Consider the following 287304-nt stretch of genomic DNA (forward strand, 5'->3'; position numbering starts at 1 on the left):
CTTAAGTATATTGAAAAATGGTTAACATCACTAATCATTAACAAAATACAGGTGAAAATTAAAATGTGATACTACTTTACCAATACCAGATTGACATAAATTAGGATATAATACCAACCGTTAGCATATAAAGTGGAGAAACAGGAGCCTTCCTATCTTCATATGCCACTGGTGGGAGTGTAAACTGGCAAAGCCATTCTGGAGAGTACCACGGTTGAGTGAAACCAAGCACCGTAGACTCCATGACCCAGCACCTCTATTTCTTTCTAATGGTTCATAAGAGATACGTGTAATACCCATTCCATTGTTGTCTGTGATAACAAGGAACTGCTAGCAACCTAAATCTTATTTGAGGAACTGATAAGTAAAATGTGTTAGATACACAAATCAAATACTTTCAGTGCTCAGAATTAATGAACCCACGGTATATATAGCCCCAAAGATGGACCTTTAAGACATCATGGTGAAGGAAAAACAAGGAACAGAATGAGTTCTTATCATGATACCGTTTGTGTATATTTAAAAACAGACATTTAAACTAAAAGCAGTATCTTTTGGTGATATATAGATGTATTGGGGGCATATCTTGAATGGAAGAGGATGCCTAAGGGTGTTAGAGAAATAGGAGTGTGGAGAGGGAATGAGAGGAAAATAACAAAATAAAAAAAGAGAGGCCTTGCTGACTCTGACGAGCTGAAAACTATGATCAACGAAATTTTTGTCCCTGAGGTCCAAAAAATAATCACCCCAATCCCCCTTCCATTCCTTCGTAGTCTTTAAAACTTTAAAAAATTGTATAGTTGATTTACAATGTAGTGTTAGTTTCTGGCATACAGCATAGTGATTTAGTTATACACATTTTTTAATATTCTTTTTCATCATAGGTTATTACAAGATATTGAATGCAGTTCCCTGTGCTCTACAGTAGGACCTTGTTGTTTAGCTATTTTATATATAGTAGTTTGTATCTGCTAATCCCAAACTACTCATCGCTCTCCTCCCTTACTCCTTTGGTAACCATAAATTTGTTTTCTATGTCTGTGAGTCTCTTTCTGCTTTATAAGTTCATTTGTACCTTCTTTTTTTTTTAAGATTCCACATATAAGTGACATTATATGGTATTTTTCTTTCTCTGACTCACTTCCCTTAGTATGATCATCTCTAAGTCCATCCATGTTGCTGCAAATAGCATTACTGCATTCTTTTTTATGGTGGAGTAATATTCCATTATAGATATATACCACATCTTTTCATCTGTCGATGGACATTTATGTTGTTTTCAAATCTTGGCTATTGTAAATAGTGCTGCTATGAACACTGGGATGCACGTACCTTTTTGAATTACAGTTTTCTCCCAACATATGCCCAGGAGTATTGTTGGATCATACTGGTAACCCCATTCGTAGTTGTTTAAAGAATCTCCTTACTGGTTTCCTTAGTGGCTGCACCAATTTACATTCCCACCAACACTGTAGTAGAGCTCTTTTTTCTCCATACCCACTTCACCATTTAGTATTTGTGGACTTTTTAATGATGGCCTTTCTGACTGGTATGAGGTGGTAACTCGTTGTTTTGATTTGCATTTCTCTGATAATTACCGATATTAAGCATCATCGCTGCCTATTCTCAACAGAATCAAATGCAAGCAACTCAACTTGGCTGGGCCTTTTCCCATAAAGAACCTACCTCTCTTCCAACTACCTTTCCAAGCACTCACTTCCGTGACACTTAAAGCTCTACTCTGCATGTCCTACAACCAAAACACATCCTGACTCCAGTCCGAAACGTGCTGACTCGTATTACTCTTGGGAAAGTCTTACTGAGCGTTTAAGATTCAGTTTAAGCGTCTCCCCTCCAGGAATCCTTTTCTGACGGATGTCCTTCCCCAAATGCTAGCCCCTCCAGGACTGTATCCCCCTCCTCATCACTTTCGCACACACCATGTTCCATCAGCTAATTTTGGGTTCACACCCCTCCCCCAGAGCTAGAGCAGAGTCAGACGGTGGTCTCTGCGTCCGCAGCTCGCACACTGGGGTGGGCTGTCCCTCGAATAACCGCAGTTATTTTGGCAAGTTAAGCAAGATCCCAGACCATCTCCCTCTCCCTTGTTTCCCCTCTTACTGCTACAGCAACCCCACTCCAGGCCACCGACCCCAGCCCTCCTACACGGGCTGCAAGAGGCAAATGGCTCTGCGCACGCGCTGCGGCTAGGGGCGCGCTCGTTTGGGGGCGGGGGGAGGAGCAGGGAAGGGCGGCAGGGGGCAGCCGCGACGTTGCGCGGCAGTTGCGTCCGGACCGCGTCCAAGCGGCTCCCGGGAGGGGGCGGGGCCGAGGCGGGCACCTCCCCCGCCCGGGCCCCGCCCCCGCAGGACGCCCGCGCGCCTCGCCCCGCCCCCTCGCCTTGGCCGCCCCGCCCCCTCGGCGGCCGCCCTCCTTCTCCCGCCGCCCGCTCGCCTCCCGCCCGGCTCCCGCGGCTGAGAGCGGGAGAAAGTCCTGCTGGTGGGCGGCCGCGGGGCTGCGCGCGTCAGACTTCCCGGGGCCGCTCCGGCCCGGGCGGCGAGGGGGCCCGGCGGTCCATGCATCCGCCGCCACCCGTCGCCGCGATGGATTTCAGTCAGAACAGCCTGTTCGGCTACATGGAGGACCTGCAGGAACTCACCATCATCGAGAGGCCGGTCCGCCGGAGCCTCAAGGTGCGCCCTGGGGAGGAGGAACTGCCCGCAGGGCGCTCGGCGGCTTGCCCCTGCCCCGACCCCCGACCGCTCGCTCCCCGAGGCGGCCCGGGACCCTCTCGGAGTCCTGCTGGCCCCCCGTCTCCCTGTTACCGTAACCCGGCCGCTCTTGGGCCCCTCTTTTCGACGCGGCTCGGGTTCTCCTAGTCTGGATCCCATACCCCGAGGAGCGGGCTCCTGGCCCTATCCCCTGACCCAGGGCCAGTCCGCGACCCTTCGGACGCCCTCGGTTCTGTAGTCTCTCAGTCCATGCCGGCGCAGGCCCTTTCCCCAACCCGCCCTCCAGGAACGGCCGGCCGAGCCCATGTCCCGGCCAAGCCAGCGTCTTCCCCGGCGGGATCCCTTTCGCACAACCGTGGTTCCTCCGTTGCGGCCCCTCTCTCCCCAATCCCTGCAGGAGCTGCCTCCAGTAGCCGCAGCCAGCTTATCCCGGGTCCTTTCCTTAGTGCCCCCCCTCCCCCCGGGGCCCCGCCCGCTTTGGCTCCCTGGTGCTGCTTGTCCGGGTTCTGGCCCCAGTCCCACTCCTCAGTCAACACGGCCCGACTCTTCCCCCCTATCTTTCCCAGAGACACCCCAGATCCCATCGTCCCACCGCGCCCCCAGCAGGGCATGCTCGAGTCCCCCAGTCCCCAAATCAACCTGGGCCTCCCTTCACCTCCCAAGTAGCACCCATACTACAGTCGTCCTGCTAGGGGTTTTCAAAGCCCTCTTGACCCTTTGTCCCCATCCTGAGTCACCACGCATCCTTTCCTCCCATCCCCTCCAGAAGTCTAGCTAGGATCCTGCTCCCCAACCCCGTTAACGGAGTCAACCTGCACTAGCCTCCCCCACCCCCAGTAGCTCCCCCACCCCGCAGAGTCATCTTCCTCCCAGCCTCCTAGAGGCTCCAACCCTCGCTGCTGGCAAACCTAGTTGACGGACCACCCTTCCCCCTGCATCCACTTGATAGCTCCTTTAGCTCTTCTCACCCACCTGCCTCAATATCTCGAGTCTTTGATTTCTTTCCAGTCCAGAGTTTATTCCCTTCCCTCCCCCCACTCCAGATTTCGTCTTTCTCATTCTCACTCGGCTGCAGTCTCCATTGCCCCTTTGAGCATTGACTGGGATGGTAAATGCCCGCGAAACAGCCTTGAGATGTTAGAGATTAAAAGTATGTATATATTTTATATATGCACCTAAAATTGATTTCAGCAAGGTTCTGCAGCCACAATATGATTCTCAGGCTTCAGTCTAGAATCTAGAAGAGTGAAAGGAAAAAAAAAACAAAAAACAAAACCCTTTGGCCCCAGAACTCCACCACCTAAACCTGACAATTAGAGACCTCTGTGGTTTGAGGTCATCAGACCCTTGAGTTGTTTTTAATAATGCCTAATTGTGAAACTTTTTAATTAGTCTATACTCATAGGGTCCCAAGACTGATTAGACGTTTGTTTGCATAATTTGTATTTTACACTTGACAGACACCAGAAGAAATAGAAAGATTGACCGTTGATGAAGACCTCAGTGATATTGAAAGGGCTGTTTATCTGCTCAGGTATTTCATAAAGTCTTTCTGTGAAATTGCTCCTCTTTTCCTGTGGCGGCATCTATCAATGATTTCCGAAATGTCATGTTACTTTTAGGTTCAGATTTACTTAACACTTGGACAGAATACTTTTGCATGCGCAGTCCTTAATCATGTTATACGTTAAGATTTAGATGTGAACTTACCGATTTGAGAACTGAAATCAAGTAAGATACCCAACTTACAGAAGGAGGAGAAGAAACAGAAAAACTAATGATTTGAGTTGAATTTCATTTAAGAAAAATGTTGCAGCTTTGGCTGTTCTCACATAAGATCCAATAAATTTAGATGAGACTTATGACTATCCACTGATTAATTTTAAGTTAATTGTAGAGTATGAACTTTATATGCTATTGACTGTGCAGAAAAAAATCCACAAATATACTAGTTCAATTTTTTTGCTTAGGATATCCTGTTTATATTACTTTTGCTGTGTGACCCTTATAATTTTGCCTGAGAGATTTTAAAATTTAATTGAACTTACTCTCATTTAAGTTTCATCTCACAAGCTCTACAGAATTGCTTAAGGCAAATGGTTATCAGGAATATTTACAAGATTTCTCTCAACTATTTAAAAAATTGTGTTGTGGATTTAGCTTCGTAAAAATTAATGTGAACATTAATAAACATGTCTATAAAATTACTTCAGAATATTTGCCTAGGGCATTTTGTGTACAGTTGTTTTCAAATTTCTCTTTAACTTGCACAACATTTTCTCTTTTGGCAAATTAGTTTTCGCTTTTGTTTTTCAGAATCAGATTTTGCAAACTGATGTTATTTACCTCCTGGGATATTTATCATCCTTGTTTCTTTAGCTCGGGTCCACTTTGCCAATTTCAGATGCTGGCAAGTTTCTTGTTCTCCTTTCTTGTTTTATAGATTATGTTTCTAGTCCCATGATATTCATTGAATGACCCTGTTTAAAAAAAAAAAGGATCCCTTCTCCTTGACTTCCATTTTCTTAATTATTCTGTAGCCTATTTGTGACACCTGGGTTCTGTTCTTATTTTAGTCAGAATTTTAGCATGCTTACAATTTAGACCATTCTCTTCTATGATTCTATTACTTTAAAATGTTTCCAGATTTGAGATCTTATGTTGATGTTATTTCCCCTCTTTTGGTGATCTTTGGTAGCCTGCTCTCATCATTTCTACCTATTTATTTAAACGAAAATGATTTTATTTATGTATGAACTAACAGTATGTATTTTTTGGTGTTTACTTAGAGAATACTCTGTTTAACCCATTTTGATAATTTATTGTGTTATATTTGAAGTACTTTATTCCTTAATGATTCACATGTCTAGTATGGTGAACAATAGCTGTGAACATCTGCTGTTTCCCACAGTTCTTTTGTTTGGAGTAGGTAGACACTTGAAGAAAATTTGGATAAGCTTCTTTTAACATACAGTGGTTAATGATTTGAGGTAAGTTCCTGCTTACTCCCACTGAATTCTCTTCGTATAAACGCTGGCTTACAGTTAGGAAATGGAGAGCCTTGCTCTACTTACTTGCGACAGCAGATACTTATTCTAGATATCAGTGACAGGCTTCTTTTTTAGGAGAACTTACTGGTTTTCTATTTTGCTTTTATTGTTAGCAAACCAGGTCGTCTAAGTTGTCTATTTCTCAGACACAGAACGTAAGTTTCATCCACTTCTGGAACTTACAAAGCCCTTACAGAGACAGGTGGGTCCTCCCATTCTTAGCCCAGAGAGTTTTCAAAGAGATCTGATATCTCCTCTAGTTTCTTGTGGCTCATCTACCTTGAAGGAGGTTTGCAAGGTGACTCAGGAGGGAGATACTGGTTTGGTTGTGCATGGGTTCTCCAGCCGAGTCCTTCTTTTGTATTCTTACCATCTCACCACCTCCTGGGGAGAGTGGGATTTCACCTTTAGGCCAGCTTCTGACACAACGACTGCCTGAAAGGTTCTTTCTTCCCTGGGAATCATGGGGAGGCTGTGGGATTGTCTTATGGATGTGATCCAAATTTTGCCTCGGTTAAAGCTGTTCAAGCCTCATCTGCTCTCATGTATTGAGCCTTCTATTTTAAATGTAATTTATTCCTTTTTTCCCCTGTTGTACTTCCCAGTGCTGTAGAACCTAATACCTAGTCCTGTGTTTTTTTCTGTATGATTTTCAGGTTTATTTTTGAGTTAGCTTTACCTTTTCCTCTATATTGGGTATTTAGTATCCAGAGTGTTCCTCTTTTGAATGTCAGATTTGTTTCTTTAGCTCTCTTATTTTGTATATTAAATCTATTTTGGAAAATTATGTGACATTAGAATTAGGAGTCAAGTGTGTAAGCATCAGTGGGAAATGCTTTAAGTTAGTGGAGGTTCTGATAGCATTTAAATTGAACCTAATATCTAAAAAAAAAGCATTATATATGGAGTCTTGCCATCCAATGAAAAACAAGTATACACTGTTCATTATCTTACCCTAAAATACGGCAGATCAATTATTAATGCTATTTTCATAAGTAAGTTCAGAACATTATGGTATTTGAAGATTGGACACAGATGATTTTCTGGTTTTGCATACATATGACGCTGATATACCCATCTGTGGCATTTAGCACTGAAGCAAAACGACTTTTCTAATAGTCGTAGCTTGTGGCTTAGTCAAAATCACCATCACAGTATCTTCTTGTTCTCTCCCTTCGCTGAGATTTTGGCATATATTTTAGGAGTCTCCTTAAAGTGTGCGAATACTTTTGTTAGAAAAGGGTCCTAAGTTTGTACACTGTGCTTTCGTTAGGTAGCTCTTTAGTCACGTATCTATAATTGCCTGTCAGATAGCTTCCAGACCCTTAAGCTTGGGATACGTGACTCCATCTTAGCTGTGCAGTGTGATGTCCTAACGGGCCTGCGTCTTTTTTTTTATTTTAACCGAATTGATTGAGATGTAGTTCACATGCCATACAATTCACTCATTTAAAGTGTACACAGTTCAGTGTTTTTTTTTTTCCAGTATATTCAGAGTTGTGTATCCATCACCACAACCAATTTTAGAACATTTTCATCACCCCCAAAAGAAGCCCTGTACTTATTAGCAGTCACTCCCCACTTCTTTCCAATCTTCCCAGCCTTTGGGAACCACTAGTCTTACTTTCTTTCTCTATGGATTTGCCTATTCTGAACATTTTATGTAAATAAAATTATGCAACATGTGGCCTTTTGTGAGTGACTTCTTTCACTTAGTATAATGCTTTCAAGATTTGCCCATATTGTAGCATGTGTCAGTACTTGGTTTCTTTTTATTGATGAATAGGCTTCCACTGTGGGGTTATATCACATTTTGTTTGTTCATTCATCAGTTGATGGACACTTAATGTTTCCACTCAGTCTGACACTTTTTGAAGCAGTCATGCTGCCCTCTTCCCTGTTACTCAGATACATCATGTTGATCCTCGACTCTGCTTTTCCCCATCCTGGAATATCTTTCGTTATAACCTTTCTGACATCTTCCATCCCCAGGATCCAGCTGTAATCTTGCATCTTTCATAAGGCCTTTCCTAACTGCTGAAACCACCTGGATCTCAGGTTTCTCTGAGCTTCCATGTCATCACTTAGTGGCTGTAATCCTCAACTAGCAATTAATCTCTACTTTGTGTGCCTTAACTTGTGTGCTTTCTTTGATAGACGGTTAGCTCTTGGAGAGCAAGCCTTGTTTTATGTTGTTGCTGTTTTGGTTCTTTCTTGTTCTGTGTTATGGTCGAAATATATATGCCTCTTAATGGAATAAAATGTATTTTAAGATGACTGAAATGTCAGATGAATTAAGCAACTTCTGACGTTTTTTGTATTGTAGGCAATAGAATCAGACAGATTTAGGTTATATCCTGTTCTACCACTTATTATCTGTGTGACCATGGGCAACTTACTTATGGTTGATAAACCTTGGTTTTCTCATCTGTAAAGTGGAAATAATAATTCTTATTTCCCAAGGTTGTTGTATTATGTGTAGAGCCCCAGTCACCAAGTAAGTACCCAGTTAATTCCCTTCTGTTTCCTTTACCATGTCCCTACGTCCTTAGTACTTAGGTGCTCCAGGTGCATCTCAAACTTTCGAAAGGATAGCAGTATTAATTTTGCCTTCCAATAATTTTAATAAAGTAACAGGCAAGTAAAGTATATCAACTGAAGTTTGTGATAGATATCTATTAACTTCCTGTGCTTATAGTATTTATCAGAATCTTCACATATTTTAAGCTGATGATAAAGTTAGCCAGTTTAAGTAATATTCGCTATTTATATTATGCATTAAATGAGTTGATTGGTTAATGTACCTAACCTAACTCTTATATTGCTTACTTTTACAGTCACTTTAAAACCATTTGTTACCTTCATTGCGGGTTTTTAAACATCTTGCACTTTGCCTTTGGGACAGTTAGATAAAGTACATCTTTAAATTAGGAACTTTTTCCCTTTTCTTTCTCATCCTTTTTTTCCTCCCCCAGAAGTAAGAGCTCCCCCTAGTGGTATCACTGAGTGAGAATTCTGCAGCCAAATCTGGAAATAAAAGTGCTGTAAGCTGTGGCTGTTGCTAATCACATCTGGGAACTCTTGCCTTCAAGATTAACACAGGGGAGCAGTGAGGTCATGAGGAAGAACTCTACTGATTACCTTTGCTACCGGCTAGCTTTTGTTTGTTTTATTTTTAAAAATACCTGTCTTACTTGCTAGGCAAATGGGAAAAGTTGTGTGAGAATGCCCTTTCTAGGATCTTCTATGTCACTACGTTTCTTTTACCTTCACTATCGTCTTGATCTCTTCTCCTCCTTCCCCCCTCCCTCCTCCCCACCCCACCCCTGTCGTCCTCCTCCTTGCCTTCTGCCATTTAGTACTGTTTTGGTGAAGTGGGGTGTGTAAGGGATGTATGTGTGTGAAAGAGAGAGAAAATGTGTGTATGTGTGCGTGTGTGTGTGTGTGTGTGTCGTGGGGGTAGGGGTAAGTCTTGAATTTCTTGAGTGTTGCGGAGGAGAGGCACATCCCAGTTTTTAACCCTTCACAATTGGAATGAATAGTTGGTTAGTTAATCCCCCCAAATTGGTTAATGTGGGGAATCATAAAAAAGATACATACCTTCAATATTTCATTTTAGGGTGAAAGTATCATTTTTTGACCTATCTTTTGTTGTAGGCCCACTACCTTTTGAGAATGGGTCTGCTTAACAGATTTCATAATCTTTTTTCTTGCATAAATTCCCCCATAAAGATTTACAACGTCAAGTTCAGCTTTCTTTAAACCCGAGTGAGAATTGAAAGATGCTTATGATGTAGTCTGAAAGCCTGTCTTAGATTTTTATGATTTTCTGCTCATCTTTTGCAAGTTGTCTCGTTCTTCCTAATTCAATAGCAGTTTCCTTTGGCAACTTATCTTTATTGAGTTTTTCTAAAACTTTCAATTTAGTTGTCATAGAAACAACTCTTTTGTGCTTTCATGTTTATGTAATATTTAATGAAATTATGTAATTGCAGTATCAAGTAAATTGGGATAAACTGGTCTGAGAACAAACAGCTGACTCTTGGTTACAACTCAGCTGGTTAGAGAAGAAGCACGTGAGCATTTTAGAGTAGCTTGTTAGCTATAAGCTTTCAGCTTGCCTTTGGCAGGGAAGTGGAGAGTGTTACTTAGTTGGGAGAGTCTTTTAATTTCTTGTTAAGAGAGACACTGCCTCTTCAGAACAAGCACTGCGGTGATCTTGCTTCATCCTTGGACACTCGTGACATTCCTCTTTTGTCTCTGCGTTGAGTTTGGTCCATAGTCTTGTCTGTTCTTCCTTCTCCATCATATTCTAAAAAAAGAAATTAATGAATTAAGAATCTCAAAGAGGTACTCTCATAAACATGTATTTTGTTTTTTAAAAGAAACTTTTGGAACATAAACAGAAATGAGCACACATCGTAAACATACAGCTTGTTATATTTTCACAAGCTAAAAAGCACCCACATAACCAGCACCTAGATTAATAAATGGAACATAAACTGTTGTATTAGCCGACTAGCCTCCCTTGTACCCTTAATTTCCCCCATTCCCTGCAAAGGGTAACTGCTATCCTAACTTCTAACACCATAGATTAATTTGCCTGATTTTTGAACTCTATATAATAGGAACCATGGAATGCATTGTTTTGTGTTTAGCTTCTCTTGCTCAACTTAAAAATAAAAGATTTGTCCATATTGTTGCATGGAGAAATAGATTGTTCATTCTCATTCCTGTATGGTATCAATTATATGAATATACCATAGTATTTATTCATTCCACTCTTGATGGACATTTGTTTTTAATGTTTGGCTGTTACGAAGAATGCTGCCATGAGCATTCTGAGGCAAGTCTTTTGGTGAATATGTGTATGCATTTCTTTTAAGTATCTTCATAGAAGTAAAATTGTTGGTCGTGGCATATGTGTATATGCAGTTTAAAAGATACTGCTAAATAATCTTCCAGAGTGCTTGTACCAGTTTATACTTCCACCAGCAGGCCATGAGTGGTCCCATTTTCTATTTTTTAGGAAACAAAGTGACAGACTTTCTAGTACATACATTTCTAGTATATCAATAATGAACTACCTACCTAATAGCCCATAGAATTTTCTGTTATTCTGTGTATGATTTACGTATGTCATATAACTTTTTTCTTTCCCTAGGAGCATTTCTATAATTTTTTACAATTTTTATTCTGCTAGACTGCTTGGTCTTTTAAAAGGAGTACCACCTTTGTCTGCTGCACTTTTAATGAATCCAAGTTCCTATTTTTTAAAAAATTGCCCAAGTTATCATCCTGTGTGTAGATGATGCACAAATTACTTGCCTTTCTATGTAGAAATCGGAGGCATCTTCATTTTCATGTTCTAGGATCAGAGGGATCACTGTTTCACGTGCTAAGAGGAGTACATAATGGATTCTAGCTGTATATCTCCCATTAGCGCTGAGGCCAGATTACTTAAGTCCTTGGCAAACCCTGAATTCCCTGTTGTGGAAAAGTACTAGGTCTCTGAATATAAGGGGTTGGAGATTATTTCCCATCTCCTTTTCCTTATCTTTTGTTATGAGAACAGCGATAGGAGGCATCTGTTTCTTTTTTTCCTATTTACTGAAGCTTCAGAAGGCTCTCTCTGTGACATCAGTTAGAAAGCAGAATGCTCTCATGGGAGCTGTAGGAAAAGCTTAAGTAAAAAGTTAACTATTTTCATCAATGTAAAGGTGACCCATGTAATGTCATTGGGAAGACCCAGAGCTTAACAGCATGCGATTATGAGAGATTTGAGCAGTTTTCATCTTGTTTACAATAGCTCTTTGATAACCTGTTTAAAATACCTACAAATCTCTATGATAAAACACTAAAGTAATCCTAAAATGAGTGCTGGTATAAAGATTTGAATAAAATATGGGTTAAGTTATATAACTGCAATGTAACTGTATTATAACATGTGTATGTGTATATTATGAATGTGTTATGTTTGTGTATATATTTTCATGAACAGTTCATTCTGACACTTGAGATGTAGCCAAGTGAGACACACGAGATCAAGCTTCGTCCCCACACATTGCCAGTTAGTTCCCAGTAAAAATTTGGAGTTGTATTGCTTGGCTCCCAATCTTGTTGAGTTGTGTAGTGGTTTCTTAGTATTCACATTATGAGTTAAAGTGATGACTGTACCAAGTGGTAAAAATCATAACTCTTAGGGTCACATAAAGGAAATTAAACTGTTGAATAAGGTCCAATGATCTTTAAATCTGTACCCCTTTAAACTTGGATATTTTGCTTTTTATAGTATCTTTTGTTGGCCATGTTGGCCACCAAATGTGGGAGGCAGGGAGAAAGTATTCAGACTTAGTTCTTTAGCCACCACTTTTGGCTTTATCCTTACATGATGTTGGTATGTGATAATCATGTCAGAAGTAATTGCAAAATCTGTTATATCCTTGTATATGTGTATGCCTTACAGTGTAATTTTCCCTCCAAATCAGAGATGTTAATCATGGAAAAAGATTTCTAATGCAACTAATAGTTACTTTAGAATATCTTATGAATTTAGTTTAAACATATAGAATATTGTTGAGTGCTTACTGTGTGTTAGGCATCTCCTGGGGAGTGTACTAGCAGATACTTCTGTTCAAGGAAGCAAATGCATTTTTCTTAAATTTGAATAGAATAGATGTTATCTCCAGTTAACGAGTACGTTGGGCATTGAGAAGGAAGTATGTAGTGCTGGAAATACCTTATATTAAGGCAGACTCAGATTTATTCTTGGAGGCTGAGGCTCACTCATCTATTTAGTGAGAGACCCTTGGATAAGTTGCTGATCTGAGCCCAAGCCCCCTAATCTAAATTGGGAATGATAAAACCTACATTGTAGGATTGTTAAGAAGGTTAGAGGAAATGTATGCAGAGCGCACAGTGCAGAGTTGTGTTCAGTAAAGAATAATTGTTGTTGGTCTTTTAAATCAACTGTTTGCAATTCAGTATATATTTTACTTTGAATGTATAGGAAAATTCCTATCCAGAAACTTCATGTAGTTATAAAATTTTCTCTCCAGATGGTGCCCCTTTGCAGTTAATTCTCCACCCTGACCCTAGGCAACCAATGATCTGCTTTTTGTCACATATATTTTTCATTTTTTCAGTTTTATTGAGGTATAATTGACATTAACTGCACATATTTAAACTGTATAATTTGATGAATTTTGACATATGTGTATACTTATGAAGCTATTATCCCTATTAAGATAATGAACATATCCATCATCCCCCAAATTTACTTTGTGCTCCTTTGTAATCTCTCCCTTTCTTCTGATACCTTCCCCAACTCCAAGCAACCACTGATCTGCTTTCTGATACTATAGGTTAGTTTAAAGTTTGTAGAATTTTATGGAAATGAGTCATACAGTAGCAACTCTTTTATCTGGCTTCTTTTACTCAGTGCAATTATTGTGAAGTTCATTCATGATGTTGCATGTATTAATAGTTTACTCCATTTTATTATTGATAGTTATTCCATTTTAAAGATATGGCACCTTTTGTTTATCCATTCATCAGTTGATGGACATTTGGGTAATTTCAAATTTTGGCCTATTGCAACCTCAGTGTCTGTGAAAATTCATGTACAGATCTTTGTGTGGACATGTGCTTTCCTTCCTCTGGTGAACAGCTGGGAGTGGAATGGCTGGGTTATATGGTAGGTGTATATTTACATTTTTAAGAAACTGCTGAACTGTTTTCCAAAGTGATTGTACAATTTTACATTTCCACCAGCAGTGTATGAGAGTTTGAGTTGCTCTGTATATTCACTGACACTTGGTATGATCAGTCTTTTTGATTATGAGCAATTTTAGTGGTATCTCCAACGGTGTAGTGTAGTGGTATTTCATTGAGTTTACACGTTGGGTTTCCCAAATGACCAGTGGACACTGAGCATCTTTACATGTGTTTATGAACCATATGTTTATCTTGTTCGGTGAAATGTATGTTCAGATCTTTTACTCATTTGTTGGATGCTTTCTCCTAGTCTGTAGCTTGCCTTTTGAGTACCTATCTTTCAAAGAGTAAAATTGCTTTGCTTTGCTGTTGTTTAATTTTGATGAGGCTTAATTTAGTTTTTTCATTATAGTACTTTTTTGTGTTATATTTAAGAAATCTTTGCTAAATCTAGGTCATTAAATTTTTTTCTTCTAGTTTCTTTTAGAAGTTTTAATGTTCTAGCTATTAATTTTAGGTCTATGGTCCATTTCCAGTTAAATTTTGTATATGGTGTAAGGTAAGGATTGAGGATAATTTATAATTTTTTTTTTTGCACATGGCTAGAGTGTACAGTAGAAATGGCTAGTTTGTATTGTAAGAATCATGGGACCTGGTGTTTGTCTCTGTGACCACATTCAAGGTGCTTAAGTCCTTCAAACACCATTTTCCCTCTTTCCACCTGATAGGATAGGTTGGGTTTCAGAATTTAAGGTCCTATCTTACTCCAGCAGGCTATCTTCAATTCTAAGAAAGATAAGGAAAGGTTGTTGAACCCCAGGTTCTTAATTCATCCACTAGGTAGTGCTAATGGACATCCCTGCAAGGGCAAAGACTCTTTGAATAGGTGAGCAGTTTCAGAGCTTTTTTAAAGGTCATTTGTGAAGTAGATATTCATAATTCAGAAAGTGCCTGTGTTTCATTAAGGAGTGAATGCAATAGTATTGTAATAATGAAATAAAATATACCATTCATTACTGAAAAATGTCATGGTTGAACAATATTTTCTTTAAAGAGTTCTATACATTGTAGATTTGGTTTGAATATGTTTTGGGCAGAATGAGAGTTACATGGCTAGCATAAAAATATTGACATATTTATGTATGAAAAATCAGACCTAGAAGTCTGATGAATTTAGAATTGTCACGGAAATTCTCTTGGTAATAAGTTTATAAACTGTATTTGCTTGGGAATTCTTTTGGTAATAAAATTATAATGTATATTTCTTGAGTAGTGGACATTCTTGAAGAGGAAAAGGATTCACAAAAGTACAGCCTGGACGTGTGGAGGGAGGAGAGGGCAATCCCCCACTGCAGCTCTGGTGATGGTGGGGAGGGAGGGGGCTGATGTTCACATATGGTTGGTGTGTAAGTATATTTCACATAATTTTCCAATTATTTGGGGGATTTTTCCAGATTCCTTCATGTTACTGGTTTCTGGTTTAATTGTGTAGTGGTCACACAACATACTGTGCTTGACTTCAGTTCTTTTAAATTTACTGAGGTTTGTTTTTTGGCCAGAACATAGGTTGATCTTGGTAATTATTCCTTGAATACTTGAAAAGAATGTTGGGTATAATGTTCTGTAAATGTCAATTAGGTCAAGTTGGTTGATGGTATTTTCTCACATCTTCTATATCTCTAAGGATATTTTCTACTTGTTTTAGTAACTAAAATAGTGGAATATTGAAGTTTCCATAATTGCAGATTTGTCTTTTCCTTCTTTCAAATTTATCATTTTTACTAGTTGCTCATGTATTTTGACTTTTGTAATTAATGCATATTCAGCTAGGATTATTATGTTTCCTTGGTGAATTAACCCCTTCATAGCTGTGTGGTGTTTTCTTTATCCCTAGAAATATTCCTTGTTTTGAAGTCTACTTTATTTAATATTAATATACTTGCTCTAGCTTTCTTTTGGTTAATATTTACACAGCGTATCTTTTCCTGCCCTTTACTTTTTTTAAAAAAGTAATTTTTATTTTGGAATTAGTTTGGATTTCCAGAAAAGTTACAAAGACAGTTTAGAGAGCTCCTGTTGCCCACTGCCATTTTTCCCCTAAAGCTAACGTCTTACATAACCATGGTAAGTTTGTCAAAACTAAGAAATTAACATTGGCACATCACTATTAACTAAATGCCAAACTTTGTTTGGATTTCAACCGTTTTTTCGTTAGTGTCCTTTTTTTTTTTTTTTTTTCCTGTTTCAGGATCTAATCCAGGATATCACATTGCATTTAGCTGTCATATCTCCTTAGTCTCTTCTTGGTTGTGACACATTCTTAGTTTTTCCTTGCTTTTCATGATCTTGATAGTTTTGAAGAGTACTAGTCAAGTATCTGGAGAATGTCCCTCAACTTGTGTCTGTCTGATGTTTTTCTCATTGTTATATTGGAGTTATGGGCTTTTGGGAAGAATACCATAGAGGTGACGTGCCTCTCTCATGCAATCGTTTTGGGGTACATGACATCAACATGACTTATCACTGCTGATGTTAATCTTGATCACTTGGTTAAAGTAGTGTCTGCCAGATTCTTCCACTGCAAGAGTGATAAGAGAGGACCACCCAGCCTTGTGCCTGATCTTGAGGGGAAGACATTTGATCTCTTATCATTAAGTATGATGTTAGCTGTAGGTTTCCTATAGATACTATTAAGCTAAGGAAGTTTCTTCCATTCCTAATTTGTTGACAGTTTTAATTATGAATGGGTATTGAATCTTGTTGAATTTTTTTTCTGAGTCTATTAATATGATATATGGCTTTTCTTATTTAGTCTTTTAATATGGTGAATTACACTGATCAATTTTCAACTTATGCATCAGCCTTGCATTCTTGGGATGAAATCTACTTGTCATGATCTAAGAGTCTTTTATATGTTTCTGGAATCTATTTCCTACTATATTTTTGAGAAACTTTGCATCTATTTTAATGAGAGATATTGGTTTGCAGTTTTCTTGTAATATCTTTGCCTAGTTTTTGGTTTTAAGGGAATGCTCATGAAATGACTTGGGAAGAGGGGTTGCCTATTTTTGGGAAGAGATTGTCTAGAATTGGTATTATTTCTTCCCTAAATGTTGGATAGAATTCACCCGTTAAACCATCTGGGCCTGGAATTTTATTTTTGAAATGTTTTAAACTAACAGTTCTATTTATTTAATATATATAGGGCTATTTGGGCCATTTGTTCTTAATGAGTTTTGGTAATTTTTGTCTTTCAAGTACTTAACTCTTTCATCTACAGTATTGACTTCATGGGCATCAGATTATGCTGTACTAGTATTCCCTTTTAATGCTTGTGGGATCAGTAGTGATACCCTCTTTCTGATTCCTGATATTAGAAATTTGTATCTTTTCACTTTTTTTCTTGTTTAACGTGGCTAGACGTTTACCAGTTTTTTTTTTTTATTTTCAAAGAACCAGCTTTTGGTTTTATTAACTTTTCTCTAATGTTTTCCTATTTTCAGTTTTGTTGTTTTTTGTTTCCTTCCTTCTGCTTGCTTTACATTTAGTTTTCTTTCTCTAGTTTCTTAAGGTGGAAGCTCAGTTTATTGATTTTAGATCTTTTTTCCAATGTATGCATTTTTACACTATAAATTCCCCTTTAGCTGCATCCTACACATTCTGATATGTTGTATCTTCATTATCATTTGGCTGAAAATTTTTTCAAAAAATTTTTGTCTCAAGACTGCTTTAACTCATGAAACTTCTGAGTAATTTAGAAGTGTGTTGTTTCATTTCCAAATATTTGGAGATTTTCTGCACATCTTTTTGTTACTGATTCCTAATTTAGTTCCATTATGGTTTGAGCATGAACTTGGTCTGATTTCTGTGACCTCCCCTTCCTTCCTCATTACAGCTCTGACTTCATTTCTTACTGTTCCCTTCTTCACTTGGTGTGTACGCCAGCCATCCTGGCTATTCATTAACTACGCCAAGCACACATTTACCTCAGGGCTTTTGCATTTGCTGTTCCTTCTGCTTTTAATGTTTTTTCCTCAGATATCTGCATTGCTTGTTTCATCATTTCTTTTAGATCTTTTCTCAAATTTGGGTTGCCTACTTATCTCAGATAAAATGGCACCACCATCTCCTTAATGTCACGAGTTAAAAACCTGGAATTATCGTCAATTTTTCCTTTTACTCCTCTCTGATATTTAGGCAGATTAAATCTTTATTTTACAAAACACGTTAAAATTTTTATTTGTTTAGTCAGGGTGGTTTTCAAATACTGGATTAGCAGAAACCTGCTGGAGGGTCAAAAATTCCAGTGTTTTACTCATTTCCTTTGGTATACTGGTGGGTAAATAAATGTGGCCTTCATTTTTTTTTTTCTTCAGGAGAAGTATTTCTAATGTTCCAAAATGGCTTATATTTTATTAGTTCAACTCTAGTCTCTTATTTGTTATACAGGAATATATACATAGTCTCTAGACTAATTTTATGTTTTTTTATTAAGCAGTGAGAGCTCTGTAACTTACGTTTTTCTTTTAATCCTTGTTGCTAAGAAACACTGAGCATAGCCACTAACCAGCTGTGTGACCTTGGGAACATCATTTAGCTCCTCTGCGTTCTGTCAGCAAATTGAGGGAGCTGTCCTGGTCATGCTGCTAAGACTGCGTCCTGCACTGTGACCCCAAACTGGCCTCAGTGCTCCCTTTGGTCAGTTTACCTCAGGTGGTATGTGTTAAAAGCCATGTACCAAAATGTGATGTAATTAGAACTCTCTCAGAAAAAGAAACTTACTATGGATAAAGAAAAAAGTAGAATGACTTGTTATTTTATTAAATCATGATTTTACAATAAAAGTCATTACATACTATGATTTTAAAAGTCCACGTCACTGCTTAGTTTCTTCCTGACTCTCACATAAAAAGCATGTGGACCTAGTCTTGTGGACAACATATTAAAATCTTGAGATCTATTTATAATCTAGGTGAGATACGCACATCATTATTTGTGTATGTATGAGTAAATTTACTAATTATTTTCTCATATAGATCATTATTTACTCAGTGAATTGCAGGTGGTATAGTTGGCAATTATATTTCCTAAGATGATATTTTTCTCCAAGATAACTACAACTAGGGGACTGATGACACATATATTGCCAAGAGAAATGATAGGAATGTCTGAGAGAATTCTTTTGCTGTAAAGGGCAGGAGGGAGAAAACTGGTTTTGTTTCTCTTAGAGAAGAAAATAGACATGTGAAATTAATTTAAATGAATAGTTATTTGGGAACCCATGAGGGATTGTAGTTTTGTTGTTTTATTTAAATTAGATTCTTGCTTTGGGGAGGTAGTGTCCTGACCCTGGCCATATCTAGCTGATCAACCTTGAACCACTTCTGTAATCTCTGTGGATGTTGGTTTCTTGATTGTCACAATGTGAGGGGGTGAATTACATGCATGTCTAAGGGCCTCTTCAACTCCACCATTCCATTAAATCCTATCATTAGCATTAGAGAGAAGGAATCATTATTTCACACAGCTTTTAAAGATTGATTTTGGGTTGACTGATGAGCTTTTAAATTTTGTAATTGATTTGTTTGTATTCTGATTTGGTGCCCCATTTATAGTAATTATCAGTCAAAGGAGCAGACAGGAACCACTGTATGTTGCTAAGGACTCTCTGGGTTGTACTCTTCCCTCCTAGACTTAGCATCTCCATGGCATAATTTTTAAATCTGTGGCTCTAGCCTTGGGCTTTTCTCCCGAACTTTGGGCCAGGACTGCTTTCTGGGTGCTGCCACCATGATATTTTTATCAGAATGGCTTGCTGGCTTTTCAAACTCAGTGTGCCCACAACTGAGTTCATCGCTTTATAATCTAAATATGCCTCCACTTGTTCTTGAAGCCCGACTGTCCTTTTAAATCGCACTGCAGGGAAACCTGGGAATAATTTTGTACTCTTTCTTTTTCTCTCAGTAATTAGTTTTATATCCAGCCTTATTGATTTTATTTCTGCAAGAAGCCATCCCTTCCTTGCCACTCTAATTCAGCTACAGAGGATCAGAGTGCTTTGTGTTTATTGTTTGCTTTCTACTTCCAGAGCACAGTGACTGGCAAATCCCAAGTATTCAGTAAGTCCTTAGGAAATGACTGAATAAATCCCATCTAGCCTGGGACCTCTGAACACACTGTTCCTTCTACTCTCTCTTTTCACTGATTCTTACTCATTTTTCAGGTCTCGACTTTTCAGGGAAGGCCTCCTTGACTTCCAAACTAAGCGATGTTCTTGATGGTACTGTGTACTGTTCCTTTTATATGTCTTTGCACACTTATGATGACTTCATTGATTTTTGTTGTTGTTTAACTCAAGTCTTCTCTGACTGTCAAACTCTAACAGGGCAGGGTTGGTATCTGCCAGGGTTTAGCTCAGTGTCTAGTATGTAATAAGCAGTCAGTTCGTATTTGTTGTCTGATGAACTCTCTGACTAATAAGGCACTATTAGATTGTATTGGAGAATCCAGAACCAGTGCCTGGTACCCAGCAGCTCCTGAAAAAACACTTGCTGAATCGTCTTATGTAAGTTAAATAATTGGGCCTCCTCCCCTTCCTGTGATAGCTGTTTATCATCCTTTCTTCCTGTAGGTGCCAGGGATTTGGCCTGATTTTATCTTTTTCTTTCTTTTTTTTTTTATTAACAGCTGTCAGTTACTCTTTTGTTTCCTCTCCTGGGTTCCTCGCTCACTGGATTGGCTGCTGTGTAAATCCAATCCTCTTAGTTATCCCCTCCCCCTTGATATGTCCTATATCTGTATATTTTTGAAAAGTATTTTTAAATGGATTTTTTACTGCCATTTGTTAATGGGGAAATAGAAAAGCTGATTAAAAAGAATAATGGGAGAGATTACAATGTTCCCAGGAATCTTTTAAGTTTGGGTAGTTATTCCTGAACTCATATTTTCCATACCTTTCAATATTCCTGTTATAGCTCATATTATTTAGGGCAGACCTTGGTAATCTTCCCTTTTACTCTTTGTAAAATACTGTAGAATAATGATTTTCAATTTTTTTTTTTACTGTAATTCATAGTAAGGAATATATTTAAAATTGTGACCTAGTATATATACACATGTGTTTGTGTATGAGAAGTAATACATATATAACTGAAACTAAATTTTAACAATAATTATCCTTCTGTATATACTAAATTAAAAACATAGAAGTTAACATGAAATATAACCCTGTTAATATTGAAATATAATATGGAAAAACTCAAAATAAACAATACAAAAGCAAAAATAAGGAAAGATTTATGAATGCAGCCGGTGTGTTTGCTCCTTAATAAGTTCGTTCCACCCCAGGACAAGTGAGGATGATGTGGGGCGTGAGGGAGAAAGGAAAGGCTAGAGTAATTCTAAGCCATGTTGGTGGAAAATCAGACCTCTGTTGGTTAAAAGAGGTGGAGGAAGATAAGCTCAATTTTTCATATGTGAAGTTGAAGAGCCATTCAGAAAGAAATGATGTCTTTATAACTGGTGATACTGGTTTAGTCAAACGAGTTTGTCTCTTCTTCACAATGAACGTGAAACTTCTGCACACTATGTTGACATGACACTGGGATAGTAAAAGATACATAGTGGAAACTATCAGTAAGAGAATGTATTGTAACAGGAACATTACTAAATAATTTGTGTGCCCATTTTTCTCTTGCAAAATTATCAACTTAAAGACATTTTTAGGCTGGCAGTTCAGCCACTTCTTATGATGGATGGAATGATCCTAAGTGGTATATAGCAGCCTGAGGTTATGGACTTAGAAATCATAGGTTGGAATCCTGGCTCTAATGGATAACTTTAGGGAAGTCACTTTTTTTTCTGCTGGGACTCAGTTTCCACAGCTCTAAAGAAAGGATTTAAATATAAGGCATATATATTGTCAAGATTAACATGATAATGTATGTAAAGCATCTGGCCTGGCACGTAGACCCTTAGATGTTAGTTTTCTTTTACCTTCCTTTGGTGCTATTAAAAATACAATTTGTTTCTCTGTGATTCTAAGCATGATAACTATAAGCAGAGTTGAATGGTTCTCTAACTATATAAACCTTTTAAGGTGATGTTTTGAAGATTTAACTTTACTAAGGATTCAGTTTTATAGTACTAGCATGAACATACATCGCATTTGTAAAGTGACTAATGTTATGGGTTGGTGTTTGGAATCTTCAGCTTTGGATTCTTGACCCATCTTTGTCTTAAAAAGAGGTTTGTTTTTTCTTGGGAGTTTAATTCTCTAAGCTAATTATTTAATTAATTTTGTTCTGTTCATTAAAACAAGCTGTTTAATAATTTATTTTGAGTAGAGAATTAACTATCAACTATGTAAAGTTTAGTTTTCATTGGGAATTCAAGGCCTGTGTGACATCTGCTTCACTGTTACAAATACCAGCACAGTATCGGCAGCTTACGTGGTGTATTTTGGACTTTGAGAACCACTAGGATTAGGATCACAGGCTCTCTGTATATAAATCATTTAGGATCCTACACATAGTTGAACAGTTAGCAGAGCTGGAGTTGTCAGGTTAATTTCTCCAGTGGTGACTATGTTATGTTGTCACCTTTGGAAGCATCTGCTTCTTCCCCTCTCCCTTTTCCCATTGGTTTAGGATTGAATAAACTGGGAGGGTTGTCTGGCTGGGAAAAGAGACAGGACTCTTTGCTATACAGTTAGAAGAATTCTTAGTGTGTGAATCTGTCTTCCTCATTAGATTGTGAGCTCTCAGAAGGTTGAATCAAGGTACAAGAGTAGAGAAAGGCAATATTGTCAGTACTTAGATCTGTTCTAACACACAGCTTATTCCTTGTGGGGAAGGACGTGGGTTTCATAAATGAGCACAGATGGCCTCATTTTTAGAGACCCGGCATAATGCTTCTGAAAATGCTTTAGGTAATATGAAATACGAAGAACTTTTTGTCCTTTTCTTAATCTCCCACAAATTAGTTAGCATTTTGTTTCCTTCCAGCATCATTGAGGATTGGCCTTTTCTGAAATTGTATGGTTTTAAAAGCATTATGCAGCATAATTGTACAGCTTTCTCTAGTAGTGCTCCATTAAACTTAGGAGCAGGAGTGGGATGGAAAAAGCAGATGGCTGAGTCTGGTATTAGCTGGGTGCACAGGTTGGAAGAGAGGTAGGGGGTGTAATGGTCAGTGCATGGGTTTTGGAGTTGTTGGGCAAGTACTTTCAACTTTCTAAGGCTTAATTTCCTCATCTATAAAATGGAGCTAATAATAATAGTATCTAATCTACCCCATAAGATTATTGTGAGAATTAAATAAAATGACTGCAAGTAAGGAGTTTATTAGCATAATGTCTAGCATATGGTGTACTAGGTACTATTTTTATTGGTGTGATTTGGAGGAGAATTGAAGGAGTTTATTGGTGAGAGTGTAACTGAAGTAAAAGGGAGGTTCAGGCTGCCAAGGAAGAAAGTGAAACTAGGAGGAACATTAGAAACTGGAGAATAAGAAGGAATTGAAGGGATTAGAAATGTGATGAGGCTCAAAAAATGGATTTAGCAATAGAAGAATGGAAAGATAAGAGTTTATGGGCAACAAAGGAGATGACAGTGGTTGCAGATGGGGAGACAAATTCAATTTGAACCCACAGATATTTGTGGAGCCCTTACTGTGTGCTAGATACAGTGCTAAGCATCAGGGATGTAAAATTTGGGCATGACATCATTGGATTACAGGGGGCCAAAAACTAGCTATTTGTTAGTCACCTGAATAAAGAAGTTGCCTATGACAATGGCAGTACTGGGATGACAAGGAAGACTGCAAACTTTTTTATTTTAGCAAAAAAATGCTTGAGTGAATTGACTTGTTTTTCATTGGTTTAAGATATTACTATAAATGGCTCTTTAAAATAGGTGCATCCCCCAATGGGAATAAAATAATTAGTAACATTAATTTAGAATTTGAAAGATAGCTGTCCTAAATTCATTTATTTAACTAGTCTTTTTTTTCCCTTCCTCTTTCCTTTTTAGCCACTAGTGTACAGATTAGATGATTAACCCAATTTTTTTTTTCTTCCAGTTTTAGAGGAATGATTTGCTGAGTGGGCTCAAGTCCTTTTTGTTTCTGAGTATCTAGAAAAGGAACATGCTCCAAAGAACAGCACAGCTGGGGCAAAGAGGGGAAGCTCATGTTGTAGCCAGGATGATTGTTCCTTGTGCCTTTCAGTTGAAAGTCTTGGGTTTTGAAGTGTAGGAAGCTTATTTTGTTAAAAAAAAGTTTAACGATCAAACATTTACTTTAAAATTACATTTATCATATCAAATAGCAATAAACTGAATTTCATATTGTTGACTTAAACTTTTGCTGATTATTTCTGAGTTCCTCCTGTTCAGGTGATGGTAGCATAGGTCCACACATATTCAGTTTATTTTTACTGACTGCGACCGAAGTCAGCAGGAGATAACAACAGGTCTACAGCACCTGAGAAATTCCTGGGCATGGGGGGCTCAGTACGCCACTATAATGTACAGCCAAGTCTACTCTTCTCCAAGTCTGTTTTGTCTAATACACAACCCTTTCTCAAACTCTCCTCATTCTTTCCTCTCAGGTGCATTTCAGTAGACTACATGTTAGTCCATCTCTGCCACCTGTTCTTTTCCCACATCACTTTTAACATTGTTATTCTGAAGGGGAACCCTGCTGATAGGACTGTAGACATGAGTAGTGCACACATGCATTCAGGTCAGACGGACTTTCTGCTCCATTTGGGCGAAGTGCTACTGTGCACTTGACTAATTTCACTCATACAGTCTGAAAAATTGGAAGAATCTGCAGTTTCATCTGTCCTTTTTTTTTTTTTTTTTTCTTTTGACTCTTCCTCTGTTATGGTAGCTCTCAGAGTATTACCTCCATCAGCATCAGCATTACCTGGGAACATGTTAAAAATTAAGTTCTCAGTCCTCGCCAAGATCTACTGACCTAGAGTCTCTGGGGCTGGGACCCAGTTTTAACAAGTGCTGCAGGGCGATTCTGATATATGCTAAAGTTTAGGAACCACTGCTCTACTATGTTATGATTACCAACCTGTATACATTTCCTTGAAAGCTCTGACAGTATATTTCTGCTAAGCGTAATGCATAGGCTGAAAAATATGAAATTGCCATTGTTGTAGGTCAATAATTATCTAATGTTGGTAATTTCATGTGGTTCAACTAGTAGTTACTTTGTATAAACTAGGGTTTCTTAGACCTTTTTTGTTAAGATACTGACATTCCTTGTAGGCAGCTGTCCTGTGTGTTGTAGGACATTTTAGCAGCATCCATTGATTCTGCCTACTGGATTACAGTGGCATCTTCCAAGTTGTGATGATCAAAAATGTCTCCAGACATTGTCGTATGTGCCCTGGTGGAGCGGGGAATTGCTCTCGGCTAAGGACTGCTAACTAACTGAATTGCTATACTTTCTAAGCAATGATCCCTGACACAATACCCAAAGATAGTATTTTTCTTTCTGGGTGAGAAAAGGGCCATATATAAATTGATTATAGAATTTCAATTTAGATTTTATGTTTGATAGAGATTATGGGGATTACAATTTAGGTGTGCTTTCTTTTTATATTTTTCATGTCCTGTTTATAATAAACAGCATTACCTATAGACTATCTTGCTTTTCTAATATCTTGTAACTGTCAAAGTCTAATGACAATCTATATATTTTTTCATTACTAATAACTTGCTCATTTTCTTGGATGCCCAAAGGATTTTTTAAAAAAATTCTGTAATGTATCTCAGTGTTGGTTGTGCTGGATTGATTTTTCTGAGGTATATGGTGTGCTTTTTTGAATCTTTTTTCATAGCAAATGATTTTTTTCTTTTTTGATGATTCTGTTGCTTTGGCTTCTTCTTCAGGGGCTCATATTAAAAATATGTTGGATCTTCTTTGCCTGTCTTATATATCACTTTCTCTCAAATTTAAAAAATGTTTTAAAACCATTTTTATTCTTTTCACCTTTTATTTTTCTTGGGCATTACCTATTTTATTTATTCACCCTTGTGTTCTTTCTAGTTTAGTCTTTTTCAAGGTATTTTCTTTCAGTTCTTCCCTGAGTTTTATCACTTTATTTCTGAGTTTTCATAATTTTGATCCATGTTTTTTTCTATATCTGATACATTTTCTTAATTTTTTTTCTTTGCTTGTGGAGAAATAGTGGGTTCTAATTAGCTATTTTGTGGGCATGCCAGCCTTTCGTTGTCTTTAAGAGTATTAGTTTAGTCCTTATTTTCTCTCTTTTTTAAAAACTATAGAATATGATCATGATCCTTACAAATTTCTCATATTTATGTGAAATTAGTTTTATAAATCTTATAAGGAGATGTGGTTCAGGGTAGCTTTTCTAATTTCAGGGTTCAGGAGTCCACCTCCCCCCCCCCCCCTTTTTGTAGTGTTCAAAATAGAATGCCTTACTTTCTGAAGTTTCTTGGTTCTGTTTGTCTAAAGAACTTTTATTTGGACCTTCTCTTTCGTTTGTGGTCTGTTGTTACTGTGCTGTTCAGTTCAGATTCTGCTTCCTAGAATTTTTCTTCAGTGTGGACCTTTGTTCTAGAGTTTTTGAGAGTTCTTGGAGATTACACTGCTTCATTCCCTTCAGATATTATTGTGGATTCATTGAATTCATTAGGAGTGTACAAGATCATTCAGTTTTAGCTGCTTCCCATCTGTGCATGTATTTTGGGTTTGTGTTGGAAATCTTACCACTTAATTATGTTGGAGATGTCATGCGTAGTTTGAAAAGTTTACTCTCCTAGTTAACTGTCGGTTTTTATGGGGAATTCAGGAGCTTTCAAAAACGGTGTCCACTGCTGTCATCTTTTTGGATATTCTTCTACCATTCTTTCCTTTTTTATTTGTAAACTTTATTTTGCATAGATTTAGTGAGGTATTATTGATGTACAGTGAATTGCACATATTTAAAATGTACTATATGATGAGTTTTGAAATATGTATATGCCATTGAAACCCTCTCCATGAGCACGATAATAAAAATTTATTACCCCTAAAAGTTTTCTCATGCTCCCTTGTAATCCCAACTTCCTTTTCCCCCTCATTTCCCAGGCAACATCTTATCTGCTTTCTCTCACTGTTGTTTGCATTCTTTATAATTTTATATAAATGGAATCATATAGTAGTATACTCTTAAGTATGGCTTCTTTTATTCAGCATAATTATTTTGAAATTCACCTATATTGTGTGTATCAATAGTTCATTCCTTTTTATTGCTAGTAGTATTCCACTGTATGGATGTATCACAGTTTGGTTAATTATCCAAGTGTCAGTGAACAGTTGGGGAGTTTCTAGTTTTTGTCTATTACAAACAAAGTTGTGATGAATACTTGTGTTCATATTCTTTCATTTCTCTTGGGTAGAATTCTGAGAGTGGAATGTCTGGGTTGTTTGGTAGGTGTCTGTGTAACCTTTTAAGAAATTGTCAAACTTTCCCAAAGTGGTTGTACCACTTTACATTTCTACCAGTGGTGTGTGAGAGTTCCTCTTCAGCCTTGCCTACATTTGGTGTGTTCAGTCTTTATAAATTTTAGCCATTACAGTGGATATGTTGTGGTATATTATTGTGGTTATAATTTGAATTTACTTAATGATTAATTTTGTTGGGCATCTTTTTCATACACTTATTTGCCTTTTATATATTATCTTTGGTGAAATTCTGATACCTTTCATCCATTTTTTATTGGATGTTCTTATTTAGTTTGAGTTCTTTATTCTAAATACAGATTGTTTGTTGAAGATATGTCTTGGGTATGACAGTGCCTTTGAAGAATAAATGTCTTTAATTTTGATTAAATTCATTTTGTTGATTTTTTTTCTGTTAGAATTTATACCTTTTGTGTCCTATTTAAGAATTATTTATCACTAAGAATTTCTGCTAAGTTTTCCTCTAGAAGTTTTATAGTGTTGGCTCTTACATTCAGGCCTGTGATCCATCTTGAGTTCATTTTTGTATGTTGTTTCATGCTGGGGAGAAGAGATTGATTGAGTTTTACATGTGGCTGTCCATTTGTTCCACTACCATTTGTTGAAAAGATGATCATTTTTCCATTGAATTGTCTTATCCCTTTGTCAAAAATCAATTGGCCATTTATGTTTGGGTCTATTTCTGCACTCTCTATTCTCTCTGTCCTTTTCCACTGAGCTGTACGTCTCTCTTTGCCACTGCCACACTATATTGTTTATTGTAACTCTGTAATAAGTCTTGAAATCAGGTGGTGTTAGCTCTGCAACTTCATTCTTTTTCAAATTTGTTTTTGCTTTTCTAGATCCTTTGCATATCCATATAAATTTTAGAATAAGTCTGTTCATTTCTACAAAAAACCTATTGGGATTTAGATTGGGATCATGTTAAATCTACTTCAGTTTGGGAGATTGACATCTTTACAGTATTGAATCTTTAATCTTGGGTGCTTATCTTTCTCCATCTGTTTAGGTCTTTAATTTCTCTCCACATGTTTTGTAGTTTTTGGTCTGCAGATCTTGCACATCTTTTACCAAGTTTTCCAAATTATTTCATATTATACTAATGTAAATTGGATTGCGTTTTAAATTACTATTTGATTTTTCTTTTCTAAAGTATATAGAAATACAGTTGACTTGTAAGTATTGACCTTGTGTCCTGCCATACTGCTAAACTCACTTATTTAGTTCTACAAGCTGTTCCATACAGTTCAACCTCTTCCTTTTCAATCTGTAAGCCTTTTCTTTTTGTTGCCTGTTACACTGGCTCAAACCTGTAGCACAATGGTGAATAGAAGTAGTAATGGGGAACATTCTTGCCTTGTTCGTGACTGGGGAGAAAGCATTCATTCTTTCACGGTTAAGTATGATGTTAGCTGTAAGTTTTTCGTAGATCCCCTTTTTCTGGTTGAAGAAGTTCCCTTCTATTTCTAGTTTGGTGATAATTTTAAATCATGAATGAATGTTGGATTTGTCAGATTTCTACATGTATTGAGATGTTCATGTGTGTTTTAAAATTTGGTCACATTGATTTGATTTTTTTAAATTAACTTTTTATTTTGAGATAATTGTAGATTCACAGGCAATTGTAAGAAATAATACAGAGATAGCTGTGTACCCTTTATCCAGTTTCCTCCTTGTATGGTCAGGCCCCTCAAGATGGCTGTTCTCTTGCTTTTTGTACATCTCCTGCTCAACCAGTCCCTGCTTCACCTACACTCTGCTTACCTAAATGTGCTTGCCCCTTTCCCAGCTAGTGATTGTTCTAATTTTTAGACCTGTACAACTCCACCTACTAGTTTATTAAATGGAAACATTTGCCCTTATGGTGGTTGTTAACCTGAGGGGCTGTGAGGGTCATGCCTCCGCTGCTGGTTTCCCTGGTAACTGATGAGCCAACCTGACACCAGTTCTTCCTATAAATGGTAGCCTCCTTCTCCCTGGAGTAGCGAAGATTGCTGCCATGCCCTGCCTGCCGTCTGCCCTGCACTGTGGGGTGTCGCTCCAGAACCCGTTGTTCCAGACGTGTAAGCTCCCCATCCAGTAAATCATTGATGTCTCTGTCACTGTCTCCAGGCTCTTTGGTCTTGAGGCTGGGCAGCTACGCTCAAGGGGTGCAGCCCAACACCCCTACAGGAACTTGATAAATTGTAGTATGATAGTTTTCATCACCCTAGGATCCCTCATATGACACTTTTATAGTCATGTCTTTTTTCCCTTCTGCCTCCCACACATCCATCTTTAACCTCAGGGAATCACTTACTCTGTTCTCCATTGTATAATTTTGTCATTTTAAGAATGTTATATAAATGGAATCATACAGTATGTAACCTTTTGGGGTTGGCTTATGTTCACTGAGCATAATTCTCTAGAGATTCATCAGGTTGTTGCATCTGTCAACATTTTGTTCCTTTTAATTGCTGGGTAGCGTTACACAGTATGGGTTGACCACAGTTTGTTTAACCATTCACCCATTTAAGGACATATAGGTTGTTTATAATTTCTGGTTCAGATATCCCCTAAACATTCTTCCACAGGTTTTTATGTGAACATAACTTTTCATTTCTTTGGGATAAATGCCCAAGAGTACAATTGCTGGGTTGTGTATTATTCCATGTTTATTCTTCTAAGAAATTGCTAAATTTTTTCTAGAGTGGCTGTACCAGTTAACATTTCCACCATCAATGAATAAGTGATTCAGTTTCTTTGCATTTGGTGGTACAATGAATATTATTGGTATTATTATTATTATTTTTTAATCCTAATTAAGTGTGTAGTGGTATGTCATCATGGTTTTACTTTACATTTACCTAATGGTTAATGATGTTGAACATCTTTTTCATGTGCTTATTTACAGTCTATGTATCATCTTCAGTAAAAAGTCTGTTCATTACTTTTGCCCATTTTCTAATTGGATTGTGTGCTTTTTTACTGAGTTTTGAGAATTCTTTATATTCTAGATACTATTCCTCAGACACGTAGTTTGCAAATATTTCTCCTACTCTATGGCTTGTCTTTTCGTCCTCTTAAAGTCTTTCACTATGCAAAGTTTTAAATTGCAATGAAGTCCAATATATCAGTTTTTCCTTTTATAGCTCCTGCCTTTGGTGTAAAATGTAAGAACTCTGCCTAGCTCTAGATCTAGAAGATTTCTTCATTATGTTTTTTCCTAAAATTTTATAGTTTTACGTTTTAAAGTCTATGATTAATTTTTGAATTAATGTGAGACTTAGATCAAAGGTTTTCGTTTTGTTTTTTTGGAGGTTTTTTTCTTGGCCGCTGGGTGTCCCTGTTCTAACACTGTCTGCTGAAAAGGTTCAGTTCTCCATTGAATTGCCTTTGCACCTCTGTCAAAAATCAGCTGTGCATATCTGCGGAGGTCTGTTTCTGGGTTCCCTCTTGTGTTTCATTGATTTATGTGTCTATTTCTCTGCCAGTGCCATGCAGTTTTGGTTCCTGTAGCTACATAATAAGTCTAAAACTTGAGTAGACAAATGCTTCTCACTTTATTCTTCTTTTTCAAAATTGTTTTAGCTATTCTAGTTTTGTTGCCTTCCATATAAACTTTAGAAAAATATTGTCTGTCTCCCAAAAATCTTTTTGGGATTTTGATAGGAATTGTGTTAAACCTGTACACCAATTTGGGAGAACTGACATCTTTATTATGCTGAATTTCCCAGTCTATGAGCATAGTATGTTTTTCTAATTATTTAGACCTCCTTTGACTTCTTTTATTAACATTGTATAGTTTTTGGCATGTAAGTCCTATACTTTTGTTAGTATTTTGTTTTTTTGAGAGACTGTAAACGGTATTTTATTTGTAATTTCAGTGTCCATATATTGAATTTTATGAAATGTTCTTTCTGTATTGATATGATCGTGTGACATTTTTCTTCTTTAACCAGTTAATATGATGAATTACACTGATGTTGAGTATTGAACTAACCTTGCATCCCTGAAGTAAACCCCACTTGATCATGGTGTGAAATTCTTCCTGTTATTTTTTAAATAAATGAATTATTACTTATTACTGTATTTCACTTGCTAATATTTTGTTAAGGATTTTTGCATCTGTATTCATGAGGGATATTGTTCTGTATGTAAGTATTTTTAATTTTTCCTGGTTTTGTCACCAATATAATACTAGCTTCATAAAGTGATTTAGGAAGTTTTCTCTCCTCTTCTGTTTTCTGGAAGAGATTATACAGAGTGGTGTTAACTCTTTGTTAAATATTTGGTAGAATCCTCCAGTGAAAATATCTGGGCCTTGAGATTTTTTTTCATTTAAAAGTTTTTTTTTTTTTTGGTCAGGAGTGGTAATTATAGGTTTATTTATATATTTATTTTTAATGGAGGTTCTGGGGATTGAACCCAGGACCTTGTGCATGCTAGGCATGGTCTCTACCACTGAGCTACATCCTCCCCCTTTCAAAGTTTTAATATATGAATTCAATTTCCTTAATCGTTGTAGGACTGTTCAAATGATGTATTTCCTATCAGGTGAGTTGTGGCAGTTTGTGTTTTTTGAAGAATTGGTCCATTTTGTCTAAGTTTTCAATTCTACGTGTGTAAAATTTTTCATAGCATTCTCTTATTATCCTTTTGATGTTTGCCAGGGCTGTAGTGATATTGCCTGTTTCAATTCTGATATTGGTAATTTGTATCTTCTCTCATTTTTCTTTGTCAGTCTTGCTAAAGTTTAGGCAATTTTATTGATCCTTTAAAAAGACCAATTCTCTGCTTCATTTATTTTTTCTGTTGTGTCTGTTTTTATTTCATTAATTTCTGCTCTTTATTATTTCCTTCCTCTGCTTGCATTGTGACTATTTTGTTCTTTTCATTTCTTGAGATAGAAAGTTAGATTATTGATTCTATATTTTTCCTCTTTTCCTCTTTCTTCTCATAAAGGTATTCATTTATTGTTACAATTTCTCTCTCTACAGTGCTTCAGCTGTGCCCCACAAAGTTTTGTATTTTATATTTCATTTTCATTCAATTCAATGTATTTTTAAAAATTTTCCTCTTTGACTTATTATGTAGACAGGTGTTATTTCATTTCTAAGAATTTGGAGAGCTTTTTGTTATCTTTTTATTATTAATTTATAGTTTGATTCTATTGTGGTCAAAGAAAACCCTATGTATAATTTCAGTTTTTAAAAATTTGTTGAGGATTATTTTATGGCCCAGGATGTGGTTTTTCATAGTATATGTTCTTTGGACATCTGAAAAGAGTGTGTATTCTACTGTTGTTGGATAGAATGTTAATTAGGTCTTGTTGGTTGATGGCATTTTTGAGTAAGAACTTCTGTATCTTTGATGATTTTCTGTCCAGTTCCATCAGTTGTTGAGAGAGGGTTATGGAAGTCTCCATCTACCTGTGTATTTGTCTAGACAATTTCTCCTTTCAGTTCTGTCAGTTTTTGTTTCACATATTTTGCAACTATATTTGGTGTATACACATTTAAAATTGCCATGTCTTCTTGGTGGATTGCCTCTTCTGTCATTATATAACATCCCTGTCTGTCTCTGGTGATTTTCTTTATTCTGAGGTTCACTTTATCTGATGTTAATATGGCCACTTCTGCTTTCTTTTGATTTAAATTTCTGAGATATATCATTTCCTCTCCTTCACTTTCAACCTGCTCACATTGCTATATTTAAAATTTGAATTTTTTTATGGTTGCATTTAGTTGAGTCATGTTGTTAAATCCACTCTGCTAATCCCTATCTTTTAATTGATGTATTTAGGCATTTACCTTTAATTTAACTATTGATATTTGGGATCTAAAAATCTACCATCCTTTTTGTTTTGTTTTTTGCTTTCTTTCCTGTGCATTATTTTGTCTTCACATCTGTGAGTTATTAGTGATCATATTTTTTCCTAATTGCAAAGTTAGTGAATAAAATTCACCAAATGTTCTGTATTAAATATTCCTGCCATCAGTTCATCCAGTGAGTAATCCATTTATGCTTCCTTTTAAGAGAGATTTACTGAACCTCTGCTTTGTGCCAGGCATTGTCATATGAAATTTTCCTTTTTCAGACATTTCTTTTCTCTTCTAATTCTTTAGTAGTGTATTAGTTTCCTGTGGCTGCCATAGCAAATTACCACAAACTGGATGGCTTAAAACAACAGAAATGTATTCTTGCACAGTTCTGGAGGCCAGAAGTCTGAAATCAGTATCAACTGAGCAGAAATGTAGGTGTCAGCAAGGCTCCAGGAGAGAACCTGCTCTTTGTCTCTTCCAGATTCTGGGGGTGGTCAGCACTCTCTTGCTTGTGGCAGTATCACCCCAATCTCTGCTTTGTGGTCAAATTGCCTTCTGTTCTGTCTGCTTCTCTGAACATTTCTTTTATGGACACTTAATATTAAGTTTATAGCCTACTGGGATAATCCAGGATGATCTCTTTATCTCAGGATCCTTTTTTCAAAATTAAGATAACATTCACAGACTCCAGGATTAGGGAGTAGACACATTTTATGGAGGGCCACCATTCAGCCCATTATAGATAGCAGTTTTGTATGAATTTTAATTCCCGTTTATGATCGTCTCCTCACTGTGGCATGGGTCTCCTATTTCACTGCCTTCTCCTTTCCTTCTTGATTTTGTTTTTTGAAGTATTCACTTAGAGAGTGAGGATGGTGGAATGATTGTGCTGACCTGTATTTCACAGCCTACACTACTGCAGCAGGGCAAAAGCCTTTCTTCCTACCAGGGCAGCTTCATTTAGTTAGAGTATGCTGCTTATTAACTTAGAAAACTCTGAAGCAAATAAATATAATACTTCGAAAAGCTTAAAAAAACCATGCTAAGGTCTTATATACATATAATAACAATTCCATTTGAAAAGTTAAGTAAAAATAATTTTAGCTCAATAAATATTATGGCATCAGTATTTAACATGTAAATTGGTATCAGTTAAGGATAGCTGGAATTTCCCTCTGAGGTGGTGCCACATTCGCTAGCATCTTTTATATATATATATACAAATATTTCTAGTTCTTGACAACTTATGTTGCTTAGCTTATGTTTTAAAAACAAATATTTTTTTTGCCTGGAAATGTTTTTTCAGAAGAATCTAAACACCTTTTTCTGAGGTATTTAGGCCACTAGAGTATCACTGAGATTATTTTGGTAAAGCCTTAGTGACCTAATGAATATTATGTCAAAAAGATACAATATGAATATCCCTACTGACCTTTAAGAATATTGAGTGTATCGTTAAGAAGTTTCTGGCAACTTGGAGTCAGTCTACTGCAACAGGTAATTTCATGGACTAGAGGGAAGTATAAGGTTCTGCTGTAGTTGATTTTGTTGCTGTCCCTGCTGTTGTTATGATTATTAATATTTTACCACAGTGAAATTTACCATTCATATTTTTTATGAGGTACAGCAGACAATCAGGTCACAGGAAAATATGAGGTAGAATTTTAAAGCAATTAATAATAGTTTCAAGACTTTTAGACTTCCATAAGACGTGTATATAGATAGAGAGTCTTGTTTTAGCATAAGCATAATTAATATCTTCATGCATTTGTTATAAGATTTACATAATGACATTTCAGTTCTGGCTTTATTTTTATATCTAACTGTGTTTAAAGTTTAAAACTGCCACAAGTCTGTTCATTATTAAAAGCAATCATTTTTCAAGTTAATCATGCTTTTTATAATATAAATTATAATTACAAATTTTGAATTTGTATTTTCTTTGTAAGTGCTGGTCAAGACATCCAAGGAACAAGTGTGATCGCAAATCTTCCATTTCTGATGCGACAGAACCCTGCTGAGACGCTTCGGAGAGTCTTGCCAAAAGTCAGAGTAAGTTGCTGTGAAATCAGATTTGAGTTTACCATTTTTTTTTTTTTCCAGTAGTATGTTGTCATTGTCAGGAGAAAATTTCAGAGCTTTTGATGGCTGATCTTTTGTACCTAATCATTGAGTGGAGGAAGTATTATGATAAACATTTTGAATTATGTCGAAAATATTTAGGGAAATTATCTGATGGAAATGGAGAAATCTAGATCTTAAGTTGTAAAGATTTCTTTAATTGTTTTCTCAGTAGAGACATTATAATAAAGTTAGCTTTTTGGTAGCTCAAAAAAAATCTTAGTCATACAAAATCATAGTTATCTTATTTGGTATTCTACTGACTTAAGTATATATTAATTGTACTTCTACACATTGATAATATAATTTAACTGATAGTCCTAATAATTACCCTGCAGTGACTGCTGAAGAATCATCAAATAAAGATTGAATTGTGGCTATTGCAGTTTTAGTTTCATATTTAATTGCTTCCTAAATTCCTTCAGAATTAGTTTTCCTGCTTTAAGCAAAATATTTGATCTACTAGAACTTTCTTTGCTGACTGTATACTATTTATTGATTATTAATATACTATTAAATAATAAATACTATTTATTTGTACCATCTGCAAATGCTGTTCTTTATTAGAACTTGAATGAACAAAATGGATGATGTCTCTGTGTCCTCAGAGAGCTTAACCACTGGAGTTAGGGAGGTTATATACTAACAGGGATTCCGTTTGCTAATAGTGAGTTTTGTAGACTTTATCTTGGCTTTCTGTTTGGTTTAACTTTTTAATAATTTTTAAATTAATTTTACATGTTTAAAGTACTACAATTATTAGTTTGTCTTTGGGTTTTAATTTTAGGCATATATAGCATGTTTACAGTGATTTAGATCAGGGATATACCATGTTATTTTTACAAGATGTCCATATTTCTATGAAGGCAATATGAATTTTTTTAAACTGATGACAGTGGTAAATTGAGAAGATGTTTATTTTAGTATTGTATGTGATTCAAAAGTGAATGAAGCTTTTTCATGTCTGTTTTTCCCAAATCACTCCATAATTTCAGTGGAATTAAGTCTACACAATCTAGGTTTAATTTCACATTCAACTTAAGTGTTATTAACTGACCTAAGCTTGTTAGCACGTCACCTGAAAGTGTCAGTTAAACAGTAGTAGAAGGGAACAGGTGGTTAGGTCCTCTTGACTAAGAAGTTATTGTCCACAAGCAAATTAGATTTAAAGCTAAAAATATTGAGCATACTATACACTCTGTGTTGAGAGGCTAAATCTGGGCCACAGACAGCGTACCGGAAGTTCAGAGTTTCATAAAGCAAGAATAAACAATGAAGGATAAATAGTAGTGCGCTTTAGAGGTCTCTAAATTATTTTGATAAAAAAAAATCCTTTGCTAATGAGTTTATAATAAAGTTAATAATAACTCCTAGAAAAAAAATAATAACTCCTGAAAAATCTTAATTTCATGGGAATGTATAAGGAATATTATATACTCATATATAGAGCATATTTATAGAAAGAATCATGTGTCTCTGCTGAACTATATAACTGAGTATAGAAGATAAAGTTTTATTATGCCTTTAAAGTAATTAATTTTATTTCATAATATAGAGATTAACTGAATAAATGGATATAAAGAAAATATATACTGATGAATATGTACTAAGAAAACCTTTATTTATTGCTTAATGATTTCATTCATTTTTTTAATCAACAAGCAGCCATTTGTTTAGGACTCTCATATATCTTGCCCTGTACTAAAAAAGGTACAAAAACAGTCCCAGATTATTCTGTAATCAGAAAGACATAAAGACTATGGAAAACAAAGAACAAACATAGGAGAGTATTCAGTTGTGTGATTCTGACTTTATGTAAAAAGTACTGAAGAACTAAGCAAATGGGAAAGACTTTATGGGGACAATAATAATTACTTTTATAGAGGGTTTAATATAAGATGTAGGCAGCTAAACATTTAAGCAACCTCATGTTAAATTATAAAACCTATGTTCATGAGCAAATCATTTTGAAATCATAATATTCAGATATTCATAAGACTTACTGGTACTCATAGCACCTTCTTCAGTTCTCCTTGTTTCTGTGAGTGGTTACTTCCAAGTGAGAAAACGATGACAAAAACTGCACATAGCCAATGTATTCACTTTTACCATGACCATAATTTCTTAGTTAATCTTAGAAAAAAGCAATCTTGTGTCTCAAAGTGAGCATTTAGTAATAATGGCCTTCTCATTCATTCATAAATATTTACTGTGCCAGACACCGTTCTAAGCACTAAGAGAGGTGAACAAACCAGAGAACTTGCCCTCAAGGAAGTTTCCAGAGGGAGAAACAGACATTAAACTAGTGAATGAGTGTAAAGAACAGAATAAAGTGACAGGGTGTGGGGTTGAGGGGCTGGTTAGGGGAGTGAGACACCGACTGAACATTGGGAGGTCAACGAAACATCTTTGAGGAACTGAAAACTGAGGAAGTAGGAGGAAGCAGGCATATAAGGAGTCAGGAATAAGTGGTCCAGGCAGAAAGAGTTCTCTTAAAGAGTTTGGTGGAATTGAAAGAGGTAAGTGTGATTGGAATCGATTGGGTAGTGTTGAGCTGTAACTTGAAGAGAGGTTAGAGATGGTCAGTGACAGAGCATGCACGAGTTGTTTCTTAGGATAGTGGAAAGCCATTGAAGACTTTCAGCAGGCCTGTGATTTACCTCACATTTTACAAGGATCATTTTGATGATTGTGTGGTGTGGATTGGAGTGGGACAATTAGAAGGCTGCAGCACTAGTCATTGTGATATTTGAGGCTCACTTGGATTAGGGCAGCTAATTAGAACAGTGGAGAGTAGGGGGTATATCCAAGACAAGTTTATTGAGATAGAATGAACTTCATAATGAATTGGATGTGGGAAGTGAGGGATGACTTCCAGATTTATGGCTTGAGTGTCCATATGGTTCTACTGGTTTTGAGTATGTTGGTTGATAGTTTATTAAGTCCACAGGGAAAAATAGTTTGAGTACTTACTAATGCTAATCTTCTGTGAATGATGTACTTTAGAGAATTTTAAAGACATGAACAGTAAATATTTTATATAAGAAGCTAATCATTCCCCAGATTTTTTTCATATTTATAATATAATAGTATAAGCAGCTTTTACAACTCATGCTTTACCTTATCTTTACCTTAACATCAGATAAATTGATGATGGAGATTTTTATGGCCTGGTATGTTATAAGTTTCACCAAATAAAATGTTTTTATTTTGTTTTCATTTTGTTTTATTGCATTTGCACTTATCTTTACAATAATATATTAACCGAAAATGGTTTTTAAAATAGGTAGATATTTTCATTGTTTTAGAGATGAAGGACTTTAAAGTTAAAATGGCAGAAAGAGAGTCAGGATTAGAACTTGAGCTAATCCATAGTATTTCTACAATTTACTTTCTAAATTATATCCAAAGTGGATGGTGAATGATAATACAATTAGATCACTCATCTCAAGGTCAAATTTAAATAAGAACCCAGAAAGGAAATACTTTGACCTCCAACTTAAGTTCTCTAGATATAAGTGAGACACTTCTAAAGTACAGTTGACCTTTGAATAACAAGGGTTTGAACTGCTTGGGCCCACTTACACTTGAATATTTTTTGATAAATATGTACCGCAGTACTACATGATCAGAAATTGGTTGAGGCTGTGGTTGCAGAACCTGGATACAGAGGGAGGGCCTTCTGTAAAGGTCTATGTGGATTTTCCTGAGTGGATGTGTTGGTGCCCTTAAACCCGCATTGTCCAAGGGTCTACTATTGTGGCTATATTCATTTTATACAATTTAATCCTAGGATATCCTTTGAAAAATAAAACAGTTTTTTCCCGTGGTCTTTATTGATTGTTTGAATTCTTTTCCACAATATATTAAATTGAATTAACATTAGATATTAGATTTCACTATTTGACTTGAACTTCAGTTGTCTAGAAATGAAAGAATTGATTTGTCAGGATAAATTCTGAAAATACTGTGGTCCTTTATACATTTTAAAATAGTACTGATATAAATAATCATATAATATCAGTGACTCTTTTACACTTTATAAATGAAGTGCAAAAAAAAGTTTCCACTTGTGAGTTATTGAATGGTGTTATTGTTTTTCACTTATTTTGGGAACCAAAATGCATGGTGTAAAATTACCTATTAGAAAATGTGCAATTCTGGGAACAGATAAAAATAACTATAGCTGACATTTATTGAGGTCTTATGATGTGTCAGGCACTGTACTCTGTCAGAAGTTTTACACATTTTTATCTCTTCGAATACTCGTGGCAGTTCTGTAAGGGTCACTTGATAGAGGAGGAAACAATTTAGGTGAGTAACTTGCCCAGAGTCACAAAGCTAACGAGTGGTATGATTAGGTTGGAATAGAGAGTCTGACTCCTGGATCCTCCCACTTAACTGCTGTACAACCTCCTCACTAGCTGGTCATGACTGCAACAGATAAGTAATAGATAATTTTAGTTCCCAAGCCTTAGTCATCTCTTGTGTGGTTACTGGTTACTGGTTACTGCTGTAGCCTTCTCACTGGACCTGTTGCTTCCACTTTGCTCCCTGGAGCCCATTCAGCCAGAGAAAGCTTTCATTTATTTATTTACTTAGGAACAATCTACACATTATTTTGACAAACAAAGTTATATACATTTAAATTGTACAATATGATTTAATGTCTATATGTTGTGAAAGGATTACCCAAGTCACATTAATTAATCAATCTGTCATCTCTCAATCATTTTTTTGTTCAGAGAGCTCTTTTAAAAGCATCAATCGTATCTTTTCTTCTTGAATGAAAACTACTTAAGTGGTGTGGTAGGCAGAATAGTGGCCTCCCAACGATTCAGATCCAATCCCTGGAACTTATAAACGTTACCTTTTGTAGATGTGGTTAAGGATCTTCTGTTAGGGAGATTATCCTGGATCATCTGGGTAGGCCTAAATGCTGTCACATGTATCTTTATAAGAGGAAAGCAGAGGGAGATTTGGCCCAAATGTGGAGGAGAAGGCAGAGTGAAGACAGAGGCAGAAGTGGCAGTGATGTGGCCAGAAGCCAAGGAATGCCAGCAGCTACCAGAAGCTGGAAGATCCTACCTAGCGCCTCTGGAGAGTGTGGCCTTGCTAACACTTTTAGTTTGGCTAAGTGATACTGATTTAGGACTGATGGCCTCCAGAACTGTGAGAGAATACATTTCTGTTGTTTTTAGCCACTCAGTTTATGGTCATTTATTATAGCAACCACAGGGAAGTAAGACAAGTAACTTCCCATTTCAGATAGAATAAAACTCTACCATGCTCTTAAATGTCTAGCTTTCTGACCTCTTCACTTACCATTCTTTTCTCTTTCTTCCATAAGGGCAGAAGTCTTGTCAGAGTGATTTATCACAGTATCCCAGAACCGAGAACAGTGCTTAGCAGAAATAGGCACTCAAAAATAATTTTTAAATGAGCATTCATTGAACTTAATGTTCTGAGACAGTAAGTGTCTGCCTGAAAGACCAGTGACACATTGGCTGGATTCACTCATGGCATTTTTGGATTAGAAGTAAAAACAGGATATCAGTGGAGTGATATGATGCTGACTTAGGCTTCTAGAGAGACCTTTTTTGGGGAGGAGTGGGAAAAAGATACATAATAGGGAAAAGATAAAAGATATAATTAATCAATATGAAATTTGATCATTTGAGATCAGTAGATGTGGTCTACCTATCTTTTGATTCTGAACAGATTTATTCTACTTTTATTAATTTTGCATAACTTTATTTTCATTTATAGAAACAGTGAAAAAATACATGTTTCTCCCAGTGTGATTATTTATTAGAGTATTTTATATCTACTGAATATAGGTAGAATTTTTAAAAATTTATTTTTACATTTTATAGACAGCCTTTACTGTGTGAATAAAGACATTTGTTAATAAAAGCTTAACTTTACTTAGATTTTAAGTTTTATTTCAAGTGGCATAGATACGTGGATAACCAATAATGAAGTGAGGAACACTTACTGTGGGCCCGACCCTTTGCTCAATGCTTTGGACACATCCTTTTAAACTTTTTATAACAGCTCCATACCGTGTATTTATTCTCCGTTGATGGTTGAGAAAATCTAGGCTTAAATAGTTCAATGTTTGACTATGATATTTTGTTGACACATACAATTGTATAGTTTATTCTTACAGTTCACCAAGAGGAAAAGAAATAGTCTTAACTAAAAGAATTAAAGAGCATAAACAGATGATACAAATTGCTTTTTCCTTCAGTTTGCAGTTCAAAAATAAAGGGACCTGTCTTCCTCACTGTAGGTGATGATTTCTGAGATAACTTAAAAGTTAAGTTCTGAAAAAAGCAAAAGGATTTTGCGGAGGCAACAAAGTTATACATAATAAGCAGAACATGATGTTCTAGGCTCCCGACAGCTCATAAAAAGCCCACAATAGAATAGTACTCTATTGACATGCTAAGTATTTAGGGACACTCTGATGTGAGGGAAAGTGAAGAAGAAAGTGAAATTGTGCCTGTAATGTAAGATTGATGGGAAAAAATCACCAGGGTCAGAATAGATCTTCCAAGGAGTTTTTAATGGGATAGGAAGCATAAAATTGTGTAACTTATTCTTCCAGTTCACTGAGAAAAAAGGGAGAAGTACTATTAAGCAAAAGAATTAGAGAGCACAGACAGATGATATGAAATGCTGCAGATGCAAAGGAACTTTGCACTCACTTGCGAGTTCTTTTCCGCAGGCCTCCTTGCCTTGGGGGGCGAGATAGGAGGCTGGTGAGAATCCCTCTGGTGGTGCATGTGTGGTGATGACTGACTGCTACTTGGGGGTGGGGAACACAGCGCTGCTTGCTTCCTCAGAATAACATGCATGGACATACAGAGAATTTCAGAGAGATGGAAACTATAATCAAATGAAACAATAAAATAAAAATCAAATGAAAATGCTGGAAATGAGAAAAGGATAATATCAGAGGTGAGACATTTCTCCAATGGGCACAACTGGGGAAAGAATCAGTGAACTTTAACGTAGAAATTATCTAAACTGAAACACAAAGATAAAGAGTGAAAAAACAGAAGAGAGTATTCAGTGACTTTGAGACAGTATAAAGTGATGTAACATATGTGCAACTGAAGTCTCCAAATGAGAAAAGAGAGAACAGGGAAGAACCATTTGAAGAAATAATGGCCAAGACTTTTGTGAGATTAATGAATGACAATAAACCAAAGATCCAAGAAGCTTAGAGGACCCCAAGCAAGATAAACACACACTCCTCCTAGGCACATCGTGATCAAACTGCTGAAAGTGAAAAATAAGAGGCAATCTTGGGAACAACTAGAGACAAAAGAAACATTACATACAGAGGAACAAAGATGAGATTTAAGCAGGCTTCCTCTTCAGAAAACATGCAGGCCAGAGGACAAAGGAATGTTGTATAAAAGTATTGAAAACGATAAATAAATAAAGCCAATAAGAAATCTACTCCTAGTAAAAATATCTTTCAAGGATGAAGGCAAAATATGATTTAGTTTTTAGACAAACAGAAATTGAAAGAACTCATTGTACACTACAAGAAATGGTAGGGAAGTTCTTCAGGCAAAAGTAATACCAGATGGAAATTGGATTTCATGAAGGAATGTAGAGCTCCAGAAATGGTAAAAAATTAGACTAAATGTAAATGGAATAATAACAGTTCTACAGAAATTCTTCCAGAAAAAAGAGGATAAATTAAGAACTTCCAAGTGATTCTGAGGCCAGCATTATCCTGATACCCAGATAAGACATAGATATTATTAAAAAAAATAAACAAACCAGCGATGCATGCCTCATAAACTTAGATGCAAACATCTTTTGAAAAACAGCAAGTCAAATCCAGCAGTATATAGAAGGGATAATACATTGTGATCAATCATGGTTTATCTCAGTAACTTGGTTTAAAATTCAAAATCTAATTATTGTAAGTCATCATATCAACAAACTAAAACAAACAAAACAAACAAAACCAAATGCCACCATCCAATCATCTCAGTGGATTTAGGGAAAGCGTTTGACAGACTCCAACATCATTCCTGGGAGGGGGGAACCCAAAACTTGAGCATACTAGAAATAGTCAGGAGAGCGAAGGCTTCCCCATAAGATCAAGAACAGGCCAAGAGTGTACACTCTTACTATGTTTGTTCAACATTGTACTAGGTATTCTAACCAATGTAGAAAGGCAACAAAAAGAAGTGAAAAGCATCCACATTGCAGAGGAAGAAGTAAAACTGTTTTTTCTGTCAGATAACTTTATCATCTATATGGGAATCTGCAAAAGAAAAAATACTTAGAACTGCTGAGTACAGAAAAGTTACAGGATACAAGATAAATAAGCAAATTGTATTTCTACATACTAGCAATAGGCAACTGGAAAATGAAGTTTTTCTGAATTAAAGTATGTAATACTTAGGGATAAATCTGACAAATAATGCATTAAGACCTGTATACTAAAAACTAGAACACTGCTGAGAAAAAAATAAGAGAACTAAGTGAATAAAAAGAAACACCACAATCATAGATCAGAAGACTCAAAATTAAGATGTCAGTTCTCAGATAAATCTATATATTTAATGGAAAATAGTCAAAATCCCAGCAGGTTAGGGTTTTTTTGGGTAAGAAATAAGTGAATTCTAAAATTCATATGAAAAGGCAAAGGACTTAGAATAGTCAAGACAATTCTGAAAAAGAGGAATTTGGAGGATTTTTATTACCTGATTTAGAGAGACAATATACAGCTACAGCCATTAAGACTATGTAATACCAGTATAAAGACAAATCAGTGGGACACAGAGAATTTTTTTTAAAAAAAGCCCATGCATTTATTTCCCAGTTGATTTTAATACAGGTGCAAAAGCAATGCAGTGTACAGATCGTAGTCTTTTCAACAAATAGTGCTGGGTCAGTTGAGAAAAAAGTCTGTATTTTATGCCATATACAAAAGTTAACCCCACATAGATCTCAAACCTAAGTGTTAAAAACTAAAATTGTAAAAACTTCCAGAAGAGAACATAAGAGTAAATCTTTGTGACTTTTGATTAAATAAAGATTTCTTATATATGACACTAAAAGCACGATCCATAGAAGAAAAATTTGATTTCATGAAAGTTTAAAGCATCTACTCTTCCGAAGACAGTTAAGAGAATGAAAAAACAAGTCATAGAATGAGAGAAAATATCTATAAATCACATTTGATAAAGGATATGTGTTCGGAATACACAGAGAGTTCTCAAAACTCAGTAATAAAAAACAACCCAATTTTTAAAAAGGCAAAAAATGAGAACTGATACTTAACCAAAGATTAGTGAATAGCCAATAAACAAAAGGTCTTCAGTATGATTAGTCATTAGATAAATGCAAGTAAATTTATAGACCTGTTAACATAAATGTACTAAAAAAACCCCCAAGCCTGGCAATACCAAGTAGGGGCAAGAATTTGGAGCAACACAAACTCTCACTTCCGCTGTTGGTGGAAATATAAAATGGTACAACCACTCAGGAAAATAGTTTTATAATTTCCCGAAAGTTTAAACATATACCTGTTGAATCACTTAACCACTTTACTCCTAAGGATTAAGAGAAATTGAAGCAAGTGTTAATATAAAGACTTGCATATAATTGTTCATTACAATTTTATTTGTAATAGACAAGACTAAAAATAATCTGCATGTCCATCAACCTGTCAATGGATAGAAAAATTGTATATTCATATGGTGGACTACAAACTAATCTTTCTGTATTCTGAATCCAAGTCCTTTGTTGGTTATGTGTTGAAATATCTTCCATTCTGTGGTTTATCCTAATGTTTTAGATTAACTTTGTAAACAACATGATTGGGTTTTATTTTTAATCCAGTCTGACTATTTTAATTAGAACATTTCATCCATTTACATTTAATTGCATGTATTATCTTACTGTTTCTGTATTCTGGCAAAACACTTGTGATGGACCTCTTTTTTAAACTTTGAGTTCTTCCATGCCCCTTTTTTTACTGGAATGAAGTTGTTTTAAAGTAGCAGATCTCCACTTTTGGTCTCAGTTTGCTCTAGTAGGCAATCTTATCCACACACCCTTGGCTTTAAATATCATCTATATAATTTTTTTCTCTTTTATATCAGTTCTCTTATTTATAGCAGACCTTTTCAGAGTATCAGACTGTATATACAGTTCCTTGTTTGTAATCTCTACTTGGATGCCTCAAAGTCATTTCAAAGTTAAGTCCAAAACCAAGCTCTGATATTTCCTCTTGACATCTGGGCTTCCTCCAGTGTCTCCTATCCTAATGGGTAACATTTTATACACCTGGTTTTCAAGCCAGGATTTTGGGAGTCATCCTTGATACTATCTATTCTTTTATTACTCATTTATACAATTCTGCTTATTTTGTGTCTTAAGTATTTCTTGAATCCATCCACCTCTCTCCAGCCACGCTACCTCTACCTTAGTTGAAGTTATTGTAAGGGTTTGCTTAGGGAATTGTAACTTCCCAAGTGATCCTCACCCACTTCTTCCCTCCCCTTCCATCCTCCCTCCTTTCTAATCATTTGAGTTTGAGAATCAGCTTGCTATTTCAAAGCATTTAAAAACTACAGTTTGAATAGTCTGTTGCTTAATGCATCTAAGGCCCTATGTAATTAGGGCTTCATCTGGTTCACTAGTCTCAGCCCCTTCTCTCTCTGTGCTCCAGGCACCCTGCCCTTCTTCCAGCTCCTTGAGTCTCCCATGCTCCTCCTTACTTCTTAGTGTGGGGAACCTTGCCTTCTGATTCCTCTTGCTTCCCTGCCTCCCTTATTCCTAGCTTCTGTCTAGTTATTTCTTTCTCTTCACACGGGTCAGTTGTCACTTCTCAGCGATGCTCTTTCCTCTGAGAGCATCAGCTCACCCGGTAGATGCTCTGTGAATCTTGTACTTCTCGTCCTTAGCTTTTACCACAATTCTAATTACAGGATGAACCAGGTACATTGCTAGTCCTGCTCATTGCTAAGTCTTCAGCCCCTGGCACAGTGCCTTGAATGTAACCAAATGAATATTTGTTGAATGTTTTAGTGTATATAAGAGTTCCTCAAAGGTAGGGAACCATGTCTTTGACTTTTCTCCTATTTCCTACAATACTTAGTATGATGTTGGTACTTAATAAATAGTTGTGAATGAAATTAAAATTATATCATCACAATTATATTTTCATTGGGCTACTTTAGAGAGAGATTAGGATAGAAAGGAAAAGTACTATGATTGACTAGAGAGAAAAGAAAGCATTACTTACAGAAATTTGCCATCCTTTCTAATGCTGCTTCCACCCCCAAGGAAACAGTTTATAATTTTTTTCAAAAAATGTTTAATTAAATATAACTACAGTGGATCATTTGAAATGGTTACTTATAGCTCTTATGTTCATTAAATAGTTATTTCTTTGATTAGTGCATCTTTTCTTTGCAGTGTTTTAAATTACTTTTTATTTACATTTTAAGCCTCAGTCATGAAGTTACTCATGATTCTAACTTATTATGTGTAAAAATGACTTGGCAGAGTAGTACAGCTCGAAGTTCAGTTTGAAAACCATGGTCTTGAAGTGCATTGATTTGTCCCGGTGTTCTCGTGATTCTGCGTGGCCGATGTTCATCGTGCGTTTGCGGTAGTCATGTAATGGTTGCTATTGGTATTGGAATTTCCTTAATGGAAAGATATATTCGGGATGTTTTATGTGTACCTCCTCATGAACCTTGCTAATCACTGAAACACAGATTAAAAGAAGGGTAAAACACAGCCTTTTCCTATCTATTGTCTCCACTTTATTTCCCCTTTCCCTCTCTCAGATTTTGATTTTCAGTGCTCTCAACTGATTCTCCCCACCCTTTACTTAAGTGTGGAGTGTGGCGATCAGTGACAGGGAAAAGAATGAGATACCATAGATATTTTAGAGTTGGCATGTTCCACTTATTCATATGCAACTGCATGGCATGTTCCAGTTATTCATATTTAACCCAGTTTTAAAGTCTTTTATAAGTAGTATAATTTTATAGTTAAAAGAGCTGTTAACTATTACTGTTAGTTACTAAAAATTCCCATACTTAGGACCCTCAAAACCCCAGATATTTTATATGTCCTAAGTTTTCACTATTTTAATATTTAAATTCCTATTATTTAATTTCAAAATAATCAATGGTGTTGTCTCTCAAAATATCCCAAGATACTTTGTAATTTTTGGGCTCCTTTATCTTTAGCCAGCACTATTTATGGTAAATGTGTTTACCAGTTTTATTTAATAAGTTTAATTTCCCAATGTGTGAACCAGTGGTTTATTTATACTTCGCTATGCTGTGTATTGTAAAGAAAAATTTCTTCTTGATGGGTCCATTGGAGACCCTGTTTTTCCTCTCTGCCAGGACAGTATTACGTTGCTTTACAAAATGCTTTCTTGCACCATTCATGCTGACTAAAGAATGAATTTAAACACAGAAATGTCTAGTACATTTTCCTTCCTTGAGTGGGAACTGTTTTTTTAAATTTGGAAATGTTTCATTAACTCATTTATAAAATGTCTCATTTCATTTTTGAGGAACTCAAGTTGAAATGCCAACCATACAGTAGTGTGTAAGAGGAATGGTAACTGGCGTTAAGGCCTGCACTTAAGCAATAGAGGAATTTACTTTTCAGTGTCTTCCAAGGTCCATGAGGACGCACACTTACTTACCCAGAGAATATGGATCTCACTATATTTGTCCAGAGGGTGTGACTCTGTGGAGGAGAACACGTACTGGTAAGTATCAAACTCTTACTGTATATGTTTCAGAAAAATATGTTTAGAAATCAATTGAATTTTAGCAGTGATAAAATCTCTTAGTCTGTGCTGGTTTCTTAACAGTGGACAGTCCCAGATGTTGAAGTCAGCACAACAAGAGAAAAACCCAAATCCTGATAAGACTTGAGGATTTTTCGAAAATTAAATGCAAAATAGTTGGGGCAAATGTTGCTGCGGGAGTCAAGACTAAGTAATACAGTAAGAAGATATGAAGTTGGAGAGCTTCTCATGTTCTTCTTTTGCATAAAGTTTGCACACGTACAAAACCCAGGACCTTAATGACTTTAAGAGAGGCAGAATTCCATCTCTTGGAACTTAAAACAGCAGACTCCTGTGAACTGGAATGCACATTGTGGCCCTCACAATTTATTTAAATATTGCTCTGCAAAGTACTTTCTGTTTCTAAATAAAAGCTGTGCCTTCTGAAACCTGTAAGTGATGTATACTGGCCACATCAAATCTTTTAAAAGCGTTTTCCAAATCCAAAATTTTTAGTGTGAAACAAATATGGTTTTTTTGGAAACAGTAAAACAGGGGGATGTGGGAGGGTTGATTTCAGAGACCAGTTGCTGCTCTGCTTTACTTACGCCTTATCATTCCTTCTCTTTATCTTTCAGCCAAGGACTCTTAAGATACATAATTGACTGTTGGTTGAAAAAACGTGTAAAATGACGTTTGTGTGTGTGTGATACAAAAGTTTAAAACATAACACAGCACAAATCAGCCACCCTAATATGTGATAAGTTTTCTGGGAATTAACTCTACCACACAAACAGCTGCTACAGTATAGCCGCTGCCAGATCTCCCACATACCACACGCAGGCTTGGGGTTGAAGTAAGCCATGCCTTGAAGTGCAGAATCTGCGAGGAAGAATTCCATGCTTTTCTTTGGCATCAGGCAGACAAAGGATTAAGTCTTAGAGTTGCCAATTACAAGCTGGCTGACCTTCAGCAAAACACTTGACAGCTCTGCGTCTGTTTCTCCGGTACAATGACACGGGTTCTCCTAGCACGATGGCTGGCAGTGGGCCCACCGCACTGGATCAGGGACTCTGGGTACATGGTCTAAATCATGGTTACAGAGATGTTGGGGTGGAAGATAGCAGGAACATCTCCTTATTGACATGCCAGGAAGGGAATTGAGAATACTTTTCTATGTGATCCTTCTTTGCTTTGCCTTGTGTCTAATTCTGCCAATCCCTAATCTTTAGGACTCACTTCAAAATCTCTTGAAGCCACCTTTTAGGAGATGTGGAAAAAGTGTGTGAAGGGAGAGAGCATCCAGAGCAGAAAGTTTAGGTGAAAGGGTAAGAGATACTCAGTCATCCAGCACTTCCTTCCTGAATGCCTGCCATGTGCTCTGGGAGTTGGGGATACAGTCATGTGCAAAACAGACGCACAATTTTGCATTCATGAAGCTTATGTTCTAGATGTGGGAGATAGACCATAAGCAAATGAATATGTTGTTAGTTGGATAAGGGTGATGATAAATCTGTCAGGGGCTTGTGAGGGTTGGGGCAAGGAGATAGCTGTCATTTAAAATAGGGTCATCAGGGAAGGGCTCATTGAAAAGGTGATATTTGAGATTAGAAGCTTGTAACTATGTGAGCCAACTATGTGGAGATCTGGGAAAAGGAAGAATTGGGAAGAGATCTTTGTAAGTCATTGAAAGAATTTTGACTTTTCTTCTAAGTGGGATGGAAAGCCACTGGAGAGTTTTGAGCAGAAAAGTGACATGATCTGACTTTTTAAAAAGAATCTCTCTGGCTGCTGTATAGACAACAGATGGTAGAGGGGCACTGATCTAGTCAGGGAACTAGTTAACAGGTTATTGGAATAACTCAGGGTGGAGATGACCATGGTTTGGATGAGAATGGTAGTGATGGAGGTGATAGGTGCTCAGATTTTGGGTCAGAATTGACTGATCATTTGATTATGGTGAGTGAGGGACTGAGAGGCATTAAGGATGACCCCAACGTTTTTGGGCTGAAAGCTGTTTACTGAGATGAAGAAGATTGCAGGAGGAGCAGGTTTTGGGGAGAGATCAGTTCAGGTGTGGACAAGATGAGATTTGTACTAGATATCTAAGGGTCATGTAGAGGAGACAGTGGGATGTACAATGGTCATTATTTAAATGCTCAGTTTGCACAAGTTGGTAAGTCATAAAAGCTCTGTTTAAATGATTTAAATCAAATCTAAGAAGATGATAACTCACATTTTATATATTAGGAAATAATGCAGGAAGATCAATTTTCCTAAGATAAGAGATATGAAACTTTGCTTTATGGTTGCAATTTCCACATTGTTCTACTAACTTTACTATCTCAGTTATAAAGTAGTCATTCAAGGGAAATTCCATTAGTTGCCATGATAGATTAAACAAAGTAATTCTTTTAGCTGCCTTTATATTACACACAGCCACACGGTCTTCTAGAGAACTATAGGGTAATACCTTTGATGAGGTTTATATGAAAGAGAGTTTTTTTTTTTTTTTGACTCGTTGATGTGTTAAACTATCCCAATGTAAGCTTTAACTTTAAAAGGTGAGTGGAGATGGCTATGAATATAATTAATTTTTAAAACATTCTTATATTTTAAAAAATAGTGTTATTTCATGGTAATTTAAGCCCTTGTCAGTTGTTTAAAGGTGAAAATACATTTGCACAATCTTAAACCAATCCCTTTTTTTAGTAGAATGCATAATACTTATTTTTTGGAACAGAAATACAAGTAAAAAAACACATTCGATTGTCTGAGCTTTCACATTGTTGTTCCAGGTGGCAAACAGTACAATACAAATAGCAAAACAAATTGAAATCTATTAAAAATGCCAATTTTTATTATCTAAAGGTTTGTGTACTTCTTATACTTTTTATGCAATAAAGCAATAGAGCATTATTTTATAAAGTCCTAAGACATTTGAACTTTATGGGGATGTAATGACTTTAAACAATCAGGAGCAGATTAGTATTGTTTTGCTAAAGTAATAAGAGGAAGTATATATCCTTAAAAGTCGTATCTAGTTATTTTGTGGAATATGACCTTGGTTTTTTTAAAATTATAACTTCTGCTCTCTCATCTATGTAATAGCAAACTCTTTCTGATTATACAGGAAGCCCTGCTTGTGGCAGGAGTGGAAATGCAGTTAACGGCTGCGGTATCATTTTTGACCATTCTCCAGGAGGAGTCAGTGTCAGTTCATACGTATGCCCACTCCTTCCTCCAAGTCATTCTGCTTACATCTGGAGCACAGGGATGCAGGTCAGAGCCTGGCATGCTTAATTGTATACGTATACTTATTGCTTCTTACACGTGGCCATGATGTTATTTGAATCATGTTAGTCTGATGACCGTAACTGAATGAGGCCACGCTGCCCAAGAGTTGATCACTGGTGTGATTAAAAATAGTAGTGGCTGTTTCCCTACAGAGCCCACAAAATTCAGTGTCTTTGAAGCCTGAAGACCCATTAGTTCATCTTATGATTTATAATTTCTTCTTAGATTTGTTTCTTTTACAACATTTATGTTTATAGTATTATAGTGCAACAAAAGTGCACGCTTTGGGTTAAAGATAACGCCTCAATATATTTTTTTAAAACAAACGTTTTCCAGATGTTGGCCAAGACAAAAAATAGAAACTTCTTACAACAGTAATCAAAATAGTTGTTTCCATTTTATTATTAAATACTATTATAAATATTAATAGCTAAATTGAAACTTAATTTGTAAGTGAGAAAGTCAGTTTGACATGTTTTATTTCTGTCAATCAGGTGTCAGCAACGCATGGCTAGAAACTCTTCTGTCTGTGATAGAAGTATTGCCCAAAGAAACCCTAAGGCATGAGGTAATACCTTGTTTTTTTGGGGTAGATACTACTATTTGGGTCTCTGTAAGGTTTTTGTTGTTTTTGTTTTTGATAAAAATGGTATTTCAAAAAAGAATAAAGTTATTTTCTACTCTGAAAGCAGCAATACTCATTATCGAAAATTCGAGAAGTACAGAAACCAGAAGGAAGAAGAAGCATGGTTCTACGCTTAGCCACTTTTAACATTCTGATATATTTTCATTTCACATTTTTTCCCTGTATATGGTGCTATTTGCCATGTTAGTGATCATGTTGAACTTATATATGGTTGTTTTTCACTTAGCATTATTTTCATCATTATTTCCTCATTGTCACTCACTTGGTAGTAACTACAAAATATTTTACTTACTTATTAAGCATTTTAGTCTGTTTTCAGTGTTTTGCTATCGAAATAAGGCAATAATGAACATCTCTGTAGAGCTTTTCCTGTTTCTCAGATAATTTCTTTAACTGTAACTTCCAAAAAAGTAGAATGATTGTGTCAGAGGGCATTAATATTCTTAAGGCTTTTGACTAGCAATATGAGAAAAATGCCTGTTTCTCTGGACTTTGACCAGAAACAGCATTCCAGTTAAATTTGATGGGCCAAAAGTGGAATTACATTTTAACTGGAAATTTTTTTATTATTATGCTGTTGAATATTTTCTCATGTATTATATCAACTTTATTTTTTTGGAATTATCTAATCATATCCTTTGATCACTATTTTTATGTGCTATTTATCTATCAAGGTGGCTAATCCTTTGTTACATTTGTTGCAAATATTATTACCAATTTGTTGTTTGCTTTTTAATGTTCAGCATTGTTTGATAGATCCTTCTCTAAGTTTTAGATTCAGATGAGAGAATAGGAAAATTAAGAAATTTATTCTCTAAAGAAATTATTTTTTATTTTTTGAACATTATTTCTATATGTATTTCCTTTCAAATATATAATGGTTGAAAAAATCTATCAATGAAATGTCCTCTGTGGATTTCATTAAGTGTCTTTGTCCCTTCTTTGCTCTCATACAGATTATGGTCCTATCTCAATGACAAAACACTTGATTGAAAATGGGAAGATTTACTCAGTTATAAGGGTGTTTGTATACTTGATGCCAAACATTTAGATGATTATGCATATTTAAGTATTGAACTTAATGTTGATACGTTATTTATATTTTTTGACTAGTGGTATGTGGTAGAATGCAGTTTTTACTCTAGAATGCCATATATTATTTAATATACAGTTTTTAAGCTTTTAAATATATATGCCTTTTATTTTATTTCAGATCTTTGACTCTTAAATTATATTTGTCATTATGCAGTGAGTAATTCTGGCTACTTTGTCAAGAGGAAAAAGTCAACCCTTTGATTAGAGTCATAGAATTTTAGAACTTGGAAGGGTCTTAGTACAACCTAGTATTCTGATGTCCATTTTAAGTAAATGAGAAACCTTGGGTTGAGAAATAGCATGCGTACTTAGACAAATAAAAGAGCTAGTACCAGAATCAGGGTCTGATCTTTATAGTTCTTTACAGTCCATCATGCTGTTGAGTTTGAGTGTCGAGCGTATATACAATACAGTATCAGAGTTGGGCTGTTGTATTCAAATTATAGAATCTACTTGAAGTTATAATGCTTTGCTTGCTTTAGGACAAATATAAAAATTAATTTATATGGAATAAAAATAAATTTCAGTATCTGATAACTTGCTTTTTTCTTTTGAAAAAATGCATATTTCACAGCTATACTTACGTGCATACAGATCTCTAGAGAATTTACCATAAGCTTTAATGCAATTTTTTTGTGCCTGATTGTTTTTGATTACATAATTTATCATCTTCTTTAGCTTATTAATCCAGAAGACAAACGAAGTAGTCCCAGTGATGAATAGCTATGCACCTTCATGTGTGATTGAGGTTCTATAATAACATATAGGAAGTGAAAATAGTCTTTGAAGAAAATAGCTGATATTAGTGTCAAGAATATATAAAATTTTGTGAATTTGTTCTGTAATCTTTTTTCTTTAGATTTTGAATCCACTTGTTTCCAAGGCACAACTTTCCCAAACAGTCCAGTCTCGTTTAGTTAGTTGTAAAATTTTAGGAAAATTGACCAACAAATTTGATGCCCATGCGTGAGTATTTGCATATGATTTTTTGTCTACTTTGTTAAATTGACTTAAAATGTATAATGACTATGATTAATAATTAAATTAGATTTATATTATTTCATACTGCCTACAGTTGAGCTGTTTTAACTTTAGAGGATATAGAATTCTCAGAAGTCTCTATTCAGATGCGTTTCTTCTTAATATGGCTTTTCAAAATCAATAAGGGTAACCTTTCCTGTTTCCCATCTTAGCTCTTCTCTGTCACGTGCTTAGTGTAGTTTTGAGGATAAAATATTATATTACAGTTTTCAAAAATTGATAAACATGACATAAAGATAGATTTCTGCTTTTTTACATTATTGCTTTGAATTCATTATTTTGAATAATTTATCTTGAGGTTTTATAGAGAATGTTTATAATTTATATGTTACTCTCTGCTAGATGATAAATACCAAATGGAAAGAAATGGAACGTTGTATAATTATGAAACAAGAATAAGAGAAAATTAAAGAATATTTTGGTTGATGGTTGTTAGAATCAGATATTCCACTTCCTATAACCTTTTATCTTAGCTAAGGTGTTTTAGTTGCCAATTAGTTCCTATTTTTAAATGGCTCAGTCATATACACAATTTAAAAGTAGCTGATAACATCCAAATGGGATAACACATGTAAATATACTTTGTAAACTATAAAGCTCTACATTAAAGTATGTTTGTTATTATTAAGCTAAGATTTTGATGAATTTTTTGAAAATATTAATTATTCTAAAATACCCATTTCATGTTTCGTTCCTCCCTCTCTAAGCATTAAAAGAGAAATACTTCCCTTGGTAAAATCACTCTGTCAAGATGTAGAATACGAAGTTCGATCTTGTATGTGTCGGCAATTAGAAAATATAGCTCAGGGCATTGGGTAAGTGTACTTTCAGTTACTTTTGTCACATTTTTATTTCTGGATTGCCAGGCACACATCTTCTGTATTCCAGTAAAAACATGCTGTTGAAGGGCTAAACTTTGTATGACGTTTAAAGATGATAATAACAAGCAACTTCTGATGTGTCTCTATTAAAAGAGATAGAAGGGAATATGATTAGTAAGGTGGTAGGCATTCAGTTAATGTTAATTCCTGTCTTTCTTACCTAGTTACTTAGTTATTATTCCAAACACCTAGATCCAGGAAAGGAAAATGTCTCTATGTGGAATGTAATATACCATGCTCAGACTGTAGCTGTAGCGTTTCTTCTGGCTGGCAGCTGTATTATTGGGTCATTTCTGATGGAATTACCGAGTGGACGTTTTTGCCCCCTGTGCAGCTCTGCACGTCCACTGTCTGCGTTGTTGGTTTTCTTGCCTTTTGGGTAAGTGAAGCTCACGAAGGAGAGGGATAGGGCAGACAGCCTCTTCTCTTCCCCTATGAAAACTAACCTCCTGTCAAGGTGTAAGTATGATATTCAAGGGAGTTTTATTTCAAAATCATCTTGGGAAACAGATTTTTTTTTAAGTATCCAAAATTGGTACAAAAAACTTTGGAACCGCTCATTTTTACTAGAAATTGCACTGATTTCATCTGGTTCTTTTGTTTTCCTAAATTTGTCCAAGGAAGGACAATTAGGTCATTGCCATCTGTATAATTGTTAATTAAAAAAAAATCTGGGTCAATATTTAAGGCTTTAGAAAGACGTTGGAATGTCATATAGATTCAGGGTAGAGTCGTGTCCTCTGTCCTGTGTCCACCCTTGCTGAGTAGGGCTTAAGTGTTTTATGGAAGCTCAGCACTCCAACAGAGGAATCAGGTTTTAAATTTTGATCTCAGAACCAATTTCTTTCTTTTTGTTAGGTCTTCTAAGGCTAGACTGACTCTGGATCATTGTGGACCATAATTCAGTCTTGCCCAGATCTGTGCTCCTTAACCAGGAGCAGAACCTATTAAGAGAATATACTGTTGTCTTTTTGTATTCTGTTTTTTGTCATCTGACATTTTGACACAATGGATAGGTCAAGTGTGTTCAAATTAGTCTTCTGAAAATTAGTATAGAATTGTTGCTTAAGGATTAATTTATAAAAGTAAAACTAGAAGGAATCTACCTAGCTTGTTAAGTTAGAATGCACTTAAACTAATTTGTTTGATTATATGCATATTTATTTAATTTTGAGTTCTTACGTATTATTAAGAACACAATCATAGGACTTTCACGTTATGCTGGCTGAAAACTACTAAGACCTGGTTTATATTCTTTATCCTCCCTTTGATAAAGAGAGGTACACAGTTTTTTCCTTCAGCATTGGAAATTAGGAGTATTGTTAAAGTCTGATAGCTACTAAGAGGAATTTTCTTCCAATCAAGGCTAGATGAAGCCCTGAGGTAGGTGAAAGGGATTAAGAAGAGGTAACTTCAGAGATTGCCCCCGATTTGCTAGAGAGGGCCCCCACTACTGCACTGGGAGTCATGTTTCTAAGGCATTTGGGAAGAGGCCCAAGAACAAACAGTACAGAATTGGGTTTGTAAGTTTATGTTTGCTGTGGCTGGCAAGGGAAGATTTACTGACCACTTTAGTTTAACCAGAAATAAGTACTATTATTTATTAGTAAGATGATCAGGAAGCAAAATTAAGAGATTCTTTTCAAGCTAGCCTATCCATATGAAACAGAAGCTTCAAAACACTAGAAAGCTACTATGGATAGTGCACCAGATTAGGATTAAAGAAGACAATTCATAGACTATCAGATTAATAGTGAACAGTATTAGAAGAGGTCATACACAATCCTTATAGGAAAGCAAGTGTGCTGAATAGACATCTCCTTGTACAGGGATGACTAAAGAGAAAAAGGAAACAAACATGGATCTACAGAAGGATCCTTCATTGTTGGAGGAGAAGAACATGCAGCATTCAGATTAGAAAGAAAGAACTTACTTTTGGAAAAGTTGATCAAACTTCTAATTATGGTGATACAGTAAACAAGATAGCCTGAAAATCCTCCCATTACAGTATGTGACAAAATTCAACATCCATTCATGCTAAAAACTCTCAGAAAGCTAGGGATGAAGGAAACCTCCTTAATCTGATAAAAGGCATGTATGAAAAACCTACAGCTAACATCATACTTACTGGTAGATACTGAATGCAGTCCCCCTAAGGTAAGAATGCAAGGATAGTTTTCATCACTTTTATTCAGTACCGTACAGGAGATTCTAGCCATTGAAACAAGGCAAGAAAGCAAAAACTTAGAAGGTCTAAAGATCTGAAAGGAAGAACTAAAATATCTTCTATTTGTAGATGACATCACTGTTTACATAGAAAATCTTACAAAACAGCCATTAGAACTAATAAATGAATTTAAGGATGTTTCAGGATACAAGGTTAATATACAAAAATCATATATAATAGCAGAAGATATTTAGAAAATGAAAAATTTTAAATTCCATTTATTTAATTTAACAAAACATGTACAAGATCCACACTGAAAACTCTACCCTGAAAAAGCACAGAACAGTGTTCAGAGAAATTTTTAAAAACAAATATATATGTACCATATTCATGGATTGGAAGGACTCAGTATTGTTAATATTGTTAAGATGTCAATTCTCCCCAAGTTGATCCAGCAGTTCAGTGAAGTCTCAACCCAAATTGTGCTTTTTGTAGAAAAGCTGATTTTAAAATTTATATAGAAATGCAAATGACCTAGAAGAGCAAAAGCAATCTAAAAAAAAAGGATAAAGATCATACATTACCTGTTTTCAAGACTTATGATGAAACTACAGTAATCAAAAAAATGTAGTGTTGGTAAAGCATAAACATATAGATAAGTGGAACAAAAGAGAGAATCCAGAAATAGACCCACAAATAAATGGTCGGTTGATTTTCAATAAAGTGTTAAAGCAATTCAATGAGGAAAGTCTTTAAAACTCATTACTTGGATAACTGGATGTTCATAAGGGAAAACAGTTAACATCAACTCTTACCTTTCACCATACACAAAGGCTAACTTGAAATCTATAATAAAGCTAACACTGTAATGCTTCTTGAAGAAAATATAGGAGAAAAATCTCTGCAGCTTTGGAGGTAGGCAAGGATTATTTAGATAAAAGTCATGAACTATGAAAGAGAAAATGTGATAATTAGACTTTATAAAAAAAATAAAGTTTTACTCTTCAAAACAAAAAATGAAGCCCGGAGTGGAAAACTTATTCGTGACACATACATCAAGCTTGTATCCAGAATATATAAAGAACTCTTACAACTCAATGGTACAGAACTCTTACAAACAATCTGGTTAAGAAATGAGCAGTATATTTTAACAGACATGGTACAAAGACATGTGGCCAGAAAGCACATGAAAAGATGTACAACATCATTCGTCATAAATGGAATGCAAATTAAAACTGCAGTGAGATACTGCTACACACTTGCTAGACTGTGTAGTGTAAAAAGCCTGTTAATATCAAGTATTGATGAGGATTTGGAACAACTGGAATTCTAATACATTGCTGGTGGAGATGTGAAACGGTGGAACCTCCTTTGGAAAATTGATTGGCATTTACTTAAAAGTTAAACATACATCTATATGACGCAGCCATTCTACTCTTAAGTGTTTATCCAAAAGAAGTGAAAATATATGTCCACAACAAGAGTTGTTTTACATATACATGTTTATAGCAGCTTTATTTGTGATAGCCCAAACTGGAACAATCCAAATGTCTATTCATAGGTAAATGGGAAAAATCAAATGTGGCATGTCTGTACATTGGAATACTATTCAACAATAAAAAAGAGTGAAGTACTGATGTATGTGATATTACATCATGGATGAATCTCAGAACAGTGTGTTAAGGGAAATAAGCCAGACACTAAAGTGTATATACTGTATGATAAATACAAACTAATATATAGTGTATGTGTGTGTGTATATATATGTATGTATATATGTGTGTGTATGTATATGTGTATGTGTGTGTGTTTAGACTCATGATTGCCTTTGTCAGAGGCAGGCTGTAGAATTGGTTCTTGTCATCTGCCCTTATTTTTGTCTTTTGTCAGATTGGAAGTCTGTTGATGAAGAGGGAACGTGTAGGGGAGGGCTGAGCAAAAACGCTTGAGGCAACTTCATATGGTGAAAAGAGATGGAGATGATTAGGTCCTCAGTATTTCTTCAGACCCAGTCTCCTTAGAACAGGCCAATGGAACAGGCACAAACAAATGAGAAGGTCCCTCGAATTGTTTTTGATGACCCAGCTAGCCATAAAACTCAGGATCGTCATCAGTATTTAAGCTGGAATGGAAAGCTACCATCAGAGGACCCCAAATCATAGCCAGCCCCTGGGTAGATTTGTATCACACAGCCAGACCCCAGAATTCCTGGATGGCTCTGGGCAAGCTTGCTTATTTCCTTCATTTTGTTATTCTTGACCCTCTGTTTTATCCTCTTTTAATATCATGAAAGGGTTAAATTGTAGTTACTAGCATCTAGACTGATAAAACTGGACTTCTGCAAAGATAATAGAATCAAGCTGTCTGTAGACTTCTATTCCATATGTTTCTGGCTGGTGCAGAATTTACACGTGAGGCAAGAGAAAGATATTCTCATAAATATATTAGTTTAGGCAGTATACAACCCACATCTACGTCTCAAAAAAATCACTCACCCATAATCCAGTTTGCTGAGAGAAAGTAATGAAAGAGGGAAAATATTTGTATCATATACGTAGGTCTACCATGATGCCTTATTTCTCCTCAACTTTTATAATGTGACAAATGGGCAAAGAAAATGAACAAATACGTAATAAAAAAGAGATAGACGTGGCTAATAAATACATATTCAACTTTATTGTTCAACTGCGTTTGCTGTCAGAGACATGCATTTACTTAATGAGTATATAATGAGCAGCTACCCTGAGCTGCCTACACACCCATGCAGTTGCTGTTGATGTTTCTTCTGTTTATACCGTCGTGCTTTCCCAACCAGACTGCAAGCTTCCGGAGAGCAGGAGCCATATTTTTATGATTTTTCCTATTTCCTGCAGCACTTGGCTCAGTGAGTTGCTTTTAATAAGTTCTTGCTAAGCATTGATTGATTTGATTTATTTTCTTCCATTGCTTATTGTGCAGGACAGAACTTACAAAAAGTGTCGTGCTCCCTGAGTTAATAGAACTTTCTAGGGATGAAGGCAGCAGTGTGCGGCTCGCAGCTTTTGAAACTTTGGTTAATCTGCTCGACATATTTGATACAGGTAAATCTTCACGTGGACACGTCTTTGCATCTGAAGGCATCGCTTTCCATGTTTTGTGTTACTAATAAAGAGTAAAGGTAGCTGCAGGACGGAATTTCTCATGTTAATTTTTATGATGAATGTTAAGCTTCCCTTCCCCTCTCCCTCGCTGTGGTCCTCTCTCTTCTGATGGCTTCTCTGCTGCCACTTTTACCCTCGTGGCACCCGGTGTTGCTGCATATTCCATGCCACTCTAGTCTCTCACCAGCACTTAACTGACGAGTGTGTGAGGCTAAGAATTTGAGTCGGTGATGAGCTTCTAACTTGCTCAAGTAACTGACCGTAAGAGAGATCGTGATCAGAGTAATGTCTAAATTAGTTTTCTCTCCTTAATATTTTAATGCTAGAAATCTCACAGCCACGGAAGGAGGGATCTGGGATGGGGTATTTAGTGGGAATGGGCAAGGAGTATAAATCAAATCACAAAGACCATTAGTTGCTCTACTGAGTATGTGACTGGATTCTTGACTAACGTTGGACAATAGTTTATCAGTGCAAATTAGCCATTTTGATAGGGTGAAATCTGGAAGCGCAGATGTCAAGTACTCAGGTGCAGAACGCTGTTGTGTAACTGCAGGATTACATTTATTTGGATTAACAATATTTTAACTGATCGAGGAGAACTTCTTAAAGGTTATTGCAGTGCGTACAGTTACGATGTGTGGATGTTACAGAATAGTCATTTAGGCTTTGATGAACCAGAGGAGTAAAAACTGTACTCCATGATAAATGAACTAATGGATCTCCTTGTCCTGGTGATAAGGCACCTGCAGGCACCCAGACTAGAAACCCTGGCGTCATCTCTGATCTCTTTGCTTTTCCTGCCCCACACTCGGTTATCACAGCTTTGTCCTAACGTGTGTTCATGGCTTTGTTTCCTGCTCTTCTTTCCCACTCCTCTGGGGCCTGGTGCTCCAGCTACACTTGCCATTGTTCCAGCTACACTTGCCATTGCCAGTTCTCACACCTCTGGCCTTTCCATGTTCTCTTTTTTCACACTCCCCTCTGTTTTTCTCCTAGCCAGCTGCTTCTCCTTCAGTGCCCAGTTCCAGTAGTGTCCTCACTGACATCTTTCTAAATCCCTTTACTACTGTCAGACCCTTAATGAACTACCAATTCATTTCTGAAATTCAGAATATTTGGAATCAAAACTTAAATATTGTTAATAACAGAAACTTATGGCCTAAGCAGGCATACTCAAAGAATCAACTTACTTTTTAAAGAGTCATCTATATACAAGATCCTGTGGTAGCTCATGGTGAAAAAGATTGTGAAAATGAATATATGTATATTGATGTATGACTGAAAAATTGTGCTCCACACTGGAAATTGACACAACATTGTAAACTAACTATAACTCAATAAAATAGAAAAACTTTTAAAAAGGAAAAAAAAAGTCATCTAAGAAGTAAAAGTGAAGAAGTTTGTTATAGAGAAGGTGATATAAACTGACTTAATTTCAGTCAAAAATGAAATGATGAAATGCAGCATGGTGTGAGATGTATGCAGAAGAGAATTCCTGCTACTCGTGTGTTTATATTAGTACTGTTTTCTTATAGTTATTCAGATTCTCAATCATCTTAGCTTTTTAGTTTGTAATCACTCTTTATATTCTTTTCCATATGGCCTTTGCTGGCAAGTCCAAACTTTTCAGCCTGGCATTAAAGTTTTTGATGATTTCCACTCTCCTCTCACCCCTTCTTAGTGTCATACCTTCATCATCATTGTTTTCAGTTATTTTCTGTTACCCTGAGACTAACAGTAATTTTTCTCTCTGGAACTTATGTATATACATTAATTTTCACATATGCAGTGTGGGCAGCTGGATCTAAACTATGTTTATTCTTTGTTTTCCAGATGACAGAAGTCAAACTATACTTCCCTTAGTGAAATCATTTTGTGAAAAATCTTTCAAAGCAGATGAATCAATTCTTATTTCCTTATCTTTCCATTTAGGAAAACTATGCCACGGACTATATGGTATGATATACCCTAAGAATTTCAAGATAATAGATCATTTTTCCCTCTTCTACCTTAGCCACTAAACTTCAGCTGTTCAGTTGTAAAACCTGCCTTTTAAGCGTGTAATGTCTTAAGAGATCTTAGAATTTTGATAGCATAATTTAGAACACAGTTAGAAATAGCTTTTTCACTACTAGAGCCTATATGAAAGAACAATGGCGGAGTGAGGTAGGCATAGCCCTTGAAATTTCTGAATATGTTATATATATGTATTAGTTGGTATATGATAATAGAAGCTCAGGCATATTAACTATTGGTGCATAGTAGTGTACCCTTATTAGCTGTATGCTGAGTAGTTAATAGATACACGAGCAGTTCAGCTTAGAATGTGGAATAATACCGACACCTCTTGGCATTTTGAACATATTACTCACTTTTTAGCTTCCTAAAATAATGTAAGCATTAATTAAGTTACAACAATCTAGGAGACTAAAACATTTTTATGTGGATTATAGACTTTTAATAGACTGTTGATAAAAAATATTCCAATCTATGATGAGTTCCTAGCTTGTGAAGCTAGAGTGGGAATATGGAGCCAGTACATTGATCAAAAATATTTTGAGTTTACTTTGCCATCTTTTAGATTCAGTTTTTAAGCTCCTTCTTTGCAGACACATTTGCTTGTCTTTTCTGTAGACAACTTTAGAATATTTATCACAAGTAATTAGCAAGAATGGCTGCTATATTATTATTGTATTGACTCATTAGTGGTGCATGCTGTGATACATGCTGCAAAAATTAGTGTAAGCATAATTCCAATATTGCATAGTTTATACTATTGAAATTAAAATGAAAATATTATTAAAGTTAACATAGGTGATGACCCATTAGAGTTTTTCCACAAGTTTCTTCATTGTTGCTTTTATTTATAACTTCTAACCATTTATTTAAATATTTGGTTCCAATTATGTTTTTACTGCATTTTTCTTTGTTCTTTTTCCTTTTTGTTTTCAATTAAAATGTTGAGCAAAGATTTTACATTTATTTTAGGAATTTTTACTCCAGATCAACACTTGAGATTTTTGGAGTTTTATAAGAAACTTTGTACATTGGGTTTGCAACAAGAAAATGGACACAATGAAAACCAGATCCCACCCCAAATCTTAGAGCAAGAAAAGAAATATATTTCAGTACGGAAGAACTGTGCTTATAACTTTCCGGTAATAAATTATACGTTCGTATTGGCTGAACATTTTGATTATGACTTAAAAACATATGAATAGATAGCATTAAAAATATTGCCATATTTGACACTTGCTACTTAGCATTATGTCTGGTATTTATAGTAGGTGCTGAGTAAATATTGGTGTGATTTATTTTATCTCTATGTAGATAATTAGGATTATTTGCATGCATTTAGATCTTCCAAATAGATTTCTGACTAAATTATGATTCAGAGGACGGGACTTCAATTTAAGGGAAATGGTATGTTATTAGGTATTGACGCATATTATTCTTTCCTTCCTGCTCATCTTCTCCCTTCCACCTCCACCAGGCCATGATTGTTTTTGTTGATCCTAAAAACTTCCACATGGAACTCTATTCTACATTCTTCTGCCTTTGTCATGACCCTGAAGTACCAGTCAGATACACTATTGCTATTTGCTTTCATGAAGTAAGTCTGAAAAAGTGATACCACTTTACATTTGTTGTTAATTCTGTCTACTAGATGATTTTTTTGATATTTTGTACTCTTCTCTTTACAGATTTATTTAAAGATATAGACTCCATTTCTCTTTCATATTCTAGTCTTAAATTTAAAAAAAATTCCCATAATTTTCTGTTTAGAATATTTACAGAATTCATTTACATAAATATATTCACTTACCATTTATTAATCCATTCATTCACTATATCTATGCTAAACGCTTACTTTAAGCTAGGCATTGTGGTGTGGATGTGGCTGTTGCAGATTTGGAAGTAAAATCAGTTTTTATATGCTTTATAATATTTATATTTAACTTTATACCTAAACTTAAGAATTTGAGAACAAATGGAAAATTGAGAGATATATTATTTAAATTTACAGTTTTTACTGCAAATGGATTGTGTTTCATGAGCATAGCTTTTAGATTTAGCCATTACAAAACCTCTCCATAATGTAAGCAAAAATTAATTTAAGCTTAATGATGAGTATAATTAACTTTTTAACTGTTGAGGTTGAAGTTTGGGATATAATTCTTGAGTGATTGCAGTAAGTACATGTATGCTAGAATTGCAGTAAACCTGTATAAACTACAACTTCAAAACATTCACATAAAAATGTGCAAGTGATATAATAAAATATTTCCTTCCTTTATAAGAGGTGTAATAAGTATTCTGATTCTCAGTGGGAATATTTTTACCATTGCTTGTCTGGAGGGGAAAAAAAAGAAGTTTCAAAAGGAGTTGGATTAGTTTAGACTCTTCCAACTCCTCTCATGCTGACTGAGGTCTTTGATGGGAAAAGTCTTCCAAGTTTTCTTGCTAAGGAGTTTTCTCTATCCCCGTATGGCTGCTGGCCTTTGGCAGGACTTGCCCTCTCTGGGAGCTCTGAACTGGGGTGAATGCTCGTAAGGCTGGGCTCTAAGACTTTAAAATATGAACTAGAGGCATCTGTGGGCAGGCATACTATTGCTTGTGATAGGAAAATTATGACTGATTAATCCATTCTTCTGCACTTCCCACCCCACCTGTGAGCTTCCCCACCCTCATATGTCCACACACTCCAGCGTGTTAGGAAGCAGACTGTAAGTTGGTTATGTATGTAGTTAATTTTTCTAGAAATCTAATTTTATATTTGTATTGTAGTCCCATTTTAGAAGAAATTAACAGGGATTAGTTTTTAAAATTGCTACTGTAACTTTCATACGTCTAATAGTCTCAAATCTGAGAGTCTTTATTGCTACATTTTAGGTGTCTAAACTTCTGAATTCTGGAGTATATTTGATACATAAAGAACTAATAACATTATTACAAGATGAGTCATTGGAGGTAATATCTTCTTACTCTTTGGGTTTTACTTCTTTTATGTTAAGTCTGAATATATTGATGCCTTTTTCCTTTTTTTTTTTTTTCTCCCTCTGCTTCTTGGGAATTGCATGAACACTAATAGCTGACTAGTCCCAAAAGCTTCAAGTCAGGGAACCACTGTATTATAGACTAGAAATTGGGAAGATCTTTTAAAAGTATTAGGTTTTAAAGTATATATTTTATCTGTTTGTTAAGGAAAATTTTGGATCTGTCAAAAAGTAGACAGGCAAAAGAGTACCTTTGGTTCTAATCACTGTTTCTATTTTCTTATATTTTTTCATTTTCTATTTTTTCTATATAAAGGTTTTAAAAATTTTACACAATGTAATCATATGTTATATCACATTTTATGCCTTTTAATTTCTCTTAGCATTGTTTGGAGAGGGGAGGCTTTACTTAATTTTGATGCTGTATTTAATATATCCTATCCACCCAAATGACGACTAGCTTGCCAAAGCTCAACCCCTCAACATTAGACATCACTGAGGGTGTCGTCGACTTAAGCTGCCTTTCAGAAGTTGGGAGGCAGTTTTTGAGCATGTTGTTTGGCTGTCTCAGATCTAGACCATTTGAATAATTTCAAGAGGCAGACATACTAATCTCTTTTCGAAGGGAGTTTGATCAAGGCAGTTGATAATGTTTCTAAGATGTTCCAGCAAGAAAGTGACCGAGCAAGAAAATAGAAACGCCCAAAATTCTCTTTGGTAAATAACACCATTTCTGTGTAGAAATTGACATGTAAGTTAACTAGTCTAAGATTAGAAAAACCTTGCCATCACACAAAGGGTAATTAATATCTCTATTAAAAGGTACTAGATGCTCTCATAGATCATCTTCCAGAAATCCTAGGAACTTATGTCTACTGGTGGAGAAAGCAGTGTTCAAGAAAATAAGGTAAATTCCATGTATCAGAGAAGTTTCTGGACGTTATATGGATTTCCTTACTCTGCAGAGCTGTTGTGAGGAATCAGTGAAAGAATGTGTGAAAAACATTTAAAATAGTGCTTGCCACGGAGTAGGTGCTCGGTAAACTTGTCTGTTGGAGTTTGAACAGCTTGAATTTCCTCTACAATATTTGTATTACCATGATCTTTATTTATTGTCCTTGGGGTTTACATTCATATTTTCTGTTTTTATTAGCATTAATTATTATTCTCAGAATAGCAACTGATGAGAACAAAAGAGTAGGAATTTAGAAGGTCAGTTTGCTGACAGTGAAGTATAATAAATTTTACTTTAATTAGAAGAGTTGAGTCCCCATCTCTTTCAAAATTTTGTTTCCAGTAATCATAAATTTTACTTACAGATTTTTAAAGAAGTATTTGATTTCACTAAACAATTATCTTTCCATGACAACTGAGATGCCTCTTAAGTTCAGAAATGAGCATGAGTTTTCCCTTCCCCAGTGTATTGTGAGACTGAATAATTTGGCTGAATGCTGCAGCTGATTTATTTAATTACCTTTGATTCTCTCTGATGTGTTTTCTTCTTCAGTTATCATCTCTGCCTGACTTGATTCCAGCTCTCACAGCTGCTGAGCAGCGAGCTGCAGCCTCGTTAAAGTGGAGAACTCACGAGAAGCTGCTCCAGAAATATGCCTGTCTGCCACATGTCATATCAAGTGATCAGATTTATTATCGTTTCTTACAAAGAATGTTCACAGTCATGATGACAAATGTGAGCCTGGTATCTTTTATAAACTGATTTTCTCTTGAACTCATGCCTGTTTTGGAATTAACCAGATTCTTTACACTCTTGACTAGAGCAACAAACTCATGTCCTTCTGTCTGGGGGAGGGGGAGGGTTGCTCTTGCCTCCTCATAGGTTCTCCGTTTGATCAGCTGCTTCCTAACTGGAGAAAGGGAAGAACAGGGGAGTGTTAACACATTCATTCCAAGCTTGATACACTTCTTTTCAAGGAGAAGGCTGGTAGGAGTAGTAAACTCAACTGCAAAGTGCCTTCTGCTCCGATGTACACCTTTCATGCATGGTGGCCTCAGCTATGCCCCTTTGCCTTAAGGGTATCCCTTAAGCCCCTTAATATTTGTTTGGTTACGTTTTCTTTTATAGTGCCTACACAGGGGCTTGTAACAGATAACATTTATATAAAAAACATGGATGCCCCACTATATAGATAACCTTAAAATTAGGGGTAAAAGAGGCTATACTCAAATTTTCCCATAGAGTAAGTTTTTTTTTCATAAAAATTTCCAGACAGTATTATTTAACCCACAGTTCACTGTACTTTGAATATGACATCCTACTACCATTTTTTGAAGTATAAAAAGTTCCACATAATGTGTATGTTTTAGAAAATATTTAAAAAGTATTTTGAATTCTCACTGTTCTCAAAGAAAGGGAGATAATGAAATCTAGTAGCCGTCTCAAAAACCCCAAATCAGTTTCATCTTCAAAGATTAAAAAGAGAAAAAAAATGACATTACTGGTGTCACACGGCTTAAGTAGAATAACATAGGCATATACTTACGAACTAACACCTCTACATGAAGTCTGTTTCCTGTATCCAAGCAAAGCCTAGGTGTAGAAGGTCATTTCACAGATGTAATCATCTTAAAAGTGCTATTGACAATGATAACTTCCTTATCAGAGGATAATGTGTGAATGGTAATCATCTTAAAAGTGCTATTGACAATGGTAACTTCCTTATCAGAGGATAATGTGTGAATGTACTACGTAGAAAATTTCACATAAAATCAAGCAGGATTTATTGATTACTTTATCCAGCAATTAGTTATTTGAGTGTGTGCTATGTGTCAGGCACTCTTCTAAGAGCTGGGGGTATTTGAGTGAACAAGACAGACAGAATCCTGCTCTATGGACCTTGCGTTCTAAAGTGATGGTGGTGGGTAAAATGATAAATAGTGAAGTAAAATAAGTATATTAACAGTTGGTGATAAGCGCTGTGAAGTTTGATCTTAATTGTTTGTCTCAACCTAATTACTTAGTCGGCATCCTTGTGTTTAGAAAACTTCCATATTTTTAGCTTCTCTTATCGGGAAAGAGAAATGATTTACAACATAGTGTGAAGAAAATGCTTTTAAGCCTGAGAGATTTGTTTTATGTTTTCTTTTACATGGAGGTAATTCCACACTTAAAAGGAGATGCATGATTACTGTGGTACATTTTCCATGATCAGAAAAGACACATATAGTCTGTTTCAATATTTTCTGGAGGATTTGTATTTTCAGTTTTACATCTAACGGTCATAATAGTCATTCATTCATTTAACAAAATTTATACTTACTACGTGCCAAGTACTGTTCTGGGTGCTAGGAACACAGTGGGGAATGGGAGAGACAGAGGACCTATTCTCATAGAACTTTATATGAGCAGGTGGTGACAGCTCTGTTAGTCCACTGCAGAATTACGTTTTCTCCCGTGTGGTCTGTGTTGTGATCTGAACACTTCAACACTCTAAATACCCAGTTTCCCATCGACCTTTTGTCCATTAGCTTTAGCATCCATTGATGATCCTTGCCTGAATTTAGCTATTTCATTAGAACTTGCAAAAGAGTGATTTTTAAAATTCTTTCATTTTTTTCTACATTTTTTATGGCATTCTTCTGTGGAGAAATGCTTTTTTCATCTATTTGGGTAATTTGATTGCCCTAAAATATATTTCCTAATGTAAAGACAGGGTAAATTGTTACTTTCCCCCCTCTAATTATCAATTTTCAGAGCTAGGAGTTGGTGCAGTAGCCAGTGACAATGGTAACAAATGAATTTTGTTTTTGGTTTTGTCTCTTTCTTTTGGATCTTTTAGACTCATATTTTTATATTAAATAATGTTTTAGTCAATTGCATTCATTATTCACGTGCTCAGATCATCACAACTTCCTTAAGCTGGCTTTCATGTGTTTTGTTAAGATTATGTTTACCTTTGATTTCTGGCCCAAATGATAACTTACCTTACACTATGAGGTACAATATATGCATATTTTCATACGATTAGTATTTATGCATTTGAAATCCTATTAGTATATACAAAATGAAAGAAAAGAGTAACATGGTTTTATTTAGTTCATTTATCTAAAATTTGCTTTCCTTAATTCTAGTGATATTTCTGTTTATATACATTTCTTAAATTTTCTGTTCTAATTCACAGTGACTATTCTTCCTTTACATTCACCAGAGTAAAAACCCCACATGGAATGGTGCTCAATAGAATGAAAATAGCTTGTATAAAATATGAGGTAGCAGGCACTACTCTCTCAGTAATGTGTCATTTTTTCTACTTGAATTTCAAGGATCCCCAATGTAATAGTCTAACTCTTCAAGAACTGGATATTGTAATATTTATATGTAAGTCAAGATGGTGAACATGAATTTATACTGGGTGCAGTGTACCTGGTTGAGAGATTTTTCTCTAATACATAGTTTGAACCCAAGCCCAGTAAAGATGGATGGTTGAATTCATGTAGGATTAAGGTTCTGCCCAGTGGTGTGACAGAAATTGAAAAGACAAAGGAGTTTAAAACAGTAGTAAGAGTGGTTGATATGGTGTCCCTGGGTTCTCAGCCTTACCTGTGTCATGGACCAGGGATCTCAATGAATGGTATTAAGGTGGAAGAGGCAGAAGTAAGCCAGAGGAATCTGAAGGGTACGTGATCATGGGATCTGAGTTTATATTTTAGAAGTGGCCCATTTTTGGTGATGTATCTGACAAAGGGTATGTTCTAGCAAATGTTAGTTGAATAAATTGAATGACAAGGCCCAGAGGATGAGTAAGAGAATGGGTGGCTGGGGTGGCAAGGAAATGAGAGTTGAATATAAATCAAACCTGGATGATTTGGAAATGACTGTGCCAAATTACGTTAACTTTGCAATGCAATGGATTAGCTGATTTGCCTGAGTGATAGTAACATTAAATTAGGAAGACACTTTCTCAGTTATTTGAGAGGCAGACAAGCACTGCTTTTACTTTTAACCAGTAAGTTAAAATTGATTTGTGGGGCCATATTACTCAGAGTATATACTATTAGGCTGGGCTAATTGTCTTTCTTACTTCTTTAAGAATGTCTTACCTGTCCAAAAGGCCGCTTCACGAACTCTGTGCATTTTTCTACGTTATAATCGTAAACAAGAACAGAGACACGAGGTCATTCAAAAATTAATTGAACGTAAGTAATCATTGTCTCTTATTTTGAAAAAAATAGAAAGTAAACAAATTGGTTGGACTTAGTTAGATATGACATACATTATGTATTATTTTGCCGTGAATAATTAGGCCGACATTGGTAAATATCTAGAGTATGTTAATATTTTGAGTTTTGTTAGCTAATTCTTTTGGTTTGTTTCAGAAATCTTTGACAGAATCAGATCTGTGATGAATGAAAGTAATAATTACTCTAGGCTGCCTTTCTATACTTGAATTTCTACAGAAATTAAAATATTTATACTTATTGTTGAAAGCCTGCTTTCTACCCTGATGAATAGAATTTCAAACTAAAATATAAGTAGAATATCCATGAATCTAATAGTTTGTTTTATGTTCCTATTATAAATATTACAGAATGTTGGGGGGGTTTTCTTTGAAAAGACTTGATAGTACACACAAATGTGAATCTGATGAGCCTAGGTGGTTTATAATGTCTTAGGAATTGTCAGTTAATAAATGCAAATTTATTTTAATTTGCTATTGACTAAAATCAAGACAAAAGCCTTTCATTAAAGTTTTAATTTTAGAAATAGTGGTGCACATCTATATATACTTAGTGAATTTGTTAATTACTGTATTCTGGCTTTGACCATGGTGTCTTAATGGTTATTAAACTCTGTTACCCAGCATAGGCAGGTAATGGGATTTTCTGGTTGTTAAGAGTTAACCATTTTGAGTATGGATCACCACTTTTCAAAAAATTAGAGTTCATAAAATTCCATTTAAGAAAAATTATACTCAGTATACTTTGATCTTTTTCTTTTTTACTCTATTTTAATTAAATTTTCATTTTTCAGTAGTAGAACCTCACATTTAGAATAAGTTTTATTTTGAATAGAGGTTCTGTTTGTTTTTAAATATTAAAAGAGTTTTGCTTTTAAATATTTATGTAATAAGGGAGAAAAAATTATCCTTTAAGTAATGACCTGAATTATTTTCAGTAATACTGTGTTTACATATGACTTTTACTTCAAAGTATTTTTAAGGAAACGAGAGGAAGGAAACCATTAATTTGACTGCTCAGAGATCTTGAACTTACTCAGAATTCTAGCTCTGCACTTTCCAGCTCTGTACCCTTATCTTTTAGGTGGGATAAATATGTGCTCATCCAATTGGATTACTTTTCAGGATTTAATGAGATAATATGTACAAAGTACTTAGCACATAGTGGGTAATCAAAAAGTAATAGATATAGTCATTCAGTATTTAATAAATGCTTATGTAACTAAATGCAATGTTTAATAATATTTTTCTGTTTTTTAAGTTATTAATTTGGGGGTCTACAAATATGGTCATATATAATATGATTTTTTCTCTCATCTCTTATTTTTGCTAAACAAATTGTGGGTATAAAAATTTGTCTTGGACTTTGATTTTGTTACATATGATTTCATGTAGGAAAAGTTAAATTCATAATTTTTTTGTTGTTCTTTCTAGAATTGGGCCAAGGAAAAAGTTACTGGAATAGACTTCGATTTTTGGATACTTGTGAATTTATTATAGAGATCTTTTCCAAATCATTTTTCTGTAAATATTTCTTTCTACCTGCTATTGAACTGACACATGATCCAGTAGCAAATGTGAGGTATGGTACCAATCCAAGAAAATATTTAAAACAATTTTTTTAATGTGTCTACTATAATGAATATATGCAAAAGCATTTTCTCAGTTGATTAAAATAATTAAGTAAAGAATTTATACTTGTTTTGAAATTCTTGGTAGTCTTAATTGAGCCTCGTGGGACTTGGAAGCATAATCTTTTAACACTGTCTCAGGTCTTTAGCTTATTGGGTTTAACAGAGTGGTAGTCGAAACCAGACTGAAAGGCTGCTCCGGCCGCTGGGATACACACATTGGCACCAAGAGAAGACTGAGTAGATGTGATTAATTTAATCTATCTTCTAAGACTAGAGGAAAAAGTTCAAAGTTGGTTTGGAGAAAATCTGTCCATTTTTATGGGCCCATTTGTCCAGAGAAGTAGGACTGCTTCGAAGTCTTTTTCTTGTCTTTTTCCTCTGTTCAGCTGTCTCACATTTTCAAAATCCAGTAAATGTTATTGGAGTTGATTAATTAACTGTGAAATTAGATGAAACAGTCCTTTAAAATGGCTTGCTTGGAAATTGAAAAAAAAATAAACATATTTTGCATTTTTTTCTCCTTAAGTAAATACATTAATTTTTTTTAAATTATGGTAAAACATACAAAATGTAAAATTTACCATTTTACCCATTTTATGCAATTCAGTGGCATTAGCGCACACAGATACTGTTTCTTTTTTTAGTTGAGATATAGTTGGTTTACAGTATTGTGTTACTTTCAGGTGTACAGCAAAGCGATTTGGTTATACATACACATATATATACATACATATTCTTTTTTCAGTTCTTTTCCATTGTAGTTTATTACAAAATATTGAATATAGTTCCATATGCTAAAAGTAAATCCTTCTTGTTTATCTATTTTATATATGGTAGTGTGCATCTGTTAATCCCATATTCTCAATTTATCCCTCCCCTCTTCCTGTTTGGTAACCATAGTTTGTTTTCTATGTCTGTGAGTCTGTTTTGTAAATAAATTCATTTGTACTATTTTTTAGATTCTACATATAAGTGATATCATATAATATTTTGTCTTTCTGTCTGGCTTTACTTCACTTAGTATGATAATCTTTAGATCCATCCATGCTCTGCAAATGGCATTGTTTCATACTTTTAATGGCTGAGTAATATTCCATTGCACAAACTGTTTCTTAAGAGTTATTTGTGCATTTCATAGGGAATTGAAGAGAATTTTAAACCATCAGCCATTAGATTTCTGTATTTGTGTTCTCTGTCTCTGTTCTGAATTTGAGGAACTCAGCTCCATAGGAGACACAAAGTGAGTTGGCCATGACTTCCTGAGCAGAATTTCAGAGCTCCCTGCTGACTTTTCCCATACTAGCCATGCTTCATGCTAGTTTCATGCTGTGTGACATATGTGCATCTTTTATGAACAACTGAAGTGAATTATAGGCAACATGTAACCATTTAATACTTTTTAATGGGAAGAATTGGCCAGGCAATTAAGCATAGACTGATAGTGTTGCTGTTGAGAGAAAATATACCAAGAAGAATTATCAAAAAATGTTGACAAGTTCAGCTTAAGAATGCTGGGAGCATTATTTAAGGGAAACAAATCTGGAGATTGGTTTTCTTTTGTATTATTAGTGTGAGAAAATGTGGAAAGCACAACTGCATTGGGTGTAGTATTTTGTACATCTTACCTGTGCTATATAAATGACAGCTGAGGTTTCCCTGACTTGAGGTTTAAAGTAAATTTAAAGTGATTTAAAGTAAATTGAAAGACCCAGTTGATAATTCTTTAGCGTTTACTTCTTGATAAATAACTATTGGATCCAACCACACTGTTAACCTTTTGCAAATTGACGTTTTAATTCTAGAAAAAAACAGCTTCCAATGTGATGAATTATCACTTACCAAGCAGTTACAAAAATTAGTTGAAAGGAAATGAAATCATCTCTACTTGAGTCAACATGACTAATGGCATAGTGTTGACTCAAAGAGAAAGCAACCTGTCAATTCAAAAACCAAATGGAGATGAATTGAGTGTTGCTCCATGAATTTTGGTGGTTTTTTGAGTAAGAGATCGTTGTATAGCAATTTGTCTTGGTTCTCACTTGGTTTCCTGCTTGGGCAGCTGCCAGACAAACAAATGGGTCCAGCAGCACCATATACTAACTGGCTTCTGGATACAAAAGCCTTTGCCTAGCACTGTAGAGATACGCAGATAGACTGAAAGCCTCACAGGCGAGAGTGGGAAGTTGGGAGGAGAGTTTCTGGAGCCACACTGTCTGAGCTGGTTTCCAGCTCGCACTAGCTGTGTGTCTGGGCAAGTTACAAAACCTCTCTGTGCATCAGTTTCCTTGGTATCTAATTCATAGGGTGCACTGAGGAATAAATAACCTGAGATAAGGTCCATAAAGAATTTAGTTTACCTAAAAAGCATGATCCCTAATCTCAGAATCTTCATAATCTCCTGGGGTCAGTATTCTCATAGAGATAAGTTACTACTAAGGCTTCCATGTCTTCTATTGAATGTTTTGTTTTCAAAATCTGCCTTGGGTTATAAAGAATGAAGTGTGCATAGACTGTTGATTGTTTTTGTTTTTCCTTAAGTGAATGTTTAACATTTAAATTCACTGAGTCTAGACAATACCAAGGCTAGAAAAAGACTATTGGTATTCAAAGGAGCCCTCTCTTCAGCTGTTAGAATTGAAAACAATTCTCTTTGGGGTAATTGGGACCCCTTAATTGGACAGAGCATCGCCGTGCTTAGCAGAATCCATGGTGAGTGCTGAGTAAGTTTGAGACTTTGAGACTATTATTGCTATGTACAGAGATGAAAATTCTAGAAGTTCTTCTTTTGCTTTTTTGCTTGGAAAAAAGGAAATTTTGTTGTATGTGAAGAATCCTCAACTGAATGCTCATCTGAGAAATCATCCTGGGTACTCCAGAAATGGGACTTACTTGTCTCAAGGTTTGGTATAGAAATAAACAAGTAGTATCTGGAGAGCACGCAGATGAATGAATGAATGAATGAATGAATGAATACAGCAGCCAAAAATTAGACCACCACCTGGCATCCCTGTCTAAAACCAGCCCTGGCAAAGCAGTTGAATGTTAGCTTAGCAAAGCAGAACTTTTTCTGAGCTGCCTTTTCCTAGGAAGTTGTTTTTTCATTTTTGGGGGGTTTTTTGTTTGATTGATTTTTTTTTTTTTTAACACTTTCCGGGATGTCCTCTCGCCTCTCTGGAATTCTGCAGTCTACTCATTGCTTCCTTACCAACCCAATGCAGACTGTGGTGGTGCCGCAGATGCTCTCCTCTTATCTCTTCCCAAACTGCATCTCCTGCCTTGGTGATCTCTCCAGTCTCATGGCTAACCAGCATCCGTATGCTGAAGATTCATAGCTATAAGTCTCTAGCATGGATGTCCACCCAGAACAGAAGACTCATTGAGTCAACTGCCCACTGGTATTTCCACTGACTGTCTAGTAGGCACCACAGACTTTATCTGTACAGTTAAATCCCCGCCTTCCTCATCTGTACTTGCTCCTTCTGCAGTCTTCTCCGTATCAGTAAATAACCATTTCATCTTGCCATTTGATCAGGTCCAAACCTTGACTTCCTTTCTGCCACCCCACTTCCGATCCCTCAGCACATCCTGCTGCTTGTAAAGTAATTCAGAATCAAACCAATTCTTGCCACATCAACTGCTGTCACTCTGGTTCAAGCCACCATCAAATCTTGCTGAATTATTGGAAGAGTCTCCCCTATTCTGTCCCCTCTGTCCTTGACCACCTACAGTCTCATCTCAACACAGTAGCCAGAGGATATTTTCAAAATGTTAAGTCATATCATTTCACTCTGCTGTGCAGAACCCCCCAGGGCTTCTCACTGCACTCAAAATAAAAACCAGTCTCCAAATCCTGGCTTGCAAGGCCCTGGATGACCTGGCTTCCTACTTCCACTCTGAGGTCTGCTGGTAATCTCGCTTTCGCTCTGTTCTAGCCACTCTAGCCAGTTTGCTAATTTTGGCCAGTTTGTTACCTTGGCACAGCTCCTAAGGCAAGCTCCCCCTATAGGGCATTTGCTCTTACTGTCACGGTCTTCTCTAGACATTCATATGGCTTAGTTCCCAGTTTAAGTCTTTGCTTCAGTGTCATCTTTTCAGTGAAACCTTCACTGAAACCCTCTCTGACTGCCTGTTTTAAACTTGTCATCCCCCTCCTCTGGTTATTCTTCGTCTTCTTCCCCTGCTTTGTTTTTCTCCGCAGCACTTAACCACTATTTGACATTTTGCTCTTGTGTTTATCCTCTCTCCTACCCCTATCCTAGAATGTAATCTCCGGGAGAGCAGAGAATTTTGTTGTTTTCACCGTGGTATCTCATCTCAACACCCAGAATAATGCATGCTTGACTCATACAGACACTCCATAGATATTTGTTGCATAATAAATTAACTCTCAGGCTATCCGAAGCTTGATTTTTTTTCCAATTTCATGTACCTATTATTCTTAGTTATTAAATTCACTTAATTTTTTATAGAATGAAACTTTGCTACTTGTTGCCCAAAGTGAAATCTACTCTGAAGATCCCTGCAGATAAGCATCTCCTTCAACAGTTAGAAATGTGTGTGAGAAAACTCCTCTGTCAAGAAAAAGATAAAGATGTTCTGGCTATTGTGAAGAGAGTAAGTATCACTCTTGCCACAACGTTTGCCTTTCTTGCCTTAAGATAATGTTAATCACAGCTTCACTATTTTAGCTTGATAGGATAGCTCTGTGTTAAAATATTTATATCATTGCTAGAGTAGTAAGAATTAGTCACTGATTTGGTTGATGTGTGTTCCAGCTGGATATGGAAGTTCCTGCTAAAGGGCACCGAGACAAACCTTCATTACTGGTAATATGAGCTCTATGAGAGAGCTCAGCACATTTTAGGTACTCGGTAAATACTGTTCAGCCAGTAGTGAATACTTCATTCACCAGACTACTTATAAGTGCTTATAATCCAGGGAAACTTTGTTGGTAAAGTCAGGAAAGTCACATTTGATAAAAACTTAGCCCTGGAAGGGATGGAAGGGCCTTTAGTGATCTGTTTTGACTTTGCAGAAGCTTTAGACCTAGAAATGTTACGTGTCAGCTTTAGATCACATTAGTGAGTGGCAGAGCCCTGGCTGGAATACGGGTCCCTCACCCTGAGTGCATTCCTTTTTCAGTTAGGAACATTGTGGGTTTTAGTTTGTTTTGTTTTAGCACGTGATCTTACATGAACTGTTTGGCAATGTTGGAAAACTAAAACAGTAAAAATTTAGGTTAGTGAAGTCAAATCTTAAAATACTTTATAGTCTTCAAAAAATTTTGTCTGAATATGTGATATTATAAGATTAAGTCAAACTAAAGCCATTACTTTTGTGAATCTGACTGTGAACTTCAGGACACATAGTTTTTGAGCGTTTATTTTTAGTGAGAGAATTTAATTTATTAATGTCAAATAAGTTGGTGTCAATGGTGAGATAAAAAGAGAAGACTTTGATTTTTTTTTCTCTTTTTTTCCCTAGAGATCATTGCTAGATGTTGCTTAAGGAACTTTTTTAATAAAGTAGTTTCATAACTTATCATTAATTAGTATATTTTATTTTACTGAAGTGTGAGTTCCTCTTTCATTAGCTGAAATAACCAGAAATACCCAGAGTCTGGACATGCATCTAAATCTAAAAACATGTATGCATACATTTGTTTCTACCAGATATGTCTGTCCTTACCATTTAATTCCAGAAGTGTATGCAATGGAATTAACCTTCAAAATAATAAACATAAGACAGCTAGTTACTTTTCAGAAAGAATTTATTAACCGAAGAGATAATTCAAGCTGACTTCATAAATAGGGACAAAAATGACATAGTTAAATTAATGGATTATTAACCTACAGTGGGTTGTTCTGGAGTACAGTTGTCATTCTAAGAACATAACACATGAAGAAGTCAATCTGTCCCATGAAAATTCTATAGTATAATGTCTCTCAAACTGAGATATTGGGAACCTCTGAGGAAGCTATTCAAAGCTTTGGGAGAAAAATGGAATAGCTTAGTCTAGTCAGTTTTTTACGATGAAAAGTAATTTCATTTAAAAGAGATATTTCATGGCATACATTATAACATTTTCATAAGTTTCAGCATAAAAATAAAATTTTAAATAAATATTATGTTTGTAATAGATACCTTTGGGCATATGAGTAAATGTACTTTATTTTGGCCACCAGAGTTACTCCCATAAAGGAGTACTGTCCTCCTTCAGAGACAGGACCCTGGATTACTTGGAGTGTCATTTGATTGAAATGATTTGTCTCAGACCAATCTGAGAGACAAATACTAAATTAAGAGAATGCTTTCAGAGCAAAGTCTTTTCTAATGGTTAGAACGTCATAATGATCAAAAGTTTCTTTGGAAAGGAACTAAGCATATTAAGCCAAATGATAGCTTGCTTCATATATAGATATTAAGCTAAAAGATTTTTTAATTCAAAAATTATTTTTCTGAAAAGTTAGAAGAGTGGCATGGGAAGTTATTAGAAATTAGTTAAATTGCATGTGTTTAATATTTAAAATATTCCTCTAGACTTTCTTTTCTTAAGGTTAAAAACATAAAAGTTTAAATGGATCCTGGCATTACTATATAGAAGTTGATTAAAAATCCATCATAGAATTGAGAAGAACTCAATTTAGAGGCTTGCTAAATTAGCCTTTCACATAGTACAGAAGTCTCTTCTTTGAACCTCCATCTGGAAAAGATTTTGAGAAATGATTAGTTGATCTAATTTAATTACTCTTGAATAATTTAAAAACTTTTCTTTGTAGACTGTGTTAGAATTGGACAGAATGGAAATGTCTATGGATGCTGTGAGTACACTCTCATTACCTTGTTGAAAGGAATATTTAAAAATTGGCAGAAACTCATCATTAATGTTTCACAATTTCATTTTAAACTTTAAACTTAGTTTCAGAAAAAGTTTTATGAAAAAGATTTGCTGGATCAAGAGAAAGAAAGAGAAGAGCTGCTTCTTTTGGAAATGGTATGTTTTCACACGAACACACATGTACTCTTTTCTGGCCAGTATTAACTGTGCTTTATTAAACTTAATAAATAACTTCTTTCAATTTTACATCATTTTTTTTAACCTAAATGACTAAATAAGAGCCCTGATCTTTTGAAATTTGTTGTTTTATAAACTGGAAGGAAAACTACATTTGAGAGCCTTTAAAAAACTACCTTATTGAAGTATAATTGACATATGATTAACTGCAAATATTTAAAGTGTACAGTTTGGTGAATTTTGACATATGGACACATCCACGAAACCAGCAGCATACAAAATACCAAACACTGCCATTCCCTCAAAAATTTCCTCGTGCCCCTTTGTGGCCTACATCTTTTACTCTTAGTCCGTGGCAACCACTAATCTAGTTTCTGTCACTATAAATTAGTTTGCATTTTCTAGAATGTGTACAAACTGAATGATATATTAGTACTTTTTTGAGTCATGCTTCTTTTCATCAGCGTAATTATTCTGAGATTCATCCATGTTGTTGTGTATATCAGTAGGTCATTCTTTTTTACTTCTGAGTTGTAGTCCATGTTATGGATAGACCACAGCTTGTTTATCCACCTCTTAGTGGACGTCTGGGTTTCTTCTAGTTTGGGAACATGAGTGAAGAAGTTTTCGGACATATGTTTTCATTTCTCTTGGGGAAGTCACCTAAGAATGGGATAGCTGGATGGAATGGTAGAGTGCACTTAATTTAAAAACAAAGACTGTTTTACAAAGTAGTTGTGCCACTTTCCATTCCCATCAGCTGTGGTGGAGAGCCTCCGTTACCCCACATCCTCTGGAATGCTTGATGGAGGAACATGTAATGGTATTTCGTCGTGGTTTCAAATTGCACATCCCTGATGCTTAACAAGGTGGAGCGTCTTTTCCTTTGTGTATTGGCCACCCTTATATCTTAGTTGATGAAGCCTCTTTTCAGATTTTAATGTGGGTTATCTTCTTCTTATTGAGTTGTAAGAGTTCTTTATAAACTCTGTGTATAACTCCTTTGTCAGATACACATTTTCTGAATATTTTCTTGGAGTCTGTGCTTACCTTTTCATTTATTTAATAGTGTCTTTTGAAGAGCAGAAGTTTTTAATTTTGATAAAATCCAACTTATTTTTTTTTCTCTTAGCATAGTTCCTGCTCCCTTGTTCCATAATTTTCTATCCCAAAATTATAAAGACTTTTTCCTATGTTTTCTTCTAGGAATTTTAGTTTTAGGTTTTACATTTGGGTATATGATTCATTTCAAGTTAATATTTATATATGTTTATTTTTTTCCATCTGAATGAGCAATTATTTTAGCACCAGTTGTTGAAAACTTTTCTTCTCCATTGCCTTAGCATCTTTAAAAAAAAAATCAGTTGTCCATATATATGTGTCATTTATAGGCAGTCACCTGATGCATGAATTCAGCCCAGTATTAGGAGTGGAGTGGAACAGGCTGGGGCTGTGGGTCTTTCCAAAGTTCCTAGAATAGGAGGTCATGGCAGCAGGAAGGGAGGAGGTGGCAAGGGATTTGTAAGTGATGGGCACAATCCATCCTGTACCCAGGCTGGGTTCAGGGAAGGCATGGAGATCTCCCTCCTTCCCAGGCTCTGACCCCGTTACTGACCCCTGGGCTCTGCTCTGCTACTCAAAGTGAATAATTTCTGTTTCTGTTGTTCCATCTTCATTGTCACCAATTCTTTGCCTGCCCTCCCCATTTGGCTGCTGAGCCTCTCTAGTGATTTTTTAGATTTCTAGCACTATATTTTTCAGTTTTAAAATTCCCATCTCTTTTTTATATTTCTTATTTCTCTGCAGAGAATGATGCTGCAAGATAAAAAACTTAAGTGGAAATCTTCTGAAAAGCAAAGTGCATTTATATTTCAGCAGTCTAAGACAGAGATTAGAGTTCAGGATTGCCAGTGGTAGAAGCTGTAGAGAATATACAGACTCTAAAGATTTTAGGACTTAATAACCTAAACCCAAGACAAAAATCAGACGATAGGAAAAGACCCACAGATGACCCTAGTATTAGAGTTAGCAGACAGTGACTTCAAGACAACTGTGATTAATATGATCAAGGTAGCAGAGGAAGAGGTAAGCAGGTAACACTGCTGTTAACCTTGCTTACTGATATTTTTCAGTTTTTGCATGTTTTATTTTCAGTTTTAGAATTTTTGTCTTTCTTATGTAGTGCAATTCTTTGTGGAAGTTTTTTTTTATCTTGTCTGTTTTGTCTGCCTTTTTCTTTATTTTACACGTGCACTTGAGAAGACTGTGTGTTCTCCAGTTGTTGAGCACAGTGCTCTGTACATGTCAGATGCCACGTTTGCGCAGAGCTTGGTATGTTTATGGATTTTTCTTGCCTATTCTGTTGCAATAAAGAACTCCTGAGTTTTGCTAACATTTTGTTTCTTGGTCTGGGAGCTGATTATATAAATGTGTTCATTTTGGGAAAATTCATTGAGCTGTACACTTTGTGCACTTTCTCTGCATGCGTTACTCTTCAATAAAACATTTTAAAAATATCTAAAAGATCACTTCTTCTCTCAGTCTTTTAAAAGAAAGATATTATTTTGCCATTTACCAGTCAGAAATGGAAAGGGCCAATTGTAACATGTTTTGCTGATGAGAGTTAGTAAATACCTTCTAGCAATTAAAGGCTCATCACGGCAAGGATACTGCACTCATTATTTTAGCCTGACATCCCCCAAGGACACAGTTCTGTAGATGTTTAAAAAAACACAAATATAAAAGAAATGTGACTTCTTTAGATGCTACTGTGGGAGAAAGATGATTTCTGTTAGGCGTTTTTGTGAGTTGTGTCTCTATCTCTAAAGCTTAGAGTAATTTCTCATTAGAACAGTTTTCTAAGTCTATTTATGCTAACCTTTAATGCTAAGATACTGTTTTAATAATAGGAACAATTAGAAAAAGAGAAGCAACAAAGTGATGGAAGGCCCATGAGCGATAAAGCCTTTGAAAAGAAACGTAAGTAGTTTTCCTGTGTCTTCACCATCAAGTCACACAATGGATGTTGCATCCTGGCATTCTGAAAGGCCATGCTGAGTTTTTAATCTTATATGGAAAATTGCTTCACTTTCTTTCATTTATCAAAAATTGTTTTCAAAAATTGGCTGCCTGCTGTGATAGAGATTTAGATATACATGAATAAATGGTGGGGGTCTGTGTGGGAGTTCAGATCCTTCAAAGGAAAGCTTGAACTGATAACAGCAATCAGATTGGGAAATTGATCACTGAATAACTAAGACTGAAATACTTAAATATATAAAGTTAGAATACTTGGGAAAGAGTGCTGCTTAGCTAGGGATAGTGATCCATCTACTCTGTGTTGTCTTGTGTATATATGGAGATTAATGAGAACTCAGAGGAAATTACAGCATCTAAAACAGAGTTTGTTTTAGGTAGAGACACCAAAACTCCAACGACTCTGCCCAAGAGCATCCCCGTTGCTGTTCCTGGACCCTCGTCTGCCACCTCATCCACAAGTAAGAAACTTCTTCTTTTATAAACAATAATTCCAGGAAAGTCACTCCATGAAATGAGGTATATTATTGGAAAGCAACATTTGCCTTTTACTGTTAGTTGTTTTGGTAGTTCTTAATGGGCAGTAAGAGGTAAGAGACACTCCAGTCAGCTCAAACTAAGGAAAGGAAGCTGGACCCATCGACCCATCTGTGTTTTACTGAAGGTTGTGGGAGTTGGAGAGGAAATGGGGTTGGGGCAGCTAAGGATGAACTGATGAACTAAACAGTTGCATTTTCTTTCTGCTTGTTTCTCTAGGCAAAGAAATCAAGAAGTCCAAATTGATTCGAAGCCAGTCTTTTAATAATCAAGCTTTTCATGCAAAATACGGCAACTTAGACAAGTGTGCTAGGTATGATCTGTCAGCTATTGGCATATTTTGACTTAATTATATTTTACAGTCATACATCTTTATGTGAAATGTTTATATTAAATAAAATCAGGATTAATTTTGAGTTTTTTAATAGATCAGTAATTTGTATGTTATCTTCTGTAAAGATTTCATATTTAAAAAGATTAGTCTACCAATTTTCATAAGAATAGGTATCGTGGAATTCTAGGAAGCCCACTGCCATGATGTGTGTAACAACATCGTGGAATCTGCGCGTTGTTTTATGGGGAAGGTGGTACTGCATCACGTATGCCGCACAGCTTCTAAATGGGTAGGGACACGCCTCATGTACGAAATGGATGCGGACATCCATTTCCTGTTAGTATTGTTGCTGTCTGTAAAGAAGCCACTGGCCTGTTTCTATGGTAAAGTGGTCACAACAGAATTCTCCTGAAAATAGATGAATGTCTAGTTTCCTTCTGGCCCAGCAGACAAAATTGTAAACAGTTAAGATTAGGGGAGAATCAGCATAAGTTAAATGACCATGACTTTTATATTTATTGTACACATACAGTATGTAACAGCTGCGGGGCAGTCGACAGCCAAAGTAATTTTAAGGAAATGTAAATGTCTTTGAAGCTATTTGTCAAGAAAAAATAATGTGTTATAGAAAAAATGTTTTTCTTTTCTTATTTTTATCTTTTTATAAAAGATTGAAAAAACTTATTCTAAATTTTCACTATACTTTTTGACATTATCAATAGATCTGTCTAGGGTTCTTAGCCAGTAGGGTGATCTTGAGATGGACAAAAGAGATTAGAACTAAAGATGAGTTACATCCAGGAAGATTTTATCCATTATTACCAATATTACCCGTTTTGGTTGAGCATCAAAAGAAAAACTTTTTCTGAGGCAGCAAAAGTTTAAGAAAATACTTCCAAGTTAAAGACAAAGTAATTGTTGTGACATGGAATACCAAAAATAATTGAGAAATAAAGTAGCAAGCATGTTTCATAAGATGCAGAGGAAGGCATTGAAAAAAGGTTAGAAAAGGCCAATGCTAAGTGGCTGGGATTGAAGGAAGCATTTTCTTGTAATTTAAACTAAATTATGTTCTTTTCTAGTAAAAGTTCTACAGCAACATACACACCTTCCGTCTCAGGGTTAGGAAAGACTTCTGTGATTTCACTGACTGGTAAGTATCAATCTGAGCTCTTCAAAAAATTGTTAAATTTTGTAAAATATGACTTTTTAAATGACCTATTTATTTTTAGGTACAGTTTCCCCTAAATTTATCTTTATCAAATACCAAAGAAATTAAACTTTTCCCTAACAATTAAGAAAATGCTTCACTGTACTATTTTGATTTCACTGTGTCCAGAGTCAGAGTTCAATACTTTTAAAAGAGAAAAAGGGCAAAATGATAGGCCAGGTTTTACCATAGTCTGAGGCCCTGCTAAGACATAGACTGAGAGTTTTTGCAATCATTTTTAAGGACATTAAAAACAGTAGGGCTTCACTGTGAACCATTGGCAGCTAAACAATCACAATATCACATATCTGAAAGTTTATACCAGGTTTCAGCACACTTCTCTGTCAAGGACCACGTGGTAAATATTTTGGGTTTCTTGGCCAAATTGGTTTCTGTGACAGTTACTCAGCCCTGGTGTTGTAGTGTGAAAGCAGCCCAGACAGTGTGTGATGATGAGGAACGGCCGTGGTACTGCAGTGTCTCAGGGAACAGGGAGGCTCGAGGACAGGGAGAGGGTGGGGGGCAGCCGGTAAGTGGAGCAGTCAGAACACACACCCTGTATCTATTAAGTTTGCCGTCTTACAGGGGTGTGGATCACGGTGCCCCCAAACATTTCCAATAGTAACATCAAAGATCCCTGATCACAGATCACTGGAAGTATAGTAATAGTGAAAGAGCTTGAAATGTTGTGAGAATTATCAAAATGTGAGACGAAAATAGGAAGTGAGCAAGTGCTGCTGGAAAAATGGCGCCAGTAGACCTGCTTTATGCAGTGTTGGCACGACCTTCACTTTGTAAAAGACGCATTGTCTGTTTCACCTGCAGTAAAGTGAAGTGCAGTAAAACGAGGTACAACTTACCATCCAAAGTCTCAAATTAAAGCGTGTCTTTAAGGGTAAATCATTTATTAAATTATTTGAAAAATATTCTATGTTAAAGTTTCAGTTTTATTTTGGGGAGGGAATAAGTTGAATGAAATATCGCCTAGATTTTTGATTAGAAAAATACACTTATTATTATTTATTACTTAATGAGTTACAGTCTGAGGGAAAAGTCGCAATGTAATTACACATCTGATCTAGAAAGAGAAAATGGTAGCAAAATGTCTCTTAATGAATGTATTAGGTGTTTACATAGAGAAGAGATTTTATTTACTCGTGGGACTTAAGATGGGCTTCAAGAGGATTGTCATTTGAGATGAACCTTAAGGTACACTAGGATTTTGTCAGACAGAGGTGGGTGTAGAATACCATCCCATGTGTCCCAGGCAGGGGACCTGTCCTAAACAAAACTGTTTGGCTGTTGTGTCTTAAGGCAACAACAGCAGGCTGGTTTGGCAGAAGCATGGAGTGGGTGTAGGGAGAGTAGTGTTAAATAAAACAAAAGGAAGGTCAAAGTCACAGCTTGGACGGTCAAATGGATTACTTTTTACTTAACAAGAACCAGTTGTCATCAGTTACAGCATCCCGAAGCTCTGTGGGCACCACAGACTGGGGGAGATGTAAAGAGAATCCCAGTAAGGATCCAGGGAAACAAATTGCAGTGTATCCATTGTTAGTGAGTATGAAAATCAGTGGAACCCTTTTGAAAGCAGTTTGGTAGAGTTCATCAAGGATCCTAGTTTTTAAAAATATTCTATGACCCCCCCAAAAATCCCATTTCTAGTGATCTGTCATAAAACGATAAAATAAAATACATAAAATGAGATAAAAATATGTCATTGCGTGTACCCTTGATACGATGTGGTGAAAATGCTACTTTATCTCAGTCATCCTCCCTCAAACCTGTAACCCTAGTCTAATTGTGAGAAAAGCTTCAGACAAATTCCAATAAAGGCACAGTCTACAAAATATTTGACCAGTACCTCTCAAAACTTTTAAGGTCATCAAAAGCAAAGAAAGGCTAAGAAACTGACCCAACCAAGGAGAGCCCAAAGGGGAGGTTATAGCTCAGGTGGTAAAGTGCATGCTTAGCATACACGAGGTCCTGGGTTCAATCCCTAGCACTTCCACTGGAAATAAATAAATAAGTAAACATAACTACCTCCCCCAACAAAATTAAAAAAAAAAAAGGAGACCCAACAAGTAAGTGTAACGTGGTGTCCTGGGTGGCATCCTGAGACATCAGCAGTCATTAGGTGAATACTGAAGGAATCTGAATGCACTATGGACTTTTGTTAATAATAACGTGTCTCCATTGGCTCATTAATTGTACCAAGTATAGCATAAAATGTAAGCTGTTAATAATAGGGTAACTAGGTCAGGGGGGCCTTCATGCTATCTTTTTAACTTTTCTCTAAATCTAATACTTTAAAAAATTAAGTCTATCTAAAGATAACATTTACAATAACTTCAAAATTATTAAATGCTCAGGGGTAAATTTAACAAAATACGTGCTAAATGCATACTCAAAACTTCAAAACATTGCTGAAAGAAATTAAAGAAGATGTAAGTGGAAAGCTATACCATGTTTACGGATTAGAAAACTTAGTATTGTTTTGGTGTCAGTTCTTTTTAAATTGATCCAGAGATTCAGTGCAATACTGATAAAAATTCTGGCCGCCTTTTTGTAGAAATTTATAAGCTAATTCTGTATCGAAATGCATAGAACTGAGTTTTTCAAAAAAGAAAAAAGTTAGAGAACTTAAATTACCTGATTTCAACATTTACTAATAAAGCTTCAGTAATCAAGACTGTGTGGCTCACACGGACATATATAGACAGTTGGGTTTCAGCAAAGGCTCCAAGATAAATCAATGGTGATGGGATAGTATTTTTAAAAGTGATGCTAGAACAATTGGATATCCATAGTGAAAAATCTAGAAACTGGATCTCAATTTTTACTTCACACTATACACAAAATTAAGTCAAAATGTATTATAAACTTAAGCATAAAAGCTAAAACTCTGCCATTTCTGAAGAAAATATAGAAGGAAATCTTTGTAACTTTGGAATTGACAAAAATTTCTCTAAACCATGAAGAAAAAATTAACGTATTGAACTTTGTCACAATTTAAAGCTTTGGCACTTTGAAATAGAGCACTAAAAACATACCAGGCAGGTCACAGATTGGGAGAAAATATTCATATTACATATACCTGACAAAGGACTTGTATCCAGACAATAAAACGCTTTTTCAGATGAATCAAGCAACTGATTTTAAAATGGGAAAAAGATTTGAACAGTCAGAGAGAAATGCAGATTAAAAGCAATGAGAAAAACACACACACACACACACGCGTGGAGATACCACTTCATCATACACACTAGAATGTTTAAAAAGGCTCATAATATCAAGTGTGTGTGAAGCTGTGGAGCAACCTTCCGGGACTCTCCTATGTTGACGCTGGAAATGCAAAATGGTGTAACCACTTTGGACAGAAGTTTGGCAGTTTTTTATGAAATTAAATGTCAGTTACTATGTGACTCAGCAATTCCAGGCTTTTACCGAAGACAAATTAAAATATATGTCCACACACAGACTTATGCATGACTGTTCATAGCAGCTTTATTTATAATAGTCAAATTACAAAGTTTTTGGAAAAAATCCAAATGCTTATCAGTAGGAGAAAGGATGGACAAATTTTGGCCTGTCTGTATAATGGGAATACCAGTCAGTAATTTTTTTAATAAATGAAGTATCGATACATACAAGATGGATGAATCGCAACATCATTGTGCTGAATGAAAGAAGCCAGACCAAGAAAGAGTACATACTGTGTGATTCTATTTGTATAAAATTCTGTAAAATGCAAACTAATCTGTAGCAACAAGAGGCAGACCCGTGGTTGCCTGGAGTCGGGGAGGGAGTGGAGGGAGGGATGAGGGGGGTGGGCAGGAGGAAACATTTTGTGGTGATGGGTATGTTCACTCTTGATTGTGCTGGTCACTTCATGGGTGTATACAAATGTCAAAACCTTAAATTTGTGTGGTTTACTGTGTTTAAATTATACCTTAATAGAGCTGATTTTAAAAGAAGAGAGGAAGTCAGCTATCATTAACCTTTCTTCTCTTAGGTTGACATCTCTCTTAGTATATTCGATCCGTCTGACTGTACTTGTATTTCTTTCAGATGATTCATTCCGGACTCGTAATGCCAGTAGTGCTCCGAGTTCCTTTTCTGCTAATTCTTCCCTGCCTAGCACCTCCCGGGTGACAGGTAACTCAGTTGATCCAAAGAGCAGTGGAAGTAAAGACACACAACCACGGAAGGCTACCTTGTAAGTAACCTGGTGATGTACTGTTAAGTGCATTGTTCTTTTCTTTTTCTCAGTGTACTTTCCTTCCCACTTAAATTCTTTCCAAAGAATAGAAAATGTCTGTAAAGAGGACATAGAAATTAAAAGGGCTTATTATCACATGTGCCTCTGTTATGTTAGATACTTTATATACGGCAAGAATATCGTAACCTTAAGGAATCAATGAGAAGCTTTAAATGGCTCCCACTGATGTCTGAGATCTATTTATTTTTCTGTGAAATGTATGCATTCAGGAAATTTAGCTCTGAGAAGACACTGGGTATGATTGCATTCCTTTAAACAACCAGCTTAAGTACACAGTATTTAATCACCCAGTGTTCAGGATACAACTGATGCCACTTAAGAAATATTACTACACATATAAGCCAGAGTTGTGGATCCAATAAGCTAGAGATTTCTACAGACTATACTTGTTCCTTAAATTTATAAAAGTTATAAAGGGCCTGTGTTCTCCTTCCCACCCCCACCCACAACCCTGTGGGGCCTTTTAATGCACCAGTTGTATCTTGTTTGAATTGTTGAAGCCTTTGTTTCTTTTAGGTTCAACATTTAAGAGGGTAGTGCCAAAAAAAATCACCAGGATGAGAAATCGTATCAAGGTAGAATTGATTCATCCAAGATGCCTGAACTGTAGTTATAGGTTTACGCTTCCATACGGGATCCCTGAGTCCTCTGATTAGAAGAGAATTTAAACAGGATTTAGGTTTTTTTAAAAACCATATTTCATTTAATTCATGAGTTTTTTTTTTTTCTAATAAAGTTTCTGACATGCATCTTTTTTGCAGAAATTCCACACTGGAATCCCTTTTAGGAACTGCACTGTACTATAATTTGCTCTGAATTTTTAATTGGCCATTGGTAAATACAAATATAGATGTATTCAAAATTTATTTAAAGCTTAGAAACACATTTATTGAAGAGAGCTCAAGGAAAGAGCAGGACTATATAATAGAAAAAGTAATAGAAAAATAATACTGGTATTACAGATTAGTAGTGTTATTACAGAGATTACTTACCACAGCGACCGCTCTTGGCCCACACACTTACTGCTCTAATGATGACACTGTGCAAGTCCCACTTGAAAGTCTTAAAGTAGAGGCAGGATGGGGTGATGGTCTATGGAGAGCCTGGAGCTGGAGCCTTGTGCCCTGGTTCCAGCAGCAGCGAAGCAGCCATGTGCCTTTCAGGTCAGCGCTCTGGTCCTCTCTGTGCCCGTCTGTGAAAGTGACGGGGTGGACTCATGTTTGTCTTCTGAGGCGCCTTCCGTTCTGGCATCCTGAAAGCCTGCCTATCACCCTCTACCCGCTTCCTCTCAAAAGATGGCCCTGGAAGTTTTCTGTTGAAGAACATGTTTAATAACATCTGGACGCAGCTCATTCTTTTTCTAAATGCCACAGGCATTTTTTAAAGGCCATTGAAACCTAATGTATTTACACCAGCTCCCCTATATTTCAGGTTACTGTTTTTATCTGTTCTTTCATTGTTGAGCATGTTTTTCCTTTTTTATGGACTGAATTTTCTCTTGCTCAATATATATAATTATATAAATCATTATGTAATGAGTTATATCTATAATTGATTTAAAAAAAAATCTAGAAACAAACACTCTGCTAACAAGTCATGTCAAGTTCTTTTCTGAATATTCTGAAAGAGGAGGACTGTTGGCCTCACAGCTGCTGTGTTCACATGTAACTGAATACACAGGCCCACAACGCTCTCTGCGTGTTACGTGATTCTAATTTGGACTTTCTGCACACTGCCGCACAACTGGGGCAGGTGACCCACGCCTGCATTGGCCACATTCCTGTGCAGTTCATACCAACAGTTCAGCACCACGCCATGTCCAAATGAAAACCTGTCCTTTTTGCTTAAAATAAGCCTATGAAGTGATTTCAGAAAGTATTATCTCAGTTTTTGCTGCTCAAAAAAATTCTGTGCAATACATTCTCCAAGTTTTCAGTGTCATGGAGGTGACGCATCTGGTATTTAGGAATATCACAGTCTTATAGGAAGTACAGGAATGCATCATATCTTTATGTCTTTCAAGGCCAGGTGATTGATATATTTTAGACTGTGTTAATTTATTTTATGGTTATACAAAATGAAAAATGTAGGAAAAGTATGAATTGAACTGAATGCTATGTTAGATGCACATAGGATTTGGTAATTAAAGGTTATTCCCAGTAATCTTTAATGTTTAATTTACTTTTCTACTTAATCACAATTCTCATATATTAGGTTTTATTCAAAGTAGATTATGTCTATTTCTTTACTTTGTAAAGCATTATGTGGATAAACTTTTTCATGTTTTGTTTTCTTGTTTTCCTTCCTACTTTTTTCTCTCCTTCTCTCTCCCTCTCCTTTCTTCTCTCTTTTTCTTTCTTTCTTCTTGACAAAGAAAATCCAGAAAATCCAATCCTTAGATCATCTGCTTGATGGAGGCAAAACAAAGACAGCTGGAGACAATGTGATTGATGGACAAAAGCTAAAGCAATGGCTGGGGCTTTTTTTTTTTTTAACGAATGGAAAAGAGATACATAATGGCAGCTGATGTTGTTAAAAAGTTCCATATTTGAAATTAGATTCCCTAGGAGGTATAATACATATTTCTTGAATAATAATGTGGTTATAGAATTCCAATGTTATAGTGAAGTGTAATGAAAAACAACTGTAGGAATGTGCTTTAACTACTGCTGCAAAAGAGACACACCTGCATTTATTTGTGCAGGAAACCATCTATTTAATTGTTCTAGAGTTTAGCATTTAAAAATTACATGAAAGGTCCAAATCAACTGAAATTGCCCTGCCTATGTAATCACTCGGAGGGGGACTTGGGAGTAAGAAAGACACTGCATTTTCTCATGCATCTCCAAGCCCAACTGAAAAAAGTCACACTGAAACAGGGTACAAACAGCTGTCCGAGATTATATCAGTCCTGCGATTGTGGTGACAAGATGTTGTACCTGGACATTCTGAAATTAAAATTTGGCAATGAAAATTCTGCAGAGATTTCTGATAACTTTCAGCTACAACTACCTTAAAAATAATAGATTGATGATTTCCTTTATTTCCTAGAAGAATTTATTTTATAAATACTTTGTTTACATTTTAGATTGTTTGTCCTTACTGAATTAAAAATGATGAGCCTAGTTTGAATCAGCTGTTATTCCAAGCTATCATGCTTAAGCTATGTCAACAGCATTTATTTGTACTAATGCTAATATTTCCATCAAAATTTGCCTGTGGCGCATATATACAGTTCTTAATTTTAAAATGTCAGTTCTTGAGATAGACTGTATGAAGCTATTGTCAGCTTCTCTATTTCACAATGCAATCAGCATATAACTATATTGATATTAGAAAATATTTGTTTTTTTTAAATATATTGATGTATGATAAAGATGATCTGATTTGTGAATGCATATGCGTGTGTGGTTACTTTTTATAATGTGAAATAATGAATAATGAATTTACTGAAAATAAAACATAGGTTAATGAGACACCTGTGTTTGTGAAAAAAGTTTTAAATACTTTCCTGCAGTTTTTATTTTATAATCAAAGGCAGTTCATTTTTAAAATAATGAACAAGAAAAGCACACGGAAGTCAGCTATAAATTACCCTGTAACGGGACAGCTACTCAGCGTGAGACTTTCATGCTGTTTCATGCTTTCCTTGCATATGGCTATTTTTAGTGATTCTTAATATCTTTCACGTAAGGACAGTCAGGTAAATGGAATTGCTCAACCATTTATTTTGTCAGTAGTTAAAGATTGGTAGGTATGAGAAGCTTGACGGTACTGGTTAGTTCATACATTCTCTGTGGATTTCACTGAACTGGTGTAATGCTGTCTCCTACTAGCATCATCAGCGTGAAACTGAATACATTACGACCTAGGAGAGACTGTTTGTGTGCATGATGGACCTCAGAGTGGCATCAGGTTTTCCAGCACTTTGATTCTTAGTCAGCATTGACCGTGTTACTTTAAATAAAATAGAGAATTTCGGTTTATTTGTTTAATAGTATAAATTAAGCAGAGTTAGGGACTCTTATTTCCTGTCATGCATGCGGGAGAAGAGGAAAGCGATTTGATGGAGAAAAGTCACTACTGCTTATAAAGTTCAGGAAGCTGCAGAAGTCAGCTGCAGTCTTATTCCTAGGCACTAAATCATCGGTTAAGACAGTCAAAGTTATGTTCGGAAGTTTTATTTTTTTCCTATAGAACATGATAATTTCTAAAATTGTTGAAATATTTGTTAAAATTTTACTTCCAAGGACAGACGTATAAAAACAGTGAAAAACAAATTGGTGACAGTTATTATTATTGTAAAAAAATTTTTAAATTGCGTTATAGTCAGTTTACAATGTTGTGTCAATTTCCAGCCTAGAGCACAGAAGTGACAATTATGAATATCTGCACATACCTGTTTACACCGCAAGCAAGACTGACACTCTTGTAAAAGTTCTCAGTTTGACAACCTATCAAATAGTTCCTTTAAACCAGCTGTCCAACAAAGAAACATCTCCCTCCATCTGTAGCTGCGGGGAAATAGGGACATCTCCATCTGTTTAAAGAGCGGTTCTAGAATTTCACTAGTTAGCATCATAAGCAAAAAAAAAAAAAAAAAAAAAAAAAAAAAAAAAATCAGGCCGTAGAACAGGCAGAAATGGAGAAGGCTAAAAAAGGATTTTCCTTAATAAAAGCTTCTAGAGCTTTTCTTCCATAACCTCATTCATACACATTTAAAAATCATTTCCATTATTTGATTTCTTTAGCTTAGACACCTTATTGTGGAAGACGGGGTCCAGACTGCAGTTCCTGGGCACATGTGAAATATTTGAATTGAAATGAGCTTGAGTAGGGGTTTTACAGTGAAGAGAAAATGAATTAGATTAATCCAGTAACCTGTTCTCAGTTGTTATAGCATGTGTGTGAGAGGGTGTGTGTCTGTCTGTCTGTCTGTGTAGGAACAGTTTTTAAACCTGATATTTAAATATAGTTGAAGCATTGTTAACAGTCTTCAGAGTTTTTCCCTGCCCAGGTTTGAAACCTTGAATTTTTTTGGTAAGAGGAATTACATTTTTCATTGGTCTGCACTTTTTCACCATAATATGTACTTGGAAAATCTAAAACCTAGTGTCCTTGGAGCTTCTTCAAGTATATGTGGGGAAATGTTAATTTTTTAATTGAGAATAGGGTCATTTCTGCCTTAAAGAGTCATGTGTTCATTGTCACTGTTACGCCCTTTTTGTTTTGTGCATATAGTGTTTGATCTGTATGATCTATGAATCCTTCGATAATAGTGGACCTTTTTATAACTGGGTTTGGCCATATTTATTTCAGAGGGTATTATGTTCTCATGGGCTTTCTTTTCTAGATTTCATCTCTTAAAAATGGGTAATGTGAACCCTCTTTTATTTCTCTTTCTACTATTTTCCCACAAATGAACCTGATTGATTAAACACTAACAAGTCACTTAAGAATGTCAACTGAAGTTAGTCCTCTACTTTTGTTTCTAAGGGCCAGGAGTTGCCTGGCCCTTACCAAGTGTCAGTCGGCTCGCACATTTAGAAGGAATACAGGAATGAATGAATGTCCAGGTTTAGAATTAGAATGATGAAAAGTCAGTCTCTAGCAGTCTTTAGACTGTTAGTTAATATTATTACCTATTCACATTAAGTACTAGTTACATGATTCTGATTGATTTTAATAAGATAACTAATCAAAAATTAATTTTAGGCATATTTAAATATTGGGTAGCAAACAGACAGAAATCCAGTTAGGCATTTACTCAACCTAGTTGATATTCCAAGATTCACAGTTCTCTGAATTTACTCCTGAACCATTTTCTTTTCTCTGTAACAGAAAATGACTAAGTTTCGGTTTTTCTTTTAACCCTGGGACAAAGTCCACGCTGATACTATTCAACCACAGAGGGTAAGTGAGAGTGGAGTACTGGCTGCCGGTTGAACTGGACCCCATCAGATGTTCTAGACGGAAGGAAGGGAGGGTGAAATGGGCTTGGGGCCTGGAGCTGGGAGAGGCAGGCCTCTGGCTCTGCCACTGCCACACGAGGTGACCTTTTCCTTCCTCTGAGATGCCCTGTTTGATTTATCCATTAGATGCTGTAGGCACGGTGCTACTTTTAGGGGCTCAAGAAGATATTTTACTTCAAGTAAGTTTGTTCCACATTTTGACTGAATTGGTAAGAAGACAGACATAATCCAGAATATGTTCATCTTTATATACCAATACAGTCAAAATATAATTTTCATTATACATACACACACACACGCACATATGTTTTAACAGAGGAAGGAGCCCATGAAGGCTATACTGTGGCTCTGTCTCTGGTTTTGATTTCCTTCCTTTGTAAAACGAAGATACTGAACTGGATGATCTGTGCCTCAGTTAATGGCTCCATGGAGTAAACGAGGCCACCTCATGGCAGATGCTGTGATCAGGACTGACCACCGCTATTCTCCTCTAATTTTAGCAAGGAATGATTCTATAATAGGTGAAAATAAAGCACTAATTTTGCACCGGGGGAAGTAGAGAGTGAAGCTCATGGAGAATGTGTACTTGTCTTCCTCCCAAAGACTTCGTCTTGAAATAGAGCTCTCATCCAATGTATCTTTAAGTCCAGACACATCAGTAACAGAGAAAAGTAAAGATACTCTAGCAGGATAGTCTTTAGTCAGTAACAAAGACTCTTAGAAACAGGCTTAAAATACCAGACAGGCAGTACACACATCTCTGTAAAATAATTTTGAGTGTAATGCTCAGATTTATCTAAGAACGGCTCACACTAGCATTGGGGGACAAGGGGGGCCCCCAATGCCGAAGTCCCATGTAGCTTCACACACCTCAGGTTCTGCAGTGGCTGTAGCTCTGAGTCTTCACTCATGTCATAAGTCACAGCAGAGTTGGATTCACCACCCTGCCCAGAAATAACAGCATTCTGGAGGTTTCTTCGTAGATCATGAAGTGAAATGGCCGGTCCACCTTGATGATGGGAGGCATGGAATAGGCAGTGATTTCTGCCAGGGTCCCCGCCACTGCCTCCGTCCCTTCTTCATCCACCTCAATCGTCGCTCTTTGTAAAACCTAGAAAAGGCAATAACGTGGAAGACCCTGTGTGTGCCAGTGGAGGCGAGGGAATTAATTGGGCGCCTGGACATTTTTTGTTACGGTCCTACCCACAGGGCCATGCTCTTGGGATTTAGTGATACCAGGGTCATCTGTGCTCAGAGGAACGGTCTGAGGTTGCATCTGGCAACTGCTGTAGAAACCCCCAAAATACCAGGAGACACAAGGAATCCACGTGGGAAATACAGTCTGGGCAGGGACCCAGAGACTCTGGCTGGCCAATTCGTGCACAAATGCATCAAATCAACAAATACTTTTTGAGCATGTGCTTTGTGCTGCTGATTCTTGAGCTGAGCTGGTGTTCCTCCTAGAAGATTTTCAAGCTGCCTGGAACTCCTGAGAACTTTGACCTTCCTTCTGGCAGGCAAGGTCGGGGCAAGGGTGTGTGGTTAGTCCTCTGCAAGCAGCTTCCCAGCACATGGTGCTGCTCTGAGGTGGTCCCGGGGACAAGCCCCAGGGTCCCTGAAGTCTTCCTGCACTCTGGTTGCCTGTATTTACACTGCCTGTCATCTCCAGGAGGCCCTTTAGTCCAGGAACCTCATGTGATGTGAGTGATGGGCCTGTGTAATTATTATAAGAGGAGGTAATGAAAACAGTGTAGTAACACTTGGACATTCTCTGAGTTCCTGGAGTGAAAACTTACTTCCCAGAGTAAACAGAGGGAGCACATTTAATAATTTACAGTGTAACCTGTAACCCCACAACACACTTCAATTTTTATGTGTTTGCAGCCGAAATTCATGTGTTTACAGTTTTAGAGGCAGAACTAGGGACAAAGTGGATGAGTCGGAGGAGTTATAAGTAAAAAATATGTATGTATATGAAAAAACTCAAACGATTTTAGCCATTTGTGGATTGAGCTACTTTTCAAATAAGTGGTGATTTCCCTGTCACTGGAAACGTTAAAAAAAAGAAAACGGAGGGCGACTTTGTAGAGACATCATAGAGCAGATTTCTGCAAGGGGTGGGAAGTTAGCCCGATGCCCTTTGGGGGTTTCTTTCGTCTTGAAAGTGGTGCAATTTCGTGGAATTTTTAAATTTGTGAACTAATTCCATTTAGGGGTAAATTTTCCCTTGAGCATTGTGAGAGAAGAGAGAGCTTTACATAAGAGAAATTTAATTAATTAAACAGATGTTTTAATAAAGTGGTGCAAAATTCTTAAAACGTCCAATTTGGGTGCTATTTTAAGTTTTTTGGAATTTAAATCTGATTTTGTGCTACAACCTGGCCTTTTTATCAACGTTAAATGGTTTGTAAAAACATTTGTTGGTTTGGGGCCCTAATGAGAGATCCCGACTTACCTTGGATACTTTAAGATTTCTTGCGGTAACTGAGAGTCTGCTCAGATCAGCCCAGGGTGAGAAGACTCTGCTGATTCCCATCTGCTTCAGCAGTTCATGCATCTCATACTTCTGATCTAACTTGAACTTGGGAAGGAAAACTTCCATTCTTCTGTGGTACAAGTACACATAACGGTGAAATGTAGACAAAAGCCAGAGATTCGGAACACTAAGACGGTCACGCTTTCTTTTTACTCCCTCCAAGATGATGCCCATTGACAGGTCTCCCTCGCCTGACTATAGCTCGTTCCATTCTTTTGTGACAGTCTAGCTCAGAGAAGACAGCTCTGACTGATCACACATGTGTCCCTGCAGCTTCATTGAACCAGTTTTATATCCCAGCGGCTGACTCACATTCTCTTTATGCCATACTTTGTGTCCATTTCCCTGTGTCTTAAAAACAACCCAAACCAACCAATCAGCCGCTGCCATCAATCCTTCAGACTCTTGGACGATGGCTGTTTTCAACCCCCAGGTTCTGCAGACCCCCAGGATTCCGGGAGAACTGTGGAAGTCTGGGGATGGACGGGGGAGGGGAGCGAAGGAAATTTTCAACACCCTACCTATCTATAGCCAGAGAAATTCTAATATTCACTCTGATATTATACATTGGAGTTCTCATCTTCGTTTAGAAAGATGAGTTCTGTGGCTTAAAAGTAAAAAGGATGAGAACTACTAATTAGTCCTAGTCTTAAAGAAGTCCCAGGTGTCTTTATCCGTGAGGTGTAGCCAAAATGCCAATGTCAGTCTCACCGGGTCCTTCAGAGATTTAAGTGGAGGAATACACGGTAAGTTCCCAGAGCAGCGCCTGGCGTAGAGCGGGGCTTAATGAATATTAATTTCCTTTGGCTCCCTTTTCTCTCCTCCTTTCTCTTGCAGAGTTGGGCTGGGCTGTGGGACTGGAATATAGCTGAGGACATGGAATGTCTTGAACGTCGATTTATAAATTTATTCACCCAAACATTTGTTGAGGGCTTATGTTTGAGTCCTTTGCTAGGCACTAAGGATTTGAAGAAAAAGAAGAATGAAGATAAAATGAACACTGGGGACCTTCAGCTGGACTCATCTCTGTGCCAAATCCTGGAGTGACAGGATTCAGGAGGCATCGCCATGGAACCCTTCCTGCCACTAACTTCCTTGTACCCCAATAGGTGGATTAATTTATTCAACAAACGTTTGAGCACCTGCTCTGTGCTTCCAGCCCTGCTGTCTGTGCACGGCCCCTCCCCAGGTCATCTCGTCCCATTTCATGGTTCCACTTATGTGCTGCTGTCTCCTCAGCCTGCACCTCGCCCTGCACGCCAGATCCAGCTGCCTTCCTGACGTCTCCACCCAGTTGTCTAATAGGTATTTCTGATCCAGACTTTCAAACTGACCCCCAGGCCCGTTCCCCCCACGGTCTCCCCCATTTCAAGAAACAGCAGGGCCTTCTTTCCAGTTGCTGAGGCCAAAAACTGCCTTCATCTTTGACTCTCCTCTTTCTCTCTCTGTCACCCACATCCAGTCCATGAGCCAATCCTGTCACCTCCAGCTTCCTAACAGATCAGGGTCCCACTGTTGTTCCTCCCTGCCACCACCAGCCTGAGCAGCAGCATCCTGACTGGTCCCCTTGCCCCTCCTCATCCCCTCGTGTCGTCTCAGCACAGACTATGTTACCCCTCTGCTTGGCTTCCCATCTCCCTCGGGAACAGCCCAAGTCTTTTATTTTAATTTATTTCATTTATGTTTTAAATTTTAGTGGGGGAGGTAATTAGGATATTTACTTATTTGCTTATTTATTTTAATGGAGGTGCCCGGGATTGAACCCGGAGCCTCCTGCATGCTAAACATACACGCTGCCACTGAGCTATACCCTCCCACCAAGCCCAAATATTTTTCGGGGCCAGTGCCATACAATCCTGGATGACCGGGCCCCTGGTTCCTCTGTGACCTCAACTCCAACCACCACAGCTTCACTGGCTGCCTCACTGTTCCTCGAACCTACCAAGCACGTGCCCCTTCCAGAACTGCCATGCTTCTTCTGCCTGGAACTCTCCCTTCCCCGGGATGTCCACACAGCCCTCCTTCATCTTCAGGTGTTTGCTTACGGCCACCTTCTTGGCGAGGCCTTAGGGTTGGCATCGCGCATGCATCACAGTGCCTGGCACCTAGGAGAACCCTGGTAAAGGCTGGGAGAGCATGCCAGGCGCTGTGACAGATGCTGGTAGAGCAGAAAACAGGCCAGATGCAGCCCCTGCTGTCGGGGAGCCCGCAGCTCTCTGGCTGGGATGGGCACAGAATGAAGTAGTGAGCACTCACTGGTGGAGGGGGGAGTGGTACCTGGTTTTCATCTTTCTGAGCCACTTGTCCACCAGGTCCGTGGTCAGGTAGTCTTCAAGGGCGAGGTGGTCACCCATCCTCTCCATGAGGACCACCAGCATGGTGGCATTTCCTCGGTAGGGCAGTTTGAGGATGTGGCAGCGAAAATCCTTATCAAAAGTGGAGGCAAACTTGCCAGCCCTGTACATCATGGGCACCTTGATGACCTTGTACTTGTCCAGGTAGAAAGTTTCCATCTCGGTGAGAACAGGGTCAAAAGGGGTCAGCCATTTCCCTGAACAGGGAAGAACAGAGCTCATGGCAGAAACCACCCTCCCTGAAAGCATCATCCTCGTTAAAGGAAGAAAGGGCCAGGGTTCTCTGCCCGGCTGGGAAAGGCATCCTTATCGGGTTTGTTTTGACCACAGCTCAGGCAACCAAAAGAGATTCCCAGAAGATCAGCCACTCCCAGGCTGCTTTCCCAGCTGTCAGAACCCGGCTCTGCCCGCCAGCCCTGTGGGAGTCACACACAAAAGCAAGATGCCCCTAATGACCTCCATTCCTTCACTGAACAAAACTCGGAGCCGAAGTCACTTGTTCGAGTTGGTGTAGTGAGGACCCACTTCCTGCTACACTCGCTCCCTTGTTGTTGGTTCGCTCCCGCCTAGAGAAGACTTTGGGTCTTTCTCTGGCCCTGTCCCCGTGTGGGGCCCTCCGACTGCCACTCTGTCTAGTGCGCACCACGTGCAGAGTCCACCGTGGCAGAAATGATGACAGTCCCACCCATCCTCTGCGTAAAGTGGCCCTGAGGGGAGGGGGCCCTGCTGACAAATAGCCACACCGTGCAGAGGTGGCCACCAGCCTGCGGCACATGCTTCTACAGGACGTCTGTCTGGCCCAGTCAACTGGAAGCATGGACTCCTCTCGGACTCTGCAAGTCCCTTGGTGTCAGCTTCCTGTTACAGTGGTGGCTGCCAAGTCCAGTGCTCTGTGGGAAAGGCAGGAACGAAAGGACCCAGGAAGAGTGTGCCCAGCCCCTCTGAGTCTGGAGTCTGCTGTTTATTACATGACCTTGAACCAGCTATCCTCTCTGAGCCTCATTCCCATCTATACAGTATGGGACTGTCCTTAGTTTCCCGTATGGAGAATCAAGGACAAGGGACCTTGTCATTTGCCCCAGGTCACAAAAGTAGAGAGTGAAAGAGTAAAGATCTTAAATCTCTCCAATGATATGCCTTTTTTTTTTTTTTTTTTTTTAATGACCCAGAAGGTTCCCTGTGTCAGGATGTCAGAGGAGAGCTGTGTGGAGGTGCTTGGAAAACCGTGAACCCTGCAGGCATGTGGGGCCCTAGGGCAGGGGCATCAAATCCGAACGTCATCTGGCACTGAGCCTCTTACTACATTCTACACAGTCCGTGCATGTCTCAATCTGCTTGTGAAACTTGAGAACATGTTCCTAGGAAATCATTTGGCATCAGCCGGACACAGACCCAACAGGAAAGGTAGGCAGACGGAGAGACCTGTCTGGGAGAGCAGAACGTTATCAAAGTACCTTTGAGCAAGATGTAATCCACAAGAATTAATTTGGTGTCGGGATTAATGTCATCAAAGAGTTTGGGAATTTTCCCCCGAGTCTCTTTGTTAATGTAATGATTCAGGAGCCCTTTGGCCTGGGAGACATTGCGAAAATTCAGAGTCACACACTCTATATCGAAATACCTCTTGGAGATATTGAGGAAGGTCTCTTTGACGTCAAAGTCCTCATGGATGAAGGCAAAACTCCCCTGGGCCAGGCCCAGCTCCGGGTTGCGGGAGAGGCTCTCTCGAAGCTGCTTAAAGAGGGCGGGCAGGTCTGCGGCCTGGGTCTGGTTTGGGGCCCCCAGGCTGAGCCCGCTCTCCAGCTGGGCTCTGCTCTGGTCCCCAGCCCCCAGGGTCAAGGCCACCATGGCCTGGGACAGGCTGAGTGGGGAGAAGACCACGTTGCCATCGTGCCTGGTGGCGATCTTGCGCAGCAGGCTGAACCCCAGGTTGGAGGTCTCCCTGGAGAGCTTCTGACCCCCAGCCGTCAGCTGGGAGTACTCCTCCTCCTCCCCTGGAGCCCACGCTCCCTTGCTGCTCTCCCTCTGGGCCCTGGGGGTCGGCAGAGTCTCCTGCCCCGTCTGGGCCTCCAGTAGGCGGGGACCAGGGGTGGAGCTGGGCACCAGCCACACCTGGGCCAGGAGGCAGGGCAGCAGGAGGCTCAGTACCGCCTTCATCTGGGCAACAGTGGAGGCCACGGGAGCACTTCCTTTCAGCAGCGAGGCTCCCTTGGGAGAGAAGAGGGCAGAGATTGTTTTTAACGCCTGATACAAGCCTCCTTTCTGTGCCCTGGTACAAGTCCTCCATTGACCCCGCTTCCTCCCTGGGGGTCGGGTCTGGGCTTATCTCGGGGCTCATGCAGCTGAGCCCTGCCTCAGGGAGACCTGGAGCAAGCTGGGGTCCCATTTGTTCACCGTAGGTGGAAGGCATTATACAACAGAGCAAACCCCCCTCCAGTTTCCATCCAGGGCCAGGCAGCTCCTCAGGCAGCTCCTGGTCTCCCCCAGCTGTCCCCACGTGTCCCACTTCCTCCCAGAAGGGGCAGCAGGCAGCCAGGAGGTGGGGGATTGGAGGGGACGTGGTCTGGGTCCTGGCCCTCCATGGGTGTTGGAGCGGGGCCGGAGTCAGGAGGCCTTCCTGTGAAGGCCTCTTATTGGTCTGCTTCATTCATTGGGCTGGATCGTTGGGCAATACAGTAGCCAATCCAAACTGGCCTGCGGGGACCTGGACCTAGGGACGCGTTTGGCTGGGGATTTGAGGGAGGGTCTGGGTGGCCATCTGGGTAAGAAAAGGAAAAAAGTGCTAAGTTTGCCACATTCTGTGATCAGGATCACCCTGCACCTCTCCCAGAGCACTGCCCCCAGCCCTGGCCCAGATACATAGCTCCTTTCAGGACGTCCTTCCTTCCCCCTACCTGGCGCTCCCCTGGATAGAAATGGATGATGAGCCAGTTCGTACCACGCGAGCCTGGGCTAAGCTCCACGTGGACGACCTCATCAAATCCTCACAGCGACGTGCGAAGTGCACCCTCACTCTCGCCGCCCCAGGGGTGCGTATTCTAGTGGAGCCACTTCCAGCACAGGCAGTGGGTCTCCAAATCCCACGATCCCCACCACTGCCCCCTCTCTGGCCTCCCTCACATCCACTGGCACAGAGCCTGGCTCCCGGGCACCTGCACACTTTCCATCTGAATAAACCCTGCTGGGCTGGGCTGGGCCACCTGGCTGTCTCCACACTCAGCTCCTGCTGTTCAGCTGACACCACCAAGCCTGCATCACCGAGGCTGTCTGGACGGGTCACTGAGATGCACCAGGAGGGCCATGGTGGGGCAGGACCACTCAGCGCAGTGGGCGTGGGGCAGGGGAGGCTGCAGGAGCTCCCGTCAGCAGAGACCCCTCATTCTTAGCCAGGTCACCAGTAGCAAAATGTGGTGACAGGGTGACGTTCCCAGGCCTCTTCTCCCAGACGCAGGGTGGTGTCCTCGCCTGTGCCTGCTGCAGAACAACGCGTAGGACTCTGCACTGCTCTTTGCTTTTGCTAAATGATGCTGTGCAATTCAGGGCCTCACTCCTCTCACAGCTTGAGTGGCACCATCTTACTCAGGGAAATACGCCTACTGATTTCTGTCAGTTTTTAGGAAATCCTGTCCGATTCTAAATGACAAGTCTGCATTCAGTAGGTCCCTCCAGCATTGCACATGCCGGGTAAGTACCTCCTGGAATGTTCCAAACACAGCCAGGTTCATGACGTCGTTATTTCACAGTATTTAACACTACTTTGTAAATTAGTCCATCTTTTGGGCTGAGACTTCTTGGAAAAATATCATGTAGGAGTTTCTTCCTCCCAAAGGGGGAGAAATAAATTCGGAATTTGACAGTGATGCCACAATAGCCAGTTCAATGGATCAAATGAATCCTCTTCCACATCCTTTATGTGCGGCTGTCTCTGACAACACCAGAGCTGATGCCAAAGGTTCTAACCATTCGCCCCTATTTGACCAATTGCCATTATGCTTTATGGGCAAAGTCAGCAACTGATATTGGCAGAATCCCTAGTGCTTCTATTAAAATCCAGGCCGATTCCTCAAAGCCTCTCTACAGAATTAATCAGTACCCCATAAAGAGACTTTATAGGGAATCAAACCAATCAGAAAGGATTATAAAGCCCAGAGGGTCATAATCCCTTGTGCCGGTCCCTACAATACCCCTATTTTACCCACCAGGAAACCCAGCAGCCGGGGATGGAGATTTGTCCAAGATATGTCCTCTGAGCCATAAACAATCTTGTTATGCTTTGTCACCCTGTGGTTCCCACGCTTCATACCTTACTGGCTTACACCACTCATCTCAGTTTACATGATCAGCAAGAAGAAGGAAGATTTACACACTTTAGTAACAGCAAACTGCCCACAACTTGCTTTCAATAAGAAACCGCCACGACTCTGACCTCCCGTTCTCCTCCAATGAACTTCTGTTCAAAACAACCCTCGCCAGCTTCCTCCCAGAACCTGATAAAACCAGCCTCTCCTTTGTCTCTTTGGACTTGCTTATGGTCTGCCAGACTTTGTTTGTCCCAGACAGCAATTCCTTGGCTAATCCTAAATAAATTCATCTTGGCTTGATCATAATTGCCATTCATTTTGTTTAAGGACAACACAAAGATGCAGCGCCCTACACTGAACCCAGGTGGTGCGAAATCAACTGCTCGCCCACCCTTCTCAGCCCCGAATGTACCTGGAGCAGCACCCCTGCGCCCAGACCTGGGCACAGAGGAGACTTGCTTGCCCAGGAAGGCAGGTCCTCGCAAAGAAAGCCAAGGCATTGCATGTGGTCTGCACCGTGAGTGCTGTGGGCATGAAACCTCAAGCCTTAGAAGCCTCTTCCTCTGGCCTCCTCCCTGCAGAGGGAGCCCCCTGTGTCCACAACACGCCTCTTACCCACCCCTGCCCTGTGCGTTCTAGAGCTGAGGGCTCCATGCTGCCCAGCTGCCCACCCCCCACCTTGGAACCCGCCCCGAGAGGACAAGAACGTCTTCTCTCTCCATCCCTCCCTGTGCAGACACCGTGACCGCCTCCCGTGAATCCACTGCCTCTTACCAGTGAGTGGCTCCCGGGCACCTGAGAAGGCCCTTCATTCGGGGCAAAGACAGAAGGTTAGGGTTTGCAGCCTGCAGCAAATATTTACTGTTCCAAAGGATGATCCCTCGTGGGACTGTTACTGATTAACAACCTGCTCAGAGATGGTGGTGTTTCTGGAAAAGGTGGAGAGACAGGCTTCCCATAATCCCCAGCTGCTCCTGCAATCCTGACTATGACAGCAGTTCCTCTCAACTGCAGGGAGAACCCCAGTGAGACCCAGCCTCTTATGGGATGCCAGCTGCTGCAGACGCTGGACACTGCGTGTGAAGGAAGGGGTGGGTCCCACGGGGGCCTCCCGGGTCCCCAGCACAGGCCGGGCACCGTGTGGGGGAGGGGCAGAGACGATGAAGACCTGCACCCCCACCTTCCAAGGAACCTTCAGTCCAATAGGAGAGACAAACTGCTAAATCACCCCCAGCAATACAGAGCCTGTTTCAAGGTCAACTTACTGCTTCAGGAGGTTGATGGGCTCATGAGACTGGAATCCTCCGATATCCCAAATCAAGTCTGATGTAGACCCTTTAAGACAAAAATTCTCAGACCTATTAGACTCTCTCTTTAATAATAGAAATATTTTATGTGCCCCCAAACTTCACTACTGAGGTGAAGTTTGTGGCTCATAGAACCTACCCACAAAATTTTAAAAAACCCACAATAATTCTTTAACTATAATATGGAGGGGAAATAAATTATAAGAAAACAATGTTTCTTTTAGTCTGTAAATGCTCTGGCATAACTACACTAGGAGACACAGCGATGCTGTCAGACGTGGGCCCAGTTAGAGAACTGTGTATGCTGTACACCCGGTGTGCTGACCATTCAACACCACAGCCAGAACTACCACCAGTGATCTGGCTTTCTGCAATGGTGACTCGTGCTCAGTAAAGTTCCAAAAAAAACAAAATATAAATCTTCCTCTGATTTGTCTTCACAGAAAATTAAACCCTTGGGGAAAAAAACAGTGTTTTTATATGAAATGAAACTCCCATGGGTCTGTGAGAGTCTAGGCTGAGATCATTTATGAATGGGGTCTTCACCAGTACAGACTCGCAGTGGGACATTGGAGTCACGTGGGACCTGTGTCAGCTCCTTGTGGTGAACAGGCCTGCATGTTCCAGGACGTCTGGCATCTCTGGCCCTCACTCACTAAATGCCAAGAGTGCTCCCCCGCAAATCCTTGTGGAAATCAGAAGTGCCCCAACAAGTTTCCAGAGTATTCCTTTGGGGCAGTACCTGCTATGGTGAGAATGGCGGCCTGAAGCCATCAAAGTGAGGGGTGCAGATGGGTGAAGCTGGGCCTGGGTTCTTGTCTCAGCAAGGGGCCAGCCTCGCCTTCCCATCCCTGGTGTCCTGCCGCTGGGGGGCCGCTGGCAGCTGGCAGCCCGGAGGCAGGGGCTGCTTCCCACGGTCTGGAGTAGTGTCTGCTTGGCTAGACGTTCAGAAGGACACTGAGCATGGAGGCTGCGGGGCACAGCGTTCATGGGGGCTTCAGAGGTGCCATAAAAGACATCACAGAGCTTTTTGTCCATCTGGGATGCTCTCAGAACTGCCAGGATTTCAGAAACGGATTTTTATAAGGAAGGCAACAGAATGCACTGGAAAGAGCGTGAACAAACACCTCTGTCAGACAACTCTGGGCTCGAATCCCACCCAATTCCTCCAGACTCCTAGCTCTGGACCTTGGGAATGTAACCCAACCTCTCTGAACTTTCTTTGTCTTTGCATAAAACGGCCCAAACTGAGCCTCTGGCCCATGAATACCTCAGTAGCACTCAGGCTGTCGGTGGGCAGCATTGTTTCTAGGGCGGTGGATCCTGGCCCCCTAGGAAGTGTGACTCAGGAGTTCTCCACCTTCAGCTAGGACCTGAGTCCTGAGGGGCTCCCAGCAGGTCAAGCTCAAAGCCTAGCAGGATACCGTGAACTCTTTCACCAGTCGTGCGACCCTAAACACGCTCCTTGCCTCAGTTTCCTGATCTGTAAAACGGGGCTCCATTAAACAGTAAAACAGCAAAAGGCTGGGCTGTGAGGAGTGTTGTGAGGCTTAAATGAGGCAGTGCCTGTGAAGAGCTCGGGAGCTGGTATCTGTTGTATAATTTGTTGCATAGAGACCTGTGCTGACCAGGGTAAAATCCGAGGAGACAGTACAACACTTCCTGGAACTCCTGCCAGGCAGGAAGTACAATGCTTCCAAAAGTTACCCCGGACGGCCAGATGGAGGGGCTTCTAAAGCAAATACGTCCTGGGACCCAAGGGGCTAAACGTCTGAAAAAACAACTAAAGCCAGTTATGGCATAATCAGGCTTCAGGAGACAGACAGACAGAACTGCAGCTCGTTTGCTCTGCGTGGATCAGATCAAGAGGAAAGCTTCGGCAGGTGTGTAACATGGGGGCAGAAGGGAAAAGGCTTCCAAATCCTTGCAGCACGCGCTCGCGCATGCACGCACGCACTCGGAAGATAAATGACTCGCCGTTTGCCCAGCGGCCTCGGTGTCTCCCTTCCTCACTGGCCTTCTAATTCCCTGCTTCGGCTCCAGGCTGCATTCCATCCTGGCTCACCTGGCTCCAGTGACACCTCACAAGACTGCAGATTGATCTGTTCTGTCCCCAGCGCTGCAGGGCTGATGGCCCAGGCAAGTCCCTTAATGGTTGCTTTTAGAAGCTGTACGCAGGACAGTGGTCAGCGAGGTGGAGATAACGTCTGGGTAACTAGGAGTTTGGCTGGTTAGCACCTGCATCTGCATAGCCTGATAGGGGAACTAATAAAGCTTTCTTGAGATGGGCTTTCGCTTTGGTGCAGTCAGAAGGACCTCTAAATAAGAGGGAAATGATAATGAGTTTTCCTTAGTGGGTATAAGGAAACAGATGCTCAGAGAGGTTAGTTAATTTTTTCAAGAACACAGAGCTTGAATCTGAACCCAGACCTCTCTCTCCAAAGGCAATGCTGTGTCTCCTAAACCCCTGACTTAAGTAGCACGGCTGCTGACAACAGGTTTTAATTAAGATGGTCCTTCTACCGGGGATATTATGTCCTTTCCTTATTTTTCTTTTGTGCTGTGGGTCATTATTTATTTATTTTTGTTTTTAATTAAAAAATTATTTTAAATAATTTCAAACCTGAAGTAAAATTGCAAGAATAGTTACTAAAAACTCCTATAACACTTTATCCAGAGTCGTAACTTTCTTTTTTTAAAACTGTCTTATTATTTTATTAAGGAATCCACCTCTGTGACTGTCATGAAGCCCGGGCTGAGTTAACGGTGATGAGTTTTGGAGGTAACTACACCCAACTCTGGACTTTCTGGTTATAACCACTGTCTTCTTTCTCTACCTCAACAAAAAACTAAACTCATGGGGCTTCAATCCATGTCCTCCTATTCCTAGAAGATGCCAAAGCCAACTGCGTAAGAGGCTTTTTCAGAGGAGATGACTTTTGTTCTCTTAGAAGACAAACCCTCTACTTTGCTTTATGAGGCAGACAGCAACCCCAAACCACAGACAGGTTGGGTTCTGCGCAGATACATAAATTTTTAAACATCGTCCACGTGTTTGACAATTCTTTTCTCCATATCTGCCTGTGCGCACGCGCGTGTGCACATGCGTGCTATTGTATTCTGAACCGTTGGAAACGGCAAGGTAATACCAAGAACAAGAACATTCGTTTATGTAAATAGTATCGAATAAGCAAATCCAAGAAATTTAATCTTGTTTCAACACCTGAAGCTACAGTCATGTTCCAGTTTTGTCAGCTGCCCCACACGTTCCTTGTGATATTTTTACTTTCAACCTAGGGTCCTGTCCAGGACCATCTATGTGGTTGGGGCCAGGTCTGTTTAGTTTCCTTGAATCGGGGACAGTTTTTCAGCCCTTACTTTGTCTGTCACTATGTGGCCATTTGGGAAAGCTCAGGTCAGCTGTTTCACAGGCTCTCTCAATTTAGGTTGGTCTGCTGTGTCCCCATGGTTAGCCTCAGATCATACATTTTTGGAAGGACTATCATGGAAACAATGTTGGCTCCTTCTCAGACTGTCACATCCAGAGGACACGATGTCCCTTTGTCCCTAACTGGTGATGTTAATTTTAATACCTTGGTTAAGGTGATATACATTTCTCCAATAAAGAGCTACTCTTTCTCCTTTTATAATAACTCACTACTGAGGAGAGACTTCAACACAAATTTTAATATCCTGTTTTTCATCAAACTCCCCATGCCCCCGGATTTAGTATCCATTGACTGTTCTTGAATTGATTTTTACTATGATAATCTAAATCCATCTTTCCTTTCATATTTATTTATCACTATGATGGGTATGGATTCATGAACTCTTCATTTTATTCAGCGCACTTTAATCCATTACTGTTCTTACTATATATACATATCCTCTGTTATGTATTTAATTATTTACCTGTTCAAATTGTCCCAGCTATACGTATATATTAGAAATGTACTAAAGACCATGAGTTTATGCATTCAATTCATACCCTCCATCACAGGATTCTTCCTTGCTTCCCTCATTCTGTATTTGTGGCTCTTCTTGCTCAATCCTGCAAATCATATAGTGTCTCGTTTGCTATCCCCATTCTGTGATGAAAAACAAACCTGGAAAGAGGGCTTCCAGATTCTTCCAACTAGAGATACATCGTCCAAGTCTTGTGTTTGACAATTCCTTGGATTAATTCTTTTTCTCCCTCTCAGTGTAGTTATGTTATCCATTTGAAATATATTTGAATTCATTTTATTTTCTTTTCATTTGGTTTTAGGGCTTTGCTCACTTTGTTCATGTAATTTTATTTTTAAATATATAGAACATTAATATTATCCTTAAAGTCTAAACCATTTAAAAAGATCCATAAAGAGAAGTGGTACTCCCTTCTACCTCCTCCACTCTGTCCTTCCTCATGCTTTTCAGGCAACAGTTTATTTAGTTTCTAGTTTATCCTGCCCGTGTTTCTTTTGACAAGGACCCACCAGCATTTCCATAAGCAATGCATGAAAATGACTTTTTCCACCCAACCATTATAGTGTACTGGGAAGCTGTCACGTTTTTACCAGTCTGATGGATAGGAAATGGTATCTCAGTGTAGTTTTAATTTGCATTTTTTAATTATCTATCAAGTCCAACATATTTTCATGTGTTTAAACACCACATATTAGGGATATTAGCTCTTTATCAGTGATATATTTTGAAAATATTTTCCCTGAGGTTTTCACTTCTGTTTGTTCTTTCTGACTTTGCTTATGAAATTTTGACCTTGCAATTAAAAATATTTTTCATATAGTCAAATTTCTCAATCCTTTAACAAACTTCATCTGGACTTTGAGTCATGGTTGGAAAGCTTTTTTTCTACATCTAAATTATAGAGGAATTTACCCATGTTTTCTTCTATTACTTGTATGGTTTTTTAAATTTAGATCTCTGATTCTTAGTTTATTCTTATTTATGTTGTGGAAAATAGGTCTAATTTTATCCTTTGTTTTTTTTAAATGGTTATCCAGTTGTCCTGATACCATTTATTTAAAAGTTTTTCTTTATCAAATATTAAATTTCCATTTTTACTTGAGTCTGTCTCCAGACTTTCTAACTTACTTCATTGGTCTCTCTGTCTCCTCAGGGCCTAGCACCACAGATTTTACTAGAGTATCTGTGTAGGATGTTAATACCTGAGCGGGCCAGTCCCCTGTCCTCCCCACTCCCTGTCCCCCATATCTGTACCTTTTCAACGTTTTCCTGGCTACTCTTGCACATTTATTTTTCTGTATGAACTTCGCTAACATCTTGTCTATCTCCAGAAAAAAAATATTTGCTAGCATTTTTATTGGAATACCATTAAATTGATAAACTTAGGGAAAACTGATGTCTAGATGATGTTGGCCCATCTTATTCAAGAAAGAATATCTCTGCATTTGTTCAAGCCTAATTTTGCATCTTAAAGGATTATGGCAGAATTTTCTCTATATAAATTCTGCTCATTTCTTGCTTATTAATAAGTGTTACATCTTTTCAGTTGCTATTTGGTTTTCTCTTCATTATGTGTTTTAACTGGTTGTTGTTTGTGTATATGAAGGCATTGTTTTTGCATGTTAATTCTATATTCTGATACGATACTATAAATTCTTTTATTATTTGAGTTTGCTTTATCATTGATTTGCTAGGGTTATATAGGTACGTTACATGTCATCTGCAAATATAGAGAGAGTTTCTAATTCTATGTCTCTGATTTCTCTTATCTAATTGCATCGTCTAGTACCCCCAGGACAATGTGAAGTGGTAGTGGGTATAATGAGTGGCCTTGTCTTACTCTTGACCTTAGTGGGAATGCATTTCTTATTAAGATGCTGACTTCAGAATTCAGGGATATCTATATTTATATCTATATCTATATCTATATCTATATCACAGACACACACATACATAGGAATATATATATATACACACATATATTATATATAGGAAATGTATAAATATGTATATTTAAGGAAGTATCCCTCAATTTCTTTTTCTCAAGATATATGCCATATCTATCTACCTATCATCTACGGTATCACCTGATTATCTACCTATATATCATATGTCATCTATCTATCTATCCATCCATCCATCCATCTGGTTCTTCTTTATCTCATTTAATGCTTTTTGCCCTGAACTGGGAGAGTAGGGTCTCTTCCTCCAGCAATCTTTGTCTAGCGCCCTCTACTGACAAAGATTAATATGCCCGGCTGGCAAAGCAAAACTGTTTAAAACGTCCAGATCAGTTTTTGCAGAGCAGCAATAAAGGGAGGATTTGGAGTTGAGAAGCAATAAATTGATAACTATTTTTGCTTTAAACAGTTAATATTATTTTAAATATATTTAAAATATATATTATATTTATCCACATATTTACTCTTTCCAGTGCTCTTCCTTCTTTTGTGTAGGTCCAAGTTTCCATCTATAATCATCTTGTTTCTGCATAAAGAACTACTTTAAAATTTTCTTTAGTGAAGGTGATAAACTTTTTCAGCTCTTGCTTGTCTGGGGAAAAAAACTCTTTATTTTGCCTTCATTTTTGAAGGTTTTTTTTGGTTTGTTTTTGTTTTTTGTTTTTTGAAAGATATTATGACATTTTCCCACTAGCACTTTAAAGACAACTTTCTTTTGTGTTTTGACTTGAATAATTTCTTTTTTTAAAAAAGTTTTTACTTAGAAATAATTTCAAATTTACATAAGTTTACAAAAAAAAAAAAAAAACCCCAGTGTTTCCATATACCTTTCAGTGTACTACCACATAGTACACAACTCTAGGACAATGATCAAAACCAGAAAATTACATTGGTACAATATTATATTGGTATTATCCAAATGTCAATCGTCTCACTTTTCTCCTTCAACTAACCTTGTCATCAATCACAGTGACATTGTTTATTACAAGAGAACCTAGAGAAGATTAGGGGAACCCGCCCACTTCCCAGAACGTTTCAGTGGACTCCCTGGTGCCCAGAGTCCGAAGCGCTGCGGCTCCTCTGGGTGTCCTCTTATGTCAGATTCACAACCTTGCCCAGGAAAAGGCTGCTCCACGTGAAGTGGTCGAAGATAATGAGGATGAAGGGCCGGTTGAAGTGGATGGTGAGAGGATCGGGCGCCCCCTGTAGGCCGACCTTGGTGTACGCAACTGCCTCCAATCCTTTCTCATCCAGTTGCAGGATGGCCTTATGGAGCACCTGGTGGGTAAGGACCGAGAGTGGGGGTTGAGCACCTGCGGCGTGTGGGGAGTTCTCCAAGTCTCAGCGCTTCACCCTTCTGCCCTCGGGTTTCTGGATGGCGAAGCTGAGGCTCAGAGGAGGTCATCAGCTAGCTCCTCATCTCCATGGCAGTCCCAGGATGGGAGCAGGGGTCTGCCCAACTCCAGAACCCATACCACACCTAGGCTTCCTCCCTAGAAAGTGGGCAGGTGAAGCCCACCAATGAAGATCAAGGCTCTGGGGCCAGAATTGGACTTCCGCGTCCATATCCCGTGCCCCTTACTGGGTCCTGGGCTGGTGGAGGCAAACCTTGCTCCTTCTCCACTCTGCCAGTAAAGAAGGAGGGTTCAACTTATGCAAAGTGCTTGTGCCTCTCTGTATGAAAAAGGGTCATCTCTGACTGTTGAAACAGTCCTTGATATGATCAAAATTAGAAGAAATTCTGAAATCAGCAAAACGCTTGCATAGCTTTTATCAAAAACCTTGGACAGAGCAGATCTGCCTAATTAAATAACAACACCCTATGGGCAGATGGTGCAGCAGGGAATCAGAGGCTCAGTGGCTCTGTAAATAGGCACATATGGCTGGGGAGAACTCTGAGCTGGGCTACGAATCACTGCAGTGTGTCTTGGGAATATGAGGTTTTGAGTCAAACAGACCCTAGGTCAAATGTCAGACTATTTACTAGCTCTGTGGCCTTGATGAGTTATTCACCCTCCCCAAGGCAGAGATTCCTCTTCTAAGAAACTGGGGTAACACTCGCCTTGTAAGGTGATAGCTGTCTGACTCAGTCCTTCACACACAGGCATTTTATTGTGCACATACTCTGTGCCAGCATCACAACGGTCCATGTCTATGTGCTTAGGGAGGAGGCTGCTGCCACTACAGCTTTCCCCTGTTGCCTCTCTTGTTGTGTCACCCACAGGACTGTAAGATCCTGTGAGGGCAGGGCTAGGTCTGAGGAATGGAGGCACATCCAGTGTTGAGCACAGTTTGGGGCACAAAGTAGATGTTCAATAAATACTCCCTGAATGAATGAATGAATGAATAACAGAACATGAAGCAGAGGGATGAAGATAATGAATGTAACTGAGTAGAAGATTCAGTGTGATCTCATTTAGATGTTTCCTTTTTGCTGGAGGTGGCTCACAGTCCTGCCATGGTGACTTTGTCTTCCACAGGGGCCCCTCTGTGTGGCCTGGCAGAAAGGGTCAACGCCTGGGCTGCAGCGCTCCCTTGTCACTAGCTCTGTGTAACCTTGGGGATGTCACGTTCTTGCTGAACCTCTATTTAGCCTGTTGCAAAACTAGGAGCTTGGACAAGACCTGGGGCTCTCAGCCTGGGACCTAGAAGCCTGTTCATGGATGGGCTCCATGTTGCTTCTATCATTGGTATTGTGGATTTTGGCAGGGGTGAGGGGAAGGTGGGGTCTAGAGATACTTACCTTCAGCACCTTCGGTGGGGCCTCTTGGGTGATGCCTGAGAAATGTGTCTTGTTGTTAAGCAAGTCTGCAATGCCCATGTCCCTCATGATGCCCCCAAGGTCATAGGCTCCGGAAATGGACACCTTTGGGATGTACAGGTCCACCTGGCTGCTCGGGGTAAGCAGATGGGGTTAGGTTTTTCTGGGGGCTGGGCCTGGCCAGCCAGACTCCCTCTTTCACTGTGATCCCTCCAGACCCTGCCTCCCAGCTGGACCTGCTCTTTGGGGACAGGGGAAGGGAGAGGGGAAGGGACAGGGCAAGAGGCAGACTCTGTCTCTCCCTCCATCACACAGGTAGCTTCCTCTTTGGGCCTCTGAACTGCAAAGCCTTCTCAGCTCTTTCTTGGAGCTGATTCCACCTGATACAGATAAACCATTGGACACTGAAGGAAAGACTCCCTAAAGAAGTCCTTGTGGACAAAAGAAATAAAAGAAAAATTAAACAAATGGGATCTAATCAAACGTATACACTTTTGCACAGTAAAGGAAACCATAAATAAAGTGAAAATACAACCTATGGACTGGGAGAAAGTATTTGCAAATGATGCGATTGATATGGGATTAATTTCCAAAATATACAAACAGCTCATACAGCTTAATAAAGAAAAACCCAATCAGAAAACGGACAGAAGACCTAAATAGACATTTCTCCAAAGAAGACATACAGATGGCCAACAGGCACATGAAAAGATGTTCAACAACACTAATTATTAGAGAAATGCAAACCACAACTACGGTGAGATATCACCTCACACTGGTTAGAATGGCCATCATTAAAAAGTCTACAAATAATAAATGCTGGAGAGGGTGTGGAGAAAAGGGAACCTTCCTACACTATTAGTGGGAATGTAAATTGGTGCAGTCACTATAGAAAACAGTTTGGAGTTTCCTTAAAAAACTAAAAATAGAGTCACCATATGATCCAGCAATCCCACTCCTGGGCATATACCCAGAAAAAAATATAATTCAAAAAGACACATGCACCCCAGTGTTCATAGCATCACTATTTACAGTAGCCAAGACATGGAAGTAACCTAAGGGTCCATCAACAGATGACTGGATAAAGAAAATGGGTATAGATACACACAATGGAATATTACTCAGCCATAAAAAGGAATGAAATAATGCCTTAGACCTAGAGATTATCATACTAAGTGAAGTAAGTCAGACAGAGAAAGACAAATATCATATATCTCTTAACTGTGGAATCAAAAAATACTACAAATGAACTTATTTATAAGACAGAAATGGACTCAACAGACATAGAAAATAAATTTATGGTTACCAAAGGGGAAGGTGGGGGAGGGATAAATTGTGAGTATGGAATTAATAGATACACACTACCATATATAAAATAAACAAAAAGAATTTACAGTATAGCACAGGAAACTATATTCAATATCTTGTAATAACCTATAATGGAAAATAATTTTAAAAGGATATATATATATATATTTTTTTTGAATCACTTTGCTGTACACCTGGAACTAGCACAGTATTGTAAATCAACTAACTATACATTAGTTACCCCCCCCAAGAAAAAGAGAGAAAAAGCCGTTGTGGTCCCCCAAGGACCCCCAGCAGAAGAGGAGGAGTGGAGGGAACATCCACTGGGTGTAGGGGTCCTGGTCCCAGCCCGGCTGCTAATGCTGTGTGGCTTCAGCCAAGTCCTGTCCCTCTCTGTGCTTGTTCTCATCTATACAGCAAGGCAGTGTAAGGCAACAAAGGCCTCTCTTAGGGCCCTTCTGTACTAAAGCTCTGTGATTCTGGAAGAATTTGAGGATAAGACTGGCAGTTTCCTCTGGGTAAAGCAGGTAGGCTATCTAGAAAGGTAAGTAAAGTCATTCCAGGGGTGGGGGTGGGCATTACTTTCATTTTAAAATTTCTTCCTTTTCCTGCTCTCCAGCCCCAAACCCTGAAATCAGTGAAAGGGTGCGGCTCTCCAGCAGGGGAGGGAATGCAGGAAACCTTCTCTTTACTGAGCAAAAGCTGCTCTGGTGAGGTTTGGTGGCTGGCAACCAGGGCAGCTGAAGAGGAATCAAAGGCAATGGAATACTACTTGGTCATAAAAAAGAATAAAATAATGCCATTTGCAGCAACATGGATAGACCTGGTGATCATCATTCTAAGTGAAGTAAGCCAGAAAGAGAATGAAAAATACCATGTGATACCACTTATATATGAAATCTAAAAAAAAAAAAAAAAAAAGACAAATGAACTTATTTACAAAACAGAAACAGACTCACAGACATAGAAAACAAACTTATGGTTGCCAGTGGGGGAAGGGATAAATAGGGAGTCAGAGATTTGCAGGTACTAACTAACAGATATAAAATAGATAAACAAGTTTACACTGTATAGCACAGGGAACTATATTCAGTATCTTGCAGTAACCTACAGTGAAAAAGAATATGAAAACGAATATAGGTATGTTCATGTATGACTGAAGCATTATGCTGTACACCAGAAATTGACACAACATTGTAAACTGACTATACTTCAATTAAAAAAAATACGTATATATATATAAAGGCGAATGAGACATGTGACTTGTCCAGACAGGAAACAGCAAAGGAAGGTAAGGGAAGCACCCATACCCGGCACCTGGTGGACCTTCCTGAGCTCCCTTATCTCCTCTAATCCACGCAGGCAACCAGTCTTAAAAATTGGAGTCACCATCCTCAACTTCTAGATTGCGAGACTGAAACTCAAAAGAGGCTGAGGAATTTCCCCAAAGTCACACCACTGGGAAGCACAGGAAAGTGAAGAAACCAGGACTAGCTGCCTCAGACTCCCATCGCCTCACCCTCAGAGAGCTGCCGCCACGACCTATGCAGGCAGCAGGTAGGTAAGTAAGTGACAGCAGAGCAAGGAGACCTAGTGGAGGCTCTCGCGAGAGCAGCCGGTGAGTAGGGCCCAGAGGTTTCTGGTGGGAGGTGCTGGACCCTGAAGGATGCTGAGCTTGGATGCGTAGGAGAGCACAGTTGGGGAGGAGGCAGTGATGCTGGGAAGGATGAGGGAGAAGGGGCGACGCAAGCATGGCGGTGAGAAGCCATGGGCAATATCACCCGGATAAAGCAGAGAACTCATGCCCAATCACATATGATGTGTAAAGATGCAAAGTTTTACCTTGAATGTTCATTTAAAAATTTAGAAGAAAATGGAACGTGTTATTGATAAATGTTGTTGAAGTAGTTTGGTGCAGAGATTATTTTGGGTGTAAAGAGATTATCCTTTATTTTCAACCTGCTAGGGTCGCGAATTTGAATCACGGTGCATTATCACCACCTGGTGGCACTGTACCTGAATTACAGGTTGCTTTTGAGAGGTGGGAGTGAGGTAGGGACAGGAGGGCCGACTTGAGGAGCTGGCAAATGGAACTCTCCCATCGCCCAGACACAGGCTCACATGCACACACACTCAAGGGAGGTCTAAGGACACTTCTGTGCCCCCACGTAGCTACAGGGGATCTCTCTGGAACAGAGCTGACCATACCACTCTCCCCCGCACTAGTGAGGTCAAACTTGCTGGCACTTTCACGTCCACTAGGGGGAGCTGGATTAACCTCTCCAGAAGTATCAGCACTTGGCAGCTCTCTGAGGGGATAATTTAAAATAAAAATAACCAAAACCCTAGAACAGGAAACCTACATATATAATAAAGTAGAAGAGCTTCTTTCTAGACTGTCTGCCTGCAAAATTCTTGGATTGCCAAATTCATCCAAGTTGAATTCGTCTCATCTGTTTCTGTTGCCGGTGCCCCGGGCCCCGCCTCCCTGACTTGGCTGGAGTCGTTCCCTCTTCCATGAACGCTCTTGGGCGCACTTGCCACTGGCTGAACTTCCACTCGGGCTTAGCGCACAAAGTGAAAGCAATCTGCTCTGCAGCCCCTTTCCCAGTCCCCTGGCCGGAGTCCCGTGTCCCACCCTCCCCCAAATTTTACACATTTGTGCATCTCCTCCCTTTTCTTGCTCTGAGAGAACCTATGATGTCATTGTACCCCTATCAATGGCACCAGACTCTGTTTTCTGCCCTAGAGTGCAGGCCTTTTGGGCCTATATTTTGCCCTTTTCATCGTTCTATCCCTTGTGCTTAGCCTAGTGCATGGTACACAGCAGGTGCTTCCATATAAATATAGTGAACGAATGGATGAATAAATGAAATCGTACCTGTCCATGAGCCTTCCTGAGCGACTCCAGATCCGAGCGCCGGCTCCTTCCCCCAATCCCCTCTTCCCTTTGAGTCTGCACCACCCACCCACCACCAGCTCCCAAATTGCTTGGTTCGTGCACAGACAGAACTCCAATCTCCCGGGAGTGAGGACCATGTTCTCCAGAACCTCTGCTTCCCCCTCCAAGGTGAGGATCAGGGCTGGACACAAGCTTGGCTATAATTTTGATTGTCCTCTGGCTCAGAGGTTCCCGAGGGAAAATGAGTTTATTACCAACTTATCCTTACTTTCTTACTTAGTTACTGATTGATTGAAGAAGAATTAGATCACTGAGTGGCTTAAGAACCATTCATAGGCTTTGCATTGTTTCCAGGGTGGATAGAGTGATGATTTTCATTGTCTTTTTTATGAGATCTCCCAGGAATCTTTAGAGCTGCTTGGTCTCAGGTAAGCAAGATAAATGGATCAGTGAGGGCCGGGTGGTTGGTGAGCTCAGTTTGAGAAAACAGTGAAAGATTTGATAACACAGAGGGCGGCTATTAACCTTCCAGGGAAGAAGGACCTCACTTTGTGGAAGGGCCCGGAGTAGCTCAGCGCCAATCGACAGGTGGAGAAGTAAGTGTGACCTCTAGACCAGAGAACCTCCAGCCTTTGGGGACCCAGCAGGCAGGAAAAGTGAGCCCTGGAGGGCAAATCTGGGGGAAGAAGGATGGCCAGTGCACCCCTTTTCCACCCACCCTACTTTCTGGGAACGCATCCGCTGCAGAAATCAGCACAGCTGGCCGGAGGGCTTACCTGCTGGTCAGGGAGTCAGCCCATCTCTGAATGGTGTTCCGGCTCAGCCCGGCAATCACTGTGTCCATCTTCCCCTTGTCCGGGAGGATGAAGAAGGCGGTCTCGTTGCCTGTGTACTCCAGCTGCACCAGCTGGCAGGGGAGCTCCGAGTCATTCAGGTACCTGATGGCACTCGACTGGAACATCATGGGCACTGTCACCCTGGTCGTCTCGTTCACATAGAAGTTCTCTTCCCTGGTGCTTTCTGGGTTGAAGGGCTGTGCCCACGTGCCTGGTAAGAGGAGGGAGAGGGAAAGTAAGAGAAAGTCTCTGAGAGCAGGGCGAAAAGGCAGCTTGGGAGGCTGCACAGCCCCAGGGGGGACCGCCACGCAAGTGATGCAGCCTCCTTCACGCCAGAAGGTCCCACCAGAGTTGCTGGAATTTCCTGCTAAGATGTGAAATTCCCGGAGGTTTAAAGCCTGTTCCTTTCTCCACCCTTTGCGATGGACTGAGGATCAGCACCGTATCTGAGACTGACTTCTAGAAATAGAAGGAGGAAGAGAGCAAGAGATTGCTGGCTCTAGGATTTAGGGGTAGGGGTCAGTAAACCAGAGTTTGCCTCATTGCCCCGGCCCTGGAGGCCATCCTGGCTGGGAGGGCTCTGGAAGTGGTGCTGGATCTCAGTCTGTGGATTCAAGGTCCCTGGGGGGATTTGAAGGAACCAACCATCCATTCCATCCCCACCCTCTGATGTCCTAGCCGCCCAGTCAACTGTACGCACTTTCCTACAGGAGGCTCCACATCTGCCGAATGGCCCTGAAGGCCACAATACATTCCCTAGAGGCAGAGTCTGGGTGAGAAGATTCCTTCAAGGTCACAGACACCCACCCCGGACTGAACTCAAATCCTCTCCACCATGTTTCATGATATCATGCAATCTGTTCCTCTTGTGACGGGGAACTCACTACCTGAACAGATGGGACTTTCCACTACTGGTCAGCGCTGATGGGAAGAAAATTGCTCCTTAGACCGAGCCAAAGTCTGCCTGAATGTAATGCCTGCTTGATTGAGCCTTTTTGGCCCTTGAATTTATTCCAAGCAACCCTGAGTCTTCTTACAGGGGACAGACCTTTGGATGTTTAAAGACACAGGCTGAGTCTCACTAGGGCCTCCTCTGCTCTAGGTTAAGTCTTCCCAGGTCTGGAGATGACTGAGGACCCTAGTCCAGTGGGTACCAAGTGTCCTGGCTGCCCTTGAGCTCCAGTCCAGAAACCCTTGTGAGGTCACTGTTTCCCACCTGAGGCCACCTGAACGTGGCCAGTGCATAGCTCCAGGCAGACCCTTCTCCATCCCTCTGCCTGGGGGACTCCCTGGATCATGAGGCTGTCTCACAGCAGGTGGGATCCCTTGCACGTTATCAAATCGTCCTCCAAAGGAAGCCTGGGGTCCTCAAAACTGAAGGGGGCATGTTTTGTGGCTAAGTCGTGCAGCTCACAGCCAAAAAAATTGGATTAAATATTTTTTAGTGCTAGGTTTTTCATCCTTAAAAGTTTGCTGTATGCTTTTGACTAAGTATTTCTTTTCTAGAAGCAAGTATAACATATATCCAGTTTGGCAGAGAACCAAACACAGAATGGGATCTAACCTCTACTTTAGGGGATCTTTTCTTGAAAATTCGTGGGTCAGGAGAACTCATGGTTAAGAAACTTAAGAATTTGTGAAGGGGAATTGGAGAGAGCACGGATGACTCCCTGGAAAACTTTTTCACAATATTTTTACTGTTCTCCATAAAAGAGCTATCAAGACAGTCCACTAAGTAAAGACCATGCCAGGGACTCTGTACATGTCCTAAGTGTAGTGATGACAGCCACACCCTGCACTTCTGTTTATTATCCTGACTTGCTGCAACATTTCAGAGTAGCTCCCAGCTTAGCAGGGGCTTGTTAATTAGCTTTGCTGTATCACAGGAAGTCTGTGTACAGCCAGGCAGCCCGCACTCCTGTCAATGTCTGCTCTTACATTCGAAGGTCAAAACTCTCTCTGATTTTATTACCAGGAGCTATGGTTTCCCATCAACTCAGCGGCACTGTGGCCATGAGAACACTTAGAAACCACAAGAGCAAGGCCCTGGGCCAAATGCCATCCTGCCAGCCTCTGTCCGTCCTGCCTCCTCTCAGGCACCAGTCAGGCTCAGAAGGGCCCTCCCTCTACCTGGGTTTACTGTGTTTTTCTCCCAAGGCTGTGTTACGAGAACCTCTATGCAACCACTGTTGAGTTTCTTCCACATGCCAAGTGGTATGCAAAGTATCGGGTCTCCACAGAGATGGGGATGCCATGCACAAGAGTGCACAGTCTAGGGGGAGAGATGTCCTGGGTAATTCGTGGGAGCATCCAGAAACATTTCCAGGCAAATATACCCAGACTCCTTGGCCCTCCCGCAGTCAGGTGTCAAGGATGCTGCCTTTTGTATAGAACCACAGAAGACTTTGAATAGCCAAAGGCATCTTGAGAAGGAAAAACAAAACTGGAGGCATCACATTTCTTGATTTTAAACTACATTATAAAGCTATAGTCATGAGAACAGTGCAGTGCAGGCATAAGAACAGACACATAGACCAACAGAACAGATTTGAAAGCCTAGAAATAGCCCCTCACATACATAGTCAAATAATATATGACACGAGAACCAAGAACACTCAATGGGAAAAAGAAAATCTCTTCCATAAATGGTGCTGAGAAAACTGGATATTCACATGCAAAAGAATGAAACTGGACACCTGTCTTACATCTTCACAAAAATTAACTTGAAATGTATTAAAGACTTAAACATGAGATGTGAAACTGCAAAAATTTTGGAAGAAAATATAGGGAAAAATAAACTCCTTGACTTTGGTCTTAGCTATGATTTTTTTTTTTTTTTGGATATGACACCAAATGCACAAGCAACAAAAAGAATAAACAAATGGGATCACATCAAACTAAAAAGCTTCTGCAATAGCAAAGGAAACAATCAATAAAGAAAAAAGGCAACCTATGGAATGGGAGAAAATCTTTGCAAAACACATATTGGATAACAGGGTAATATCCAAAATATACTTGGAACTCATACAACTCAACAGCAAAAACAAAAAAACACCCCCCCCAAATAATCCAATTAAAATGGGCCTCTGACTTGAATAGATACATTTTTCCCAAAGAAGATATACAAATGGCCAACAAGTATAAGAAAAGGTGCTCACTCAGCATCACTAATCATCAGGGAAATGCGAGTGAACAACCATGAGCTGTCACCGCACACCTGTCAGAATGGCCATTGTCAAAAAGAAAGGAGAAAACGAGAGCTGGCGAGGGTGTGGAGAGAAAGAAACCCTCGTGCACTGTTGGCGGGAATGCGATTTGGTGCCACCAGTATGGAAAGCAGTATGGAGGCTCCTCAAAAAATTAAAAACAGAACTACCGTATGACGCAGCAACCCCACTTCTAGGTATGCGTCAGAAGGAAGTGAACTCACTATGTTGAAGAGTTGTCTGCACTGCCACGTTCATTGCAGCATTATTCACAACAGCCAAGACAAGGAAACAATCTTCCAAACAATTTGATGGATGAATGGATAAATAAAAGTGATACACACACACACACACACACACACACACACACACACACACACGTATACCTGTATTAGAAAGTTACTCAGTCATAAAAGAATGAGATCCTGCCATTTGCAACAACACAGAGGAAACCTGAGGGCATTATGCTAAATGAAGTAAGTCAGACAGAGAAAGACAAATACTGTATGCTCTCACATATATGTGGAATCTAAAAATATAGAACTTACAGAAACAGAATGGAATGATGGACAGGAGGAAGGTGATCAAAGGGACACACTTGCAGTTATAAGATGAGGAAGTTCTGAGGAATCTCATATACAGCATAGTGGATATTGACTACAGTTAATAACGTTATGTTATATACGTAAACGTTGCTGAGAGAAGAAATTAAAAATATCATAGTCAGCATTTTATAATAACTATAAATGGAGTGTAACTTTAGAAATTATGAATCACTATGTTGTACACCTAGAGCTTTTATTGTACATCAGCTATACTTCAATTTTAAAATGCTACAGTGAAAAAATAAAAATGTATAGAAGAAAAAAAGTTCTCACCACACACACAGGTATCTTTGTGAGATGATGGTTGTGTTAACTAACCTTATTTTGGTGCTCATCTCACAATATATACATATGTCAAATCAACCCGTTGTATACCTTAAATTTACATGATAAGTTAATTATACCTCAGTAAAGCTGGAGGTAAAAAAGAATGGTGCCTTTGCCTGGCCAGTCCCTTACCCTCACTACCCTCCAGGAAAGGAGGCCTCTCCCAGGTGGGTTCCCAGACTCGTGCTGGAGAACGGGCAGAGAAAGGCCAAGAGGCAGCAGGAGGGCTCGCCAAGATGCTAAGAGATGCTAAGTCCATCCAGTAATAACATGCCGGAGGCGGGGGGATGGGGGACAGCTGGCTGATGGGAAGCCCCGAGTGAGAGGCGGGGAGGAGAGAAATGGTATGTGAGGAGTCTTTGCTGGGGATTATGATTTGGATAATCTTTAATGCGGGTGTGGAAAAACTGCAGAGGATGCGTATGAGAGACAAAGATTTGCCTGAGGGAACTGGGAGGTTTCATGGAGGTGGTGGCTTTTGAGCCAAGATTTGAAGTGTGGGGAGAAGTTTTAGGCAGTCAGGTAAGTTGAGGGAGGGCTCAGGGGACAGAAGGGGCTTGAACCTTTTGTCAGGCAGAGTGGCCCCCCAAGGATGCCTGTGTCCTAACCCCTGGAACCCATGAATATGTTATGTTACGTGGCAAAAGGAAATTCAGGTTGCTCATCAACTGACTTTGAGATGAGGGATTACTCTGGGCAATCCAGGTGGGCCCAGTGTAATCACAAGTGTTCTTAAAAGTGGAAGAGGCTGGCGGGAGGGTCAGAGTCAGAAAGGAGATGTGAGGATGAGAGCAGAGGCCAGAGTGATGTGATTACTAGCTTTGAAGAGGGAAGAGGGTTACAAGGCGAAGAATGCAGGTGGCTTCTACAGGCTGGAAAAGGCAGGCAACGGATTCTCCCCTCGAGACCCTCTAGAAGGAACATACTCTGGCATCCTCTTAACTTTAACCCAGAGTGACTCATTTTGGACTTCTGACCCCAGAATTGTGAGATAACAAATTTGAGCTGTTTTAAGCCATTGAGTTCATGGTGATTTGCTCCAGCAGCAATAGGGAACTAACACAGGCTTCCACGGGGACGTCATGCTCAAAGACTTGAAAGGAATTCGGTGTGGGCGGCCTGTCTGTGATGTGTGTACGTGTCAGTCTGCTGTGTATTGGGAACTTTAAGTAGGAAAAATATTGAGACCTGAAGCTGGAGAAGACACAAGAAACAGATAATTCTAGGCCAGGGTTTTTCAACCTTGGGACTATAGCCACTGGGGGCAGGTATCACTGTGGGGGCTGTTCTGTGCACCCTCCCTGGCCTCTTCCTCACTAGATGCCAGTGTCATCCCCCCCACTCCTAGTTGTGACAACCCACAATGTCTCTAGACATTGCCTGACATCCCTGAAGGTGGATGGGGGTGGGATCTCCCTCGGTTGAGAACCACTTATAGACTAAGGAGTACAGATTTTATTCTCAAGGATAATATATCCTCAAATTGCCTGATCATAAAAATGATGAGGGGAGAGAGCCTTGTTACAAATACAAATTCTAGGACTTTCTTAAAGCAGTTTTGCTTCAGTAGGTCTGGTGTAAGCTCTGGAATCTGTAATTTTAACAAGTCTCCATGGTGATTTTTAGGGACAGGCACTTTGGAAAATCCTGCTCCAAACTGGTGAGGAGGGACTGTGGTTGGTTGACAGGAGACTTGGTCAGAACTGGCCGTGAGCCCCCCAGGAAGTGTGAACAGGAGGGCTTAGGGACCACCTGGAAGTTCCTGAGGACAGGGGCTTTGTCTGTCTGGCTAGAGGCTGTATTTCCAGCCCCTGGCCAAGTACCTGACTCACAGCTGGGACTTGGCCAATATTTGTAGACTGTGAGGTAGCCAGACTGTTCATAGCTACATGTTTGACCTTGAACCAACTTGCAAGAGCTTGGGCAAGTTGCTCAACTCTTCTGGGTGTCATTTTGGTTCTTGGTGAGATGACATAATTCCATCTTCCTAATAGGATCATGGAGAAGATGGAGATTCAGATGTGCAGGTGCTTTGTAAGATTGAAGTCTTTGCCCAAGAGTGCACCCTGGGTTTTGATGGCTCTTACTATTGTTGACAGTAGAGGACGGGGCCTTGTCAGAATGGGATGGGTGAAGGGTACCTTTAAAGAAGATGTAGTTGACCAGGATGAGCATGGCTGAGCTGTCTAGCTCCTGAGAACAAGTCCACAATTTTCCCTCGCGTCTTATTCTTGACATACTCGTTAATTTGTCTTCTGGCTCCTGTCCAGTCCTGGAAATCTGTAGCCAAGGCGTCCAACCCATAGTAGTGCTTAGTGTCTTCTGAGAACGAGTCCAGAAGCTCCAGGCTGCAGTCAAGGAACAGGGCATTGCCCATGGCCATATCCAAGGCAGTGTCTGACTCCCTGAGGAGGTGGTGGACATGCCGGAAGCCCTGGTGGATCTCAGCTTCGGATGTCTCAGTGAGGTTGAAGCCCAGGCTGTGGAGAAGCTGCTTCCGTGTGTAGCCACTGGCACCCAGGGACAGCATAGCCAAGGCTGTGGAGATGCTCACAGGGGAGATGAAGACGTTCCTGCCTGGAGCTGAGGCCACTAAGTGCTTATACAGGGTAAAGGCAAAGTCAGTGTTGCTTGGAGCCAAGTCCCGGTGAGGGTTCCTCTTGCTCACGACAGCGTCAGAGTCTTTAGCCTGAATGGTCCAGAGCCCACTGGTAGACAGCCAGAAGAGACAGGTGTACAGAGCGAGCAGCATCATCCTGGATGGCCAGGCCCTGCAGAAGCACAAATGCTCATTAGATGTCGTGGGGCCTCTGAGGCAGCGAGGTGTGGTGAGCAGTAGGTAGAAGACCCCATTGAAGACCCACTCAAGTTCCAGTTCCTTCCTTCCTCCACATTGGCTGTATGACATAGGGCAATTCAGGGTCTCAATTTCCTCATCAGAAAATGAATTCCAACACCTGCTGTGATTTATCAAGTAACTATCAGGTGCCTAACATTTTGCCTTGCTAACAAACTAATAAAGTAGATATTATTGTTCTGATTTTAGGCAGGCATAAATGGAAGCTCAGAAAGGTTAACTATCTATCCAACTGATATATTCAAAGTACTGAAAGAAAGAAAAAAACTATCAACCAAGAATCCTCTATCAGGCAAAACTCTTCTTCAAAAGTGAGAGAGAAATTAACACATTTCCAGGTTAAAAAAAACAAAACAAAACTGAGGGAGTTCATTACCACTAGACCCCTCCTACAAGAAATGCTAAAGGGAGTCCTTCTGATTAAAATAAAAGAACACTTGAAAGTAAAAAAAACCTGTAAGAGGAAATAAAGATCCCTGGTAAAGGTAATATGAACAATTATAAAATCTAGTATAATTTCAGTTTGCAACTCCACTTTTTATTTTCTATATGATTTAAAATACTAATGAATTTAGTATTCCTCTATGTTTTTGGAGACACAACAAATAAAGATGTAATTTGTGACTTAAATAACGGAGAGGATGTGGGAACAGAGCTATATGGGAGTGGTTTTGTATGCTATTGAAGTTAATCTGGCACAAATTCAAATGAGAGTATTATAACTTTAGGATTGTAAATTTCCATGGTAACCAGAAAGAAAATAGCTATAGAGTATGCACAAAAGGAAGTGAATTAAAATGTTTCACTACAAAAAAAAATCAACTGAACATTCAGCTAAACATAAAAGAAGATGGTAATGCAGGAAGTAAAGGACAAAAGAGTTATAAGGCATTTAGAAAACAAATAGGAAAATGACGTAAGTCCCTCCATGTAGGTAGTCGCTTTAATGTAAATGGATATAGTTCTCCAATCAAAAGACAGATTAACAGAATGGGTTAAAAAAAAAAAAACAACTATATGACTACTAAAAAAGGCTTATTTTAGATCCAAGGACACAGACATGAAAGTAAGAGGATGGAAAAAGATATTCCATATAAATAGTCACCAGAAGAGATTGTTGGTAGCAGAAGAAAGGAAACAATAAAGATTAGAGCACAGATAAATAAATAGAAAATAGAAAAACTAGAGAAAATAAATGAAAGCAAAATATAATATATCTGATCAATATATATTACATAGTATGATAATACAGTATGGTATAATAATATATGGTATAATAATAAAATGTACTATAATCTTCAAATATATTAACAAAATTGACAAAACTTTAACTAGACTGAGTAAGGAAAAAAAGAGAAGAGTCTGAAATTACTAAAATCAGAAATGAAAGTAGGGACATTACTACCAATTCTATAGAATTTTTAAAAAAATTATAAGAGAATACTATGAAAAGAAATTAAAAATTACAGACCAGGAAGATGGATAACCTAGATGAAATGGAAATTTTGTAGAAACACCAAACATACCAAAATTAAACTATAAAGAAATAAAAAATTTGAGTAGACCTGTAAGTAGTAAGGAAATTGAATCAGTAGTTGAAAACTTCTCAACACAAAAAAGCCCAGGAGCACATGGCATCAGTTTTTAATTCTACCAAACATTTAAAGAAGAATTCACAGAAATTCTCCTCAAACTCTTCCAAAAAAATTGAAGAGGAGGGAACACATTCATTATCTTGATATCAAAGCCAGGCAAAAACACCATAAGAAAACTACATATATTGGTTATGAACGTTGATGCAAAAATTCTTAGCAAAATACTAGCAGGTAAAATTCACTAGCATATGAAAAGGATTTTACACCATGAACAAGTAGGATTTACTCCTGGAATGCAAGGATGGTTCTATATGCAAAAATTGATCAATGTGATACACCACATTAACAGAAGAAGGAAAAAAAAACATGATCATCTCAATTGATGCAGAAAAAACATTTGACAAAATTCAACATCCTCTTTCATGATCAAAACACTCTACAAACTAGGAACAGAAGGAAATTACTTCAGTGATAAATGCCATACTATGAAAAGCCCACAGCTAACATCATACTCAATGGTGAAAGATTGAAAGCTTTTCATTCAAGATTCAGAACAAGACAGGATGCCTGCTCTTGCCTCTTCTATTTAACATACTACTGGAAGTTTTAGCCAGAGCAATGAGCAAGAAAAGGAAATAAAATGCATCTAAGTTGGAAAGGAAGAAGTAAAATTATCTTTGTTCACAGGCAACATGATCTTATACATAGATAATGCTGAAGACCACAAAAAAACCCGTTAGAACCAATAAAGGAATTCAGCAAAGTAGCAGGATACAAAATCAACACACAGAAATCAGTTCTGTTTCCATGTAGTAACAACGAGGAATCTAAGAAGGAAATTAAGAGAACAATTCCATTTACAGCAGCATAAAGGGAAGAAAATACTTAGGAATTAATTTAACCAAGGAGGTGAAAAACTTATACACTGGAAACTGCAAAATGTTGCTGAAAGAAATTAAAGAAGATATAAGTAAATGGAAAGACATCCTGTGTTTATGGATTGGAGGATTTAATATTGTTAAGATGCCAAAACTACCCAAAGAAATCTGTATAGAGTCAATGCAATTCTTATCAAAATCCTATGATGTATTTTGCATAAATAGAAAAATTTGTCCTAAAAGTCATATGGAATCTGTAGGGACCTCAAATAACCAAACAGCCTTCGGAAAGAAGAGCAAAGTTAGAAGTCACACACCTTCTGATTTACAAATGCACTATAAAACTGCAGTAATCAAAAGTGTGGTATTGGCATAAAGGCAGGCATGTAGACCAATGAAACAGAATGGAGAGGCCAGAAATAAACCCGTGCATATCTGGTCAAATGATTTTTGACAAGGGCACCAAGATCATTCAATGGGGAAATGACTTTTCAGCAAATACTGGGAAACTGGATATCTACATGCAAAAGAATGAAGTTGGAGCCTTACCTTATACCATATACAAAAATTGACTCAAGATGTATCAAAGACCTAAATGTAAGAGATAAAGCTCAGAAGAAAACAGAGTCAAAACTTCATGACATTGGATTTGACATGACATTGGGTATAACACCAAAGGTACAGGCATCAAAAGAAAAGTTAGACAAATTGGACTTCACCAAAATTAAAGACTCTGTTTGTTAAAGGACACAACCAATTGAGTAAAAAGGCAACGCACAGGATGGGAGAAAATATTTGCAAATCACCTATCTAATACAGATACATCCAAAATATACAAAAATTCCTGAAACTCAAGCGCAAAAGACCAAAAACCAATCCAATTCAAAAAATGGGCATAGGACTTGAGTATATGTTTCTTCAAAGAAGATATGCAAATGAACTAAGAAACGCATGAAAAGATGCTCACCGTTAGTAATCATTAGGGGAGTGCAAATAAAAACCACAGTGAGATCCAACTGATACTCATTAGGATGTCTATTATGAAAAATGAAACACCTAAGAGAGAAGTTAAAAAGGAGCAGTGGGACTCTTAGAGCAGGCAGATTGCTAGATATGAGCAGAGAAAGGGGGACACAGACCAAATGGCAGGAATTGGGCAGAAAGGAGGGGCACAAGCCAAACGCAGGGAACCATACATCATGTAAGCACCAGGATCCCTGGGCAGAGAAAGAAAAGCAGGAACCTTTGGGCTGATAAGGGATCACACCTTTTGGGGTCATGAGTGGCCTGGAGATGAACAAAGAAATGGTGAGAAAAGGCAGAAATTTCCAGTGTCCGAATGTAACCTTTTGCTTATTATGCCCTCATTTCAATAAAATTAGCCTTGCAGATCAGGAGTACCCATCATGCACCGACACCATGACACTTCCGATCCAGACTAAATAAGGACACAAATCCCCTCTCCCTTTGGGAAGGTGGAGTTGGGATGATGATCAGGGAATACGACCCCAAGCCCTTCCCTCCTCAATGAATATTCGGCCCATTCATTTTTACACCCTATGTAACTAACTTGGCCAAGAAACACAGGGCAGCCGCTCACCTCAGCCTGCCCGCTCTCCCCTTGAGAGTGTACTATCTGTCCTTTAATAAATCCTCACTTTACTTTTCTAACCACTATGTCTTGTCTCTGAATTCCTTCTGGGACGGGACAAGAACCTGGAACACCGGTTGCATCTACTGGCAACAGAACCGTCCCAAAATGTCACTTGCCCAGAAAGATCAGGTAGCTCAGAAGAAGGCAAGCTTCCTTAGAGCTCAGGAGTGAACTGCTGAGAGTTAATGAACCAAACCACAATCTTCTATGAAGATTTTTCAGATAAAGACAGTAATAAACGTATTGACCAAGCAGCAAAAAGAAAAAAGAAAAAAAAAAGAAACAGAACACAGAAGAAGTGTTGGCATGAATGTGGAGAATTTGGAAACCTTGTACATTGCTGGTGGGAATATTAAATGGTGCAGTCATCTGGAAAAGAGTATGATGGTACCTTAATAAAATAAACATAGGATCATTTAATTCAACAGTTCTGCTTCTGGGCTGCTCCAAACTCAGAACCTCACCAGAGACAGATGCAAACATCCCCTGACCTCCCTGAGCCCTCCTCCCACCCTCTCCACGTGGATGGAAAAACAACTCCTGCTCTGAGTTCCTTGCGTCTTGGCTTTGATAACAGCCCCACTGCCCTGCCCCCTCCTTCACCGGCCACAGGGCTTTGTAGGCAATTCTCCATTTTCCTGGGTTTCCTGGCGAAACAAGTTGGATTACGATTTCAGCCTTGCTATTTATGACCTGGGTGGCATGGGTGCTCTATCTAAACTCTGCCTGTTTCCGTTGGTATAAAATAGAGCTGATAATAATACACAACCCTGGCCTGGCCCTTTCTACCTTCCAAATTTTTGTTGTTTGTCTCCTCCAGTCTCAGGACACAGCCCAGGTTTGGGGCTCGGCCTCTCTCCCAGTCGCCTGCCCACAAGGTCTCCTTGTCTCCTGCTCACTTCCTGCCAACCATTCTCGTCTCCGCAGCCAGAGGTGTCTTTCTCAAATCAAGCAGATGGGTTGTTCTGCTGCAGAAAACCTTGCAGTGGCTCCCACTGCTCCCAGGGAGGGGTGATCCTCACTGATGTGGCCCAGGGAGTCCTCACCACCCTGGTGACAGCCCCACCCCTAGCTTCACATCAGGCCCCTTCAAGTCTCAGCTGCAGCAACGCTGGGTGTCTCAGGAGTGATCTCCCTGCACATATCAGACTTTCATCCCTCTGCCGGGGTCAGGCCGGGGAGGTCATTCCACTGCCTAGTATTTGCGGAGTCTGGCTCTGGCCTGAGAGCTGGGAACAAAGATGGGCCTGTCCCATTCCTGACCCATGTGGCTCCACTCTTTTAGCCCATCCCCTCCCTGCCAGGCCTGGCTTGCTCCCTGTCGTCCTTTGGTACTCAGGTCCCGGGTCACCTCCTCCAGGAAGCCCTCCCTCTGTGCTTCTCTCTGTCACTGCCCCTGGCAGATTGCAGTGAAATCTTTGCTTCAGCTTTGGCCCTCTCCACACCTGTCTTTGGTCCTTTCTTGGGCAAGGGCTCCGAGCAGTTCACAGCCCACAGGGTGGGCTTTCTCCAAATAGAAGTTCTTGTCCATTCCCTTGTCTTCCTACTGGCTCTGAGATTTCATGCCTCATCCTCTCCTGTGTTAACTCTCCAAGATTGTTGTGAATATCAGTCACAGCTGTTATCAGTGCATTCTGATGTGACCTCACTTAATGGGTCATCCCGAGCCCATTGTACGGATGAGAAAACTGAGGCTCAGGGAGTGAGAGCTGAAATTCCAAGCCCTGCAGTCTGACTTTGGAACCTGTGCCACGCCATTCTGCCTTTCTCTAGAGAAAGCAAAGTGAAGAGTAAAACAGCTCTCTGAAAAGTACCAGCAACATGAAACTGTGGAGTATCAGCATCATCCACGTATTTCATTTCATGAATGTTCTCCTTGTCCTGCATTTCTGAAGTCATGCATACAGTAAACATGACTTTTTCTCTTTGTTCTCTGTATTCCAAAGGGCCCCTAAGGGCCAGGTACAGTCCTAGGCCCTCTGCATTTAAATCTCATAGCACGTGGTGGAAAGCTGATAGTTCCGTTCTGTCTGCAGGATCCTTGCCCCAGGTCACCAAGTGAGGAGGTGTGTGTGACTCTGTGGATGCACAGTCTGCTGCACCAGCCGGACACCACTCTCCCCTGCCTGTGTCCCCCTGCAGGGGCTCTGTGTCGCACTGAGCCACCCCAGCGCTCAGACTCCATCCCTGAGGCAGTTATGGCTGCTTGGCTGGGCCTAGGAACACTGTGCATTGGATGGGAATGGCTCTTAGTGATCAGCCTTTGCAAGGCAGGAACCCAGCAGAAGTCAGACCCCCGTGGGTGACCCCCAGATTCTGGAAAACCCTCTCCAGGGTTGCCTCATAGCACCGCTGGTTGCCCTAATGCCCAATGCCTCATTAAAAAAAAAAAAAAAGTCAAATAAGCAAGATGCTGCTTCATTCTGGAGGTTGGGCAGGAGCAGGAAGGATGGAGAGTCCTCAGCTGTTACTCACGGTCTGCAGTGGGCTTAGGCTGCAGCTGCTGACTTGGTCCCGCCGTCCTGGATCCTAATATGTGTGCAGTAAGCCGGCAGGGCTTCTGCCACTAAATCTTGTTTGCCAGCTTTCTTGCTGGTTAATGGTTAGAGGGGGGCCACTGGCCTTCACCATTTGGTGGTCCCCTCCCCCAAGACATTAACCAATGGGAGGCTTTTCCAGGAGATTTGAGTAAACACAGTAATGCTGTGAATTAACTTTCCTCTGCATACAGTTCCCTGAAGTTTTTTTAATATCAAAATGTGACTCGAGTTGCATCAGTGTTTGTGGTTGCCTGGTGCCAGCTGGCACAGAGGCCACAGGTGCCCTTAGTTAGTATGATGGTGCTGACATATGTGAAGAACCAGGTGCTAAGCTTGGGCTGGGAATGAATTCAGCAGGTCCTGCTTTCAAGCGGACAGTGGTTTGGTGGGAAGACAGACATGGAATTCAAGCGGACAGTGGTTTGGTGGGAAGACAGACATGGAATAAAAGCAGCCCAGAGCTTCCTGTGAATTATCCCATTTAATCTTCACGATTCTATGAAGTGGATATTATTACTACCATTCTTCTTTAGATAAGGAAATGGAGGCACATGAAGCTTAAGTGAGCTGCCCCTGAGACTCAAATCTAAGACCATTTAACTCTAAAGTCTAGCACCTTCTCTCTTCCCCACATCTTCATTCACCAGTTCTCTTTGGATTGCAGGTGACAGAGATCAAACTCAAAATGATTTAAAATAAAAAATAATATTTATTGGGTCTCCTGAAGGAGAGTTCTGAAGGGTGGAGAGAGCTTCAGGCCTGGCTGGATCCAGGGGTCCCAAGATGGTCATCAAATCTCTGTCTCTGTCTCTCTCTCTCTTTTTAAAAAATTCTTTCTTAGCTCTGCTTTCTTCTGCTTTCCTGCTTCAGTCTGTCTATGGTGGCCATTGCAGCTCCAGGTTATTTGGTTCTAACTGGTTCCTTGATATCAGAAGGAGAGAGACTCACTTTTTCTTGGTGTTCCTGTCAGTCCCCTGAAGGACATGATTGCCCATCCTTGGAGTGATAACCGTGTGCAGAAGAGCACATTGCAGATGGCCGGCTAGAGTCCTTTGCCCTCTGCTGGGTCAGTAGTGCCATTACAACCTTTCAGGTATGAGGGGACATGTTTCCGTGAGGCCTACAACTGTGTCTAGAGTTTTGGGAGCTCTTTAGTTTTATTAATACTTGTTGGTATTTTCAAGGTTTTTATTTCTTAAACCAATTTTAGAATTTCTATCTAGGAATTTACTAGTTTTCAAATCTCTGTCATATCAGTAATTACTTTTAATTTTTGTTGGGTCTGTATTTTCTTTACATATTTCCTCTCTTTTTTTTCCCATGATGAGTCTTGTTACGGAGATCTGTCCAGCTAATTAATATTCTCAAAGGACCAGCTTTTAGTTTTGTTAATCCTTATTGGTTTTTAAAAATCTATATTTCATTGCTTTCTGCCTTTTAAAATTTTTATTTTTTATCATACTTTCACAAACTCTGAATTTTTCTGTTTGCACTTTTTCTATTTTCTTGAGTTAAATGTTAAGCTTTATTGATTTTTAATATTTCTATCCATATAAATGTATTTAAAGTCAAAAGTTTTCGTCTAAATACTGACTTAGCTATGTCCCACAAATTCTTGATATTTACTATTCTCACTGTCATTTTCTTCTAAGTATTTCTTAATTTCCTTTATGGCTTCACTTTTAACCCAAGGATAGTTTTATGTCATTTCGTGTGTTTAGAATTTTGGGCTATCCGTCTGTTATTAAATTTTACTTTCATTTCATTGTGGTCAAAAAGTGTCATTTATATTACATTGAACATTTGGAACTTACCGAGGCTGTTTTTGCTATCATAAATTGTCTGTTTTTGTAAATATTCCATGTTTTCTTATAAAATAATGAGTATTATCTATTCAAGGTGTGTGTGTATGTATGTATATACATAGTGCTTAAGCTTATTTTATTCAACTCTTCAGTATCTATGTTGATTCCTTATTTATTGAACTTTCAGCTTCTCAGCAGGGAATGTTAAAATCGCCAGTCACAATTGTTCATGTATTTAGCTCTCTGTCAATTGTTGGTTAATACACGTTGAGACTGTTAAAGCTTATGTACTTTTGGTTATTATATCTTCTTGCTCTATTGTATTTTTCTTTTATTGTTGTTTCATATGACACATTTTTGTCTTCAATTCTATTTTATCTAATAAGATTGTTTTCCTAACTTTGTCTTGGTTCACTCTTGCCTGACATATTCCATCCTTTCATTACCAAACTGAACTTTCTTGTTTTATTTTTGTGTGTGTGTGTGTATATATATATATATATATATATATATATAAGCGTAGTCAGTTTAAAATGTTGTGTCAATTTCTGGTGTATAGCACAATGCTTCAGTCATACATAAACATACCTATATTTGTTTTCATATTCTTTTTCACCATAAGTTACTACAAGATATTGAATATAGTTCCCTGTACTATACAGTATGAACTTATTGTTTATCTATTTATATGTATTAGTTAGTATCTGCAAATCTCGAACTTCCAATTTATCTCTTCCCACTCCCTTCTCCCACTGGTAACCATCAGTTTGTTTTCTATGTATGTGGGTCTGTTTCTGTTTTGTAAATAAGTTCATTTGTCTTTTTTTTTTTTTATATTTCACATATAAGTGATATCATATGGTATTTTTCTTTCTCTTTCTGGCTTACTGCTCTTGGAATGACAATCTCCAGGTCCATCCATGTTGCTGCAAATGGCATTATTTTATTATTTTTTCTCGAGCCCTCTTATTTTAAGACTGTCTCATGTACACAACATTTTGTCTGATTTTTTTTTTAATTATCCAACAACAAAGGTCTCTGCTTTTCAACTGGCAAAATGAACCTGTTTGCGTTTTAATCATTGTTGTTTCAGGGCTGACATACCAGTTCATTTCAAATTTTCCATTTACTCCATGTTCTTTTTCTTTTTGTGTCTTTTACTTATTTGCATTGAAATGGTTGAATTTTCTCCCATTGGTTTAAAAGATACGCATTCTGCTTTTGGTCTTATGGTGGTTGCCCTTTACTAAAAACACTGAAAACTTCCAGCTAAGCTCCTAGCCATCCTGCAATAGAGACAAGCCATCCTGCTGTGTCTTCTGAATTCCTGTCCACAGAACCCAATGGTATAATAAACGATTGTTTTAAGCTACTACATTTTGGGATAATTTATGAGGCCACATTACCTAGAACAGGTTTTGGTTCCTGGAAGTGGATGTTACATAAAAAAGCCTACAAATGTGGCCATGGTTCTGGGATCAGTTGGCAAATGGGAGTTGGAAAGGCCTTATAGAGGCTGTGGCTGTCCGGTGGTCCTTGAGGAGAGCTTCAAGGAAAGTGGGGACCAGGTCAGGGGATGCTTAGAGGAAGAGGATCTTTATTATGAAGGTGGAAGATTTAGCAACATTGTCACTTGTGGAAACGTGAAAATAGAAAATGTGACAAAACTGGTGGCTGATGAGATTTCCAGGCAAACTGTTGAAGGTGTGTTCCAGCTTCTTCTTGCTCCTTAGAGTAAAGTATGAGAGGAGATAGAAAAGCTTAAAATTTTTTGTTATGTATAAAAGAGCCAGGACTTTCTAGGTTAAAATGATAACACAGTTTCTCCTTCTTAGCCAAGGATGTTGCCTTCTGAGAAGTGCCTGTTTCAGTAAGATTGAGCAGAAGTGCCTGCTTATATCAGATTGTCTTTTTCTTAGTGATTGGGAGGCTTGCCAGTTAGATGGGGGGCCGTGTGTGTGTGTGTGTGTGTGTGTGTGTGTGTGTGTATATAGTGCAAAATAGTTTGTCCAAGTTTGTGGTTTTTTCACTCTCTTTTACATAATCTTTTGATGAACGTAATTCATGATGGAGTCCAATCCTTCCATTTATTCTTCCACAGTCAGTGTAGCTTACGTCCTGCTTACAAAATCTGTGCCAACTTCAATGCCCTGAGACGTATTTTCTTACAGGGATTTAATTGCTTTAGTTTTCGCATTTAGATCTGCAATCCATCCAGATCTGATTTTGTGTGTATGGTGTGAAGTAGGGGTCAAATTTATCTTTTTCCATATGTATGTTTACACCACTTCGTGACAACAAGGGAGCTTGCTCTTTAAAAGTGTAATGCTCAAAGAGGACAGAATATGTCACCTCTTGAAGGAGATTAAAGCAATGTGGCATCTGTAATGGTGTGATTTCTGAGAAGAAGGTGGTGATTCTTGGAGAGCTTTGGCAAGGAACTCCTCCCAGGCTTTGAGGTGACCCCTGAAAGGCCAGCAAATCATTACCCATAACTTACTCAGTGTTGTGCCTGGGTCCATAACTGGAGGGACATTATAGGGACAGTTGACAAAACTGGAACATGGATGGTACATTAAAGGAAAGTATTGTACTGATGCTAAATTTCCTGAAGTTAATAGCTTTACTGAAAAAATAATATCCCAAATTCTTAGGAAATATACATGGAAGTAAAGGGTCATGGTGTATATAATTTACTCTCAAATGATTCTTTAAAAAATATATATATATATACACACACACACACACATATACATATATACACACATGGTGTTACTGTGAAGACTGGGTGGAACTGTGAGCCTAGCACAGCAGAGGGCACCTGGTAAGGCCTCATTCAAGAGAACCATTGGTAGAATTTTATTTCTCTGGTGCCCACCAGGTACTGGATTCTGCTTAGATGGTACCTGACTAGAAGGCCTTTTTCTTTAATCATCAACCTCTTAACCCCTTAAATTTTTTTTAGAAAAATAATTTTTTTAAAATAGGAGAACATTTTTCAGAAGCACTGTTGAGTCAGACATCCATCCGTTCACCGCATGTTCCCTGAACCGCTGGTCTGTGCCCACGGGGCCCTGGCTAGTGGCCTCCAGGTGAGTGGGACCAGGTCCCTGTTTACCAGAAGGCCCCCTTCAGTTGTTCCCTCTGGGCCAGTCACTGCTGCACATGGGTCTTATTTGGGAAAGGTGTATCCATCTCTCAGGCTTCACCCCCCAATCCAGGGATGCGCTTCTGGCGGAAGCCTCTACTCCTCCTCTGAAATCACCCCGCTACAGATGCGTTGCTCTGGATTCCTCTTCCCCAGCTCTGCCAGCCACAGAAGCTGTGACCAGGAGGCTTGCTCAAGGCCTCGTAACTTCTCCAGCTTTGTGGATTAGTGCCCTCTGAATCCCGTCTCCAGGAAAACAGAGCCCTTGCCCGGCATGAGACAGGTCACGTCAAGCCAGAAAACTGCAGTGATCAGGCTCGCCCTGCATGGCCTTTGCTGAGCCGTGGCTGGCTGTTTACCTGAGGAATCGTGACCTGTGTTGGCAGAAATGGATGCCAACCTGTACTTATGGCCAGCATGGGGGTGGTGTGAGTAGGTTGGGCTAAATCTCCGGCTTCAGAGGCTAGACCGGAGCTGGCCCTTGCTGGTCCTAGCTCCTGTCACTGTTGTGGGTCAGGGGAACTGCCTGACTCCCTCTCCTGCAGCCCTGCAGGCTCTCATCACTGGGGCCACCTGTCCAACCTGCAGCCGTGTGCAAAGCACTGGGCACAGGGTCTGGCCCCTAGTGAGGGTGGTAGGTGGCATTTACTGAGCCCTTGCTCAGTGCCAACTCCGCTGTTTCGTGGATATTGACCTCTTTGATCCTCACAAGAACCTTACCGGTACCGGGTGAGTATTATTATCATCCAGGATATCTTGGCAGTCAAGAGTATGGACTCTGGGTTTGAATCCAGACTTTAGCTGTGTGCCATTGGGCAAGTTACTAAGCTCTTTATGCGTCATCTGAGAAATGGAGGTCCTAGTATCTAGAACGTTTTTAGGTTGTTATGAAGTTTGCATGAGGGGCCTGGAGTTGGTTTTGCCTGGCTGGCCACCAGGCTGCTTCTTCCCCATGACTTCCTGAGCCAGGTCACAGGCGATCGTGCCAGTGGGGTCTGGGGCAATTCCGCACGCTCTGGGGACTCCAACACTGTGGCCATGAATGGGAGAGTGGACTTCCCGGTAGAGAGGCTAGCCCCCCAGTGTGTGGGTGGCCATGAGCAAGCTGCTGGAGGGGACGGCTGCCCTGCTCTTGCTCGTGGGCTGGTGGGAACCGAGCCGAGGTCAGTCTCCGGAGCACCTGGACCACCTTCTCCGCGGGGACGGCTCCAACCAGCCTGAACCGGCTGCTTGGGGACAACAAAGGTGCTTTGTGGCCAGAACATTGACCTGGGGCTCCGGGAAGCAGCCAGGCCTGCAGCCAGCACACCCCTAGCTCCGTGCCCCACTGTACATTTTTAAAGACATAATGCTATTGAACACAATAGACTATGATGTAAACATAGCTTTTGTATGCCCTGGAAAACCAAAAAAATTTGGTGCGACTCACTTTATTGCAACGCTTGCCTGATTACAGTGCTCTGGAACCGAACCCACAATATCTCCAAAGTGTACCCAGATTGCTGTTCCCATTTGGCAGACTGGGAAGCTGTGGCAGAGAGAGGTTAGAATGTTACCGAGTCCAAGCTGTGCTGCTCACCCCAGGGCAGGTCAGTAAATTGAGAGATGAGGTGCTGGGGCAAGGAACAGTGACTATTTGGAAAGACAGCAGACCAAGAAGGTGGTCCTAAAGAACCATGTTCCCCAAGTTAGAATTCAGGCTTCTTTTACATCAGAAGAGGAGGGGGTGTGGCTGGTTGCTGTAAACTTCTTGGCTGGCCAGACCCTGGTGGGGGTGTGATGACCCTTTGTTCTTACAGCTGTCCACGTAAAATAAATGTTATTTTCTGTAAAAGTGTTAAACCTTTAAAGGTCAAGCCTGGGAGGCAGAGGCCTTGAGAACGGGTTATCCTGTGTATTTCAGGGAATAGGCAACATCCTTTTACGGAAGGTGCAGAGCCAGCATGACTAAGCAAAGGCCACAGTGCACAAAGGTTAGAGCTAAAGGAATAGATCCGATTTGGAATCGGGTTTGTTCTCTGTTACCAGAAGCCTTACCTAAAGTCACACTGTTAAGTAGAGGAATCAGAATTAAGTACCTTACAGATGCCCTGGCCACAAAGGTCCGCTGCCTCCTCTCTTTCTCATTCCTTCCCTGCCTCACGTCCCACATTAAAAGCAGAGGTTATGGGCGCTCTTGTCTTAGTCCTGAGGAAATCTGCAAGGTGGTTGTGGGGAGAGGGCCGATGGGGGCGCCGGGTCAGCGCGTGGAGGCGGTGTGGATGCCCCTGTGGGTCCAGGTGTGGCCAGTGAATTCACAAGTGGGCAGTACCTGAAAGAGCCTGAGGAACATGGGACAGGACCGGCCGGCTCGTGCGGGAGAGAGAGGTGATTAGACACGCCTACTGACACCGGCTGGTTATCAACAAGGGGAAGAGAAGGCCAGGCTGTTGAAAAACAGGACATTTTCTCTTACCCGCATCTGGCTCCTTGGTTCCAAGGACACAGCCATGCAACAAGACAGTTTGTGTTCCACAACTGCTGCATCCGTCCCAAGAACATACTCCAGTCTCTCTCTCTCTCTTTTTGTCTCTTTCCCACCAAAGTTTCTGTTTTAGGGCTGAGCTCTTTGGGAGGAAAGAGACAGTGGTAGAGGCTGACTGGCACCGGAATGAAGATAAGGATGGCGGAGGCTTCCGATAAAAGAGCCCGCGGCCCCGCAGAAACTGGAGCTGTCTCAACCGGCTACCTGGCTGACGGCTCCCCGCCTAAGCCTTTTCTTTTTTGCTTTATCCCCCCTCTCAGCAACAAAGCAACTCTTTTTTTTTTTTTTTTTTTTTTTTCACTTTGTCCCTCTGCCTCTACTGAGAATTCTTTCTCAATTGGCAGGCAAGGGCCCACACATTTGGCGCTGACACAGGCACCCCCAGGAGACGCCTTCAGGGGCTGGGGCTGAGTCCCAGCTCTGCCTCATGCTCTTTCCTTCTTCTGTGACCTTGGACAAGTCACTTGACTTCTCTGAGCCTCAGTTTCCTAAATCCCTGCCTTCCCTGAGGGCAGAGGAAGCAGGAGATCAGAATCAAGACATTAAAAGAGAAACTGTCACAGCCTTTCAGTCTGTCAGACCTGTCTCCAGTCTCACTCCAGCCAAATGCTGATTATGTGACTTTGGCAAATCCACCCCTAGCAGATCTCAACTTTCTGGCTCGTTAAATAAGGTGAAGAATTGTGCCCACCAAAGAGAGTTATTTTGGTGATGAGTGGAAATAATTAATGGAATGTATTTAACACATGGTGGTCAGTGAATTTCTCTTGTCAATGAAAAATTAATCAGAAGTGAAGCTAAAAAGACATTGAAAATTTTAGTTGAGCCACGCTGAGGATTATAACCTGAGAGACAGTCTTTCAGAGAGCTCTGAGGACCGTTCCACCTGTTAGAGGTCAAGGCAGAGTTGTGCAAGTTTTTGAGACCAAGGGTGATACATCAAAGTAACATACTGACAGTTTACATAATCCAACAAGGTGAGATCCTGACCCCAGACTGAGAAAGGAATGTTATCTCTAAAGGGAGGAAATTGCTTTTTTTTTCCTTTTTTTTTTGATTCCATATATGAGTGATATCATATGGCATTTTTCTTTCTCTTTCTCTGCCTAATCATTAGGGTATGATCTATCCCACCCCCACCTCCCAGGTCATGACCTAAAGACAGAAGCTGCGGCGGCTGAGAGAGTGGCTGTTGAAATGGGCTTATTTCATGCAGGAGTGGGGAGAGCAGGGGTCCTACCTTAGCAGGAGGGTCTGAGTCCATGTGTCACAATTCTCTTTTAATTTAATTTAATTTAATTTAACTTAATTTGATTTTTTATCCTTTTTTTTATTGACATGTAGTTGATTTACAATGTTAGTCTCAGGTGTACAGCAAAGCAATGCAGTTATACATATACATACATGTATATATATTTTTTCAGTTTCTTTACCATTACGGCTCATTGCAAGAAATTGAATATAGTTCCCTGTGCTATACAGTAGGTCCTTGTTGTTTAAATATTCAAAATTCTCTTTCATCAGAGCCTCTTCTGTCTCCCTGGCCTTCCCTGTGTCGAGAAGGATGAAGACTGAGGTGGTGTTGCAGCTGTGGTGCGAGCGGAGGACGTGGCTGTGCAGGTTAGAAACCCGGGAGCTGGAAGCAGCCCAGCCACTGCATGTGGGCCCCGGGGTCTTGGCTCCCTCGCCCCCTGAGAACGGTCTGATCTCAGTGAGCTTTGGGTCAAGGAGGGTTTCCCATTTTCCTGATGAGAGAGATGGCAAGTATTAGAGGAGACCACCAGTGTTCAAGGTGGAGAGCACTGGGTGTCAGATATTTCATTCATTTGGGAAATACTTGGGAAGGGGATGCTATGCACCAGGCATCGTTCTTGGTGTGGGCAATACAGTCATGCATGAGAGACCCCCAACCATGTGGAGCTTGTATATTGGGGGGAAACAAGGGACAAGATAAGTAAGGAAAAGTATGTTAGATGGTGATAAATTCTAAAGAAAGAAACAAAGCAAGAAGAGATAGGAAGCATCAGGGAAGGAGAGTTATAGTTTTATATAAAGCTTCACTGAGAAGGTGACGGGGAGTGAAGCCCTAACAGAGAAGGCAGTGAACCATGGCGTGTCAGGGAGGCTGTCCCAGGGAGCGGGACTGGCTTGTGCAAAGGGCCAGTGGCAGCAACGGGTCTGGTATGTTCAAGGGATATTGGGAAGCTGGTGTAGCTGGAGCAGAAGGAGTGAGGGAGAGGGTAGTGGGAGGTGAGGCCAGAGAGGGAAAGGGGCCCATCAGTTTCCTCCTGTGTAAACTGAGGGTAATAACATCTACCTTATTAGATTCAGTGAGATGCTCTGAGTGAAGCCTGGGCACAATGCCTGGTACATAGTAGTTGCTCAGTAATCACTAGTTGTTAATTTTATTATTACAGTGCTCACTGCAACTCTACTAAATATAAATAAATTGTTCTAACACTTATTTTTTTTAATGGCTTTATTGTGGTATGATTCCTGTACAGTAAACTATACATATTTCAGATGTACAAGCTGATGAATTTTGATAGCTGTATACACCTATGAAACCACCACCACCAAGATAGCTAACATTTCCATCACTCCACAAGAGGTGCACATTTTGAGTTCCCAATTTATCCCTTCCCACTCCCTTTCCCCCCTGGTAACCATAAGTTTGTTCTCTATGTCTGTGAGTCAGTTTCTGTTTTGTAGATAAGTTCATTTGTGTCCATTTTTTTGATTCCACATACAAGCAATATCGTACGGTATTTTTCTTTCTATTTCTGACTTGCTTCACTTAGAATGAGAATTTCCAGGTCCATCTATGCTGCTGCAAATAACATTATTTTATTCTTTTTTAGGGCTGAGTAGTATTCCATGGTATATATACCACATCTCATTTATCCAGTCATCTGTCGATGGACATTTGGGTTGCCAACACTTACTTTTTAATTTAAGAATATAGGGTAGATATATTTCACTAATTTGTCAGTAAGTGTGTATCACGTCACTATTTTACTGATTATATACATTGGGTAGTAAGGATCTACTTAACTATAAATTATTGAATCATCTTCTATGCATGAGTGTTGATTTTTCCCCTCTCTGGACTCACCTCCCACTACCCTCTCCTTCACTCCTTCTGCTCCAGCTACACCAGTTTCCCAATATCCCTTGAACATGCCAGACCCATTGCTGCCACTGGCCCTTTGCACAAGTCAGTCCCTCTCCCTGGGATAGCCTCCCTGACACACCATAGTTCACTGCCTTCTCTGTTAGGGCTTCACTCCACTTCACCTTCTCAGTGAAGCTTTATATTTTATATCAGGTGTCTAGGAAAATTCAAAATATGCATGCCAATTTCATAAATGAACTCTATGGACTCTCTCACATTTTGATATGTGTACAAAGATATTCGTGGCACATATCAAAATTTTCCTAGACACTGTTAATTAGCCGTTCAAACAATCTGCACCAATTATGCTCCTACAAACACCGGGTAAAAATGTGTACTCCTCTACGCTCTTTCTGATGTTGAATATTGGCATCGTTTTATTTTTGATTGTCTAATAGGTGGAAATAGCCTTTCATGGTCCTTTATTTTTGTTGTTCTATTGTCTTTTTTCCTCTTGAGCAGGTTGTAGGAAATTCTTGTATACATAAGGGATGTTAAACCTTTGTCATGAATATTACAACCATTTTCTCTCGTCCCTCTGTCATTTGTCTTTTAACCTTGGTCATCGTATCTTTCGTTGTAAAGAACTGTTAACATTTTGTGTACTCTGATCCGCCAGTGTTGTCCTGCTGATGAAATCCTTCCCTGTCCCCAGTTATAAACAGCCACATGCACCATTTCTTCTGGTATTTTTGGAATTTCATAATTTTATGTTTAGCTCTTTAATCTATTTTAAATTTAATTTGCATTTGGTGTGAAGGAAGACTACCAGTATCCCATTCCCCCAGTACAGGAGACAATAGATTGAACTGGTAGCACTTATGAATGAAACCAAATTTTCCTCATGGATTTGAAAACCCATCATTGTCATATATAAAATTCCATTTATCACAGATTTTTCTAGACGTTTTATATCCTCCCATGCATATACCTGCCTTTTTTCCCCACCAGTACCATATTGTTTAACTGTTGTAGCTTTTAAAATACATGAGGTCTTTTGCAAGGCAAATCATTTTTTTTTCCTTTTTCAAAAATCATCAACTTTTTTTTTTTTTGTGGATTTATTCCACCAGATGAATTTTAGAATCAGTTTGCCAAATTGAAAGAAAAAGTCCAAATAGGATTTCAATAAGAACTATTCATTTGAGGGCAAATAGCTCTTTAAAAGTGAATCTGTTAAGCCAGGTACAGCTCTCTAATAATTTAGACCTTTTAAAAGTAACTTTTTCCATACTGTTCTTTCTTTTCCTGTTACACCAGGATTCCATACTGTGTAGTATATTTGCACACATTGTTTTGGCTGTTGCTGCTGCTGTAAATGAACCCTTAGAGATGAGCTCTCTGCCTCTACTCGCTCTGATTGGTCTGGAGCAGGCAACCGGTCCAGGACAAACAGACTCGTCCTTCAGAATTTGTCCTTGGGACTGAGCAAGTCTGCCCCTGTGGCTGACTTCTCTGTCCTGCGAGCGGAAGAACAGCGCTGTTTGTCATCACTTGGATGGGACAAAGAGAGAGGGGTGGGAAGGGTTAGGCAGGCTCCGTGAGAGATGGAGAGAGAGGACTCCTAGGTTTCCCACGTATTCAGGTCCAGTGTCAGGCAGGAGCGGACGCCAGGCCATCCCTCCCCTCTCTTCTGCTCTGGTCATCAGTCTCTCCACCTCTGGAGTCCCACGCATAGCTGTTTATGATTTGGTAAAATAAGCACCCTTATTCTAAACAAGTCACTAAAGGAAACCTGGGGGAAGAGGTGGGAGTGGAAGACACTGATCCCCCATTTCTTAAACATGTTAAGAGTCTGAATTCACCTCTGGGACAATGGGGAAGTCCATGAAGCCAGTAACACCAGTAGTGAGCGCTTATGTGCTCAGGGCTAAACTCTTTACAAGTCGAAATTAGATGAAATACTGTACGTGCTCGTGCACCTAGTAAGTGCTCAGCAAAAGCTGGCTCTTCCCAGTACTGAGAGTGGTATCTTTTCTGTGGGCTATTCTTTGCCAGCCCCCTGCCCAGATCCATCATCTGTCCTTCTCTGCCGTGTTCTGGGCTGTGAGAGGTGGGCTCCTCTGCACGGTACTGCTGGCTCTCCTGGCCACTGACTTCTTGGGTTTGGTGGCGGGCGGGAGTCCTGGGCAGGAGGAGAGAGAGGGCGAGGTGCTTATTCCCATCCCTCCTGGCTTCCGTTCCATGCCTCTGGAGCAGCTGCGTCCCTCCACCCGCTCAGACCCTTCCAGGCAGCCCCTCCTTCCAGGATTCCTTCTCTCACTACTTCTTCCCCTTGCTCCTTCGTCTCTGGGCAAGTGAGAGCAACCTGGTTTTGCTAAGCTCTGGGTGTCTCACCAAACAACCTCCGTGTTTTTCCCTTCAGCCTTCCCACATCTTTCTACATAGTCTCTTCATGGACGTCTCATCCTTTGAACCACTGAGGGGACTCTGAGCAAGACTCCGTTCAGCCTCACAACAACCCCTGCAAAAATAATAGTCTCAGGGAGGTGAAGTGGCTTGTTCAAGGTTCACAGCTAGCCAGTGACTGAGCCAGGATTCGAGTCCAGGACTGTTGCCTCCAAAGGCTTGATCGTACTCTCGGCTAGCACGCTCTTTCAGAGCGAGGGGACTCCCTACCGTAAGACCCCCCTGCATGTGAGCCCTGGATGGCCAGTGCTGCTGCTCCGCTCCCTCCCCTTAAAGCCACCCCCCAGCCCACAGCTTACAAGGAGAGCTCCTCCTCAGCTAGTGACCGGGAGCCCTGGGGACCGGACATGAGGTTAGAGGAAGGTCATTTTTACTTACAGTCACTAGGAATCTGATGAATCCACAGCACCCTCAAGGCTGGCCCTCACGGGCACCTGTCCTGGGCTGAGGAGTAGAGCGGGCAGCCAACATCAACAGATGATTCTGACCAGGGGTGTGGAAACACATAGAAAAGTCAGTTTGTGCCCTCCCCAGGCAAATATGCCAGCTCTCAGCCCACTGCACCACCTTCATTTGGGTGCATAGTGTGCAGTGCTCACTGGTACACGAGGAACTAGTGGAAAAGGAACTGCTGATCTGACTGACCTGACCAAGGAGGTTGGCCTCACTACACTGCAACAGATGCTGAGGAGAAGGGACAGATGTCACATTCTGGGGGGAAAGTGTTTTCCAGTCCTCCCATCCATCCATCCTCTCATCCATCCATCCTCTTATCCACCCATCCTCCCAACCATCCATCCTCCCATCCATCCATCCACTTCTGAAGCACTTGCTATATGCTTAACCTTGGATGGGCATTAAGGGGGGACTTAGAGTAATTGTATCGCTGCCTTCAGGAGGACTGTCTCACTTGAGGCTATGGTTGCCTGCTGCCTCCATACTCAGATTCCTCGGGGTTGGGTAGTGGGGTGTATAAAACTCTGGACTGAGGAAACCCTGAGTTGACAAAGTTTATGTTGAATGAACAGAATTCAACTAGGGTTAACTAAGGTTAAGCTTCCTCCAGGCAGAGTAGATTCTTGAGTACTCAGTGGAGGCTTCTGTAAGGATGTGGACTTGAGCTGATTCTGAAGGATGGGCAGGATTTGGGCTCAGCAACCTCTGAGCAGTGTCCCAAGTAGGCTCAGAGTCCATCGTGGTCACACTGCGTTCCTTCACTTTGTTATCCCCCTTTGATCTCCGTTTGGACTTCTTCGGGGAATGAACGTTATCTTATTTCTCTGTACAAAAGCCCAAGGACCGACAGATCAATGTAGAAATAGTATTGACAATACTAGTGATACATGCAAAGATAGCAGAGAATCTTATTTATTTGTTACTTGTCTTCCAGGTGGTAGGATACGTGCTATGTGCTTAAGTGACTCCCTGGGGAGGCATTAGTCCCATCCTGCTGATGAGCTCAGGAAAGATTGAGTAACCTGTTCAAAAGCAAACAGGTTGTAGAGACTGAGGCTGGCTTGGCACGCAAAGCTATGTGGCACCCAGACGTACAGTCTGCTGTAACAGGTGACTTTCCTGGGAATGGGCGCATTCCGAGGTTGCTGGCAGAGTGCTTTGAAGGCTCAGTTTTGAATGTTGAAAAGAAAGTTATTCCTATGGCACTGGTTTGAAGCTGATATCTATAAACACACACAGAGTTAGTTTTTTTTTTTCTTGGTTTAATAATTTGTACTAGAGTTTCTTTGGACTTACTTTCTTGTGATGAAATGACCAACGGTTTTTTCTGATACATCAATTTCAAGCAATTGGTAAGAGCTGCCTGGGAGACTGAGTTGAAAGGGCAAAGACTCCATCTTTCTGTGTGAGAGTGCCTTAATCCATTAACCATGACTGCCTTGGGCATGCACAGAGGAAGCCTGCTTAGTTAAAATAAGGCGTTATCCAAATCTAGGATGCTGGTGAAGATGTTGGGTATTTAGTCTGGAATTAGGGGATGTGGAGCAGTAGGACGACTCAAAATGTTAAGACCCCAAAGAGTGGAACGTAACAAATAACTACCCCATGAAAATCTTAAAGGATGCAAAATGAAGTCATGTCTAGCTGAGAGAGGAATCAGGCCCAGAAAACATAGGAACTGAAAGGCATTTTAGAGATCTTCTGTGACAGGATGGCCACCTTGGATCTTTCATAGCGGTTCCTGGAGTATTAGCCTGACAAGGATTCTGAGGCTGTGCCGCATTCAGGTATCTTCATTCAAGATGGAAATGGAGCTGTGGTTGACTGATGATGTCTGCTGAGGATGTGAGATTGGAAGGAGTTGCCCATGGCCACCCGCTTGCCATTTTTATTCCAGTCTAACATTCTCATTGTGCAGAAGACGACGAGTTGGGGAGAGGTAGCAGGGACTTACCAAAGGTTACACATCCCAGGAAAATCTGAGAATTAGAATCCTCTCTCATGCCTCATGAACATGTGTTCTTCTACTTCACTGTACATTTTCTCAGAACTAACAAGAAATCATAGCCAATTTTCACAGTGGCTGTTGGAAATAAATGCCAGATATCAGCCAAGGGTTGATTTTGACATCACAGTCCTGCTGACCTTCACCTGCAAACATTTGTTTATTGAACAAACAAGCCTTTGAGCCTGTTTATTGGTATTCAGGAGGCTTATCTCATCCTGCCTCTGTATTTTCACCCTTTTTGCTTGGGCACCTACTATGTACATAGAGCTTTATATGTAACACTTTACTTAATCCTCCCAACAACCTGTGTCTTTGTGAATGAGAAAGTTGAGTTCAAGTGGCTAACCCAGGATGATGCAGCTGTGAGTCATCAGTGCCCAGACCAGAACCCAGACTTCAACCGCTCTTTTGCCTTACCTGGTTCCTTGGGTTCCTGTGGATTCTTAAACAACCTTGTCTTGTATCTTTATTTGTGTTATAGCATTGGATGTTAAAAGTCAACAGTGGCAAGGACAGGGAATATAGCTCAGTAGTAGAGCCTATTCTTGGTGTGCACAAGGTCCTGGGTTCAATCCCCAGTGCCTCCATAAAGGGAAAAAAATTTAAAATAAGAAAAAAAAATCAACAGTGGCAAAAGCTCTTTGCTTATAGCTCCATTATAATTGGCCTTTGTCCCTTTATAGCTGACATTAATTGGCCTTTAAATCCCAAAGGGCAATGACTTCTTTTCATTATGACTTTAATTTCTAAGGCAAACTGAGCCCGTGGTCAGTTCTTAGCTGCTCAAACCTTTCAGTAGGAAGTCTCTCTCCTACAACATTGCCAAAAGCTTTCCTTGCAACTTGTGTCTACTCTGGGAGTTCAAGCTGGTGATTAAGTCATTGCCAGCCCTCAGGGCGCCTCCCTCTGTGCAGACTAGGACATGCATTGCTTTGCTCAGGCAGCCATAACTTAGGTGCCTTAAACAACTGAAATGTATTGTCTCACCATTCTAGAGGCTAGGGGTCTGAAATCAAGCTTCCGGCAAGTTTGGTTCCTTCTGAGGGCTGTGGGGGAGGGTTTCTGTTCCCTGCCCTTCTCTTTGGTGTGTAGATTAACCACCTTCAAGCTCTCCTGGTGTTCTCACTGTATCTTCAACCCACCTCCCCTCTCTGTGTCCACATTCTTAAAGGGACACCACTCATATTGGATTAGGGCTCAGCCTAATGACCTCATTTTAAGTTGATTACCTCTATAAAGACCGTATCTCCAAATGAGGTCACATTCTGAGCTACTGAGGGTTAGAACTTCAATATATAAAATTTGGGAGTCGGGTGGGGAGACACAATTCAACCCCTAATAGCATCTCTTTGGCCCATGCATAACTGATGAGGAGCGGTATTCCACTCAGCCCACCCCCAAGCATTTTGTTATGACGGTTTTAAAACAGAGCATATTGGGGAGATTTTTACACTGGGCAGTTTAAACCTTTTTTTTTTAATTTAATTTTTAATGGAGGTATAGTCAGTTTACTATGTTGTATCAATTTCTGGTGCACGGTGTAATGTTTCACTCATACACATACATACATGTATTAGTTTTCATATTCTTTTTCATTAGGTTACTACAAGTTATTGAATATAGTTCCCTGTGCTATACAGAAATTTGTTTTTATCTATTTCATATATAGTAGTGAAAATTTGCAAATCTAGAACTTCCAGGTTTAGCTCTTCCCGCCCCCTTTCCCCTTGGTCACCATAAGTTCGTTGACTATGTCTGTGAGTCTGTTTCTGTGGACAATTTAAATCTACCACCTAGAATCTACCATGAACATTTTAATATGCTTGTTTTATCACATACTACCTGGAGTCAGAGCATTTTTATTCAAATTAAAAAGAGCATCTTTTAACCAGATGGATATCACCACATGGCAGGGTACACCACTTGGCGAGTGGAGCTGGGATGGATTTCAGGTCCCACAATATATCTGCCAGCATCCGTGTACAGTGCACAACCTGTACCTCCATCCTTATTGACCCTGAAGACAATCCTCTGAAGAAGCAGCAGGGCAACAGAGTATCTACAAAGCCCTTGCTTCTTTTTACAAATAAGTCTATAAAGCAAAATGATTCCCTGAACTTACATGAAACTCACACGCAGAACAGTGTGTAGCCCAGGACTCCACGTGGTTGGCACTTAGGACAAGGTGGTTGAATGCAAGAATGATTGGTTGACTGAATCTACTTCTTCATAAACTTAGTTTATGTGAACAGCGATTAGGAATCAAAAATGTGTCCAGACTCCAAAGGCAGGGAGTGCCTACCGGGGAGAAATGCATTCTTCTTAGAAGCAGCTCTGATGGTACAGTTACTGAAAGGGCACAAGATGACAATTGTCCTGAAGGCCACTGGTTGGCTGTTCGTGCTGCTTCTGCTGAGTCCCTACTCACATTCAGCCCCCTACCTGGTACTGCCCTGACCTGGGAGGAATGTTCCCCAACATGTAGCCCCAGGGGATTAAACCTGCATATTTGAGCAGGACTCAGCAAGATCACAATCTAAGACCAAGTGAGTATTGTTGAAGATCTAGCCAACAACTTGAGCAAAACAATGTTTATCAGGGCAGTGACTTCAGGGATTTCTGATGCTCCCCCAGACTGGAGACTGAGTTAATATTAACAGGCCCAAGGTGATGTGAGCTTGTGTAATCGGGGCCTGGGCACCTCCTCCCTGGCTGACAATCCTGTTTGTCCACTCTGTTGCACTTCAGCTGCCCTTACAGTTAAAGCCCAGGGAGGAGGTTGATGGGCTGGGTCTCTGGGCAGCAGCATGTGATGCCGTCGCTCTGAACCAAGAATGTCAGATGCTGCCCTGCTGCATCAGTGGATGCCTGAGTCTCAGAGTGCAGGGGCATCTTGTGTTTGAATCACTGTCTCTGGGCACAAGGACATTTTAGCCCAGAAGGGGCCAAAGTTCTGTGCGATGAGAGGGTTAGCTCCCAGATCTCCTTACACCTCATCTCACCCTGCCAACCAATTCCCCGCTACTGCCCGGGGAAGCTAACTAAATGAAAACGTGCCATTGCCACCATGCCCACTCAAGGGCCTCTCGCCCACAGCAGCATTTTGACAAGTGTATTCCATGGAACCCTAGCGATGACTTGTAAAAAAAAAAAGTGTGTTCTGTAACCAGATAAGTTTGGGAAACACTGCATCTTTTCTCTCCCACTTGGGTGGTGACACTTGAAAAAAGCTGAGAAGTCCCCCAGTCAATACAAGTCCAGAGTTTTCCAAACCCATTTCACCAAGGAACATCCCCGCACTCTGTAATAAAACGACCCCAGGGAAATGCCTCAAGGATAATGTCCCTCTTCAGGCCCAGGGCCCTGCTTCTCTCTCTAGGATAGACTTGCCTCCCTGAACGTCCACTTGCCACCATCCCCTTCCATTTGATTCTTAAATTCATCTCTGATACTTTTTAAACATAGAAAATCATAGAGAAGAAAACAAAATGGCATGTGATCTGCCACCCAAATCTTTATGTGGTTCTGGCACAATATAAATCACTTCAAGCCTCTGCTGGATACCCTTTTTGAGCTCCAGGTCACTCAGAACAAAAGACAGTTCGTGTATGATGTGCGAGTCCTCCCTGTCCCCCCATCGCCCCCCAAACCAGGTTTTGTAGTCACATCTCTGGCCTCTTCTGCTTCTCTGTTTCTCTCAGGCTCTCCGCTGCTCTAGGCACTCTGCCTCCTCCTTGCTTCCCTTGAACATGCCAGACACATTTCTGCCCCAGGGCCTTTGCACCTCTTATTCCCCCTGCTCGGCTGCACTTCTCTTAGATACCTGCATGGCTTACTCTTGCACCTGCCTGGGGCTTCAGATGCCACCTTCTTAGTGCGGCTTTCCCTGACCACTCTGTCTGAGTGTGTCTCATACCCTAGCAAGCCCCATCCCCTGGCCCTGCATTATTTTTTGCTGTTGGACTCATCACCTTCTCCTATTCTATACATGGTATTGACTTACCCAGCTTACTGCCTGCATCCCCCACTGAGCTCCCGTGGACAGGGATTTTTGTCTGTTTTGTTCATTGCTGCACAGCCAGTGCCTGGCACATAACAGATGCTCAGTAAATAATTGTGAAGTAAATGAAGCGTGTGTGTTCACAGAAGAAATCATACTATGTACACAGTCCTGTATTTTGCTTTTTACTATATTTTTTGCTTTTAGAGGCCTTTCCTATCAGCCTATACAGAACTGGCCTCCTGCTTTAAAATAGTCACATGATACTCCATTGTAGGGATGTACTTTATTTTGTATCATTAATTTCCTATTTTAATGGACATGTAGGAGTTTTTGCTCTTCAAACAATGCTATGATTAAAGAAAACACATTTAAAAAAAAAGTTTGCTGTTTGTAAATATTTCTATGGGATAAATTCCCAGTAGTGGCCAGTCTGAGTCAAAAATTAGGTTTTTTTTTTTTTTTTTGGCTTTAAAAGCCATAACCAAATTATCTTTCGAAGATAGAAAGGCTGCACAAATTTATACGCCCCCATCTATTGTATGAGAATGTCTGTTTCCTCACATGTAAATCAGCAATGAGTATTGTCACCCACATATGTTCATGCAATCTGATAGGTGAAAAGGGCGCTCTGATTTGTGTTTTTAAAATAATGAGTGGATTGAGAATTTTTTCATATTTGCATTGGCCCTTTGTATTTATCTTTTTGTAGTCTGCCTGCCTAAGTCCTTATGTATTGTTCTACTGGATTACTTATAGATTTAAAAGAGTTCTTTAAACTTAAAATGATTGTCATATCTGTTATAAAATTTCTTAGTTTGTTCTTTGGCTTCATGTACATACTTTTTGATATGGCATTGAATATATGTATTTTTAACAAGTTGATGTGAAATTACCATTAAAGCCATAGGATTATAAGCTATAACTCAAAATATTAGAAATTTCACTGGCTTATTTGGAAAATATTGTGCATACAATTATTATTATTAAATTTAAAAATAATCTGTATTATTTTGTTTTCAGTTCTGGTAAAATACATATAGCATAAAATGTATTATGTTATCACTTTTCAACGTTCAGTTTCATAGTGCTAAGAACATTCACATTGTTGTGCATCCAATGTCCAGAACTCTTCCTCTTGCAAAACTGCACCTCTATGTCCACTAAACATCAACTCCCATTTCTTTTCTCAGAGCCCCTGGCACCCACCTTTCTGCTTTCCCTCTCTATGAATTTGGCTACTCTCATATTTCATGTAAGGGGGATCATAGAGTATTTTCCCGTTTGCGACTGGCTTATTTCACGTAGCATAATGCCCTTGAAGCTCATATATGACGTAGCAGGTAGCTTCTTCCTTTTAAAAGCTGAATACTATTCCGTTGTGTGCATAGACCACATTTTGTTTATTTATTCACCTGTTGATGGACGTTTGGATTGCTTCTATCTTTTGTCTGTTGTGAATAATGCTGCTCTGAACATGGATATACAAATACCTTTTTGAGACTCTGCTTTCAATTCTTTTGAATATTTATCCTGAAGTAGAATTGCTGGATCATTTGATAATTCTTTTTTTTTTTCAGGTAATTCAAGTTTTTTGAGGAACTGCCACACTGCCTTCCTCTTCCTCTTCCTTTTCCTCTTTCTCCTCCTTCTCCTTCATCACATAGTAGCCATCCTAATGGTGTGAGGTGATATCTCACTGTAGTTTGGGTTCTCATTTCCCTATGATTAGTGATGTTCACCATCTTTTCATGTGTTTGTTGGCCTTTTATGTATCCCTGGAAAAATGTCTGTTCAAGTTCTTGGTCCATTTTTAATTGAGTTGCATGTTTCTTGTTTCTATTAAGTTGTAAGAGTTCTTTACATTTCTGTTTATTAACCCCTTGTCAGATATATGATTTGCAAATAACTTCTCCCATTCCACAGGTTGCCTTTTTATTTTGTTAATCATGTCTTTTGATGCATAGATGCTTTTACTTTTGGTATAGTCCAATTAATCTATTAATTGTCTGTGATTTTGGTGTCATATCCAAGAAATCACTGCTAAATCAATGTTATGAAACTTTCCCTTACAATTTTTTCTAAGACTTTTACAGTTTAGCTCTTTCATTTAGGTTGTTGATCCACTTTGAGATAATTTTTTTTTTTTTTTTTTTGTATATGATGTGAGGTAAGAGTCCAACTTCATTGTTTCACATGTGGATATCTGGTTTTCCCAAAACCACTTGTTGAAAAGACTCTTTCCTCTATTGAATAGTTTTAGGATCTTTGTCTAGTATCATTTGACCATATGCATGAGGGTTTATTTCTGGCCACCCTATTGTATTTCATTGGTCTATATGTCTTTTTTTTAAGCCAGCATCACACTATTTTGATTACTGTATATAAGAGATTAGGAAATGTGAAATTTGTGACTTTGTTCTTCTCCGTCAAGATTGTTTTGGGTCTCTTGAAATCCCATGTGAATTTTAGGATGAATTTTTCTAGTTCTACAAAAGATGCCAGTGGGATTTTTGTTCGGGATTGCTTTGTCTTTAGATTGGTTTGGGTAATATTGATATCATAACAATATCTAGTTTTGCAATCCATGAACATGGGATGTCTTTCAATATACTTACATCTTCTTTAATTTTTTGAGCAATGTTTTGTAGTTTTCAGTCTGCAAGTCTCACCACCTTGATGAAAGTTTATTCCTATGTATTTGATTTTTTTTGATACTATTGTAAATGGAATTGTTCTTAAAATTTCCTTTGGAAATTTAGTTTAAGAAATGCAACTGACTTTTGCCTGTTGATTTGGAATCCTACAACTTTGCTGAATACATTTGTTAGTTCTAACAGTTTGTGTGTGTGTGTGTTTGTGTGCATGCACACACGCAGTCTTTAGAATTTTCTACATATAAGATCATGTTGTTGGCGAGCAGAGAGAGTTTTACTTCTTCTTTTCCAATTTGGATACCTTTTATTTCTTTTTCCTGCCTAATTGCTCTGGCCAGAATTTCTAATACTATGTTAAATAGAAGAGGCAAAAGCAGGCTTTATGGTCATGTTTCTGATCTTAGAAGAAAACTTTCAGTTTTTCACCATTGAGTATTATGCTAGCTATGGGCTATTTATATGGACTTTATTATGTTGAAATATTTTCTTTCTATTCCTAGTTTTTTGAGTTTTTTTTTTTTTTAACCATGAAAGGGTTTTGAATTTTGTCCAGTATTTTTCTGCATCAACTGATACAATCATGTGTTTCTCTCCTTCATTCTGTTAATGTGGTGTGTTGATTAATTTTCATATGTTAAATTATCCTTGTATTCCAGGAATAAATCCCACTTAGTCATGGTGTGTAATCTTAGTTACGTTCTGTTAAATTGCATTTACTAGCATTCTGTTGAGGATATTTGCATCAATATTCATCAGAGATATTGGTCTGTAGTTTTCTTTTCTTGTAGTGTCTTTGTCTGGCTTTGGTATCAAAGTAATGCTGACCTTATAAAATGAGTTAGGAAATGTTCCCTTCTCTTCAGTTTTTTGGAAGAGTCTGAGGATGATTTGTATCAATTCTCTTTAAATATCTGGTAGCATTCAACAGTGAACCCATGCCATCCTGGGCTTTCTTTGTTGGGATGTTTTTGATTATTGATTCAAACACCTTATTCGTTATATGTCTGTTCATGTATAACTAGTAGCATGTGTCAATTTTCTATTTCTTCATGATTCATTTTTGCTAGGTTATGTGTTTCTAGGAATTTATCTAATTTATTTAGATTTTTCAATTTTTTTTTACAATTTTTAATAGTATTCTCTTATAATCCTTTTCATTTGTGTAAAATAAGTCATAATGTCCCACCATTAATTTGTGATTTTAGTTATTTGAGTCTTCTCTTTTTTTCCTTTGTCAGTCTAGCTAGCTAAAAATTTGACAATTTTGTTGATCTTTTCAAAGCACCAACTCTTGATTTTGTTGATTTTCCCCACTTTTAAAACTAATTTGTTGATCTTTGCTTTAATCTTTATTATTTCCTTCCTTCTGCTCGCTTTCAGTTTAGTTTGTTCTTTTTTCTAGTTCCTTAAGGTGTAAAGTTAAGCTGTTGATCTGAGATCTTTCTTCTTTGTAATGTAAATGCTAACAGCTACAAATTTCCCTCTTAGTACTGCTTTTACTGCATCTCATAAGTTTTGGTATGTTGTGTTTTTATTTTGATTTGTCTCAAGATCTAGCCTAATTTCTCATCATGTATTTTTTGACCTGTTGGTTTTTTAAGAGTTGTTGTTTAATTTCCATACATTTCTGGCTTTTCCAGTTTTCTTTCTGCTGCTGATTTCTAGTTTCATTCCACTGTGACTGGAAAAGATACTTTGTATAGTTCCAGTCTTTTAAACTTGATTAAAACTTATTTTGTAGCCTAACATATAGTCTACCCTGGTTCCATGTGCACTTGAGAAAAATGTTTGTTCTCTTGTTGTTGGATGGAGTGTTCTGTGTATGTCTGTTAGTCCAAGTGGTCTACAGTGTTGTTCAATCTTCTGTTTCCTTACTGATCTTCTGTCTGGTTTCTCTATTAATTATCGAAAGTGGGGCATTGATTCCCCTGCTATTATTGTGTTACTGTCTCTTTCTCCCTTTAATTTTGTCAATGTTTGCTTCATTTAGGAGCCCTGATGTTTGGTACACATATATTCATAACTGTTCTGTCACCTTGGTGAATTGAATTACTCTTTTTCTGCCATACAATTTGAGTTTTCTAAAGTCAAATATATCAATTCTTACATTTATGATTTCTGGGTTTTCTGTCTTATTTAGAGAGGTGTTACCCACTTCAATATCCATAAATGAATTAACCATTGCTTTCTTCTAGAATATTTACGTTTTTTTATGTATTCATGTTTGATCTGCCCAGAGATCCAAACACTATTGCTCAGTGTGGACTTGAGCCACTAACACTCTGAATTGACTGTGATCCCCCACAGAAGTGCAGGACCCTTAGCTCTCTCCCTGTTCTGTGGTCTTCCTGGCTTAGCCTGCCTTCCTGTTGCCCTCTTTGCCTACCACTCTCCTATCAAAACCTAATCAATTAATTAAGTGTCTCCACCCACTTCCAGGGAGGTCCATCTCTGTTGTTGCTGGCTTTCCATATCTGTTAAGTAAATTTCAGCCAACATTTCATACTTGTCTAGATAGTGCCTGGATGGTGTAAATACATAATAAAACTTAATTAAGCGGCTACATGAAAGATCGCTGTGATTCTGGTTTCCACACATATCCTGAGGATATGAAAAGAGACTCAGAGACAATAGGATGAGAGATTTACACATCACACACAAGCCTGGGCCAGGTCAGTCATTCTTTAATGTCGTCTAGGGAGGGATTTGGTCTGAGAGGGAGAGTTGAACCCAGGGAAGAAGTTATTTTTGCACGGGAATCATCACCTTTCCCATAAAGAGGGGAATGTTGGTGTTTACATCCTTGGTAATGATTATGAAAGGCGTATTGAAGTTGATGGTCAGATGCTTAGACCAGCTGCCCTCTTCTAAGAGAGTGACCTCAGCCTGTTCTGTCTCATTCTCATTGATGCTCAGCACAGTCTTATGAATGGCCTGGAGAAGAGGGGGACAGAGGACTGTCTGAGGCAGAGACAGGCTGCACCATACCCCACCCAGACCTGGGAGGAAGGCACCACATGGTCAGAGCTGTCCTGGGACTCAGGACACAAGAGAACCAAAGATTCATGACTAAATAAAGAACCACCTGATTCACAACTAAATCATCATGGTGTAGTGGAATGAACATGACTTTCCATCACAAAGATCTGGGTTCAGATCCAATTTTCCCCACTAACTAGCTACGTCACTTTAAGGACAAAGACTGCACCTCCTGGAATCCCTGTTTCGTCAATAGGAAAATCAGAGCTATGGGATGGGATGATCCGGAGCCACTAGGGTGCTTCATGTGAGGAACTTCACTCAGTGTAGGTGCCCAATAAATGTGTGTGTGTGTGTGTGCATAAGTTTGTGCATGTGTGAAAGGTGTGCATGTATGTTTGAGTATCAGTGTGCGTGCGTGTGTGTGTGTGTGTGTGTGTGTGTGAATAAGGAAAACAAAATCGAAGATCATCCTCTGATCATCTTAAGGTTCCATCAACTGCTCAGACCTATTCACTCAACCCCATCCCACATGCCTCTACTTAACCCTTCCCTCATGGGGGACTGGTCTCTTCTCTGTCCTTCACCACCATACTCATGCTTCTCTCCCCACCTAGTCTGTCCTTCCCCAGCCCTGTCCTCCGCTCCCTACAGGGGACACAAAGGCATCCTCCTCAAGGCCTCTGTCTGAGCCCACACTGCACCCCCACCTCTTCCCCATCACCATCCTCAGCGTCCCCGGGAAGCAACCCACCACCTCGGGAGGTAGATTTTCTTGCATTTTGTCCCCTTGGCTCATCTCTTGTTTATAGCACCACATTTTAAGCTCCTTGGGGACCAGGACTTTGATGGGGACTTCACAGCACCCCAGCCCCACCCAGGCACTCCAGGTCACAGCCAGGCATTGAATTGCAGTTGCTCCTTTGGGCACCTTTAAGTCTCCTGAGTAAATGGCATCCTTAGTTGAAATCGCTCCGTAACTCAGACTCGGTCATTTGCCAATAACTCCTAGTGTCACAGATGCAGGTTAACAGTCCTTTGCATTCCCTGAGCCCTGAGCCTCTCTCTGCAAATAGGGGTTTACTGGGACACAAAGAGAGGAAGACCGCAGCCAAGGATGAGGCAGAGGGTGAGTGACACAAACTCAGAGGAGGTCCTTAATATGCCACGAGGGTGTGAGGTCACCTCTTCCCCCCATCATCTGACCACATTCCAATCCTGGTGGAGCAATGGTGTTCCTCAGGGACCTCAGTCTGCAGGTGTGTTTGTGACCCTCTGTCCCTTCCTCAGCCTCCTCCCTGAGCTGCAGCCCCCGTGCACATTCTGGCTTGCAGATGTCAGGGACACACTCATCTTGGTCAGCTTCAAGGGCACTTCCTCAGCGATCCCGGAGAGGTCAGCCCCATTGCTAAAGACCTTGGTGATGCCCAGTTTGCCCAGAGCAGTTTTCAGATCATATGTTCTAGAAATGGACAGTCTGGGCAAATTTAAATTGACATTCCTGTCAAAATGATTAGAAAACAAAAGACTGTCACAGAATTGAAATGTTCCCTTTACTGGTTGTCTCTCTCACTTGGCACCCTGTCCCCCTACCCACGTGAGGGTGTGAGGCCAGCCTTGGTTTATTCTAACACAGAGTCAGAGATTGTTAGAATCACAGGGATCGTCTTGTCCTGCAAAGCCTCTCAAATGTCTCCTCCTCTGAGAAGGCCTCTGGGTGGATCCAGGGTGTCTTCTGGGAGCACCATGCACACTACTTCCCTCCAGGGTTTGATCACCGCCAGACTGGGACTCCTCTGGGGCCAGGATTCCAGAGGACCATGGGGCATGCTGGCAGGTCCTGAGTGACATCAGTTCAGTGAATGATGAGTGGGTGCGCGGGGCTGGGAACTCAGCTCTCGTTTTCCACGGGGACAAAGCGTGGTCCTGACAGAGTCTGCCATGTGTGCCAACAGGCACTTGGGCCCCATTTGACCCGGTCTGGACCCAGCCCTACTAAGTTCTCTGCTCTCAACCCCGGCGCCAGGAACATGGGCACGGAACTGGGGTCAGGGGGAAATACAAAAACATCTATTTGCTTTTTGCCCTTATACTTCTCTATATTTTCATTTTTGTTTTATAGTGGACATGATAAAGTAGTTCACCTGGACGTGGGCAGATTAATGAACACAGAGATGTGCATTAATATGGGGCACGTGTCAGGAATGTGGTCAAACCACCCTCGTCTAGTGACAGAGGAACCAGAACCAGCCTCCAGGACGTCCCGGAGTTTTCCCGCCCTGTGTCTTTGCTTTTCCCACCTCTCCGAGTAGGATTCCCCCTCAACTCACAGTGGGCTTTGTATCCTGTAACTCCACACTCCCCTGCCTCCTTTGCCAGGAAGCCCACCTCTTCCTTCTGCGCTCGCCCGTGACAGGCGTTGGCATTGCTTTCCCCGCCCTGGGCACTGGCCCCCGGGAAGGGGCAGTGTCCACAGTGGGGAGGAAGTGCTCAAGGACAGGACTTTTGCCTCCTCACCCCTGGACACTGTCCCTCTTACAAAAACTGGTCAGTGCTTCCTGGATGGATGCTGGCCTATTTCTGGAAGCACAGGGTCATGCACCAGATATGGCCCCCCTTCCCCCCTCCCTGTGGCCAGGACCGGTGTGGCTCCCAGGTCAGCCCTAGGCTGCGAATCACTGCATCTCAAAGCTTTGGAGGATCAGGGAGAGGTGGTGCTCCCTGAGCCCATCCTTCAGCATCTGCATATTCCCCACATTCAGGCAGAAACAGGGAGGCGGCGATTCTGCCCTTGAAGTACTGCAGCAGGACCCCGGAGGAGAGCATGTGGTCCCGGTACGGGTGTAACACGGCCAGGCGGTTGATCATTGGCACCTTGATGGTGGTCTTCTCTTCCACTTGGAAATCTGTCACAAAGTGCTCAGCCTCAAATTTATCGTTTCATTTGCCTGGAGAGAGATGGAGGTGCACATTCGCTGGGAGTGGGACGAAGGTTTAGAAAAATGTGCTAGAAAAAGGAGCCCTGAGGACCCCTGTTGAGACACTTGTCTTTGAGCCTCAGTTTTCCCATCTGTATATTGGGGCAAAACCAAAATCGTCAGGCTACTGAGGGGCTTTTGAAGATAATCAGAGGTGGGAGGAGGATCCAGAATTCCTGTATCGTAGAGGCTAAACCACATCGACCTGGGTGGGAGAACAAGCATTTTTATTTGGACTTTGTGTTTATTTGCGCATGACCCGAGGCTGATTGACGAAAACTATTGGGAGTAGTTGGAAGCTCCCCAAGTCTTACGTGGCACCTCCTTGTCTGAGTCTCCCTGTGCCTTGGTAATTGGCTGGGCTTGTTATTCAGGGAATCCACTCTTGTTCCTGCTCTAATGGCTTTTGCCTGAACCAACACGAGAAATGCAGATGCCCGGGCAGGGCGCCCTCTGCTCCAGCTGGAGAAGGTCACCATCCTGCTGAGTCAGAGTGGGAGGCTGCCTCAGGCATCCCAGGGCCCAGGTTTCCCATTTGATGGGAGGAAGAGACTGAGGCTGGGGAGGGGACAAGACCCACCTGAAGTCCCACTGCAGAGCTGGGACCGGGCAGGTGCTGACCCCGGCCTTGGTGCTCTCCGCCACACTGTTCTCCCTCAAGAACAAGGAGCTGACAGTGTGAAGGAGGCAGCCCCTGGCCTAGACACTCACCTTCCCTCCCCCAGGCCATCTCCGTGGACCTATTGAACTCCTTAGAATGGGGCCCAAGGTTTCTGACATACTCATCACTCAGAGGGAGGAAGGCAGGCAGAGATTGCAGTTTAGTTGAGCACCTGCTGTGTGAGCATATAGTCCTATGACCTTTGTGAGTTGTTTACTCCTTCCAGAAACCTGCCGACAAGGGTCTTATGATGTCCATATTACAGACGGGAAACTAGAACCTCGAAGAGGTAAAATGACGTGTCCATAGACAAACAACTAATAGGAAAGAGAGGCAGGATGTGAGTCAGCTGGAACTGACCATCTTGGCGGATTGAGATGTCAAGGAGATGATGTACGCCTCCGTGGACATCAGCGTTAAGTGCCTTCTTAGAGTTGTAGCCTAGGGCCTTCATGATCTCAGTGCGAGCGTCACCCTTGGCCCCCAGGGAGGGCATCGCAAAGGCTGTAGCGATGCTCACTGCGGTGAAGACGATGTTTTTGTTGTCGGACTGACGGGCCAGTTCACGGTACAGTTTGAAGGCAAAGTTGGCCAGTTTGGGGGCCATGTTGGGGAAGTGTGGGGTTATGTAACCATCGTGGTGGGATTCATGCATAGCGCCAGAGACCTGACCTCACAGGCCTGCCAGCAGGAGGAGGCCCCGCGTGGTGGAGGATGCCATTGTCCTGCAAGAGAGAGAAGGGGGCCACGCCCCAGTCAGGCCACTCAATGAGTTCCTCAGCCACTGATCGACAATCATGGGAAAGCAACCACAATTTATTGAGCATCCACTATGTGCCAGGCCTGTGCCATGAACTGTCCTCCTTCGTCATCCCTGAAACACTCAGAACACTGGCAAAGACACTACAGCGCTCACCAGGTGCCAAGTGCCGTGCTAAGCACTTTCCGGCCCTGTTGCGCCACACTCTGCTAACAGGCCTAGGAGGTAGGTCCTATGACCCTCACGGCTTTACAGGTGAGGAGACCAGAGCCCCTAGAGGTACAGCCACTTGTCCCAGGTTACAGAGCAGCACAGTGGCAGGACCAGAATCGCCTGCCCGGGAGTCTGGGTCTGGGGTCCACGCGCTGGACAGCTCCGCTAACGGCTTCAATGACCCCGAGGTATAAGGGCCACAGCCCCTATTTTACAAAAGAGGAACCTGAGGCACAGGAAGGGCAATGTACGTGCTCACGATCACCCAGGAAGTGGGCCAGACCCGGCTCAGGGGTGACTGGACCTGGAACAGCCCTCGGAGGGCCTCCACTGAACCCTGTTATTTAGCGGACAGAGAGGCTGCTGCCCAGAGTGGGAAGGGTCTTGCCCAGTGACACACAGCCAGGACACAGAGAGCCGCGGGGACTCATCCTGCCTGGTTCTGGCCCAGACTCTCTGACTCCGCACAATCACTCGGTCTTCCTTTCCTTTAAATACCTCACTTTATAAGCCACCTTAGCCTGGAGTTGCCATCTGATTCTGCAGTGTTCCAGGCCTGGGGAAGGCTGTGGAAGCAGAGCCCACGAGAGACCTCAACCTCCAGGCATTCACAGACATTAACCCCTGTCTCATGGGGTGTTTTGTTATCTTCATTTCACAGGAGGTTAAAAGTGAGGCTCGGGAGGGTCAGTCCCTTGCTCAGGGCCACAGAGCTGAGCAAGCAGAACTGAGACACACAGGCCCCTGTGCTTCTGGCCCGGCGCTCTGTGTACCTGACACCTGCATCGCTGAAGCAGAACGTGCCTGCTTGTGAGGGCTGGGCACACGGGAAGTTGGGGTCTCCAGCTCAGGACTATTTCTGGGCTGGGCATTTATTCTGAGGGGGGCTGTCCTGTGCCTTGCAGGGTGTTTAGCAGCATTCTGGAGAAAACTAGGTCCCAATAGCAACTCCCAAGCCCCAAGTGTGACAGTCAGAACTTCCCCAGACACTGCCCAGTGTCCCCTGGGGTCAGAGTGCCCCCATGGGCTCCCCTGTTGCAGGGGCTTTGGTGGGGAAGGGTGCAGAGCAGGAGGCCTGCTCAGGAGGCCTCCTCCCCTCTAGATGAACGGACTTTTCTCATCAAAGAATGGGCTTGGGTCAAGTGATTCCCAATTGAATTTATTCACTGGGGCCGAAGTGTTGACTGGACTCAGTCAGTTTGGGGTGTTCATTCTTCTTGAGTGGGGACCTGGTCGAGGGGGTCCCAGGATTCTGCTGTGGCAGATTGTGCCAGGCGTTCAGGAGACCGCAGAAAGTCTCCAGATCTGTCACCTTGGGAGCTCAATGCCTCTGTGGGCCTTTGGCTCCAGGATCTTGAGGATCACTGCCTTTAAGAGTCTTAATGACAACAGCCACTGAGTGTCAGGGCTGTTTCAGCGAAACACTCACATGCAGCCCCAGCCCTGAGAGGCCTTTCCTGACCTGGCCACACAACGAGTCTCAGACCGAGACTCCAAATTATTTGCAATCCCTGCCGTCAGCTCCCCTGCCCCCGTGGGACCCTTCAGCCTTCCATCCTGGGGATCAGATGATGGGGGCCTTGGAAATGCTGGTCCCCTCAGTGATACAGGGTGATGGGGAGGAAGAGGTGTTGGAAAAGCAACTCTTTAAGCTTTAGACAGGTCTGGGTTCTAATCCACCTCTGTCACTCCCCAACTAGGGCCAAAATTTGAATCTCTCTGAGCCTCCTCTTTAAAGTGAGATTGTGGGGAGGAGTGAGTGGGAGCCATCTAGCTGTCACACGCACAGCTGGCAGGGACCTGAGAGGTCAGCTCTTCAGGGGAAGAGGACACTGGGTTTTGAGCACTAAACCTTTAGGGTCAGTGAGGGGCTGGAAGATAGAAGACAGGGCTCTGAACCCAGATAAGAAAGGGGAGGAGGTGACAGTGAAGGACAGCAGGGTTATCGGCGGGGTTAATGAATACACCTCAGCCTTGCAAAGGGGGACTTCCAACAATGAGTTCAAAGCCAGGGGTCCACTGTGCAGGGGGTAGGGTCCTTTGCTCATTCCCTATGTAACGATTGCTACGGCAAGCATCGGCACCAGTCACAAGACTGCTGCTACCATCTGAGTGCCTGCTATTGGCATCTTTCAAGCTTTGTTGAACAGCCCCATCTTTCCTGCCAAGTGCCAAACCGGTTGAGTGAAAGGACACAAATAAGGCCCATGAGGACGTATAGCACCTTCACTGCTGACAAAGCTGATCTTGAAACCTGGGGCTTATTTCTGTGGGACACTGGGCTTCCAGAAACGGGCCCCTGAGTTAGACAGCTCACATCCGCAGCACTGTGAGACTGAGGCCAGGTCTTTCCGTGGCCTGACATCCAGCCCACGGGAAAACTTCTGGGCTGCCCAGGCCCAAAATAAGAGTGGTTATAGAAATGAGCCATTTCATAGAGCCCATATGGAAACTCAGCAAAGTAGATACTCTTTTTCACCTTTTACAGATGAGAAAAATGAGGCACAGAGAGGCTGAGGAACTCCCCCAGAGTCACACAGGCTGCTGTCTCTTAATATCTCTCATGCTATACCAGAGTGAGTCTTTTATTTCCCTGGGCTGTTGGCTGTGTCCTTGCTGGGGAGGGAGCTGCCTTGGTGAGAGAGCCTTTCTCTGATTTCTCCACTCGGTAACATTCCATTAGGACCTTCTATGCCTGGCTCAGACTTCATTCAGAAGCGGTCCCGGGAGGGCCTGGCTGTGAGGGAGGACGTGTCCTCTGCCTGCTGCTGTGAGGACCCAACAACGAGCAGCAATGGAAAGGCCCAGCCTCAAGGGGCTCTCAGGGCGTCCACGATGCTTGTGGATGTTTGTGGCTCATCCCTGATGCTTCTGGAAGGGATCTGAAGGTGCACACTCACCACCCAGCTGGGCCTCTAATGATTCTGTGTCAAGTTCCAGTGTGGGTTTTTTTGTTTCTCCAAACCAAGAAATTCTCCAGCCCCAGCTGGGTGTCCTACAGTTCAGTTCTGACGCTATCTACCTGGAGATCACATCAGATCCCACAGGTCACACACTCAGCTCTGCAAGACTGCCCCACCTCTCCTGCAGACACCAGTCACAAGTCCAGGTTGTCACCTGTGCTTCTGACCCACGGGCTATAGATTGGAGTTTCCCATGACCCCCTCCTTGGGTTCAACTGATTTACTAGAATGGCTCGCAGAACTCAGAGAAACCTTCTATTTATTGGATTACCAGTTTATTAAAAAGATTAACTCAGGAACAACCAGATAGAAGAGATGCATAGGCCAAAGTAGAGGAAACTGAGCGGAGCTTCTGAGCTCCCTCTGAGCTCATCACTCTCCCCAGTCCACGTGTTCATCAACCCAGAGGCTCTCTGAAGCCCATTCTCTTGGCTGTTTCAGAGGCTTCATTACACAGGCATGACTGATTAAATCACCGACCAGTGGCGGTTGAACTCAGTCTCCAATCCTTCTTCCCTTCCTAGAGGTCAGGGGTTGGTTTTCCATGGCAACCAGCTCCCATCCTTAGGTGACCTGGGGCTTTCCAAAATTCACCTTATTAACATAACAAAAACAACTTTCTAGTGCTCGCCAGTTAGGAAATTCCAAGGGTTTTAGGGTCTCTGTACCAGAGCCAGGGATGATGACCACGCATATATATTTCTTCTTATTAATCACTGTATCACAGCCTCATTCATTACCCGTTGTCCACAGCCACAGACCAGCATCCTTTACAGGTGGGACCTAGGTCTCCTTCCTATTCCCAGGATATTGCAGGTACCCAGTAAAGGTTTTCTTTTTCTTGTTGAGCTAATAAAATAATGTCCAACCCACGGGCTTGTGGAGAGGGTCAAGTGAGCTCCTGGGAGGGAGATCGACATGTAATCAGTATCTTCCATTTCTGAATTAGTGCACATGTGTGAGAAGCCAGAAGTACCCCTGACCTTTGCCCTCTTTTTATGAATGAAGCTTAGATGGCCCCACCAGTCAAGGCAGAGTTTGCACTTAACCTCAAAGGGCCATTTATTTATGCTTTAATATGGTAATTCGTATGTCTTTTTCCTGCAAACTTACAGGGAGGTGTAAATATCACTTCCTCCATTGTCTCTGCCTGAGTCCGGAGCCTGCCTGTGTGTCTCCCTCCAATCTGTCCGTACACTCTCAAGGGGAGCGCAGGCAGGCTCAGGTGAGCAGCTGCCCTGAGTTTCTTTAGCAAACTGGTTACACAGAGGGTAAAAATGAATGGACGGAGTATCCACTGGGGAGGGAAGGGTTTGGGGTCGTATCCTTTGATTTTCATCCCAACTTCACCTTCTTGAAGGGAGGATTTTTGTCCTTATTTAGTTTGCATTGGTAGTGTCATGGCATCAGTGCATGATGGGTACTTCTAATCTGCAAGGCTAATTTTATTGAAATGAAGGCATAATGAGAAAAAGGTTACACTTGGACACTGAAGATTCCTGCCTTTTCCCATCTTTCTTTGTTGGCCTCCAGGCCACATGTCACCCCAAAATGTGTTACTGCGTTATCAGCCCAGAGGTTCCTGCATTTCTTTCTCTGCCCAGGGACCCCTGTTGTTTACACAGTATAGGGTCTCCTGCATTTGGCATGTGTCCCTCCTGTTTGCTCAGTTCCTGCCATTTGTCCTGCATCCCCTTTCTCTACTCATATCTAGCTATCCACCTGCTCTAACGCTTCGACATGAAATGATGGTATCTTAGGTGAATTCCCTGGACTCTCAGGAATTCCAAGAGGTCTCGGCATCTGTCCCATTACCCCCATGGAACGCCAGTGTTGGGGGAGTATGCAATGTTGCTTGCTCAAGGCTGTGAACACTTTAAGCTTGGGCAGGAAGAGCTCCAGCAGATCAGGGGGGCAGTTTTTCTTGTGGAGGCATCCCAGGCTGTGTACTGTGGGCTCCCAGTGTTCCTCACACTTGAAGGAGGAAGTTCGCTTTGCCTAAGTCCAGCGTGGCCCATCTGGTGTGATGTGGTGAGGTTCGGAGGAACAAGTAGAGCCTCTGAAGCCAGCATCTGCCACTTACCAGCTCCGTGACCTTGAACAAGGCAACCAGCCTCTCTGAGCCTCAGTTTCTTCATCTGTAGAACATGGTGCGTGTAAGAGCAGAGCAGCTCCGCTCCCAACATCACAGGGCTGCTGTGAGGATTAAGTGAGAAAATACCTGAATGGCCCCTCCCAGGGGGCCAGGCTTAGAGAAGGAGCTCGTAGATGCAACCGACATAGTCCCTCACATTGGCGTCCTCCTCTGCTGGCCTTTAAAAGCTTTTTGAACACTCTGATGTGAACCTCACACCAACTCAAGGTAGATCTTAGAACCACGATGAGACTATTGAGGATCAGAGAGGTTTGGCAACTTCGCTAAAGTCACACAGCTGGAAAGTGGCAGAGTGTGAACTCGATCCAGGTCTTCAGACCCTTAGGTCCGGCATCATTCTAGGTGCTGGACAACGTTCGTGTCATTAATGGAATTTGTCGAAGTTGGGAGTCTCTAGGCAGAGAAAACTCAAGAGGATATGAGATGTATATGGCAAACAGCCCAACCTTTCTCCATTATGTTAAATTATGTGAAATTGCACTGATGTGGCCATTTGGACCTAAATGGTGTAAACTGGATATGACTCAACTTAGTTCTTTAGGCGTACATTCATCCCAGTGAGAGGCTGGATGGTGACTGCTAGATTTGTGTGGGATGGGGCAGCCTGCCACAGAGCAGACACATTCTCACTAGTGTTCAGGGCGCTGGGTCCTTCCGGCTGGGGCTCCAGCCTGGCCTCTCACCTGCAGTAGCCCTCCAGCAGGGCTTGGAGGATGGAAGGAGTCACACGGCCCTTTCTGAAAAGGGCTGCTCCCGGGACAGCCTCTGGCTGTGGCACAGGAGCTGTGGTTTCCTCCAAAGACCGCAGGGAGGGCCGTGGGGCGGCCAGAAGACAGGTTGAAATGCGGCCCCGGCACGGCTTAGCCAAGGGAGGGCAGGCGGGGTGCTGGGAGTGGATGGTCTGCTGGACTTCCACTCCTATGACTAAGGAATCCTTCTAACAAATTTTCAGAACCATCCAGGGCACCTTGACCACATGATTAGGGAAGACAAGAGGGCATAAGGTAAGTGGCCTTGAGGATCTGACATCCTGGATGAGTTGGAGCAGGTGATACAGGCTGAGACCCCAAAATCTTCTCTTCATCGAGGGGACGAGACCTGCTCCTAGGAGTTGTAGGTTTGAGGGTCCTGGGGCAGAGACGGAGTGACAAAGACAGAAGTATGTGTCCCCAGGCCAGCCCCTTTGGAAAGGGTCCCGGAATAAACAGTCAGAGCTGTGGAGCCAACTGGGGCCCACCAAGGCCCTGCGACCCCCAAATTTCCAGCCCTTAGGCGTCCACCTGCTCCTCTTTGGAAGGTAAAGTTCATTCCTTTCTGATCCTAGCAGGAGTAACTGCCCTGGGTAATGTCTAAACACACAATGAAACACTCCTGACCAACTGGTCTGCTTCAACCCCATGTCTCCATCTTAGAGCCAACCAAAATCTGTTCCAGAGCTGATCACACAAGCCCTGTGTTTGCCAGCCCCTTCCCCATAAAAGGCCCTGCACATGCACCCCAGCGCTCACACGGGCACCTCTCGTCTGTGTGGCCCACCGTAGCAGCATGTCTCTTAACCTTTCCTTTGTCTTTGGTAAATGACCTGTGAGCAACCAGGACCCAAGCTTGGCACAGGCGACAAGGTGGGGCGAGAGGGGACCTGGTCTCCCCCTCCTGCTGCTGGAGACGTGGCAGCTCAATGTCCCCGTCTGAGCTGAAGGCTCTGAGAGCAGCTGGCAGCCCTGTGTATGTGTGTGGCGGAGGTAGGGGGAGAGTCTCAGGGGGCAGGGAGCGCAGTGAGCACTGCAGGGGGCGGTGCTTAGCAGGAGGACTTGCTGGACGCATGATGAAGGTGGGGGCTGCGGGCTGGATTCTAAGCCTGTGCGATTTCCCCTTGGGGATTCCCAGAGGAGACTGGAGAGCCCGGCACGTTTCCGTAAAGATGGGGGAAGAGTCAGTAAGTGGTGGGTTACAGCCCACATTTCACCCTGGCCTGGCCCAGGACTGGGCGGTGTAAATGCTAATAGGCACTAACGCAGTGGACACAGGAAAGACTGCCGTGGTCCAGGTTCCACACACATCCCGGGGATGTAAAGGGAGACTCAGACACAAGAGGATGAGAGATCTGCACGCCACACTTCAGCTGGGGCTGGGTCAGTCATTCTTTAATGCCATGGGGGGAGGGTACTGGCTTGGGAGGGGAGGGCTGAACCCAGAGAGGCAGTTATTTCTGGGTGGGATTCACCACCTTCCCCACGAAGAGAGGAGCCTTGGTGGTGTTATCATGGATGATGGCGATGAAGGGCCTGTTGTAGCTGACATCTGGGGGCAGCGACATGGGGATGGCCTCCAGAATAGTGGCTCCTGCAGCTTCTGTTCCTTTCTCATCGATAGTCAGCACGGCCTTGTGCACTGCCTGCAAAGGAAAGAGCCCAGGAGTCCGATCTGAGTAGAAACAGGCTGCCTGGCCCTCACCCAGGCCAGGGAGCAGGGCCTGGAGAGGAGATCCTTGCCCACTCATGCCTCTCTCCCCATCTGGCCTATCTTTCCCTAGCCCTGTCCTCCCCTCCGAGCAAGGGACACAAAGGCATCCTCCTCAAGGCCTCTGTCTGAGCCCACACTGCACCCCTACCTCTTCCCCCATCACCCTCCTCAGCGTCCCCAGGAAGCAACCCACCACCTCGGGAGGTAGATTTTCTTGCACTTTGTCCCCTTGGCTCATCTCTTGTTTATAGCATCAGACTTTAAGCTCCTTGGGGACCAGGATTTTGATGGGGACTTCACAGCACCCCAGCCCCACCCAGGCACTCCAGGTCACAGCCAGGCATTGAATTGCAGTTGCTCCTTTGGGCACCTTTAAGTCTCCTGAGTAAATGGCATCCTTAGTTGAAATCGCTCCGTAACTCAGACTCGGTCATTTGCCAATAACTCCTAGTGTCACAGATGCAGGTTAACAGTCCTTTGCAGTCCCTGAGCCCTGAGCCTCTCTCTGTAAATAGGGGTTTATTGGGATGCAAAGAGAGGAAGACCGCAGCCAAGGATGAGGCAGAGGGTGAGTGACACAAACTCAGAGGAGGTCCTTAATATGCCACGAGGGTGTGAGGCCACCTCTTTCCCCCATCATCTGACCACATTCCAATCCTGGTGGAGCAATGGTGTTCCTCAGGGACCTCAGTCTGCAGATGTGTTTGTGACCCTCTGTCCCTTCCTCAGCCTCCTCCCTGAGCTGCAGCCCCCGTGCACATTCTGGCTTGCAGATGTCAGGGACACACTCACCTTGGACAGCTTCAAGGGCACTTCCTCAACGATCCCTGAGAGGTCAGCCCCATTGCTAAAGACCTTGGTGATGCCCAGTTTGCCCAGGAGAGTCTGCAGATTGTAGGTTCCAGAAATGGACAGTTTGGGAAAACGTAAATTGGCAGAACTGTCAAAATGATTAGAAAACAAAAGACTGTCACAGAATTGAAATGTTTCCCTTTCCAGGTTGTCCCTCCCTCTTGGCACCCCGTCCCCCTGCTCATGCGAGCAGGCGAAGTCAGCCTTGGTTTATTCCACTTTCAGTCCTCCACATCCAGGGTCAGAGAGTGTTAGAATCACAGGGATTGTCTTGTCCTGCAAAGCCTCTCTAATGTCTCCTCCTCTGAGAAGGCCTCCGGGAGGATCCAGGGTGTCCTCCAGGAGGACCATGCACACCACTTCCCTCCAGGGTTTGGTCACCACACCCCCCCCAGACTGGGACTCCTCCGGGGCCGGGATCCCAGGGATCCGTGGGGCGTGGTGGCAGGTCCTTAGTGGCATCAGTTCAGTGAACGGTGAGTGGGTGCGCGGGGCTGGGAGCTCAGCTCTCGTTTTCCATGGGGACAAAGCGTGGCCCCGACAGGGTCTGCTGTGTGTGCTGACTGGCGCTCAGGCCTCATTTGACCCGGTCTGGACCCAGCGCCACTTTGTTCTCTGCTCTCAACTCAGCCACCGGGAACATGGGCACGGAACTGGGGTCAGGGGGAAGTATGAGAACTTCTATTTGCTTTTTGCCCTTATACTTCTCTGTATTTTCATTTTTGTTTTATGGTGGACGTGATAAAGTAGTTCACCTGGACGTGGGCAGATTTACGAACACAGAGATGTGCATTAACATGGGACGCATGACGGGGGTGTGGTCAAACCACAGCCATCTAGTGACAGAGGAACCCCATCACGTCCTGGACTTTCCCACTCTGGGCCTTTGCTTTTCCCGCCTCTCTGAGCAGGTTTCCCCCCAACTTGCTGTGGACTTTGTATCCTGTAACTCCACACTCAACTGCCACCTTTGCCAGGAAGCCCACCTCTTCCTTCTGGATTCGTCCATGACACGTATTGGCGTTGCTTACCCTCACTGGGCACTGGTCCCCAGGAAGGGGCAGTGTCCACGGTGGGAGGAAGTCCTCAAGGTCAGGACTTTTGCTTCCTCGGCCCTGGGCACTGTCCCTCTTATGGAGCTGGGCTGGTGCTACCCGGACGGATGCTGCCCTCTGTTGGGAACACTGCGTCTTGCACAGCAGCTGTGGCCGTGGGACGTGGATCCACCCCCTCACCCTCTGGCTGGACCCGATGTGGCAGCTTCCCGGGCACCCTCCGGTTTGGGAAGTCACCTTGGGTATCTCTTTTCCAGGAACTTGGAGAGGATTTCCTTGGTGAGCGTGTCCTCCAGGTGCTGGAGTTTCCCCTCGTCGGGCAGGATGAAGAAGGCGGTGGCATTGCCCACGTAGTCCATCAGCAGCACCCAGCTGGCGAGCGTGTCGCAGTAGTGGAGGTCGAACATGCCCAGGCGGCTCATCATGGGCACCTTCACCGTCGTCTCCGCGTCCACGTGGAAGTCCTCCTCTGTGGTGCGCTCCGCATCGAAGGGCTTCTCCCATTTGCCTGGAGGGAAGGGGTGGCAGACATCAGCCAGGGATGGGAGAAGGTTTAATAAAAGTCGTAGAACAAAGGAGCCCTGAGCCTCTTGGCCAGACACTTGTCTCTGAGCCTCAGTTTCACTACCTATAAAATGGGGCTCAAATGAATGATCAGTCTACAGAAAGGACTTTTGGGAGTGTCGTTGAAGACCAGAGTAGGATTCAGAATTTCTATAATGTGGAGGCTGAGGGTGCCAATCTGTCTGTGCAGAGTAAGGATCTCGAGTTGTATTTCACACTTACTTACTTGGGGGTAGCTTGGGAAATTCTAAAGGAAAATTATTGGCACCAGTCATACACGGCACCTCCTTGTCTGAGTCTCCCTGATCCTTGGTGATTGGCGGGGCTTGTTATTCAGGGAATCCACTCTTGTTCCTGCTCTAATGGCTTTTGCCTGGACCAACACGAGAAATGCAGATGCCCAGGCAGGGCGCCCTCTGCTCCAACTGGAGAAGGTCACCATCCTGCTGAGTCAGAGTGGGAGGCTGCCTCAGGGATCTCAGGGCCCAGGTTTCCCATTTGATGGGAGGAGGAGACTGAGGCTGGGGAGGGGACGAGACCCACCTGAAGTCCCACCGCAGAGCTGGGACCGGGCAGGTGCTGACCCCGGCCTTGGTGCTCTCCGCCACACTGTTCTCCCTCAAGAACAAGGAGCTGACAGTGTGAAGGAGGCAGCCCCTGGCCTAGACACTCACCTTCCCTCCCCCAGGCCATCTCCGTGGACCTATTGAACTCCTTAGAATGGGGCCCAAGGTTTCTGACATACTCATCACTCAGAGGGAGGAAGGCAGGCAGAGGTTGCAGTTTAGTTGAGCACCTGCTGTGTGAGCATATAGTCCTATGACCTTTGTGAGTTGTTTACTCCTTCCAGAAACCTGCCGACAAGGGTCTTATGATGTCCATATTACAGACGGGAAACTAGAACCTCGAAGAGGTAAAATGACGTGTCCATAGACAAACAGCCAATAAGCGGAAGAGAAAGCATTCGAATATTGGTCTTTCTAACTCCAAATCGATCACTATTTCCTCCTCACTAGAGCTGTCAGATGTGTGTTCTGTGAAATCCTGTTCCCTTCCCTTTGTACACTCTGCCAAAATTGATCTTTCTGGCTCTCTATTTTGGGAGACATTGCATATTATACATCACTTGCTGGTAGGAGGTGCAATACACACTAGGACACTTAAGGCTCTGAAAAGTCCTGCAGAGACGATAAAGATTTGACTATTCTGTCTACAGTTCCATAACCTTATTGGACCACGGAAAGTTCTATTGATCGTGTGTAGAGAACTGAACAGATGCATGGCTGTATCCCATGCTGCCCTGCCAGGAAGGTTAAGAACTGAGTGTTTGAGAATCTTTTGGGTATTTCTGTGGGAACAAGCTCAGGCTGGTTGTGCAACCTTACCTTTAAAGAATATGTAATTCACCAGAGCAAAAACAGTGTCTTTGTCAAGATCCTGTACCAAATCCACAATTTTCCCTTGGGTTCCCTTCTCTACATAATCGTTGATCTGTTTCTTGGCCGCTTCAGTGTCCATGAAGTTGATGGAGAATGCTTCGGAGTGGTACAATTTCTTGATATCTTCCAAAAACTTGCTCACTAGCTTTGCGGTCTCGTTGATGAACAGACCGTTGCCAGTGGTCAGTTGCAGCTGGTTGTCTGGCTGGTTGAGGGTGTGGAGGAGATGCTGGAAGCCTTCGTGGATCTCAGCCTCTGTTATCTCAGTGAGGTTGAAATCTAGGCCGTTCAGGATCTCGGTGTGAGTGTCACCCTTGGCCCCCAGGGAGAGCATTGCAAAGGCTATAGCGATGCTCACTGGGGAGAAGAAGATGTTGGTGGTGGTGGATCCGCTGGCCACCTGGCGGTACACGCTGAAGGCGAAGTCGGCCAGGTTGGGGGCAATCTTGTGGCAGGCTGCTTCCATGTGGTGCTCACGATCCTGATTGGGTGCATCTGTCTCCTGGACAGCGTGTCCCTGGAGACCCTCAGCCAGGGAGATGGGGACCAGGCAGCACAGGCCTGCCAAAAGGAGGAGGCCCCGCGTGATGGAGGATGCCATTGTCCTGCAAGAGAGAGAAGGGGGCCACGCCCCAGTCAGGCCACTCAATGAGTTCCTCAGCCACTGATCGACAATCATGGGAAAGCAACTACAATTTATTGAGCATCCACTATGTGCCAGGCCTGTGCCATGAACTGTCCTCCTTCGTCATCCCTGAAACACTCAGAACACTGGCAAAGACACTACAGCGCTCACCAGGTGCCAAGTGCCGTGCTAAGCACTTTCCGGCCCTGTTGCGCCACACTCTGCTAACAGGCCTAGGAGGTAGGTCCTATGACCCTCACGGCTTTACAGGTGAGGAGACCAGAGCCCCTAGAGGTACAGCCACTTGTCCCAGGTTACAGAGCAGCACAGTGGCAGGACCAGAATCGCCTGCCCAGGAGTCTGGGTCTGGGGTCCACGCGCTGGACAGCTCCGCTAACGGCTTCAATGACCCCTAGGTATAAGGGCCACAGCCCCTATTTTACAAAAGAGGAACCTGAGGCACAGGAAGGGCAATGTACGTGCTCACGATCACCCAGGAAGTGGGCCAGACCCGGCTCAGGGGTGACTGGACCTGGAACAGCCCTCGGAGGGCCTCCACTGAACCCTGTTATTTAGCGGACAGAGAGGCTGCTGCCCAGAGTGGGAAGGGTCTTGCCCAGTGACACACAGCCAGGACACAGAGAGCCGCGGGGAAACCCCGCTGAGGGGCTGGACCCACTCCCCACTCACAGTGAGCCTCAGCCCCTTGTAGATTTTCCTGAGCTAGGGTCTGTGGTCTCCCCGTATTAATGGGCTGAGTTCTCAGCAGTGAGCTCAGCTGCCCATCCTGATTGCCACCTGTGTCCCAGCTCTGCGCCCACCGTGGACGTGGGTGTTAGAGGTACTGGTCCCTCCAGTAAAGTGGGGTTTGTGTGTGCGCATGTGAGAAGGTGGGTAAGAGTTGCTAAAGCATCTCTTTTCTTTTCAGACGTGCCTGTGTTCTAATCCGGGTCTCAGCCGCCGTCAGCACTGTAACCTAGGCCAAGTCATTTAGTCTGTCTAGTCCTCATTTTGTCACATACAGAAAGTGAGGTTGTTGGGAGAATTTAATGAAATAAGGATGGACACGAAAAACCTGCATTGAAGGCATCTGAGAGAGCACATTACAGAGGGGGAGGCTGGTAGTGTTGCAAACTAGAAGCCTTCAGACAACGGCCGGGGAGGGAGAGGAGTCCTGTGGCTGGGGGTGGGGGTGATAGTCGGGAGTGGCAAGGCCTGTGGCTGAACCAGCAAGATCGGTCTCTGTCTAGTGATGTTCAAGGTCAGTGTCACCCACAGCAACACAGGGCCGGCTCTGCCCCACTGAGCTCCCTCTACTCCAGAGAGGCCCCGGCCTTGGGCCACCGGGCTGAGACGGCCTACATACAAGGAGCTCTCTTCCCAGATGGGGAACCAGGGATCCGAGCAGAGGAGCATGTGTGTCTGCTGTTAGCTGTTAGTCGCGTGACTAAAAGCATCATTTTAATAAAACACAAAGGCCAAGGAGCCCTTGAACTTGGCATATGAAAACCTGAAGGGAAGAAGTTGGAAATAAGAAATGCTGAGTTTCAGACTCACAGACATAGAAAAAAAACTTGTCATTACCAATGGGGAGAGGGAGTTTGCAGATACTAACTACGATATATAAAATAGATAAACAACAAGGTCCTACTGTGTAGCACAGGGAACTGTGTTCAATATCTTATAACAGACTATAATGAAAAAGAATATGAAAAAGAGTATATATATATGTGTGTGTGTGTGTGTGTGTATATATATATATATAATGTATGTATAACTGAATCACTATGCTGTGATTAACAGAAATTAACACAACATTGTAAACTGACTCTAATTCAATAAAAAAAAAAGAAAAAAAATGCTGGGCTTCATCTACCCCCTTGGATTTTTAAAAGTTTCTTTCCAATAAAACAACAAGACAAAGTACAAAACTAGTTTCTTTCCATCACCTTTTTTCTGGCCTTCTTGCCTCTAAATAATCCAAGTAGAGCAGACTACACATTACATAATACCTGTCTGGATTTTTCTTAAACTAGCCAATGGTTTTAGAGCTGAAGATGGGGCCAAAATTAGTTCTGTATATTTCCATCTCCCTTGGGTTTCTCTTTACTTCCTTACTGGATTTTGGTGCGGTCCTCCATGGTTTATGGAAATTCCCCACTTTGCAGGGCTCAGAGATCATGAGGGATTTGGGCCTCGGCAGGGTGGGGATACTAGATGTGCTGAGTGGCCTCCTGGCTGGAGGCTGTGGCTTCTGGCCCTGACAGGACCATGTCTCTCGACCTGGCTTTGGGCAAGCATCTTCTTGTCCTGGGCCTTGCTCTCCCCAGCTGTGTAAATGGAGGTAGGGAAAGACCTAAATGAGGTCTTTGTGTACTAACACTGGACTCTTGATTAGCTGGGTATCCGAGTTTGGTGGAACAAAATGGGCTGAGACTTCCCTTGGGTGAGGGGTGAAGGGGTGAGTTGCCCTCCCACTGAGAGGGCTGCTGGTGTGGGGCCCGAGTGAAGAGGGGCTACAGCTTGCATAAGCACATGTTTCCCTGACCCCCCCAACCCCAGTTCATCTGCCTGGAGGTCACGTCACCTCCTCTGGTTTCCTTCTTTTACCATAAATGGTCTGAGGCCAGGAGCAGGTTAGTCCTTGCCAGGGCCACACCGGGAGTCAGGGACAAAGCTGGCTGGACCAAGCCTAGGCTTTCCCACCACCAGAAAGGGACCATATGTCCTCAGATCTTAGATGCTGAATGTCAGAATTGGACCCCCAGGGACTCGGCTGTTAGCCTTGAGCCATGTTGGCTTTGTTTTGCTTCCCAGCCTGTTCCTTCAGGGGCCCAAGGCTTTTGCTCCCTCCTCGCCCTTCTACCAAAGGCAGGACCCTGCACCCCTCAAGTTCTAGTGCAGGGGAGCCAGCCGGAGATGAGGAATAAATGGTGAAGCGCCCAGAGTTTTGGCCCAAACTTGAAGCCAAAAGAGTGCAGTTGTCACAGGGACATTTCCAGAGTCAGGGCAGGTAGGGGAGAGCGACAGGGACCATGTCTTTGCCTAATCTCACGCCACTGCCCCCTTGGACACAAAATGAGCCATGAAGAGCGACCCAGTGGGGTCCAGGAAAATAACTGTGCTGTAAGGTCACAACCTGCTGCAACCTGGCCCTAAATGAGCCCAGGTTGGACCCAGCCCCGCCGCTTATGGGCAAGTGGCGTTGGGCAAGAGACTTCACTTCTTTGAGCCCCGGGTTCCTGTCAAGTGGGGAAAAGAATCTCTGGTGGGCAGATATGAGCAATCAACAAGGTGATGGCAGGGCGGACATCTCCTGGATGTGGAAGCCCTCCCCATACCTGCGCACAGGTAGGGTTTGGGTGTGAGAACTGGCAGATTCCTTCTCTGCCAGTTGCCAAACTGCCTGGGACCAGAGAGGGGAATCCCTGCTCAGCAAAGAATAGCCTCTGAGTTTGAAAAATGTTCAGTCCTCGTCTCCAAGTCTTGATTTATCACCTATTAGCTGCCAAACCCTGATTCCTAGCAAACATTAGCATCAGTGTCCCCATCGTCATCCTCACACTTAGGAAACAGCAGGACACAGACATACACCGTCTCATCTAATCTCTCAAAGCCTGCCCTATGAGGTGGGAATGATTATTAGCCCCACTTCATAGATAGAGAAATTGAGGCCTACAGAGGTTAAGTAACTTACTGAAACCCACAGAGCTGGTTGCTTATAGAAGTGGATTTAATCCTTGGCATTTTGATTCCTGAGCCTGACATTTAACCCTTCTTTGTATACAAAGCTGAAGTAAGAGGCCTTGAAACAGAAAATCTCAGAAGTGGCCCGGCCAAATGAAGAGGGGGAGCATCAGTTTGTGGCTAAGATCAGAAGCTTTGAGGCAGGCTACTCAAGTTCAATTTGCTATCAGCTGTGTGACCTTGGACAAGTTACTTAACCTCTCTGAACCTCAGTTTCCCAGAGATGATAAAAGTGTACTTCTTCATGGAGCTCTTATGCAAATGAAATAGGCACTGAGTGCCATGAAATGCCTGGCACACCATCTGCTCCCAGGAGGCATCACTGTTACTGATACTGGGGTTCTTTCAGAGCACTCTCGGGGAGTCTGGTTGCCTTGGCCTCAGTCATCTTTATAGGCCCCACCTCCAAAAACCAATGATGGAAAAGTCTTATCCTTCCTAAACTCCAGAGATTAAGGCAGGTAGGGGTAGGGGTAGGGTAGGGGCAGGAGGGCATAGGTTATCTGTGCTTTGCCCAAAAGGACAGAGAAGTTAAGCAACTGTCCAGGGTTGCCCAGCATCAGAAGGCCCTCCAGGCCAGCCCAGGCTTCCCAGTCTCCACCTGGTGCCTGAGATCCCAGAAATGTGATCAGGAATGTGGGTTCCAGAGCTAGGCAGCCTGAGTTTGAATCCTGGATGGTGTGAAATTTGGGACAAGTGCTGAACCTCCCTGTCCCCGATTTCCTCATCTGTAAAATGGGAAGAGCACGGTAGCCACTTCAGAAGGTTGCTGTGAGGCTTAAATAGAAGCTGCCTGGCCAGCATGAGGGCTCAGGAACACCCCGAGGATGGTGGCCCTCTCTGGCTTCCCATTGTCCACTGCGGATGGAGGTGCCAGAGGCCCACTGTGTACAGGGGGGCCCACTTTGGCACCTCCAGGCTGAGACCTGGCCTGATGCTGTTTTGGGCATACCTGCAGAGGATGGAGGCCTCCTAAGCCACTGAGACTCTGGGCTTCTGGTCCGGCCAGGTCCCTGCGTCAGCCTGGGCTCCTCACTGGCCCTCTCTGAGCCATACCTTTCTCATCAGTAGAAGTGGAAAAAGATTCATACCTGAGCAGCAGCCGGGGTGGTGAAGTCTACAGGATACGACCCACAGGAAAGACTCAGGAGCTGTGTCAGCAGAAACAGGCTCCTTCCTGGGTCCCAGGACACCAGAGCCAGCCCCCAACTTCCACTCCCTCTTACAGAGGGCCAGTTTAGTCACCAGTAGGTACTGGGGAGGTCCTAGACAGCCTTAGGGGAAAGGACCCTCCAGGGCTGCTGTTACTATGACAACAGGAGGCCCAGCCCCAGCCCACTCCAACCCCTCTGCATCCCAGGCAGCGCAGGGACCCACAGGCCTCTGGGGAGGCGCTCGCCAGTGGAAGGCATACTTACGATTCACTGTCCCAGGTTGGGGCTGGTGACCAAGGCTGAGGAGACAGAGCCTTGTCCTCACCTGTATTTAAGCAGTGGATCCAGAGGTACGATGGGGGAGGCTGCTGGTGAATATTAACCAAGGTCACCTCAGTTATCGGAGGAGCAAACAAGGACTAAGTCCATGGGCTGGACACTGAGCCGCCTGCCCACGCTGCCTGTATGTGCTCTTCCTGGGCGGCACGCAGCCCTCTGCTCCTAACGCCAAAGGAGTCTTTGTGTCCAGCTCATAAACCACAGCATCCTGAATCCAAGGTGGGGTGGCGTGTGACTCAGGCAGTCTTTGGGATGGCAGGACTTGCTGGCCTGCACTCCTGCTGGGGATTTCTCGGCGGCTGCCCCACAGGTAGCAAGAACTACCATTTACTGAGCCATCTCGAAATGCCCACTGCTGAAGATGCGGGGTGGGGGAGTGGGTTATGAGTCCAATTGGCAGATGGAGAAACTAAGGCCCAGAGTGGAAAGGCTGCCCATCTGAAGTCAGCAAGGCAACCTCAGATACAAAAACTCTCTCAACATCCCTGGAAAGAAGATAGGGCCTGAGCGATGCTGTCACAGCCACTTAAGGCTGACACAGGCGGCCATGGGCACAGGCGGCTGTGAGCACAGGCCAGGGTCAGAGAGTAAATCTGTAAAGCTGTGTGGCCTCAAGCAAGATGCTTCATCTCTCTGAACCAGAAGGTATATTTTCATTTGCATCATTGGGCTTTAGAAGTCAAACTTCTTAGCATGGTTGTCAGGGTTACACAAAATCCCTTCTGTAAGGTGCCTGGCACACGGTAGGCTCTTTACTTTGATTTGCATAGCCTGCTGTTCAGCCCTGTCTTCAGGCTTCTCTGGGCAGATCAGAGGAGGCTCAATTCTTCGCCAGCCTCAGGCCCATTTCTGTTTCCCTTGGATGTAGCTCCTGGCAGACTAAGGTAATCCAAAAATGGCTTGGATTTTCCTCAGGACTATGGCCCCATCCAAGGGCGATCGCAAGCCCCTAGGAACACTGGTGGTGGTTGGGGGGGGGTGCAGGGTCTGAGGCCAGTAGGGCCTTACTTGTTTTAAAAAGGGCCCTTTTTTAAACAACCTAAGGCAGACAGCATCACACTGTGCGCGATGCCCGCACGCCCACTTGGCATGCAGTGTGCACTCTGTAGGCGTTTGTTGAGTGAGTGGACGACTGCATCCCTGTCCCTCCTGTTTTCCTCTGGTCCCAGCTGGGGGACTCTGCCAGGTGAACAGCCTGCAGGTCTGTCTAGCACACAGGTTCAGACCAGGGAACCCAGTGCCCCCATTCATTGGCTGTGAGGTGTCAGGCAAGCTGGTTAACCTTTCCATGCCTCAGTTTCTGCATCTGTAAAATGGGGATATTGACAGTTCCTACCTCACCGGCCTGCTGCTAGGATTAAACACAGCAGTTCCAGGTAAGCTCAGAGCCCAGTGTTGAGAGCACACAGGAAGCCCTTTATGATATTGCAGACCCTGTGCCAGTGGGTCTCCCTAGTGTCTTTCAGGGTGGGCGGTGGCTGGGTGGGGGACATTCCAGGGGCTTCCCTGCAGGCCTCATTCAGTGTTCTCAGTACCCTTGTGAGGGGAGGAGGTACCTCCCCTTATACAGAAACAGAAATGAGCTCAGAGAGGGGAGGGCTCCCTTGCCCCCTTCCCTCCTGACTCTCCAGTTCCATAGCGTGGCTTCAGAACTGACTCTTTCCCTTGAGCTGGCTGAATGGGCATTTCCCCCAGGACTCTGCATCTGCTTGGAGACCTAGGCTATGGTGAGGTGAGGCCTGCCTTTCCTACCTCCTGAGAATTTCTCCTCCTCCCCGTGCCTCAGTTTCCCCATCTGTATAATGGCCTCCCTCCAAGCCCAGCTGCCCCTCCCAGCTCTCACACTGAATGAGCAACAGCACATACCCAGGCTATTGCCAAGCGTGGCCCCTGCAGCCCAGCGGCCTGGAGGCTGGTGGACAGCTGCCCCCCCAACCCCTCCTACCTTCAATTCTGGCTGTGGTGGCGGCCACGCCCTCCTGACGCGGCAGAACCTCCTTGGCTTTGGGGCTCCCGCAGGCTGTGTGCCCCTGAGCCTGATCTCTGTCCGCATAGGAGGAAGGAGGCTCTGGGTGGCGCAGGCAGCAGGTCTGGGAGGGGCGGGGACTTGGGGCAGGAAGTTGCCTTTCACAAAGTTGCCAGAAGCCAGGCAGATGCCAGACGGCCCTACCCAGCCCAGGCAGTCCTGTGTGTCACCTGCTGTTCCTGCTGTGTCCAGCTGTGTGACCCGGGATGAATCATTTAGTTCCTTTGAGCCTCTGTAAGAGGGCTGGTTGCATGGTGGCAGAGATGGCAGGTGCCACCCTTTGGTCCAGGGCTGGCATCAGCATCTCGGTAGGTTTCCAGGGCCAGCTGTAGAGGGAAGAGGCATGAGCCACCTCTGAAATTCACTAGGGGAGCCCCACAGAGATTGAGAGGGGGCTGTGTGTGTGGGAGAGGTGTGTGTCATGGACGCTGGCTGGGGGCAGAAGAGATGCAGGCTATCAGGGGCACTGGGGACTTGGAGGAGGAGTGAAGAAAGAGTATTGGGGAGGGGAGTGGGAGAAAGTGAGGGGCTCAGAGTGGCGGCCTGTCTTTCTGAATCAAGGGCTCCTCGCTCAGCACTTCCTTATTTATCTCCCCATCCTCACACTCACCGCTCCCTTAGTATTTCATGCTGCGGACAGCTCTGCTGGAACCCACCCCAGAAAGAAGGGGTGGGATGGTCTGGGAAAATGAGCAAGGACAGAATCCCTTAGTGGGGCACCCAGTGTCCATTCTGCACGGCATTGTGTCCCACAAACCACAAGCCATGGTGGAGGAAGTCCTGTCCACGTGGTTAATTCTGGAATTGTCGATTGCTAGATCTGGGCTGATTCCCTGGGAGTCAATGTATCCTAGGAAGACTCTGTGGGTTGGCTGTAAATAAGGGGCATCTGGGGAGACCTTATCCCCCACTGGCCTGTCTAGAGATGGGAGAGAGATGGATAGAAGCATGAGAGCTGAGGAGTGGGGGCTGCAGCAGGAAGGGAGGGAGGGGAGGGGTGTGTGAGCGGCTCTGGACCAAGTAGATCAAGGATCAGAAGCTCTGACTGGTCCAGAGAACGATGCTGGACTTAAGGGATGCTACACCTGTTGGCAGAGCTCCCCAGAGAGTGTGGGTACCAGCCTGTGCTGACGGCCCTAGGCACACACGCTCAGATCCCCCATACTGTGGAGGCCCCCCTCCAGGCACTGGTCCTTTCTTCAGGAGGCAGTGCAGGTCAGTGGTTAAGGCATGGGCTCAAGGGCTAAGCACCTGGGTTCAAGCCTTCACTCCACAGTTCTCTCTGTGAGATCTCAGCCCCTTAACCTCTCTGTGCCTCCGTTTCCTAAGCCGTGGGACTGCAGATGAGAATGTGGAGAGTCAAGGAGATGATAATATGTCAGATTAAGGGCGGCCTCAGGCCCGAAGTCAATGCCAGCCACATTTAATCTTCAATGTGTCGGGGCCGGGGAAGCCTTTCAGGTGGGTCCCAGGTGCTCAGCAGGAGAAAGACCTGGGGAGCAGCGCGCTTTGTCTGGTGGGCACTTCTTCAGATTCAAGTTTCTGCTTGTCCCCAAAGGCCACAGCCCCTTCTGCTGGGGGGCTGCACTCATTTCGCTTCCTGAGGGCACAGGGCCAAGTGCAGTTAACATCTTTCTGAGTACCTGCAAGGTGCAGAGGGCCAGGTCAGGTGTGGGGTAGATTCAGGGGAGGACCTCATTTTAGCTCTCTGAGCCTCGGTTTCCTCCTTTGTAAAATGGGCATACCGAGAGTCTTTTTTTTTATATGGTTGTTTCGAGGCTTAAATGAAGGGATGGTTTGGGGGTGTTTGACACCAGGCCTACTCTGTAGTCATCACCAACCCCGTGTCTGTCTTCTCATAACTCGTTTAAACTAGTTGGGTTAGTCGCACGGTCCAAGAGTCTCTTCCAGGAGGTGGGCTGAATTTGCATCATGAGTGCCCCGCATTTTAGCATCTTGCAAACCTACCAACTTGCAACACCCTAGTGGACCCTTTTCCCTTCCGGACACGACCTCACGGCTGCTTCCTGTGCACAGTTCAATTCTTGCTTTTTCTGGAACAACTGGATTTATTCCCAGTTTCTTGTTTTCAGTCTTCATCCTTACCTGTAGGAAAAGGAGGCAACTCAGTGCACTGGAAGTGACCGTAGAGTTCACAGGAGGATTAAAACACCCAGCTACTTTTCCACCCTCTACTTGTTCAAATTAATAAAACTACTGTTTTTGTTTGCTTGTTGTTTTTGTTTTTATTGAAGTCTAGTCAGTTACAATGTGCCAATTTCTGGTGTGTAGCATAATGTTTCAGCCATACATATACACACATATATTTGTAAAATTACTGTTTTTATTATCGCTGTTTCTTTCTACACTTTATTTTAACTTGACCCTTCTGAATGTATGGACTATTATTGGCTTTCAGCTTTTAGGAGGCTCCACTTGTCTTGTTTAAAGATAATTAGTATTTCCTTTGGGATGGTCAAATGGTCACATTTTGTCCAATAGGAGTCCTTTTAACTGATCTCTTTTCTCCTTTCAGCAATCCTTGTTGACGTTGCAGGAAGCACACATTTGATTTCCAGCAGCGACACCACGTCCCAGGCCCATCTTCTTTTTTTTCTGCCCCAAGACAAGGTGTCAGTAACCCTCTCTGGGAGAGGAAGAGAGGAGATGGCAAAGGTCCTTCTGGACACAACAGGGAGGGCTACAGGTGCAGGAGACCCTGAAGGACTTTGGGACTTGTTTTTTCACAATTACAAACCCCGCGTGGGTGACTTCGATAGCAGAGAGCAATAGGGCTCTTCGAATTTGCTCAACGCAGACCTTGGGTCACAGTGGTTCGATCTACCTTTCGGCCTTCTATCGTGTTGACTTTAAACATTTCTGTTTGCTTGGTTTTCATGAGTCTCTTGCTGCTTCCATGTTACGAAACAGCCCCCCAGACCAACTCCAGTGTGTGGTCTGTCAGCACCTGCATCGTATCACAGGTGATACTTCCTGAGCACTTCTTATCTGCCCGACGATGGGTACCATTAACATCCCCTTAGTACAGATGAGGAAACTGAGGCACAAAGAGTCACCCTGATGTTGACAGTGCAGCCCATCTGCCTCGCTCCCTCCCCTGCTCCTCCCTCTCCTATGCTTCCCTCCCTTCCTGTATCCGTCATCAGCTTACGAGATTGTCTTCCAGTTTTCCCATCTATTAATGCATCTGCTCATTTGTTCACTCACTCTCTACATATCCCATAGTGATCACTCGTTGGCTCAGAGTTTGAGAAGGTAAAAAGATGTGGTCCCCATTGTTCAGAAACACACAGCCTGGTGGGGGCCGAGCCCGGGGACCACAGAGGCCCTTTCTATGACCCAGGGAGGGAGAGATGGAGAAGAGTGGTGGGTTCAAGAGATAAACGGGAGTCAGGAGCAGCGGAGAGGGATGACATTGGGAGTAAGCGCCAGGAGGCCCCGGGGCCGATGTTCCTGGCATCTGTGATGGAATCCACATCTCCCGACTTTCTGCTCAGTTCTCTTTCTGCCAACCCTCCCATCCCCCAGGGTAGAGTCTCTCCCACCCCCCATGACAGGAAGGAGCAGACTCCAAAGGCAGATCCAGAGCCAGCTGGCAGGGCCCTGCTGACAGGGGGATTTCATAGCATCTTTCCTTCTTTCCTCTCCTTTCTACCCTATCTCAGCTCTGGGGCTCAGGCCCCCATCACCTCACCCAGCAGCTTTTCTCCTCCCATGTACTCATCAGATAGCTAAGACCCAACTTTCCTAGAGACCTGGCTTCCCCTGAAGTCCTTTCCAGTAGGGGCTGTTTATTTTCCGACATCTCTGACTCTGGGTGTCACAAGAAGGTCCAGTTCTCCTGGCCCCATGACTGCCTCCATACCTCTCCCCACTTAGCCATCATGTAGCCAACCCCCGGTCAGTCCCACCTTCCCCCAGTCTCATGCCTGACACCCACAGGCCCGTGGAGCATACCCTGCATCACAGGAGGGGGGCATCTGGACCCAGCCTGGTCTGTTTGGCATCACTCACCATCCTTGTGGATGACCTTCTGAGTGCTGGCCCCTCGCTTCCTGTCCGTCTCATCTCTCATGACCTCCTTCACTCCTCTCCACCCACCTATGACCCACTGGACCTTTGCTGTCAGGTTGGAGGCCTCTTCTGTCAACTCTTCATGTACAGCCCCCCTTGCCCCCTCCCCACCTGTCCTTGAGCCTCACGGGATTGCCAGTGTGGACACACGGAGATGGTGCGGTGTCATCTGCTTAAACCTCATTGCCATCTCTTTGGTCCATCTCTGTCAATACCTTTGTGATCGATAGAATGATGTCCATGATCCTAATCCCCAGGACCTGTGAATGTGTCCGCCTTCTGTGGCAAAAGAGACATTACAGATTAAGATTAAGGATCTTGAGTTGGGAGGTTAGCCTGGATTATCTAGGTGGGCCCAATATAATCACAAGGGCCCTTATAAAAGAGGAGCTGGAGGGTCAGAGAGACAGAAGGAGACGTGAAGACGGCATGAGGGTGACCTGAGGAAGGGGCCATGGATTCAGAGGGGCAGACAGCCTCTAGAAGCTGGAGAAGGCAAGGGAAAGGACTTCCTTCCAGAGACTCCAGAAGGAATTTAGCCCTGCTTCCACCTTGATTTTAGATTTTGACCTCCAAGACTGTAAGACAACGAATCTGTGTTGTTTTAGGCAAGTAAGTTGTAGTCACTTGTTACAGCCGCGGTAGGAAACTCAGACAACCTTCAGCTCCCTTTGATTTCCCTTTGTGCCTACCCCGCAAACCCTAACTCTCCATCATCTAGTCACCCCTTCCCTGGTCCTGGGGCCACCGCTGTCCCCCCACACTGGCTTCTTGCTGCAGCCTCCCTGGGCTGGCCCCTCTCCCTTCCCTGGGCGCATCCCAGCCTCCCCTCCACACCCCTCACACCGCGGTCGACACACGATGGTCCACAGGCCCGGGCAGGCGGGCTGCCTGTTTTGGTATGGCCAGGCAGCCAAGAATGGTTTCTGCAAAAAATCCGAAGAAGCACAATATTTTATAACAGAAGAAAATGAGATGCAATTCACGTCTCAGTGTCCACATACAATGTTTTATTGGGACACAGACACGCTTGTTTGTTCATTGTCCAAGGCTGCTTTTCGTGCCATCGTGGAAGAGCTGAGCTGTTGTGACAGAAACTGCATGGCCTGCAAAACCTAGTATTTACCACCTGGCTCTCCCAGAACAAATGTGCTGACGCCTAACTGGGATGACAGTTATGTCCACACCTCCATCCGATGATCGCTGCATTGCCTCCCCGGCTGCCAGCCTTACATGGGCTGCTCTCTGTGCTGGGAAGGAGGCACCTTCCTCTGCCTCCTTGCGAGGCTGACAGTGTGTCCCTCCACATCTGGGTCCAGGACAGACTCACCAGTAAGCCTTCCTGATCCCCCACCCCCGAGCTGGCTGTGCTGGGTGACATGTCCCCTGCTTGCTGCTTCCACAGTGCTTCGGACACCTCCCTTTATAACATTTCTCAGAAGAGCTGACAGTTACTGAGCACAGACTGCATGCCAGACACCAGCCCAAGCATTTTAGAGAGATTAACTCTTCTTCTCCTCACAGTATGCCTACGAGGTGGGGACTTTTGTTTTCCTCATTTTACAGATAAGGAAACTGAGGATCATCTAAGTCAAGCAACTAGCCCCAGATCATGGAGCTGGTGAGTGGTGGAGGGGAGATTTGTATTAGGCTGTGTGACCATAGGCAAGGGCGCAGGACCCCAAAGCTCAGCTCTACCACCAGAGCGCAGTTACCTGAGGCCAGAGCTGTGTTCTTTTTTTCAATTATAATTTTTCACTGAAGTTTAGTTTATTTATAGTGTTAGTTTCAGGGGTACAGCAAAGCGATTCAGTTATACATACATACATACATAAATATTTTTTTTCAGATTCTTTTCCATTACAGAAATTGAATATAGTTCCCTATACGCTACAGTAGGTCCTTGTTGTTTATCTATTTTATATACAGTAATGTGTATCTGTTAGTCCCAAACTCCTAATCTATCCCTCCCATCTCTCTGAGTTGAGCACAAAACAGATGCTCACAGGATGCTTGGTGAACTGAGTTGAAACGCATGGAAGAGATGAAAGAGGATACAAATGGCGCCTTTCTTTTATCAGATGGTTAAGGTGTCTTGCCAGCGTGAAAGTGTGAAAACCTTTGGAATGCTCAAAATGTGCATGGGGGATGCAACTTCTTAGATTAAAAAACAAACAGTTGTTTTGTCCATTCCAGCTAGAAGCCATCATCTGAGGAAACCTGCCCTGTGCCCTTACCCTGGGAAGACTGAGAGGAGGGTGGCTGGTTGCCCCTCAGCCCACACCTAGAACCCGGTTATCCTGCTCGCCACGCCTGGGCTCCCACCACCGCCCAGAGCTGCCTCTGCATCTGCCTCCTCTGTCTGCCCCACGAGAAAAGGGGAACGGTTCATGGGAGGAGAGCAGAGCGGGGGCTGAGCTGTGATGGCGAAATGCCACCGAGGGAAGGGGATTGCATCATGCCCGCTGCCCTCTCCTTCCGTTCCCCCTGGGGCTCAGCCTGGCAAGGATGGGGCCGCTCTCCTTGGCCCCACAGCCATTCCCCACCCGCAGCTGCTCACAGCCTTGTTAAACCTCAGCGAAAGCACCTCATTCTCTGCTTGGCTGGTGGGTGCCAGGCACTGTGTACACAGACTCTTATCTTTCCAACAGCTCTGCAATAAAGGTCTTGTTATATCCACTCGTAGGCGATACTCTGAATAAATAAAATGACTCTATAAAACCTCTTTCTTGAACCCTCCTCTTTATTGCTATCACCTTGATACGTGCCGTCATCCCCTCTCCTGCCTTATTTTTTTATGGATTTATTTGTACCAAGGTGCTATTTACAGGCAGTAAAATCATAAATCCTGAATGGACAGCTTGATACAGGTTCACATTTGCATACCTCTGTGTAACCACCACTCTGATCAAGATATCATTCCATTGCAGGGATGTACGGCAATCAGTTTATCTGTGGAGAGATGTCGGGGTTGTTTCTGATTTTAACTATTTGGAATAAAATGCATTCATGGGCAAGTCTTTGAACACGTTTCCATTTCTCTTAGGTGGAATGGCGAGTTATAGGACTGAAGACACTAAACTTTATAAGGAATTGCTCCCTCTCCTCTCTGCCTCCTCCTTCCTGATGTCCATGAAGGCTTCCAGGACTGGAGCAGAGAAGCAGTTCAAATCCCAGGTCAGCCTGTCAGAGCTGAGAACTTGGAGCCAGTCTCTTCCTCGACTCTATGGAACCAGGGTGATAATCTCGCCAGTGAGGATGACGTGAGATATCGCTCGTGAAAATCCTAGCTCAAGCTCAATAAATACCACTTCCCTCCACCCCCTCCATTCTTGGGGCTGTACAATGGTTATTTTAACAACTGGCAAATAGAAATGAAATAATTCAAGGGAAATGACTAAGAACAAAAACCAAAATGGCTCCAGGAACTTAGGCGAAGTCAATGATTTCCACTTTACTAACACAGGCCTGGGGGCCTCATTTTCAACCGTCCACCTTACAGGGGGTTGAGCAAGCAGGGTAAACACAGCTAGGTCAACACCGCTTCCTGGGAAGGGGGTCTGTGCAGAGCAAACAACCAGGACGTGTGTTTTCCGGCCTGGCCTCTGCCCTCTTCCCTCCACCTCTGGCCTCTACTGGGTGAAAGGGAGGCAGGTGGGGGAGGGTCTGTTAAGCAACTTGGCTCAGATGCGGGAAGTTGTGGGCTGGGACTCAGGGCAACGTGTCCTCCTCTCTTGGGCTGGAAGAGGGTGAGTCTTTTCAGGGGTTGATGGCAAGCACTTTGCGCGCGCACACACACACACACACACACACACACACACACACACACACACACACAGAGGTATGTTAAACCCTCTCCCCCGACATGAGATCTGGGGCTCCCCTTGTACTCAGAGCTCTGGAAAAATGGTGGTCCTGACACTGCCTGTGTCAACATGGACTTTGACAAGAAGGTGGGACTTGGGGACAGTCAGAACCAGCCTCAGGTTACTGTGTACAGGTTACTTAACCCCTCACATCTTCACTGTCCTTATCTGTGAATGGAGATTTGGTTCCAAGGTCTTAGGGGGTTGATTAGGGTAAAATTCGTGATTATATGTGAAGGGCCGGCATCTCATGGACCCTCAATAAATGTTGTTCCCTTCCTCTTCCTCTTCCCCTCTTCCCTCCTGGTCATTTGGTTTGGTTTGAACATTGCCATTCACAATACACAGTAGAAGGTAAGAACCTATATATGTAGAAAATAAGACTATGCATAGAAGGCTCTGGAAGGACACAAACCAAGGATTATTCTGGAATCATGCACCCTTACCCACTGAAGTCACTTTTGCATATTCTTGTGTATTGATGTTTTCACAACAAAAATGGGTTGGTTTTAAGAAAAAGCACATCTTTGATTCCTTTTAACTTAACCAAACAGATGGATGTGGTGTTTACACAGGTGACAGCTTCTTGCAGGGTCTTTCTAAAAAGGTGACTTCCCCAGGGCTTCTCTTTTACCTCTTTGGCTTTCCTCCAAGCGCCCTCCCGCTGGGACGTCAGCCCGATGAAGTGGAAAGGCTTCCACGTGAAGTCAGACGGCGCAGGGCTCAATCCTGGTCCGCTGTTTCCTAGCTGTGGGGCCTTATGAAAATCACTGAATCTTGGTGAGCCCAGGGATGGAATAGATCGTGTCTACTTTAGAGTGTTTCGGGGAGGCCTGAATGAAATGACAGCACACAGCCCGAGCGTGTAGGAGCTCCTTGAAGAATGCAAAGGCAGCTTCCCCCCTGCCACGTGTGGTTCGCAGTCCTGGTGGCTATTGCCTCTGGCAGCCTCACTACAACCCTGCAGGACAACCACTGTCCGTCATCATCTCGCCCTGCAGAGGAGCAGCTGAAACCCAGAGAATTTAAGTGGCTTGCCCAGGTTTGCCCTGGAAAGCCAGCGGTGTCCCTCTTTCTCTGACTGTACATTACACTGTATATATTATGCACACTATGGCCATGTCGTGTTTTGTCTTTGACCTTGGCGTCTGGAGAGTTTGTATGGTCTGTGTTTGGCCTTCACTTTTCCTTTTGCAGTTTGCACCACATATGATCCCTCTAATCAGAGACTCAAGACCTGCCTCGAGATGGGAAGCCCCCTGGCTAGAGTTCCAGATTATTCTGTTAGCCTCATTAACAAAGAAAGACTCTGGGAAATCCATGCATCTAAAAAACATCTTCCAGATACAAAATCAGCACCCAGCAAGATCCTTGTTCAGAGTCTTTGTCATAATTTATTGTGTTGGTCATCCGGTCAACCAGGCAGGTTAGAGCTGTTCTCCTGAATGGAGGGCAGCCCTGACTCTCGACTTACACGTGTGACAAAGGCTTGAACAAGCCTAATGGGCTGATGAATCTCTCTTAGTAAAATGAAAAAAATAGTACCTCCAGTACGTTTCTTCATTTATTTAAAAACTTCCCTGATGCATTATTTGCCTTAATAAAATAAACACAAATAGACATTTTAAAAAGGAAAGGATAATAATATTAATAAAATTTTATATTTTTTCCTGTACTTTAACAAATCCATTGGATCCATTTGGGCATCTGCCGATTAGGCAGGGAAAGCCACGAAAGGCTGCAGAAGTCTAGAGCTGGGACATCAAAGAGTTTGTGAGCATCACTGGAAATCCAAGTGGATTTAACGTGAACAATGGAAAATGTGAGCTTAATAAGCTCTGTTTGCTCAAAAATGCATAGACGCCACTTAAAGCCAGAGTATGAGATTGATCAAATCAGTGGGAATATAGATTTGAGAGTCTAAATTACTTTCCAGAAATGTGAGTTGGTGAGAGCTCACCTCGACCTGATTGCCAGTTTTCCTTGCACCTGTTGAATCTGCCACTTCCCAGAGTTTGGGCACACAGCCTGACCTGCCAGAATGGCTCTGGTCCTTGTTCTTGCTGGCCCCTTTGCTGGAAGATTCCTCCCCTGGGTGTCCTCACGGATGGTCCTGCATTGCACTGAGGTCATGTCTCAAAAGGGCCTTCACAGAGAATGCTTTCCTTGGCCACCCCATCTGAAATACCAGCTCTCCTACATCATGACACAATGTCCTTGATCTGTTTTGTTTTTCTTCCTGGAACTTAACCACTCCCTGACATTACATTATGCTTCTGTATTTGCATTAGGTATTTTTTTGTTAATTGTATTTTATATATATTTGTTAACTTGTTTATGTCTGTGTTGCGTAGAGAACAAGTCACAGTTTCAAGAATTTATGCACGGAATTTAGAGATTATAAACACATTCACCAGTTCTTTATTCAGTGGCTGGGATATATATGCCAGGTGCTGAGCTAGGAGCTGGGAGTGGCCGAGATGATAAGCCCTCAGAAGTATCTCCACGCTCTCCTTCATTTCCCAGCTGGGCTGTAAGTCTTATATGAGCATGACACATTGTTTGGCCCATTGTTGTATCCCCAGGTTCTAGAAAAATAACTCGTACATCCTAGGAGTTCAAAAATATTTATTTCATGACCGTGTTTGTGGAATTAAACTCTGAAATGCCAACGAAATTAGGCATAATTTTTTTTCAGTGCCATGCTCTACATTTAAAATTGAGTTGAATAATTTCAGCAGAATCTAAGGTCTGAACTCTAAAGATAGTTGCGAAAACTTAGAGCATCATTCCTACTAGAGTGTGGTATCCATAAAGACAAGGGCCATGTCTGATTGGTTCTACACTGAATCCCCGGCTAGCACCACTAACACTAGCTGTTGCCACAACTCCCAAATCCCAGGGGCTTAGCACAACAATGATAGGGGGCCCATCTCCATCTGGTAGCTATGCTTTCTGGAACACATGGCCTCCCAGGGACAGAGAAAGAGGGAGTTGGAGAAGGCATGCTGGCTCTTGACCTGCCTGGAAGCCACACACTTCACTCTGCTCACTGCCCATTGGCCACATCCAGCCACATGACCCTGAACTTACTGCAAGGAAAGCTGGGAAATGAAGGGGAGGATGGAGACATACATTGTCTTGGCCACTCCCAGCCCCTAGTTCAGCGCCTGGCATGTATATCACAGCCACTGAATAAATAATTGATGAATGTATTTATAATCTCTAAATTCCATCCATAAACTCTTGAAATTGTGACTTGTTCTATATCCAACATTTTGGTATTTCTAGACGATTTGCAATTCTCCTGATCTCAGAGCGGTTCTGAAATAGGACTCCAGGTGTGACTCTCTCAGTTAGGGCTCCAGATTTAGTGTGAGTTTCTGCATGCCTGAACACATGAATGAATCAACAAAATTGGCTGGTATTTTCCCCCACAACTTCACGTTTAGGGTATTAAACCATCACATCAGGAGGGAAGTACACGTCTGGACGTCACTGGGATTCTGACAGGGTGGGTCTCTCAGAGCCATGGGTTTATAAATCCTTGAATCTTAGGAAGTTGCTGAGTAAATACCTTTATTCCACAACCTAAAATTTCTTGTTTCTCTCCATCTCTTTTCCTTAAATTTGGTATTAGTAGAGGCCCTAGCAGGAGGCCCGTTCATAATCTTCATCGTCTGTCTACTGCACCGTAGTGAGGCTAGTGGCAAATCTCTCTGCGTATCTTTCCTGACAAATTCTCCCATGGAGGCCAGGAGCACCACCTCGATCTTATGACTTACATGGAATTATTATTATTATTATTATTATTATTATTATTATTATTATTATTATTATTATTATTATTATTATTTCACCCTTTAAAGTGTGATGATGGGCTTTAGTATATTAGCTGTGTACACATGAATGCTTGAAATCTCCAGTCCATTTAATTTCATGTGTTGGTTCCATCCTGTGATGGGCTGTGAATCATTACAGTGAGTTGCTTATACCTAGTGTGTGGGTTACACACATTCATACACACATACATGCAAGTGGCGAGAGCCAGTTCCAGAATCCCCCTGCTTCCAAGGCCCAGCCAGTGGCTGACTTTATACCCTTTTCTGCTGGCAGCTGGAGGAACACCTGTATCACACACCTGGACTGAGCAGCGTTTACAAGGCTGGACCATTTCATGGGCAAAGGACTTGAACAGACATTTTTCCAAAGATGACATCCAAGTGGCGCATAGGTACCTAGAAAGATGCTCATCACTAATCATCAGGGAGTACAAATCAAAACCACAATGAGATATCACTTCAGACCTACCCGTTAAATGGCTATCATCAAAAAGATGAGAGACAAGTGTTGGCGAGAGTGTGGAGAACAGGGAACCTTTGGACACTGTTGGTGGGAAAGTAAATTGGTGTAGCCACTAGGGAAAACAGCAAGGGGGTTCCTCAAAAAACTAAAAATAGAAATACCATATGACCCGGCATTTCTACTTTTGAGTGCATTTCCAAGGAAATAAAGTCAGTATCTCAAAAAGATATCCGGTTCCCATGTTCATTGTAGCAGTATGTGCAATAGCCAAGACATGGAAACAACCTAAGTGTTTGTTGACAGATAAGTGGATAGAGAAAATGGATACACACACACACACACACACACACACACACACACACACACACACACCTGTAACCAACTTGCATGAGAGAAATTTTGTCCTTAAGCCACTACAATCGTGGAGGTTGGTCGTTGCTGAAGCATAACCTAGTCTATCCTGACTAACACAGTATGACACTGATACTTTGCTGATGCCACCTCATGCTACAGCTTGGTTCTTTTTGTCACTTTGTTATAAAAAGTATTATTTTAATTAAAATAATAAGTCTCTTATTTACCTGGCAGTGATCTGGGTTATTACTTTGGTTTTTAGCAAACCCAAAATAGGAATAATGATTCCTCAGGTTTGATGTGAGACTAGATCCTAAGCCTTACTAATTCATTTGTGGGCATATAAATTCTGTTTTTACATTTTAGGATAAAACTTCTCAAAATTATTGTAGCTACAGGTGAGAGAGTTCTATTTTCCTGTGTGCTGGCTTATTAGGTAATTAATTCTCTTCTACAAAATATCAGACATGGGGTCAGGTGGCCTCTATAAAAGTCGTATAGAATCTATTTTAACAACTCGCCAAGTGAGGCTCATTGGAATATGTCTGGACCATGAGCAAATATTTGGGAGCAACTTATATAGGTGATGTGACTGGCAAAGTTAGGTGGGCTAGCTCGAATGTCACATTACTGATGCCTGAGTTTTACTACAGTTCGGTCGACCTTCCATCTCCCTCCCTGACAGCCAGTCTTCCTTTCTGTCTTCCCTATTTCTGTGAGCGGTGCCCCTGATGCTCATCAGTCCACCCTTACACAGTTCTTATGTGCATGTCATAGTGTGTTGATCATCAGCCCAAGTTGATGCTTAAGAAACCTTGTAAGATATTTGCTGATGAATCTCCATCAGTTTCTCAACTATTCTACAAGCACCAAGGCAGGGCCTACAGACCAACAACCACATCCAGACATGTGCCCGTGAGTGGGCGCCCCAGCAGCGATGACCCTGAGTTGGATCTACCCGAAGGTGGATTAGCCTCTCAGTTGCCATCTGAGCTGTGGGGGGTGAAGTAACTCAGTTCTTAGACGTGCACAGAAAATGTATCATGGCTGGAACTGAGTTGCACTGATTGATAAATAACCAAGACAAGTTTCTCAATGTCAACCAACAAAATCTACACCTCAAACAAAAGGGAGGCTTGAAGAGTATTGCGGGGCTTAGATCTCAGCAGCCAGGGGCCTTACTGAGTGACTCTGGGAAACAATTGTCATGCAAGTAACCACAAACAGTGCTTGACTCCAAGCCCTGCCCTGAAAAATGGCTGGAACTCCAAAGATTCCTCCTCAGTGGTTGGCCTTCTCTCTTATCTTTCCCTTGGCAGTGAGCTAGGTGATTGGCACATCGTTCCTGGAAGCCACTAATCCCCAGGGAGAATCAATGCCTCTCGTCTCTGCTTTAATCCATTGTGATGCCTCTGTGGCATCCTCTCATGCCCAGAAACTCCTCTGGGTTTCCTCTTCTAGAAGCCATCACACCAGTCTCTGAAATCTTAGAGTAATTTCATTCCATGTTGTTTTATGTGCAACCTGAGTTCAGGGCCAAGATGTGCTACCAACCCCTGACAGATTACTGACTTTCACCCTTCTTCCAGGGGCCTTGGGTCTCCATTATGTGTGTTTGCACCCAGGGTCCCTGGACACCCACCCCTTCCCTATGTGATGAGATTGGGTCCCTATTTAGCTGAGCAGGCTCGCTTTCCCAAAGAGGGGCCTCCAGTTTCTGAGGGAACAATGGCCAGGAGAGGCCAGATAGAAAGTGCTCAAAACATTTCAACTCTGTCTTTCATGTTCCAATGTGTGGCTCTGCATGGAACTCCCAACTCCACCTCCCTTCACCCCCCAGAGAGAACAGAGAATCTGTTTTTCTCATATCACAAATGATATTAGCAGTACACATGGGAAATGGTAACTTCTGGAACTTGCTTAATCATCTCGGTGCATCCCAGGGTACCTGATAAAGGGTTGGCAGGAATACATTGTGTTTGTGAGCCAAGGGGGATGAGCTCAAGCAGAGAGGAGAAAGTTGGTGGTACAGGAGAGAGGAGAGAATTGCTGGAGCATTGAGTTAGTGAAGGAGGTGGATCTGGTACCCAAGCAGAGGTGGTGGCCTTGCCTGGGAACATGAATGTTTCATCCACAGAATAAATGGAAGGAAGAGTTTCAGGGCACATTTGCAAGGAAGTAGACGACTGTTGAGCTGGAATCTTGCAGAAGTTCTCTCTTGATTGTTTCACTTTTCTCAGTGCAGCGAGAAATATAGTGATCAGCTGAGATCAGGAGTGGGAAGATTGTTTTAGACATTTTAGGAGAGAGGAGGAAGGACAGACTAGTTAAAGGAAAATAGGAAAGGTTGCATTAGAGATATATAGTGTGATTTCTGAGCAGCGTTAGGGTCCCTTGCGATGACAGTGAGTGTAAAGTTGAGGTAAGTTCCGTCACTATGGCCACCTGTTTTTCTCTGTCTCCTCCGATTGTACAGCTGCACACATGGAGCGGAGGAGCAGCAGGATTTTATCACGGTTTGGTTTTGCCAGTATGACAAAGGGAGAAAGGAGTATGTCAGTTGAGTGATTAGAATGATGATCACCAGTCACTGGTAAATACGAGATCAAGGATGTGCCCGTGGGAGTGAGTGTCTTAGAGCAAAGGGAAGCACCATTGGAGGAGAGGGGAAAGTCCAGGGACTGGAAATTTCTGACTCTGCAGAAACTGAAATTGTCAAGAATTTAAAAAGAAGGGGTGTTGGAGTGACCATGAACCAGTAGCTAAAAATCTTCAAGAAAGATAAATAAATAAATCAGATAAATGGTAAGTAATGTTATGAAGGAAACTAATAAAGGGCTAAGAGGGACAGTAAGGGTGTGGATGGGAACCCAATTCCGGTAGGGTGGTCAGGGAAATCGTTTGTGAAGCAATGAAGTCAATACCTACTGGATAAAAACTGAAGGTGGAAACATGCCAGGCAAAGGACACGGTAGCAAGTGTAAAGGCCCTGTGGCAGGAAAGAACTTACTCCAGGACCTATCGGAAAATTCGTGTGGCTAGAACATAATTGCAAATGGGAATATGGTGGGAGATTCTTGTTGGAGAAAGAAAAAGCAGAGAAAACCAGAATACATTGAGAACCCTATATTCCAATACACATTTTTTTGTTTTGTTTTGTTTTGTTTTGTTTTGTTTTGTTTTGTTTTGTTTTAGTATATGTGCTGCCGAAGCGAGCACCACATTTGTTTAAAATCACCAAAAATCTAACAAGATTTGGGCCTTCTTTTTCAGTGGTAGGTGGTTCAGGGTGTAGCGATTTGTGTTTTGGCTTGGAGAGGATATCTTGACATGGCCTATACCACTGAGCTTCCAGAAACTTCAGTGAGGTGGCAGGCCTCTGAATACCTCTAGTATGCATATGTATTACAGAGGGAGTTAAAATACTTCCTATTTCCTGCTCGTTGGTTGCAATCAGTATAGTGTCATCGATGTTATGAAACAAGTGTGATTACATTTACAATAGTCCAAAGTCATTCTGCAACATTTATTTGACTTCCTGCACAGGTCAGACAGATGAGGGCCTGGGCCTGGAGTCAGAAAACAGGTGTCCCAAGTGAGCTGTGACACTAGGTCCGTGGATAACATTTGCAGGATGCTTTCCTCCATGCTGGACCTCAGAGTGGGGAGAAACGCGGGAAACCTTGGTGGTTACTCTAAATTTGCCTACATAGAAGAGCGCCCCCTGCTGGAGGGATGGGAGAAACTGAAAGTAGCTATTGCAGGAAGCTGGCTGGGCAGGGACCAAGGTATCTGGATTTTATTAATGCAAAGAAAGGGCTTAGAAGACAGCCTGCACCCACCCCGGTCCCCCTTTCCTGCATTCTGTCCTTTACCAGGAGGGTCCGCTTTTTCAATCCCATCCCTCTTCCCCAAGCCCCCTGCAGACCTCCAGGGTTCCTTGCCCTCTTATATCATAGATTTGTTCTCTGGAGAAGATCTGACCATGGGACACAGGGTAGGAAAGGCTGCTAAGGCTGGAAACCCCGCGGCGCGCTGTCCAGCTTCCCTGGTGGTGGAACGTCGAGCATCCGTGACAAGCCAACAGGAAGGTTTTGAACAGCCCGTTTCTTCCCAAGTCGTCTTAATTTCTACCCCCAAATGGTTGACTTGCCCGGTGGCATTCACTCTTCTTAACCATTTGCGCCTGGAAGTTGCGGTGTGGCTCCTCCGTCTGGAGAAATACCTGCACATCAGCGCGCAGCAGTAGTCCCGGTGCCAGCCGGGGCTACTGTCCACGTGAACGTTCTCATTTCAAAATGAGCGCACATCCTCCGAGTAAAAGCAGCTTTTAACTTGCTTATTCCTCTGGATTCTTGGTGTCTTTCTTATGCTAGTAATTAATTTCGTTTTCTCACCTCTTTGATGCTTTTAAGAATTTTATTTAAATGCAGGTTTTCTAGTTTTTATCAGCAGCTGGGTTGATACAAATAAACAAGCTGGCCGTTACCTAGAAATTGGGTAATTATTTATTTTGTTAGTTGTCTTTTCATCAGTAACTGCCTGTATCTCTCCTTACTTACCAGCTGTGGGAAAGCGGAAGCCTCTTCTTGAATTTCTCAGTCCTGTTAAAGTACCCAGCACAGGGCCCTTTTACCAAAGCTCTCTGGTGGTCCTGAAGCAAAGCTAACCTGTAAGAGTGTGTGTGTGTATTGCCCCCTGCAGTTTTTTTTAAGGAACTTTTTGTTTTCGAATAATTTTAGATATATAGAAAAGTTAGGAAGATTGCATTCCCGTATACCCCATTTCCCCCATTGTTAAATTCTTACTTAGCCGGGGTACACGTGTCACACTAAGAAACCAACATTGCTATATTACTATTTACTAAATTCCAGACTTTATTCAAATTTCCACATTTCTTTACCAAAAAAATTAGTTGCCAATAATAAAAAATCAAGAGATTTTTCATTTTCAGTTAGAAAATGAGAAGATCTGGCATCATGGGTGGTGTTCCTCCCTGGTGACAACTGGCTGAGGCCAAATAACCATCACAACCACCACAGAATAGTCAGCGTTTATTAAGCACTCGTTATGTGCCAAGGACTGTTCTCAGCGATTTACCTGTAATAAGGCATTTCATCCCCATTACAAGCTTGTAGGTGAGCAGTAGCATCATCCCTGTTTTACGGAAGAGGAAACTGAGACATTGAGAGGTGGGGCCCAAGGTCATCCAGCTGGGGTGGGAGTGAGCAGGGTCCATCCAGGGCCTGCTGTCCCGTGTCCCCAACCACCACAAGTACTGCTCCCTGCTCCTTTCCGGCTGTCATCCTCTGTCGGACTCTTTGACTCATTCACATTTCTTTCCAGGTCTCTGCAGACATATGATTTCACAGTTTATAAACCAGCCCTTCACAGTTTATAAAGCATCCTCACATCAATGACCTCATCTTAGTCCCAGCAGCGGCGAGGTGACTCTACCCCCGGGAGGCCTCCCTCATGGCCGAGCATCTGGGGCGTGGAAAAGGAGAGATGCTGGAATAATTGCTATTAGAGTTTTGGGGGGCCCCAAACGTCCCACTCCCTCCACCCCGTCGAGGGGTGCTGCAGGCTGGTGGGCTTCTGAGCAGAGAGAATATTCGTTGGCCTATTGCTCCTCCATGGTTAGAGCTACACCACTTACTTGCGTGGTGCTGATGCCGGTCAAGGTGATTCACACTGGCCCAAGGTCCCTGGTCAAGCTTCATCCCCCGACCTCTGCACACTGGACATCATTTCATACCTTCTGGGCCCAGAACTGGGCCAGGGAAAAAAAGATTTCAAACAGATCTATTTGGGTTCTTATTAATCTACCCTCAAATCGGGTGCCACACAGAGGCCAAATACACATCAGAGAGCAAAGAAGACACTTCTGGCTGAATTTAAATAGTGTCATGGGCTATATACGAATCCCAGTTTTTCTGTTCTTGCTGGGTCCTTTTGTTATAAAGAGCTCTGTGAACTGACCATTTCTGGCAGCATTCCTTCATGGCTTCCCTCTGAGGCAGATAGAAGTGGCCAGTAAATAATCTAACTTTCCCAAAGGGGACACCGAGGTCCCCTTAACATGGTCACTCAGTCAGTGGATTGGCCAAAAGGAAGGCTTGGTATTGAGACCACCAGACACCTCCTCCTGGTGCGGCTGTTTGCTTTATACTGTATCTTTGAGGCTTGTTTTGGGGTTTCCTTCGAAGCAGCTCTGCAGGATTTCGAGTTCTTTTTGTAGGCAATCTGTTCTGCTAGAAATGTGCTTGATTACGATCATACGCCTGTTCCTTCTTATCTAGGTGTATGGAAAAATAAGTATTAGGGTTGGGAGTAGAAGATTGGAAAGTTCTGGAGTAAAGAATAGGAAACTGTACCAGGAACTGGGAGGGTTGTTCAGGACAACCAGTCACACACAATTACAGGGTGGGGAGTGAGGCCAAGAGAGTGTTGCAAGAGGTTCAAAGGAAGCACTCAATGGCGTGGGCACAGCCCTGCATAACATGGCGGATGATGCAACTGGATGGCCCCACTGACTTGTGAGATGAGAGTGAAGAAAGCCACTGAATAATGGAGATAACCATGAACAAAGGCAGAAGAGAGTAGAAGAACGAAGTCCTGTGTGATATGAGAAAGGTAGCCACATAAGACAGGGTGGTGTCTCTCATGGGCTGTAAGCCAACTATCTCCACCATGTTGATAACCTTAGCTCTGGGCATGACTTGCCTTGAGTAGCAAGGGTTGCAGGTTTTAAGTAAATGTTTAAAAGTTCTTTAATTCTTCACTAGGAATGTGGGATGACTCAGAATTGTGTCTGCCCACCTGGTCAGATTTGGTATCTATAACTTTATGCCTTGAGGTGGTAAGGTTTTCAGCAAGATCTCGGGGAAGGTCCAGTAAGGGGTTGCTAAGGATTGTTCTAGCTCTAAAGGAAAGAAACAGAAATGTTAATATGACTCCTGTCTCATCCAGCAGAAGACTAACCAGGATGCTGCACCAAGCACAATTCAGGTCTGTGAGGAGAACCCCTTCTTCCATGCTTGTTTGTCTGGGTATCACTCAGAGACACCCGGATCAGTGTTTTTCCAGCTTTGTCATCCAAGCTGCAGACAGTGGATGTGCTTCCCTGGGGTCTGGAGCAGGGTGGGGCCCCAGAAGCATGGATTCTTTGAAAACTTGGCAAACTTTACCTTTTGTTCCACAAGAAATCAGTGTTTGTTTCGACATGAAAACAATGCTTTAATCAGTTACTCTTGAGTAAACAGGATTTAGTTATCTCAAGGCTGGTTTAGAACCCAGCATGCACTATGGGCCATAAGTCAAGGATGCTGATGTTCTGTCAGGGTGCAATCTCCTTCTCTCTCTTTCTCTCTCTCGCCGGAGAATCCTCGGTTACTAACACAGAGAATTAATCAGATAAAAGGGGAGTTGGGGCAGTTTTCCTGAATTGCTAGATTTGAAGAGTTTTCCCCAAAGATATTCTTTAAAATTTTTTAAAAATCATTTTTAAATTTATTTTTTGTTTTTTTTTTTACACAATTTCTCAATGTTATACTCCATTTACAGTTATTGTAAAATATTGGCTTTATGCCCTGTGTTGTACAATACATCCTTGTGGCCTCTCTTACACCCAGTAGTTCGTGCCTCCCAGTCCCCTCCCGACAAAGGCTTTCTTTTTAATAAAACAAATTCTACCTAGGCCAATAGGAAACCCAAAGTCTAATGTGAAAAATAATACAATGAACAAGGGCAAAATTCTCCCATTAAAAACTGATTTCATGATTATAAGCTATTTTAATACAATTTCCGTTTACCAGCTCCCCCTCAGCCCCCCATTGTGTGAGTGTGTTTGCTGCGAAGTCGTTAAGCCTGTTAATCATCGTGGGCCTAGTTCCTTCTTCAAGTCGTTAATATATATTTAAAATTTGGGGAATGTATAGATACCATGATTGGAATGGTTATAAACAGTTACATTAAATGCTGAAAAAATAACATTGAATAAACCAGCCAACTGCACCTCAATTCTTAGTTATATATCAGTCGTATTTAATGATGTGCGATTTGGGTGCGTTCACAATGTGGGATAAAACGGAGAGATTTTAGGTTTGCTGCAGAGGTGTATTCCCCACTCCCTGCCAGGCCCAAAGTGTCCAGAAAAAAAACCAAAAATCCATCATCTTTCTTCCAAACCTCATCCTCTTCCTGTGTCTGAAATCCCAACTGAATGGCTCTTTCATCCACCCTTTTGCACACGGCAGAGACCTGAGTCATCCTAGGCTCCCGGCTCCCCCGACTGTTAGGTTGCCCCGTCTTTGTGATTCTCAAATCTCTCCAGCTCATCTCCTCCTTCGTATTTCTGCTAATGTAGTCTCTTAGCAAGTCTCACTGGATGGCGACCAAAGCTTTCTAACGGGGATCAATGCGGGAACTCTTCTTAGGCAGATCTGAGTTCGAGTCTTATGTCCAAATACTGACAAACTCAGGGATCTTGCTGAGCTTTGAAATCTCCCTGTACTTCATTTTTCTCCTTGGGAAAATGAGATGATAATAACACCTATCCCTTGGGGTTGTTACGAGGAGTAACCAGAAGACCATGCAGGGAAAACATCTAGCTGGGTGCAGACTGTCAACTCTGAGCACACAGTAACAGTGCTGATGGCTGTAACTGTCCCGCCTCCCACAGAGCAATCCTTCTAACACGAATACTGCTTATTTACCACCACGGCCGCCACCACCACCATAAATCTCCAGTAATTTCATTTTATCGAAAGAATCAAGTCCGAATATTCTCAGCATCAGCAGCCTTGTTGGCAGGACTTCTGGTTCTGACCATGATGGAGGAACCAGTATTATACCTAATTACTCTCTCCCATGACAAAACCCGTAAAAATGAAACAAAAGATGGCAATTGTTTAGGAATCGCTGAAAAACAACTAGTCACTGCAGGACTTCAATCCTTATAACCCTAAGGAATGCGAGGCACACGGCGTAGGTTCACAACCACTTCAGTCTTCTCCCAGACACTATTTTCCAAATTATCATGCAGGAAACAGAGCTCACGAAGTGATGGTTTCACCTTACGGAGAATATAGAAATTTGGATAAGGGGTGCCAAGGTGGCTGGAACTTTTGACTCAAAGTTAATATTGTACGAATTCACATAAAAGTGCAGAAAATGTGCAGTTGAATAGATCCATTCCCCCCCATCCTCTCACACACCACACTTTGTTGTAGTCATTGTAATATGGTCAGTCCATTATATTCCACATGCATTTAACCCCCACAAGAAAATGTTAGAATTTTTAGCTTCAAATAGGCACAGCTATTTTGAAGAAATTAAGAGGAAAAAATAGGTTTTTATGTTGTCTATTTATTTACAAGTTTAGAAGTTCTTCATTTGTTCTTGAAGATCCAGTTTGCCTCAGGCATCAGCCTGAAAGATTTCCTGTAGTTTCTGGTGGCAATGAGCTCCTTTAGTTTTTCTTTATCCAAAAATTTCATCATTTATGCCTTTATTCTTAAAGGAGATTTTCTCTAAATTTACAATTCTGTGCTGACAATCCTTTTCTCTTAGCACTCTGAGGATGCCGTTTCACTGCCTTCTTGCCTTCGTGGTTTTGATGAGATGTCTATGAAAATTCATATTACTGTGACGTACCATTTTGTTTCTGGCCACGTTCAAGGTTTTCTCTTTATTTTCTCATTCAAAATGTTCACTGTATCTTGAGCCTAATTCCCAAGTCTTTCATTTCCCTCCTACATGCTGCCTATTTTTCTGGCTGGTTCTGTGGACTCTGGTTTCTATTCTCTGCCTCTTTCTCTGATGTTTCATTTGCAGCTGCCACGTGGGCTGGCCCCAGTGCTTGTTCTCGCTTCACCGCCCTGGATTTTGTGCCACCTAGTGGCTACTGGGACCACGGGTTCTTGGAACAAGGATTCTGGCCGCAACCTGTGACCAGGCCCCGGCCGGGTCTTACCGCCTGTCTCAGGTGTCCGTGGGTTCTCTCTCCTTGTACCCCCCAGCCTGTGCCACCTGCAGCTGCGAAAGCAACCTGCTCCAGGCCCTGCCTTTGGAAGAGCTGTTCTCCAACGCTGCCTGGGCTTAGGACTCGGATGCCACATGTGCCAAAACCCATCCCTATTTATTCTACTTCCATTTAATGTAATACTGCTCTATTAGGATTTAAATTTACAATTTTCTATGCACTTTCTATTTTTTCTATTTCATAATCCTTTTTTTCTTCTTTCTTGTCCTATTTAGGATTGATATTTTTATTATCTCATTTTCCCCAGCTAAATTGGAAGATAAACACTTTTATTATTCTCTGAGGACTTACTCTAAAAAGTGCAGCGTGATTCTTTGATTTATCAGGGTACATTACTAATTGGTATTTTGACCCCCTTCCTGGACAAGACAGGGACCTTAGAACACCTAAATTTCATGCACAGGCTGTTGCTATTGTGCATTTTAGATTCCATGTAAATTGTATGCAATTATGTTATTATTGTTGCATACAGCCAATATTTAGGTACACTTGCAAGTTCTTCCTTTAGACTTTCCCTTAGTGAGCTCTACTATTGGCAGGTTCTCTTAGCTTTTTCTTATCTGAAAACATTTGACTGTGCTTTCAGCCTAGAAGGATACTTTTGCTGGTTGAGGAATTCGAACTTTCTTCATTAGCAGTTACGTTCATTTCGTACTTTTCCCGTTGCGTTCTGATTTTGCCTGGTTGTCCTGGAAACATCAGAGGTCAGTGTTCTGCTCTTTTGAAGATAATGTACCCCCTCTATCTGGGCTGCTTGAAAAATGATCTGTCTTTGATTTTCTGTGGTTAAAAATGATGCCGTGCCTCTGTTTTAATTTTTCTTTTTAAAAAATTTAATTCCCCTTGTGATTTATTAGAATCTTTTGAATTTTGAAAGTAATTTCTTCCATCAGTTCTGGAAAATTCTTAGCCATTATTAAAACTTACTTCTGGGCTGCCCTTTCTCTCTTTTCTGTCTTTTTTGGGGGTTTTAACTATGTGTGTCTTAGAATTTCTTGTGATACTATTTATGTCCATCGATCCTTCTTTGTTATCTTTCATCTATCTATCTCTTCATCCTGCACTCTGGATAGTTTATTCTGACCTATTTTCCAGTTCCCTTAATTCTCTCTTTTTCTTCAGTGCTATGAAATTATTTTAGTATTTCCCCTGCAAGAATGAATACACAGTGAAAATGGGAATAAAGTATTATCTCCTGCAATCTCAAGTGAGAGGCATCAAAATCTACCAATTAAACTTTTTAAAACATCATCCTCTCAAGCGACTTCCTGAGGAAGAGCAGGGGATGCTTTACAAGACCACGTCTGTGGAAAGACGCAGCATTCATTAGATGAATTTGTGCTTGGCTGGCCATGCCATATACCATATTTCTCGTATTTTAAAGCTGGTTCTTCCACAGAGAATTTGCTTTCGAAATCTCATACAACCTCCAAATAGTCACAGGAAGAAATTCCTTTCTCCTATCCCCATGATGGCGAGCTGTTTTCTAGCAGGGGACAACGCTTTCTGCTTTCATGACGTGACTATCTATGTGATCTGCATCATGGTCTTTGGTACCCAAGTTTTAGTTTTAAATAAAAAGGAGGTTTGTGTGTTTTGGCCAATATTTCCAATTCCTGAATCTTTTTATATGTTTTGTTATCCAACTTTTTCTCTTTTGTCCATGATTTTAATCAGATTGTGTCCTTGAACGTTTCCCCCAGTTCAGCGGGCACAGGCTAATGTAAATAATCACAGTGCATATTGTCCAGAGCTTTCTTCCAAAGCTGCAGTCATAGCAGCCCAGTCATTTGCTCAGGGACTGTACCTTAACCCAAACCAGCTTTATGCTAAAGGCTTGATCCATTTGGACAGCTATAATAAAGTGCCAGAGACTGAGTGGCTTATAAACAACAGAAATTTACTTCTTACAGTCTGGAATGTGGAAGTTCAAGATCAGGGTGCCTGCCTGGTTGGGCTCTGGGGAGAAACCGCCTCCTAGTGGCAGGCTGCAGGCTTCTCATGTCCTCATGTGGCAGAAGGAGGGCCAGACAGCTGTCTGGGATGCCTTTTATTAGGGCACTAATCCCATTCATGAAGGCTCCACCCGCATGACCTAATCACCTCCCAAAGACTCAACTCCTAACACTATCACCATGAGGGCTAGGGTTTCAACATGTTAATTTTGGGGTGAAACATTCATTCCATGGCAGAGGCTCTCAGCCCCACACTAGGACTTTGGGATCCTGTAGGTGATAGAGGTAGGGAACACAAATCTCTCTCAACAGCACATTTTTTTTTCTCTCTTTCTTCTACTGTAAGTTCTATGATGCAAGGGAATTTATTGTGTTTATTGATTACCCATGGGTTTAGAACTGTGCCTGGAACATACTAGGTGTTCAAAGAGTATTTGTTCCAAGTAAATAGCATTTGTTAACCACCTATGAAGACAAACACTCCTCTGCTGTTAAACTCACCCGTGGAGTTCTTAATTTATTTTCAGGTCTAGAATTTCCTTTCCCCCAATCTGCAATGTCATTTTTCATATTTTCTAAATTCCTGTGCAGTTTAAAAGGATTATTTTAATCTTCAGAGACATAGTTGGTTTATGGGTTTTGTTTAGTAATTTCCAGATTTTTTTTCTTGTCTGTTATTTATATGCATTTTGTTTGTTCATATTATCTCTTCATACTTCAGGTTGGTGGTCTTTTTATGCTATACATTGTATCTGAAAAATTGTTTGAAGGCATAATTTCAGGTCTTGAATAACAGTATCTTCTCCCACATAGGATTTTTTTTTTTTTATTTTAACCAGGTGTGTGGAATTTAAGGTGAACCAGATGTAATTTCCAGGCCTAAGTTGCATTAAGGTGAGCCCAGACGGCTGGTATTCCCAGACACCTGCCGAGGGTGTCAAAGTTGCTGCTCAGCCTTTCAGCAGTCTCTTCTGAATCAGCAAACATCCACTTGTTAACGGTGGTCTCAGCCTACCTATCAGGATGTTCCTCCTTTCCTGGAACTTGGCTCAATAAGCTTCACTCTCCTGCTGCTTTAAGGGAGATTTTTGAAAAATATTTAATATGGATATTTTAATTGTCTTTAGTGGGAGGGTTGGCTCAAATTGCTTCATTATCAGAAAGAAAGAAGGTTTAAAACAATTTTTTTTTTGGCTAGTTAATTTGTTTTTAACCAAGCTGTTCACACTAGTTGCTCCTGGAACATGGGATTCCAGGGGAGAGTTTTGTTCCTCATGTTGTATACCATTTGTGCATTACTTTTATAATGAAAAAAACGTAATTCCAGAAAGTATGGAGAAATACATGCAAAGGACTAGAGCAGTATTGGGCGCGTTATCGTTGCTCACAATGTGCTCTTTCCATATGCTGGCTTCCTCTTCTTGTCCACCCTCCTCCCCTCACCACAGGGATAACACTCTGCCTTCCCTTGTCTTCTGTCCTGGAGCAGTGGCTTCCTCCTCTGTCACAGGAGCCCAGCACCTGCTTTCCTTCCTCCCCGCACAGGCGCAATCTTCAGGCATGGCTCATATCTCACCCTGAGCAGAGACTGGAGGAATTTGCGTGTCCCTGGAAACACCGAGAATGCCATTGTAATGTCGAGACCCATGAGGATGCTCTAACCACCTCCCCACGGAGGAAACCACATGGCTACAAGGAATCAACACTTGGGCAGCCTAGTAATCATGGAGCTGAATAAATCTGGAATAAAAGACATATTGCTTTTAGGGACTCTTTGCTGCGTTTTCCTGGAATAGGATTTAGCAAACACCATTCTAGTTTGTCATCTTCCTGTAAAAGTGACAGTGGCAAGACTTAAATCATTCAAAAACTTTTATTTATGAAAGACTCGCAGGAATAAACTCTCCAGCACAAGCTCTCTGACTGTCCATGGAAGGGATGTTGGGGATTCTCTTAGTCTTTCACATCCCACCTACTCCCAGTGGGCTTGATAGAACCTTCCAGGCTGCTCCTTGGTGTCCAGTAGCATCTGAATTTTTCTACTCAACTGTCCGTTCAATTTCAAGTTCCAGCCTCTTTGATATTTACTTTCATATTGAAAACAGCCTCAAGCCAAGTGTGGAAGCCAGGAGTGAAAGCATCATAAATCACAGACCAGGGAACATGCTGATGCTTCTGCAACCTGCGTGAGGGCATATTTCTGGTTCACTTCTTTGGAAATGCGGTGACTTCCAGGCAATGTTTCTCACTCAAGTGCAGCAGAATTTACTTTTATTTAACTAACACTTAGACTATGTGCCAGGCCCTTTAACTGCATTATTCCCTCATTGAAGGAGCCAAGAGTCATAGGAGAATTTGAGAGAAAAGTCCAGGGCACAAATGTCTCCTATGGCTGAAAGCAGAATGGAAAAGATGAAAGAAGATTTGCAGGTCGAGGCGCTGACTAAGGGGTCAAGGCCACGGAGGGCAGGTCACGTGGCTGGTGCCTCTGGGGTGGCTGTGTGACTCTGAGCTGCGAACTCTCTTGACTTGGATAGAGCTGGCTTGCAAAGCCATGTCGAGTCAGCACGTCAGGATTCTGGGCAGATAGAAGGTTGTCTTTGAGGCTTAAAGAAAATGTGTGACCTGTTGGTGGGAATGTGGTTTGGTGCAGCCATTATGGGAAACAGAATGGAGATTCCTTAAAAAATGAAAAATAGACTTACCATATTATCAACAATCCCACTCCTGGGCATACATCTGGAGGAAACTCTAATTCCAAAAGATGTATGTACTCCAGTGTTCTTAGTAGCACTATTTACAATAGCCAAGACATGGAAGCAACCCAAATGCCCATCAATAGATGACTAGATAAAGAGGTCATGAAATATATAATGGAATACTACTCAGTCATAAAAAGGATAAAATATACGATTTGCAGCAACATGGATGGACCAGGAGATCATCATACGAAGTGAAGTAAGCAAAAAAGAGGAAGAAAAATACTATAAGCTATTATTTATATGTAGAATCTTTAAAGAATGACACAAATGAACTTATTTACAAAACAGAAACAGACTTACAGACATAGAAAACAAACTTATGGTTCTGGGGCTGGGGGAAGGGTGGGGAGGGATAAATTGAGAGTTTGGGATTTGCAGATACTAACTACTATATATAAAATAGATAAACAACAAGGTCCTACTGCATAGCACAGGGAACTATATTCAATACCTTGTAATAGCCTATAGTGAAAAAGAATATGAGAAGGAATATATATATATATATATAAAAATATATATATATATATTTATATGTATAAATGAATCACTACGCTGTACACCAGAAATTAACACAACATTGTAAACTGACTACTTCAATTAGAAAAAAAAAAAAAAAAAGAAAATGTGTGACCATCAGCTTCAAAGAGGTGGAAAGAGGACCTAGGGTATAGACCTGTGTAAAGGCTTCTATGGGAATTGAATGAAAGAATAATAAAAGCACTGGAATTAAAGAAAACCATTGTTTGGATTGTCATTTATAATGCAGAAATGAAAAGTTGAAGCAATGTACCTCCCAGGAATTTTCAGAGTTATTTTTGGTGGCTTGCCAAATTCTTAGAGCTGACGAAAAAGCCATTAGAGGTTTTGCTCTTCACATAATCTGCACGACCCACAGGCGGTTTTGGTTTTCCTTTTTCCATTCCAGGATAATGGAAATAATAATTCTCTTTATAAAGGATTCTCTTGAGTGCCTCTGGTTGAGCGTAGAAGGTACATAAATGAAAAGGAAAATGAATAGGATGCCCTTGCTATAGAATTGGGAACACACAGGAAACAGCAGGGGAGGGGACAATATTGAAAACATCAGTGTGCCAGCTGTCAGCATCCCTTCCTCTGGGCGTTATGGTCCCCAAGACACTTACTGTGGGCTGAGATCTCACTGTTGGTTTGGGAATGTGTGAAACCTCCTGGTCTTTTACCTCTGCATGTTCTGTAGAGACCCCACAGACCACTTAAAGGAAGCAGACTTCACATGGGTGGAAACATCATTAGCTGCCCTGAGACACAGTGTAGAGACAGGAGGCTGAGCAGCACAGTGGAGCACAGCCGGGCATCCTCCCTCTGGAAGAGAAAGCAATTCTCTCAGGCTAGATCAGGAGAACTCAGAGCCCACCAGAGTTCATGTGATGGGGTGTAAAAACGAATTTCTAACCAGGAGCCGGTCTGTGCACGAAGTCACACCTGTCTACAGATGCAGACGGATCACGACCTCTATAGTTAAAGAACTGGAAATATGGTGCAGAGAAGGTAAAAATTCAATTTTAGGACTTTCCACCCAAGACCACCTTTTGCTGGGGATAACTGCTAAGCTGCACCCCATCCTGCTTACAAATCCACATTTCAAGATTTCCCCTTCCATCTCTGGCCCTGAGTGAAATAAATCATTTTGAGGAACTAAAATAATCATTCTCTACTGATGACCTTAGTCATCAGTACAGAGCTGGAAAAGCCAAGAGAGAAAATAAGCTGAAAAGTTATTAGACACAAAGAACACACAAAATGTTCATTAAGGTGTTCAGTGAAGATGTGAATCAGTAGTATTCCTAAATATACACAAAAGGCAGCCAGCGAATGGAAGGGAAAATCTTACGTACAAGAGCGGCAGGGTATATAGTACACCCATGAATGATGTTTACAAGAGACGTAGAGGAAATTTAAGAAGAAAAGAAATAGAAAAAGGGAAGCTTGGTTAGGGCCACATAAAGATGAGGCTAAGAGAAGCGATTCATCTTGTTCTTAAATGGGAAAGCTCTACATTTGATAACATATAAATTTTCTCTAAGTTGATTTATACATTCAGTGTAATTCTTACCAACATCCCAGCAGAACCTTTCCGAAACTCTAACCAAAGGATTCTAAAATTCATCTAAGGACTCATTTTATTAAAAAAAATCCTAGGAGATCTTAAAAATAATAATAATATAGGAGACTTGTTCCATAGAATGGAACTATAGTATTAACATATGAGGTACCAGGTGCAAAAACACAGACAGTTCACTCCAGCTGAGAGAGAATCAAGGAATAGATGCGTGTATATGTAAGAATTAGAGTTACAAAAGGCCACAATTCAGATAAACTCTGGTTACCCAGATACAACTTTTTGGGAAGAAAATCTGGGGAAAAAATACTTCAATATCCTATAATCTGCATCTCCTTAGAGCAAGTCATTTTAACTCCACAGATACATTCAAAGGATGTGCATCTTGGTGTTTTTAAAATTGGAAAACAGCAATTGGTCTGTTAAAAGAGAATTTTAAACTAAAAATTTATGGATGGCATACTTCAAATGGAATATTATACAGTCATTAAAATAATGTTATTATGTTCAAAAAAATTTTAAAGCAGTATGTGTGCTAGGATCTCATTTTGGGATGTGTGTACATGTGTGTGTGTCTGTCTTAGCAATGTATGTATTACATAAGAAAAGAATAAAAGAAAAGGCTAATAGGACTCACTCTGGGTGGTGGTGACTAAATTTTATTTTCCTTATTGCTTTCATGGATCTGTATGAAGTGCGCATGAGATCACGTGTGGCTCATGTAACTAAACGTTAATAATAAAGGCAGGTGCATTGGGGACTGTCTGATTTTCTCTCACTCTTGAGGTCAAAAGCCCTCATGGGTAGAGTAGGTCTGTCTTCTCTGCTGAACAGTAAATTGATGACGTCACTGCGTGTCCTACTTATCCAGCAGCAGGACGTTTGTCCCCAGGGGAAGATATCTCCGGGAGAAGCAATGTCTTGGCAGATGGTGAAAATCTGAACCCCCCATCTAGTTCCGTATTTGTCTCACTTCCCTGAAACCTGAGCTAAACTTCAAAGCCCAATTGTTCCGATGCTCTTCTGTAGTTCAGCCAAGGCAGACATCAGTGGCATCTTCCTGATCCTTCTAGAAACACTGCAGGCATCAGTCATCTGAATGATGCTGCTGAGCCTTTTAAAATCAGAGCAGGAAGAATGGTGCTGATACAAAGACCGACAGGAGCTGGATTCTAGGAAGAATCAGAAAAAGCATTTTGATGCCCACAAACATCCATGCTCTCTCTCGCCACTAAATGCTACGTAGCCTATATATTTCCCTTTGCTTCAAAAGCCAAGAACTTATATCCGAATTCAGAGTACACATATGGAATATAAATGATTGATAACTTCCATTTCTGCTTTTTAAAAAATACTTTAAAAATGGCCTTTCTTGCTCTTTAAAAAATCTTGAGTTAAGTTCTTTCATATTATTTAGTTCCATAGATTTCCAGGGAGGCAGACAGCAGAAACTGTGACCTTCAGAGATGTGTAGAGTCAGCCTGGCTCCTAAGGAGACCCGGTGAGGGTTACAGAGCCAGCCCCTCCAGGGCCAGACTCAGCCCCGCTGTAGTCGGGGAAGGGGGCTCCTCCTAGTGGCAACACTGGCAGGTGCATTGGGGACTGTCTGATTTTCTATTACTCTTGAGGCCAGAAGAGGGAGCACTCCCAGCTCTGGAGACTCAAGCCTCCACCTCTAAGGAGGTGCCGAACCCAGAGGAGGGGGCGCCTGCAGTGGGCAGAGGCGTCTGAGCCAAGGATGGTGGCTCCTCCAGCACGTGGAGGGTGGCAGGCACAGACTGCGAGGCCCAGTGGTGGTGGCTAAGGTCGCACTGAGGACATTCACTCCATCGCTCAGCGGCTGTGAGCCTGTGACCTCAGCCCTGCCGTTAGGACCCAGTCCTCTGGCGCCAGGGTCTCTGACCCTTCACTGATGCCCCAGTCACTCACAGCCTGCCAGCCAGCTCACTCAACCTACTGTGGCTCAAGAGGCCCCTGCCCCTGTGGTCCAGATTCTGCCTCCCTGCTGCAGAGCGTCACCCAGGGGTGTGTGCACAGGGTCTGGGTGCAGAGGTGAGCAGCCGGGGTCTCTGCTCTCACGGAAGCCTCTCTCACTCTGGCCTTGCTTCTCCGTCAATCCGGAGGGTTTATCTGCCTCTCAGCCCCCATAATATCTCACACCGGCGACTGTCACTTAATGCTCAGCAGTGACAGCAGCTGTGCTGTTTTTCTTCCCCCCTTGTATAAATGGTATAAATAATGTTGCCTAATAGGTTATGCTGTAAGGGCATCCTGGTTCTGGTCCTGGTCCTGGTCCTGGTCCAAGTTTGCCCGTCAGGGAACGCGTGACCTTGGGTAGGACAACAACCTCTTTAGGCCTCAGATGCCTCTTAAAGAAAGGGAAAAAACAAAAGAAAGAAAGAAGAAAGACAAGTAGATAGTAAAATGCAGATCACAGAGCACTTGTCCTTAAAGTGGGTCGCAACGGGATGTTAGGAAGTGCTACGAGATAAAAATATTTCTGTGATCCAATGACCTTGAAAAATACTGGAATAAAGGAAGCAAGACAAATTTCTTCACTGCAGGACTTCCCAGTGCCTTCCAGATGATCACGCATTTAAAGTCTCCAAGAGGGGAGGATCTAACGCCCTGCCCCCCGTATTATTTAAGTACTGGGTTCTTCACAGAGTCCTTTGAGGGACTCGTGTGTCACACACTCGCTTTTAGAAACATGGCAGTGGCCCTGACTGCTCTGTAGCAGCCCTGCAGCCCTGGTAGCCCAGGCTATCCTGGTATTATTGAAATATTTAGTAGCCTGCATGCTTTAGAGGTATTTCAAGCTGGTGCCCCACAAGCTGAATTCGGGATTTGGATTTGGGTCCATGGGTGCAGATGGGTTAAAATATCAGTCAAGGGATCTGCTCTTATCTCTTGCTCTCTCTCCACATGGGAAGGCTCAGCTGTCACACTGGCTCTGACATCTTCATATAACCTCAGGAGTCAGGCAGTGCAGGCCAGAGCCCCTCAGACAGGCTTTCAAGAAGACCAGTGCATCCTCTGACTTGGGGGAGGGCCTTCTTTCTTGCATGGGCACCGCCCCCATCACACTTTCAGCACGGGCACTGGCACAAACATTTGCCTTCAGTCTGCTCTCTGAGCACCTTCTCAGCCCGCCCCCGCCAACCCCTCCGTCTACCACTGGGTTCCCATCTTGAACCATCTTAATGGTGAGATTCCAGACTTGGGTTTGGGCTTTGGGGGAAACAAGTCTCTTGGGTCTGAGGCAGATGTCACTGGGTCCAGCTCAGCTGACCAGGGTTTTGTGGATGACATTGGTTCAAAGCCATTGCCAACAAGAAAACAAACCTTGGATTTCCATTTGCCTTTTGCATCTTGCTCAGATGTCACTATCAGGAAACTCGTGGGGAGGTGGGACTGGGAACTGGAGTAGGATGTGGGTGGTTCCAGATTCCTGTCCTTTTGCAATTTTAATAGCACGCTGGTTTTTTAACACATCAGGGGACAAAGAAAAGAACCCTCGTCTACAATGTTGAAAGATCCAGAGAAGGAACAAGATTTCTGACTACCAAGGTCATCTCACACAGTAGGGTTGCCACTGGAGACTGCAGATGAGTTGGTGTGGCGGGTTAGCCAGGGTTCACCAGAGAAGCAGAACCATAGATCATCTCTGTCTCTATCTCTGTCATTCTTTACCTATACATTTATCTTTATTATCTGAAAATGGCTTGAGCAACTCTGGAGGCTGGCAAGTCCCAAATCTGCAGAGCTGATATCCCAGTATGGGGGCTGTCGGGGAAGCGAATTCTCCCTTTCTCAGGGGAGGGTTGGCTTTTGGTTCTGCTCAGGCCTTCGATGGATTGAGGCCCGCTCACATTACGGAGGACAGTCTGCTTTATTTAGTCTACTGACTTAAATGTTAATCTCACCCAAAAAATACCCTCTCAGAAACACTCAGAATAATGTCTAGGCGCCATATGTCTGGGCACTCCATGACCCAGCCAAGCTGACACCTACTTTGAGGCCAGCACAACTGGCATGGAACATAGCTTCTCTTTGTTTTAGCAAGGATACATCTGGCTTCAGACAGTGAGAGAGAAGCTGATGTCAGCTCAAGAAAACTATAAATGCTGGATAGAATCTAAAATATAGATGGTTGAAGGTACTGGAGAACAATGTGGGAGCATGAATGAAGGGTGGGGACTGCTTTGCAGGGGAGCTCACATTTGCTGCTGCCTTTCGCTCTGGGACTTCTGCTGATTTGCAGTCGGGGGCGCAGTGGTGGGCAGGATATGATGGCTTCAAGTCTGTAATAGTGTCATCAAGCAGCGGAGACAAAAATGGGAGTTCAGAACCAACAAGAAGTTAGGACGTGAGGGTCTGAGTTCCTAGAGGAAGTGAATCCAGTGTGCTGCATGTAATTTCCCTTCAAGGAATTTTCTGATTCCTGTGGGGAGGAGGCTATAGCTCAGTGGTAGAGCACGTGCTTAGCATGCACAAGGTCCTGGGTTCAATCTCCAGTACCTCCATTAAAGAATAAATAAGTGAACCTAATTGCCTATCCCCCCCAAAAGAATTTTCTAACTCTTAAGTGGTGAATGTATGGGATGATATGCTGAAGAGTCATGTAAAAGTCACTTGCTACAATAACAGATTTTAGCAGTCTCCTGGTACTCAGGAGACAAAAATCGGTGTATGAACATGTGAAGGGGGTGGGACTCTGGAAAGCAGCCCAGGTGTTCATTTGAGACCTCCTCACTGCTGCATTGTGGGCGGAAGGCCAAGCAAACCAAACCTCAAAAGAGACTGAAACCCAGTCTTGCCTAATCGAGGGACTCTAGCTGCCTTAGAGAAGAAAATCAAATCTCCTCTTGAGGAAGAAAATAACCAAGGCTACATGAATTTTGATACATATTGTCTGACATCTAATAAAAAATGACCAGGCTTAAGAAATAACAGAAGAAAAAAAAAATAAGTGAAAACCAAGAGAAAAAAAGATAACATATTCACAGGTCTCCAGGTACTGAGTTCTCAAACAGACTTTAACCACGGTTATTCTGCATAATGAGATAGATGAGAAAAAACAGAGACTGTCACAGAGACATGGAATCCATAAAAAAGAATCAAATTAAGAGGGAGGGTGTAGCTCAGTGGTAAAGCGTGTGCTTAGCATGCATGAGGTCCTGGGTTCAATCCCCAGTACATCCATTAAAAAAATAATAATAACGATAAATAAATGAACCTAATTAACTCCCCCCCCAAACCAAACCAAAAAAAGAGAAAAGGATCAAACTAAAATTCTAGTATTAAAAAATTAAGATAACTGAAATTAAGAATTAAGTAGAATCCTTTAATAGCAGATCAAACAGAGAAAAAGAAAGTAAAAGTGAGTGATGAGCAAATAGAAAATATCCAGATTAGGCCCAGAGAGAAAAAAGAATAGAAAATGCAGAAAAGCATGTAAGAGACATATGGAAGGTGATGGAGACGTCTAATACATGCCTAATTGTGGTCCCAGATAAAGAAGAAAAAATTGGAATAAAAGCAATTTTTAAAAAGATAGCATCTGAGACTTTTTCAAAAAGACATCAAATTGCATATTCAAGAAATTATACGAACCCCAAGCAGAATTAATGCATGAAAAACTGCACCTCAAGACATTATTTTAAAACAGTTGGAAGACCAAAAGGAGATAAAAAAATTTAAAGCAACCAGAGGGGGAGAAATTCATTACCTTCAAAGGATTATGAAGATTATAGATAACTCTTCAACCAAAATTGTGAAAGTCAGAGATACTGGAATGACATCTCCACAGCACTGAAACAAAACATCTGCCTACTTAGAATCCTACACCCAGTGAAGTTATCCCTCAAGAATGAAGGCAAAACAAAGGTGCTTCACTGAATCAGTCTGGTTTCTTGACCGGGAAAACAGAGGCACTGCAAGCAGTTTTTGTAATAAAGGGTTTTATTACAGGAGCTGGGGCTTCTGTGAGTGTGGATAGACTGGGGGGATATGACGTCTGGAAGGCTGCAGCTGGAGGAACAGAGAGAGTCACCAACTACTTTAGCCTGAATTACGGGAGTGGCCAGGATAGCAAACAAACTTGAAAGCAAAACAAAATAAGAAAAGCTAACAAGGACTTGTGAAAAACAAAGCTGGAGGATTTGACTTAATATGAAGACTTATTATAAAGCTGCAATAATTAAGACAGTGTAGTATTGACAAAGAAAAGACAGATAGTTCAACAGAGTAGTAAACAAAGAGTCTAGAAAAGACCCTTTTATACATGAACAACTTCAAAGCTCTCAGCTCTGTTCCTGGCTGGAATGAAGGGAATAGAACATCTATGCCCATTTTCATGGGTTCCCTGAGACTCATGGGACCTTTAGGTGGGGTGACAGACACCAGAGGCCTCAATGACATTTTCCCCATGGCGTCCTGTGTATCTTTGTAGGCTGTACCTGGCTAGTGGCTTAGTCCCAACATCCAAAGCCTACTTGCTTGCAACTCAGGGACAAAATAAGTGTACCTGGGACTTTCTGACATTACAGAGATGGCTCAAGACCCACCAGAGGCAACAGCATGAGATCTTTAAAAATGAATACATTTTAGGGAGATGTTGACTTACTTTGAAAATAGTCAGCCTCTTCCAGATGGTTAAAAGTTCGAGCTGGAGTATAAATACATATGGAATCTCCACTGGGGGGTAAACTGACTGAGTTCACAGATGATTGAAAGTGGCAGCTTAAGAGGGGAGGGGAGAAGCAACAGTGAATGATCACGAACAGCGATGTTTTCTAGAGAAACCCACGGGGCTCTCACCCACGTGTGCCTCCACAGGCACTCCCTCTGAGCGTCCCAGTGTCACAGCAAATGTCCCTGCAGCAAGAGTGCTCTCCCCTCCAGGTGAAGTGTTTCACGCCTAGCCAAAGTCCCTAAGACTCACCATCCACACATTTGGGTTTCAAAGATGTGCAGCTTACGTGGTCACTGGGAGGGGTCACATCTGACACCTGGGCCTGGTGGCCACTTGGGAGATTAGGACATTTCCCAGAGCTGAGCTGTGCTCTGTGGGAGTAAAGGGCAGCCTTGATGGCTGGGGCAGCCAAAAGAATAGCGTGGGAATAAAAGAAATGTTCATTGAGCACCTACTGTATACCAGGCTCTCAACGTGTCACACTCATAGCCTCATTGGGCGTTCACCGTTCTGTAAATTGGGTTTCGTATTTTCCATTTTGCAGAAGAGATTGAGGCACAAAGGAGTCAAGTAACATGTCCAAGTTTGTCCGACCAGTGGGAGGGGACAAGAATTCACTAGTGTCCCGAAGTTTGTTTCAACTTGTGTCCCAAGGAGAGGAGAGAGGACAAAAGGAAGGGAAAATGTGCTGCAGGTGCAGCTTGAAAGGGAGTGGGTTCCCTCCCACTAAACCCTCACACAGAACATGCTGTGCCCCTCTACCATGTCCTTCACCCCGCTCTCTCCATCCTCACCTCTGAGTCTTTGCCTCAAAATTCCCCCGCACAATTATTTAGTAAAGGGGTTTGGCTGGTTATTTGAGGCCATTCTCTAACTCAGAGGATGGTTATCAACAGATAAATGGGCGTGTTTGTCCTCCACCCATGCTTCTGGGTCTTTCTTCCCCAGATGCTCCAGCTCCTGGTGTTTCTCCCATCTCTTCCCTCCTTGGACCTAGAAGGTCAGGTCCTCGCTGTGTAGGAGCCAAGGAGATGAGGCTGGGTGGCTTTTGAGCTGTGCTTCTGAGAGGAGGTGTGACCTAGAGGTTAAGCACAAGAGCTACGGAGTCGAACAGCCCATTTCAAATCCAGGCTCTGCCACGGACTAGCACACCGTGCCTCCGTTTCCCCACCTGTAAGATGGAGACACGGCAGAACTACTGCACATGATTTGGGGGAACACTAAGCTTGTTGATATCCATCAACTGTCTATAATGGTGTCTAGTGTATAGTAAGTGCACAGCTAACATTAGGCATGTCTCTCTCCTCAAACTCAGTGTTATTTCTCAAAAAGGCACTGGCCCCAGAGAGGGAGACTTGAAGGGTTGGTCACTGATTCTGTGATCACCATGCCTGGGCCAGACCATAGAGTGAATGACCATCTCTAGACCAGAAGAGATGGCCAGGTTCCCCTTGTAGTTTCTCTTGGAAGAAGGATGAAGGGAAACTCATTATAGCATTCAGCTGAAATCCAGCCAGTGCTCTGCCTGGTCACCATCCAGGGCCCGGCTGCCCCGCGCCTGCATCGCAGGGGCACTTTCCTGCGCATGCTCTTGTCCACAGAGGACCCGTCCTTGCTGATTTCTCTCTCTAGTGTGTATTTCATTTACTTGTTTTGTTTACTGGGTGTTACCCCCAGTAGACTATAAGCCCCATGAGGGCAGGAATTATTGTCTGCTTTGTTCACGGCTCTAGTCCCAGTGTCTGACAGTGCCCGGCACATAGTGGGTCTTCAGTAAACCTGTTCTGAAGCACTGAATGTGTGCCTCCCAATAGCCCTGCACGTAGCCCACATAACAGCCGCCCACATACTTTAATATATGTACTTGTTCAATGTCCGTCTCCCCTGCAAGTGTGGGAGCCCCAGGAGGTTGGGATCTTGTCTGTCAGCTTCCCTACTCCACTCTCAGAATCTTCCAGAATGCCTGACCCAGTGTAAGATGTTCTACTCAGGAACCTCTTCCTTTGATATCTCTGACTTGCAAGTTCTTAGGAAAACCAGTCACTTCTTTCTGCAGGAATCAGTCCCGCTGCTGGAGAGGAGTTTGGCAGCTCTTCAAGCATTTGAATACAGCTCGTCCTCAGGTTTTAGTTCAAAGTGACAGAAGGCTTTGTGGCTGGCAGGTGGCCCAGGCCATGGGGCGGGCTTCTGGGAATCTCTCCTTTGTAATAAGAGAAGTGGTGTCCACAGACCCAATAGGCAGGCAGCGCCGAGTGGGGAGGGGGAGCAGAGGGCCAAATGGGGCTGGTTAGACATGGGATCGTATGTGGGTGGCCTGGTGGAGGAGGGGAGGGGTGGTCAGGACAGGGCACGTGATGGGGCTGGACTCACAACGCAGTGCCTTTCTGGCTGCCCCTCCACCATGGTCTCATCCATGCTCACATGTCAGAGGATTTTCCAATCACCACCTTGTCCACATCCACACCTGCTCACGCAGGCCTACGGTGGCTCCCCACTGTCTACAGGACGAAGTCCACACCCCTGACCCCGGCATCCAAAGCCTCCAACCTTTCACCTCCGAATCCCTGTCCAGCTCTTCTGCTCTGATCCAGCACAAGTTTGCTCAGGCTGCAAAACTGGTTTTCTTGTGTTTTCTCAGATCAGAACCTTTGTCTTTCTTTTCCCCAGTGGCCTTTGCCCATCACATATATCCTCCACCCTCTCCCAGACTATCTTATCCTCTTTCCCTTTATTTAAGACTTCCCTGCTTTTCAAGATCCAGCTGAAGCCGCTCCTCCTTGGGGTGGGGGTGGGGATTTCTACTCCTTGGTACAGCTTCTTCTGTACATGCCCCACCCACAGCCACTCTCTAAGTCTTGGCATCAACCTCGTGGTGGGCACAGGAGTTGTCACATACATGAAACATACATGCAGCTAAGTTGGCGTCTCTTTGAGTTTCCCCACCACATCCAGATAGATGCCTTTTTAAGATGGGAGGGCACACTTGTGGGAGCGGGGCTTCCGACCGCTAAAGGATGCATTATTGCATCTGCATACTGCCCCCAGATTTGTCCTGCTGACCAGGTGTGTGCTCTATGCCCACTGTCCCATCAGGCCATGAAGACTCTCCCCCTGTCTTTGATCCTGGGTTGTCCTTGGGCGTGGGACCTCTGTATCCAGATTGGCCCATCCCCACACCACCTTCTCCTTATGGAACATAGTTTGGAGCTCCTGTCCCGGCTTCCATCTCCTTTCAGGGTGAACTAATCCCTGACATCCAGGGATGACGTTTCAGGATGACATCACTTTGCTGTACAGCCGAGATCGGCCACCATGAAGGGAGGGACTCGCTTACTTCTCCTGATGTCCTTTGTGCCTTTTCCTGGGACCTTTACCCAAAGGGCACTCAGGAAAGCCCAGCAGTGGTGGCAGCAGTGGCGGATGTCTCCAGGGAGCCCCTAACAGGAAGCTGTTCTCATCTTAACCTTCTAACCACAACTGACACAAGATTGTAGGAAATTGCAGAGGGAATGGCTGACCGCTGCTCTGCGTGTTGACCCTCCCTTGTAAGCATCTCCCCTCATTGTTCACAAAACCCAAGATCAACTTTATTAGCATCTTCACACTCTGACTACCTGGTCCCCACTGTACCCCCGAGATGCAGGCTGGGGCTGGCTCTCCTGATTTTCAGGCAGGGGACAAGACACCCGCTGGCCTCCCACCACAGTCACCCTGCAGCTGGGTTGACAACTTTTCCCAGGAAGAGGAGGCTCTGGGTGGTCACCTCCCAAAGGAGCAGCAGGAAAGGCCGATTGAAATGGGCGTGTGGGGCGGATGTCGCGGTCAGAGACTGGGCCTGCGAGAGGAGGCTGGAGGCGGCCCCGGCCTCGGTTCCCCGCTCACTCATGTCCACTGTCGCTTTGTGTGACACCTAGAAGGAAAGAAGAGGGGCAGAAACAGGGTCGGTCCAGAGCGCTTCGAGGGACCAGATTCCACCTGGTCTGGCACTAGGGAGATGGGGGCGGAGTCACCCCGCTCAGGCCCCGCCTCCCGAGGAAGCAACTCCAGCCTTTGTTTCATTTCCCTCCCCTCCCCATTTCTCTGCCTCCATCATTTCCTGAGGGGGGCGGTCACGCTATGCTGATTGCTCTTTGATGGGGAGACAGATGGACCTAAGCAAGGCTGAGGGAGGTCTGAGTATGTACCAGGCTACAGAAACCCTACAGTGATGTTTAGGGACATTTCCCAAGCACATGGCACAGACCCGAGTGTCACTTTCTGCCTTGAGCTGAACTTGCCCCCTCTATGCCTCAGTTTTCTCATCTTTACAATGGCTTGCTCAGCCTAAATCAACTGTTTTCCAAAAGAGCTCAGTAGAACGGGGTTCTCTGAGGTGCCAAACCCTCCACAGGCCTCTGTGAAAAGGACTCTTTTTTTTAAAACCTCATTATCATGCAACTTCTTAGGAAGAAAGACTTCTGAGGCTTTAACAAAGAAAAAGTTGAAAAACATTCATTTCTAAAAAGGTCTATGAAGAGCCAAATCTAACATCTAAGGTCACCGTGATTGAAATTCTTTAAAAGGCTAAATTATTTCTTTTCCCTCTTGTTTTCTCTCTCCATGGCAGGCGAGTATGTGTGCACGCACACACACACAGACATACACACAGACACACACACACACACACACACACACACACACAAGACCACGTCCCCGTTCCTTAGATTCACATTCCAAATCTCAGCTAGTCTTTCCCAAATAAAGGACAGAATACTTTCCTTATGAAATTCCCAGCAAAGACTTAAATGTTAACTAAATGTTTCCTCTTAAACAGAAAGAAAACTGAAGACCAGAGAAGGGCTTTTTTTGGCCTCCCTACTGTGGAAAATTGCATTATTCTTTTCAAGTGTGAGCTCCCCTTTCCTGTAGGGAGTTATCCGCCATCACCCGTGCCCTGTGACTTGCAGTGCCTCCTGCAGGAGAACAACACAAGCCCATCCCCTTGACGGTGACCTTGACTGTGGGACTTCCTTTAGCCAATGATATATGTGTGACCTTGACAGAGATCAGGTGTGAGAAGTGTTAGGTGCCGTTGCACATTTTCTCTTGTTTTGTCCCCACTGCTGGAAGAATGGTATGTCCCAAATGGGGGCTTCTCCTTAAACCTACATTCTGGAAGGAAGAAGATCTGAAGCAGATCTGTAACCAGGTAGAAGAGACATGCCTCTGACACGTCACATGGACAGGAAGTCAACCAGTTAAGATGAGGCACTGAGATTTGGGGTTGTTTGTTACTGCAGCAAAGCTGATAAATACACTCAAGAGCTGTAATAAAGGCCGATAGAGCTCCACTGCCTGCCCTTGGAGGATGTTTAAGGGATTAAAACACCTGGGGAACTTCTGCTTCCGTGGTTGACCTTGAATGTGCATCTACTCTATTCAAGACTCTGTTCCTGCTTTGAAGAATATAGAAGTCTAGAAGAAAGGGGAGTGGAAAGGGAGCTGCCTGTGAAAAGAAATCTTAAGAGTGTGATATTAAAGAACCAGAATAGAAGACAGGGGGAACCTGACTTTAATATGCACCTAATATCAAAGGAGAAGACATAACCTCCCCCGCAGACAGACGCATCCATGTTCACTGCCTTACCCTGGACATGGTTCTGTTGAGCTTCCCAGTGATTCCTGACAAGTCAGCTTCAAAGTTGAATAAGTCGGTGAGACCAACATGGGCAAGGACCTCTTCTAGGTTGTATGTTCCCGAAATTGAAAACCTTGGCAAATGCAAATCCAACAGGCTGGGGAGAGAATCAGACAGAGAAGGGCTGCTGTCTTGTCATCTTGTCCTGTCTGTTGGCAGCCTGAGCTCTGGGAGGGAGACGTGTTTCCCAGAGGGAGGGGGAACCAGTCTTCTCGTGGCTCTACCTGCAGTGCCAGAACATTCTACCACCCAGAGCCTCCTTCTCTTCCCACCTCATAGAGTGTCTATGTCTGGATCTGAGAAGACTTCCAGCACAGCTAGAGGTCTTTGAGTTTGTCACATTTCTGGAGGGCTTTCTGGGTGCCAGACATTGGACAAGGTTTACAAGACTTAACCAATTGATGCCACAACATAACCGTGTAAAGTGAATACTGTTAACATTTCCCCACCTCCACATCCATTTCACCAGCACGTCCTGTGGGCTCAGTTTCTGAACTAGATCCTGAATCCATCTATTGGCAAACCCCTAACATAAGCTACACCATTGCTCACCTGTCTGAGTTTCAGGGGCTTTTGAAGATCTGATGAAAGATCATGTATGTAAAGTGTGGGCACAAATCAACCATAACTCTCTCTCCTGTTACCGGCATGCTTTTGCCACCAGAGCACCATATTCCTTGTGTTAGGTTCACAGGCTTCTTTTGACCCAGAGAAAATCTGTCCCTTTCTCCCAGGTTAATTCTTCTCTGGAAGTATTGTTTGACAGTTGTCAGGACACCTGCAAACTTGGTTAGTTAATAGCAGCTGGGACTTCTGCCTCTAATGAATGCAGATTAGAGACTCTAATTTAGGTTGGAGTATCAACCTGTTCAACTCTTGGGCAAAAATAAGGATCCAGGAGTCTAACTGAAGTGGGAGGCAGTTGCAAGTCAGGGGTTGAACTTGGAAAGGAGGAAATGGATCTGGAAACAGAAAACAAAGCCATCTCATCTCGGCCTACATGACAAAATTTGCACAGGCAGCACTTGGAGGGCAGGTCCCCACCGTGGGGAGGGGTTTGAGTCTAGAAGAAGGGCATCTGGTAGAGAGCCCAGCACACAGTAGGTGTCCCGCAAGTGTAAACGAATAAATGAACAGTTACTAGGAAGTGTGGGTCCCCTGGGCAAGCTAAACTTCCTCACAGATGAATGGAGGGAAACCTAGAAGCCTGAATTTTCCAGGTCTGAAAGCCCATTAAAATACTGCCATGTTATGTAACTCTCTGGCATGAGAAATAGTATCAGGGAGCATCTGAGATTTGGAAAAATAACTTGGGTTGGTTTTGATTTTTGAAGGTCAAAGTGAGAATTCAAAACAGGCCCTTCCTAAGGGAAAACCTACTGGTCTAGAAGATTCTTCCTCCTGTGAAGGGGCAGAGGTGGTTTCACCCCAAGGGAGCTTGAGAATACGGGGCTGGAACCAGACACTGACCAGAGCTATGCAGATTCGGAGACATCAGGATTATACTTTAAATCCTGCAGTCTGTTCTTGTCCTGTATCTCTTTCATTTGGTACTTGAATCTCTAGCCAAACACAAACCACCCTTTCCCTGTTTTTGGTACTTTAATGTCATTGGGGTGCTGAGAGAAGGCTCCTGTGGGCATGAAGGTAACTGACGCCAGGTGGTGATGGTGGATGAAAGACGGCCATCAGGAGGTTTGATCTGTAACACCTCCCCTCCAATCGGGGTGGGCTCTGTGAGTGCTCTGACCAATAGAATCTGGCAGAAGTGACACTGTGCTGATTTCTGAGCCCTTCACTTCCTGTCTTTTGGAATCCTCCTTCCTGGAGGGCTGATTTGTCATGTAACAATATCAACTGTACTGAGCAGCTGGGCAGAAGCTCAAGCTAGTCCCGTGGAGATGCTTCACACAGAGAGAGAGAGATGCCTGCTCAGCCCTTAGCTCAGCCTGCCAGGCTCCAGACATCTGAATGGAGGAGCCTTCAGTGCTCCAGCCCCAGCCACCACCTAACTCTAATATTTGAGACCCCCAAAGGAGAACTGCCCAGCTGAGCTCCAGTCCAACCACAGAACTGAGATAGCTAATATATGGGTTTTTTTCCAAGCCATTCCATTTTGAAGTGGTTTGTTATCCAGCAAGAGGTAATTAGAACTCAAGACCAGATTTCTCCTCGGAGGGCCCCATAACGGAAGGTAGATTCCAAGGATGGGTTAGCTGGAGTATGGGGTCTAGGGAAACCAGAAAAGGCTAAAGCCACTGTGAGAAAACCATAAACCAAAAAGCAAGCGAGACAGAAGAGGATAGGTAAACATCCCCCCAAACTGGCAATTGGCACCTTGATTTTTCACAATACTCCTCTTGGTATTTAATTTCTTGAAGAAATATTTTCATGAAAAAAGAGGCCCTCTTAAGAAATGTCCACTGTTCTGTGGGAGTCAGAATTATTCTTAATAATTCTCCTTGATCTACTTTGTTGCCTACACTTAACTACACTTAATTCTGGTTGTAAGTTATTATTTGGAGAAAAAGGGAAGAGAAGGGAGTTTGGGTAGAAAGAAGCCCGGGAGGGGATAAGAATGATCATTGGCCATGAGCTCTTCTCATGAACCAGGTACCACTCTCATATTCTACACGCTTTAACTTGATAAGTCCTTTGAGCAACCTGATGTGGTGGTTATTACGGCCTCATCTCACACTGAGGAACTCCGAGGCCCAAAGGGTAAGGATGGCCCAAGGTCACACTGCTGGCTACACAGCAGGGAAGCGAACCAAGCCAGGGTTTGGGGTTTTTGCAACTGGAGCTGATCAAGGCCGCCTAGGGTTTTCAAATAAAGCCTGCAGGAGTCTTCCCAATCCTGGCACTTACCTGGGCAGGAGCAATTGGTCCCATTTCCTCAGGGTCTCTGGCTGCAGAGCTGCCTCCACCTGGGCCATTTTCCCCGGGTCAGGGAGGATCAGTAGGACCCTGGCGTTTCCACTGTACTCTATCTGGAGGACGGTGCAAGCCACCTCCTGGTCATAGAGGAAGCTGTGCATTTCCTTTTGGTGCATCATGGGGATGTGGAGAGAGGTCCTGTCGTCCACAAAGAAGCTCTCTTGCTTCTGGGTCTGGTAGCGATTGAAAGGATGCTTCCACTTGGCTTAGGGCACAAAACCCACAAAACCATTAGAACACGCTCTAAGAGAGCCAAGTCTGGGCAGTCTTACACTGTCCCACTGGTTGGAAATGCAGAATCTCAGAATCCTCTCTCTTCCAACTTACAATCTCCACCCACAACCCCCTCCTGACTTGCCCTCCTGAAAGTACTGGTCTTGGTGACACGGGGAGGGGACCGGCTCATCCTGTCCCTCAGGCCCACAGCTTATCAGTGGCCAAGCATTGCTGATTCTGCCTCCAAAGCCACAGCTTTATTCAGGTCACTACCTGTCTCTGTTCTTCCAGCCTTATTCTCCTCCAAAACATTTTCCAAACTGTAGCCAGATTGATCTTTCTAAAACAGGTGTGATCACATCACTCTACAGTTTCAAACTTTTTGGTGATTCTGGGATCCTATAGATAAAGCCGAGGGTTCTCAACATGGCCACCGATTACCTTTTCATTGCAACTCTCATCACACCCACCTAGGTATTCCCCTATTGTGTTTTATGCTCCATCCAACTAAATTTGTTGCAGTTTCTTGAAAATGCAGTGGTAGCTTTTTCCTGGACCTTTGCACATACTGTGTTTTCAACCTGAACCCTCTTCTCTCCAACTGTCCCACAGTCTCTTCGCCTGAGTAAATCCAACTCACCCTATGTGTCTCAGCTTAGAAGCCTCTCTTCCAGGACGGCTTCCCTCACTTCCTGAGTCTGGAAAGTTGTATCTTTCAAGAGCTCCATGGCACCTGTACTTAGTCAAATACAGCATCACTTTCCCATTGAGCTGCAATTGTGTTTTTACTTATTGACAACTCACATGGGACTGTGAGCGACACAGAGTGGGAAAACCCTACCTTATTCATAGATTTCACCAAGAGGTCAGCAAAGTCGCTGTGATGTAGTCAGTACTTAATGTTTGCTTTTGAATGAATGAATGAGTAACATTCCTAGAGTCCTCAAACATGAGACCAAAGTCTAACTTAAAATCTTTAATTCAGAAATTTAAAACATGCTTGACCCTGTGTCAGACTCTGGAGAATCAAAGATTAGACTTCTGGGAAGTATCACAGACTGATTGAAAAAAGCTTTTTTTTTTTCTGCTTAAACGGTTTAAAAACCTGGATAAAATAATGGATCCATGAACAAAAACAAATAAGTAACTGATTTCAAAAACAAGCCAACTTCCAGATACAAACCAGGAGTGCACATCTCTGGCTTGGGGCTGAGGTCATCTGGCTCGGAGATTATCAGAATCAGATGCAGCCCATATGGGTGGTATTTAATGTCTTCTCAGAGGAAATAAATGCAGTTCACGCCCGCAGTTGGAACTGATCTCTCTGCAAATAGCTAGAAGCTGTAAGAGGCAATTCCTTTCCCATTTGGGAAGCCTGGATTGAAAACTCTGCCCAGCAACCTGGCCATGAGATAGGACAGGTCACCACATTTCCAGGCAGGGGGAAAGGACCACAATGTTCTTCATGCTCATTTCTCATTCAGTGCAGGAATTCTCAAATCTAGAAGAGGTCTATGTTCTCATTACTCCCTGGAACTCACTAACCTAGAAATTCATATAGAATCAGTAAAACCAATAGGATAAGACCAGAGGCAGATGTGAACTTGTCTTTTAGAGACACTTCCACAACAGTCCATAAGAAGCTTGTACAAAAGGATGATTTCTACTGAAGATGAGCTCAAAGCTGAAAATTTCAGTCTTCTTTTGAGAGAGAATCAGTAGGCGCAACAAACCTAAGAATTCACAGTTCAGGATCCTGAGATAATAGAAATAATCTAAGAGAGAGATATTTTTAAGTGTGTAAAAAATGGAAGAAATAAAATTCATAGGAACAGGTCATTATGGCAAAATAATTGGTAGCCTTGAGAGAAATAAGAATTCAAATGAAAATATAGTCAGTAACCCAAAAACTCAGCAGATGGTTAAACCATAGATTAGCCATGGCTGAAGTGAGAAGTAATAAAATGGAAGCTAGAGCCGAAGAAATCACCCAGCTGGCAGCACAAAGAGATAAAGAGATGTTTTCCTCTCTTAATCAGGACATACAAAGGTGAGCCTGGTGTGTCTTGCACCAGAAAGTAAGGAAGTGTTCCCCCCAAATCAGCAAAGATGGAGGTACAGCAAAAGACACAGGAACCAATTAAAAGAGCTCTAACAATGGTCAGTATTAGAGAATTTTGAGCAACATAATTAGGTAGTATTGGATTATAATCCAAAATATAAGATAAATATCCATGAGTCCATAATTATGTAAATAAGTGATTGAATAAATAAATGTGAGAGAAGAGAAAACCTCCCATACAGAAGAATTCCAAATAATTTATGTAGCTCTTCCTCTTTCAAGGAGACAGAGCATAACTCCCCACGCCATAAGTGTTGGGGGTACACAGTGACTCTCTCCAAAGAACACAGTATGAAAAGGGAGAAGTCTACCAAGCATCATCTTAGCCGTGTGATCAAAGTCAACATCAACAGTGATGTCAGGTTGATAGTATGTCTCCTTGACATGATGGGACAAGAATGGCACTTCACCTCTGTGGCCTTCTTCCCATGTCCCGTAACCCCAGTCTTAATCATGGGGAAAACACCAGGCAAATCCCAATCTTAGGACATTCAGGCAAACTATCTAGCCAGCACTCCTCAAAATTGTCAAGGTCATTAAAAGCAAGGAAAGTTTGAGAAACTGCCGCAGCTAAGAGGAGCCTAAATTGACATGATGACTGAATGTAAATGTGGATCCGCATGGGATCCAGGAAGAGAAAAGAACATCACGTAAAAACTAAGGAAATCTAAATAAAGTATGAACTGAAGTTAAGCAAAATTTAGAAATCTAAATTTCCTCCCAGCAGAAATCTCCATGTAAGGCCACTAATGCAGGAAATAACCAAAGTAAAGAGAAATGGACCTCAAGACGTGAAAATTTCAGTGCAACAGTCAAAACAAGCTATCGCTATAAATTAAGATGTGATAATGACACCGAAACCTAAGTGCGAAATACACCAGTTGTGTAGTGTTAAGAGACGTGGAGTGTATTCTAGATGATTGTGGACACGCACTTGATGTGCACCCACTGGACGTGAAGGGCACACAGCAACCCGAGGGCAGTGGTTGCCTTTGGGGAGGCATGGAAGGAGGGAAATGGGACCAGGCAAGGACTGCAAAGGAACTGGACTGAATCTGCAATACTATATTTAAAAAAAAAAAATCTGAAGTGAATGGTAAAATGCTACCATTTGTTCATTCTTGGAGGGGGAGTGTATGGTGGTTTTTATATTATTCTTTGCATTTCTGTAGCTTGAAATAGATAATAATTTAAAAATAAAATATTTTTATAAAAGTGAATTATTAATAGAAAAGTGGGATTGAATATAAGTTTTGTTAAAAAACGATGCAAATAGAACTGAAAAAAAATGGCAAAGAGAAATCAAATATTGATAAATTAAGAAGTTGTCATATAAAGACACTACTTCAATGTTTGGAGGTAACTTCTGGAAGAAACAGTTGTAAGACTTCAAAATTAGTGCTTTTTAGGGACAGGGCTGGAGATAGAGGAGGAGGCATTACACCTGCCCAGGCCAGCCCTCACCTTTGAAGAAGATGTAATTCAAGAGAACCATGAGCGTGTCTTGCGTGAACTCCTCCAGGCAGTCCACCACCTGCCCGTAAGTTTGCTTTCTCACGTAGTCATTAATCTGCCTCCTAGTTGTATTGGAATCTGTGAAATTGGCAGAAAAAGCAAAAGCCCCATACAGCTCCCTGATGATGTCCAAAAAGCGCTGCTGAGGCTTCAGCTGCTTGTCCATGAACAGGGAGTTGCTGACTTTCAGTTCCAGTTTGGGGCTGGGCAGGTCGAGGGTGTGGATGAGGCTCTGGAAGCCATGGTGGATGTCAGCTTCTGGGGTCTCCGTGAGGTTGAAGCCGAGGCCCTCCAGGATCTGAGTCGGGGTGTCAGCTTGTGCCCCCAGAGAGAGCAAGGCCAGGGTGGTGGAGATGCTCACAGGAGAGAAGAAGATGTTTCCTGGGGTTTCTGCTGCCAGCTGCTTATACAAACGCAGAGCGAAGTTGGTAATGGTAGGTGTGACTTTGTGGTAGGCAGGGAGAGGCTCTGACAGCTGACCCCGGGGGGCTTCAGGCACCCCCAGGTTCTTATCTCCACGGGCAGGAAAGGTCTGACTGTGGACCGAGGCCAGGATCTCCGCTCCCAGCAGCCACAGCCACGCTGGTCCCATCCTCTGAAAACAAGATGTTGAACATGCCATTGTTTTTCATAAATAACTTCAAGGCTCCTCTTTGTTTATACAATAAACCTCCCATCCAAACTATCCCACAGACGCGTCAGGCGGGGCACTGCAGAGGGTGAGGTGGGCGTGAGTAAGCAGGACTCCAGACACTTCCCCCGGGTTCTCAGCGATGTGGCCCTTTATAGCTTTATATACTGATCTGTCTGGAAGATTTCATTGAGAAAAGGACTCTGGGCTTAAAAAAAAATTCCATGGTCTTTTCTCCCTGCCTCCCCCACTGCATCCATCCATCCTTCCTTCCTTTTTCTTTTTCTTTCTTCTTTCCAGTCATTCTTTCGATTATTCATTAACTTTCAAAAACAGGGTTGACCCTCAATCTACAGAGCAGATGTTCAGGACACTGTGACACAAGTGATGCCAGGCCTCCCTGGCACCTGGGTGTGGCCATTAACTAGAATCTGCCAACGGGAGGGGAGAGGATGACTCGTGTATCTCCTGGGCCAGATCCTCCCAGAAAGGGGAGTGCCCTCTCCTCTTTGGGTCTTCTTTAGCGGGAGTGTGGATGTGACCATCAGCCATGGGGACACCGTGGGTGGGGGCAGCTCAGGAGAATGAGGGGTGGCAAAGCCACAGGATGGATGGAGCCTGGACGGAGAGATGAGAGAGGTCAACTCTGTCTCCATCAAACCTGTTATCTCAAGGACCTCTCGTCACACGCAGGGGCGGAAGCCTGTATCTTAACTGATGGTTCAGGGAAGATAGCCTTTATGGGTTGAATTGTATCTTTCCCTCCCCCCATTCCTACACTGAAGTCCTAATCCCCACTATCTCAGAATGTGATCTTGTTTGGAAATAGGGTCACTGAGTTAATTAATTAGTAAGAGGCTAATCTGGGCCCTAATCTAATATGACTGGTATCCTTCTAAAAACGGGAAACTGGACACAGACACACAGGGAGAGGACGTGAAGGTGAAGGGAGAGAGCAACCAGGGTGATGCTTCTGCAAGCCAGGGAGCCCCAAAGACGGCCAGCAGACCCCCAGAAACAGAGAGGCTTAGAACAGATTCTCTCTCTGAGCCTCAGAAGGAGCCAGCCCTGCCAACACCCTGATCTCGGATTTCTGGTGCCCAAAACTGTGAGATGACACGTTTCTGCCATTTAAGCCACCAGTCTGTGGTCCTGTATAATGGCAGCCCTGGGGACCCAACACAGTATCTCCTGTGCTTTAGGTTGTGTGACCCAGGGGATCCCAGTGTGACCCAGGGGGTCCCAGTGCTTCAGGGCGGGGAGTGCAGGCCCACGTCTTCACAGAGCACACACTTGGGCCCCCCACTCCACCTTGCTGTCCCCTTGCCCCCTTCAGAACTGACCCTTCCATTGTCCCAGCCCACAGCCGCTGCCCGCAGCTGCCCGCTGCGTCCTTGCTGTTTGTCCTGATAGCTTCCGTGTCTTAATCAGTGCCTTGACCTTTTGCCCAAACTAATGGTCTCTGGGTCGGTTACAAATGCCATGGTCGTGTGGGAGAGCTCTTATTTTTGCAGATGGTTTACGGCACCCTAAATCCCCCACCACACCCCAAAGGCCAGTTGTTGGGAGGCTGAAGGTAGCCGCCTTACCGGTTATGTTGAAACACAGTTTGCAGGTCAAAGTACCGCGGGCAGTTTCCCAAGGCCACGTCCTGCCCCCTCCGCCGCGGCCCGCTTACCAACAGATTCCGTTGAAGCTGGGAAGCAGAGCAATTGAAATATTGGCCTGCCCCTGGGGGAAATAAGAACTACAGCTGCAATAAAACTTCTTCCGGTTTATTTGTTTTTAATCCCAATGATCTCGCCACTATTTTCTACTTCCTGCACCCCCAGGATGCCCTGATTTTCCCAGAGGACTGAATTGTAAGTCAGGGCGCCTGGGTTTGAATCAAGGCTGTGCAGTTAAGTCACTGGGTGATACTGGGCAAAGGAAGCTCTCTGAACCACAGTGAGTTATTTGCAAAATGTGAATAATAACAATGCCTACCTCCCAGGGGTGGGGTTGCTTAAGGATTATAAGAAATAACTTTGATAAGAAATATATATATATATACACAAAAATTTTTTTTTAAAGTCTAAATTTGGTCTGCTCAAAAAAAAAAAAAAAGAAATAATATAATATAAAGCACCTGGCCCATAGGAAACATGCAATGTTAATTTTTACCCCTTTCTACTGAGGCTGGATGGAATCACACCCTAATTTATTTCTTTATACCCTTTCCAGAAAGATCCCAGAAGAAAATTAAGAACTCCATTAATTAATTATAATATCCTTATTTATTGTTTATTTTGTGGTGGGGATATTAGATACAGTGTATCACCGGTTCCAAGCCAGACTTGTGCTCAGAGGCAGGGGGAGGGATGGTTATAAAGAGGGTGTGGTAGTATCTAGGATCATCTCAAAATCTGGAAGGGGGTGCTACTGGAGTTTAGTGGGAGAGAGAAAGCACTTGAAACACCAGATGTGTCACAGGCAATGAGGAATGGTCCATCCTACATGCCAGCAGCACCCTCGTGGAGAGATACTCACTTCACATCACTTAATTGAATCCTTCTGGGACCCTTAAGGTATTGGTAATATTATTCCTGCTGCACCTATGGGGAAACTGAGACAAACACCTGCGAAGTGGCAGGAGCATGATTCAGATTCCAGACCAGGGCTCTGAAGCATCACTCTTCATATAACAGAGTTTCTAGTAAATTTGCTGCAGTAACATTGTCATTTTGATTTGGATTGGATTGTTCTGTTTTGTTCTCTAACTGCCAAGAATACTGAGAGTTCCTTTCTCAAAAATTTTAAAGGTCAAGCCATCCATAAAAGATAATTTAAAACCAGAAGTTCTTACTTTAAGACTTAGAAGCAGTGTATCATCGCATGTTTCTTTTAAGGGACTCAGTTCTCTTATTTATTCTGCCAAAGCGAGAGAGAAAGAGAGAGAGAGCGCGTGAGCAAGTGTGAGCGCACTGCCACTCCTGCCTTCATTTCAGACACAAGCGTGGTACTCACGGCGAGGTCCCTGGGCTGGGGGCCTTGGGTCTTCAGCCCTGCGTCGCCTCCTACTCACAGGAAAATAGTGTTTGAAGATCACGGCAGCCTAGTCAATATTTGCCAGGTCAATTCCTGGAACGGGTATGAAGATCATATGCAGCAAACAGGAAGCGACCTTTTCTTCCAAGTATCTGTCCTGCCTGCCTGCCCTACAGACAAAGTGGGTTGTGATTCTGGACCCAGCTTGGTCTGAGGATGTCCTCACGTTGGGGATGGCGGCAGGGGGTCGTGATGCGGTGGCTTCTGATCTGTCATTGGTGTTCTGTGTGTTCCAGGCGGTGATCTGTATGAATCACCAGCACAAGAAGAATGCGGGATGTTGACTAAATCTGTTGTGGTGACCATTTCACAATATGTATAAAATCAAACCACCGTGTGATACACCTTGAACTCATACAGTGACGGATGTCAGTTATTTCTCAGTAAAACTGGAGAGAAAAGAATGTGAAAGGCATGGTCCTCTCTGCTTTACGGATGGGAAACTGAGGCTCAGTGAGGTCAATAACTCGCTCAGTAAGTGGGTGGTGAGGCCATATTCAGAAGACAGATCTGCTTCCCCAGCTGAAGCCTTCACTGCAACACTAAACCATTCCAGTATTTACTGAAACTTGAAATAAATATGATCCATGTATAGAAAAAAAAAAAAAAAAAGACTGGCAGGAAATTTAGAAAACAGAGCAAAATCTTCTCTCCTCTCTCCTGCTGCATCACAAGCCCCATAAAGTGAGTTCATCGACTCTTGTTTACTCTTCTGTTACCCAAGATCTAGAACCAAACCTGGAACTAAGTGAGTATGTTTCTCATGACTGATGGAACTGGGTAACTTTCATGTTCTTTGTAGATTTTTGTCTTCCGTTAATTTCTCACAAAGAGCATGCATTTTATTTATAATAAAAACCCAATAAAACATTGTTAAAAATAGAAGTATTTAATTGCACGTAAAGCAAAATAAAAGCTTGTCTGGGTTGGCACTGTGGTTCCAATCAAGAGGAACTTTTAAAACATAAAGGCTTCCAGGATCCTGAATCTGATTCTCCAGTGGGGTGGGGCTGGAGGTGCCTCTGGCCTGTCTGGTGTGTGAAAGTCCCAAGGGGAGAGCTGTAGGTGCTCACAGGAGGGTCCAATCAGTACGTACTGGAAGTGTGAAGGCCAAGGACATTTGGACTAGGCACTGATGGAGTTGGCTCCACCCACCACTGCTTGAGATCCTACCCTTGGGTCTAGAACAGTGCTGAGAACTTTCTGGCTATTTTATAAAGACACATTTGCAGTATGAATAAACGAGAATTGAAGTCTATGGCCAGAGTTCCTTTCTCATCTAAGGAATCCAGTTCACTTTTGGCTGGCTCATTACAGTCATTTGTCACATGCTAGCGGAGAAGAAACGACTCTGAGGGTCTCCCATTTTGGGATCTACTGCAGACTCTGTCACAATAGAGCCCACTTCACAGAGCTGTGGTGGGAACCCAATGTGTTTGTACATGGGCAGTGTCTGTGCACTGCCTGGCCCAGAGCGAGGAGGGAGAAAGAAAGAGAAGGAGAGAAAGAGAGAAAGATATTTTAAAGAATTGGTTCACATGATTATGGAGGATCACAAATCCAAAATCTGCATGGTAAGCCCTCAGGCTGGAGACCCAGGGAGAGTGGGTGTTGCAGTCAAGTCCGGAGGCTGCCCCAGGTGGAATTTCCTCTTGCTCAGGAGATGTCAGTCCTTGTTTTATTCAGGCCTTCAACTGATTGGATGAGGCCCACCCACATGATGAAGTACCGTCCGCCTTACCTGAAGTCCACCAATTTAAATGTTAATCTCCTCTCCAAACACCTTCACCAAAACATCGAGAAGAATGTTTGACCACTGTAGCCCCCTGATTGTGTGAACAAAGGAACAAGACTTGGGCTGGAATGGTAAACAAGTTATAAAAGGCTGCAGACTCAGAGGTGAGAAGGCTGGTTAGCCAATGACGGGTAAGATCCCCAGAGGGGGGCAGCCTAAGACAGGCACAGCCGCCTGAGTCAGAAAGAATGTTGTCAAGCAGCTATTTTCCTACATGTTCCACCCTGATAAGATGTAAGGCTCACTGGCTCTGTGACGAGCGTAATCTATCAAAAATATCAAAGGACCTTAAGATCCTGACCTTAAAACAATCTGTGCCTCTAGGGAGTCATAAAATGACATACCATAGTTAAACATTTTCCATATTGTTCTCTTTTGCTTTATAAGCCTGTGTAGTTTAATAAACTTTTAGAGTAGCCATCAGCTCTCTCTGCATACAGTGTGTGTGTGCACATTGATATTGCGGTGCCAACAGACCACATACGTGGACAGTGTGGTGCAGACAATTTACACATGAAATGAACCATCACATGTGTCATGTGATAGCAGGAGAGAGGGTTGAGCATCACCTCCTCGAGGGGGCTTGGCTTCCTTTCTGGAGTGAAAATCTTTGATTTTGGTGCACAGACACCTCACTTGTATGTCCCAACTCAGAGTCAGAGGTCATGAACATGACCTTGAACGGGTCTCATCTCACTGTCTACTCTGCCTTGAGACCATTCCAGCTCATCGCTGCAGTCACAAAGACACCTACCCTGGCCTCTGGTGAAGGCACTGCGGGTTGTGGCACTGATGTCTGTGAGAAGGCCCAGCTCACCGTGAACTTGGGCAAATGGGCTTGGTTAAGTCTACAGAGTTGCCCTGGGTGCCTAGTGCTTCTCAGTCATTTCCCAGAGTCGTTTTTGTACGTGTGCCAACAATCTCCTTGTGTCACATGTCCCTGCCCACCTCCCTCCAGCACGAGGGACACCAGACCTCGTAATCCTCCAGGGATGCCCTCTACTGATGGAATCCGGCCCTCAGCATCCTCTGGGAGCATCTTCCCCCTCTGCCTTCACTGTGGACGCACCAGCAAGCATCTCCAGGCCTTCCTTCATCTGCTTGTGCTGCTGACACCACTTCCTCCACATCTTCTAGAACAATCCACCTTACGGTTCCTCTCTCAAGTTATCTCCTTGACTGAGCCATGCTGCTCTTGGGACCCCCCCCCCCCCCAGGGCTCTCCTTTCTTGGAGCTTGGGCTGTAAGTGGTGATGTAAGTGGCAAGCTCTTTTCTCGGGCGTTTGAGCATCCTTCTTAAATGAATGGAAGTTCAAGTCCTGAAGTGACGCCTCTGGGAGTGGATGGGGTTCCTTCAGGGTCACATTGTCCCCAGAAAAGAACACTTGTGTCATGTCCCACACCCCACCGGACTTGGACTTTTGGTGGATCTGGGGGACCCTGCCCTCTCTCATCCAGTCCAAGGCTTCTAGACCTACAGGTGACCCCCAGGCGGCTCTGGCTTCATTATGTCATCTCATGACGAGCAGCCAGCCCCTCGTGCCCCATCGCTGGCCCCCAGTCTCCTTCCTGGCCTTGTGCCTTCAGCACTGAGCTTGGGCTCTCTACCGGAGCAGTTTTCTTTCACCCTCTGGCCTAGTCTGTTCTGGGTTCTTGCACCGAACTAGCCCACCCAGGCCGGGTTCTGCCTCTTGGGTATCACCCTTGGGTCGGCCTGATTGGCCAAAGTCTGCCAGCTGTGCTCATGGCCGCCGGGTCTGACTTCCCAGGTCAGATGACTGGTTGCCACTAGACCTCATGATCCCGTGTGTCCAAGGCAATTCACGGCCAGCCAGGTAGTAGCCACATCCCAGCCTCTCTCCCTCTCCCTCTCTCTAACACACACACACACACACACACACACACACACACACACCCCATTCTGTGCATGAGTATCCTGTCTCTTTTCCCCTCCTCGGTTTTACTTCCTCTCCAGTTGGGGGCCATGATAACTCCCTCATGGAGGGTTGCTGTAAAGATGAAAAGAGACCAGGGTATGGGACAGAGAGGATGCTGTCAACTTATTTGGGTGGGGCCCTCTGCTTCTCTGGGTACCACCCATTTCCCCTTGGAGCTGAGCAAACACACGGAAGCCCCCGAGGTGATTGTGGGTCCTGACCCTTCCTCTCCCCACCCTCCCTCTGTGGTGGGGCCAGTCTCCACTCAGGGCTGGCCGGGGGAGTTGGTGTGAGTCCTCTTGTGCAGATGAGGGGGGTGGGCTCTGACTGCCAGCGGGGAAGGGAGCAAGACCCCTGAGACAGCCACAGCCTGAGACAGCCCTCCCTCACCTGCTCACACTCCTCAGAACTGCTTCCCTGCGTATGACAGCCTTGTTCCAGGACAGAAGACGCATTGGCCAAATGTCCCTGGAAAGCCCCAAACCCCCGCTTCTTAACCCTCTCTGTTCCTGGACAGAAGACCAGCCGTGACCCGGCCCCCCTCCACTCTCAGCCACACTTCTCAGTAGCAAACTCCTTGGATGCACAGATGGTGAATTGTATTCATTTTATTCATGACCAGCTAAGTTCTCCACTCAGCACAGCCTGACCCCACTTCTACTCAGTTTGGGGGTTGAAGACTTTGCCCATAAAGAGGTCTTTTTGAGTCATCTGATCCTCCAAAACCAGGAAGAAGGGTCTGTTGAATTTCACGACCACGGGGACCTCCTTCGTGTCCACGGGGACCTTCCACATGGCGGCATCTCTGGCTGCATCCGCGGTCAAGCCGCGCTCGCTCACCTCTAGCTCAGCATGATGCACAGCCTGGGAGGAAAACAGGTTCCCGCTTAGCTCTGGGCATGAACTCACCTGACTGGCTGAGAACACATGCCGGGCGGTGTGCCCAGGCCCAGTGATCCCTTCTGGCGAGGTCAGGGAGGCAGCCTCCCTCCACGGCTCATGGCAGGTGGAGGAAAGCTGACTTCCATTCCTGGAAAACCTCCCTGGGATCCCAGCAAACAGATGTGCTATTGAAAGTCAGATGCTCCCTGGGAGGGGTTGGTGATTGTTGAGTTCAGCCTCTCCCAGAGCAGGGCCAGTGACTCAAGGAGTTTGCATGTTTAAGAGGGAGGAAAGAGGAATAAAACACAGAGGAATGCTGAGTGGGCTGAAGGCTTAGAAAAAAATCCCGCAGAAGAGCTGAGAGAGAGTCCTTTCATACACTTTCCAGAAGGATATGATGGAAACGGGTAGGGGGCTAGTTTTTGCTGTCTCCCTCAAGGCAAGGCCAATTCTCCCTCCTTGGGGAAGGACTTGTGCCTGGACGTGCACGTCTGTCCATCTGCTCTGCAGGAGGGCCTGCGGGGAAACGTGGCCAGGGCATTGCTCGCGTTACTGGTGAGGAGTTCGGCATCTCTCAAACCCAGCCCGGCCTCCAGCACTCAGTGCACACTGGCCGGGTGGATTCTGTTTGAATTGGGCACAGTAAGTCACACTTACACCCACTAGGCTACAGGAAGAACTGTATTCCAGTGGGATCCCAACCTTGGGAACTCCATCCGATGTCTGAGTGACAGCTCCCTCATCTCTCAATTAAAGAACAGGACCCCTGCCCTGTCCCCACTCCCCAGGGTCATTGGGAGACTCAAGCCAGAGAAAGTAATGAAAAAGTGCTTTGTGATTTGCTTAGTGCTGTAGCACGGTGAGGAATTGTGATTGCTGCTTATGTCCTGGGCCAAATGCTATGGGGTGGCCACAGAGTACACAGCCGGTTAGCGACCTTGGGAGAATAATTGGAAGGCAGCCCCATGTGCCCACTGGGAGAGGTAAAGTGATCTCATCAATGCCCCCTGGCATCTGCATGTCTAACAGGCATATCAGGTTTGGCAGAGCTGGTCCCTGCCTGCTCACCCAAACCCACTCCACTTCCATCTATCCTGTCTCAGGCATTGGCTCCATTGTTTACCAGGCCCCAGTTTACAAACCTGACTCTTCCTTCCCTACACTTCAGCTTAGTGTTCAAAATGTACACGGAGCCCTCCCACTGCTGCTAACCCCCCTCTGAATGCTCCGTCCGACCTCCATCACCTCTCACCTGGGTTGCCCTCCAGGCTCCCTAACTGGCCTCCCTCTTCCTCCAGGGCCATTGCCTGTTCTCCACAGGGCAAAGAGTGGTCTTTTGTAAAGCATAGATCAGCACATGTCAGCCTCAGTGGTCGCCCGCGTCAGTCAGAATAAAACCCCAGTCCTGTCCAGGACCTGGGAGACCTGAATGTCCAGACCCTGCCTGATTTCTGTCCTCACCTCCTACCAGGCTCTGTCTCACTCCCCCTTCTAGCTGCCTGGGCCTTCTTGGGGTTCCTCAAAAATGTCAAGTTCACATCCCCCCAGGATACACTTGCTCTCTTTACCTGGAACACACATCCCCAGGTGCGGGCCCCCTTGCTCATTCAGGCGTCTGCAGCAAGGCGAACCCAGCCCACCCCTCTGCCCACTCCACCCCGCACGTTCTTCAGTTTCCCTGCTTCTCCTTCTTTAGAGAGTGTGCACTGGCGGACATAAAACCCTCCTGTCTGTCGACGTGCTCACGGGACACCTGTGAGAGGAAGATCTTGTCTGGCTGCCTCACGACTTTATCGCCAGTACCTCCAAACATGCTTGATGCCATCACTTTTGAATGAACGAATGACAAAAGTACCCCAAAGCCCGTGGACCCAGGCAAGTAAGAGCTATAACTGCTGTTTAAAATAATTGTTTTCCAATCAGGACTGTTGAGCATAAAATAGAGACTCTGGAAATTGCCCCACTCACCTCCCAAACGGATGGGGCAGCCTTGTCTGCGATGCCCTGGAGGTCTGCTGCTCTAGTGGACATGTCTCTGATGCCAATCTTGGGAAGCAGATGTCTCAAGTTTATTGTGGAGGAGATCTTGAACTTGGGCAAAACTAAGTGCACCAATCTGTTAAGAATGAAAACAACAAGGAATGTGAACTAGGTCCCTCTCCTAGTGTCCAGGGTTGAGGGGGCACCTTGCTTAGGCTTAAAGGCCCCTTCCAAGTGGAAAGGTTAAAAAGGTTTGCTATGAGTGTTTGCTTGGGGGCGATGAAAGATGCTGGAGTATAAGCTGCAATTTTGAATTTCCAAATAAACCATTGCTCAGAATATAACTTACTGCTCAAATGATGTTCTTCCCAGGCTCTCTGCACAAGAGAAGATGAGGGTCAGACCAAGGCGATCCAGCCCTGAGTCCCTCCAACTCTCTGTCTATAAGCAAGGGATTTAACTGGGCAGTGATCTAAACATGGTAAGGGAAATCTAGGGCATAAGGTCACTTTGCCGGAGGTAGAGCAGTGGGAGTCTTCACAGGAGAGGAAGCTCCAGCCCAGATAATAAGCTTTTGAACAGAGAGGAGGAAGCCTCCTTGTACAGATCAGCAACTCTATGACTAAAGAATTATCAGAATGCACGGCGCCATGTCTCCCGCTCAACAGTTTTTGTTGCTCACAAATCAATACATTTTAGCCTGTGTCAGGGTGGTGTTAAGCTTCTGATTGGACAGCAGCCTATTCAGTTGGGTCCTTCTATGGCTGTACCCCTCTGTCCTAACCAGGAACAATGTGGGAGACACAACAGTGACAGAAGATGGCAGGTGCACTCTGCGGTGACCCTCTACTATTGGAGTAAACAATATTTGGAGACTTCTTCCCAATCTACACATTTATTCCTGGAAGATAATACATTGGCTGTCCCCTAACCCCACCACTACGATAGGTGGGCCTTGAAAATCATGCTTTCAGTATGCAATTTATATTTGATTGGACCTTGGTGGATACTATACCCACGCTGGATCAGTTCAATTCTCTCTTCCAGAAATATGTAATTGGAACTGAAAGTTGCCAGATTTACTTTGGAGTGGAACGTTTGATTGAATGGAAGAGGGCTGTGTCTGTCCACAGTGGTCTCAGCTTATAACGCACCTCCTTAGGATCCTTCCCTGACGGTCGTACCTAATTAAGATCTCCTAATAATATTCCACTGAATTCTCTGTTGTATCACCCTACTCGTTTTCTCCATAGCTATTACTAAAAATTGAAATTGCATATTTCTTAGTTGACGATCTGCCTCTCCCACCAGACGGAAAATTCCACCATAACAGACATGTGTTTGGCTAACCATCATATTCCCAGCACCAAGCAATTTCTGGCATAGACTATATGCTCAGAAAATATTTTGGGGGTAAGTGGATCATGTGCTAAAGAGTGTGTGAAAAACTGGTTTGCTGAGCTAGAGAGGTTAGCAGCAAGGACTGGTGACACCAAGAGAGGTGGAGTTCCAGGGGACGTTGCTGTCCCTGGTTCCACTCCCTCATGAGACCTGGCTGTGCTAATTCCTATGGGTGCTGTGAAATTCCCATGTATCTTTCCAATAAATCCCTCTCTTTACCCACTTTGAACTTATATGAAGTGGGTTTCTGATACTGTGCAGGTATTTAACAGAACCCATAATTAAGAGCTTAAGGGGCTTCTGGCGGTTAGTGGGATTCAGGCCACTATTCTTCCTGTTTGGTTTGTTTCATTTTCTACAAACATGCTAAGAAGTAACCAGATATCAAAATCTCCTCCTCCCCAAATAAGACTTTGGCATAGAGGAAGTGAGGTCTGAGCAAAAATTCTATGTGAATCTAGAAGGTGCCTGCAGAACAGCATACCTGAAGTCACTGGTTTTCTCAAGTCTAGCTCGCTTAGCAGTCATCTGTCTTAGAGCAGAGTCGAATTGTCCTGCATCTGGAAGCACAAGAAGCAGGGACACGTTTCCTCGGTAGGGCATCTTAACCATGGTAGCCAGCAGCTCCTCCGACCGGCTATAAATCATTCGTTCCGTCTTCTGCATCATGTCCACCTGCACTTTGGTGTTTTCATTCACATAGAAGGCCTCCTTCTGCATGAGGCTGGTCTGAAAAGCTCTTTCCCAAATGCCTGAGGAAATCAGAAAGAAAAAAAGGTCAAAGAGGGATCTGGTGGAGAAGGCGTCACCACCCGCGTGTCTGGGGATCCCAGGGGTGACAGGCTTGGGAAGGAAGCAGTCTATTTACAGCAACACCGTGACCTTAGTGAACAGAATACTTAAAATTCTAGATTGGTGCAAAGGAAAGAAAGCCAAATAAGCTATTTTGAAAAATATTCAGCAGAGAATTCCTTTAAATTTGTATTTTGCAAAAGATGTTTACCCAAAAAACTCACCTCCCTAGTTGTAACACCAAGAAAGGATTTTGTTATTAAAGAATTTAGGAAACATTGATTACAATGTCCTTTCTTTGAAAATTCCCACTGCATTTGAATGTATTAAGAGTTCAAAGAAGTCCAATGGCAAAGAAATCTGTTTAAAATTCATTGAACTTCAGATATACATTACTATATACAAAATAGATAAACAACAAGGACCTACTGTAGAGCACAGGCAACTATAATCAATTTCTTGTAATGAGCCATAACGGAAAAGAAACTGAAAAAAAAAAATGCTTGTATGTATATGTGTAACTGAATCACGTTGCTGTACACCTGAAACTAACATTGTAAATCAACTACACTTCAATTTTAAAAATTTGATTTAACTTATTTAAGAAGGGAAACTTTTCATCAGAAAGACACATGCCTGTGCAAAATCCTACTTTAAGTAATAGACTTCTGCAGTGGATTTAAAAGAAGATTCAGTGTACACACCAGTTAAAAAATGTACCTGTCACTCAGAGTGAGGGCCATCTGGGCAAGTCTGGGAAATCTCTACAAGCATCAGCCTTGCTTCTGATTTAGTAGCCGGGTTCATGATCCCCTCTGCTCTGTTTCTATTACTTGCCCTTGGAAGAGTGATATAGATAAACCTTTTGGGGAGATTTAAGAGGGAATCATGCTGGAGGGTTCCCTGGAATATCCAGAGAAATGGCTCCTCCAAGATCATTTGTGCCACACTTTCTATGCCCCGGGCACCCAGTTTGGAACTGTGGGTCCAAATACGAATAACAGATGGTCCCGGTAGCTTGAGCAAGCACCCTGTGCTGAGAAGTGTTGTTTTATGAGAATTTCCCTCACTTATCATGCAAAGGACGGACAGTCTTCATGTCCTGGTAAGAATCTTGTTTAAGCCATAATACGATATCTATTAATTGATCCTTTCAAGTCTAAAATTTCTTGAGCTCCTAAAATGTGCCAGGTACCATACTGAGCACTGAGGTTATAGCAGTGAATAAAACAGCGGAGGCCTGTGTCCTCATGGGGTCTACTCTCCAGGGGGGGATGGAGAGAGAAAAGCAACCCACCACTCTTAAGTGATTCAGAATATGATGAGCATTAGGAAAGACTCAAGTAAGGAGCTGAGCAGTAGCACGGACGGACTTACTCTGGATGGCCTGGGAAGGGGGCCATTTAGGACTGAGGCTTAAAAGAAGAGGGTGCTCCATCTGGCAAAGAATGGGAGGAAGGACATTCCTAAGGAAGGAACACCACAGGCCTTTTTAAGGAAGAAGGGAAGGTCATCGTGGGTGAGGCATAAGGCATGAAAGGGGTAGAGATGGGGAGACCCTGGAGGGACCAGCAGAACTCAAAGCACACACAGCCCGCTCTGGGTGGGATCACATTCCAAGTGCAGCAGGACTCTACAGGAAGGCTTTAGTCGGGGGAATAAGGTGATTTTATATTTTAAGAAGATTGTTCTGGCCAGTGGATCAGGATTAGAGGCAGGCATGAATGAAGAAAGAGTCAGTAGACAACTGGGGCAAGTCATGGAGGTAAGACTTAGTGGTGACCTGGGCTAGGAATATGGTAGATGAGATGGTGAGAAGCCAACACATTCAAGATAAACTTTGTGGGGGGAGGATATAGCTCAGTGGTAGAGTGCGTGCTTAGCATGCATGAGGTCATGGGTTCAATACCCAGTACCTCTGTTAAATTAAAAAAATTTTTTTTTAAAAGCTAAATTTTGCAGGCAGAATCCATAGGACTTGCTGTGTTCTTGGATATGGAGACTGAGGGACGGTTTTGTCTGGAGCAGGCGGGTGGATGGCTCTGTGATTCTCTGGGATGTGGAGAACGTTAAAAGGGTCCAAGATTTGGGGAATGTGTTTGGGAGTCTGTGCAACATCCAAAAGAGATTTCAGTAGGCAGATGTATATTAGAGTCTGGACCTCAAAAGAGGTGGCCCAGGCTGTATCTAGAGATGGGAGAACATCAGAGTGCAGGCGGTATTTGAGGCCACAAGCCCAGATGAGGCAGGAGACACCTTTTAGAAGTCAGAAGAGGAGAAACCAGTAAAGGGGGAAAAATCATGAGCTATGGGGTAAGAGGAAAGTTGGGGGAGTCCTTGGGCATGGAAGATGGAAGGGGACCCACCCTGAGGAGGGGGAGGGGACAAGCACTTCTTGGCTGTGACAGGATTGGAAAGCAGGAGGAGACGCGTGTGAGTGTGGGCAGGCTCCGCGCTGAGCATGTGGAGGACATCGTCTAAACTGCCTCCTTGTCCCCATCGGGGCAGGAGGAGAGGCCATTGGCTGAGAGTCCATAGAGGAAGGAGACTGAGGAAGAGGAGGAAGAGGGCATCACTAGATGCCGGTGAGTAGCAATTGTGAACCCACCTGAAGAAGCACAGGCAACGTAAGATCTGTGACCAGGAATTTAAAGTGATATTTTAGACACCTGGCGTGTGACCCCAAATTCAACACTGAATGCAGCTTGGGAAGATACCTCATCTCACTCTGATCTGATCTTACAAAACAAGTGAATTAGCTGATGCTCATGCCTCTGCAAAAAGGATTCTGTTTTTCTTTTTTACCAGCAAGAGGTACGCGTTCTACTCCAAAATCTCTGAAGCGCGGCAAACAAGAGGACTGAGAGGGTTAAGAGGGGAAACACTGGAAGATGCTAGACAACACAATGGTATCAGAGTAAATTCAGAAGTTTCGGATCTAGTGGCTTATGGGCAAATGGGAGATACGTACAAAAATTATATATATTTTTCTGACTTAAACCTTTTAGGAAACACAAGGGCAAAGATTACCCCAAAGGGGAATTCATGCACTTAATCAACCTCACCTCTGAAGAAAACATAGTTGACAAGATATAGGACGGTCTGAGGGTCCAGATGGGTGATTAAGTCTTTGATTCTCTGTTGTGTTTTTTCAGCCACTTGGTTGTTGATGGCCATCTTGGTTCTTTCTGTATCTTTAAAGTCAATCATCTGGACGTCCACGTCATTTATCTTGTCTATCTCCTGCAGAAACATCTGGTTGGTCCTCCTGTTGCGATCAACAAAGAGAATGTCCTTGTGCCTCAGTTGCTGCTGATTATCCAGCTTGTTCAGCATCTGGATAAGAAGCTGCAAGTCCTGTTGTGTGTCCAACACTCGGATTTTTTTGAGCTCGAGTCCCAGGCCCTCAATGAGGTTAGTGTGCGTTGTGAATCTGGTCCTCAGGGAGAGGATGGCCAGGGCAATGGAGATGCTCACGGGGGAGAAGATGATATTCTTTCTAGGATCTTCAATTAACAGAGCCCTGAACAATTTTTGGGCAAAAGCCTCATCACCAGTTTCCGTCTTCTGGGAGAGAGATGGAATTTTCTCTAATAAGACTGGGTAAATGCTCTGTTGGGAGTTTCTTTGATTTTCACAGATGATGCCATTAAAAAGGCCACAGAGGATGAGGACCAGAGACAGCGCCAGATGCATTTTCCTGTGGGACATTTCTGCAACAATCCTGAGAGCTGTTATTGGAAAGAAGAGGTACACGGGTGAGCATTCTGTGGAACATGTTCTCAATGCTGCGGGGCTTGAAAAACGCTCATTCTTAGATGGGTGCTGTTTGGCTGGGTAGTGTTGCTATTAGTCGTTGATTGGAGGATGCTAGCTGGGAGCATTTTGAACATGACTTCAAACAAATTAAAGATGAGTGACTTGATGAAGAGGGATCTGGGTCTGCCTCTAGCCTACACTGCAAGTGAGTCCTTGTACAAGTTCCTTCTCCATCCACACTGGGGTTTCTTTTACCTTTTTCCTTTGCTTTTCTTCCTTTTTTTATTCAGGGTTCATGACAAAATTCTAAAAATTGTGGAAAGGAAAGAACCAAGAGGAGAGAGATAGCAAGGGTTGCAGATTCAAATGCCTACCAGATCTGGCCAGAAACATACATGCGTCAAGACAGCAAGTGTAATGCAATAGGGAGCACTGGGGACTGCGGAAAATGGAGAGGTGTGCCCAGGCCGAAGGGTACAGGTGCTGCTCATCCCCAGCCACCTCCCTGTGGGAGTGCTGGGTCAGCAGTGCCAGCCTTTTTGTCTGTCTGTTTCTGAGGCAGGCAGAAATCTAGATTTTTACCCACAAAATTCAATCTTGCCAAAAGCACTTGCTAGCAGCAGGAAGCCCAGATGCAGGCCAGATCTTACTTTAGAGCTGCTGGTGTGATTTCTAAAGTAAAGCCCAGGTGGTGTTTAGGCAACTTGGACATCAGCTGGACCAAGGGCCTCGCAGAGGTCATCTCAGGAAATCCGGGCCCCCTCACTTGGGCCCTCCCTATGCTCGCAGCTACTTCCCCTTAACCACTGTCAGGGCAAAAACCCCTTCCTGGCTCCATATGTGCCCCCACCTCATGACTGCCAGAGACCAAAATCAGGCCTTGAAACTGAAGGGGGCACGAATGGTGGAACTTCTGCTCCCACCAATGGGAAGAGGGAAGACGAGAACCGTGACCTGCATTTGCGTTCAAGCCTCACCTCATTCGGGCAGGGCCATGCCCTCCCCTTCCTTGTTTTCCTGTGGTACCTAGTCCAGCTCTGGGCACAGGGTCCACTTCTCTGCAGCATCCCTGCCACCACTGGTGCCCCTTGTCATGGTGACTGAAATAATATCTGCTGTGAACTGAGGGCTTATGTCCCTCAGAACTCCCACGTTGAAGCCTCAACTTTGAATATAATAGTATTTGGAGGCAATCAGAGTTAGGTGAGGTCACGAGGCCCCTGTGTACGGCCATGTACTAGTGCCCACATAAGGAGAGACACCAGATTTCTGGCTTCCCCCCAACTCTGTCCCTGCGTGTGCTCCCACAAAGCTGAGGTCAGGTGAGGACACAATGAGAAGATGGCCATCTACAAGCCAGGACTAGGACTCTCACCAGAATCCAACCATGTTGGCACCCTGATCTCGGACTTCCAGCCTCCAGAGCTGTCAGAAAGTAAATTTCTGTTGTTTAAGCCACCTAGTCTACAATTTTTTGTGATGCCGCCGAAGTTGCCATGGCAACATCTCTCGGCTCTCAGTCTTTCCCCCCACCAACACTTCTGGCCACCCTTCAGCCAGCGTGAGCTCCCCCAAGTGTCAATCATCATTTCCTCTTCCTGGCTCCCCATGAGCTTAAAGGGGTAGGGGTCCAAATTCTTCAGGTGGCAGAGAAACCGTCATGTCCTGGTTCCTGCCAACCAGACTCACGGTCCTGAGAATTCTGTCCCACTTCGTCATTGCCTCCTCTATCCATCCCGCAATGGCCCCTGCCTCCCACTGCCAGCCATTATTCCCCCTAGTACCCCACCCTTCACCGCCTCCTCCATCCACCCCATCTGAGAAATGGAGGGCATTGTGGCTGAGGGGGGCAGTGAGCGGGAGGGGGCCATGCGGTCGGGAGAATAGTGGAGAAGATTCCAGAAAATATGCACACACACTTATCATACTTATCTTCCATCATCTTGCTTAAGGCAGATGCTACCTGAATCATAGTAAAAACAAAGCGCCTGCACGTGTGCAACCACATTGTCCCCAAGGGGAGAGAGGCGACTTACCCTCCAGGGAAGCCCGCTGCCCTCTGCTGCCGCTGCTGCCCTCTGCCTCTGTCAGCGACTTATTTATACTGCCGTCGGCGTAGTGAAATGGACAAACCTGAATTAATATTAACCTCGCCAAAAGACCCTGTTCAAATATTGTCTGGAGCAAACAACAGCTGAATCACTTCAGTCCCCAGTGAAACAATGAGCAGATTATTGGACTGTGGTACCATTTGAGCTACTGTTCATTACATCACTCATGTGTTATTTCAACAAACACTTACTTAGCTCCTAGTAAGAGCCACGCTCTGGGCTAGGCGCTGGGGGAACAAGAGGCTTAAGGCCTGGCCTCCACCCTTGAAGAGAACCCCTGACTTCAAGGACCCTTGGTTTTGAGGAGGAAACAAATATGGAAAAAGGCTGCAGGGCATATTTTGACCAGTTCATGAAGAGTGCGCATCACCAGTAAGGAGCCGTGTAAGGAAAGAGCCGGGCACAGTTAACCATCTAGGACAATCAGGAGAGAGTTTTCATCTAACTTTAAAAAAACTTTTCAACTAAATTTTTAAAAAGAGGCAGGAATCTATGTATCATCAGGGAAGCCTGAGGAGGGCATTCTGGATGCTAGAGTAGTGTGGGGGTTCCTGGGGGGTTGGGGTCCAGGCTGCATGTGGCCGCAGGCTTTGTTGGAAAGATGGTGGGCCTGGGGTCGCATGGACCTGAAGGTGAACACCAGAGCCCTGGCCGGTGTCTGTGGGACCACCTCCAGCAACTTATTTGTCTTTCTGAACCTCGTCTTCCTCCATAATGAGGAAATAATATCTAATCTCAGATTGTTCTGAGGTCTTGATGACAATGTATGTATACAGAAGTCACCCAATACATGATGCCCTTCTGGCTGACTTCTGACATTCTATGGGGTTCTGAGCCCCTGGCAGCCAGATGCTGTTTCCTCTGCATGGACCCCTGTCCCCATTCCTCTTCCATCTCAGGCTAACCCAGCTCCTACCCACTCTTCAGGATTCAGCTCAGGTATCTCCTTGAGAAAGCCGTTCCTGACAGCCACCCCTCCCTCCCACCACCCGGGCCGGGTTAGGCTCTGTGAGTTCCCATAATATCCTGTACTTGCCTCTCCTCACACTGGCTCACGAAATACTTGGGTTCATTTCTTCCCAGTCTGTGAAAACTTTCTTGGAATAATCTGTACCTAATCCATGATTCTCTCCTTTGGGTTGGCACACAGTAGGCATAGAAGCATTCAATAAATGAACAAATGGGTACATCATATTCCTTTGAGGGACACTGTCTTCTCCATGGAGAAGTCCCCGTTCCCTCCAAGGGCCATCCGTCTGCCTGTATCAGGGGGTCCCTTGGGGCATTTCTTCTTTGCTTGGGGAGCAGGGGCTGAGCTAGAGGAGGGAGCAGATGCAGCTTCTATTCCTACCTCCACCTAGACCCCTGTGTACATTGCACGGGGACAGAGGTCACCACTGTGCTGGACGGCGCCGAGTGTCACACACCTGGTCTGTAGTATCTTGTTTTACCCTCACACCCATCTAGCAAAGGCCAGTAGTGTTATTACTGTTCCCATTTTAGAGATGTGGATCTAGGCTCAGAGAGGTTCGGTAACTGGCCCACAGCCACACAGCTAGCGGGGGACACAGACGGGATTCACACCCACATCTGCTCGACACCACAGCCGTGCTCCTAACCCAGAACTCCCTGACCAGTCATCTCCCCTTTTTGGTAATAGATCCTGGACTAAATAAGTAGTGGGCAAGCTTTTAGAGATGAGGGCTTTTTAAAATTCTTGAAATGTTTCCTTCTGTCTTCAGTAATTACATTATTATCAAGAACAGTAATATCAGCCTCCTTTCTTAAGGACTTTTTTTTTTTTTAAGTTTCCTGGTACAGAGAGATTTTACTTTTTGGCTTCAACATTTTAAAGCTGGACCTCTGGACATGTTTTCTTTGGGATCAGGTGAGCTGAGGGGAGGAGGGGACATTAGTACCAGAGGTCAGCCCCACACCTGGGGAGCAAAAAGAAAGCCCTTGCTTATAGAGGGTTCTGAGCTCTGACTAGGACTCAGGATGCTGGCCACACACCGGAGGGATGCCCTCGGGGACCATATTCTGCACCAACGCTTGCCTTTTCCTTTCAGCTCCCAGCTGGGAAATGAGCTAGAAAGACACGTCTTTGTTGTTTTAAAATGTTCCTGATTTGGAAACAATAAAAACAATGACATTAATGGGTAGCACTCACCTGGCGCCCGACAGTTTGCAAGGCATTGTCCTGAGGACTTTCTGTGTTTACTCACATGACCAGTGATGCAGGAGCTGAGGGTTTCCCAGCACCGCTGGGGTGACTGCACTGCGCTCGGGGGAGGGGGCGGTTTCTCAGTGCTCCCGCCCAAGTTAATGCTTTTGAGTCACATCACTAGCTCCAGTTTCTTGTCCTAAAATTTAGTGAAGGGTTGTATTGAACCATCACACGTGCAGTCCCTCCCCCTTCTCCACTCCAAATCATACATTCCATGTGGCAGGATTCGTTCTATGTTGAACCCCCAGCCTCATCTGTGCCTGGTCCAAGGTGTGTGCTCAATTCACCTAAATGCCTGCACACAGATTCACTGGGCGGGTGACTGGGCAGGCAGAGAAGTAACACATATTGGGGGACACATGGCGGGCCGGTGTCGCGGGTGGTAAAAGAGTTTACCAAAGGCTGGGAGAAGTTCAAGAACAAAGGAAAGTTTAGTAGTTATGCTGCCACAGGCAACAGAGGGCCATTCAAGCAAGAGGTGCCCGCGTGTTCACCGCTTGTGAATGAACTTGCAGGGTCTTTTACTGAGGACGGGGCTGTGAATGCAAAGGGACAGGGGAGCAGACTTCTGATTGGCTGTAAGGGAGGCAGGGGCTTTGGTACACGGGAGGAGAGTGGATTTACGACTGCAGTAAGATGGAGACATGGGCTGAGACAAGTCGGCCTGAGCTACAGTGAAGCTAGTCACTTCCCAGAGCTGTCAGTTCTGCTAAGGCAAACACCCAGCAGGAGTTTATCTTCAGAGGAGGAGCAGGCAGACGCCTAAGGGCTGGAAGTCTGGGGGCCGCAGGCCTCAGCAGGCACCAGTTGGCACTGCCACCCCCGCCTAGAAAAGTGAGGTGTTCAGATGTCCCGGGTGATCTGCCGACATACTTCTGTGATGTGCTCTTACACGCTGTAGCACAGACATGAAGAAGGTGGTAACTGGTTTTATTTACATCCTGGGCACAGTTAATTAACAACGGAGGAATCTCATTAGCAGCAGACACTGCAGGGGGAGTTAGCATTCGAAAGAGGTGGCGGCCTCTTGGAGGTGGCGGCCAGCTCTGGCTAACTAGAATTTGGACTAAAAATCCACACTAATAAGCAGAATGGATGGCTTTTTAAAAAAAGGTATTTTTCCAATGATGAAAGGACTGGTGCGGGAGATGTATGGATTAGCTAGGAACGTTGTTTGCTTCTGAGTCAAGAACTTGGAAAAGACAGCACATCTGACGTGGTGTGGGACACTGGCACCCCCAGTAAAGGAGACTTCGGACACAGCAGTCCTGAAAGGGAAGGAACCAGAACAGCCTGCCTGGCAGCGGGGGGCGGGGGACCGGGGAGGATGGCGGCGTGGCGTCTGTCTGATGCTCCTGTGGCCATTGCACCATGTGCGGCTCTGAGGAATCAGAGTAACGGTGCCAGGCCATTGTCACTAACAACCAGCAGGGAGGAGGCTGACCACAAGAGCTGAGTGTACGTGTGTGTGACAGCGTCAGAGCCAGGAAGGCAGCAGCCCTGATGATGGAAAACCATCGCACAGACTCAGAGAGATCTTAACAACTAGTACATTAACCCCTCATTTTCCTGTTTGAGAAACTCAACTGGTTTAATACCCTCCCCTCCGCCTTCCAAACCCAGACTCCTTTCCTCAACCAGTAATACCCTGCATGATCTGACCAGGGTCCCTGTACCTCTCTGACCTTGTTTCTATCATTCCAGCCATTAGGGCATCCTTCTGTCCCTCCAATGCACCTGCTCATTCTAACTCAGCCTTTGTGCTCTCAGAAACACCTCCTCGCTGTCTCGTCCTATTCAAATCATCCTAGTCAATGCCTTGCCAGTGCTTACTGTAACTTTTAACAATTACGTTTATTTATATGTTTGTTTTTACAGTTGTGGCAGTGGCCATCTGTCACCTCCACGTAGGTCCCATTGATCAGGGACCTTGTCTGTCTGGTTTGCTCCCAGCACACAGTAGGTGCTCAGTAAGTTTTTGTTGAATGAATGGATGAAGGAGTTCATGTAGCCACTGAAATGTCACATATTGACGACCCAGCCACCGTGACTTCGCAGATCAACCATTTTCAGACTAGGACCCTGGAGGCATGTGGGAACACTGTTGCAGGCTGAATTCACATTTTGGGTTTATTGAATTTATTACTGTAATTCTGCAATAAAGGTGACTGATCAATATGTCACCATTCCCAGGGACTCTGAGGGCTGAAAGTCCACCAACCCAGAACTGTTCCATGAAGTTAGTGACCCGGGAGGATTTGTGGAAAAGAGCACTGACCGGGGGTCAGTGGGCTTTGGTTTGTGACTGTGGTCACTGCTGCCTTAGGACAACTGAGCCGCATGCAGCTCTGCCGGGGTCGGGTGGACCCTCAGAGCAAGAGACAGCACTTCCGAACGTCACAGCAGGAGCAGCAGGCCACGTGGTATGTCATTTCCTGCACATCGTCGACATGTATTCAGATGACAAGCCTCTTCCACCTAGAAATTAGTGGGATTTCCAACTTTCCCCAGGAAGAGGATGGTCTCTGTGATTTTGTCTGTAATCAGCAGCAGGAAGGGCCTATTGAAGCAGATGGTGGAGTAAGGGGGGCCATCCTTCGACCGGACTGTGAACTTGGTGGCGGTGGCTGCTGCGGCCTGGGTGCCCTCCTCGCTGATGTCCAGCACAGCCTTGTGGGCGGCCTGCCAGAGGAAGAACAACCATCAGCTCTTCCCTTACAGACACCTTTACTTACTGAGTTTTGGTGTTTTGCCTGGGAATGGAGACACCCCCTTGAGAGGCTTCAAGATAATTCCTGGCATTAGATTTGCTCAACCAGTGGCAGGTGTTGTGGCTACTGGTCACCTGGCCGGTAAGCATGGAGTTGGATGGTCACAAATCCAGACCGGAAGGACCTAGGTTTGAGTTCTGGTTTCGCCACTCATGGTTGCAGAAGCTATTTAAGTGCTGTGTGTTTCACTTTTCAAATCTATAAAAGTGTGATGTTAATTGCATGTCTCCCACAAGTTTATCCACGGAGTTAAAGGAGATCACAGCAAGCAGGGGCTCATGACCTCGCTGGCAGTAGTAACTGTTACAACTGCTGCACAGGAGACATAGGCTAGGTATTACTAAGTATGGGATCCCTTCTTGGTCTTCTATTCCTAAATTTCAGGAGGCTGAGAACTCTCCACAATCACAAGCACTGTTTTTTGTGTGTGCAGGAAAGCATATAATGGGGAAAAGTCCATTACGCGCATCCTATTCCAGAGGGACCTCTCTGGATGCCATTCTTTCCCTGGACACCAATGACACCAATCTCGTGCAGTGGCCCAGGGCCACTTCTGACTGTTATAATCTGTCACCCAAATAAAATTTTAGGTCAGGGATCTGAAACCCATATGTGGACAGGGGCTGGGCAGGTAACCCCAACGAGCTGAGGAGACGTGTTGTAAGAGCAGGGGGCACATGGCGAGGGTGAAGGGCATCCTTGGGCTCACTGCTGCCATGTGGGAATTGGGCTTGGTGATTTGTTTCAAGAGAGTCAGAATCTAGATTTTTTAGTTCTGATATCTTACACTGTAGAAATCAGCTCTTTTTTCCCCTCTTTGTTTCTTTCTTTGTTTCTTTCTTTGTTTCTTTCTCTCTTCCTTCCTTCCTCCCTCCCTTCCTCCCTCCCTTTCTTCCTTCCTTCCTTCCTTCCTTCCTTCCTTCCTTCCTTCCTTCCTTCCTTCCTTCCTTCCTTTCTTTCTTCTTTCCCTCCCTCCCTCCCTTCTCTCTCCCTTCTTTCCTTCTTTCAACTGCAGATCGAGCACAACCCATCTACTGGATTCTCATGCCTCGCAAGCAGCCATGCTGTGAACTCAGTGTGAGCACCTGGGTTGCAGGGAGGGGAGTTCAAATGCCAGGTGGGCAGCTGCTTGTCCTGCCGTGGATGTCGGGGCAGAAGTGCCACCTGCTGAAGGGAGGCGTGATTCCCACAGCACTGTAGTTGGACCTTAGGAGCACTTATTTGAAGAGGAATAAAAGATGCCTGTGTATCTGTGGTACGATGGCCATAAAGCCACAGGCCTGGCAGCCATGAGACCCAGACATATTTCTGCACAGGGAAATCACTTTGCCTCTTGGGGCCTCTGTTTCCTTATCAGTGAGATGTGAGCCCTCGATGAACCAGTCTCTACAGGCCCTTCCAACTCATTCTTTCAGGCCAATATGCTCATTGACTAACTCACTTTGGAAACTTGCAGGAATCCTCCCTTTGTGATTCCAGAAAAATCAGCATTTTTGTCAAATGCATCCCGGATGCCCATCTTCGGGAGGATGGTTTCCAGGTCATAGGAGGCAGAAATGGAACATTTGGGAATGAACACCTCCACCCACCTGTGGAAAAGAAAAAAAGACAAAGTGAGATCACCAGCCCATGGAGCCCATTCTGGGTGGCATTTCAGGGGACTTTGCACTTCCTCTAGGAACTGGTTGCTGCTGGAGGGGTCAACACATCCCAGACAACCAACCCAGCTTGCTCTGGAAGCAAGCCTCCTGGATGAGCAAGTCCAGCTTTGAAGGTAAATAAGATGAAAAATGGGCTTCATAGTGAAGTAGGGGCAGAGTTGATACAGGGGCCCAGCAAAGGTGCCCATGACAGAGACCAGAGGGAGGCACTGGCAGTGATGGAGGTGGTTCTACCCCAGCCCCGGTCCAGAGTGTGCCTCCCCACCACTCTTCCTGAGACAAACCCTGGCTGAGAGCAACAAAGTCCAATAGAACTTTCTGTACAGTTGGAAATATTCTCTCTGTTCTGTCCAGTATGGTAGTCACTAGCCCCATGTAGCTATTAAGAAACTTAAATGTGGGTAGTGCCAACAAGGAACTAAATTTTTAATTGTATTTAATTTTAAATAAGTTAAATTTAAATAATCACATGTGATTGGTGGTTACTATATTGGACAGCATAGCCCTAAAGTTCGGCACAATTTTTTCTTCCTTGGCAGTGGTTTCCCCAAACCCACATTTATTGAATAGCCCACATTTATTGAGAATTTACTATGTGCCAGGCATTTTCTCCAGCACATTCATTAACATTATCTCCATTTTAAAGATGGTAAATCTTAGTTGACCATGCTTTGCCCAAGGCCATGTACTTAGTGAGTCGCAGAGGGAAAGCACAGAAGTGAGAGATGAACACTTTAGTTCCTCATTGCTGGAATTTCTCGTCTGACATCTAGCACAATGGACAGCTCTCTCTTCCCTTCCGTCTCTGCGCTGGCTTGGCCAGCTCCATCTTCTCTGTGCTCCGTCTGCTACACTTTAGAGACCCCCACCTCCACCCCCAGCCTCCGTGTTGCCTCCTCTTCCTCTTTCCAGCCCTTGCTGCAGTATGAGGAGAGAAGAAAACTCTGAAACATTCTGTAGGGTCCTTTCATCCCTACTTTGCATCTTTGCTAGCGCTGTTTCCTTTACCAAAAATGCCCTTCCCAACCAAGCCTCTATGTTTTATCCATCCTTCATGTCCTACCCATACTTGTGGCTCAGATGCACCGCGGCCAATGCCAGAAGCTCCTCCGAACTCTGCCCACCCTCCCCTGGGGCACTGACCTTTGTCTTTCTTGAATTACAATGATCCCTGATACTATCTTTTCTCCCCTCCTAGACTCTGAGCACCTGGGGTTGATGTTAACAATGCCAAGAAAATACTGCTAAGAGACTGTGCACAAGACTTTGACATTTCCTTTTATCTGATAGTTAATATCCTATTGATCCTTTCCATAACGAGAACTAATAATAATATTACTATGAGCTAACATTTACTGAACACTTATCTCTGAGGTTTTTTTCTAAGCACTTTATTCAAAGCAATTAGTTTTATCCTTTTAACAATTTATGAGTTTAATAATACTATTATCGTCATCTTATAGGTGAGCAGCAATGCTTCTGTGTGTGTTTGTATAGAATAATTCCATGGAATTTAATATTGAATTGGCTGATAGAGTGAACTCTGCTAGCACAGAACAGGTACAGTTGACGTGAGACTCTTGCAAGAACACATTAGCTACACGACCTTGGGCAATTCACTTCCCTTCTTGGAGCCTCTGTTTCCTTATCTGTAATGGGGGTGATAACACTTCTTATGTGTCAAGTAATGGCGAAGTTTAAGTGACAGCATGTACACAGAGCACGAAGCTCCCTGCTCAGCATGCAGTTGGTTCTCAGTTAACAGGAGTGATTATTCAACAGCTGTTATCATGATCTTCCCCCATCCTTAGATGTACACCATCACCTGCCTCAGGCCACAGCAAGTTGACACTGTTGCCCACCTCTTCTGGAGTAAGTGGCTCCACCTCCACACTGTCCTGGCTGACAAGGCTCGTTCCAGCTGCCTCATTGTTCCCTGGCCAGGGAGGACGAAGAAGGCCACGGTGTCTCCACTGTAGTCCATCTGCAGCACAGAGCAGTTCAGCTCCAGATCCACCCCAAAAGCAACTTGCTGTACCTGGTGCATCATTGGAACATGTACAGTAGTCCTCTCGTCCACCAGGAAGGGGAAACTTTTAGTGGTATACGTAGGGTTAAAGGGCTTCTCCCACTTGGCTGGCACAAAGAGAGAAGGGAGGGCTTTATGTCCAAGTATAATCAGTGAGGTGAAGACAGCAAGAAGGTGTGAAGTAAAAACCTCTGAAAACTCTTTCCCCCATAAAAGTAATGAGAGTCAGAATTAACTTGTTCAGGAATCTGGAAATCAACCAAATGCTTTTAGAAAATTAGAGAATAGTTTATGAAAGAAAAACAGCTCAATCTTGGTAAGAACAGTGAGCTTTGTGGTGTTTTAACTTGCCTGAGTCCCATTCCCCACTCCTCAACTCTTGAGTAGCCTTAAAAAATAATAGCCTTTGTCTGCAGTAAGATACAGCAGACTGGGAGCTGCGTAAGGAAAAAAAGTAGGGCTAGAACCCTAGACCAAGGTAGGAAGCCTGACACTAACCAACTTCAAGACGGACTATAAATCTACCGTAATCAAGACAGTGTGTTATTGGTAAGAAAATAGACAAATAGATCAATGGAACAGAATAGGGAGCCCCAAAATAGTTGGATGCAATTAGGACATTCTCTAATAAACAAAAACAGACACTAGCCGACCTGCTTATAAGAAATACGAAACGGAGTCCTTCAGGAAATGACCCTAGACAGTAACTTGAATCCACATAAAGAAACTATATTCAATACCTTGTAATAGCCTGTAATGAAAAAGAATATGGAAAGGAATATATATATATTACTGAATACATGCTGTACATCAGAAATTAACACAACATTGTAAATCAACTATACTTCAATTAAAAAAATATGAACCAAAAACTAGAAATTCAGAAAAAATGTGTAAGAAACATGCAAAGAAGTATAGAGTATATAAGGTGGGTTTGAAAGTAGACCTGATGAATAAAGAGCATCAGATTATGCCGGGTGAAATGTTGGAGTATTGCAATGCTAATGATTGTTCAGAATTAATCTATCTATTTTAACCAATGCTAATCAACATCTAAATACTATTGAGGGAGTTAACACATTAAAAATAAAGTAGATGGGGATTTGTCTTCTCAGTTACAATACGTAAAACAGTGAAGAACTACCACATATTAAACAGGCCTACCAGTTTGGGAGTGAAGAATGCAGAATCAGAGGGAGGAATTATGGAAACTTAGCATATCAAAGTATAGTAGGGAAAAAGTAGGGAAAGACTAAATGCTTAACAATTCTCATATGAACAACTGGCAACCCCGTAGCAAATAGTATGCATATTTCAAATCACAGGTATTATCAGATATAACTTATAATGAAATGTAAAAAAAAATGAACACACGATCCAATTAAATGCTGTCTACAAAGCAGACAATAAGCACATGAAGAGATGCTCAGCATCATTAGTTATCAGAGACAGGAATATCAAAACTACAATTATATGCCACCTCAGACACCATATGACTATAATAAAAAGATAGATGTTAACAAGTGTCGGGGAGAATTTGGAGAAACTGGAACCCTCAAATATTGCTCACAGAAATTTAAAATGGTTCAGCCTTTGTGGAAAGCTATTCTTAGTTCCTCAAAAAGTTAAACATAGAGTAACTGTATTATCTAGTAATTTCATTCTTAAAAATACCCAAGAGAATTAAAACCATATGTCCATATACACACAAAAAAACTTGTACACTAATGTCCATAGCAAAATTATTTATAATAGCCAAGAAGTGGAAATAGCCTAAATTTCCCTAAACTGATGAATGGATACACAAAATGTGGCATAGCCATACAACAGAATATTACTCAGCCATTAAAAGAATGAAGTATTGATACATGTTCTACAACGTGGATAAATATTGAAAACATACAGTAATAAAAGAAGCTTATTTGACTAGGGGCGGGGAAGGAACAGAACATTAAAACCAAAATCAACTTCTCAGAGCTTTACCTTCAAAGAAAATGTGGTTCACCAGGATCATGACTGTCTGAGGTTCAAGGCTTTGGATTAAGTCCACAATCTTCCCTTTGGTCTCCCTCTTCACATAGCTGTTGATCTTCTTCCGGGCAGCTGAGATGCTGGAGAAATCTGTAGAAAAGACTTTCGACTCATACAGCCCCTTGACGTTGTCCAGAAAATTTGTCTGCAGCTGCAGCTCCTTTCTGATGAAGAGGACGCTCCCCATCTTTATGTCCCGGTCCTTGCTGGGGACAGCAAGGGAGTGGACCAGATGCTGGAAGCCCTGGTGGATGGTGGACTCTGGTGTGTGTGAGAGATTGAACCCCAGGCCCTGGAGGATCTGGGTCTTGGTGGCTGAGTGGGCCCCAAGGGAGAGCATGGCCAGAGAAGCAGAGACACTCACGGGGGAGAAGAAGATGTTTGGACTCGGGGCCTTCAAAACCAGCTTCTGGTACAGGCGGAAGGCAAAGTTGGTGCTGCTGGAGGACACCTGAGAGGCGGGACTACTTTTTCTAGGGGAAGGGCAGACAGATCCTCTGCTGGGGGAGCTGGATGGGGGCACACAATATACTGGAACACAGAGGATAACAACTAAGAAGGCTTGATAAAATGAAGGTGGCATTTTGGAATGAAAAGTCTGCAAGAGAGAAAAGAACCATTGAGGGGAGGTAGGTTGAGGGTCCAGCCCCTGAATCAGTGACTTTGCAACCCCCCACATCATTAGCAATAGAATGGGGTCAAGCAAGACAGCTAACAGTTCTCTCCTGTAATCTCATTTGATTTTCACGATAACCTCCTAATTTAGACACTAGTGCTCTTGTTTTATAAGTAAGTGAGTAAACATCTCAGAGAGATGGTGTAACTTACCCTGGGTCACACAGCTAGTCTGTGTTCTGCCTGGAATTCAAAGTCAGGTCACAATCCCAAATCCAAATCCCAGATCCCACGCTCTTCGCTTTTTCTGCTTCATAGGCTCACTTTTAAGAAGTGAGACAATGAAAACAGATTGCAAAGCCCCAATCTTAGTCTCCAGAAGTGATCTCCTGCACCTTAGAGATCATTCCAAACATCCTTTGTCCCTTTTGTCTAGATCTGATCATTTTCTCACCGTGGCTGCATCTCCCTAGTGAGAGGTATTTACTGCTGCAGTGATGACCCTCAAAAAACGGAACCCGAGAGCAGAAAGCTGCCTGCAACCGTGGTCCTCCAGGTGCCTGCTCTCCCGAAAGGTCTCATCCAGCAAGACTTCAGCGTCAGGAGGAGTTTAGACTGAGGACCTGATGGCAGTTGGAAGCTCCAGCAGTTTTGGAGTAGGTCAGGGTTGGGCCTGCGTCACCTCTAACGTTCACGGTGGGCAAAATTTTAACCTCTCTAGACTTCAGGGTTTTTTTTTTTTCTGCTCTGTGACATAGGGATAATTACCTGTACTCTATAGAATTGTTCAGAGGATTGAGAGCAGTAAGATCACTTGTCTATGTCAGGCCAGTCTTAACACGATAGCCACGTCCCCAACAACCTCTTTGTCAGAAGTAAATTGATATAAAGTGGATAACATTTTATTGCACTAGAGATGACTAAAGTTAGAAGGAACTATATGAGGAATCTTTTTGCTGAACAAGCAACTCCTTTGGGAAACTGTAAATTTCTCTCCATTTCCATTTATTTGCTTCAGCAATTTTTGTTTTGTAGCTTCCTGTCTGTTTGGCTGAAGTTAAGTTTTCTCACTAAGTTATGCTCACAAAAATCCACCCACCCACTGGACAGTTTATCCATATGTTCTAAGCGGACCCCCTAAGCTCCCCTACCCTGAGCCTGCTCCTTCTTTCTCCTCCTCTCAGATGGTCACATCACTCATGTCGGTCATCCACATCAGAAAACTGCCCATCACTCCGCAGGCTTTCGTCATCCTCTTCCCCACACCCAGGGAGTGGCCAACTGTTCTTCATTCTTGAGACTTCTCAAGCCTCGCCTTCTCTCCATTCCCCTGCCCTGTTCTTGATCCAGACTCTCCTCATTTCTCCCCTGGACAGTCCCAAAGCCTTCTGGATTCATCTTCCTCCCTCCAGCCATGTTACCTCAAATCAATTTTTCTCAAGGTTGCCAGCCTGAACTCCACCAACCTCATTCTGCACAAAGACCATCTCCTGGGGGTTAGAGGCAAAGCCCTCATACGGCACATGCCCCTCCTTCCCCTCTCTTCAGCTCCATTGCCCACCTGTATCTCCATCCTCAGTCCCTCTGCATCCTTTAGCAATGGCCATCTGCCCATGACCCTCCTCTCCCAGTGCTGCTCTGACCCTCCCCACCACTAACGCCGCTGTGCCCTGGACAGGCTGATTGCTCTCCTGGAATGTCCCTTCCCTTTGCTCATGGAAAAGCCCTTCTTTCTCACTCTTGAAAACTCTACTTAACCATGTGCCTTCTTGAGAGGCTCCCCCAACCTCTTTTCGTCTTGTGGTTTCATCACTGTCTCTCCTCTCCTCTCGTGCTCTGACACTTGATTCTACTCCTACTTCTCCATGCACTGGCTGCGTGCAGTTCTATGTAATAATCTGTAGGTTCCTTGAGGAATAGGACCACTTATTTATAGTCCATGAGTTCAGTACATTGAGTTGGACATGTCATCCTCAACAGGCTCCATGTGACGTGCTGGGGCTACCGTGGAGGAGCAAACAGGGTCCTTTCCCTTAAAGAGCTTACTGGGAAGACAGACAGGTAGCAAATACCACCCACCAGGTACGAGACGTGCATGTGATGGACAAGTACAGGCATCTCGTGGTAAGGACGGCTTCTACCGGAAGTGACAGCTAGCTGAGACTTGAAAACTGTTAGTGGGGGAAGAGGGCCAGAGGAGAGGTTTAGGCCAAGAGAACTGCCTGTGCAAGGTGGGTCCAAAGAACAGCAAAGGTGCCATGAAACGGAATCTCAGTGGTGCAGATGCCGGAGGGAAAGGGGGTGGGAGGCAGTGACAGGTGCAGAAATGAAAGGCCACGTGGAGAGACGGGCAGACTTGCTTCTGGGCCAGGGATCCACCGAGGGGATTGGCCTGGAGGAGTGCTCGATCAGAATGGAAGGTTCGAGGGCTATTCTGGGATTTCCTGTGTCATTGATTTGTCTATCCACCCCTCTTCCTACCACGCACTCCACGCACGGTGCAGGGGCTCAGTAGATACCCGTATGCTGATCTGGGTTGGAAGAGGTTTACACCAGCATCAGAACCAAGTAAATGAGGGGGAACATGGGACTAGAACCCCGGGGTTCTTCTATGTGACGAGCTCTGTGACACCTGGGGGCCTCCTGGAAGCCCTGTGAGACTGCGGGGTCTGCAGGATGCCCTGCTGTGTTAACCTGGGGGACCACTGGCCTCAATAATTTAATAGCAGCACTTGGTCTTGGCAGTCAACCAGAAGTCAGAGCCTAGGCAGGAACACTTGCATCCTGCCAAGCCTCAGAGCGATAGATATGCTTAAACTTAAAGCGCAGCAGCCTCATGCAACCCCTGGCATCACTTCCCCTCCCCGAGCCGCGCTGTCTCCTGCCTGTGAAAGAAGGTGGCTCCAAGGAAAAAATTACACTGGTGTGTATTAGGCCCAGCACAGCATCTGGCCCACAGTGGACATGAGCTCAAAGCTGCTTCTCCTTTGTGGCTCTAGTGAGTTTGCATTCTTCCCTTGGGAGCGGGGTGAAGGGACAGGCTTGTTCCTGGACATCTGTGACTGTGAGAGGGGAGGAGGTTGAAGGCGGAGTGTCAGCCAGGCCCAAAGGGGAGGGAGTTGCTACCGGGGACAGGGATGAGGTGCCACAGAGCACCAGGCTGTCCCGTCTGACCAGGGGCCTGTGCCCCATTCTGGGGAGGCTTTGATTGGCTGGGGTTCTCAGGTGCACCTGCTAACACCCTGTGCCTCCCAGAGGGCCCACATCCCCATCAGCACATGTGGCCTTGCTACAGGACATCTGCTCTGTGCCCCAAAACCTGCGCCAGGGGGGTCTGGGCTGAGCAGGGGAGACCCTGTGACCTGGCAGCCTCGTCTGCCCATAGGTGTCCCGGCACCCTGCCCATGACGCTGGCCTCCCTGTGACCTCAGGCAAGTTGCTGCTTCTCTCTGGGGCCTCAGGGAGGAAGCCTCAAAGGGCTCCTTCCTTGACAGTCAGGGCTCCACATCCATGGGCCTCAAGAAGCAGGTCCTTACTCTCGGAAAAAAGCTCCAGGAAAAAAGATCATTCGGGTTGGTTCTTATAATCCAAACTCCTTCCTTGCTTGGACTCTCTTGGTCCAAACTTCTCTTGTGGCTGCACCTTCTCTCTGCCAGCTCCACGAAGACCCTCGCCCCTCTCTTAGCGGCGACACGACTGTGGCCTGGGGTACCGTGCGTCCTGAGGGGCTCTGCCTGTCGGGGTGACAGGGATGCTGTCTTCCTTGCGCTCGCCTGGTCTGCTCTGGGCTCCTCTCCCACCACTGGGTGCCTTCATTTCACCCTTCACTGCCTCTCGCTGTCTCGGTTCCTCCCCATCTCCCAGCTGCAGTCTTCCCTGCACTGCAGACAGCCCGGGCTGTCTCCAGATGCAAGTCCCCTGTGTGTCTCACTCACCCGCTCAGACTCCTCCAGGGCTCCCCGCTGACCTTGGGAGGAATGCCCAACGCCTGGCTTTCAAGGTCCTTCTTCCCTGGGGCCCAGCTTACCTGCCCCCCCACCCCTTCCCAGCAGCGCCCTGGAGCACGCGGCTGTTCCCGCCTCCTGGGAAGGTTGCATTGCCCTCAGTGCATCCCCCTCCCAGTCTTTATTTGCCTCCTTATCCAGCTTGGCTGTCGAAGAAGAGCTTGATTTCACTCCAAAACCCTACACTCCCTGGGGCCATTGTCTTCGTGACACGCACTGTTGGTGAGGCCTCAAACCTGGAATAACCCACCCCTCTGTTCCTTCTTTGCCAAGCGCTGGGGCAAAGGTGGCTCAGCAAGGCGGGCCGGTCCGCTGTGAACTCCCTGCCACCCTCCTTTATCTGCCGGGCGACATCGCGCCCATCAGCTCACTCTCCCACGACCTGTAGGGAGTGTCTCAACCTTCTCCATCTCCTTCAGGTGAACTCTTCACTTTGCCACATATGGAATTGTGCGCGCGCGCACACACACACACACACACACACACACCAGACAACCTTGCCTCCTACCTCGCATAAAAGAGAGACCCTCAGAGGTACCCTGCTTTCCCCAGCACTCTTCCGCCTCCCCCGGTCCTTCTGAGGTCAATCTCACTCCCCAGACTTTAAAAACCATCCTTTATCTGCACCTCAGGACCCTTATACCTCTCTCTTCTGTATTTAGACATCTACTTCTCAACTAGATCCTTGCTGTTGACTTTTAAATACATTCAAGTCTTGCCCATTAAGACAAACCACCACCAACAACAAAAACAATAACATGTTCCCTTCTGGCTATTGCTCCATCTCCATCCTTCCCGTCACATCCACAAGAGCCACGTACTCATGGCCTCCCCTCCCACTCTCTCCCTGGCCCACTCCAGCCTGGCTCCCGGGTCCACAGAAACGGGACCAGCCTGTGAACTTATCAGGCTTTCATCTTACCTGACTTCCCAGGAGCCTCTGACACACTCAGCACTTATCCCGTCCCTCCCCTGGGCTCTGGAACGCCACGTTCCCCTAGACGTCTCCTGTCTCTCTGCTCCTCCTCCTTGTCCCCTCCGCCGGTTCCTTGTCTCCTCCCCGTCCTCACGCGTTAATGAGCCCTCCAGCATCCGCGCCTGGTTGTGGCGCTCTCCTCGCTTTGATGGCTCCTTTCTCTCCAGCTGATCTCGTTACACCCACGGTTTCATTACTAAGAAATGCAAATCACTTATTATTTTCAATCGCCAGCCCCGGGCTTTTCCTCTGAACTCCATATATCTAACCTCCCATACTTGATATCTCCTTCTGATATCACAAATGAACCTTAGGCTCAATCCGACCCAAACCAGATGGAGGCTCTTTCCCAAACACCATCGCCCAACGAAAGTTACAACCGAAACTCCCTTTCAACATCTCCATCCGTGGCGCCACCACTCACCTAATAATTCAAGCCAAGGACTCATCCTTCGTACCGCCTTCTTCCTCGTTCCCCGTGTCAACACATCACTTATCTATTTTAAATGTCCCCACAGCCTCCCATTTCCCAGAGTGGACACCGATCCTGAATCCAACCTGCAAAGCCTCCAACTTCATCACCCATCTCAGACCCTTGCTCAGACTGCTCTGTCCAGCGATTCTGACCATTTTCATGGTCCTCACTGGTGAGGTTTGTTGTGCTCCACTTCTGGAATGTTCTCCCCACTCCCCTCACCAAACTTTCCCCCTAATTAACTCCTATTTATTGTTTAGATCCTGACTCACATCACTTCCTCAAGGAAGCGCTCCCTGACTACCCAGATAAGGAAAATTCCTCCTATGAAATTTTTTTTTATAGTACTATTAACTTCTTAGAAAAGCACCTTCCATTGTCATGATTTTACGTTTATTTGTGTGGCTGAATATTTAATGAGTCAGAGAAATTATCTATCTGTTCTCCATGTACAGCAATGTTTGGCCAATAATAATGGCTCAGTGTTTGCTGAATGAATGAATTGAAATAAAATTCAAAGAGCAATTTACCTCTGAGGGGTGGTATTGATTATAAATGAGAAAAAGAGACTCTTTTAGGATATTAATCAGGGTGATCATTACACAAATATGAATTGACTTATACTTCTGACCAAGACACATTAACTGACATTGGACTTGTAAACGGTTGTAAACAGTTTGGAAACTGACAAAATATATTAAACAATTGAGATGCTAAAAAATTGTAGGAAACAATTCAGACATTAGACAACAGGCAGCAAAGAGACACAAATGAAGTAATGATGATTGTTTCCGTTTGCAGCCTCTAGCTGCTTTCTGTATACAGGGGAAGGAACCCAATGAGAGTATGGTTGGCTTGCTGACAGAGGAGACAGGCATCCGAACTTGGGAAAGCTAAGGGAACTACAATTTTTGTAGCAAAAAATGTGCATTAGCTGAAGTCCAAAGATAAGTGCTAAGCTCTGTGAGCATGAAATGAAATTCCACCAGGCTGGTCAAAAAAACAAAAACAGAAAAACTGTGAAGATGGAAGTGGAACAGTTCCCAGAGTTTACACACCATGGGGAGATATTTAGGTTGTGACCAGCCAGAGGAAAGAGGCTTCTTTGTACACCTGGGGCATTCAGTAGAGACCCTAAAAGTGTCACCTATTGACATCAGGCTAAACTAACTTTGGTTTAAAGCTACCCTTAGACACCCTAACACAATCTGAAAATATGCATTGACAGAAAAAAGCAATTCTGCAGGTAATGTAGTTTGCTGTCAAAACCAGCGTCAACACACTATAAGGGATGACAAGATAATCTAGACAAAAAAAGCTATAATTCACAATGTCTAGCATCCAATCAAAAATTGTTAAAAAGCTCTAAGAAAAAGGAAAATGTGATCCATGTCCAGAAGAAAAAAAATTAGTCAATAGAAACAGACATAACTGAAATTATGGAATTAATCATCAAGGACTTTAAAACAGCTACTTAAATCTGCTTAAATAAGAAAACATTGACATAATGTAAGAAAAATCAAATGTATAAAAAAAAATCAAACTGACCTTTAGAGGTGAAAAATTCAGTCTCTGAAATGAAAACTTCACTGGCTAGGCTTACTAGAAAATTTAAATGGTAGAAGAAATAACTAAGCAATAGGAATTATTCAAACTGAAGAGAGCAAACCCGGGGGCAAAATTAACGGTGGTCCAGTGACCTGTGGGACAAAAATCAAGTGGCCTAACATATGTGTAATTGGAGTCTAGGCAAAAAGGAGGTGGAGGAGAACAGAAAAAATGTTGAAGAAATAATGGCCAGAAATGTTTGTGTAATTTACCCTATGTAAACTACACCTAAGTAAAAGAGGCTAAACACAATAAAAGGAAATGAATACAGCCCTGCCATTTCTTTCCCTATGCTGTGTGATCACACATGATTTTCAGTCTGCCTAGACAGCCCTCCCTACTCTCTTCACCTTGACAAACTCCTTTCCGTCTTGCCAGCTCCAGTTCCAAATCACCCACTCACCAAGTATTCCTGGATTCCACAAAAAGTCTGCCCCTCCCTTTCCAAACACCTTGAGCAAATCATAGCAATTTACCTTCCTATGTATCTGTCTCCCTGGTTAGACAGTCTGGACCTTGCATGGCTTCCTCCAGGGCAGGGAGTGACGGAAGAAGAATAAAGGTGGTGGAGGGAGTGGGAGGGCAGTGGGAGGGAAGGTGGGAGCCCTGAGGGCCAGGCTCTGCTGACTCATCCACGCTCAGGGACTTCTGTAACGACACACAGTTGGTCAAACACAGGTTGGCCACCTGAAGGACTATGGGGCTTTCCAAACTTGGCTAATCATCAGGAAAGCCTATGGTCTTTCTAAAATGCAGATTCCCTGGCCCCACCTAGAGCTCAGGAGTCAGACTTTTCAGAGAAAGATGAGAAGACTTGGGAGTGGAGAAAGCTGATGCTCCCCCCAACCCCCCACAACTTCTGCCCTTGTTCCAGAGAGAAGCTCTCCAAGATTACTTCTAGATCTGAGCTCCTCAGTTCCTGGGGCCTCAGGCTTCCTGGAAAGCGAAGGTCTGTTTCTCCCCAGATCATAAGACCAATCCTGCAACAAAGCGGGAACAGCTCCCCATCCCTGGTCCCATCAAGCTGGGGCCTTATTCCAAGTTCCCCCTCCTCCATGGATCCTCTCCTGTCATGTTCTGTCCTCTCCAGGTCCTTTCTTTCTAGGCTATAGGGTCTCTTGCCTACCTCACACATCTTTATGCTTTGGTCCCATTTCTGGTTTATGAAGATCTTTATATCACTTCATATAACATATCACTTCATATACTTTTCTCTTTATATGTGTATATATATATATATTTTTTAAAATTTCACCTTTCTTTGCTGTTAACTGTGGAGCAGATTGGGTGCCTCAAGACTGACCTTGTAATGCCATCTTAACCAAAAGTAACACTTTAGAAGCCTCCCAAAAAGGACCCAACATTACCCACTGCAGGCGTGTGCACCTCTCTCACAGGGAAGTGCTCCTCTGAGCCCCCAGCAACCTCTTTTGCCACAACATTGCTCATTTCTTAGCCTGCCTGGATGGTCGCCTGGCTTTTAGGAATCTGAGATGGGAAAGGGAACGTGGAAGATCCAGACAGATGTCCAAGCCCTGAGGAGGTTCTTTTCTGACTGTTCATTTGTTTCTGGTTGGTTCTGGCAAGGAGGTCACTATTTCAACATTATGGGACACATAGTTTACTGCCCCACAAGGGCTCTTCATCTTGGAGGGCCCCTCTCCCCAGCCTAGTCCGGGAATCTGCGAGTCCTTTGTTCACAACATGCCAAGAAGAACAACAGCCAAAATAGTCCCCGTGCTGGAACGACAAGCATCTTTCATGGGAGCCCACGCGGTACACCTCCCTCCTCACCCTGGATGCCTTTAACAGGCGTCACTAACATGAATGGGTGCCTACCAGGTGCAAAGTAGATTCACATGCATTACATCATTTAATTCCCCCCAAATACCCTGAGAGATGGCGCTGACACTCCCCACCTCACAGAGAGGAAAAACTAAGGGTTGGCGCATCTAAGTGCCTTGCCTGTTGTCACAACCAAATGCAAGGCAGAGCTGGAATTTGAACTTCAGCCCATCCGACGCCAGGATCTCCGGCCAACCTCCAGCCACTTGAAGCCCCTGCCAAAGCCCTTAAAGTGAAAGGCCAGTAAATGCAACGCAGTATCTTGGGTTTGAGCCTGGAACAGAGAAAAGGTTGTCAGTGAGAAGAACTGTTGGAATCTGAATGAAGTTCAGTTACTAGTAAGGTAGCACCGTTAATTCCTCAATTGTGACTGACATCTCGCTGTCAGGTAAGATGCTAACTTAGTGAAAATAGGGGGCAGGGGATAAAAAAAATCTCTACCATCTTCACAGCTTTCCTGCAAATCTAAAATTATTCAAAATTTTAAAAATTACATTAAAAAAGAAGAGGCAAGAATACCAATCAGGCACATAAGTCACAAACACATTCCAGCCTTGGCCTGAGACTGGGGGAGTCAGAGAGGTGACTTCCATGAACTCAGAGATTAAACCGTTTCAAGTGCTTTCTGCCCGGGATACTGACCCCCACAGGGACAACATCCAGGTCTCCTTGCTAATCTCCTCAAGGAGAAAGTCTCTCCTTGGTGCCAGCAAGTCTTTAAAGCCATCGGATGGCTGCTAACTTTCCTTTTTAACAAGGTGGAGCAGGCTTCAGGCTCAGAGGCTGCAGCAGACAACAGTCTTGATGGAATTTGATCACCAGTTTGGTTTTGCTGTGTGTATTTTTAAAGTTAAGTTTTATTTGGGTCAAGCTTTTTTGGTTTTCTATGTATGGTTGTGGTATTAATTTTTCTGTTTAAACATTTTTAACACAAATAGATTTCAAGATCAATCTGGAATGAATAACAGAACAAAAGAAAATGTGAATTCAGCCACCATCATAAAAGTGATTCAGGAACGAATGAAGTCTGGGAAATTGAGGGGAGATGGAAAGCTTCACAGAGAAAGGGTACCTTGGCCTTGGACTCTTACTGTCACATCTGATCACTGATGTGGTGGCCCAGTAGGGTGGGATTTGCTCTCCCGGCTGGGCCGGAACCAGAGGAAGCCGGCCACCACACCTTAAGCTCTCGCCTGGCTTTTCCACACTGCACTCTGTCTGGCACAGATTCAAATGCTCAGAAAAATATCTGTTGACTAAATGAATGGGTGGGAGAATGAACATGCAGAAAACCTTTGAAATCAGTCCTATCACTTTCAATACCAGTGTCAAAGTACTGTCTGAGATAGAAGGGTGTTGGGGAACCATCCTGGGCCACCACACCCCCAGTATGGCACAAATGGGGAATGGAGGCCCAGGAAGAAAGTATTTGCCTGAGCCACAGAGTCCGCGTGCGGGAAGAGCAGGGCCAGGAAGCAGGACTTCTCACCTGTGATTGTCCTCGCCAGCACCCCAGCCTGTCACTTCTGGTCTATGACCGCACAAATGACCTCAGCCTGGGCAGACAAGAAACCAGCCTCCTGGCACCCTACGTGTGCTTGAGAAGCCAACTGCTCGGAAGCCACACAAAGGCTTTCCGCATTACATGGAAGGAAGGTCAAGTTGGATCACGACCAGGGGGCCTTCCTACCGTGGGACTGTGATGTTGGGCACTTGCATTCTGGGCAGAGGCTCACCCCTCTTCTGTCTTCAAGTACACCCACTTGTGGGCATCTCCTGGGCTGGAAGACTCTGGAGGCTGACTGTGCATCAGAGACCAGGGGGAGCAGAATCCCTGGGGTACCACTTTCTCAAAGAGGTTGACCTGACCACCACCTGCACCACTAGTCCCTCCAGTCACCCTTACCTGCATTACCTCGTGTTCTTATTTACTTATTTATTACCCCATTGTTTATTACTTGCCTCTGTCTCCTAGCCTGGAAGCCCCACAAGGACAATGAGTTCTGATGTGTCTCCAGCCCTGGTCTCTGGCACAGACTGGACACTCGGCAAATATTTACTGAATGGATGGATGGACGAGGTCCCAATGAGTCCCGGCTCTGCGGCTTTCCAGCTGTGGGATTTGGAGCAAATTAATGATCTTCTTGGACCTCAGCTTTCTCGTCCATAAAATGGAATGGCCACACTCTCGTGAAGGGTTGGGGTGTCGGGGGGGCTAGTGTAAGCACCCATGCAGCGCCAGACCCCTGAGAGGCGTCTAGTCAGTGCTGGTGACATCAAAGTCAACTCGATTCACTCGCCCATGAGGTCCGTCAGGCCACAAACACATGGCCGGATCAGGCTTCTTAGAAGAAGTAAGAGTCAGCCTTTTCTGGAAGGATGAGGAACATGGTGAGAGGAACTGGTGGGAGGGGAACCGAGGAAGCACAGGGCGGAGTGGGGTGGCAGGAGCAGGGAGGCGCCCCGCAGAGGGGGTGTTCTGCAGACCCACGGGAAGCAGCAGGCTTGGCCCATCCCCGCGTCGGGGCTGCCAGGCTAAGGCATGTGGCCCTTCCTTCCAGAGGGAAGGCGAGCCTGGAGGGGGCTGGCCGGGTCTGGAACAGGGGTGATTGCTGGGCAGACTGTCTTTTAAGCAAACACTGAACGTTCTCCACGACATGCACTGGCCTGGGCACTGCGGGCACAGGGACACCCAGTCTGCAGCCATAGGGACACTTACAACACACAAGTTTGTCTGGGTCACCCTCCAATTAAACTCCTGCTAAAGGGCCCCCGAGTCCTTCAGTTAAAGACCAGCATTCTCTCCGTGACCCATGAAGCCCCAACCTACCTCTCCAGCCTCACTGCCTACTTCCTCCTGCCTTATTTTGTTGTTCTGTCATATTAACCTTATTTCAGTTCCCTGTCCATGCCACCTTCCCACCCCCAGGCCTTTGCACATACTGTTCCCTCCGCTTGGTACAGTTTTGCTCTTCTCCCCACCCCAGCTTCCTCCCCCTTTTTCCCAAATAGAATTTACTTCTGTAGTGGAGAATGAAAATATGGCTGTGAAGGTAGGAAATCATGTAGACAAATATTTTAGAAGTGTGACAGTCATTTTAGAATAAAGTTAGTTAAAAGGAAGATGAATAAAGCACTAGAGATTAAGCTTAATTTCTACTGGAAAGACCACCAGTGTTTTATGTATTATTAAATACACAAGGAAATACACACTCATATGCAGTTTTAATTAATAGCTACAATTCAAAAACAGATATGCTCCCAGAGTTCAGAGCTTTTCGCAGTTGTCTTGTCCTCAGGGAAGCCTTGCTGGAGCCCCCAGCCTGGGTCAGACCCCCCTGTTATACACTCTCAAAGCGCTCGTAACTGCCTTTCATCGTGTTCACTGGCGCTTGCGATCATAAATTTATGTGCATTGTTATTCGATTCATGGCTCTTTCCCCCACTGGATATTAACTCCATTAAGGCAAGGGTCAGGTCTGTTTGTACTAGCCCAGGAGTTGCTGCCCCATAAGTCATTGTTTAAAACAAAATTGATTGCAGGGAAAATTTAGATCCAGGAGCCATCACAATGCATGGAGATGAGTGCTTTATTGAAGGGCTGCTAGGAAAGATGCTGGAAAGGAAGAGAACATTTCATAAAGAGGTCATAATGGACTGGGCACTGAAGGATGAGTAGGAGCTTGTTAGGCAGGAGGCGAGCACGCCTGGTAGCGAGGATAGCACCTTTTAACAAATGAGAGGGCACTGAGGCTCAGAGGCTTTAAATGACATGCCCAAGTCATCCAGCTACTAAGTGGTTTACCCGCTTGTCCCATGTCCCCAGTGGCATATGTTGTGGATCTGAGCTGCCTCCTGAGGGTTCCTGTGTTCATCTGGTTGTCCTCCCACCCCCAAGGCTGGTGCCACGGAAGTGGTGATGGTCTGCAAAGTGCTCTACAGGGGTTCCCAGTCTTCTGCTCCCATATCTGTGTCCTTGGCGCAGGGTATCAATCTTCTTGCCCTCCTCCACCTCTCAAAGACGGGTTACTCACTCTGGTGCTCCCCGATCTTAGCACTTAGCATCCTCTACCAGCCTTACCCCTCTCCAGGCTGCCTTCCCCACCACCAGTGTCGGGGTGGGGTCTCCGGGGCCCTGAGGGTGCCTAGGATGGAGAAGGTGGAGAAGGAAGCACTTACTGAATACACACCTGCTAAAGTGGACAGGGCAGCTCTCTTACCTTGGAGTGGAGCTGAGGAACGACTAGCGGGCCCCCAGGTCTATGTAGAATGCCTCCCTTCCTGCCCCAAAACAGATGCTACCGCTGTGTGCTGACTGTGGCTAACCACGAGGACACAGGGGAGTCACTTCACCTCTCTGAGCCTCACTTTCCACATCTGTCATATGAATGTCCATTCTGGCTGCCCATGGGGTAGCTGTGACCAGAACAAAAAAGGCACACTGAGCTGTGAGTTGCTAGGCACATCCAGGGGATGGCAGTTGGTGCCAGGTAGGGCTTCTTAGGGCCAAGCCACTGAAGATCCCCTCCTCCCAAAACACCTTACCCATTAGCACAGGCAATTCACAGCAGGAGGCAAAGGAATCCAGGTACTTAAAGAAGACCCACACGTGTAATCTCAGCCCTGTGAACACTGGTGCCCCCTGGTGGTCACAGGCAGACCCTGCAGGGCCATGCTTTCTGGGACAGGCTCAGAGACCCCATTCACTCTTCAACCAAGTTGCTGACGGTTCAAATGCCAGGCTCTTCATTTTGTGCCCAAAATAGTGACTCTGGAGGCAGAAAACCTGGCATTGAGTCCTGGTGGCCGCTATTCTAGGTTGCATCCGTCTAACGCTGGAGTAGCCCACTTCCATTTTGCCATCCGCCTTGATGCTTAGCTGAGCTCAGAGCTCCCACGTGGACGCTGGAGGGTAGGTATCTGTGTAACGTACCTGCCAAAGACCCAAGGCCAAGGCTAGTTTCCTCAGAGCCCCGGTGTGAGGGAGCATCACTCATGTCCTGACTCTCCCCGGTGTGTGGTATTCATGTCCTGAATCTTTGTCTATTTCTATAGGGAACTAGAGTCCCAGAGAGGGTATGGCTTTCCCAAACACTTGGTTTCTAAGATTTGAACCCAAGTCTCTCCCACTAGGAGCCCCAGGTACTCTCCTTGGCTCACAGCTTTCCCAAATTATCCACTGACAGTCAGCAGACCTTGGGGGTGTTGTTTATTAAATCACAAAGCCCTTCTGCCTGCCAGGGAGAGAGATCTCCATCAAGTGGGTAGGGGTGGGGTGTCTGACATTTGAGTGGGCAGAGAGGGGGCCAAGGGAGAAGAATGGCGCACAGAAGCCCTGAGAGCCGGTGGTGCTGCCTGCTTGGGCAGTGGCTTGGGAGCTTATGATTAAGGGAGATTAGATGAGAAAGTCCCTGTGGTCTCAAACCCAGGGAGACAAAACATATCCCACCCCAGGCCCTGGTGGAGGTCTGCAGCAAGCCAGATGTCCCCTTATTTCCCAGAAGGATTAGCAATCTTTGCTAAGAAGAGCAGGTTATTCAACCTCTCGAGAATCAGCAGCAGAAAGCTTCTGTTCATCTTGACCCTTAATGGTGCCTCCATGGGCAGGGTCTGCGCTCCGGAGCCCGCGGCCCCCTCCGTGCCCTTCTCGTCCATCTTCAGGGTAGCCTGGTGCACCGCCTGCGGGAAACGGGAGTGAGGTCAGTACTTTCAAAGCCACTCGGAGGCCCTGGATGACCGAAGGCTGGCAAAAGGCCCAGAGAGGGCGAGGCCTCAGTCAGAGTCCCCCAGCACAGCAGTAACTTGGCTGGTGCCAGCCACCCGAGGGCTCCTGGCTTTTCTTCTGTCATCACTGAAGGATACTCAACAAGCAGATGCAGTTGAAGGAAAAATGATGCGGGGGGAACATCAGCTGCAGGGTAGGGGGGCCTGGGGGTGGGAGACGGAGTGGAGTTTGCTCTATTTCCCGTGACTGACAGGGAAGCATCAATGGTAACAATGCTGAGCCTTAGCTAAATGGAAGGGAGGTGGTGGCATCACTGGCCCAAAGCCTCCAGCCTGCTCCACGCTCCTTTCATCCGCCATTTCATGGTGGAATGCCGAGAGGGAGGCAGATTCCAGGGTAGCTGTTGGAGATGACTCAGACCCAGAGCCACTCGAATGGCATCAACATCTGACTGCATGATTGTCACGGGGAAATTGATGGGCTTCTGTGAAATACTGATACGTTTCATTCCATTCTACAAAATGCTGACAATTTGACTAGCAAGCCAATAGCCGTTGTTTACATACAGAATCACAGCTATCAGCACGCGTAACTGTGGGAAAGAAACGGGCCACTGAACTCAGTAAAGGCCTCTGGGAAAGGGGTACCTGGTATTGAAGGTTTATGCAAAGTCTGTGGCAGGAAAACTTAAAATTCTATTAACTGTCTTTCTTCCTCTTGGAAACTGGAAAACAAATCTGAATGCATGCCTACTGTCAGCTCAGCTTGGCAAGTCGGATCGCTCCACACAGCTCCAGCCAATCCATACAGCCCCAGCCAATCCCCACCTCCCAGGACTCCCGTGCCCTTCCACCTCCCAGTTTTAGGTCATGCTGCCCCCTACTGGAAGGTCTCCCCTGCACCCACCACTGCTTGTTGAAATCGTCCCTGACTTTATGCCTTTTGAACCTAAAAGTAGAGTTGCCAGATAAAAGACAAGATGTCCTGTTAAATTTGAATTTCAGATAAATGATGAAAATTTTTTTTAGCATAAGTATATCCCATGCAATATTTGGGATATACTTAAACTAAAACATTTCATTTATTACTTCTCTGATATTTGAATTTAACTCTCATCCTGTGTTCTATCTGCTAAATCCAGGCACTCTACCCCATGTGGTCCTCTCTGCTGGCCGCCAAAAGGCAGGGGCTCAGCCTTGCTGGAAACCATGGGTCCCTTGCTTGCTTATTTCTAGACCACATGGACCATGTTCACAACTTACTCCTCACAAGCTTATGAGGCCTCAGAGAGAGGGTCTGGGCCAGTGCGAGGCTTGATGAATGTTCCAGGCTTCAACCAATTGCTTATTGCATTGAATTGACCTCCAAAACAGGACCAGAAGATTCGACTGATATTTCCCACTTTAGAGACTAGAAACATGGGGAAAGGTTCCGTAATGTGCCTAGGGTCCGAGCCTGGCCTGATGAGTGGGTGGATCTTGGCTCGTGCAGCCGCTGGGACAGTGGCTTTGGCCCGGGGCTGCGGGCAGGCCCCTGTGCCGGCGAGGGCAGTGTCCAGGCCAGGCAGGCTTACCTCGCTCACTTTCAGATTTTCATAGGGGGAGATCCTGGTGAGATCGCCGTGTTCCTCAAAGATTTTAGTGACACCCACGTAGGAGAGCATCTTCTTCAGGTCGTAGCTACCCGTGATGGACAACCTGGGCACGAACACATCCACCACCCTAGGGAGTCGAAAGTGATGAAGGTGACAAGGGCCCTGCCAGCTTCCCAGCAGGGCTGGGAATCGACGGTGAGCGAGGCCTCTGTCCTCCCAGCCCCTGAGATCTCAGAATTTCTCTCTATACACGGAATGAGGAGAGGCCCGGAGGACTGGGATCCGGTTTTCAAGCGCCCATGCTCTCTGCACTACGTCCCTTCTTCCTGTCGCAATTTGCCTGAGCATCATCCATAGAAAAGCCCTCAAGTCCCTGCCATCTCAGGACCCCTTTAGCACAGCCATCGAGGGTCTCCCCACCATAGCGTCAGCCATGCCTGTGCCCTGAGCCAGTCCCGACCCCAGCCGTCTGGTGCTAGAGACAGCAGCACCCCGAGATCAGAAGCCAGCAGTGCTGAGTTCAGATCCACTCTGCCTTCCCTGAGCTCTGTGAACTGGCGCCCATGATCTCACCTCTCTGAGCCACTCGTGTGAAAACGATGATGGTAATCATCACACCCGCGGGACCAGAGGAGGGCTAAAGGAGATGCACGTGGCCCTGCTCAGCAGAGTCAGTGATCAGCAAGAGTTCATCTTCCTGGCCTTGAATGAGCAGCTTTACATCCTCTTTGGGTGGGACCCAAGTTGGCCTCCCTGCCTGGGGCCTGGGATCAGGTGTCCTGAGGCACGTGTGGGCCCTGGATTCCTGTCCACCTGTCCAAAGACCCCATTTCTTCCTGTCTCTCCAAGGATCTCATTCCTGCCTTTCCCTCCTGCACCATCTATGTTGCACCCTGATGCCTCCTGGGTCACCCTCAGGGGTGGACTTTATCTAAAGCATCCAGAACTAGAATTTCTCTCCCATAAGCTTTCAACTAAAGTGATACATCTAATTGCATTCTGTAATTCCTTCAAGTGTGTGTTCCCCAATGAAAGAAACTGCCTTGGCTCAGTTACCACCCTTCGGTATCCCAGCTCACTTCTAGCACCCTCTCTGCCTCTTAGAACCCTCCTCAGCTCCTGACAGCATGCTGGCAATGGCAGAGCTTCTCAATAAAGACCCTTTGGGTGGAGAATGATGGTGGGGGCAAAGTGGAAAGGAGAGGGCAGGGACCAAGGAGGAAGACATCCTGACACCACTTCTACCCAAGTGGAAGCTGCCCTGTCCACCGCATAGACCCGGCCCTCCTGGCTGCCAGAGGCCCTGCCCTAGCCCTTCAGCTTTCAAGGCACTGTGCCCGTCTGCACTGACACCAAGTTCCCAGGACGTGACTGCCGCTAGTTCTCACCTTTCCCAAGAGAAGCTGTCAGTAGGCAAATGCCTGGGAAGGATGCTGGAGGCTTACCTTAAATCTGTTCTAATTTTATGTTTTGAAAGGAACCTCTTTACTCACTTCCGTCCTACAGCTATGATTAGTATAACTTCATTGGTGCACACGTCACGGGTTTTATTATGACACCACTGTTGAAAACATTCTATGTACAATGAAAAACTTCACAGCTCCCATTGACATTCCAAGTGTTTGTCCTCACATCTTCCTTCTGTCTAGGCTCCTGTCACTCCTCTCCCTTCCATGGGTACCACTATTCAGTCTCGAAGACTTAGCACAAACTCCATGTGCTCCATGAAGCCCCTCCTGACCACCCCCACCCACCAAGTTTCTCTCCATCCTCGGCACTCTCACAATGTTTAAGCGTCTTCCTCTGAAAGCAAAGGCTTCACTATATTTCTATGATTTGTTTTCCAAGTCTACTTCCTACCAAAATAGAAGTTCATCATGGAGCCCAGAATAGGACTTGGCCGTGGGGTCAGAGCTCCATAAATCTGGGATAGAAGAAGCAAAGACAGTGGGAGGGAAGGGAGGAAGAAGGAAGATGATGTACTCATCAGGCACCCTCTTTACCTTCGAGAGAGTAATTCTTTCCATCTGAAGAAAGTGTCCAACCCCAAGGCTTCCTCCACGTTCTTCATTTTGCCCTCATCAGGAAGAACGAAGATGGCTGTGATGTTGCCCTGGTAGGGCATTTCCAGGACAGTGCAGGAGAGCTGGTCATCGTGGCCAACCTCATACATGCCCCCGTGGAACATCATGGGCACCTTCACTGCCTTGTTTCTGTCCAGAATGAAGTCTTCCTCTTTAGTTGATTTAGGATCAAACTCATGTTGCCACCTGGCTTAAGATTGAAGAAGGAAAAAGTAAGATGAGTGTCCTGAGGGTGAAGAGGTTACTGAATCCAATTAACCACTGAGTCTCCGTCCACATGGATTTAAGGAAAGGGTCTAGACGCTCTGCGATATCAGAGCAGGGTCACAGAAATCCTTGCCCACATGCCATGCCCTGGAGACTTCTGGTAAAGTGGGCTTGGCCCTGATGACGATCAGTTCCCAAAGATGCCAGGATCAGGGCTGCTGAGCTGGGAGGGGAGCCTCAGACTCCCCTAAGCCCAGGTGCTCCTGAGACTGAGAAAGGCCATGGATTCTGTTACAGAAGCGGGAACTGGATTGCATCTGGTGGGGGTTGTCTGGGTCTGATGTGAGTGAAAGCACTCAAGTCTATTCTAAAATCAGCCCTGGAGGGGTCATTCTTATGTGAGACTAAGGAATCTAATATAACAGGCTGCCCTTGGGAGCCTGCTGAAGGGCAGTGAGCTCCCAAAGCTGGGCATTTGGACCTCTCCTCTCTGACCCTGAGGACTCTGACAAAACTGGCCATGGACTCTGACCCTCATACTCACTATCTCCAGAGCCCTCAGTATAAGACCCTTAGGGCCAAGTCCCTGAGTTCAAATTGTGGCTTTATTGCTCTAGAAGGATGACCTTGGACAAGTGTCTCAGCCTCCCCAGGCTTCAGTGGCCTTATCTACAGAGTGGAGATTTTCACGGGAAACTCATAGGCTGCCGTGAGGTTTAGTGGGGAAATGTGGCGGAGCTCAGTGACGGTGTGTGCTGAGTGCTGAGTGGGTGCTCGTCATCGTCAGCATCACTGTCTCTGCTGTTTTTGATGTAATCTAAGGATGTAGGGACTTTGGGAAATTCCTGATTCTCCTTTCTTCCCTGCTTTGGGAGACTGAGATTTCAGTCTACCATGATCACTTTTTCTTCTTCTTCTTCTTCTTTTTTTTTTTTCCTTTTTTTCCTATAGCCATTGATCTCCTTGTGGATTCTGGGAGAGCTGAACTTCCATATTTAGGACTGTGTTACTGATAGCCCAACAGTGATCTTGCCTGGCCTGAGGGATGTTGGCCTCTATTCTCACCTATGTTGGCCAACCTGTGTGTGTGTGTGTGTGTGTGGTGCGAGTGGGTGTGTATGGTAATGGTAGACGAAGCTTGGATTTGGGAATATTATTTTTCACTATCAGACTTGGAGAATCTACAACATGTGGTTGGGAGACCAAGGCACCTACCAATGAGTTCATGATCACCATCATCAATGCCATCACCACTGTGGGTGTCTACTTGTATGATGGAGAGTGCACAGTTCCAGGTCAAGAGAAGTGGATTCTAGTCTTGACTTTCATTGACTGGCTTTGTAACTTTGAGTAAGTCAATTAATCTCTCTCTGAATTTCACTTTCCTCATCTAAGAAACACAGAAAAGAGTATCACTCCAAACTCTACAACTAACGTTGTGTTAGGATAATCAGTAATAATAAAAATGTACATATGGGGAATATATTTCAAAAGATTCATTTTGCATACATTTTCACTTTGAGTCCCAATAACCACCCTATGAGTTATATATCAAGGTACTCATTTTTAGGTAAGAAAAGTAGGGTTCTAACAGACTAACTGCATGTGAATCAAAGGTCACAGACCAAGCAGGTGGACAACCCAAGTTTTTAACTCAAGTCTACTGGTCATCCTACCCTTTTCGAGCTTTCATGCCCCAAGCCTTACCTCGAAAGAAAACATAATTTATAAGAATCATCACAGTGCCAGGGTCTATATTCTTGACCAAGTCATTGATTTTTCTGTGGGTTTTCTGACTGACATAGTCATTGATTCGATTCTGAGCATCTTCCAAATTCTGGAAGTTGGTGGGGACAGTGTCTGCCTCATACAGGTTCTTGACATCTGTCAGAAACTTCTTCAATGGCTTTAGCTTCTGGTCAATGAACAAGGCATTCCCGACGCCTAGCTTACGGTCCTGGTTCTCCTGGTTCAGCCTCTGGATAAGGTAATGGAAACCTTCATGAAGGTCTTTCTCTTGCATATTCTGGAAGTTGAAGCCCTGCTTGATCTCGGCCAGGGTGGAGTCTTGGGCACCAATGGACAGCATGGAGAAGGCCATAGCGATGCTCCAGGGAGAGAAGAAGATGTTCTTGTCAGGGCTGTTGGAAGACAGCTTCTTGTACAGCTTGAAGCCAAAGTCTGCATTTCGCTTTGCTATCTCCTGAGCTGCCCTTCTTCCCTTCCATGCTTGGTCCTGGCTCACAGCTTCATAATTCTTGGGAGAGAAGCTGGGCTTCAGAAGACCTTCCACGGTGAGGAGGCCAGCCAGAAGCAGGCCTAGGCCCAGCGTGGGGTTCATTTTCCTTGAAGATTGTCCTATTGAGTAGTGGGCCTGAGGTTAGCAGAAACAATAACAAAAGAATCCCATTGCTCCTATCTTGCCCACGGGGAACACCAGATAGAGGAAGTGATACAGTGACCAGCATGTGTTGTGCATAGCAGTTTATAAGGGCTTTGACATCCACTGTAACATTTAACCCTTGCCATCACCTTGGGGACTAAAAGTGACTGCACAAATGAGAAATCAGAATGTAGAAGATAGCTCTTGTTTTTGTATCCCTCTCCCCCTTCCTATAGTAACAGTATCTCAGATCCTTTGAGAAACTGCTCCCTCCACTCCATTGGGTCACAAAAAAAGGATACCCCACAGTGTGGGCATGTGATCCAGGCTAGGCCATCATAATAATCTGTTCCCCTTCCACACTGATTGGTTAAGGAATGAGAGATCATCAGATCCATCAGCGCTTGTCTTTGAGAATGCAAAGCCCTCTGAACTCTGGTGACTGGCTTAATGGTAAAACCTTGAACCTGAATGTGGACATAACATCCACATAGAGAAGGAGAGATAAGAGAGAGAAATGGAAAGAAAGAAATGAGAAGACATATTTGGTGACATCTTTGGAGTCCCCGGATTGAGCTTTACCTGAAGCCCATCCACTTCCTCTTTTCAAAGTTATAAGAGCCAATAAAGATCCCTTTTAGGGCTGGCTGGTTTGAGTTGGATTTTTTCCTTACAACCAAGAATTCTGGTTTGCAGAAATAAAATCCTTTGTCTAAGATCACATGGTAAGTGGTAGATACCCACCCCAGGAGAACCCAGGTCTCTAGTAAACTTCCTTCCCTAGACTTCTTCCAGGAAAGCAAAGGGGGTGGTGTCATGGAGAGAAAAAGCCAAATCTGCTTGGCTCCAGGACAGCTCCTTGTTTCACTACCTCTCAGCTTTGACATCTCCCAATAAGACTGTGAGGTTTGGAGGAGACAAAAATTTTATTTTCGGTTTTCTTTTCATCTTTAGCCTTTATACAGCAGAGAGCTGCCAAAAGTGTAGTATTCCAAAAAGCTTGTTCATTTCTGTAGCTGCACATGTTACTGTTGATGACTATTTAGACCAGTTTTTATGTTAAATAAGGCCGATTTCTTTACTTGGTCCTTTGCTGTCACTTCCTATTTTTCCCTCTGTAGTTTACATCTCTGTGTACCTGTAATCTGTGGGAGATGGCAAGCTCCTCAATAGGAAAGGCTATTCCTGGTTGTCTTGGATTGGGTTTCTGAGAAGCAGAGCCTGAGACGAGGGTTCAGATGTACGTTGTGTGTTGAGGATGTGGCCCCTCGGGAAGTGAGGGAAGCAGGGCAGGAGAGGGAAGGAGCCCAGCCAGGATGCAGTCCCAGATAACATCTAGTCTTGACCTGGAGACTCCCCTGGCAGCACTGGCCTGAGGCAAAGGGACTGGCCTTCAGAGGGAATCAGTCAGTCAGTTGGTGGTCTGCCCCCAGGATGCATGGCCTGGGGTACAACTTCCTGGGTCATTTAGCTCCTATCAGCCAAGGGCACTTTTCCGGAGTGGGGAGGACAGCTGTGAGCTGGTGACAGCTGTGAGCTGGTAACAGCTCACCCTCACAGCACCACTGGCCTCGGGGACCTGGGTCCAGCAGAACACGGTCCACTGCAGCTAAATCTCTAGTGCCTGCACTGAGGAGGCTCTTTCCAGTTGATGGAAGGAGAGGACAGTTGGACAGCAGCACAGGGCTTGCGCCTAGGAGCACCCCAAACTCCATGTTCTTCGCACCCCTAAACCCTCTACGCCAGGTGCTGTGGATACAGACAGCATCACAGTGGACACGAGTCTGCAGGGAGCCTGGGGCCCAGTGTTTGGGAGTTCTATAGACACTGCCATTGCGTCCCGCATCCCCTTCCATCTTCCTAACAAAACTTCGCTGTTTTTCAGGGGCGGGTGTGGACCATTCCCTTAGGCAGCCCAAGTGCTTCAGGGACAGGGACCCCATCCCCAGCTCTAAGAGGGGCTCTGATTGGGTCAGGATTGAAAGAGCAGGCCCCTGTGGGGTCCCCCCTGCTACAAATCCTTTCCGTGTCCCTGTTTCCTGTTTGTAGGAAATAGGCTTCATTCTTGACCTTCCCTGAGTTCCAAAGGGCAGATTCAAACAGTTGCTAATCAGGGAAGGGAGAGAATGCAGAAAGAAAGGAGGAACAGTCAAGAAACAATAATCTTGGGGCAGGTCCTGGTTCCTCCTCAAGGAATAGATGCAACAAATCTCTGAGTTCTTCTGTGAGAACCAAGGCCCCCTCCCAGGTGGAGGATGGCAACTTCCTGCTGAGCACAGGATTCTGGGACCCCGCCCTGTTATCTCATCACCAGACAATCAGAAGAAAGTCCACACCCTGCAGTCCTCCCCCCAGATTTTGCCTATAAATACTTTCCCTAAAAACCATCAGGGAGTTTGGGTTTTTTGAGCACAAGCCGTCCATCCTCCTTGCTTGGCCCCGCAATAAACCAAACTCTGATGTTTTGGTTTGTTTGACCTCACTGTGCGTCAGGCATGCAAACTTCTGTTCAGTGACACCACGAGGGGAGTGATGCCAGGATGAAACCCGAACACAGAGATGCATGCGAGGGCTTTGCAGAGACACTGGCGCTGGGGCCACAGAGTAAGCTCACTTGGAGCCCAACCTGCCCCAAGACTTCCAGTGATGCTAGTGTGAGTTACGTGGTCAGTTACTTTGAGACAAAAGTGTCCTAACAAATGTAAGTTTTTGTTTTGTTTGTTTGTTTTTTTACTGTGGGGACTACCAGGCAGACAGGAGTCCTGGCCCTGATCTCACACTTCCTGGCTGTGTGACACTGAGGAAGGAGCTTTCCCTCTCTGAGCCTAAGTGATCTCTAAGTACCTTTCATTCCTAATAACACAGTTTTCAGTAAAAATTAAAAACAGCTGGTGATGAACAAAGGCTCATGTGGCTGTCTTAAAATAGATTTTTGAAGAGAAGATCAGTAAAATCCCTGAGGTTGTTTCAGATAAAAGAAAGAAAATCGAAAATGGAAAGGATTCAATCTCTCAGGTTAGAGCGCTGGACCATGCATAGCCTGCCTGGTTTAAAAATAGAAGCTTCTCCTTTCCAGAGCAGCTGGCCGCCTTTGTGTGCACTAGTTCCCCAGGCCTGAGAGCGCAGAAGTTAGGCCACGGCTGTCAGGGAGCTCGAGAACATTCTTGGCAGCAGGGTGACCAGCCAGGTGAGATGCGAAGCAGTAAAGCAACTTGCCCCAGGAGCCACGTGTGTGTTGGGAACAGGTCAGGGCCAGAATCCAGAGCAGGGAAGGTGAGGCAGGAGGGAAGGGGGCAGGGCACAACCTTTAAAAGAATGACACAGCAATTAGCACCAAGATGGCGGAAGATTCAACCCCCAGGAGACCTTGACTTTCAATATATGCCCATTGCAGTACAGCAGCCGCCAAATGGCACGCCCGCAGGGGCCAGGACAGTTTCAAGGCTGATCATGAAAGGTCAAAAAGTGGGTGATGGCCCAGTTCCTGGGATTCCCGGCACCTTCCTCAAAGAAGTTGGAATAATCCTCCCATTTGTTAGCATATGAAGTTACCCAGCCCATAAAGGCTAAGCCCCTCCTCCCAGGGTTCACTCTCTCAATCTCTCTCTCCCTCCCCCACCCCTCTCTTTTCTCTTGCCTTCTGAGATGGCCCGCACTCCGTCCATGGTGTATGTATCTAATTTTGCTTTAAACACCCACCCCCACGTCTCGTGGCCTCCTTGGCCTCCGAGACAGCCTGCACTCTGTCTATGGAGTGTGCATCTCTCTGAATACATCTGCCTTCACTCTACCATGGCTAGCTCTTGAATTCTTTCCTGTGCAAAGCCAAGGATGCTCGCTTGATGGGGCGCATCCCAGCGACTTGCCATCCTCTCCCGCCCCATTTTTCCTGTATCAAAGGGAAACTACTGGCAGCTGTATTCCAGAAACACTTTTCTGGCACAGACGGCCCACATACATAGTTCCACAGTGATGCCCAGTCAGTGACATCGAAAAGGTTTTCCCTATTTCGCCGAGTTTCAGGAAGAGGAACTGATCATGGAGTTGAAAGTCTGGATCTCGGTCTTCTCCTGTTCATGTCTTTGGTTTTTAAGAATAAGCCTCTTCACTCTTCAGCGTCAGCATCTTCATCTATTAAGTGGGGGAGTTGTACCTGTCCTCCTCCCCACTGGATGCTGCTAACCAGCTCACAGCCCCCAGCCCCTAGGACACAGCTCACACCCCGCCAGGCCTCAGCTTCCTCCCCATCTCTAAATCTGTGTCATAGCGGTTTCCACGGGCCTCCTGCCCAGGCCCACTGATTGTCCACAGCCTGGCCTTCCTCCCCTCCAAACAGTCCACACTGGCTCCATTTCTGGGCCTTTCCATCCGTCAACACAGGCCCTAAACTGACCCAAACTTGTCAGATGGGTACCTGTCCTAGACGCCTGAGTAGGCTAATTTTTTAATCCTGTCAATTAAAATGCCCAAGGGACTGGTTGTTTCCCAATAAACTGATACATTGCCCAAGTTGAGCAATTCTTGTTTCATTTTTATTTGGAAGTGTATGCGTTTGGTTGTCCCTCGAAATACAATGAGGGAATAAAATAAAGAAGGAGAGGAACAGGATAGAAACCGAACTCTGTGGAGAAGACATGGGGCAGATAAAGCTGTAATCAAGATTTCAGCTCTTGCGGGGGGGGGGGGCGGGGCGGTACAACTCAGCAGCAGAGTGTGTGCTTAGCATGCATGACGTTCTGCGTTCAGTCTCCAGTACCTCCTCTAAAGCTAATAAACAAATAAATAAGCCTAATTACCTCTCCCCCAATACATTAATTGAAAAAGAAGGAAAAGAGATTTCAACCCTTCTCTGACTGTCCTGGTCCCACCTTCTCTAGTAATTTCAGAGAATAGTTTTCTTCTCTTAGTAGATGAACTAGCATGGCCCTGACTCAGGAATCATTTATCTTAAAGAAAGATGCAAAGCAGGTATATTCCAGGTATAAACCAGAAGCCCTTTGGCAAAGTGGTTCAGGTGTCTTGGGTCTACACACGGAGGGGTTACCCATGGTTGCCCTGCTAAGCCCAGTCAAAGGCGCCAAGGGGTGGGGACAGCAGATATGATGGCACTTTTGACAATAATAGTATCTGTAATTTTACAAGTTACTTTCATCCTTCTTGTCACCAGTAATTTGAGGAATCAAGACACCAACAAATAGAAGCCACATCAGGACACAGAAGAGCTACTCAGTGCTTAGCAGTTTGGAACCATTGACTCACAGGGCAGAGACCTCCCTCCGCCCTCCCCAAGTCACCTCTCTCCCAACTATCTGCTATCCTGTCTTTCTTCCATGTGATGACACTGACTGGCAAGGAAAAGTTTTCCATCCTCAAGCCAATGAGATGAAAAAGTTTGGGATGCTTTGGATGAGTTTCCATCCCTAATCGCTTGAGCCCCCAGGAATGAGTGTGCACCAGCCCGGGGGCCCCCCACTTAATGAGGGGCTTCCACTGGCCCAGGCTGAACACAGCAGTCCTCCCTGCCCCAAGGGACCCCAGGCCCTTTGAGACCCCAGCTTTCCTCTAAGCCTTTCCAGAGTTCTCCACAGAGTGCACAATACTTAGATAAATTCAGAACCCTCCCTAGGGCTGAGAGACCTGAGGGACCCTTCCTAAAGATGGGCCTTGGCATCCCAGAGGACCAGCACACAATCCCCTCAGCCGAGGAGATGTCCCACGCATGATTTGTGGTCCACCTGCTTTAAGGGATTGATGTTGTCTTAAAAGGAGATCACTCTAGACATATTAGAAGTTATTATTTTTCAAAGTAAGTTTAGAGCCAAGTGGTGGTGAGACACATCCTCTTTCCCCTGTTGGAAGTGAGGGAAGGCTCGTGAAAGAAATCTAGCGACTCTGGCAATAGACTAATTTATCCTCCTTCCTGGGAAGCAAAGAGGATGGAACACGAGTCCATCATCTCACCTCTAAATTTGTCCTGGAGATTTCTGCCTTCATTCTCTTAAGAAATATTTTGGGCCTTCGCTATGTACCAGGCACTGGGTTGCTGGACCAACATCCAAGAAATGGTCCCTGCTGATGCTGCTGACTGACCCACAGCCTCCTTGGGAACCCAAGCATGGAGCTCTCTCTTCTAAGAGGTGATACCCAGAGCCAGCCCTGCAGACTTCTTCAAATCCTCTGGACTTCCCAGCTCTTTGCCTGGCCTGCTCCTCCTGCCTTTGGTGACGTCATTCTAGGATGAGGGACTACGAGGGTTGGAAAGGTTGAGTTACCATCAGCCTTGGGCCACTCGTGCTATAAAGGGGAACCTGAGTCCCACAGCAGACTAAGGAGCTATCCAAGGTCACACTGGGCATTTGCCAGGTTAGAGCGGGAATCCAATCTGTTAAGCCAATTCTGCAAAAATACATGAAGCGGGCTGCTTGAACTCACCTTCTCCATGACATAGTATGCTGATGGATACAGCCTCTGTCCCCAGGGAGAAAGAGGAAGATACACAGGCAGCTCACAGACAAGGCTAACCATGACCAGAACTACAGGGCAGGGACGGACCCAATTTGGAGGGGCCCCCTTATGCCCCTGGGCAACTCCCATTCCCACACCCATTAAGGCTTTTCCTCCAGAAAAGCACAGGAGACAGACATCCCTGAAAACGATCAAGAGGGCTTCCCCAGATTTGGGACGTCTGCAGAATTTTCTTCAAGACACCCACCCAGGGACTGTACTGTATCCTCCTGTGATCTGAAGCAGACTTGGTGTGGAATACACAGGAAGCACTTGACCTTTCCAAAGGGGAGATATCATAC

The 287304-nt window shown here is 43.3% G+C and overlaps 8 protein-coding genes and 3 long non-coding RNA genes across 13 annotated transcripts in view; 2 read left to right on the forward strand and 9 right to left on the reverse strand.

The window, feature by feature from the left end:
• Positions 1-2434: 2434 nt before the first annotated feature.
• Positions 2435-91547, forward strand: PPP4R4 (protein phosphatase 4 regulatory subunit 4). The gene is given in 27 exon segments (XM_032482559.1): positions 2435-2693; positions 4193-4266; positions 34740-34842; positions 50847-50969; positions 50971-50995; positions 51505-51578; positions 53611-53717; positions 54500-54607; positions 59799-59920; positions 61817-61939; positions 62972-63141; positions 63477-63596; positions 64877-64954; positions 65803-65841; positions 65843-65887; positions 66488-66670; positions 70029-70134; positions 71610-71757; positions 76279-76423; positions 78589-78630; positions 78729-78803; positions 81734-81803; positions 82238-82321; positions 82617-82710; positions 83814-83884; positions 88013-88160; positions 90598-91547. Coding segments are annotated over 27 exon segments (2619 nt in total). The 5' UTR covers positions 2435-2576; the 3' UTR covers positions 90623-91547.
• Positions 91548-94966: 3419 nt separating this feature from the next.
• On the reverse strand, positions 94967-104288 carry SERPINA10 (serpin family A member 10). Its single transcript, XM_006184173.3, has 5 exons — positions 104161-104288; positions 100540-101293; positions 99009-99282; positions 96651-96801; positions 94967-95306 (listed from the first exon to the last, which is right to left on the reverse strand). The coding sequence occupies exons 2-5, from the start codon at positions 101240-101242 to the stop codon at positions 95115-95117; spliced, it is 1320 nt and encodes a 439-aa protein (XP_006184235.1). The 5' UTR covers positions 101243-101293; positions 104161-104288; the 3' UTR covers positions 94967-95114.
• A 2092-nt stretch (positions 104289-106380) lies between these two features.
• Positions 106381-117653, forward strand: LOC116664392. Its single transcript, XR_004320908.1, has 4 exons — positions 106381-106576; positions 107416-107475; positions 111740-111905; positions 116052-117653. It is a non-coding gene; the product is annotated as an uncharacterized LOC116664392 (long non-coding RNA).
• Positions 110823-126605, reverse strand: SERPINA6 (serpin family A member 6). The gene is given in 5 exon segments (XM_032482560.1): positions 110823-111898; positions 113364-113511; positions 118368-118638; positions 124707-124755; positions 124757-126605. Coding segments are annotated over 5 exon segments (1371 nt in total). The 5' UTR covers positions 125474-126605; the 3' UTR covers positions 110823-111712.
• Positions 126606-132557: 5952 nt separating this feature from the next.
• LOC116664393 lies at positions 132558-138762 on the reverse strand. Its single transcript, XR_004320909.1, has 3 exons — positions 138753-138762; positions 133463-133465; positions 132558-132712 (listed from the first exon to the last, which is right to left on the reverse strand). It is a non-coding gene; the product is annotated as an uncharacterized LOC116664393 (long non-coding RNA).
• Positions 138763-169103: 30341 nt separating this feature from the next.
• SERPINA1 (serpin family A member 1) lies at positions 169104-181182 on the reverse strand. Of its 2 annotated transcripts, none has more exons than XM_032482561.1 (5): positions 181164-181182; positions 173300-173958; positions 171588-171858; positions 170236-170383; positions 169104-169375 (listed from the first exon to the last, which is right to left on the reverse strand). In XM_032482561.1, the coding sequence occupies exons 2-5, from the start codon at positions 173952-173954 to the stop codon at positions 169184-169186; spliced, it is 1266 nt and encodes a 421-aa protein (XP_032338452.1). In that variant the 5' UTR covers positions 173955-173958; positions 181164-181182; the 3' UTR covers positions 169104-169183. The 2 variants fall into 2 exon arrangements, with proteins under 2 accessions (XP_032338452.1, XP_006184233.1); XM_006184171.3 differs by lacking the exon at positions 181164-181182 and adding an exon at positions 179144-179247.
• Positions 181183-189058: 7876 nt separating this feature from the next.
• Positions 189059-203591, reverse strand: LOC116664492. Its single transcript, XR_004321022.1, has 3 exons — positions 203512-203591; positions 197291-197300; positions 189059-189068 (listed from the first exon to the last, which is right to left on the reverse strand). It is a non-coding gene; the product is annotated as an uncharacterized LOC116664492 (long non-coding RNA).
• A 17395-nt stretch (positions 203592-220986) lies between these two features.
• Positions 220987-233820, reverse strand: SERPINA11 (serpin family A member 11). Of its 2 annotated transcripts, XM_014558819.2 has the most exons (7): positions 233526-233820; positions 233365-233429; positions 232109-232250; positions 229838-230483; positions 225967-226240; positions 223048-223195; positions 220987-221331 (listed from the first exon to the last, which is right to left on the reverse strand). In XM_014558819.2, exons 4-7 carry the CDS (start codon positions 230478-230480, stop codon positions 221128-221130), a joined length of 1269 nt encoding a protein of 422 aa, XP_014414305.2. In that variant the 5' UTR covers positions 230481-230483; positions 232109-232250; positions 233365-233429; positions 233526-233820; the 3' UTR covers positions 220987-221127. The 2 variants fall into 2 exon arrangements, with proteins under 2 accessions (XP_014414305.2, XP_032338453.1); XM_032482562.1 differs by lacking the exon at positions 233365-233429.
• A 4175-nt stretch (positions 233821-237995) lies between these two features.
• LOC102505718 (uteroferrin-associated basic protein 2) lies at positions 237996-248247 on the reverse strand. The gene is made up of 5 exons (XM_014558820.2): positions 248189-248247; positions 245459-246124; positions 242086-242353; positions 240189-240336; positions 237996-238202 (listed from the first exon to the last, which is right to left on the reverse strand). Exons 2-5 carry the CDS (start codon positions 246102-246104, stop codon positions 237996-237998), a joined length of 1269 nt encoding a protein of 422 aa, XP_014414306.1. The 5' UTR covers positions 246105-246124; positions 248189-248247.
• Positions 248248-252623: 4376 nt separating this feature from the next.
• On the reverse strand, positions 252624-264726 carry LOC102517209 (serpin A9). Its single transcript, XM_006184214.3, has 5 exons — positions 264524-264726; positions 258935-259580; positions 256785-257058; positions 254703-254850; positions 252624-253172 (listed from the first exon to the last, which is right to left on the reverse strand). The coding sequence occupies exons 2-5, from the start codon at positions 259563-259565 to the stop codon at positions 252969-252971; spliced, it is 1257 nt and encodes a 418-aa protein (XP_006184276.2). The 5' UTR covers positions 259566-259580; positions 264524-264726; the 3' UTR covers positions 252624-252968.
• A 7001-nt stretch (positions 264727-271727) lies between these two features.
• SERPINA12 (serpin family A member 12) overlaps positions 271728-287304 on the reverse strand; it is a 15768-nt gene continuing 191 nt past the window's right edge. The window contains exons 2-5 of the mRNA XM_006184168.3: positions 279823-280473; positions 277828-278098; positions 275804-275951; positions 271728-274184 (exon numbers count right to left, since the gene is read on the reverse strand). Coding sequence (XP_006184230.2) covers positions 273996-274184; positions 275804-275951; positions 277828-278098; positions 279823-280456 — 1242 coding nt within the window. The 5' untranslated portion in view covers positions 280457-280473 and the 3' untranslated portion in view covers positions 271728-273995. The remainder of the gene's footprint in view (positions 274185-275803; positions 275952-277827; positions 278099-279822; positions 280474-287304) is intronic.

This window comes from Camelus ferus, chromosome 6 (genome assembly GCF_009834535.1).
Source record: "Camelus ferus isolate YT-003-E chromosome 6, BCGSAC_Cfer_1.0, whole genome shotgun sequence".
Classification (NCBI taxonomy): Eukaryota; Metazoa; Chordata; class Mammalia; order Artiodactyla; family Camelidae; genus Camelus; species Camelus ferus.

What these genes read in the sequence shown, in the direction of transcription:
- LOC102505718 (XM_014558820.2), bottom strand. Translation starts at nt 246,104, where the DNA reads ATGTCCCACAGGAAAATGCATCTGGCGCTGTCTCTGGTCCTCATCCTC. An exon ending in CAACTATGTTTTCTTCAGAG is followed by an intron (nt 242,354 to 245,458) that starts GTGAGGTTGATT and finishes TGATTTCCTCAG; the next exon opens with GCATTTGGGAAAGAGCTTTT. An exon ending in GAGAAAACCAGTGACTTCAG is followed by an intron (nt 240,337 to 242,085) that starts GTATGCTGTTCT and finishes CATTCTTAACAG; the next exon opens with ATTGGTGCACTTAGTTTTGC.
- SERPINA10 (XM_006184173.3), bottom strand. Translation starts at nt 101,242, where the DNA reads ATGAAGGCGGTACTGAGCCTCCTGCTGCCCTGCCTCCTGGCCCAGGTG. An exon ending in GGATTACATCTTGCTCAAAG is followed by an intron (nt 99,283 to 100,539) that starts GTACTTTGATAA and finishes TTCCCTGTTCAG; the next exon opens with GGAAATGGCTGACCCCTTTT. An exon ending in GAAATCTTAAAGTATCCAAG is followed by an intron (nt 95,307 to 96,650) that starts GTAAGTCGGGAT and finishes TGCCTTTTCTAG; the next exon opens with GTTTTACAAAGAGCGACGAT.
- LOC102517209 (XM_006184214.3), bottom strand. Translation starts at nt 259,565, where the DNA reads ATGCCACCTTCATTTTATCAAGCCTTCTTAGTTGTTATCCTCTGTGTT. An exon ending in GAACCACATTTTCTTTGAAG is followed by an intron (nt 257,059 to 258,934) that starts GTAAAGCTCTGA and finishes TCTTTGTGCCAG; the next exon opens with CCAAGTGGGAGAAGCCCTTT. An exon ending in AGCCACTTACTCCAGAAGAG is followed by an intron (nt 254,851 to 256,784) that starts GTGGGCAACAGT and finishes TCTTTTCCACAG; the next exon opens with GTGGGTGGAGGTGTTCATTC.
- SERPINA1 (XM_032482561.1), bottom strand. Translation starts at nt 173,954, where the DNA reads ATGGCATCCTCCATCACGCGGGGCCTCCTCCTTTTGGCAGGCCTGTGC. An exon ending in GAATTACATATTCTTTAAAG is followed by an intron (nt 171,859 to 173,299) that starts GTAAGGTTGCAC and finishes CCTTCCCTCCAG; the next exon opens with GCAAATGGGAGAAGCCCTTC. An exon ending in TGCCCTTGAAGCTGTCCAAG is followed by an intron (nt 169,376 to 170,235) that starts GTGAGTGTGTCC and finishes TTTCCTTTGCAG; the next exon opens with GCAGTGCACAAGGCCGTGCT.
- SERPINA11 (XM_032482562.1), bottom strand. Translation starts at nt 230,480, where the DNA reads ATGGGACCAGCGTGGCTGTGGCTGCTGGGAGCGGAGATCCTGGCCTCG. An exon ending in GAATTACATCTTCTTCAAAG is followed by an intron (nt 226,241 to 229,837) that starts GTGAGGGCTGGC and finishes TTGTGCCCTAAG; the next exon opens with CCAAGTGGAAGCATCCTTTC. An exon ending in GACCAATTGCTCCTGCCCAG is followed by an intron (nt 223,196 to 225,966) that starts GTAAGTGCCAGG and finishes TTCTCTCCCCAG; the next exon opens with CCTGTTGGATTTGCATTTGC.